At 38.7% G+C, this 211,398-nt stretch overlaps 12 protein-coding genes and 1 long non-coding RNA gene across 15 annotated transcripts; 6 read left to right on the top strand and 7 right to left on the bottom strand.

Moving 5' to 3' along the window:
* Window positions 1-6,576: 6,576 nt before the first annotated feature.
* LOC111237023 (disks large-associated protein 2-like) lies at window positions 6,577-99,698 on the bottom strand. The gene is made up of 12 exons (XM_022765969.1): window positions 99,428-99,698; window positions 47,634-48,790; window positions 39,057-39,274; window positions 36,624-36,780; window positions 34,912-35,131; window positions 13,815-14,173; window positions 12,162-12,247; window positions 11,679-12,085; window positions 11,261-11,352; window positions 9,449-9,601; window positions 9,306-9,308; window positions 6,577-6,792 (listed from the first exon to the last, which is right to left on the bottom strand). Exons 1-12 carry the CDS (start codon window positions 99,696-99,698, stop codon window positions 6,577-6,579), a joined length of 3,339 nt encoding a protein of 1,112 aa, XP_022621690.1.
* Window positions 99,699-102,956: 3,258 nt separating this feature from the next.
* Window positions 102,957-106,122, top strand: LOC111240344. Its single transcript, XR_002665935.1, has 3 exons — window positions 102,957-103,108; window positions 104,155-104,274; window positions 105,957-106,122. It is a non-coding gene; the product is annotated as an uncharacterized LOC111240344 (long non-coding RNA).
* A 1-nt stretch (window position 106,123) lies between these two features.
* Window positions 106,124-110,731, top strand: LOC111236992 (cytospin-B-like). The gene is made up of 10 exons (XM_022765925.1): window positions 106,124-106,430; window positions 107,134-107,207; window positions 107,632-108,251; window positions 108,327-108,414; window positions 108,506-108,581; window positions 108,672-108,708; window positions 109,020-109,116; window positions 109,223-109,339; window positions 109,582-109,641; window positions 109,826-110,731. The coding sequence occupies exons 1-10, from the start codon at window positions 106,367-106,369 to the stop codon at window positions 109,913-109,915; spliced, it is 1,323 nt and encodes a 440-aa protein (XP_022621646.1). The 5' UTR covers window positions 106,124-106,366; the 3' UTR covers window positions 109,916-110,731.
* A 25-nt stretch (window positions 110,732-110,756) lies between these two features.
* cunh12orf57 (chromosome unknown C12orf57 homolog) lies at window positions 110,757-113,250 on the bottom strand. The gene is made up of 4 exons (XM_022770320.1): window positions 113,192-113,250; window positions 112,225-112,278; window positions 111,623-111,799; window positions 110,757-111,256 (listed from the first exon to the last, which is right to left on the bottom strand). The coding sequence occupies exons 2-4, from the start codon at window positions 112,274-112,276 to the stop codon at window positions 111,117-111,119; spliced, it is 369 nt and encodes a 122-aa protein (XP_022626041.1). The 5' UTR covers window positions 112,277-112,278; window positions 113,192-113,250; the 3' UTR covers window positions 110,757-111,116.
* A 61-nt stretch (window positions 113,251-113,311) lies between these two features.
* On the top strand, window positions 113,312-115,371 carry saysd1 (SAYSVFN motif domain containing 1). Its single transcript, XM_022770451.1, has 2 exons — window positions 113,312-113,716; window positions 114,644-115,371. Exons 1-2 carry the CDS (start codon window positions 113,534-113,536, stop codon window positions 114,965-114,967), a joined length of 507 nt encoding a protein of 168 aa, XP_022626172.1. The 5' UTR covers window positions 113,312-113,533; the 3' UTR covers window positions 114,968-115,371.
* A 613-nt stretch (window positions 115,372-115,984) lies between these two features.
* bpnt1 (3'(2'), 5'-bisphosphate nucleotidase 1) lies at window positions 115,985-119,930 on the top strand. The gene is made up of 9 exons (XM_022764561.1): window positions 115,985-116,063; window positions 116,575-116,696; window positions 116,853-116,957; window positions 117,057-117,164; window positions 117,377-117,425; window positions 117,649-117,740; window positions 117,816-118,013; window positions 119,324-119,429; window positions 119,582-119,930. The coding sequence occupies exons 2-9, from the start codon at window positions 116,577-116,579 to the stop codon at window positions 119,731-119,733; spliced, it is 930 nt and encodes a 309-aa protein (XP_022620282.1). The 5' UTR covers window positions 115,985-116,063; window positions 116,575-116,576; the 3' UTR covers window positions 119,734-119,930.
* A 137-nt stretch (window positions 119,931-120,067) lies between these two features.
* Window positions 120,068-126,491, bottom strand: LOC111235970 (serine/threonine-protein phosphatase PP1-beta catalytic subunit-like). The gene is made up of 8 exons (XM_022764549.1): window positions 126,425-126,491; window positions 124,591-124,722; window positions 124,004-124,234; window positions 123,564-123,668; window positions 123,057-123,128; window positions 122,520-122,671; window positions 121,738-121,872; window positions 120,068-121,647 (listed from the first exon to the last, which is right to left on the bottom strand). Exons 1-8 carry the CDS (start codon window positions 126,483-126,485, stop codon window positions 121,543-121,545), a joined length of 993 nt encoding a protein of 330 aa, XP_022620270.1. The 5' UTR covers window positions 126,486-126,491; the 3' UTR covers window positions 120,068-121,542.
* Window positions 126,492-128,369: 1,878 nt separating this feature from the next.
* Window positions 128,370-142,669, bottom strand: LOC111216413 (phospholipase B1, membrane-associated-like). Its single transcript, XM_022737938.1, is given in 42 exon segments — window positions 128,370-128,636; window positions 129,070-129,144; window positions 129,230-129,325; window positions 129,414-129,518; window positions 129,606-129,687; window positions 130,287-130,381; window positions 130,502-130,567; window positions 130,665-130,745; window positions 130,839-130,890; window positions 130,991-131,090; window positions 131,756-131,799; window positions 131,887-131,954; window positions 132,288-132,346; window positions 132,731-132,791; window positions 133,106-133,183; window positions 133,392-133,463; window positions 133,734-133,829; window positions 134,445-134,549; window positions 134,642-134,723; window positions 134,858-134,958; window positions 135,064-135,129; window positions 135,237-135,317; window positions 135,553-135,604; window positions 135,918-136,026; window positions 136,179-136,252; window positions 136,296-136,435; window positions 136,828-136,886; window positions 137,439-137,499; window positions 137,598-137,672; window positions 137,851-137,922; window positions 138,038-138,112; window positions 138,918-139,025; window positions 139,188-139,263; window positions 139,840-139,901; window positions 140,004-140,069; window positions 140,362-140,442; window positions 140,865-140,916; window positions 141,022-141,106; window positions 141,969-142,003; window positions 142,098-142,158; window positions 142,292-142,345; window positions 142,618-142,669. Coding segments are annotated over 42 exon segments (3,381 nt in total).
* Window positions 142,670-147,870: 5,201 nt separating this feature from the next.
* LOC111240460 (protein yippee-like 5) lies at window positions 147,871-151,046 on the top strand. The gene is made up of 3 exons (XM_022770482.1): window positions 147,871-148,022; window positions 149,244-149,410; window positions 150,191-151,046. The coding sequence occupies exons 2-3, from the start codon at window positions 149,270-149,272 to the stop codon at window positions 150,410-150,412; spliced, it is 363 nt and encodes a 120-aa protein (XP_022626203.1). The 5' UTR covers window positions 147,871-148,022; window positions 149,244-149,269; the 3' UTR covers window positions 150,413-151,046.
* A 1,332-nt stretch (window positions 151,047-152,378) lies between these two features.
* Window positions 152,379-158,381, top strand: slc35a1 (solute carrier family 35 member A1). Of its 2 annotated transcripts, XM_022766992.1 has the most exons (9): window positions 152,379-152,548; window positions 152,819-152,999; window positions 153,895-154,054; window positions 154,629-154,781; window positions 154,933-154,999; window positions 155,310-155,486; window positions 155,585-155,719; window positions 156,212-156,380; window positions 158,137-158,381. In XM_022766992.1, exons 1-8 carry the CDS (start codon window positions 152,539-152,541, stop codon window positions 156,343-156,345), a joined length of 1,017 nt encoding a protein of 338 aa, XP_022622713.1. In that variant the 5' UTR covers window positions 152,379-152,538; the 3' UTR covers window positions 156,346-156,380; window positions 158,137-158,381. The 2 variants fall into 2 exon arrangements, with proteins under 2 accessions (XP_022622713.1, XP_022622704.1); XM_022766983.1 differs by having other exon boundaries at window positions 156,212-158,381.
* A 103-nt stretch (window positions 158,382-158,484) lies between these two features.
* On the bottom strand, window positions 158,485-167,088 carry rars2 (arginyl-tRNA synthetase 2, mitochondrial). The gene is made up of 20 exons (XM_022766971.1): window positions 166,954-167,088; window positions 166,740-166,813; window positions 166,528-166,630; window positions 165,696-165,779; window positions 165,508-165,608; window positions 165,361-165,416; window positions 164,838-164,921; window positions 164,675-164,751; window positions 164,349-164,507; window positions 164,109-164,215; window positions 163,780-163,875; window positions 163,579-163,639; window positions 162,660-162,736; window positions 162,163-162,287; window positions 161,106-161,173; window positions 160,847-160,956; window positions 159,480-159,575; window positions 159,255-159,329; window positions 159,080-159,143; window positions 158,485-158,780 (listed from the first exon to the last, which is right to left on the bottom strand). The coding sequence occupies exons 1-20, from the start codon at window positions 166,987-166,989 to the stop codon at window positions 158,694-158,696; spliced, it is 1,740 nt and encodes a 579-aa protein (XP_022622692.1). The 5' UTR covers window positions 166,990-167,088; the 3' UTR covers window positions 158,485-158,693.
* Window positions 167,089-168,442: 1,354 nt separating this feature from the next.
* On the bottom strand, window positions 168,443-172,667 carry LOC111240375 (akirin-2-like). The gene is made up of 5 exons (XM_022770370.1): window positions 172,148-172,667; window positions 171,414-171,548; window positions 170,329-170,478; window positions 170,169-170,240; window positions 168,443-169,093 (listed from the first exon to the last, which is right to left on the bottom strand). Exons 1-5 carry the CDS (start codon window positions 172,317-172,319, stop codon window positions 169,083-169,085), a joined length of 540 nt encoding a protein of 179 aa, XP_022626091.1. The 5' UTR covers window positions 172,320-172,667; the 3' UTR covers window positions 168,443-169,082.
* A 1,950-nt stretch (window positions 172,668-174,617) lies between these two features.
* Window positions 174,618-178,888, bottom strand: cnr1 (cannabinoid receptor 1). 2 transcript variants are annotated; one of them, XM_022769873.1, is made up of 2 exons: window positions 178,604-178,888; window positions 174,618-177,702 (listed from the first exon to the last, which is right to left on the bottom strand). In XM_022769873.1, the coding sequence occupies exon 2, from the start codon at window positions 177,655-177,657 to the stop codon at window positions 176,248-176,250; it is 1,410 nt and encodes a 469-aa protein (XP_022625594.1). In that variant the 5' UTR covers window positions 177,658-177,702; window positions 178,604-178,888; the 3' UTR covers window positions 174,618-176,247. The 2 variants fall into 2 exon arrangements, with proteins under 2 accessions (XP_022625594.1, XP_022625599.1); XM_022769878.1 differs by having other exon boundaries at window positions 178,609-178,888.
* Window positions 178,889-211,398: the final 32,510 nt, after the last annotated feature.

Here is a 211,398-nt window from a genome sequence, read left to right as displayed (position 1 = left end):
CAGTGCAACTGTATCAGAAACAAGGAGAAAAGCTTTCAATGAAATTTTAATGGAGTCTCACTTGAAAAGACCGTAAAGATACGTATAAGGGAAACTCAGGGCACTATCTTGAGGATATACCATGACAGTGCTGTTGTTGTTGTTGTTGTTGTTGTTGTTGTTGTTGTTGTGTGTGTGTGTGTGTGTGTGTGTGTGTGTGTGTGTGTGTGTGTGTGTGCATTCGATGTTTTTGGTGTGTGCTGATTGTCAGAATAAACCAATAAAAGAAGCAAATTTAGGAAAAGTACAAGGAGAGAAGTTGGTTGATTCAGCACCTATACAGACTTCTCTGAGGTTTTATCTTCAGGACAACTATTAAATGATGTTAGTCTAAAATATGGTGCTGCGACGTGTGTTGTACAAGGCATAAACCGATGTCTTGAGTAGTGACTAAACAGGGAAACGTGACAAAGGAACTCTATGTGGATCATTTTAGAGTATTACTGAAAGTTAGCTGACATTTTCTTTACACTATGTATTTTTTTAAATCAGCATAAAGCAAATTGTAAATAAGTGATCATATATGAACTGTATAGGATTGGATGACAATGACAGCACACGTTTTTTTTTTGCTCCTGCAGTGTAAAGCACGATGAACATGGTGCTTGCAGTGCTCTGTAAATGAATGGTGATCTGCACCAGGGCCTGCAGGCTCTGCAGCCCCACAGAAGTACTGCTGCATAGTACACAGGCATGACAAAAGTGTTCCTGTGGAGATTACAACTACTCCTAATATACCATGTTTGCTAAAACGCTTAACTGTGAGGTAAATAGCTGTAGGTGAGCCTGCCTGTCATTGTATGAAAACACTATTGCACTTTTTGGCTGGTCAAGTTTTGTCAGTCTCCAGATTCTGCAGATGTAGATGCCAAAAAAAGGCAAAAACATCACAAGATTACAATATCACAGCTAGGAGGATAGATAAAGACCTTTAAATAAATGATCTTTTATGCTTTGCTGAGATGGATGTGACATGTACTTTGAGATGTTGCGTTTACATTGTCATATTTACTGATTTTCTACAATTCTCTGTATTTCTGAATGGACCTTTATCCACTGCTGTGAGATAAGCAGTAGACGGATAAACTGAATTCGAAAAATGGAACTGCATCATGGTGGATCATAGCAGAACAATTATGTCATCTGAACCAAAAAAAAAAAGAAAAAAGACGAGGATAACAAATGTTACCAAATCCTCCTTTGATATCCTCTAGACGGTATTGTGCTGAAGTTTATTACAGTAAGACGTTTGAATTAGTCAAATATAAAGTAAATTAGTTTTAAATTCTGCAGTCCAACCCAGCCCAGTTTCCAGCCCTTTGTAATGGTATTACAGACAAACTTGCACTCTGAGAGGTGTTGCAGTCCTTTCACATATACCTCAACCCCAAACATTCACTCACGGAGTCCTATGAGAATCAAACTGTAAGGCACCTGAGGATTTGTCATGTACATAGTTGCCAAACTCCTAAGCCCCTTGTAGCATGGGTGGGATATAATGTGAGACACAGATGCAAAAGAAAAAACATGAAGCGTTTCATTGGAGATGGCGTGCTAATGACGAGTAATTGTAAAAGACACACTAACAAGAGAATCGTACCATGATCATAGACTATAGCCCCGCATGATAACACAATAACAGGGTTTCTAGAACTCTGATGTCAACGTGTGTGTGTGTGTGTGTGTGTGTGTGTGTGTGTGTGTGTGTGTGTGTGTGTGTGTATGTGCGCGAGTGCGCGCGTGTGTGTCATGTCACACAAACTGTAATATTGTACATCACTAACAGCAGCTGGTGTCCCTGTGACTTTTGAGGACATCTTTGTGTGTGAAATCAGCCTCACTGATGGGTGATTGGTGCAAAAACAGCCCAAGTGACATCATGTTTCATTCAAGCCAGTGACTGAGAGTTCCAGTCAATCCTCATCATTCCTCGTCCACTTGGTTTCAGTCAGGCTTTTAAGGTGGCACATGACAGGTTCACAAAAGGTAATCTATGTATTTTATGTGCTAAACCAACCTCATGACTTACTACCTCCCCTTTGACTTTGTAGATTTGCCTCGTGCCTACTGGTTGGAAAGTGAAGTCAATTCAAACAACCTGCAAGGAAATTCTTAGCAACACCTTGAAGCTACAAAATGTCAAAAGCCTCCAGTCTGAATAGGTAGTTCTTAAAGGAAAAGCCTGGATTGATGATAATGAGTATCAGATCATCAAGTACTACACATGATGGAATCACAGTATACAGTCTGCGGGAAGTAGACTTGATTTGCATGACTCTCAGTCAGGTGGAAGAGCAGTTGGATCGTTAAAGTAGCCCATCAGCTCTTGTCATAACCCCAAGAAGCTGTCGTTAGACCCTCTGAAGGCAAAACTTAATGAGGATCCAGGGAAATAAATGAAGATTTCAATATTTAAAAGCTGACAGTGTTCTCTCTCTCTCTGGCCAAAATATGAATGAAAATGCTGATATTAATAGACTTGGAAAAAAATGAAGATGGCACGACAAAGAAAGCCAACAAATCTCTGAAATATCTCTCATTAAATCTGACATAAAGACCACCGCAGCGCTTACATTTGGGGATAGAATAGGTGTTCAGTGAGTTATATATAAAAATCCATCAGTTTTTCATACTAATAAATGTAATGATAAATTATATAAACTTTTGAAACATATCAAAAAATATCTCTAAATAAAAGTCCTTCCTGTGAAAGAAGTGCTCTAGAATAGATCAAGAAAATACATTTGAGAGAGTGAAACTGTGACTGGAGGAACAACACAACAGGTCACACTATACCACCAATTCCACCTCTACACCAGATTGTAATGGGAAAGTGGCCGTCCTTGGTGCAAGAGGACAGAAATAGACAGTAATACTGAAACAGAAAATATTGCAGCACTGCAATTCATAGAAGAGGAATTCCCAACCTGTTCTTCGGAGTGACTTTGAAGAGGAATGGGCTTCATAAACTGAGATGACTTAAAATAATTTTGGTTCTTGTTTAAAGAGGGTAATTAAATGGAATCGGCTACAAACTGTCGGATCCTTTTCATTTGAAATATGATATGGTTGGAGTGGTAGTGTTGGAGTTAAAGCCCCTTAATGGATAGATTAAAATTAAAGAAATTATTCAACTTTAAATTAAGCCCTTGCCATCTTATCAGTGTCTGTAAGTATTTAATGCACTTGATTCTTCAAGAGAATACCTTCATACTGGGTTGCACTTTTAAACTGAATTACTAGACAAAGGTTCTCTTGGACATTTGTTTTTAATTGTGTTTATACTATAAATGTGAGCTGGTGTCTAGAATATGTTCATTCTATGACAATCTAACTACAGTATATAACAAATGTAAGCCTGACTGAAGCAGGAAATGTAGGTCATTGCCAATTTCTTCAGTATTTGAATTGTGGTCTTCAAGGACTTACAAGATAAATGGGCCAGCACTGCCCGTTTCTTTGTCCTGATCCATTTACAGTATTACTTCTTGGAACCTGTATGGATTGATCCTGGTACAAGTAGAGTACATGCACTCAAACAGGAAAACCTACTCTCAGAGAGACATTTCTGTACAGTGTGTGAAAGCTTTCGCTTCTGTAATAACACACACATTTGTACTTCCTCTCTGTGGAAGCTTGGGTAACAAGTAAACCTTAAAAATCTGTGTGAAATTATGATTGCCCTTGGCAACCTGGACTGTCGTCTACTAATGTTTTGGTGCCATTTCATATTTCACCTTAACACAAATCAAATAAAGAAAAAAAAAACGGAAATGAGATCAACAAAAATAAAATAAAAGTTTGGGTGCAACGTCTTTCCTGTTCAATTCAGTTGGATTATGGGCCGTCTGCTCATCTCCTGGTTTTTTTTATTTTTATTTTTTGCATTGGTAGGGCCTCTACATTCATGAGCATTTTGGTTAAGGCCGTGTGGTAAGGTAAGGGTTTTAGATTTAGCACTGATGTACGCACGTCACAAGGGAAAACACTCCATCATAATCCCTCCTGACAAGTCTCACTGCCTCTTCAAAGTATTTACAGTACACAGACTGCTCTCCCCTGCTGAGTGCCACACCCTAACAACAATAAAATGGGAAACATTAAACACTGTACTGCAGCATAATTCTAGCGGCCCTATATCAACATTAGTTTTTAATTAGCTGGGGTTAGATTGAAGAATGAGGATGGATGGGCATGTCTTGCAAATGTCACGGATTCTTTGTGGGTGAAGTATAAAATATGGACAGGTACAATGATGTACTTTCAGCTAGCTATAGCAGTATGCCCTTGGCTCAGGGTGGGCATATTAGATTTTACTTAAAGGTTGGTGGAATGTCAAAGCCTGTAATCTCTCCCATCTGATAAATAAATATCCCTGACCTCTTTTCATGCTAGAAAGGAAGTTAAACCACAAAACCGTCTCCTCATTTTCATCACTGAGGCCAAGAGCATTGCAAAGATGATCTTTTCTAAAGTCACAATCTACCACAGGTCATTGGAGAGACAACGGGCACCATATTAATAAATCTCTGTTTAAAAAGTCCTTGAGTGTGTGTGTGTGCGTGCACATAGGACTGGGTAAAGGACAACAGTTTTAGAGTAAAAAGCAGCACCATTTACTATAGTAACTGAATATTGTTAAAGTGTCATTTGCACCTGTCTTTCCTAGACTACATGAGCAGATCAAAGTAACAACAGAAGTGTTTTCATTATGCGCCACTTGGAACAAAAGGTTGGATGCAGTGTGTTATGAGAAATGGTTTCTGTTAGCTAAGAAACGCCCCTTAATCAGCAGGACAAATGCACTGTCAAATCAACCCACAACTGTTTTAACTATAAATACTAAATGTATACTGTAGATTGTGAAGTTGGTCATGGTATAGATACTGTAAGTATAATCAAAAGTGTTAGAATCACAATAGTGTAACTGTGAGAGGCCTGAACGCCACCAGAAAGAAATGAAAACAGAACAACACAAGGTGCAGGTTATATGACCTATAGAGTAACATGAAATTCTGTAGTAAATTTTCCATATCTGTCCTTGCAATTCAACTGCAACAATATCACATGAGCTTCATAAACTACATTTCCCTTGGAAATACAAACATGAATATTATAAGGTGCAAAATGCATTGTTTGATACAGTCACCTCTTCCAGGCTGCGCAAAACTGTCTTTTGTTAATAATTCATATTTGTTCTGCAATGGAAATGTATCCAGCAGCAAATAACATACATATCATAAAAAACAATGTTGAGTTCTAAGAGGAGATGGTTTCATATGAATGAAAATGAAGAAATGTGGAGATGATAGTCGAGGAGTTTTAGCCTTATTTTCAGATCTCATTCAGCAACACTGGTCAACAGCTGCAGCATGCCTGGTTAAAGATGGAGGGACGATAGAAACATAGCTAGATTGATAGATAGTATGGGTTACAGTTGTGCAGCACCTCAGTCAAACTCTTTTTTTTTTTTACTCCCCCACCCATTCTGATGTTATAACCACAAACTTGGCAGGAAATTTAGAAAAAAGAAAATCAACTGTTTTTAGCTTTTAACCACATCCATAAAAAAGACTGGGCAGCATTTTTCTATGTTTTTTAAAAAAATTTTAGAGGTTTTTCCATCTTGCTAAGATGCATCACCGTGGGAAGCATCAATCTCTGCTGCTGCTATAACTTTGCACAGGGTGCTTTAGCCCAAGACCATTGTTGCTGGTGAGAGAAAAGTTGCACTTTGTGTTTCCCTTTGAATGGGGCAAGTATAGCATTACCCATACTCACAATGGGGTGATGGCAATGACGGAGAAGACAGCAGTTTTACTATAATAATAATAATGGCTGTGACAAACAACACTAAATTCATTTGATGTAGTTAAAATTAATATCAAGTGAAATGTTTATTTGCCGTATAGCAGCTCATTCTCATGATGCAGAATCTGTGGCAAAAAAAGTCCCCTGTGGGCTTAAAGCTACACTAGGCAACTTCCTGTTAGCAGCTCCTGGTGACAGAGACATGTAAATGACAACTTTTTTTTTTGCCTTAAATACCCATAAATCACCTCAATAAACTGGATAAAAACACTCATGTTCACCAATCAGGCCAGCCTGGGATCACTTTTATCCAAACAATACCAGAGGGAGAAGAGGGAAAAGGTCTGATGCTGGTGTGTCCAGTTTTTACTGTTGTGAAGACAGCTTGGGTGTCAATCAAAATGTTTGATTTTTATCTTCCTGTGGGAAAAATATCACCTGACACCTGACTCTACTGGCTCACCTGACCTCTCACTCAGGAAAGATGTGGTATTCTTCCCTATGGCAGTGCCACATTGTCATTTAGGCTGAATAAGAAGGATGGACTTTCAGCTGAAATCTTTGCCTAGTGTAGCTTCAGTGGGGACAACCCAGAGAATGGCAATGGATGATGACAAAGTGGACGAGCAGTGACAGATGATGACGGCAGAGGGAGGCTGGATGTGACGCCACGAGCTGGTGTTGGGTGGAGGTGGACAAGAGGAGCCGAGGATGAATCCATGGACCTCAAAGCCGTGTCTGGGCTTCAGGGATGTAGATCTCAATGCTGTCTGCCCTCTCTGTGGCTGAGTTCTGTCTGAAAGAAGCTGCTCGTTTGGCCGCCATGAGGCGTCTGCGGGCTTCCTGTCGCTGGCGGTCCTGAAGGTCCAGAGAGCGCTCCCGCGTCACACCGCCACGCCCCTTGGCTGGCCGCTTTGGCAGAGGTGGTGGCCACTTCCGCTCCTTAGGAGACAAGATGACATGATTAAACAAATTATGTATTATTATAGCAACATACTTCAGAGCTAGTGGATTCACAGATTAACAGTGTATCTCAATCAGTGGTCTACAGCTCAAATATTGTTATGAGTGTCGCTGAGTGCCAGATAATATAAATTATAGACCAATTCTTTTAAAAGTCCTTAAACTTAATGGATTATGAATAGACCAATCAATCTAAATATAATTTGATAACTGCTCTGCTATGAAGTCAATGAAACCAGGATCAGACTCCCTTTATGGACACGCAGTAAAATTGACAACACCAATATTTTTTTATTCCAGTAATTATATATTGTTTTCTTTAGTTTAGTCAATGATTATCCCATTATGGAAAAACAAGGGATACCATTTATCCAGCTAAGTACAAGAACCAGCGAGAAGAGATATTATCCAGCAGATGAAAAACTACCTGAGTGGCTTCACGTCATAAGAAAATCAGGCAGAAAATGATGAATGTTGAATCAGTGCAGATGAATTTAATACTCAGAGGAGTTTCATTCATGAAATGGTGTGTAGCTTTAGCTAAATTTGACTACAAGCCTTTAATATATGGACTCTTGGTATCTTGGGTAATTGTGTGTATCACGGACAGACCCAGACCACTTTGCCTGAGCTCTGGTATCACAGCTTGTTGTGCCCCAGACCCCCTGAGGACAGAAAATTATATTCACCACCACAATATGAGAGTTCATTCTTGCTACTACTGAGACACTGTAGCAGAAAACAAAACACAAACAAAATCTGCCTCATCTGATCCAAGGGCAGTTTATGCTAAAACAAAAGACAATAAGAAACACTATATAAACAGTCCTTATTGATTATGTAGCCAGAACATTACCCATGCAAAGCTTGTTTGAAAATCACATTAACCTAAGACGGCACTAGAATTTCATCCTTTTGACCTACAAAGTTGAACAGACTGATAGTCAATAACTTTTGAATGCAAGGCAAGCTCTTCTGATTGCTTTGCAAGCTGGTGATAGAGTAAAATGGTGCCTGCCTTGAAGGAGATAAGCCCAATACAGAGCATCTGTGTCACTGTTAGGGCTCAGCTTCATGGAGCTTGCAATGTGTCCATTAACTGCTGGAGGTAAATAACTCCCTTACAACTACAACTGTAGCATGAAGATAATTATCCAAGTGCCCTGAAGGATCTCGTCTATCTCTAAAAACACATTACCATCTAAATGTGCTTTTTACAAATGCTCCTCCCTCATCTACAAGCACTACTCTGACCAATGTGCTTTCATTTCAGCTGTTGGGTACAAGCGATTTAACCAAATGGCTTTTCATCTTTAACAGTTTAATATCTTTTATTTTCATTGATATTTGTAAATCGCCATCTAGCAATAAGCTAACCATGTTTATGAATCCTGTCCAGTGTACTGTGACATACTCTTTCACATGCAGCTGCCAATTCCTTCGTTCAAACGCTATAAAAAACCATGTTTACAGCTTTAAAAGAAAGACATAGCCTACTCTTCAAAACATAGTCTCTATTTAAGAGGCTGTTTGTAAGTTTTCTCTGCTGCTGAACGTGGTTTCTTGCCGGGAGCAGGTAGTGGTGATTGTCGCTTGACAAGTGCTCCGGCAAAATGTTGCGTTTACTGCAATGAGTCGCAATCGGAAATGGACAAGACGATCCAGGGCTAGCTGCTTAGCATGCTAACATCAGTATGACAGAAGACATGAGTTAACATCGGGGTTGTGTTTAGACAGCTCTTGGCAAACAAAGGAATGAAGTTTGATGCTGAACTCACAACATTTCTTCTTGACTGGTAAGTAAACAGCTGTTATTGCTAACATTGGCTATGTAGCATTAGCAAAACTTACAAATAGCTCCTTTAAGTCTACTGACAATTCACTTACCTTGATATTTGTTGTCTTGTTATAACATTCAAAACACTTGCTTCAGGATACATATCACTACTACTGTACTGTTGTAAAAGCAGTGTTGCATACCCTACAAGTCACATATATTTTAAATATACACATATATTGGAGGAAAACTGTCAATAAGAAAAAAGTGCCTAAGCTATCCTGCTTTTATTAACGTGTATGTAGAGACCTAACAAGTTCTCTGCATGAAGCAAAGTCCATAAATTGCGACTGGAAATATCATGATAGTGGAAAAACTGAATGCAAAGTGTTGTATGCATTTAAATGCTGTACAAAAAATAATAGTCTTTCTTTTGTTCAACTGTTATTTGGTCTGACAATAGGGAATCTCAAAATCATACAGTTTGTATGAATTTTCATTAACATTCGAGGACAGCTGGATTGAATGCTGGTGAAAACGAGGTGAGCTACTATGCATGACAATATGAATCAGATGATGAGTGATGATAACATTATTCTGGAGAGACACCTGATGGTTTTAATGGGAAAATAAACTTTTTAGACGATGCCTTTAGATTTTTCTAAGCTAAACTGATGCTGCTTGTTCCTGCAGTGTTATGATAAGAATGATTAACCTCCTGCTGGGCACAAGCCTAAAACAGGAACACAAATGTTGCTGGTATAGTTTCCCCCCGAACCGAGCAAGTTCATCTAGAGTCCATTAAGACTAATTACTATGAGAGCGTGGATCCCTGGTGAAAACAGCTACCGGCTTTACCTTCTTCTCTGGGCTCTCCACCAGCTGCCACTGGTTGCTCTTGATCTGCTGCAGCTCATCAAACTTGGCAGTGACGTCATCGATGGAAAGCTGCAAGAGGTCCCAGAATCCAGCCAGGTCCTGAGATGTGGGTCTGGGCATGGCACTGGGGTCCTGAAGAGACGGTGGAGTACAACATGTAATGAGGTTTTCATTTTGCATTTTAAGTAAAATGATTTCTTGTCTTAGTTATGTGCAGGATAACTGAACACTGATTACAGATGTAAACAAACTTAAATAGCTTTAGACATATGCTACCTGTTCTGTAACTTATACCATCTGTATCATACTAAACTTAGATTAAAAAAACAAGCAAGATGTCAAAACTTTATGTAAATAACTCGGGGGGGGGGGGGGGACTATATCATAGACTCTGCGTGTGAACAACACCCTTCCCACCACAGTGTGGCAGTACAGCATCAACATTGGTTCATAACCTCAACTGACAGTTCCTGGGCACCTCCTTTAACTGCCTTTAGTGGCATCCTTTTTTAGCAGCCAGTGTGGTCCATTGTGTACTGTAGCAACAACAATGATTAATGATTATCAAAGGTCAGTTTATGGCCTCATGCAGTGGAGAATATTGTCAGAGAGGGAAAGAGACAAGCTATTCACCAGTGGTCATTACCTCAAATCAGGCATCATATATAGTGTGTGTGCACTCTTCAGATTTTTCTTTCTGGTCCAACGAGTGTGTACAGAATTTGAATTGTATTGTAATGTAAATTTGAAAAATGATAACTATTCTATGAAATTTAAATGACAAAAATCTAGTCCTCAGAGTTGCAGCATTTCTGTGGTGCAAATGACAACTCACAAAATCAGGCAGCTCCATACAGCCATGTGCTCATTATCTCTGACTGCAAACAAAGCATGAGTGTGAGTCCAAACCATGAAAAATTCTATCAAGTCAAACTTCAAAGCACATTCAGAGCATCATGCAGTTCCTCCTCCGTCCAGCAGGGAGACCGAGTCGTTCTCTCATTCAGACATGTCTGAGGGCTCAGGGCAATCTAAGGCTTGTCACTACCAATGTTAGACTTAATTCATCATCCCATTATCTACGGAGAGAGAAGGAGAGTGTGCAGCCCAAATCCATCCAAAAGAGAGCAACGCACCGAGTTAAGACACACACACATATACACACAAATATATATATATATATATATATATAACAACACAAGGCAGTGAGAGGGCAGGCAGATTTCAACCACCTCCACAAGGTTTTGCATTTCATTTAAAAAATTAGCTACGCTTTAGAGAGGTGTGATTAAGTGCCTGCCTGTCTCTGTCACCGTCTCTCTCTACTGTATCTGCAGAAACATTCCCACTTATGACACCACCATCTTCTAATATATGCTGACTCTGTGGATAGTTAGCATTAGAAAAGGTATGAGTTTCCAGTCGACGTGACATGAGGACTAAACAGTGAGACAGTGAGGCAGTCCATTATTCAAACTCTGAGATCCCATTCAAACCGCTGCCTCGGAGCATTAATGGATAGCCTCAACACAGGTGCTGTTTCCTATTGGAATTCCCCTTTCGTTTACTGCGGGGTCAATAGCAGCAGAGGGACTGCTTCACTATCGATCTCTGTGGTCTATTTCTGGAAAGTGCACAAGTGCAGCGTCAGGCCGAGCACCTACTCAGAGCTCACAGAAAGAGAAGACCATCAACAAGTTTATCCCCGATCTTTTGTGTTTGTATGTGTAACATAATAGCAGCATGTAGGTCGATACAGTGGTCTTGTTCACAAAAACATGCAGTACTCACCAGATTCTGCTGACATAGCCAGTAAAACTGCTGAAACTTTTGAGACATGAGTAGCTGAGCACTTCCCACTGCACTCCGGATTTTTCCTAGGACTGGTGGACACAAACACACATGCACAGAAAGAGAGAGAGGGACAGCGAAAAAGTGACAGAGAAAGAGAAAGATTCTGTTTTAACCACTGCCAGCTTGGCAAAGGTTGAACATGTTGAGCAAGGATCCAATCTGGTCACAAAATGCCCATCACGATTCAGTGTTTTCATACTCAACATGCTACAGCTAATACTGTGAATGTTCTTCGGCTATACTGTATAACTAATCTATACCTATATGATAGAGTACATATCATAAAAGCATTGACCTAATACAACAAATGCAGCCCTTGCTTTGACAAGAATGTAGTTTCCCTCAGGACACTCACTCTCCTCCGACAGGTCATGTTCCTCTGCCTCTCTCTCCATCTCTTTGCACCATCCCTCCAAACGCTTGGTTTCATTGTGAAGGAGCTGCATAAACCAGCTGCCATCCCTGCGAAGAGGGGACACGCGGCCTGTTTCAGTGCTCTCCAGGCTGGGCTCGACCAGCCAGGGTTCAGGCTGTGGGCTGGAAGGCCCACTGGAGGGCCGGTAGTCCTCCCTGTAACTGAACAGGCCCTGTGTGCGCACCGTACGGATGGCCCCATACTGCGTGGGCGTGCTGGGCTCAGAATGGCGACCAAAGGCGCCACCGAACTGCAGGCCCTTGTCCTCCATGGAGGGAAAGCCCTCCAGCTCCATGTCTGCTTGCACTGCAGTGGTCACACTGTTTGAGCGTTTGAACCGCCCATGCCTAATAAGGACAGTGATGAAATGTAAATATACTTACTTGAGAACAAAGAAGAACTTGCTGTGTCTGTGCGACATACCGCTTTTGATCCTCCACCTGGATCCCTATCGAATGGAACTGAGGAAGGCCTTTACTTTCAGTCTCAGAATCTGTCACAGTTTCCACCTAGTAAATACACATAACAGAACACTTTCAAATCATCATCATTCACAACAGAAATACAGACACACATAACTGACATTCAAAAGGGCAGCTTGACATTTAGAAGTGTGTTACATGTTGCTTAGTTTGAGTTTAATTTTTCACTTATCACACAGAATTCAAGCTTCTATTTTTGTCTTTCAGCCAGCAACGAGTTGGTAAGTGGGAGTGCTGGTTTTGAAAGGGGCTCTTAACATATCCAAAAATCTACTCTTTGCAAACCAACAACTGAAAATGTCTGTTCAAAAGTCACAAAATAGCTCATTTGAAAGATCGAGACCTGTTATAGTCTTGCTCATACCTACAACTGCTAAGGACCATAAGAGAGTCTGGCAGTCAGGAATGAATTGACACTCTCCACTCCTTCTCCCTGCTCTGCAGCAGGTGAAGGTGTTGGTAAACCAGTAGGTAAGAAACCAGCACTTACAGTATGCATGAATCAGAGACGAGACCAGTCTGTTATAACCATATAGCACAATACATGGGATAGAATTCGGTGTTTTTCAAGGTTTCGAACTGGAGACTCAAATGGACAGCTGCATTGTTTTCAGTTGGTTAGATGGCACTGAGGACCACAGTAAGATCGACTGTATCAAGGATTTTGGTACAAGTGAAACTGTTCATTTGAGGGGACGACAAAATTTGCAACAGAATTATCACCTAGGGTGGATTTCTGTTTCACTGCTGGCACAGTGTCATTTTCTTGGACACAATGCTCAGGATTGCCCGCAGGAACAACATGGTCCGCACAGGCAGCTATCTCCAAAGTTGGGGCTAACTACTGAGGACAGTTGGCTTCAGGAGAGGCTAGAAAAACCTAAGTTAGTCAGACAGTGAGCTCACAGAACAGACTGCTTCTTTATACTGTGGTGGAGCTCTTTGTTCAGGTATGGGTGGCAATGTGATGGGGGGTAGTATAAGCTGGCAGTGAGAAAGCACAAAAATCACCACCTGCATCAGAGAGAGGAAGAGAGATTGTTATATTACTCCTCACTGCTGGTGCCTCTGAATGAGTCCTCTCCAGGTGAATGTACGTCCTGACATGTGTAAAGGTCAACAAGACTCCGAAACCTTGTACTTCGACATAGTTTGGTGCATTTGGGAATTGGTAGCATTTTAAAAATGACAATATTAACTAATTTGCACACTTGTAGTTTTATTGCCTGTTCAACATTTTGAAGTCTGAAAGTTTTCCATAATAAAACCTAGTCCTCTTGTCATTTCATAATCCACTGGTTTTTGTTTTTTGTTTTTCATCCAGAGTGATCCATAGTGACATCTGCAATCCCATTGTATTTGGTTGATTAAAATGTATACGACTTGAGAGCCTGGGGAGCTTTTTACTCTGGATTCTACTGGACAGCTCTCTTACATATTAACAATGTGAATATCAAAATGAGAACAAGAGTATTATCCTTTCAGCTGCCAGCACCAGACAGAAGAAGACAGGAGGTTGGTGTAATTAGTATGAAGGCTGGGTGGTGAGTGGAAAGAGAGCAGCAGTGAGTAACACTCTCACTTATGTTGTTACCTGTATCCCAATAGAGGAACGTGGGGTTTTGAGGTACTCCTCTGCCTTGGACACCAGCACTGCTTTGTCGCATGTCTGGACAGAGGTGTGGCTGCCCAAAGATGCATGCCTCTTGCCTGCTGCTGACTCCATGGCCATGGTAACCGCCTTGGTGCTGTCCAGGCTGTCTGTGGAGCTGTAGATGGGACGGCCGAGGCTGTCCGTGGTCCACAGACCGCCCCGTGGATGCCTGCCCTCCTGGTAGGCATCTTGGGTGGACTCTGTACTGCTCTGGGCTGTCACAGAGATAAGAGGCTTGGTGGTGGTGCGCGGGGGCACAGGAGGTGGAGTCTTCTTGTAACTGGGAGGATATGATACCGCTGGATAGCACAAGCAGGATGAGAGGACGAGGACAAGGCAAGACAAGGGTAGAGGATAAAATAAAACATGAGAATGAAAAAAATGTGGCCAAAAGCTGACAAGGGCCAAGTGCTGCAGTAGCCCTGTATCACACAGTGTGTGATAGAAGAGTGTCGTAGCATGATGAGAGATTAGGCATAAGAGCACCTAAAGCGAGGGAAATGTCAGTATACGCTGAGAAGCAACAGCAGCTTTGTAACGTCTGTTTTTACTGCGGAAGTGCAATGAAGGATTATGGGAAAGATTTGCTCTTTCAAATGCAAATGAAAATTTGATGGTAATCCATCCAGATGGACCTCACAGCAGAATTGGACATGTACCAACTTTACTTGCTTTTTTTTTTTTTTTTTTTTTTTTTTTTTGCAAAGCTTTGATAAAAAACACTGATTACCATGTAGTTGTTCGTCATACAAATTTTCAAAATAGTTTAACATTGTTTAGATAATGGAAAATATTCTAGTAAATTCATAGGTGAATAACTCACCGAAAAATACACCTTAATGTCAGATTTTAAAGCCTATTAAATTATGAAAAGTTATCAAAGCTCCTAAATCATGGGAGGACTTGTGAGCAGAACCTGTACAAGAGATGATTTCAAAAAATCTTTATTATACGTATCATGCTACTTGTCAATTCAAACTAGTTAAGGGAATCAAGTCTGGTTGAATTTATGAGTAAATGGAAAGATATCGCAATAAAGAAAGTAAGTTTCCACCATCAGACATTTTTCCGAATAACCTTAGAAACAACTACAAAATTGTTTTTCTTGTTTGGATTTTTTTATGCTGAATACAAATTGAACTCTCTCCTTAAAGTAAAAAGAAACACAGCAGAATGAGACTATGAATCATGGCTCAAACTTTCCTCACAAGTATATAATGGCCCTTACGAGCATTCAGTCATTCATCCCTACAGTGCTTCTCGCCAAGTCATTTAGTCATCCATTTATGATGTCTCCTATTCATTTCCCATCCATGATTCATATATCAAATATTCAGCATACTGAATATATTACTTAATACAGCAATACTGTTGTGCTTTGTCTACCCAAACATATACTGTTTTACTAGTCAAACACACACACAAACACACACACACACACACACACACACACACACACACACACACACACACACACACACACACACACACACACAGTGAGAAACCACTTTGGATTACAGGTAATAAATGCAATAAGAAATAAGAAACCGCATGGAAGTCTGTTAAGCTAAATCCAGTCACAGACTTGACTTCCTTCCAACTTGAAGGGGCTGCAGTTCTGCAAGACACAGTGGGTGGATACCAGAATGAAAAGAGCACAGTGACTCAGGCAGTACACAACGTCACACATTCTATTTTTATACATTTCTACCCATTTGACTTAGTTTCTAAACTGAAAATGTTTCTAAACTGAGTGATAAGTGTCTGCATCTATGTACTCTGGTATGTGTGTGTCCTGCAGTTACCTTTACACATTAAAATTTTTTATTTTGTTAAGATGTTGAAATAAGACTCTAATTCCATGTCTGTCGCTTTTCTAAAACACGCTCGCAATAGTTTCAATAACAAATTAGCATTTTCTTTTTCTACTCAGAAAAAACTGATCATAAAACTTTAGCAATACTGTAGTAGTGACTAAAATAATATTAACATTTTATTATATTGCATTAACATCATAGCATTATATTAACAAAGTCAATTCCTCAAAATCTTTTTAAAGACCTGAAACATACCACAGTCACTTGTTTATGAGATACTCCTACACTGTTCACGAAGGTTATAATGTTCAGGTTTTGTAGAAACTGCTTCAGAGAGGTGTTGATTTAGCTGTGTGATCTTTCTGGAGGCTGCAGTTTGTGGTGCTGTTGAACTTGTTCACCCCATTTATATCAAAAATATCAAAAGCACCTCACTGCACAGTATACTGTGATGCAGTTCAACAGCACCACAAACTACATCCTCCAAAAATGATCAGAGTTGAATCAACATCTTAAAACAGTTCCAACAAAAAATTGAACATTACAACCTTCATGAAGGTAGGACTTACTGCAGGACCTGTATTAGTGTTATCTAGGGTTACCTAATAAACTGGCACCTGGGAGTAGAATACCTAACTTGTCTTTCTCCTCATCACTGACATTCTAACTAAAGACGTCCATCCTGGTCCTAAGTTAAAATCTATTGTATCAATTACTATATTTTCTATTAAGTATGGCTGAGTTGTTCCCCCTGGCAGTCCAAATCAAAGTGATGAATTCAGTTTCTTGTATACTTTGGAGAAATGAAACATTGTAGAAGTAGTGAAGAGCAGGTTTAGAGGAGGAGCTGCCTCAGGAGCAGCAGGAAGGAGGAGGGGCTGGATTAGAGGTTATAAGAAGGATTGACTTCAGGTGCAAGCCCCTTTGCCTACCTGCAGCAGAACCCTGGACTCTCCTGGTCACAGTTGATTGACTGAGTGTAATGTGAGTTCCTTTGTTGTTTAAACCTTGCAGTATAAGATTATTAGTTATGTTCAAGTTCCAAGTTTATATGTTTTTTTTTAATGGAATTAACTCATGACCAGCAACAATTGCCTGCCATCTCCCTGTCCCCTGTGCATATAACCTTGAAAGACTGCAATGAATCTGTAATGGATGAAATTGGACTTCTACTTCTCCTGCTGTCTGACTTTGCCTGACCGCACACCCCACATTGTTCACATTAACTGGAAACCAGCATTCCACCATACAATCAATATCAAGTAACAGTTACAGTAGATGTTACCTACTCAAACTGTTAAAGTATATTATCTTTTATTATCTGTCATGGTGGCATGTACAGACCACCTGAATGATGAGGAAATGCTAATGTGACCAATGGAAATGTCACAGTGAAGTTTGAATTTCTCTTGGTGCCATGTACTGTAGGGCTGCAAATAACAGGGTTTCTCCCCTTGACGACATGAATGTGCGCAGAAAATACTGTTTACAACCAATCAGTCAAGAGACGTATTGTTTCTGAACTGTAAATGTGGGCTGCCAGAGAAAATGTCATAGGGTTTTCATTCATTGTCTTCAGACTGTGAATGTGCACTAAGTTGGTAACAAACAATTGAGCAGTCACATACTTGCTTTGCAGAAGTAATGATTGTGACTGATGATAAATACTCTAAATTAGACTATCATCAGACTGTAAGGTGAGTCAGCACTACACAGTTCCTCTGCACTTCATTCATATACTTTATGCTTGCCTAAATGGATTGACATTTTGGGACACATTTGTTGCCTTATACGCATACAATTACGAGCTGGGCATAATCACACAATTACTTGCTTAACTTAATGTTGTGTAGTGAAGACATTTAACATGCTGACTCCTCCTGGGCTGTCCTATCACCACATAATAGGCTTCTGAGAGAAGTGCCCATCTCACTCTGGGGGAAAAAAAAAAAAAATCACAGTATACTGCAATAACATTGAGTGAACACCAGAGGTCCTCCTATAGACTATAGAGTCTATCTGGGCAATACTGGATTCACTGGTACTGTTATTTGACTCTACTTTTACATGCGTCAATGTCATTTGTATATCAACATCCTCACACAATTATCACTACTTTTTAAGAGCTTATAATAACTGGAGCTCAAACTGAAACTGCTAAAAGTGCTGGAAATAGTAATTGAGTAGGAATTGTATACCACAAAGTCTTAACGTTACTCGAGATGATTTGAGCAGTGGTTGAATGTCGCTAACTTCATTTACTCAAGTACCATACATTAGTGGACTTTTACAATACTGTTTGAGTGTTACCATTTTTATTTTATGCTTCTTTATATTTATATTTCTCTGCATTTCAGAAGGAAATGTTGCACAAATGTTGTACACCACTACATTTATTTAACGGCAGTAGTTACTAGTTACTTTGCAAATGAAGTTGTTATATACAAAATATAAGCTTCTAAATAGAATGCATTGCTATAGGTTAATCTACTACAATATATAAACTTAAAATCAGCTACTTATACCAGCTGCAACATAAAATGCTGCTTACACACTGATGCATAACTAAAACTAATCCAATAATACAAAGATAATGATATAATACTGGGAAAAGACATTTTCCTGCAGAACAAGTGCTTTTACTTTCCATACAAGAATTATATTTTACTGCTTATATTTAGTAAAGGGTCAGAATACTTTTTCCACCACAGAATTTGAGACCTTAAACAGAAAGTTGTGCAAACGGTCCCCACACAGTAGTGGTGTGATTTTTCTGCAGCAAATTTACTGGAACTAATCTCAGACTAAAGTGTACTCAGACCAGAGCACTATGTGACAAAAATTTGACTGAGTTGAAAAAGAAAACCTCTGCAGATGTCTTATCTTCTCCGACACAAGTGCCGGGCATGGACTAAGTGTCTCGAGCTTCCAATAAGAATCAAATTAAAATTCAATTAAATCAAAACTTCAATAACAGGTGAAGTAATAATTGATTCAGGTGCTGTTCAAGTGACAAATTTCGTGTTGTCTACATGTCTGATTCCAGGCAAGATATTGCCAGAATTATGTTGCCATATTTCCATAACAATTATTGCCGCTTAAGGTGGTATGACTCATTAAGAGCCATGAGGGAACAATCTGAAGCCTTAAAATGCTGTTGTAAACAGCATCAGTTCCTCATGCTCAAAGTTCAAGTTGTTCTGTCTAGACTTAAAATTTTGCACTGGCATTTAAAAATCATATGGGGAATTCAAATGTAAAAGAGGGAGGAAATCCAACTGACAGTATAGCCTGAATAACCTATATTGCCATGCAGACACAAGACCTGTTGCATTCTGTGTAAGAGGTCTGACTCTTGCTTTTTTCTAACTTGAAATGTTCCCACTCTCCCCACCTCCGTGTAAGACCTACAGTTTAACTAAATGCTAAATAATGTTCAACATACAAGAGGAGCCACTGAACACAATAAATCAATAACTAAGAGGATGTAGAAAAGGCAAGTTGAGGGAATGTTTTAAAGCGCTACAGGCTTTGTTTAAGGTTTGGCTATTTTAGTCCAGGGAAGTATCATGTCCTTTGTGTAGTCAGTTGTGCCTGGCTGTGTTTGAATATGATTGTTTGGCTTAGCACTGCTGCACTGTGCAGTTCAGTAAACAGACCCACACTCTCAGGGTGCAGCCAAAACTAAATGGACCTGAATGTCATACTATAAAATTGTGCTGCTGCTTTGCTTAAAAGTGCAGTATTTGTGGCCTATAGCTATGGACCCTGAGGCTCTGAAGCAGGGACATACGTCTTCATCAAAACAAAAATTAAGCAACCTTACACTTTGTCTTCATGTATTCCCCTCTCTCTTATCACCGACTATCCATCCTGAGTATTTTCTGTGGCCATTTCTAACTTGATTACAGCTCATGGTGAATCAACAGTGTGCTCCTCATGTCTCGTCAGAATGGTTTATAACGGCACTAGAAAAATAATTAGTCTAACTGACTAATCGATTGTCAGGAAATTAATTTATGACTAATAATAATCAATTAATTGTTAAAGTTATAATTAGGCTACACACTGTAGATCTGATTACTCTGATTTGGTCCCTTGCGCTGTTACGTAACGTGTTTACGTCTGGCGCTCCAGGCTAATGTCAAGCCAATCAACGTTCGCAGTCACCAAAACAACGCTAACAGGTGGTTCCAACCTGCTACCGATAAGCTACTGCCATCATTAGATAAAGTAAGTTGTTTGCTAACTAACTAGCTTAGAAGTGGACAGAGAAGTGCCTTTGGAGTTGTTTTACTAGTATGTATGGACGTTTTAATATGAGAACGTATTTTTCGCCATGAAACCGCTAGAAATCCGGAACGACCCAAAAATGTATCACACCGTTTACAGCGCTAACCGTCAGTTAGCTAACATCGTAACGTCAGCGACAGACAGAAACTGTGTATTTTAGTTGTTTTTTTATCTTATGAGTTTGATATGTACCGACCTTATTGGGGTGGACAGAGAAGTGTTGCTCTGGTGGTTTGAAAAGCTTTATGGACGTTTCAATATATTCGATACATCAAAGTAAAACTTGCTGTTACTATCCAACGTTAACAAAATACAACACCGTCCCATCGCAAACGACCCTTGTGCTAACTTTTCAAAGCCTACATTGGATGTGTTTGATTTTAAAGCAGCTCATTTTCAGCAATATGAAAAAGGTTAAATGTAAAAAAAAAAGAAAAGAGAGAACAAAACTCGAAACAAAAGTCACTGTGCTGATGTGTATCCCAGGCAGACATTTACTTTTAGTTACTGTTTTGTGTGCTTTTTTTTTTGTCAGCAAAACCAGCCGGACCCCCTTTGCAACCCATGGATGCATGACTGCAACTGAAATGTAGTTTGCAAAGATAAGAGCTAGTATGGAGGAAAGGAGAAGAGGTGCAGACGTTGGTACCTGGAGGTGGCTGAGCGCGGTCCACACTGCAGGAAGTAGGGAGACGAAACTGAATCCCTGCAAGGAGCAAGCATCACCAGTTAGAGGAGGAGAGATACAGGTATCACACACACTAATGCACATGAGGTCTAAAGCCCATTACAAGTATTCACGGGATGTTTTCTCTTTGCCTAACCTCTTGTTAGGTAAGTCAGTAACAGGCAGGGAGAGAGAGAAACACAGATATGCTCAATTTACAGTTAGAAATGGGTCATATCAATGATTTTTTTTTTTTTTTTTTGGTGAGTAGGCAAAGCTCAATTCACTTGGAGAAAGTACATTTGGCCTATAATGATTTCATACTGTGTGACATGTACAGTCTTCTGTAACTCAAACACTACTTCGCTGCTTTACCACACAAAGAAAAACAAGACTAGGTCAAAACTGAGTAGATGGCTGGACCACATATGGTGAATTTAACAACTGACATCAGTGCGTTGTATTTAAATTCTACCTAATGTCAGCTGGTTTTAACCCTTTATCTGTTTACAACTCTCCTTTTCTCTGTGTTTGCATATACACTATTAATAATATAATGCAGCCAAATTCCCAATAAAGCTGTTCTCATCAAATATTTTATATTTCTGTTGTCACACAATGGAACAAGTTTGAAATAGTGACTAAAACGCAGCCCATTAGTACATGCTAACTTCTAACCCATACAGTATCTAAGCTGCTGCTCAGCACTGCTAAAATCCTGATTTTGTATCCCTTATAGAAACTGTTTGCGTTCATTTTGAAAAAGCAAATGCCAATGGGGAAGCTCCAACTCAGTCAGGTGATATTCGGCTGACCAATGGTGGAACTATGATCACTCAACTCCATCAGTCAGTTAGTCAGACATTCACTATTATAGGGCTGGCCCCACTCTTGTGGTCAAGATAAAACAAAATCAAAGAATAACCTTAATTTCTAGGTATCACCCATTATCCAGCATTTGCTGTGTTTCTGTCTCAAAATGCAGACATTCTAATGGCACTGACACAACTTGCAACTTGATGGGCAATGTTCATAGACAACAATTTCTCCGGGAGGGCCTCAACCCTGTTTGTCTGATATCAAGGTTCTTATTGCCAGAGACATTTGAATATGTATTTGTCTAGACTTTGTACTTGTTCCGTTTTGCTTCTGTTGCAGCAGACAATATTGTACAAAATTGTATTGGCGCATTATAAAACCAGCAACAGAATGACAAAGCATTTGAAAAATCAATATTTGCCAAGGTTGTTAAGAATTTTGCCCATCTGCATTGCCCTAATTAAACATGTAACATGAGATAAAGATCCGTCCGTACTTATCAGGCTTGACTCAATCAGTTATAGTTCATGTTATACATACATATAAGACACAAAGCAGAAATTATTAAAACATAAATATGAAAATCAACTCATGATCAAATTTTTAAAATTCAGGATTTAATAAAACCAAATTAAATAATTCTATTTAACATTTTTGAATGGCAAGATGATATATTTTTCCAATCTATGGATATCATCTAAAGAAATAATATTGATATTAAATTTTTTTTTTTAGCAGTACAGTGTCTCTTGAAGGGTTACAGAGCATTGCAATTTTTGGAGAATAAGGGCAATAAAAAATGCTATGTACAGAATAGGTAAAAACTTCGAAGAAGAGACAAATACAAATCATTATTATCAACTACTGAATTAGCCACGCTACAACTGTGGGAAAATGCCACAAATATGACCTTGAATTAGAAAATGTAAGTCTCTGTCAAGTGTCATTTTTGTAGCGCAGAGGTGAGGTTTAGATAGTCGGGAAACAAAGAAATCAAATCAGACAAATCAGACAAAATGTGCTGAGATAGACAAAGAACATGTTTTTAAACTAGAAGCAACACAGGCTGTTTTTTTTCTGGACTGCCTTTGGTGATGCAACAATATAGTATATTGAAAAGCATTGCATGTTGTACTGCAGCATGTGGCGCTTTCACTTCAAATTTTATACTGAGTGGGGTATGACCACCCCCTTATTTCTATAACCACTTTACTGACTTTAAATCCCTTTGTATTTGGTCATACTTCACATGAAGTTCAAGTACATGGCTGTTCTTAATATATAATCATAATCATGGGTCATTTCTGAAATATTAACTTATCATCCCATGTTGTTTCACAATTTGCCATATTCAATTGAAATTCCCAATTGATTATGTAGGTACTATAAGAAGAAACTATGGCCCTTACATGGACTTCATGTAAAGTGTGACCTAACATCATTAGTTAATATTTTTGGTGCAGCGAAAAACAGACTTTCACACTTGTGCTTTTTCAACAAGGCCTCTCAAACCTTTTGCTCCTTTGTGGTCAAGACTTAAATTTCAGAAAAATCGTTGCAAAAGTTCTGACAGCGTCTCCTCTCCGTCCGTCTCCCTCCATTTGTGCCAGAGGCCGTTCTTGCCATAGTTGTGGACTCAGACTGGCAAAGAGGCTGGTGAGATGCTGTTCTTACTCAGATCAGGGTGGATTGTGGCTTAATGACGTGCAGTGACTGACAAGCTGCATACATGAGCATGGGGGCTGAAGATGTAACAAAGTGAATGTGTCTCAGGTCTTAATGCTACGCTGTTTGTTTGACTTCAGATTGCAGTAACAATGGAAACATTTAGTTAAAAAAAGTACATACTATATTTCTTTTACCTAAGTTAATGAATTGCAAAGTAATTGTAGTTTAAAGCCTAAAAATGTAGTAGAATTGTTACAGTGTGATCATTATTTCCCTCCTGTCAAAGCAGTGAGCAGGGAGTGCATACTGTATATGGACAAACAAGTTGAAAGCATTGTTTCTATTTTACATACATACTGCATACGTGTAGCATGTAGCCTACTCCAACTTTTTTTATGAAGCCAATGTAGATTATTTATTGCTAGGCACATCACGACATCCTTTATATAAAAATATTTGAGAAAAAAACTACTACTACTAATATACTACATGATTACTGTAGATCTTTAATTGCATCAGTAAAAATGTCTATTCAGCTCGTTAAGACTTCTGGATTAAGTGCAAAGTAAATCTTAATTCTATACTGTAATTGTTTAAAATGTTTTCTTTTCAACATTTTTTCATTCAAAGAAGTCCCTCTTCTAAATCTATATTTTCCTGAATAATGCATGTGCCCATCTAAAATACATCTCTTTAGTGTGTTCATTTTGCCACAGGCAAAATAAATTACTATGTTTAGTAAAATCATTACTGTACTTTTGCAAACAAAAAGAGTATTGACTAAAGAGAATTTATTATTTTCAGTGTTACTATACCTGACCCAACCCATTGTGGAGAGACTTCATCAGGTGTAGGATTGAGTTTGATTATGGCACTGGTGGTTTGCAAGGATTGGTGGATGGATAGATAAATGGATTAATGAATGGATGGATGATTTGACATAGGACAACTAGCAGGATTTAAGGGTGTGTATAGGTCAAGAATTCCAGCTGATTCTGCCAGATATACAAATTTTAGAAACTAGGTTTGTGTAGCCCTTTTTTTTCAAGAGCTGTACAATACAGAAGCATGTTGTTCATAGCCACATACATATATACATACAGTGGTGATGCCCCCATGGATGCAAGGTGGGTTAACCTTTTATGTATGATATATCACAACAAACCAATACAAATCAATGGCCTGAAAGTATAATTTCAACAAACCCTCTCTCTCTTCATTTCCTTTTTCCCAATGATGAGGTATTGGTTAGAGTCCCAAATAAATCCATAAAAAGTTCACTTTCTTAACTTTCACTTTTTTAACCCAGCCTTCGCAGATACATAGATAAAAGTTAAGGAAACTGAAAACGGAGCCCTGCTAGCAGCCCAAAGTTCATTGTACCCTATAATCACAAGTGCTGGATAAAACAAAAAAAAGAAATAAAGAACATATTGATCATTTTGCTGTTGTAGGGCCTTACTGATAGCCGGGTTCAAAAGATAAGTTTGTCATCAATGTGGTACTAGAAAAGCTTAAGTATTGTTACAATTAAACAAGGGTTTACCATCTTGAAGAACTGAAACTGCTGAGCAAATTTGATTTTAAACTGCCTGTTACATTAAAATATTTTGTGTGTAAATGATGACACTTTGGCCTGGGGGGGGAGGGGCCTAGAATAATGGTGGCATTACAGGAAAGATCATGGGTTCACCAGTAACTTAAGGGTTTATCCTTTGGTGATTTTAAATATCAACAAATCTTTAATATCTTTAATATGTTGCTTTGAACCAAAGTGACTGACAGGCCATGGGCTGTGCTACTAGTGGGGCCATTAAAGTAGGTTTCATACAGCTGAATATAAACATATAATTATGAAAGTTTTTAAATAGAATTTTAGCCCACACAGTGTACATAGTATGTGAGAGAATTAGATGTTCTAGACAAACAGTGTAAAGCCACTCATGGAACCAGTAATAATAATACATACCAAACATATCTGATTACAAGTAAAATATTGTGTGGAGGATTTTGTGACTGAAGAGATGAATAGTTCCACTTTAAAGTTAGAAGTTTAAACATAGAGATAACACTTTCCAGTATGATGAAATCTGCAACCATGTGATCATTTTGAATACAAAATCCATCACCCACCACCTTTTAAAATTAGCACTATTGGTTGTATCTGTCTTTCCCTTAAAGCTAATAGAAGATAACAAATACCAGCAGTGTCAAAATCATAACTACTTAAAGCAACTGACTTGACTACAGATCAGAAAGGTCTTTTTAAACATCAACAACTGTAGCTTGTCCTCAATTATAGCAATCATAATATCTCCTAAAATGCATTGATTTGTGGTGGTTTGAAGAACAAAGCTGTTATGTTGGTCATAACCTGCCTTGCTGCATGCCAAGGTATTTAAAATAAAGACACACTACTGTGTGCTGATTATATTCCCTTCTCTTCACTTAAAGAAAATGTATACAATGGTTAAAGCAAGAGGGTGAATCACTACTAATACCAATGAATTTGAACAGAACTGTAATATTAAAACAAATAAAAAACAAAACAAATAAATCATTTTATGAATTTTATAAAAGGCTTTATGAATGTCTCAATTAAGGTATGTTCCATTTGTGCAGAAGATATTTTAAATGGAAGAGTTACTCTTGTGTCTCACTCTGTTCAAATGCAGTAGATATTGTACAAAAATGCCAGTGTGCTAACACAGGGCCAACATGTGGGACAGTAGTCAACAGTTGTGTTAGTTTTGTTCTTTTGGTTAAGACTTAATTTTCACTAGACATAATCTTGAAAAATCCACTGGATTCAGTGTGGAAACAGATGAAAACATTTAAATGTATTAAACATACTGTGAGTATGACATCATCTTCAACTTATGATATTATATGATATATACTTATGATATCTTCTTTTTAACAAGTGAAAAATGTTAATGAGTCAGACAAAATGTATGAAAAACTGTATTAACAACACATAAAAAAATATATAATAAAGCGGTTCCCTACCAGACCTACCGTACTCTCTACGCCCCCCAGCTAAGCTACGGGCGCCTAAAATGGGGGGAAAAAAAGGAAAAGCAAAAGGAAAAAAAACAAAACAAAAAAACAACAACAAAAAAACAAAAATATGATAGCTTAGTAGAAAAACAAGGCATATTGAGAGGGTTAAAGTGAAAGACACTGTGCAAGACCCATGCTGTATATTTGCAGTGTGTTAAAGTGTGTAGAATATTTACTGCGGATGCAAAAAATACTATTTATGCTACAAGTCAGTTTCATCTTTGGATGCCATTGTAAAGCTATGACCCCCATTTTGCCATTTAAATTACCATAAACATAAACATCATAAACATTTTAATCCATTGTTTTATATCAATTTATGAAAAATACATAAGGCCAATAAAAGTTGTAAATGAAAATTTCACAAGAAACACCACAATAAGCCAAAAAAAAAGAAAAAAAAAGAAAAAAAAGTATCACATACTGGTTTCATTCATTTAACAAAATAAGCATAAACTAACAAATGCCAGCTAAACTATGGTTTTCAAAAGGATGCTTTATAACTTTGACAAAATCTGATTCACTAAACAATGCAGTCTGAGATCCCTGAAAATTGCAACATGATTGATGCAAAACAGAGTGGCATGTTTTCTCCAAGAAACCTTGACTCAATGCAGGAAAATAACACATGGGTAGAAAAGGTTTTATATTCAAGCAATGTTACAGGTTCAGGCAAGATCAGATTCCATCCAAAAACCTTTGTCCTCAACTGGACATCACAGAGTTGGCACAGTTGCATCAGATCTCTGGATGACAACAAAATGTAAACAAAAACTCATGGCATAATTGACTACATACTGTAACATATTAGATAAACAATTCGGAATTTCTTACAAATAATTATATATTTCATTACACAAAATATGGTTACATGGTTAAAAAATAATTGTTATTACCCTTTTGTCTGTTTCTTCTTAAGTGTTTTTTAAATGTATAGATTTTATGAATATATTTTAAAATAATATTTAGATCAATATCTGTATTTTTGCTACATTTCAACTTGTTTTAAGGGAAGGGTAATTTCTTTGGGCTAAATGATGAAATGATAGTGAAACACTGGATTAGACCTATTTATAGCATGGGTGAGTTCCCTGGCATCAATCAGTCACTAGTTTGCAGTTCAGTTGGATATAAATTTAGAAGAATGCCAAGCATTTGTACAGCATTTCCAATTATATTATCACTGGCTTTGTTTTCTAATTTTGCTGTAGTCAGTAAATTAATTCTCAATGTATGATGCACTTATGATTTCTTTTGTGTATGATGTCACACAGCACACAGATGCTACTACATAGCAAGAATCTCAGGAATCTCACCAACACACTCTTTGATTCTAGCATACTATAAGCTCAAATGAGAGAAATGTGAATGAAACAACAGTTTTGCAGGAAACACTAAAACAACCTTTTGTGTTGCCTGTGGCTCATGCAAAAATAACTAAATAAAAGTTTTAAAAAAAGAAAAAAGAGCCGCCAATATTTTCTCAAAACATCATTCCATTCCTCACATTGATGACTTGAGTGAAGGCTTAACATAAACACCTAATATCTATAACTGCAAATATTTAGATGACATAAAAATACAACAAAGAACAAAGGACTTGCATAGAATGAATGAATGTAGTTTGGAGACATCATGATTGGCCAGTCTTCAGCACCTTTAAATTACTTTGCATTCCCCAAACGATGGGAATAGATGTAAGGAATGCCATTGCAATCCCATCTTAATCATTCAAAAAGAAAAAATATGAATACAAGCCTTTCCAAAGTTTTTTTTTTTTCCATATATATGATATATATTTATTTATTAAAATGATTATAGGCTAAATGTTGTCACAGTCATATGCCTTTCACTGAAATCATTTATGATTTATGCTAACCTAGCCTTTGGCCGGTCTGTAATGAAAAACTCAAAATGCTTTTGATTGTGTTTATAACAATAATAAATAAATTAGAAGCTTTTTAATTGCAAGTAGTGGAGAATGGCAACAATACATTTGAGATTATTCGTTAACTTTTATTCTTTGTACCAAAACCTCAAGTTCAGAGTTGTGGAGTTGCTGTCAAAATTTACCAGCACAACATGCCTTAATATAGTGTTCTTCTGTAACACATATATTAGATTATCAAGGCAAGGAGCCAGGAATTTCAGCTCAGTTTTAATGAGTTACTGCAACAGGTGTGTGGGGTGGAGCTACTGCAATAACTGAAAAGGAAATGTTTGCCTTTTTTCTTTTGTGGCTTTAATTTTGATCTTACCTATAGTACAACCCTTTTATAAATATCATCTTTTCAAAATGACACTTTTTCTGCAAGTATTGTCTTTTGGTCGTGCAAAGGGGGAAGTAGATCCACTCTCTTTACAAAGTGAAAGATGTAGCCTCTCCTTTACTAAAAGTCCTTTTTCAAGGTTCACATTTCAGTCAGGCGTCTGATATATACAGGCTCCCATGGTCCTGTGCTGCAGTGATCATCCAGAGATAAGTGCTGTCAAACTTGGAGATGTTTGTTGTTGGCCTCAGTTCCATGGGCCTCATTATTAACTTTGGTACGCCATGTTGGTACAATGGGGAAAATGGAGTGGATGAGTGGTTTAGGGGAATGCAAGTGGCTAATGAGCAACTATTATTTTATGAGTAACAGACAAAATGAGCAATTGGCCAAATATAGCAGATGATTGAGGGCTCCCACCCATTTAGGTTTGACAGGAGCCCAGCTAAGCCATCACTAGTGAGGCGGTGTTAGTACATTCAGTGGTACTGTACTGCACCTCTGGGAACATGTCGGAGAGGTAGAGGCCCTCAGCGGCTCTGATTGTCTACTTATAGGGACCAATGTTTCTCTGTTATCTTTCAGCAGTGATGAACCACCCGAGCATGAAAAATTTCACCAATACCAGAAAAATGTGGCATTAAAAAAAAATTAATATGGTAGAATTTAGTTCAGATCACAAGATAATTTAACAAAAAAGTAATTCCAAATTAGTATTTGTCAGACCATTTCCTTATGCAATAAACATGAATGGCTAGGTAAGACGCTTTACCAAATAATTAAAAATTTCCAGTCACCACTGCCCAAAAAACAAGAGGCAAAACACCGGTATGAACTACCAACTTCCTTATGAGGTACACAAACAGCTGGATGATGAACATGATGAAATAAATGGAGGCAGACCTCAAAGACTGGAAAAAGTGCTGTGTTTGGTTTAGAACCACAACTACTACTTTAACCCCTCTCAGTGCTGTCAACACAGTATGTTTATAACTGCAAACAGTACAAGTATTGAATATAAGTTTCTCTATATACAAAATGGTACATTTATATACATATACAGAGTTTGAACATGAATGCAGTTTGTGCAGGAATGAATTTTAAGCCGATACATTCATACTTCATGATCTGTGTGAATCCCCCTAACTGTTTTCCTCTCCACGTGCTGTTAGACTTTGAATTCAGTCACAAATGATTAATCGTAAACAATTTTAGCCAGGGACTAAGTCCATAAAGCCTTGAGACAGTGTCATCCATACAATATTCCAGTAGATTAGGCTTTTACAAATTTCATAGGTGTTACTATAAGTTGTTCTCAGCACTATTGTTGTCTGTTGTTTATTAAATTATTAGTTACCTCTTTATGCTGTGTGGTTTACAAGTTCACCATTGAGAAAACATTTGTAAGTTGGAAATTTACAGAATGCCCATTTCAACTGGAACTGGCTACAAAATGGATGAAGGCCATGGCAGAGGAATGCTTTGATCAGAATAACTAAAAAGTAAATAATATATCAATATATTCATAAATAATGTATTCATCTGTAATGCATTCATTAAAAAACTAGGGTTATAAAGTTATTCACAGTATTTTTTCAGTATACTCAGGTGCTTAAGAGAATGTTTCTACATGAAGAGAAACTGGAATGAACATGAGCTTGAGCTATTCAAATTCATGTGCAGAAACAGACCAACTTACGCCTCACCTCGCAATGGCTGATCATTGAATTTTATCATTAAATCACCCTCAGATTTCCAATCATATTTGCTGTAATTGACTTTTCCTCTGAAAGGTTGGGTATTTAAGACAGTGGAGGGAACATAATGCTGCACTTGTTGGCACTTGAGGATCTGAACATCAGCCACATTCTCTCTCACATTCTTATGTCACCTCATTCTGATGTAAAACATAATCATTCTCATTTATTCCATGGCTAAGCAAGACACTTGTTAAAAGATTGCTTGAACAACACTGTAACCTGTTCAAGAGATGACAGACTCTGTGTCTGCATAGAGTAAAGGGACATCTAACAACAGCACTTCCCTGCCTTTCTTGGTAAATGTCAGGTTTTTACCCTGGCTTCCTCATCTCATTTTACAGTATGTGTAGAATGGGAATGATTAGAATGACATAGACAGATATGACATGGGCCCACTAGTGTACTTTCTGCTCCACAGTTCTAGACTGGCGCTTCTGTGACCACCTGTGTGACCACCTGAGTCTGGCTGCTTATGGACCTTTTGCTTTTTGATGATCTCCCATGGGAAGTCCTCTATTGGAAGTGGGCTGGCAGGGCTGCCTGATCCCTCTGGCGTACTTTCGGGAGTTCCCTCTATAATCTCAATTCGGGGTGGGTCCATCAAGTCCATTATGCTGAAGGGTGCTGGCTCTGGTTGGCACATCACTGACTTGTCCTGTGTATTCTGTCGAACAGACCAACTTGAGCCTGCTTGAATTCCTATGGACACTCTGTCATCTGTTTGTGTAGTGCTGTCACTGCAAGGCTCCCGGCACAAAGTCCACATATTGTAGCACTGAGTAAAGTTGAAGAAGTTGCTGTTGAAAGTCTTCAATTCTCCACAGACATCTCTACGCAGCTCTGCCAGCTCATAGCGCATTGCTGAGATTTCATCCTTCCACTGCATATTGAAGGCAGCAACCATGTTAGCAGACTCCTTAAAGGCCTGAATGGCCTGAGGGACTGGCGGCTCAGAGGTGGCTATGGGTGAGGCAGTAGGGACCCTGTATGAAGGTGGGGATGCCGGTGGGACAGAGATGGCTGTTACGGTGGAGCTAGTACTGTGCTGGCTGCGAGCAGCAGCAGTCTCTCTCTCCAGCCTTTCCAGCTCCGCATAGGCAGAGGAGCTAGCACCGTCATCATCCTCTATCATGTCGTCATTTAGTAAAGAGGTCCCATCCACAACATCATATCCCTCTGGAAGAAAAATTTGAATATGCAAACAGAAGGACATTCAAAGTGAAAGGAACAGCTGGAGTGTGATTTGATTTGGATTCTGAACTAAAAAATACACATATCTATGGAAAACATACAGTATGTGAGTGGTAAATAATTCTAAAAACATAGGAGATCAGATCCAATAATTTCCCATTTGGTTCTAATGATAGATCTTAATCGGGGGTGGGCACCCACCACATACTGTTGTGCTATTCAAATGCGAGTATGCCTGCACTAGAGTTGTATAAAACCAAGAGGTAACTGAGTAGTATTATAAAATCGTGAAATTACAAATGGAAGAACCATCCATTTATTTTTTATCAATATCTAAGTATAATGTTGGTGGAATTCACAAAATATTTTTGAAAGTTTCTTATCATCATTGAACTTTCTCTGATATTTAAGTATAACATTTTACAAAAAATCCAAAATGATGTAGAGGATCAGCTCTAAGTAATAGATACTACTGCCTGAGCTAGTACAGAATATACACCTTTTTTGAAATAGATTCTTGAGTTAGGCCTAACTTCATAATGATTTTCATTAAACTCACATACTGTAGGCTTTTCAAAATGTTTTTACACTGCCTTCTCAGTCATCTCAAGGCTTCTTTCCATCTTTTCACTGCACAGCACAGCAAAGAGTGGAATTAAACATGAAATACACCAGTTATACCATTATCAAATGATGAATCCATTTTCTGAGAGCCCTTTTCTCAAAACATATTAAAATGTTTTTCAGTGACTTGAAATTTGTGCCATTTTGTGCAAAAGAAAAGATGTAAAGGGAGTAGAGGAATCACAACCCACTGGGCCAAGAAGCAGATATGAACCCTATTGAACATATCAGGTCCAAGGTGGCTGATTAGACCATATGGAGTAAGTAACCCAATGAGGGGAGGGGTCACTCCCCCCTTCAGGGCTGCACCAGGGAGAGGCTGCAATCCCACAGTCAAAGACAGCTGACAGACTCAATGCCAAGGGTTAGACTTTGCCACATGTGGCCTTTTTAAAAGAAGTTAAATTTCCATGGAAAGAAAAAATAAACTTCACACATGTACAGCAGATAGATACTGCTCTTACAAATGATTGGAGACAGTGGCAATGCGATAACATTCATTGCTATTTTATGGTTGCGATATGAGAACATTCCGAAGAGTTTGGGAAGTACATCTCTTATACATTTACACTTACAATGTGGTCTAAGAACACTTAAAATAGAGACATGGTAAACAACTCACAAAAGCCAGCATCAGATTCATCATAATCAGTTTTAAGTTAGGTTTTAAGAAAAAATGAGGTCTGAAGTTTTGTGAGTTGTTTGGAACCGTGTTTGCTATTAGGATAACATAACGAGATATTTCTACCAGCTATATATATAAACTCTATGTATCTCTTATTTTTACTGAGAAGGCAGTGCAAAAACACACATATACATAGATATATGTATGCGTGTCAACATTAAAATACCTGCAACAATCATCATTGATGCCTCCAGTTGTTCTTTCCCCCTGGTTATCCTTCAAGAGATGGATGGTCAAATGGAGAGGGGTTTGCTGCTCGTCTGCCCTATGGAGCATCATGGGATCCCTTCCCCACTCAAGGGCCCACTAGCCTCACACGGGGTTTGGTTCATAAGCCGCTTACAATTAGATTATTAACTAGTATTGAATACTACCATAAAAACATGATTCCAGGAATCAATATTTTTCTTAGCCAGGATAGCCTGGAAAACTTATTTTATCTAATTTTAAGGCCACTATTCCCTCAGAACAGTGCAAAGAGTACACCAAAGGAGAAATATTATTTACAGTATGGCTTGACTGGGACTTGACAGTACTGTATATAACTAATCACCATCCAGGTAACCCTTCTTCTGGGTTGCTTTAACCTTATCTGACATATAGTAATTGAAGCACCATGCCAATCTTCAAAATACAACTTCACAACATTGTACAGTCAACTGCTTGTTTTAGCCCATACAGAGCTGACAGATTAGGAGCAGAGAGCTAAATGAATAGAGTTCAGCAAATAAGACGGTGGGATTGGAGAACACTCCTTTATCCTCAGTACTTCTGTCACATCGAAGAAATTGTAGATGGAAACCCAATTGAAGATGAGAGGATTCAAAAAACAAAATTCCAGATTGAACAAGAAAACAAAGCCCACAAACTGAGTAAAAGTGCAAATGTCTCCAATATTAAATTGACAGAAATATATACAAAAACAATAAAAATCCAGGTCATAATATTTAAAAATGCACGTAATCAAAGAAATGTTTCAATAGGGTTCATAGCTTTACTCTTGCAGGCAAACACCAAATGCACTTAGTGAGGGAGTTACTGCAAAGACTCTGCTTGCACAAAGAACCTGAAATGCTAATTTTAGGGATATATTGCTCGCACTGTGTCACACAAAACCTTTAAATCCTTGCATGTTGTATTAACAAAGTAGCACAGTACAGTAGTGCAAAAAAAAAAAAAATCGAATTTAGTCATAAACAAAATACACTGATTTCAGAAAATCAGTTTCAAAACATGGTGAGTTTGGATCCACTGTCATACACAATTGTAACTAACAGTGAAATATGACCAATAAAATTATGTTTGCTCAATTGGAAACTAGTTGTTGAAGAGGGAAATGATTGAAAAACTCCTGTAATAACATTTACATAACATTCAGTAGTTACTTTGACTCAAACCACTACTCAAAAGGTTGAGTTTCATGCAACACAATAGAACAATACTGCAAATAAGTGAAGGTTGTACTTCTCAAATTCTAGGAGTATACCCTCAGTGGATAGTTCCTTTGTGCAACCAGCATGTGTGTGTGCATGTGTTCTAGTCTCTAGAGCTTGTTGACTTACCTTAAATTGGTTACAAGATTGTTTTGTTTTTTTCTAATTTTATGAGGTCAATTACAAGGTCAGTTGCAAACCATAGGCTAATTTGGTGGTGCAACAGAGCAGGGGGAGGACAGGCGGCCCATTTTGGACTTCATCCCTTTCTAAGTAATTCACACGCTTCGCACAACACATATATAACACCACAGTTTAACATGCTTAGGGTAGGGCCTATTCCTCTTAGGCATGCCATGTGATGTGGCTGTGCTGTGTTGTGATATTGTGTGCTGTGAGCGTGTGTTGCCATCAGTGTTTAAAATGCAACCCTCCCACCCTTAACCTAATCTACAGCTTGGCAACACCACAAGTGACCAACCAGAAGCTTGACTAATGATGCATGAATCGTGCAAAGTAACACACAAGCAAATCCATCTAAACAATCGGGAGTATGCAGAGGCAAAAACAAACACACGCACACCATAGCTTCCAAAGAAAATAACTGGAATCATTCAGCCCGGCATCTCTGAAGCTCAAGGGTTTCCCACTGTACATATGTAGGTATGTCAAGTTTGTGCGCATGTATAGGATGTATGGGGATATGTTCTCTAAGCCCTCTCTCATTTAGGGGGGGGATTGTTTTACCTGTTGTGGATCTGAGAGTTGAAGTGACAGTGGAGGATGTCATTGAAGGCAAGCAGTCGTCATCTTGGGAATAACCAGCCTGAATTGCACGGAGGTAACTGTGGCTTCGAGTGCGGAACGAACCAGGCAGGTCCAAGGCCTCCATGGCCTGGGATTCTACTTCACTAAAAACGGACTCGCAAACTGACTCAAACTGGCCATTGATCTCAGTCTCACTCACCTGAGAGACAAAAACAGGAATAGCAGTCCTTAATTTTTCCTCTTCCTTTCTCTTTCTCACTTTGATTCTTCCCCTTTGCACAGCAAATATGAAGGAGTGTTAGCATAAGGAAATGCCACTGTCACTTCCGACCTTAAACTGAATAAATGTCAAGATCAAATGAGAAAAAGGGCAGATGACAACAAAAAACAATCAGAAAGATATTCAGTTTGTGTTATAAAGCATTCCATTTACCACAAACCCCAAAACAAAGATGTACTGTGCTGTATACTACTACATGGAAACTAGGAAAAACACACTGCAATTTCAGTTCTTTCAAGTGTCTAAGAAATATTCTAAGTTCTTCTAGCTGATATAAGATGAATTCATTTGTTGATGTCAAGATCATGCAACAAAGTCACGTAATTATAAAAAACCTATCTACCAAGTTCTATTCTGTTGTGTCCTGTCCTGTCCTCTTCACAGATCCTGTTCTCTGTAAGCTGTATTATTTTGGTAATATTTGAATTATATACACTCATGTATACTTAACAAAGTTAAAGAAATTAATATTGTCAATTGCCTTAAAAAGCATGTATGAATGCCTTTTTCGTATTACTTCAGTTTTAACATTCTAAATTATGTTACAGAAGACAGCTAAGTTTCACTGTTATTAAAGACCTTTTACTATTATTATCATTATTATTAAACTGGGTGTTAACACCCACAGGAGTAAGCTGATTGTACAACCCCTCTCTAGGGCCAAATTTCTTCTCCTGTTACTCCTTCTCCATATAGAGGCTCTGCAGCTGGTTTTGTCACAAATCTTCTTACTGTAGCAGTCACGTCTTGCCGCCATGGTCCAAAACACACTTGCACAATTGATCCAACTGTATAGTTTCGTAGCAGGATATGAAAAAGGAGATACCTGAAACGGTTGGTGTGTGATGTGAGGTTAGACATCAAGTTGTTGTAACTCTAGCCCTACTCTCTACTTCTCAACAGTAGTTGTTGTGTGAGAACAATTAGCTTAGTTAACCAAAACAAATGTTGTTAGATAGCTAACTATCTGGCATGGCACAACAACAGGAGAGTGATGAATCATGTATAAATGGCCTATTCCAGTCATCCTTGGGCCAAATCGGGATACAGGCTGTCTGATGTAAAACTGATATCTTAGTTTCTCAATTATTTACAATTTCACAAAACACAAAAACAGACTGTAAAAAACATTATACCATGCCTGGAGCTGATTCAGAGATAGGCTATTGGTTAAAGCAACAATTTCCAGTCCAAAACAGCACAAATTAATAATTTCTATTGACTTCAGTTGAGACAGCAAAGGCTATGTCTACTAAACAATCAACTGTGGACCTTTTAATATGGACAACTGTGAATGATTTATGTCTCTGTAATGCCCTCTTATACAAAAAACTACTACATACAAAACAATATGACATAAGCTGTCTTTCATTTCTCATGATTCTGTGCGATGCACGTGTTTGAGACTCACCTGGCTGACGCAGCTAGCCTGACTGAGGGTGCTGACGGCGCGCATGTAGCTCTGGTTGCGAGATCGGAAGGGCGGGGGATGAAAGGTGGTGGCAGGGTCCAATGTGACACTAGGGTGGGGCCGCATATCTCTTGTGGTTTGCAAGTGGTAGCCCTGGCTGAACAAGGACAGGGGGTAGGGATAGACATGATTGCACAATTCAAAAGCCACACAAATACTGTATATAATTGACTAGATAGCACCTATGAGCATAGTGTATCTTCTTTTTTGTACAATTCATGAGGGAATATTTCTGTCCAAAGTGAATATCTGCATGACTCATCTTCTTATGACACTGTCTGAACTATTGGGATCAACACTGCAATATTTTCAATGACTACACTTATTTGCTTCTAGTGTAGCTGTCCTATGAAAAAACAGTAACTCTCTCATTCCAAAACTAGAGAGAAAATGTGTACGGCTTGTCTCTGGTTCTTATTAGAGAAACAATGAGTGCTAGGAGCTGCAATAATAAGAGATTATTACATTCTTCACTAGAGGCTAAAAACAAGGGTGCTGATTTGTCTGTGTACAAAAGCAGAAGTGATCAGAACCCCACTGAGATGATGGTCATAAAAATAGCACTGAGCACTGAGTGGCAGTAGGGATGACGGATGCATGACGCCTCCCCTGGTTCACAGAACTTGGCTACATCTGAAAGCCACATGGCTCAAAAACAAACAGCCACTAGGGAACAGATACATGTCACCACAGATAGATGATTAGGAAATTAGTACATAAAGATGGAGCACTCCAAGAAGTCAGAGTTGTTTTTGAAAAACTGTTAAGGATCTATTGATCTACAAACTATATTGTGATACTGTATTTAAGGCTTCTGAATAATTAATCCCTCTTATTTCACAATCTACTTGACCACTGTAAAGAGTTTTGCAACACATCATTTGTGTATTTAAACTGATCATTATTATTGATAAATAACTTCTTACTATAAAGAAAAGTAGTTAACACCCAATAACTGTGGCACAAACTACAGCCTCTAAAATGACGATGAAGTTGAATCACTACCAGACAACAACAAAAGACAGTTTCAACAAAAACTGAACATTATAACCTTCACGGAAGTAGAATTTATTGTAACGTTGTTTTATTAAACTGCACTTATCTAGGTATACCTAATAAACTGGAAACTGGATGTATTTCAATGATTGTCTTTTTTAATCCAAAACAAAACAAAAAGCTAGGTGTAAGTAGTATAGTCAACACATTGTACCTTCCACCTGTCAATGTTTCCTCCATCCAGTAAGCCCATTTAAGCCTGCTCTCTTGAGTCTGACATTGTATAAATGTGACAGTTTTGCTACAGACTTGTCAACAACACTGTGATAAGATGAGGCCCATTGCCTGTGTAAGATGTTGGGCAAATATTGAACTAGCAGATGAAAAAGGTCACAAACACAAACCCCATTTGGTTCTGAAACGCTCAGCCGAGCACTACTTTAACTGCTCTCATGAAACAGTCATGGATTGAATACTTAGCCAACAGTGCTTAAGAGGATGTTAATAATGTCATAAAATAGGTACATCAAAGCTCTAAATAACAGCTTAATACACTTGTCCAGGCATGTGTAAAGTGATGTAAGACACAATAACAAAAATGAGTCCTCTCATTTTGTTGCCAAGTAACTTCTCTTGGAATCCCCAAAAAATCTTAAAGTTCTTCATATCTCTCTGGAATAGCAGCTGAGAAAAAATCACCAGAATTTGTTTACAGTAGCATGTAGTCAGCAGTGCAAGTCGTTTGTGCATGAAACTCTTCTTTATTTCTCTCAAATCTGCATTCTGGTCATTTCCCAAAGGTTAGTACTTGTTCCTTAAAATGCTACAGTGTGTGGAGTAGTTTTAATGCAGCAGTCTTACTGCAGTCCTGACATGCACTATCATAGCTCACTTAAATTAAGGGTGCTGATCAAAGGCTCGTAAAATATTGATGTAGCTTTGGAAATGTTACTCACAGGTTTCCAGCTGTATTGAAGCTTGAGAAAGTCAACACCTGAGCCAACCACCTACATGACAGCTCTGACACCATAATTGTATGAATGTGTGTTTGTGTGCATGGGTAAAGGTATATAGGCTCAATGTAGAATCTATGTACTATTTACCACTGCCTTTTTCAGTTACTGGAGCCAAAATGCAATTCCTGTCTTCAGAGTTGAGAGGATGCACACTGCAACAAAATCTTAGCATGTAATGATTAACAATTAGAGAAAAAAGCTGTTTTTCTTGTCCCTAACGCAGCCACCATTTTCTGAGCTATCCCTATGAATAATAATACATTTTAAAGAATGCCAGTTTCTCAAGGTAAATTTCTGAATTGAAATTGAAATCAACACACAGCTTTGGCATGGACATATTGAACTAGGCAGCCAGGCCTACCTTTGGGAGTCTAAATGGGATCTCTGCATGGCTGATTTGAGGACAAGAGCATCAGGCCGAATGGCCTTCTGTGGTGAGGTCTTAGGGCTGGTGTCAGAGTCACCACTTTCATCATCCACCTCTCCCATAGCTTTGACATAGCTACTGCTGCGCATCCGCCGACACGGGATCTCTTCATCCTTGTCGCCTGGGTAGCCACTCCATTCATCTTGGGGCACCTGTGGTAGATAACACACCTATATTAATCATTACATACTAGGGGTGTGATGATACTCTCAGCTCATGAGACAAGTGGATACACGATATTGGGTCCACGAGAATGAGATGAGATGATATTGATAACACTATTTTGAAGAAAACTTCAATGACAAAATATATGACTGGAAAAATAGTGTTTTATTTGACTGAATGTCACAAAATGCGAAACAATGCAGGTGCATTTGAAATGTTTTAACTATTCATCTTGTAATGAATATATCTTAAGTTCTACTTTTATATGAATAATCATATGTAGTAAAAGACAGAACAATATAAGCACTATAAAAGATTTTGCCACAAACTCAACTGACTGGCTTCTCTCCTGTATGATTACTCATGAGTCTTTTCAGACCTTATAACGGTGCATGAACTATGCATGAGCTTCTAGCTTCTAAAAATGCCAATGTCTCTAGTTATTGCAGTGGCTCTAGCACTTGAAAGTATAAGTTGAGATGCAAAGGCATTTTTCAGCGTTGTCTGGTCTTTTAGTGTTTTCTTCACAAGCACATTTGATTTTAGTAGAGAGCTGTGGTGGTTCTGTAGGTGTCTTTGCATTGTGCTCATGTTAGCTGTGGTCTACGGCACTATTTTCTTATAGTGCTTACATATTGTTCATGTTTTGTCTGTCGCCGTTTATTGTTTCCACCGGGTACCCAAAATGCTGCCACACAAAACATTTAAAAGTGGCGGGGCATTTTTTATGCTAATTTCACTGTCAGACTCTGTCATGTTGGCTGTTATGTACTGATATGGCAAGACAGCTTTTCACCTCAAGGAGAAATATCATCATGTTGTCATGATCTCATCACACCGATACTACATACACATTATAACCATAAGGTTATATTACTCTAAGGTATTACTTGTTTATTTCAGCTGGTATCTGTGGTGACTTGTTAAATGATGGAGTACAGATGTAGCAGTGGGTTATTCTGCTCAAAGAAAATATCAGGCTTGTACAGTGAGATTACACCAGAGATATTATTTGCAAGTAGAATGGGACCCTATTAGCCAAACGAGTGTGAGAACTGTATCAGACAAGTAGTTGGATAAGCTCTGGCTGGTTTTTCCCTAAACAGAAAATTAAGCTGATTCACATCCCTGGTTTCAAGCTCCACCTCTATTTTATTCATCTCTGAGCCTGGGCTCTCAAATTAAACAAGCTCAGTGCTTAACCTCAGTCCACCCATGAGAATCAGATGCAGTGTGTTTTTTTTTTAGCTAGGTTCCTGTCTGCAATCATGAACAGGCACTTTCTTTCATTCTGGAAATGAATAACATTAACTTTGTTAATGTAACTATGGAACTAAATGAGTTGCTGATCTGAAAGAGACACAACGCATGTATACCTCAAGTGTAGGAGATAAAGCAATACAAGGTAACATGTTACTGTATTCATATTATTTTAAATTTGATTTTGATATATTTTATACCTTTTTGAAAATGGTATTGGACCCCACTGTATATTTTAACAGACTAATATGCCTTGTATCGAGCAGGAATATTAAAACAGACAGACTTGGGAGAAATTCTCAATTTGTCTGTCTGTCATTATTCCTGTCATTGGTGCCCCCAAAGGAGCACGAGGAAACTGTTTCACTGTGGTTTGCCTATGGTTCTGAAAAACTTAAAAAACACTGTCTCTCTCCATGGTGCTGAAGCATTCAGATGCAGACTTTATGCCGTGTTTGAAATCATTGCTAATATTTGCTACCTAGTTGCAGTACATTTAGCATTTTATAGTCCAAATTGTGATTGTTCAGTGTGTAAAATGTATGCAATTTGAAATAACCTAAAAACCCCCACAATGAAAAATGTAGAGTCCAAAGCATACATATATTTTCTGCCTGTCGTAATGGCACATGTTAAGACCTGTCAGTGGCAGGACCTCAGTAGAATGTTTATCACTCTACCGAGGTCACTTGCTGTAAAGCTTGCACACCTATATTTTCTGAACAAATTTGAATCTTTTTATAGCTGACTGTTTGCCCAATATGTGGAAGTGTGGAAATTTGTATTTGATAAGCAGCTGGATAATCTCCTGCCTACTGGTTAAAGTGTAACGTAACTGAAGGGAAAATGTGTCTATAATGGAAAAATATTTTTTTACAGAGCAGGAGTCGAAACATATATTGTAGTTATTGACTGTATTTCACAGACTTTTATCGACAGCTACAATGTGCAATGAGGGTGGCAGATGAAGTGTAATGATGGTGCACAGAGTCTCAGCTTTTATAACACATATATAGTAACATTACAGTAATACCATACACCACCTTTTTAATACTAACTGTTATAAACTGACAAAAGGTTGCACTGCCCAGAAGGCAGACCAGTTAAGAGTTGTAATCTATGCAGCAAATTTAGGCCCATGTGATTTTAGACAAAACAACTTTTTTTCATGTTGATTGAATGAAAAAGTCATTTGTAGGGCACAACTGACTGTTAATGAGGTATAAAGTAGAACCAGAATTATCTATATTTGGCTTTTCTTTATATTAAGATCAGACTTTACGGTAATATGTACATCAAATGTCAACATGTCAAAAGCTAAGAATGATAAATTTCAGTGCAGGAAAAAAGAAGTATGTGATAAAGGTTTATACTGTATATGTCTAACATGCATGTCGTTCATGAAAGGGAAAAAAGGCATACCACATTCGAATTTGGGGTTAAAAGTATGTGTGTGCATATACATGTGTGGGTGTAGGTGGCTTATGGGAAATACAAAGGCAGTTGGACAGATCAAATAATAAAGACTATGGAGAATATTTCAAAGGGAAAAAGATTTTCTGGTAGACATGGAAGTTAAAGTGTACAATGTTTTCATGTGACAGACAGTGATTCAAGCTATCCCCCGTTCATTAAAGCTCCTCCATTTGCTGTCCTAAACACCTTTTGTCAATTAGGTCTTTCTTGTTAGAATCCTTTACTGCACTAAGAGCAGTGTGCATTATGGTTCCGACAGCAGCAACAGCATTTGTCTGGAATAAACACAAAAACTGGGTAACCGCTGTTTTTTAGCCTGACTCTGGCTGGAAGTGTGTGGGGGACTGTAAGTGAAAGCTCTTTCCCATTTCGACTAGTGGGTGGTAATAACAAGTTGCATCCTGTGAGGGAATTGGTCATGTACTGTGGGTTTAATATAAACAGAGAAATAAATTGATAGTGCTATGGGTTAAAAGCAGCACCTTATGTATATGTAGTGTAAATATGTTTTTGCAATGTTTGCATGAGTCTCTTCCAGATATTTGAGTCTCTTCGCACAGTCCACCTTGGTAATTATCAAAGCAGAGCGTTAAATCAAAGTTAACACCAATACTTTTACAGGTTCTTTTTAGAAAACTATGCATTCACCTTGGTGTTTTGAAAAAAAAATTGTTCTTTAAACCAAATATTGGTAGAAACTCTTTTCATATAAGTCGTATATCTTTTAATAAATTATAACCAATAACCAAAAGCGGCATGACAGTATGACAGCCAGATGACAATATTTCCAAAAACTGTAAAACTTTAAAAATCCACCCTTCCATTCATTAATGTTTAATAGACTCCATGTTAGTGGTTTGGGAGAAAATTCACTCAAAGGAGTGTGGGTGAGATTCATCAGCACATTTGTAGAAGGAACTCAAATGCTACTTTTTATAGGATCATCAAACCAGTTGAATGGGAAGAGTAAAACAACCTCTGAGAATAGCACTCATATTACAAATCAAAGCATGAGCATACTTAATTCAAGGATTTTATTCCATTAATAGAATTTCCCTCACCTTTGGCAGTGATTGTGTATTTTTATGCTTGCACAGCAAAAGTTGTCAATCATATCCCTAAGGCTAGAGCTGTAAGTTTTAAATCAGCACACTGTCATTAATGGCACAACGTCACTACTAATAAAACATACGAGTTCTTAAATTTGGCTGACAGCCAAAGGGGCACAACATGTGTTTCTGACATACTGTAACTTAAAATCAATTCTAAAGTGAATGTGATCAAAAACTAGAGAAATAATCAACAAGGTACATAATCACTGCCATAACATCATGTAGTATAAATAGCTTTGTTCATAGTGTTCATAGTCTAATAACTGTACACAGTGATTGTTCTTAATATAACAGCATCAAGATTAAATGATTATGAGCTAGTAATTATACACTGTGAGTGCAAATGTCTACACATAACCAACTGCTTATGTATTGACAATGAGTAGGTTTTAATTAAGATATTGATGTGATAGAAATCAAGATATCATACATCAAGTTTAACTCCTAGCGATTACCCTCAATATTTTTGATTGTCATTTTGACTACACAGTGTATGTTTAAGCTCACTTGTTTTTACTGAGATTGAACTGTGACTAATATTGACAAGTCCCGTAATTCATGGGATCAATGCCCCTCCCGAACACACTGTGGTTTCCCCCTCCTAATGATGGAGATTTACAATGGCAATGTGTCACACACTACATGGTCTGGCACCATATTGATCAGGCATGTAGTGAGTACAACACTGTATCAGTGTGTGGTTCAGCTGGAACAGCTGTCCCAGTGGAGAGGGTAGCCTTAGCTCTTGAAACAACAGCCTCAAGCACAGGGCTGTCCTTAATGCTCTGATACCCAATCATATAGCTTGGCTGTTTCTCTGTCACAGTCGCTGAACTGTTTTTACAGAAAGCAGAGTGGCTGATACTCCCTTTTTTTGCCTTGAGGTAGAATAAGGCTTTCCTTAACACTCCTGTTCTCACTTTTTGTTCTTGTCGGCCATCTCTCCCCCTCTCTCTTTTCTTTAACACCCACTGTCCTCTCCGACTTGACAGTCTGCTTCAGCAGGGCAGACAGGTGAAGGACGAGACAGCATTAGGCACTTACATGAAAACGATGGACATTTTTCTCCTCTATGGGAGATGGCAAATGGGGAAAAGCAGAAAGATTTAGAGATGCTAATAATAGCATCAATCCGATTGCTTTCCACCATCATTAATCTAGTGTATTTAACTTAGATGTTTTCTCCAAATGTTTTTATAGTCAAGATAAAAAGGCTTCTGAAGCATGTAGACCATATGCTACTAAAACTCTCCTTTGAATCCAAAACAAATGGACTTTTAGGCAGCATGCACATTTCAGCATGCAACAGCAGAGAGAGGAAAATTAATGATCATCATTCAGTTTGCTAAGGTTGTATATCAGGCTTCATCTTTGTGTCATCTGCTTAAAAGGGGAGGGAGGGAGTACTTTCCAACCCTGCCCTAGTGGGGAAGGTAACATGAGAATTAGCTGGCTTGTTTCCTTCAAAGACAGTAAAACTATCACACATGCTAATCTGCTATGCATACATTTATTCTCTCCCACGAGTGGAATAAAATGCAGAAATTGTCTGAAAACTAAATGAATCAGGCTTAAAGACGGCAATAAAGTAAAAGAATCATTTGCTACCTAATGCATGACCATTGATTGTCTGGGGCTGTGGTTAACAAGGCAGCCATCACTCATGGAAGCATTGCACTAGCTCATTAGCATTACCTTATTTCTGTGCTCATTTTGATGCTACACATGAAAGAACATGCTCAGCTGTGCCTATGAGGCAGCTAGACAGACAAGCAGCTTTACACCATCATTAGTTACAACTAAACACTGAGAATACTGTGTGCAAAAATAACCTTGTGTAGCAGGTGTCAACGTATGTCAAGCAAAAAAAAAAAACAAAAAAAACACTGACCTGTAAGAACTGGTAGAACAATTTGCAGTTCGTAAGTGAATGAGTCCCGAAATTTCCACAGGACAGTTCCACGCAGTTAGTTATTGGATGCTAAAGTAATAAAATATGGGATTTGTAACACTGATCACAGTCTACTGAATTCTGAAGGAGGTTTTGACAGTTTAGCTTCCTACTTATTACAGTAACTGGAATAAGCAGGTGCATGCAGGATGTTCAACCCGCTTTGACAGGAGTGTAGACTATTACCCAAACCTGTCTCCAAAATTGTATCTGTTGATTGATTTGGGCATACAGTACCACATTCTCTAAGTGCCCCAAAGAGACATAATTTGTTGTAATGGCCACTATGTATCATTGGGAGGACACTAGCTCATCTTTAGGGTTGTTACAGTTGATAATGTAATAGAGACACTAAGGAGAAACAAAGTTCCTCCCCAGATAATCTTTTCAAATTCCTTGCCATCGCCTGAGAGATTTCATTATTACACTAAAAGGAAAACACTGCACTGGCTACATGTCAAACAAGGAAAAGCAAGAACATGATTTATTGAAGCAATTTGATTTCTGGAATACTGTCTAAACCTTGTACAGTTTGCCCTTACGCCACACTCAGTACTGTTTCTCACCTTCAACACATGCTTCAAGATCTTGGGACCACGCCAAACCATTATTTGTTTACCCAGATTAATCCTATTATAATCAAGTATTTCTCTTAGACAGGATTCCTGGCCAAGTTAGCAAAAGAAGATATTATATAATAATTGAAATTCAATCTTCGAAACATTAAATCAAATTTAAAAAAAAAACACTATATAGATACAAAAAAAGAAGAAAGAAAAATGTTTTCACAAGTTTGTTTGTAAGACTCAGTGATTGATAGCAGAAATGCAAATAACATTCATTTATAAGTCTACATATAATGTAAATTGTCAGTTACCAGAAACAATAGTTCAAGTAGTAATTTGTAAAATCACCGTGAAACATTCTGACAATGCACAATATGTCTGAATTGATGCTCATTAGACTCATTTAGAGCTTATGAATTATGCTTTTCAGCTGAAAATGATTACAGCATTCTTTATGCTTCACTGAAAGCCTAATTTCAGGTCCTTTTCTGACTGTCTGATGTTTCATGATGGTTGTTAAGATTTATAATATCATATTTAGTTATTTTTTTCACAATGTGTAATAGTCATTGTGATTCACTTAAGCTTCAACATACAACAGGGTTAGGGGGCTAGCCAAAAGACTTGACAATTTTGTGTCAACAACTTGCCCAAGGCAGACCTGTCCTCCTCATCACAAATGAACACAGACCCGGACAGAAAGGACCCGGACACATCAAACAGATAAAATCCGATGAGCACACAGTGTTGACCACAAGGACCGTGTACAGATCTTCCCTCACTTATTCCACTGAATAAAGCTCTCAATGTGGACATACTGAATGTGTTCATGTGGCAGCTGCAGGGTCTCTGCCTGCTGACACACAAGCTTGTCAACTGCCAGTGAAAGAGCCTCTGTATTGACAGAGTCTGTCTGTCCCCATGGCACACAAACAACCGCAGTTTTTGTGCCTATGTAACTGTGCACTCCACATAGCATCAAAGTGCATGCACTGGGCAAAGATTCACCCTCTTCCCCCTCTCTAAGCATGGGCAGCATGGACGGAAATGCATCCAGAACCTAATGTATGGTAGTGCATGATTTCAACTCAGTTTTCAATTTTCCTGGAATTGGGTGCAAAAGCAAGTGTGGGCAACAAATGTCTGCATCTTTGGTGATTGTGTGAGGCACAAGCACAATACTTACAGGGCACAATGTGAAAAAAGAAATTGAATCAAAGATGGCCAAACCCCCGCACACTTCATTGTGTTATTGAAGCCAGCCCCTGTGGCCAAACTAGTTCAGTGTCATGTATCAGTTGTGTAGCAAAGACAGAGGCCTAAAAACTGTATATAACATAATTCATGTCAGTATTAGTGCACAACCTGCTAGAACAGCTCTGCTCTTTGGAACAGCTTGTACATTGCAATCTAACTCAGGTAACCCTTTATTCTCAGTGGTCTTCCACTATGACATCAATTCACTCAATTGATCTCTGTGTCTTAATAGACAATAGCTCCCTGAGGTGACTACACAAAAGGGAATCCTTGTTAAATATATTGGCTTCTCACACTCATGGTCACTGTAATTGTCCTCAAGAGAGTAACAGAACAGAATCCGAAAGGCTGTCCTGGCAGGATTTCTAATCAATATATCAATCACTGCATCTTATTCAGAAGGGCCTCTATAAGGATGAGTGGATATTGATCTCAGTTATTGTTTGTTATAGTTTCAGATAGGTGATGCTCAGGGTTTCTGTGCATTTTACTGCCCTTTCAATCTACCACTAAAGTTCAGCCTTGAAATACTGTCTTTTTTTAAGGGTGCATTATCGAGAGAGTAATGTGGGCCTACATAGGCAGGTGCAGAATGCATGTACACTCTGCCTGTTACACACAAGCAAAGTGTGTTGAAAATGCGCTTCATATGTTTGGATAAGTCAGGTGGAAAACATTAATGTTCTGGCCATTCAAAACATAAATAAAGTAAACTAACACCCACCTGCAGATAGTGACATGTCCGTGATGAAGGTTTGAGGTCCATGTGCATCATGGGTTTCTCTAGATTAAGCGATGACTTCCTATAGGCCTCCTTAGCCTGGCTGACTGTCAGTGTTGACCAGGAGCTCCTCTTCATGAATTTGCCCTCGGGTGCCATGGCCATGCTCTCACAGGCTGAACACTTGACATCATTGTTACTCTTAGAGGTCTTGAGAGACAGGTCTCCAAAGTGATGGCTGTGCATGGAATCTGGGTAACAGTGGCTAACATGTTCCCCGTGGTGCCGCGACATGACACTGGGCGTGCGGTACGTGCTGTCACTATCCAGATTGTCGTCAGAGCTCCACCAGCCACCAGAGCGGTGCTTACGTTCTTTGCTTTTGCTCCTCTTGCTACCATGTTTGGTGGAGTGGTGGCTATGATGGTGATAACCCCCTACTCCTCCACCTCCTACAATATCACCTTTTGTGCCATTCATCTTGGATGATCCTTCCAGGGAGTGAGACTTGGTGAAGAGCTTCTGGACAGAATGAACAAGGTGTCGGATGCGGCCAGGACTCTCGCTGCGTTGCTCAGTGGTGGTGGAGGTGCGCTGATACTGTAATGTGTGGAAGCCATCACGGTGTAGTGGCATTTGTTTCTCAAATTGGTCTAGTAGGTTAGCAGGAAGGCGGTTGCTTTTGGTGCCGGCGTGGTGGGAGGAGGCAGCCGCGGCGGCTGCAGCAGCAGCAACAGCTGGGGAGGTGGCAGAAGCTGTGATGGCAGCGCAGTCGTCCCGTGTGGCTGAGTCATAATACTGAGAGCTGTAGTGCATTCTGGGGAAGGTGCTGCTGGAGATGTGGTCAGATGCAGCTGCTGGGGGCATCATGATAGGGGACATCATCATGCAGTCAGAGTGGATGGAACTGCGAGGCGAGTAGCGGTGGTGGAAGTCCATGGGGCAGCTCTCTGTGGGGCTGAGCAGGTAGGACGAGTGGCGGGAGTCAGAACCATGGTGTGCATGGAGGTCATGGACGTGGGGGTCGTAGTCCAAGCCATGGGGTAAAGGGATCTGGTGCTGGGAACGGCTGCCCGATAAGCCCTTCATGTTCCTGGCCGGAGGGAGGCGTCTGCCTTCATTGAACTTTCGAGACGAGGACCAAGGTGAAAACTTCTGGTCTGTTACAGAGATAGGGAAAGAAAGAAGAAAATAAAAAAAGACTGAGTCAGAGAGAGAATAGCTCTGAACAAGCATGAAGAGTTATTCTGTTTATAGCCCAAAGCCCCATAATTTGAAATTGCTATTGTGGTTCTCCTTACAAGTAACATAATTACAGATAAAAACTCCCATGGGAATCTCAATGACAAGAAATCTCTTTATCTCAGAGACACTGAGAATTTTTGTGCATTTACATGAGTGTATGTAAATATTTAAGTTTTCAGCATAGTATATACCGAGGAACCTATAATGAGGTAAAAACTCTTGCAAAGAAGAGATCATGTCAAGAGAGAAGTTACTTGACTTTTACCGTACACATGGAAATATGATCATTTGTAAGAATGACAACTCTCTTAAACTCCTTAATGATGTCAGAAATGAGGGTTAACTTCCAGTATAAAAAAGACAAAGAAGACACCAATCCTTGTACTGGTTTTAATATAGTGTAGAGGCAAAGATATATTTCTCAAGAGATATATTTCTCTTTGACGTCAGGTAGAAATCCTTTCTCCTCTTCTACAGGCAAAAGGTTTGTACTTGGATTTAATGACACACTATCACATATCTCATCTCATCTGAAAGGAAGTTGTTCCTCTTCTGCCCCCAAAACAGCTTGGAGGGTTTAAAGCTCAATGACAGGGAATTTATTTCTAATGTATAATTTGTCAAACGTTACTGATTATCTACTTCAATTTACAATGACATGAATAATCTCCTGGAATATTTTTTGCGTACAACTGATTTTATTGTTTTCTGTAAAGGAAGAAGCGAGTTTTCATTTTTTAATAAAGATAATTCTATGTAGGAGAAAAATACAAAAAGACAAAATCCATATACCATAGATATTTATTGGTGAGACACTAAAAATCATGAATGACATTTGTATTAATATTAGCTTATTGATAAAATGCCATATTTTAGATACATTATTGATTTTAAAAAAAAAAAAAAAGAAAGAAAAAAAGAAAAGAGGACCAAGAATGAGGTGACAAAAAATGTTGTTAACAATGGCTGCAGCTCAATACAGTATGAATAAATGAAGTAATATCTGAAGGTAATGGTGGCTGTATGAAATTCACATAACATTCTGTTTCAACCGGATATTGCGTATGTCAGAGTACATAAGCGAGGCAGCATCAAAATCTCTTTACCCTGTGACTTCAATAATCAACTCAAGACATTTTGGCAGTATAAAACCAGGAAACATAGAACACAGACCATAGGAGTTTACCTGATCCCTTCTAACAGTGTGCTAACAAGCTATGCTAGACTAGGCACAATCATTAGGCTAACCCTTTAAAAGCAAAACTCCAAATTGCTTTAGTTCGTCCAGTATAGTCCTTCATTGGAAAACCAGATTCCACAACAATCCTGTGAGTAGAAGGAAGCTGATTCTCTCAACAAATTGAGCTAACTCCTCTGAAATCTGTGATAAAAGTATCCTTTCTCAATTCTCAATCTCTGCAGTGGTGCAGCAGTTGTTTGCTATATGCATGATTATTTTGAGAAGAGATGTGCACATCACTGGGCAATGATCACAAAAAACAAGGAATTTTGCTCAACTTCAAGGAGACTTTTAGATGAGAAATGTTTGTAGCTTCTGCATGAGGGGTTAAGAAGTTCAGCATAATCTTCTAAATTCTTTTGCTCTTCCAGTCTCTCGAAGGTACTCAATGGTGAATGCTGCTTAGGCTGCCATGATATTTTCTCTAATATGTTCATTCTGTACAATGCTGAAATAATATGCACGTGGGAAGCTCATAGTTTATTATACGCAACATTTATTATATTCAACATTTACCATTGAAAATGAAGATACATTAAAATATACTGAGCAAGTCAGTTCCATCCCGTTCATTCCTCATCATCATATTATGATAGCATCATTTCTTATTGTGTTGCCTGTAATTATGGAGACTTTAATGTTTTATAGAATGCTACAATTGTTTAATTTCTCAGATTAATACTGTAAGAACTTTAATGTGTGATAAATGAAAAACAGACCTACACTTCCTGTGACAAATCTTTGAAACACAAGAGTTTTATAATTAATATCTGAGACATACTGTAGGATAAGTTTAGTGTTTCTGCAGCTGGTAATATCCCAACGGTAATGTGCTAAAACTCAGAAGCCACAAATGAATGTTAACTCTTTGGAGTGTTTTGTTTGAATTCAGTTGTCCAATGTCTGTCTTCAATTTTCATTTCTAGATTCATTGAAGTTAGTATTTCAGATATTTGTGATATTAACCAGAGAAATCCAATCTCTTGACTTTATTAACATATTCTTTCAAACTGGGAGAAAAGGGGTTTCTAATTTGAAGAAAAAAAACATTCCAAAAACATACATACATATACAGACATATTTTTATAAGCAAATTTTTTCCTAAATTGGAGCCTATAGTAAAATTGTGTAATCATAGATTATGTTAGATTATGTTTGACTATACTGGTGATAAGCTACTTTAGATCCTAAGTTGATGCCACAGTGCCCAGTTTGTCCTGTAATCCCATTTAAGTTAATACATAATTTCCCAGTCCTGTTTATTATAATTCCATTAATATAAATATATATAGTAAAAATATATGAATAAATATTAATTCTCTGTTGTTAAAGGAACTACTTATATTATTTTCCATTTTCCTCTCTCTCACAGATACACACGCGTCTTTATTATTTAAACTCAAAAAATCATTGAAGCTCGCCCTTATTTACAATGATGTTGATTAACAGTTTAAAATTACTTATAAAAAACATACAAGGTAAATGAAAACAAGTATATAAATACAGTTGACTAAAGATGCTGGATTCAGAATTCATGAAAGACAAATCAGCTAAAATGGATACAAACAGTAGCTGTGTAATTTACGAGCATGGATTTAAATAAATTGTAAAGAGTTCTGGGACATAGGAGCATAGAATCTAAAAGCAGACTTTGCCAGCTCAGTACAGACTTGAGGGACTTTCAGTGAAAGCCAGTCATTAGAACGAGTTTGATATGGCCCAGAGCACCAGTCTAGCATAGAAGTGATATAAGATGGCAGCTTCAAAATGAAGGCCTTGTAGACAAACAAATACATGTGCCTATCATGTCTTTCAGACACAGAGGACCAACCAACTTTTTCTTACTTTTTCTACATAAGTAATGTTGGTATCAGTCCAACATTACTTATGTAGAAGCTGAGAATGATCAACTGTGTTAAATACCCTGGAGAGGTCTACAAAGATAGATTTTCTCATCCAAGACACTGACGATGTCATTCACAACTTAAGTGATGGCAGAAACAGTGGTGTGCATAGGCCTGAACTCAGATTGATTGGTGGTAAAAAAAAAAAAAAATACATACACTGTTGCTCATAAAGTTGGAATAAAATATTGATGTGATTTATTCTTGACAGATAAAGTGTATATCTTCTCAAAACTTTAGTAGTCAATCTCTTCCAAACATATCACAATGAAAATGAAACCACAATTAAACTGAAAACAAAATTATTCCAACTTTATGGGCAACAGTGTATTTGGATCACTCGTATCTTCTCCCCTATGTAAGGGGATGACATGAGCAGTTTTCTAAGCTCTGAGAACAACACCAGTAGAAATATTAAGATCAAAAATGTGAGTTATATGCTCAGGAATTCATAGAGCAGAAAGATGAAGGGGAAAAAAAAACATCCATATTGTCTTCACCAGTAGATTTCTTAAGATCAATGGCTTGGAGAGCCTTAATAACTATGCTGAGAGATGCAGTATCAAGAGTATATGAGGCATGATTTGAAGTAGATGCATAATAAAAAGATGGTCATTGTTAGAAAGTCTTGATCATGACTTCTGTTTTTCTGTGGGTCGAAATACAAGAAGACTTTTATAACAGGCAGCAGTGCTCAGCTTCGTGCATGACAATTACAGTGTATATCTTATCAGTATGTGATAAAAGCTGTAAGGTAAAGAGGGAAACAATGTTGGAGCACTTTGAGTGTCTTCCATTCCCCTGTAATTAATTGCTTTAAGTTCTTTTCAGCAGGAAACCCCAGTCTGGAACGATGCACATCGTCTTACATAACGTTTGGGATCTGTGATCTCACACACTATTTCAAAGGAGCCAGAAATAAAATGCACAGTTGTCATGGCAACCACTGCTGAAAACCTAGGAACTCTAATAGGATTTTCAAGGTTGTTTGGGGTGGATCCTAGTCTCAAAAACAGGGAAAAAAGAAACATACACTATGTAATATGTTAGAGACATTTGAGCTAGATTTGCCATATGAGCTATGGGTTGGTGCACCTTTAAAAATTGCACCACATTTGTACAGTTCGAATAAATAATGAATTTAAGTACCCGCTTGGAGACTCAAAACGGCTTTCTTAGAACATTGCTGAGGAGAATAGTAATTATTGTTTTCATTTGAGTAATGTCTTTCTTTAAAACCCACTATTATTCATTATAGGGTGTAATAAGCCGTATTACCTGATTCATTTTCACATTTCATATTTGTCTTTATTTTACCAGAATTTGTACATTGAAACATTGTGACAGAAATTGTGAACTGTAGATATAGTCTCATAGAGCTTGATTGTAATAATGACTGTGATAAAGCTTCTGTGTTCCTCTCTTTATCTCATTTCCACCATCATAGCTCTCTCTTGTCTCCCCAAGTCCCCTTTCACTATCTCTCCACTTTGAACCACATTGAAGTAGATGACATCGACCGGTTGCTGAGGCAACAAAATGTGTCAAATTAAAGCTTACAATAGTAATGAATGCACACAGAGATAGTGTGCACATACATACACACACCATGCTCTGTTATGTACAGTATAATGCAGTACAAACATGTACTTCCAGACATACAGCAATGCAGTTTTCAGACTCTGTCAGTATGCTTATGGAAACCCACAATATACACCAAGCAGTTTATTAGGAACACCATTCTAATGCTGGGTAATTCCTCCCTTTGCAGTCAAAACAGAGCTCAGTTCTTCATGGCCTGGATTCCACAAGATGTTAAACCATTCCTTTGAGCTTCTGGTCTATGTTGACATGATTACGTTACATAATTTCTGCAGATTTGTCAGCCTCACATTCAGGCTGTGACTCTCCCGTTCTACCACATCCCAAAGATGTTCTATTGTATTGAGTTCTGCTGTCTGGGGAGGCCACTGAAGTAAAGTGAACTCATTTTCATGTTCAAGAAAACAGTTGGAGAACACTTTTGTGTTGTGACCTGGTGCATTATCATGCTGGACATAGCCATTGGAAAATGGCTAAATTATGGCCATAAAGGGATGCACATCAGCAAGAATACTCAAATAGGCTTTGGCATTCAAACCATGATTGATCAGTATTAAAAGTGTGCCAAGATTCCCCCACACTGTTATACCACCACCACCAGACTGTTGGATTGTTGACTCAAGGCAGGTTGGGTCGATGAATTCATGCTGTTGACGCTAAATTCTGACCCTACCATCTGCGTGCCTCAGCAGAATTCAAGATTCTTCAGACCAGACTGCGTTTTTCAGCTCTTCAACTGTCAGATTTATTTCTTTGACTGGCAGGAGTGTAACCTGATGTGGTCTTCTGCTATTGTAGACCATCCACCTCAAGGTTTGACATGTGCATACAGAGATGCTGTTTTGCCTCATAGTTGTAAAGAGTGGTTATCTGAGTTAGTTGCCTTTCTGTCAGCTCCAACAAGTCTGACTATTCTCCTCTGACCTGCCTCATCAGACTGGAACATCCATGTGGTACTTTTTAAAGACCAAATATAACATTTTGTGCTTAGCCTTTTGCATTATCTGGTTGGCTTAAGTTGTGTAATTATGATATTTCACTGTACAGTTAGACATCAGCTTTAAACCTTGTTTTTTTTTTTATTTAGAGAATGGTCCTAATATGTCAGTGCCTGTCTGAGAGGCATTCTTTTTTTTGTCAAGACAATAATCTGTTTTTCCTTCCTCTAAATTTAATCATTTGAGTAGTACTAGATGTCTCAGTCACAAATAGCTTGAAATTGGTTGTTCAGGTATCTAAGTGACTCTATACACAGTCTTCTTCAGCAGTTTCACCTGAATGCCATGGCCCACTCAGTAGTCAATCCACCTTCCCTGCCATCTCTACTACCATCTCTGCTTATCTATTGTATCTCCACTAATCTTACAAATAGCCAATAGTTACAGCATATCAGAAACGTTTTCACATCATTGTCTGACCTAATGCACCTTTAAACTTTGATTTTATCCTTGCCCAAGCAAAGTGCAGATGCAATCAGGCTTTATATCTACATTGTATCTGCTTGGGCTAAACTACATTGGCTTGGCTCAGCTTGCACAATTGGCAATATCATTTAAAGAAAGAAGTAATTCAACACAGTAGCCCTGAAATAAATACATGACAGTCCTTTTGTGAAGCATGTTCTTATTTTATGTAATAAGTTCAGATGCATTTAGTTTGCACTATATTGTAAAGATCTTCACATTAGTGTCAATCCCCTGCTTATACCATTTAGATTCAGACAAATTTAGCATTAATGTATCACTCCATGGCAACATGAAGTACACATTCAGAAGACAAAAAACATATGTTTGCTCCCACAGAGTGCTGTCTGTATCATTGTCAGCCTGATCTGCATTTTCCCCCTACAATCACCCCAGGATTCTGATTATATAAACTCTCTTGAGGTGGTTTGATTACCCCATAATCAGCTGTTTAAAGGCTAATCTTTCAAGCCAGATTGGTATCTCCAGCTATCAACCAATTCATTTCAAATAGAGCCAATTTGACATAGTTTTCCAGAGAGAGACAGAAGGAAGAAAATAAAAAAACTACCAAGAAGGTGCTAAAATGATTTACTTCATCAGTTAATCATTAAGCAAAGGCAGATTACAGCTGCAATGTAATAATCTACAATTAAGTTACCATTGCCCCTCCATACTGTTGCTAATATGTAATGTTGTTACTTATCTTTAGTTTCACATTTTACCTCATGGCAACACTCTTGAAAATCAATACAATTTAGTAAACATCAAGGCTAACAAACAGCCAATTTTTTTTCACCAACAATCAAAAAAATCTGGGGTGGAGCTAATAGTACTTTTGCATGTGCAAACACATGCGAAGGATCCATATACTGTACTAATGGCTCCCTAAAAACTTAGAGCAATCTCTCAAGACATTCTTCATACTTTGTCAAGACTGCAAATTGATTGAATTGATTGATGCTTTTTGCCTGGGAACATTTGATTGGCAACATCCCCAATGTTTTTGGATAACTTTATCCCCTGGGAGCTTTTTTGTCCCCAAGGTGAATGTGAATGAGCCTGAGCTGAACTGACAACTCCTCTGTAGTGTTAAACCTCTACATTGTAGAACACCGATGCACACCATAAAACTCAAGACTCATGTAAAGCTACCCTTCATATTGAATGTTTGTGAACTGAAGTAGCCTGTAGGATATTTCCTGGCAGAGCAAAAGGCCGGTGACACATGCAACCAATCCACAGTGAGGATGGGAAGATGGTGCAGTCAAGTTATGGGAGTTCATATCATATAACAACTTGGTCTAGTCTGATAACATAAACAAACACTGACTGTTTGCCTGAATAGGATCGTGTCATCCAATATTTGCAACAGACTGCTCTGCAACTTCTACTAATACATAGTGGCCAGTGCACTGTTCTCCATGTGCGGGGGAGGTGACATGAAGGCAGGGGATGCCGGCAGGCTCAACAAACTGGTTTAAAAAAAAAAAAGAAGCTGGCTGTGTCATAGGGCTGAGTCTGGATAGCCTGCAGGAAGTAGCAGAGGGGAGGATGAATTCTCGGCTCTATCTTGGACAATACCACCCACTCCGTACGATGAGCTGATGCAGCTATGGTGCACCTTTAGCCTCCAGCTCATCCACCTGAGGAGAAGCATGGAGTGTTTCAAGTGCTTATTCAAACAGACTTCCGTGTTGCCACACAACTCCTCCCTCTCATTCTACAACAGTAGAAGTTGAAGTTCCTGTAGGAGAATGCTGTAGCCGGGTCACCAGAGAAACTCCATGAATTTATCTGGACTGAATTAATTTGCACATCTGCCCCGCTTTGCAGAATCTGTATTCTTCACACAACCAGCACATGTTTTTTTATTAGTAGTCTTCTCTTTGTCAGACAGTGGTTTTGAACACATTTCTGCACTGATTTTATCTGTAAATCTGTGGTAGGGCCAGCCTTCCAACCCTGGAAGAATAAGTCAGAGGTGAAAGAGCAGTACTTGCTGCAACATTATCACCACCATTGAGGTGCCTTTGAGCAACCACTTAACCCCAATTTCCCAATGGCCAACAGATTGTTGTACCTGGCAGTTTTCAAGTGCAGAGCAGGGTATTTGTGGAAAAGAGCAGTTGTGCTTGGTTAAATATGTAGTTTCAAAAAGCTTAGCATGCACATGTGCATATGTGCATCTACTGAAGATAAAATCAGATTCATTTTTGGTATGAGAGGAGAACTAGATGCCAACCAGATGCAAAGTAGCAAAAAAAGAACATGTGGAGAGAGGGAGATTGGTGGACTTCAGTGGGGGGAGAATTAGGCTCCTGAAAAGGCTTTTGAGAAAAGGAAGTCTCCATTTTAGGGTTAAAGGGAACACTTCAGAAGGTTACATTTACAGCTGAGAAGATTACATGCAACCATGGTGTGAATCTTAATCAAACTGTGCAAGTTGATATACTGTAGACAAAAATGAAATATTTTACAAAACATTTTTATTAAAGTGACAATCAAATCTGTGTCTGACATACTGAGTAAAAATTCTTTTGGTTGTCATGATTAATTGTGATTTTTGTTCAGTAGGACAATAGGTTCTAAAGATTCAAATCCTCCCCCTTGGTTCTTTAAGAGCTCACACTGCAAGTCCATGAAACATTGATGAGAGCTTTCCTGTATCACAGCTTATGCAACAGCTATTGTGCTGCATGGCGCTACCTTAAATGTGCTTCTGTCAGCACCTGATGCAGCCTGTAAAACATTTTTTTCCTGACAAAAATGCCACACTCTGAGGAGGGAGAGATTTGGGCCAGGAAGAGAATAAAGAGAGACAGGGGGAAGCCTTTCTGCTTGTTCTGCTCTCTGAGAAACCAGTGTGGTGCTAGCTGCTAAGTTAAAGCTCTGCTGCTATGCTACAGTCAGCGCCTGGCCAGCATTTCCCAAGATGGTTGCATAACTTGGAATAAATGAGGCCTTCCTCCTCCACACCAATGCATAGATAGCTAATGCCACAGGGGAGAACAGAGCAACAGGCAGCCAAACTGTAGAGCATGAATCACACTGTTGAAAAATAACATGCTTGAGATAATTTATCGATCAGCGTTGAGCAAAAACATCCGTTCTTAATCAAGTCATTGTTACTCGCCCAGATTGTTCCCTAGCCTTGACCTCTAAATCAAAGACTGACCACAGATGTTTGAAAAGAAAAACAAGCCACTATCCATATGGAGACAAACCAAACCAAATCAAATCAGGTCAAGTTGTCAGACATGGTCATGATTCACATTAAATCTATCTAAATGTTTACAATGATACTGGAGGGCCAGAACAAGCACGGAGTTGATATGAATATCTTTTGCTGGCACTGCCGGCCTTTATGAACCTCAATCTCTCAGTCTTGTGATTGTAACCAAGCAGAGTAATTTTGTTTGGAGTATGTATTATGGTTTTAATTGTAAAGAACCACAACTGTCCCAAATGGAGCACCGACCAAGATGTTCTAATCTATCTTAACTGCAACTTCTTTGCCCACTAATTGCAAGTCGGGGTTGCAGGAGTCTGGAGCCTATCCCAGCATGCACTGGGTGGGAGGCAGGCAGACAATTTTGGACAGGCTGCCTGTGTGAATTTCCCCTAGGGGATAAATAAAGTCTCTATCTATCTATCTGTGCGATGATACAATTACTCACTGACATTCAAACCTGTGGTGAGTTTTGAATCCATGGATAGGGAGAGGAAAATATCTTGAAGACTGAACTGATGAAGCTTCTTTGATGAGTGTCTAAACTGAAACAGAAAACCAAGTTCCCTTTGTAGAGTATACTAGCTCTGATCCTTCTTATTTTGTGAAGTATTGTGGTTATGCACTGCGCATGTCAGCACCACATCCTGCTTTTCAGAATCCTGGATATGCTAGCTGGAGTTTGCTACTTGAAACTTGCGGAGGTGAGAAACTAGCCACACTTCTCTCTCAAGCTATTTTTATTCCTCACACAACTACTTTGGTCACTTTTTGTAAAACACTATAAATGCCTTTGGACAGAAAAGTCTTAAAGTGTGTGCCATTATCTGTATTTGAGTGATTATTATGTTTGCCCAGTTTTTCTGTTTACTCCAAACAAACAAGAAAACAAAGCCAGTTTCCATTGAAAGGGTGTAAGGGTCTTTTTCAAGGGAAGACAAGTACAGTACTAGACCCAGCTGTTATGATGTAAATGTTGACATGACCTTGCAACAATTAAATTCTTATTGTGATATAGCAAACGGTAAATGGTGACAGTGAGTAGCCAAATTAATATTTAATGGCATGACATAGCCAAAGTATCTTACTGTTAATAAAGGTGTTATCACTCTAGCAGCACTGCAGAGACAGCAGGAAGGAGATTTCTTTAATGGTAACATGTTTTTGCTACTAGACATAGGGACAACAGTGAACATTATATAAGTGGAAAGAGTGTTAGACCTTGCAACTGAGACAAAATCATATTCAATTGAATGTAGCTTTGCAGCAGAGGCTGCATTTCACCTTTTGATATCCACCCACTCCCACCCACTGCTGCTGCTCTCTCCTCAGTAGGCAGACACTGGCTGATGTTGTAGTGATGCCACACACCCTGGACACGGGCTCAGTCTCTTCTCTACGCCCTTCCACGGAAGAAAATGCCAAATAGGGAGCTTCGAGTCCATCACTGCTCATTGTGCAGCAGCTTGTAAAGCCTCCCACACTACTCTGTTTTAACGCAAAGAATGAGGTCCTATATAGAGCTGAAACATAGCCTTCCCTCAGGGTTTATGTGTAATGGATACATGTACGTATTGTACACATAACGTGTAAGTTGTATTGCAGAGCGTTCAAAAGGAGAGCAAAATTATTAACTTGTTTCTGAAATAACTAATGAGGACCCAATGATTTTTGGTCAGATGCACTGACAATTATCCTGTATGAGTACCACTTTAAGTCTTAAGTATAGCACACGAAGGCAGCTATGTGAGATTACCAGAAATTGTGTCACTTACACAATAAGCCCTCCATTTTCATCAAGTACTTTCCCTCATTTCAGGCAACGTACCAAATATTTCACTACTGATGATACATTATGGGAAAAGTTTGGCATCTTGCCCTTTCCTCATTCAGGTCTTACAGCAAATGTTGACACATCTCCATGGAAACTGCCCGTACGTACGGTATTTAGCCTTTGCTGAAGTCTCACATTGTACAGCTTGTGTGAGTTTGAATATTGAGACATCTGGTACACTTTAGCAATCTTGCTTGCATAGGATGTTTAAGTCTCTGCCAACAAAGCATTTACCTTAACATATTGTTCTGAAATGTATGACCACACGGAGAGTGCGGCTTTATTCTACTCTATCTGTCTAATTGTATGTTTATACCATGGCTTCCACAAAAGGTAACAAACTGAATAGTTACTGACCCAGGTGTTTGTTTGGCAGTCAGAATTAATACACAAATATTTAAAAGTTTGTGTTAAACAAATGGCAATTATCTTAATAAGAAATACACTGATTTAATTTCAAACCGGAAGGAAAGGAACCACAGTCCAAATTGCTGCAGGTGGTTTTCTGCCTCAGTGTCATGCTTGACAGTCACTGAATATACACCCAACCATACACACACACACACGCACACACATAGTCCACAGGGACTTTTTGTTAGTGTTATATAGCTATCACCATCTTTAGAAAGTGTCATAAAACCTGTAATTAATATTATTGACCAGTAATTTTTTCCTGATGCAATATATTATGCCATTGATCTCCTATTATTACATTGAAGGAGATGTAACATCCTTCCTGCACAGAAAGAGAAAAATACAAAAAGAAAAAAGAAATCACATTAAAGGAAACCTCATCCCAAATGTATCGTGCCATTTGATCTTTTCAGAGCAGAATGAAAAATAAGCTTCTTCTCAAAAAATGTCCTTATAACCGCACCTCATATCTGCAACAAATGCAATATTAAAGCACAAGCCAGCCCCTCATCCTCACTGTATTTTAACGGATGTTTAATTCAGAATTCCTGCTCTGACCAGATACTTTGTTGGGCTTCACTGCAGCGACAGACCGGTAATACTTTTACAATAAATCTCACACATACACATTGAATTAGAAGCATCTGTTTAAGTGGTACACAGTATGTTGAAAGGCGTCCGCATGGTGCAGCTCGTCCTAGCCTGCAGCAAGTACATCTGCACAAAAACTCACTCCCCCCTTGTGCATCATACATTGGCTTTTATATAGCTACATGCAAAGACAAAAGTGAAACAATCCCTGTAACTCTCTATAACCCTTTCCCTTCCCACATCCGTTCATACACTTAATGCACAGTGAGACAAGGTGACAATATATTAACAATAAATATTATTAACAATAAATCAATATTATCATAATTATATTTGAACACTTAATACTGTAATAAATATCGCACCGTGGTAATCTGTATTCTGTTTTGTTTTATGTTTTTCAAATCAGCAGATATTATTACAGTATTTAAACACTTATATTATTAGATCCCTACAACATGAAATTTCATTACTTTGTGAGACATCATTTTCCCACAATTATTACATTATCACTTGATAGTCTTTGGAATAATCTTGCCTTTAGTAGCACATTTTATTATAAACCATAAAAATAATCATATCAGACAGCTTTTCTCACTAAACACGTGCTTAAGTGGCTAATGCATACAGGGCACAAACACACACTGGAGGGCGTTTAAATGTAAGTTACATGCAGTATTGCATATGCTTTCTTGCAACATCTTAGTTATTAGTGCTGCGAGAGTCTGAGAGCACTTTCCCATTCTGAATCAGACTTTTGGACTCAAATTCGTTTTTTTTCCTTCTAACTGGTGACAGCCAGCCCTTAAACACCACTGAAGATACTTTGGTTTATTGTCCTCCAGGTTTAGTATTTGCCTGCATGAAGGAAGCCTTAAGGAAAACAGATCCATTTACAGCTTTTGTGCTGCTGACTTTTGGCATCAACATTAAAATTAAACAAAGTGCTTAATGGATGATACAAAATGGCCACAGCTGAATGGCTCGAGATGGGATGTGTTGCATCAAGCAAAGGAAAGAAGTAGCTATACATAATGAAACTTGTCCAGTCTACATTTTTTTTTGATTGCAAGCTCATGTAGGGCTATTATTATTTTCATTAATGATTACTCTGACAAATTATATTGATTAATTGGTTAGTCATTTGGGCACATTCAGGGAAGCTGGGCAGTCTAATGTTTGGCATTTTTTGAGGAAGAATTGCTGTAATGATTAATTTAATTTTAAGATAGTTGCAAATTAAATCAACTAATCAAATCCTTTATTTAAACAGGTAGTCTCATTGAGATTGAGAACTCCTTTTCAAGAGATAACTTTGAACAAAAATAAACATATACAGTTTATACATAGATGGACACACAGATACATTTCACAGACATTAAAAATAGACAGACAGATAATTCAGACACATTTTTTGTAGCTCATTCCTTGTTGGGGATTGTAGCTGTTTAATGCCATAATTAAAGTTTTAGGAGCCTCATATCAAGTAAAGACTGAAACCTCTCTCTGTATGCAGGTCTAACAGTTAGCCATTTTTTGATGTCTAAATCATCTTCAACCTGTTAATGTATTCAGTCATGTAGCTCATAAGAATTTTCATGTTATCGTCCTGTGTTGACTGCAGGTGATGTGCAATAGAAAGCGCATATTTTAATGGCCTATTTGTTACACAGTCTTTTGCGAGGCTTCCAGCTTGTAGTAAAAGCATAGCACTTTGAGGACAAAGATGGATGATGCAAATTGAAAAATGTTTTCCTTCTTTCCTCGCTGCCAACATGTTCTGTCACGGTTCTGGAGAGGGTTTCCACGTGTGGGAATTCAGAGGTGCACCACTCTCTTAATTAGGCTGTTTTGTCATGTACCGCTCCATCTGTCTTGAGCTTACTGCAGCAGAGAGCGAGAGAAAGGAAGAGAGAGAGAAGGGACGAAGGGCGGGGTGGGGTTGGTTGGGGGACGTCTCCTCCCTCAATACCTGTACAGCCTGCACCAGATTGTCAAGCAGCCAGCGTGAAAAGTTGGGCTTTAATGATGGCTATAACCAAATGCGATGCACATGAAATATGGAGGACGGGCCCTCCTCCTGATGGCTGTGCAGAGGACAGATTAAAAGATCCTGCACGTTGCTCAAGCAGACGCAGAGAGAAACTATGAGAGGTGTCTTACAATAAGCTGTGTAAAGACGGTAATACTTGGAACCTAAACAGCAGGATTGCCCCACGTAGCAATGCCAGGAAGTACATTAGAGTAAGATTAGCATCTACAGTAACTGCATTAAAATAACTTCCAGTGTTTAAACTAGCACATACAGTACAGAGGAGATGGATTGTTGGGAGAAATATACTCCGTTATGGTGGTGTATACGTGTGAAGCTCAATGGACTTTACAGGTATCATAAATAAAAAACAGTGTATAATGTTTGCATTTACACTAATCAGGCTTAATTTAGTTTCAGATTTCATTTGTTGTCATTAGTGTAAATTATTCAGAATAAAGATTTACACTCAGGTCATTGAGGTCACAGAAGGGTGTTGTTTGGATGTCCAGGTCACAACACTCAAGAGATTGTAGGATAAAGGCTTGTTGCTGTGGCAACCACTTATCTATCGGCACAGGGATGGCAGGCTGCTTTATGAAGCCAAACAGAATGACAAAAAAAAAGGAACTGTTTTGATTAACTTAAAAGAACGAAAGGGTTATGTCAAATTAAGTTTAAAGCTACAGTGTGAGCACACTCTTTATTTAGTCTTTACTTTATTTCCATTTCATTTTATTTAATTAACAGAAAAACTGTCACAAACTCAGGCTAGTTTTCATCCACTGACTAAATAAATCTGTTACCACTTTTCTGAGAAAAAAAAACTATCAATCAGTCTCAAACTACATTTGCTTTTTGTTGTGCATCTCACTTGGCAACAGTGTTTTGTCATTGTACGAATAACTCAACAGTTGTGTCATGACAGTTGTCTCATTTTCAAATCCTTAAATGCATTGTTGGGTTAAGTTCTTTATTTCTGTTGATTTATTTCACTAAGCTTGCAAAAGAAAAGGAATAAACTTGAATTAAAATTGTGACATTTTTTTTAAATAGAAGACAGATTTGTTCCTTGGTTCTGGTTGCTGTACATGGGAGTCGATGCTTGTGTATAGGGCAGTGCAATATTGTGCAATATAGCGGACTGGCTTGCAACATAAGAATGATAAGAATTCAGATTTTTTATTATTGTCATAGTGCTGCAAAATCTGCTAATGGTAGTTTTTCCAAATTAAATGGTGTAAAACTGTGAACATTCAACATATGCATGGCAAGACAGAAACTATTTCTGTTTCTTTTCATTTTAATATTTTACCAACACACTCATTTATCATTAATTTATCATTTTCTACCTTAATATATTTGTTTGTGTTTGTTTTCTTGTTCAAATAATATTGTAGCCATCAGGATAAGGATTTCTAAAGAACAACAATTGATAAGCAGAATCTGAATCTGATATCTGAAAAATCTAAATGATTTCCAAACCCTAATGAAACCTCAGCTCTCTATTTCTTTTGATGCTCGAACAACCTGACATGCTCATCTTGCAATATCTCAGCACTCTGTTGCTCTGTGAGACAAAGCAGTGCTGTGCTGCGGCGCCACGTCGCTCCATCTGTCACTCTGTTGATAGTTCAGACTGTCAGAGAGCCGACCGAGGGAAACCTGCAACCACCAGGTCCCAGGATTCATTACTGATGCTGTGCTGTGACCTTAAAGTGGACGTACTGTACCTTGATTTACATGAAGTCAAAGATACACATACGCAGGGACATAAACACAGACTTCAACAGACATGACACATTTGTGTTGCCCTGACAGATGAGGTGAGGAAGTCAAGACCTGGACAACTATATAGGCTAAAGCTCACCTGGATTACAGACCATAGAACAGCACCTAGAGGGGGGCTCCGTCTGCTCCTAATAACACATATTCAGCTTCAGCCTTTACACGCAGGCCTTAAAACCAGTGCAAAATCCAAACTGTATAGAAGTCACTTAGAAATACTCCTAACTTATCTCTACAAATACTAACAACATTTATTATAAACCAAACATTGTCCTTAGTATCTATTTTTTTCCGTTTTTAATGTGCCTCTTGAAGGGTAATGTGTAGGGTTTAGGGTCGGGGGTTAATGTCATTTCAAAAATATATTACATTTTATATTACCTGTATTATAAGGTACATCTTTAGGCTTAACAGTCATGTTTTTGGGCTTGGTTTGTTGTTTGACATCTGTGTGAGGGTCCAACAGGGTTTGATTGTTCCACCTCAGCTCCCCCTTGCTGCCCAAATTACCTAACTCCCAACACAATGTGGCAAATTCTTCAGACAGCTGAAGGCCCCTTCAAAAACCCACTGTAACCATATTTTTCTTCAGTAATGGTTCCTCACAACCAAAATCTCAGGCAATAAAACAACCACCAGGATCACAGATGTTACACTTCAGTCTCTCAGTATCAAGTCGACAATAACAGCTCCAGGACTTTTGATGCAAACTGCTAATCTGTTGTTGTTGTCTGTTAATTTATTTAGTCTTTTAAATTATTCAAATATCCATTCATTGATTTGTTAATTCATTGTTCAACATTTACTGTGGGGCTGAAACATGAGCTCAATTGGTGTACTTCTTCTCTTCTATGGGTATTTATTGTACAGTAAACTCTCTCATCAACCTAAAGGCAACATCACATTATACTTAATGCCTTCAGAAAGTAAGATGTGTCTGCTTCTATTTTATAACTAAATTAGCATGTCAGCTTCTGCAGTCCTTAGCATCATAGTGCACAGCCTGCCAGTAGAGAATCACATTTATTGATTGACATTGTTATCTTAAGACAGCCTTGAGGATAAATATGCATTCTCTGTATGAGGCTGAGCTCATGTATTGATTGAATTTACCTGTGATCTATATAAAAATACAGGCTACAGCTCTAACAGGTTACTAAGTTCATGTCCATCAACAATATGATGCCTAAGTTTCATTTTGTTTTCTTTGTCTGTTCAACCACAGCCACTGTCATTGCTCATACTGATGTTCCTTTTCTGCTCATATTTAAATCATTCAAGCAGGATCTTTGAATCACTGCTCTGTTATTAGAAAGCAATTAACAGTTGGGTAACATAAACTTAACTGACAAATGAGTTTATTCTCTGTTTAAGAACAATTCTCATTAAAGTCCTAATTTAAAAAAGCAAGTAAAGAAAGTCTCCAACCTACAATCCAGACAAATGCAAGTGCAAGTCACGTCTCAAGTTTTTAGATTTAGCCTCAAAATCTCCTTAAATGTGACAATTTCTGTACAAATTTCACTGCAGATTAATTACATCCTACTTAGTCATTCATGAGGGTTAATGAGGGTGTAGAAGAACTTCAGTTATAATGGCAAGCTGCAAACCTCAGTGCCCATCTCTTCTATTATGTAAGTGATAATGTTTTTTTATAGCTGGAGTCTCAACCTGCCAGTAGCAGGAGATAAATACTGATATACTGTAAATCCCCTCTGGACTTTCTTCCTTTAAATACAGCAACACCTGCATGACTGTCAGCATGGTGCCTTTAAATCTTCAGCTCTGTCCATTCCACTTGAAGGAGCAGACAGCTGTTAACAACTCTCAGAGGTCTCTTGTGAGGTTTACTGCATTAGACAATTACACAGTACATGTTAACATCTAACACCCTGATGTAAAACACTGTGGTAAATGAGTCACACTGTAACCACAGAGTAATTTATCATATAGCTTTTAAAAAAAAAATGTCTTTCTCATGTCAGACACATCAGTAACTCTCCTAAATGGCTGTCTAAAGTCCTATTTTTTGGAAATGGTATCCATGTAACTGATGAAATATCCCTCAACCGTATTTAGACAAGCAAAAACATTAACATTCTCTGGGCCCATTTTCTCACATGTGGATTTGCTCATTTTCTTTGTGTTATAAAATAGTAAATTGAATTTCTTTGGGTTTTGGACTGTTGGTCAAATGAAACAAATCATTTCAATATACCAGCCTTATTCCATGGGAAACTAACATTTTATACACAAAAAAAGTAATTGATGAATTACAAAAATAATCAGCAGATGAATCAATAATAAAATTAATAATTGCAGCCCTAAAGGCATTTATAACAGCAGATTAGCAAAACCCACAGATGCCCTCAAGAGGTCAAAATACACAATCTGTCACTTTATCGTTAATCAAACCACAAACTGAAACTTTTCTTAAAAATGCCGTCAAAAATAGAATACACTTCTGCCTCCATTTTGTATAACATGCATAAAAATGAAGGGGAGAAAGAAATTGCATGTTTAATACAAATCATCACTGCTATTTCTAAGAATATGATTTATGAGTGACTTTAAAAATTAGATTTACAAGGGATTTAAATGGTCAGTAATTTATATATGCTCATAAATCCCTTAATGTCCCAGGGTTGTATTCATCCTATGATGGATTCATCATAAAGGACATTAGACAGAGTAACGTTAGACTTATTTCAAGAACATTACCCTGCATCAGGCTACTTATGTACTGCAGGACTCCAGAGTGCTGGTAGCTGCCAGAATGTGAATTGCCTTCCCTTTGCAATGCTAGTTTTTACTCAATTTCCCAGGGACTCTATAACCAGGAAGGAAGCCTTGAACTCCCCCACTGATAGTGTTCCGTTACCTCTAATTAATCTAGAGGGTATATTGTCTTTCCGCTCAACTATGTCACGTATTCTTATGAAAGCCTTAGAGTGGACTGAAATGTGAATTCATTTTCTTTCTTTCTTTTTTCTTTCATTTACAGATTCAACTTGTGTGTGCATGTTTTTCCCATAACCGTTTGGTGTGAGATGCGTCCAAAATTGTGCAGTGCAAAAGGAAAAGAAAAATACTCTGGATGCAGCACAGCATCCATTATTGATTTTTTTTCATTGCAATCTCTTTCCAGTAAGCTCACAAAGGAAGCCTGTAGATTATTTATTAGCATTGTCTATTTGTCATGACACTATTCCCAGTTGTGTCTGAAATAAAAGAGACAGGAATACCGCAGATGTGACAAATGCAAAGAAAAGCTTTAAGAGGGTTTTTCGCTCTCAGTTCGTTTGATCACAGTTTTCCTTTTTCACCTGTGTTGACTTTTCAATGCTGTGATGCAACAGACTGGGAAAAAAAATCAGATCCTTTTTTTTAGTGAGTGGGTGGCAGTGTGGTGAGTTTTGAGGAGGGGGGGGGGGGTGAAAACATCTCTCCAGTTGCATTATAGGTGATGACATTGTGATGCTGCAGCTTAACTCCCATAGTGTAATGCTGAGATGTTGGGTGATTCCCTGAATAACAGCTTCACCGCTGTGGAACAGAGGAGTCAACAAGAGCAGATCCTTGAGGAGAGAGTCTTGGAGACAATGTTTTATTGTGGCATGTGCTTCCACATTTACTGCACTGTACAATCCAATAACAGAAGGCACATGATCACTGTGATAATTTAAATGAAAATACTTAAAATATAAATCTATGCACGAATTAGGAAGTATTTCTGCCAACGTGCTCATTGTCACATTACACATAGGCAGTAATAATATGAACTCCTTTTCTATTCTATATTATGAAGATTTATGCAAAAATGTGCATCATGGAGAAAAGCACACAAATCTCAGCACACACAAGCCGTGGCAGCTGACATTCTGCAGTGCAAATAAGCACCCTGACTATAAATTTATCAATTCTGATTTTGATTTTCGTCCTCTTTTACAAGTGATTTCCTTTCCACCGCACTGTCCTGACAGTTTTGTAATGGATGAGAGAGAGAAGATTGGCCTCTGCTAAAGGCGTCTTTTTAAAGTGGGATTTGGGGCAAATAAAAGATGACACTCATGAGAGAACCATGGTGAAAATGGTGGTCCTAGATCACACAGTGAGACAAGTCCACTGATGGCCAATTCAGAGTTTCAACAACCAAAGACAGCTTGCATCAAAATTTACAGTGTCAGAAATTTAGGACCAAGATACCACGAAAATATCACACACGTACCAAGCTACTGTAATGCCCCTACTAAAAAAAATGTTAACCTCAAACTAACATTGTGTCCACACAAGAAGCGTTGCAGTCATGCTTTTCAGTCATCCATCTCACACACGTTTAACAGAACAGATATGCTCCAGAATTGGTGTTCAATATAGCTCTTTGGCAAAAACTTATTTGTTTTGCTACATTTTCAAACCATGAGAGCTTGCAACAAGTTCAAATTTCATTTCATTTCATCTAATGCACTCAACATAGAGTGCAATCAAGTTTTCCTAAACATATCTCACACAGGGCAACGTTCAGTGAACTTGAAGGATTGTTGTTAGTGTATAGGTAACATAAAGGCACCATAAAGAATTGTGGTCTTTCAGTTTGATTCATGTTCTAGAGATGCAACTATCTTTCCATTGATTTCTGGTGCTTAATTATTGTGCACTGTCTCTGTAAAATACAAAAGAAACAATTCCCAGGTTATTAAGGATGATTTCCAGTTTCCACTGGAACTATATTCTACTGATAAGGTAGATAACAAGCATGTATTTGAAGCAGAATGTAGCCTGTCCACATAAAGGTCAGCTGCGCTGTGTAATTATATGTTTTAACAAAAGAAAACCAAACCCTGTCACAGGCATAATAGAGTAGCAATAGATATAACGCTGGCAAGTCTCACTGCTTATTCTTCATCTGTTCTGTTACTGTTGTTTTACTTATAAGATGTCTTTTAGCATAAAAATCTTTCCAGGTGCAGCTTTAAACTCTTTCTCAGGTGTCATCGCATTTTCTTGTTCAATTATTACTGAAAATTGTTTTAAATCCCTTGATGTTACCACGTCCCCCACAGTCTCACATGCTGACCTAAGTCAGCTAGAATCTCATGTTCTGTTTAATGATTAATTGACGCCATTGTGTGAGGTGAGAAGTAACTTAATTACCAAAATAAACAACCTGTAAACTCCTGCGTATCAATGATACTGTGCGTATCAGACTTAGAGAGAAAACACAGCTTGCATATGTGAGGCATTATCTAGGTTTGTTTTGGGCAGAAGTGTTGTGTGTGCTACACTTATTGATTTTACCACAGGGAAAGTGATTTGTCAGAATCACTCAAGGATGCTGGACACAGTGTGCATAAATAATGAGGCAGTGCAGCTGCTATTTAATTGGGTAAATCTCCTCTCTCTGACTTTAAGACTGCATACACTCACTTATTCACAGACAAGTATCACTAAGTGATTTTTCTCTGATGTCCTCCCCACTTGTCACCTTACTCTTTATTTCATACACACACAGACACACACACACACACACACACAAGAACACACTTCTACTCTAGGGATGACTGGATTTGCCACAACCCATTTATGATAAAGAACTCTGGAAATAAGGCAGAGAGGAACAATATGGTCGATAAATAACAGGCGGATACCATACCTGCATTGTGGAAGGAACCTAAATGTAGTAAGATGCAGCAGCAAAGCATAAGAGACAGCCAAAAAAGTCTAGACAATGACAAACTAAAGCGTTCAGTTTCTTCATTTTCTTAGATGAAGAACCACTAATGGTTTCATAATTGAGACAAATTAGTTCTCTCCAGTGGCAAAGCCAGGTCTCTTGGTTCAAGTCTGGACCAACCTCAACTGTTCCTCCATAATTACGCCATTAGATAAACAATGTCCTTGCAAATGGTGAGTTTTACAGGTTATGACATGTAACGAGCTGTTAGAAAAATGAAGAAACTCTTTCACTCGTTGCAAAAATAGCGCCACCTTGTATTAAGTCCAAGTTTGTTTTCTTTCATGATTTTTAATTAGGCTGCTATCTGAGAGGGATGTTGCATACATGTTTCAGTGGTATTCACTTTGTTTCAAGACCATGATAACAATTAACAATAATGTCTTTATATTCCTAAGCCTACGTAAAATTCAATTAACGGAGCAACATTAGCTGACATTATATATTTTCTCTTGTCTGTCAATAGTAACACGCAGCATGAAATTCTACCAAAAACCGCGGATTAAAGGATTCCCATATCTTATCTTTCTCCTCCAGAGAAAAGCCACACAACACATTTGCACTATTTTTTTTCACTATTTCAGTTGTTATCATGCTTTTTCCACAATAAGCCGGACATTTTCCTCCAAGAGAGTTGGGACAGTTCCAGAGTCTTATTAATTTGTTCTCATTTGGCTGTCTCACAGTTAGCACACTATGGAGACAGGCTGCTAATGAAAGTAAAGGCAGGATGTGGAGATAATTACAGTTACAGGCAGATCAGCTGCTGTTCTGAATCCATTACCATGTCATTTGGCTGTGATGGTGACTTCTTGCAAATTCTCCTCATGACAAATAATGAAGTTATCAATATGGCGGCCATATGTTGCCCACCGTGAGGATACTGTAGGTGCTCTCACTTTGATTACATAAAATAGTATTTGAGTATTTGACCAACTGATATAATACAGGGGAGTCTATTTTAAGGTGATGAATTCAGGCTGAATTACATGTTACTTTCATAAAATAAAAAAAATAAAAAAAGGATTTATTATGCTACTGATTAAAAAATATATATTAATTTGTGAATTATTAATTCTACTTCATCGAAGACAAAATTATTGTTTGTTACTTCTACTGTACTTTATGTTTTATCTTCTCTTTATTGAGATTGATGTGAGCTTTGTCTTGAGCTTCAACCCTAAAGAAGAACCCATTGATTTATAGTATCAGCAGTTATTTGCTTATCGCAGATATATATATACCGGTGTACGTTTCTATGCAAATGCTTTTAAAAAACAATGCCATGAATAGTTTTTATTTAACAATTAACTTCACACAAAGTGCATAAAACAAAAATCTAAATTAAATCAATAGTTGGTGTGATCACCCTTTGCCTTTAAAACAGCACCAACTCCCCTCAGTGCACAGTTTGTCACAGTACTTGGTAGGTACTTTGTTCCAAACATCTTGTACAACCACAGTTTCGTCTCAGTGTCTTCTCTCTCTTCATGTGATCCCAAACTGACGTTGAGATCAGGGCTCTGTGGGTTTCAGACCATCAGCTGCACGACTCTTTGCTCTGCTTGTCTCTGAAGACAGTGTTTTATGACCCTGGCTGTTTGTTTTGAGTCATTGTCCTGCTGCAGAATGAATTTGGGACCGCTCAGACGCCTCCATGATGGTACTGCATGATGGATAAGAGTCTAAACAATCTAAAGTGCCTAAAACCTTTGCACAGTATTGAAAAACATGAATCCTGTATTTTAACCTGCAGCGATTCCAACAGGCTAGCAAGCAAAGAAAACAAATGACCTTGCAGTTACACGGCATCTATTTGATTTCATTGAAGTATACGCTCTATTCTCAAACCACCCTCAAGACATTATAGCCTATTGATCTTGTAACAAAAAGTTTATCTATAATTGTAACTGTGTGTAATCTTCTTCTGTGCTTTCTATTCTCTCTCTCTGCAGCCGCTGAGAAAACGTTTGCAGCCTTCTTGGAAACACCTGGGCAGGGATGTCGGCGGAAGAATAGGATTGTGATGCTCCCCCTGTTGTTTGGTGAGAAACACAATGTATTCAGTCTTCAAACACCCACAGCAGGAATTCAAGGAACTTAGCCTTCACCGTGCCTTTTTTTGAAAATAGGTATAAGGGTATCCTTAACAAAAATGCTAAGTGGTTGCCAGGCAACACCAGCTATGTCGGTGGGGGGCGGTTTGCCAGGTAGGGTTCACTAGAGTTCACAACTTTGCACTTTTGCACTAAGAAGAGAATGAAGTACCCGTAAACTGAGAGGAGAGTGAAAGAGATAAAGTTATAAATCCATCTCAAAGCATTTTAGACCAAATGATAACTGTAAATTCTACAGTTTGCTAATACCAAATGTATACAGCAAAAGGAGCACATGTCCAAATCAGTCATCTTGATTGATTATGCTGTTCCTCCTGATAATTAAACCACATGCTGCTGCTGCGGTGTTCACTGAGTCGTCTGGCACATTAATGAACCATAAGAAAATGCTAAATGCACCATAAAGGGTGACACAGACATTTATGATCAAACACACCTCGCTGTACATCATACCTTTATTTATTCTTTTCTGCCTTTAACTTTGACCAGTCACTTTTCATGCATGCTCTCCGCCCTGGTGTTAGGATTTGTCAGAAGAACAAAGCGTTACATCTTTTTCTCCAGCATCAAACAGCATCTTCTTTGGATTTAAAGTTTCAGATATGATTGCCTCTACCTCAAAGGACACAGGCAGTGGTGTGTGTGTGTGTGTGTGTGTGTGTGTGTGTGTGTGTGTGTGTGTGTGTGTGTGTGTGTGTGTGTGTGTGTGTGTGTGTTTGTGTGTGTTTGTGTGTGTCTGTGTGTCTTAGCTTTCACTCTTCTACAGGCCTCATCCTCAGGATTTTTGAAAGTACAAGGCTGTCACAGCACCAGCCCAGATAAAAACAAGTGTGATGACCTCGGCTGTCAGCTGAGCAGTCCTCCTCTCCCCCTTGAGAAGGGAAAAATAGACACTGTGCAAGCTCTGAGACGGCAGCGATGGACACTGGGATTACACACAGCATGATCAAAAGACCATAGATGTAACGCAGCTGTTTGCGAAGGTGACGTCTATTGTTTTTAAGGTGTTTCTGCTTGATTGGACAGTGCAGTGAGGAGAAGAAAGAGAGGGGAGAAGTGCAAAGGGATGGCATGTAACTGCTTGTGTGGGCTTGGAGTATCAGTGCAGCCATGTGTGTGACTCTGTTCATGGCAGTGCCAAAAAAAAAAAAAAAAACCCAGAACTGTCCCTGCTTCTACAGTGTAAAATGTGCCTTCAGCCACTGTGTAATGTGAGACTTTTACCCCAGGCAGTAAATACATCAAAACACACACACTGCCACACACAAGTCACACACATGTATACGGACTGTAGATACAACCGGAGGCCTGTACACTCACTCCTGAATGCAGGAATACACTACCACACACATACAGTGGTTTGCTCAAAAACAAATCTAATCGCGATCAGAGGCAAATGTCATCTTTCGAGGTGACATTCAGCCGTCTCATGACATCATTTCTACCATTTGAGGAACCTAAAAAAGAATTAGCGCCCTTTACCACTAATTCCCCCGTCTACACTGGCTTTTTAACCACTCAACCAAGATTTAGTGATCACCATCGCAACACAGCTACAGTGGCTAATAATTCTAGGAAAAACGACTGTCAAAGCAATTTTATTATTCCTGTATTTAGGACCGTGACATATCAACCATTAAGTGGTTGATTCTGTTGAATCTCTGCTGTAATTAGCTTCCTTATTCACCTCTGTGGTGCAAATGTGATTGACTTTGTTGTTTGTGTCAAGCACAGGACAGTGTAGCTGAAGAGAATAGAAGTGGGGATGGAGACTAGTCCGAGGAGTGATGTTCTGCCTGTGGTGTTGCAATTCCCAGTGGTCTAATGGAGGTAGCTAGATTAGTTAATATCTCTCTAAAAGTGTCCACCTTTGAAAAACAATCAAGACTTATTCGCACCTCTAGTGTGTCAAGGCAGAATGCAAGCTTTGTGTGATCGCAGTGTGATGAAAATCAATCAATCAGAGCAATGTTATGTGGCATTTTAAGAGCCCCACAAGCAGTAGAAGGGTAGCTTCCCGATTTGAAAGTGTAGCAATGAAACGCGGAGCTCCTCACACTACCCATCTGCTGTGTAACTTGTTTAACTATGGTGGCAGTTTGCAATGAAGGGTTTGGGGTTTGTGTGTGAAGGAAATGAAAAATGGAAGTGTGACAGGTTCCACTTTTAGTTTCAAAAGCAGCGCTGCTCCTCCTTACATGACAGTGTCACAAATGTCAGACTTTCCTACTGTCACCTTGAAAATGGCTAAATTTTAAGTCTAGAGACTAGAAACTAGAGACTCAGAGGACTGAGCCATCAACCATCCCTTTTCAACATCATAGCTAATCTCCTCCATCTCCTGTTCACTGTGCCGCACTCAGCCTAATACATACAAAAATGCATGATGATAGTCAATCTAGCAGCCAAATCTAGATGCAGCATGGGCGAGGCGTCACTGACTCATCACACAGTGTTTCTCCAGATCTAATGGACAGCTGGCAGCAAGAGTCTATGTCATGCAGACTGGCCCAGCCAGGCCGGCCTCTCCCCAAGGTCACAGCCAGTCTCTCAGAGAGCACTGGCAGCAGATGGTGGTGAAATGATGGCCCATCATTTCTCATCCAGGAGAGAAGATGGCTGTTTTTTTGTCACAAAAAGCTTGTGGGGATTCTGCTGTTTGTGGTTTAAGCTTTTTTTATAGAAATGTTTCCATTTCCCTTCTGGTGAAAGGATCCATACGTCCAGGCCTTTCACAATACAGATTACACGACATTCAAACTTGCATCATTAGTTTTCAGTTAATTGCGATGTTTTCAAATGTGTTGTTTTGTCATAGATATATTCCATTTTTAGTGATATAAATTTAAAAAGAAAACAATAGCAAATCCTCTTATTTGAGAAGCTGGAACAAGGGAGTGTTTATAGTTGTGTGCTTAAAAAAGGACTGAAACAATAAATCAACTACCAAAATTGTTGCTAATAAATTTCCACTTAATCTATTAGTGGAATAGCTGACTCATCCCTTCAGGTGTTGTGTAACAAAATTCTGAAAGGATGAAATAATAATAATGAACTCAAAGGTCCACTTTTGACTGTCCGGTGTGGTTAACAGATACATTTTTATACATTTATTCTGTGCTACTGTACCACTATCCAATAAAAAACATGAACTTTAACTTTACCTTCAGCGAAAAGAATTTGGCAGGGACAAATATTAGATTTAAATCCTCAGACCAGTTTATCAACCAAAAGGAATAAAATGTTATGCCATATCAATGCCACCGGGACATTTACAGAGGATCCCCAGAACCTGGATTTGTGACGATGACGATTTATAAAAACACAAGTACAGACAATAATGCAGATTAGACTCCATCTTCTTGCTAATCAACAAGGCTATCAGATCATCTTCATGCATCTTAAAGGCACAAAAAGTTTCAGTGTTGAAGTCTTTATTGCTATAGCAACCAGCAGATTGAATTTAGCTCTGTTGAGCTAAAAACAGAATGGAGATGCACTTAATGCAACACTGTTACAGAAACAGAGGCTTAGTCACCACCTCCCTCCCTGGTGGACACATACATGTACATGCACATTCACACACATGCACATTCACACACACACACACACACACACACACACACACACACACACACACACACACACACACACACACCGATTCATACATAGTGACCTGCATTGGAGTTCCCTGTGAGTTTTCCTTTAGCCCTTCACTGGGGAACTGGAGGAAGTAGAAGAATACAGATGAGGAGGTGTGTGTCTGAAGGTTTGAGTCTGTTGCTAGTGGAGATTTTGTTTCCTCAAAGCACTAATGTTATGTACAAAGATGAGGCATAACAAGTTTAGGCAGCAACACCCTGGGGTGCGTTCAAGAAAATGATATATAATGAGAAAATCACATTTTTGAACACAGTAGACAATGAATTAGTCCGCACTCATTCATCTCACACAACTCACACACAGTTGTAATCTGTTTTAAGACCGATAGTTGCGTAGATTGAATTTTCAAATTAAAAAAAAAAAAAAAAATTTGTGATATCCAGATGCAAAAGTGAACAGCAGCTATTCCGAAACACTTTTGTTCTGATTGACGCATACGGTCTTGAGGGTCTTAGTGACAGAGACAGCAAGACCTGACTGAGTGTTTTCTCCTCAGTCTCCCTGTATCTAGGCAACAGCAAACCACCACGATTATTACATCATCTGGCAGAGCGGGCCTCACATGTATTAATCTCAAAGCAACACTTAGCTGAGCTTAGTGAGCGGTGAGCGAGAGCAAAGAGTGCTTTACATGTAGAGAGGGGAGGATGGAAAACAGGGCAGAGGGTTGTGGCATGACGAAGGTTTGTGCGTGTGTGCACGTGTGTATGTGTGTGAGAGAGGGAGAGAGAGAGAGGGTATATGTGTGTGTGTATGTGTTGGGGGCCATCCACATTTTTATCGGAGCCATTTCACACAGTATTACACAGAATATTACTTCACATGCTTTTGTAGAGTAGTGATGGACACACTGCTGCTTCAATGGTTTATGACCTCTATTGGGGACCAGTAGTAACTGCAACATCATTGGCCAAACACTGAGTTATTGTTCCAAAACCCAGTGACTGTGTTTTGAAGGCCAGAGATCTCAGAACTGAGTATGTAATCATTGAGTCAGTGGTGCTGATCAACATCGCATCAAGTTATTTTTGTGCTATGTGGCAATTAACTCTTTACTAACTGCTTTTTTGAAAATGAAACTACTGGTACTGGTAGGTTCAGTAGGAACCGAAGAGCTTTTGGGCCACAGAGAAATTAGGGTTTAGCTGACAGTTAAGAAAAATCTAGAATAACACCATCCTTATCCTTTAAATCTACCTTTTCAAATCAAATCAAAATGCGCATGATTTTATTTTGGTGTTAGATGCCTTGACTAGTATCAATAACACAGAGAATTGTAGAGGATGTTTGTTATTGTTTCTTTCTATATGGTTTTAAGGGCCCGATCCATTATTAAGCTAAATGATGTTGGGCACATTCACATTTGAGTGTGACATGGAAATTAGGTTATGCAAAACACTCTCCTGTTTTACTCAAAGATTCATAAACAGTATTAATGTAAAAGAAAAAGATTGAACAGCATCAAATTATGTGGAAAAACATCTTCAAAAAAAAAAAAGCAACATAAAGTGTTCAGGAGACTGTGGTAAAACAGGATGCCAGACTCTCTCTTCCTACTTGCTTGCACCCAGCAGCCACACTGTATGAATAATACATTTAATGCATCGAACAAGCTAATCGCTAACACAGTTTGTCACGCCAACAAGTGACTATTAGTTTTATTTACTCACTTCTTAATCAGTGTCCAGAAACGAGTGTCTTATCATGTATGTCTTCTTCAGCCACCTTTGATGTAACCCGATGTCTGCACCCATGTGTTTTGTGCACATACACATGCGGCTGTTGTTAAAGCCCACGCTGTGCTCTGACCATGCAGTTTTATTCATGCACTTCTGAAACCAATAATGATTATCATTGACTGCCGTATTTGTGGGAAAATGAAAAAAAACTCCTATATCCTGATATACATGTAGTCGCATATTTATAGGTCATGTGATGTTTCTTTACCCTATACAGAATCTACTTTTGCATTTTGCTGAACTCTGTGAACCTCAAAAAGGCAATGAGGAAGATTTGTGCTCCTATATTGAAGAAAATTACTGCAATTAGGGTCAATAGGATTATTGATAAATACCACTGACTCAGTGATTACTTGTCCAGGTGCTGAGATTTGTAGCTTTCAAAACTTGATTTCTGACTCATACTCTATATTCCTTAATTGACTAATATATTTTCACATTTCTTTACCAAAATACCACATTAAGGCCTTAGCACAATGTCATTTTGTTCTGTACATTGTGTTATTCATCTTAGAATTTCCCTAACCCTTGGAAAGCACTCACAGAAATTCACTGACTGCATTTCATCACGTACAGGAAGTGCTATGTTTATATACTACTGTACAGAAGTATAAGCAAGCCAAGAGATGTGCTTCAAAATATGCCGTGCAAATCCCAATCTTGTGGATAAAAGCAGCGTCTTTCATATGGGGACAAAAACTTTCAGTCGTCCAGCTTTTGAAAGGCACAAAAACAGTAATGAGCACATGAACGTAGTGCAGCTGTTGACAACAGGCGCAGCCAGTTTCAGAAATCCAATCCCATATTTGCCATTAAAATTCAAGTGGCTTCAAGTGATGACAGTGACCTAAAACGTATCTGCACAGAGTGTTTTTGGTGCTTCCTTAGCCAACATGCTTGACAGTGAAAACATTATATGGTTCACCTCTCTCAGGCTCCAGCAAAAGAATTTCACTCTTGGTTAACGCAGAGATGAGCTCATGGTAGTTATTGTACACCTGACACTTCTGCTTGACAGAGAAGGCAGGTACTGGAGAGTGTTTCAACTGCTGATACTGACGGGAACCAAGTTGAGACGTCTAATTCATGAGTTTGAAAGCAGATATGGATCACTGAAGTTATGATCAATTTTTAATTTCTAATCCTTCAACTTGGTCTCAATAAATGCAAGCAACACTAGTAAGATCCCTCAGAAATATGAAGCCAGCTTGTCTGGTGACAGACTCCACTGTAAGAGAATGGATGCATTTAAAGCAAGCAGGAAAACGTTTGGCAGCCTCCTCTGTGTATGGCACGGTAAACACAGTGAAGATAAGCAATCCAGATAGTTACTCCAACATTCAGAAAGTCCTTCTGTCGTCCCTCACACTGTCCTTGAGCAGTAATCAAAAGCTCTCTCACCTCTCATCCCTGATGCACATCCACTTGTCTAAGATGATAACAGAGCCAGCTGTTGACGTGGATGCAAACAGCTGATCGCAGGCTCAACCAGGGAGAAAGAAGTAGGCCTATATCATCATCTACCATGTTTGGAAGAGAGGGAGATAGTGAGGAGAGCAGTCAGGGGGGTAGTAACAATGCTGTGTACAGGCTATGTAAAGCAACATCTCCAGGTGCTCCCTTGAGAACCAGACCAAAAATGTTATGTGCACCCCAGGTTACAGAAATTCAGCAAAGAAAAACTACCTTAGCTTTGCCTTCACAACTAAAATTCTTTCTTTTTTTTTGTCAAAGTGGAGAGTTTTCTTACAGTACATGGCTCCAGACTGCAGCCAGGTGACTGACAGAGTGTTACCTATTTCATTTTCAGCTAGGTAGGGCCGCTGGCTACATCTCAATACCCGTAACTGAATGAAACGGTGCTTTGTCACTCAGGTTATTTAAATTCCCTGGTTGACTTTTAACTGGCAAAATTGACCGTTTAAATTCACCTTAATTGCTCTAATTTTCTCTTTTTTCTCTTTTTCTAATTTCTGTCTGTCTGCAAAGTATTATTGTCATATTATTCATCTGATGACTTGAGTTTAAAAGTCATTAGATCATCATATTTTTACAGGCCACAGTTCTACCAGATGCAAACAATGAGATTTTGGACATCATTTTTTAAGGCCCTATTTACGTTTAGTGTAAAGTTTACAGTGGCTTGACCTCTTTTATTTTCTTTCACTTTGTAGTCTGATTGCAACCATTTTGATGTCCTGCTTTGGTGTTTCCATCAGCTGTGTTTTGCTGCACATAAGCAGTGTGGCTCTCGGTCTGTAGTGTGATTTGTCAAAGCAGTCTGACATTCAACAGAAGCTGTCTCTACTTAAGACACCAAGAGCACACTGCAGTGACAGAATATTTTAATAAAGATGCTGCTGAGGGAGATTACACAAGCACAAACTGGGTATTTCACACAGCAATATTTCTTATTATGCCCATCTGCAGGCACAATAGCAAGCTTTTGTCCTGGTTTCAGAGTGCCTTGGGTGGTAGCACTGCTGTTGTGGAGGGTTTTGTGCAGGGATAACGGCCTGAATGGATAACGGGTACAGAGGCAAATCAGTATCCTACGGGGCATTAAGACATTCATCCAAATGATTTTAGCAAGTACAAGACACAAACTATTTGGTTAATGTGATTTTCAGTAAAAGCATGCAGTGTAATTCCACAGGGCTGTTTGCTTTTTTTTATCATGGCAACAGAATTCAACAGCAGCTCATATGACAGATCCAGATAAGATTTTATTAGGAATCACCTGCTCTTGCATTTTCATTTCCCCTTTACAAATAAATGCTACCATAGAAACTGAGTCTGTAATGTCGAACACAAAAAACCAGTAGACAGTCAGAGTGTGTATCCACCTGACATACTGTACAATCTTTGTGTTTCTAGGGGGGGATTATCAAAAGTACTCAGAGAGAAACCAACATCCTCTAAGGCTGAAAAAAAACCTCCAGATGTCATGTTGACTGGCTGATGGTGGCTATGATCTTTTAATACCACCTTAATACTGTTAAACTCGTCGTGTTAGTAAAGCGCGTCTATACATGCATGTTTCAATTTAGATGCCGTTGGACGCTACATTAAAAAGAGTTATGGAACTGTATCTCAAACTGCCACATTTTGGCAACCACTTCAAAAATTCAAAACAGATTTTGTGCCAAATTTTGTGAAGATTGGGTGAATTTTATAGGAAAGATTGTTAAAACCTTTAGTTCAAAACACAAAAAAACCTACTTTTCCACACCTTATACCAATTCCTATAAATCAACTGAGGTACCAATCTGATACCAGTGCTCTCTTTTTCCAAAGTTAAAACTCTCTATACCTATTGAAATATTTGTGAATGTACTGTAAGGTAACACGAGGCCAGTGGCTCTAAAAACAGCCAACTTTAACAGGCAGTTTATGTGTATCAGTCAGTTCATGGCTGAGATACCAGATATCAGATCAGTGTATCCCAGTGTATAATCTCCTCTAGTCCATGGCTTAACTTTCAGTCAAAGTGAGTCGTTTTAGAGATTTCCTTCTAACCAACAGACAGAAGAAAGGGACAGAAAATGCTTTCAAACTGACTGGCTGTGTGCGACACTTCCCGACTCGACATGTTACACCTGACAATCCTGAATGGGATCATGGGATATTGGTATTCTGCACCAAAACACCTATAGTGTCTTCATCCAGAGAACAGGGAGCTTTGATTTTTGGTTTTAATGGGTTGAAAGAATAATGGCTTAGAGAGGAGGTGCGTGCTTTTACCTGTCTCTCCTTCTTCTCAACACACAGCATGACACACAGCGCACACATGCCCAGTCTCTTAAGTGGTCAATCTAAAAGCATTGTAGACAGACAAACACTCTCTATGACTAAATCTATACCTTTCCGCAGGATTATGTGAGAATCTTTGTAAGATTTGATAAGAAAAGTGAGAGAGTTGCCCTCTGGTGGTAGCATTCCTAGCTTAGAGGGAGAGGATTCAAGTGTCTGTTTTATTTTACAAAAGTTGCTTAACTTTTTACAGTGACTCTTGTTGTGGTGAAGGTTAAAGATCACAGATCTTGCTGATGATCTCTACCGCCGCTGTATTTAGTATTTTAAAATCCAGTCAGTGATAAAGATTATTCTGCAGCATGATCCTAAGCGCTGAAAGGCACATGTCAACACTTTTCACCTCATGCAGACTCTTCTGAAGACACCGAGACAAGCTTCAGAGTTTCCCATAATTAGTTTTGAATTAAACTGTCACTGCAGCGGGGTGCCAGACTGTGTTGTCAGTGCCCTCACCTCTGTGTGCCATGACACATCAGAGCCTCTCGTGTTTCTGTGGTGACAAACAGATCTAACTAATCCCACGCAATTAAAACGATTACTGAATGCTGAGGCTGCTAAAAGGCCTCAAACTAAATGGTTAGATTTCAGTCATCTGCCAGCACACATTTGGAAAGGCTCTGTTTGTGACTTTGATGTTCAGAAAATGTAGAGAAATATAGCATTAATATCACCAAGTTGCTGAAAAGTCCAAGCAGCAGGGAAAACAAGTCAAACATATATAATCAAATAGTTTTCCCTTAAAATTATTCATCTGTTTATAACCAAGAGCTGAAAATTAATCAATGGACTCAATACTGAACTCCAGACAATCCTTGAGGGGCTTGATGGATCCCTATTAAGTGGACTGTCCAACATTGTTAATATTCCACATCCATGCTCAAGTTGTGCTGATGAGCCAAGGGTTTGCTGTTCGGGCCAGGCAGTGGGTGCTGCATGCCAGCAGCCTGTGAGAGTCAAGTTAAAACCTCTTACGTTGGCTGTTTCCAAGTGGGCAGAGCCTTCTGATTAGAGGCTAGTTAGGGATTTGCCAAAGTGAATTGAAAGTTGAAAGAGCGGTTGAAGCGTGGAAAGTCAGTTGTTGTTTGAAATCGAATATAAAAGAAGTTGGACACAGTGTTTATGCAAGGTTTAAAGCTCCTCTTTATCACTGAAGTGGTAAAGTTTGGACAAGAAAATACAGTTATTCAGATGAAAGAGAGTGTCAAACAAGTTGATGTGTCTTCTTTACAAAGACCTGTATTTCACAGGTGTTTCAATTTAACACCCGCAGAATGCTTTACTGAAGACAAGTCTCTGTAGGAGTGCATGTGTGCTCACATGTTTATATACATGATACAGAAACAGCATGACAGAGAGCGTGTGAGCTTTCAGCTGAGGAAACCGGCTAAGCATTGCACCCTGCCATGCCCTGTCGGTGTTATATCCTGTCCGTAGCGCTCAGGCTAACCCCCACTTGCCTGACTGGACGCTGGTTTAGCACATTAGTATTAGCACTCTGAATTCCCCATGTGGACATGTACCACCTGGCAGGCATCGCCGCCCTGTGTGAGTCAGAACACTCTGGCCATTAACACACGGCAGGTACCATGGCATTGGCGAAGGATCAAGCCCATGTGGTACTGTTAACCTTAGTGTCCATACACACACACACACACACACACACACACACACACACACCCACAGAGTTTCTCTCCTGCCTTGACAAGCGCTGATCCTATAAGCGCTCCCCAGAGTGCGATAGACTGAGATGACTGCTACCACCCTGCTTCTCTGCAGGCCAACCCTGCACACAGCATATCCTATTATCAGCTATGGAGATGTTCACTATAGATGCTGTTAGGGAGAACACACACAGTCAAATCAATTTCACGCATGATGGCATACCGATTAAAACTACATAGGTCGATAAAGCTGATTCTGATCTCTGTTTTTTCCCTGTGGGATGTATTTCAAATGTAAAATAAGAGAGCCCAAATTAAGGACATATTTGTTTTATGTATCCATTCCATATTTCATCTAGTATCTGCTTTTTTATTTAGGGATGTTTGTGTAGCCAGGATTTTAGAAACATTGAGGTCTAAGTCTAAATTCATCCAGCAGATGACCACCCAAAAAACATGATATTTAATTTATTCATTTAAAGATACTATAATGTATATTCTTATAATAACAATGTATTGAATGACAATGTGAAAACAGTGTGACACATTGTGCTCATGTTGATGGACCTCCAGATAATTACCACCTGAATCTGCAGCCCCGGCTTTAAGGAGCTTTTTAGCAAGTTTCAGGCCATTGTTTAGCTGTACAGCTCCAAACATTACTGTTTTTTTTCACTCTGGTTTTCAGCTGCAGCAGGGAATACACAACTAACCCTAACCTTAACAAATGAATACTAATGTCACACCATGTCTACAGGATTTGTAATTAAGCAGCTGTTTGCAAACATGTAGACCTGTAATGATTAGTCACTTAGTTGATTGACAGAAAATTAATCAGGATTTGATTCAAAAATGAACTGGCTCCAGCTTCCACTATATGAATATTTGAGGTTTTCAGATGGGAATAATTCACTATTTTTGAGAAAAAAAAGTGCACTTAATCGGTAATTGAAATAATCTTTAGTTGCAGCCTTACTAATATGTTTTCCTAAGAGCTTAATAAGGTGCTAAAATATCAGATGGACTGTTTCTTCTTTTGGTTGAACCGCAACAGTGGGGCAAGCCCTATAAACAAGAATGTCGCTGGCTGACTGACTGAGTGATGAGGTCACACCATTGGTCAGCTGGCCGAGTGTTTGAGATTCCCCACCGGTCGATGCTCTTTCAAAATGATTTCATGCAAACAAGCATTGTTGCCAATTTAGCATCTGTGTTGCTAGATCAGTCGACTTTTCAGACAAAGCACATAGCAACAAATCTAGCGACGTTTGGACAAACCTTTGCTGGTGTCAGTAGAAGACAGTCAGTTTTGCCCTGTGAGCACAAGGTCAGTCTTACCCTCTGCAGGCGCACCTCTATGCTGAAGGCACAGCAGCTGACATGAATGAACTTCTCATTTTGTCTCTGAGTGATCATTTACAAATAAATTTAGCCGAAATCACTGTGCAGCCATTGTTTTAATGTGTGTTGCGGTTATAAAACCAGGATTTCAGCAGTGCAGAGCAGGAGCTTGAAAATAGCTTGGTAGTGACTGCTGGTTCATGTAGTCTTAATGGGCTGTGTTTCAGTCACTATTTCAAACTTGTTCTGTTGTCTGACAACAGAAACAGGTAAACATGTAAATGATAACAGCTTTATTGGAAATTCAGCTATATTAAAAAACTGTGCATGTGAGCACAGAGAGAAGCAGAGCAGCAAACAGATAAAGGGCTGAAACCGGCTGACACTAGGCAGAATGCAAATAGCCTACGATGCAGTCCAGCCATATACAAGGTTCTGACCTAGGTTTTGCCATGTCTTGCTTGCATTTGTTCTGCTGACCACAAGTGATGAAACAAATTGATAAGTGTAGTTTTAAAAAGGTTGCCAAAAAGGAAAAAGGTTCATCTGAAAGGTTGACACAGTGCTTAGCTTAATTACCATGCTCCTTTGACAAAACCAAGCAGTAACACCCAAAAAGTACCAGATCTGGTTGATGAATCAAAGGGTGGATCTACTCTTCAAACAGAGGCAGGCTGCATATTGACAGGGCAGAGCTTCAGGATTAGATATCCTGTTGCAACAGGGATTGCCCTGGCCTCCATACAGCAGGGACTCTCTGTTCAGGTCTGCACTGCATCATTCTGCCAAGACAGAAAGATCCTTTTCGCAGCTATTTTCGACACACTCCGTCCCCGTGGTGGACTCTTTGTCTGGCCAGGAATCACTTGTCACCTTTGTCACCTTGTAAGCAAGAACTACAGGGAACCATTTCTGGCTTTACAGCCCTAGGGGGATACATGCAACTACACACATAAAACAGCGCACATGTAGCTCGCAGAATGCAGTAGGATTTTTTTTTTTTTTTCAATGAGATTATATTGTTCACAGCTTACAATTAACAATTGTTTCCTGCATTCATTAGATCATCATGTCTTTTCACTTGCTGTTTCTGTCTCTTTCTAACCTCTTCTGCCCCTCACTCGCCTCACCTCTCTCCTCTCTGCACTCTCTCTGTCACTCTGACTCACTATCTCACATACACTGCATGAGCACACACACACACTCTGTCAATGACCACTCAGAGTATCACGCACAGCTGATAATTCAGCCTTCACAGCACTCTGAGACATACACGAACACGTACACACTTGCACATTCGCTATAGCAGAGCTTCAAGATTAGCAGCTACTTCTAGCATGACACACGGGGGGGGTGAGAGAGTACAACACACACACTAACACACTGTACAATCACATTACTGGGCATACTGAGCTGCAGACACACACACACACTTGCACATTCACTGCCGTAGAGCTTAAAACTACCACAATAGCATATGCGTATCTGTCAATGGCACCATACATGCTTGTGTGCCTGCTAACACACCGTTATATCCCGCACACACACTTGCACACCCTGGCCCAGATCCCTCTTATGAAGCAGCACTGTTTGGAGGAATGTACAGCAGAAGTGTGTGTGTGTGTGTGTGTGTGTGTGTGTGTGTGTGTGTGTGTGTGTGTGTGTGTGTATTGTGTGGGGGGGGCGGGGGCGTGGGTGAACGCTACAGCTCCTGAGTATCTCCATGGAAACAGGCTGGAGAGCAGCATATCCTGCTCAGCGCACTGTCAGACACTGAGGATGAATCCAGTCCTCATTAGGGAAGCCAAACCACACCACACACCAGGCGGTTGATTCCATTATTAATTGCAATAGATGTTTTACAGAGAAAAAAACACACACACACATACACACACCTGGATGAGGGGTTTCCTCATGCTCAAAGTAGTCAATACACTCCAACTAGCTTATTGGACTTGGGTTAGGGATAGAGATTCTCTCCCCAGGCTGATCAATGTAGATTGTATGATTTTCATGCACGCTGATGCAGTCTCATCGTAGCGCATCATTGATTTTCCTGCAGGCACCTCACATTTACCATTTTACCTTCTGTATTTTTTACAGTGACTGACAGTTCACATAGAAAGTGGACATCATTATTGAGTCAGATCTAACGTGCTGATGATGCACTGATAAAAATAAATAAATACAAATTCTCCAAGGCATGGGATTCAATTCAAATAAACTTGCTGCAAGAGATTCCGGTTGATGCTGCTTCAAAATCCCACAGAACTAAAAGCTCAAGAGTGGGTCAAAGTGGCTCTCACTGTGGGTCATGTGCTACAAGATGTGGTGTAGTGCAGAGAAGCCTTTAACTCAGAGTGTTTTTCAGCTGATATTTAATGACAAAGAGAGAGCTTGCATTAGCCATGAAATTAACAGTGCAGAGAGAAATTCAAGGTTGAGCCGCAGATCTGCTGACGACACTCAACAGCACTCCCTTACATACATTATGTGGGACCAAGCATTAATCCTATCACTGCTTTCTTTTATATCGACATCATGCCACATCATACGGTAAATATATATCTTTAGGAAAAGGAGAAGCACACTGAAACTTCCAATATCCCCAGTTTTTATTAATGCAATGTTTTGAGGTGCAAGGTCTTCAAATAGGTCAAATATCCATGCAAACAAAAAACAGGTTGTCTGTATTAACAAAAACTTACAGCTCCACCTACAATTAGGGGATCACACGATGCAACTGATTCTTGTCCTGCACCTATACCATATTGATTTTGATGTGCGTGCTACCATTTCTGACTCGAATATCCTCCAATACATTCAACGACTCCTGAGATGTGTCTCATTCATAGTTATCTACTTGGGTAAAAAGAGGCCAAGGGAGTACATGTTTCCAGTTCTCAGTGCAAAACAATAAACTGCATCAGTCGTGCTCTCTGTTGCCAATATCCAGCTCACTCCTCTCAATGCTCTCTATATTCAAACTCATATTCACTCTTCTACTCACTCATACACCCACACAGCTTCTCTCACTACCTAACATGGTATTGTACTCAGCACCACTCGGAGGGGATTAGAACTGGGAACTAGGATTCTGGTTATTTCCATACAGGACTGAATATCAGGTGCCCAGGAAACATTAAGATAACAGAGCCAAAATGAAACTTTAATGATCCCTGTGGGGGTTTCTACGGTCACTGCAGCGATAGAAGAATGATGATATACAGTGGATAAGATGAAACATAATGCTGAGTAAAGATAAGACATCTGATTGAGTCACTTTTGAGGCAAAAATGCCAAATATCCTGTGGTTCCAGCTCCTCAGATGTGAGGATTTGTTTTATGTCATTGTAAGTAAAGTTTTTTTTTTTTTTAACCATTTCAATATGATATCTTGGGATCTTTTAAATTTTTACCAATATACTTACATTTTATCGACCAAATGATTAGTCATGAATTGAGGAAGTGATCTGGTAATTAACTGAAAAGTGAAAATGAGTGAAAATAATCATCAGCTCTAACACTTAAGTACAAAGAGTAGTTTCCAAATTTGCAACTTTACCGTGAGGGAAAGAAAATCTGTGTGGGATGTGCCAACTGTGAGCTCTGCAGAGGAGATATGCAGGTGTGCACTGTAAACTGTTAATATGATATGTCATGTGTCTTCTACATTGATGCAGTTCCTGTTGGGAGACGAGTGAAAGTGAAAATCATACTTCACTGGTTTTAAACACAGTTTATTAGGAACACCCAGCTAAAACTACGGCAGTCTAATACAACAGTTCGGCAATGAATCCTACATGAAGGTTTTTGTTGAAAACTGTTTTAGAGAGGTGTTGATTCAACTGTATGATTTTGGAGAATGTAATCTGTGGTGTCTGTGTTCACAACTTCATTTGTGTTCCTATTATTTTGTCCACCCCATTCAAATCAAGAATGATCACACAAATCAGCACCTCTTTAACAGGGTTTCAACAAAAAGTAAACATTATAACCTTCATGAAGGAGGGTTTACTGTATTGCAGGACTGTTGGATTACACCGCATCAGTTTTAGCTAGGTGTTCCTAATAAACTGACAAGTGAGGGTGTATATCAGCTGCTAGGACAGTTAAGAAATATTTTATCTTAAAATACAACTACCACAGGCCACGGTGTTTATTTTTGATTCGATCTGCAAGTCAAAAGCAAAGATCCAGCATTGTATTCAACAAAAGTGCTGAATAAAATATCTGTCAGTTTTTACCTTCTGTATTGTAGAAAACAACATGAAGTGGGAGAAAATACCATGGTGTCACTAGCAAGAAGCACAACGGTGACAAGAAAGAGAAAAGATGTGAAGTTGTGACAGTTTCAGATCTCAGTAGACAAGGTACAAAGAAAGGAAAACCCCAATCCTCATTAAAACTTAAGTTAATTGCTGGATCCCGGAAACGTGACATTCCCTGTGGTGGTGGTTGTCATCAACACCCCAACTTCTCACTGTTATAGAAAAAAACTGATTCATTTACAGTGTTGAAATCATTTAGCCAAGGAGGGAAGTGCAGGTTTGTGCAGCTCAGGAGTCGGAATATAGTAATAAATTGCCAATTTTATTTGCAGTGCTTTGGGGACTAACACAAAACCAGATTCTGTGGTTACCCTGTGCAGATGAAGAAAAGAGATCCACGATCAGAAATTCAAGCCTGATGGGTGAGAAACACCACAGCTATGACAGTCAACCTTCATGAATAAAACAAGGTAGAAGATAAATTAAAATGATTGTGTGTTATCACTTTAAATGTAACAGAATTCACTGGTATTTCTATTGTTGTCCTGTGCTGCACCCGGCAATGAATCAGCTCATCAGTTAATGGCTGATTAATCATTCCGTCCTGACCTCTAAACCCCACAGCAAAACAAAGAGAAAAGATGCCATCAACAGCCAGATGTACCGCTGCTCTAATCCCAAAACCAAACACACACTCTGTGAGTAAAACTAAGAGGGTAGATAAACAAATTAGTCATTTTATACACTGTGTCAAATGACTGATTCGCCCATTCCGTAATAGCACACAGAACATGCAGAAAATGTTTCACCAGTATCGACCCACTGGGAGCACGACCTGACCATCAGCTTGTATGTTGGTCGAACCATCCGTCTGCCGGTCTAACTATTCAGGCCAGAACTCAACAACTACTGGCTGGATTTCCACATTGGGTTTGGATATCAATCTCAAAATTTCATTGTTAAATTTCCTTGAAATTTCCTGTAGATATTGATGCCCTCCAGAGGAGGAATCTTAACGTTTTTTGCTCATTTTACCTTTCTTCTTCTGCTGTCCTCCGCATACAGGATATCTTATACTGCAACAGGCAGAGTTCGATGAAATTTGATTACCACATTTATCAACTTTAAAAGGGTTTAAAAGGGTTTATCCCTTTTAAATTTGGTGACCCAATTGTCATTTCCTCAAGTGTCCCCTTCATTTTTTAAAGGAATAGTTCACAATTTTGGGAAGCTTACGCACTTTATTGTGAAGATTTTGATGAGAAGATTGATCTCTTGTCTCACCTCTAATCATCAGGACTGGGAACAGGAGAAACAGCTACCTTTTTGTAACAAAATCCATTTATCAGCACATCTGAAGCTCACTATTTAACACATTATATCTTGTTTGTTTAATCTGTACAAAAACAGAGGTGTTGCCAGGCAACCAGCAGAGACTCCAGGATGTAACTAGTCATGGCCAAGAAATAGTCTAGCGCATAACCCCCCAGTAAAATGGCAACATTTTTACAATTGTTTCCAGTCTGTAAGCTAAGCTAACTTGCTGCTGGCTCCACCTGCAGTCGTATCCATCTAACTCTCAGCAAGAAAGTGAATAAGAGCATTTCTCATAATGTCAAACTATTCCGTTAACCACCGTAACAGTAAAGAGGCCAGTCTACTCCATCAGAGCTGGTCAAACTCCTGGTACTCTGTATGATGATTTTCTGTCTGAAAATGACGATCCACCATTCAGCACCCACTTCACGCTGTGATTGGTGTGGAGGTGAGAAAGGAGTCTGGATTTGAACTTTTCTCTCTGACTTTCTTTATTCATTCTTGACACAGTTATTTCTGTCTCTTTTCGTGGGTGTAGCCGAGTGTAGCAGTATGAATTTCTTCAAGGAGAGACCATCTGAAAATGTGCACCGTTATCGCCACATTCAAACTATCGCTTCTCCAGGTTTTCACCCTGTCTTCAAGTGTTGCCGTTTTGAGCAGCTATAACTTGATTGGTCGAACAGCATGTCCTAAGAACTAGTTCTGAATGAGAATACCCAGGCCCTTAGTCTGTATCTTTATTGTGTCGTCCATCCCGTACAACATTTCCATACTGTTTTGTGTAATAAACACTGCGGCCTCTAGGGGCTGCTGGTGGGGCTTTCCGCTCTTATTCTTGCTGGGAGCTTTGAGCTTTTTACAGGGAACCAGACAAATGAGGCGTTTCAGGATGCTAGTGTATCTGCTTGAGAATCAGAGCAGTGAAAATACAACTGGGAGCTGTGAGGAGACTCAGCTCCTCTTGAGATTCCTCTCTGCATCCCAATGCCACACATGACAAATGATCACCTCATCCAGACACCTTGCTACACATGAAAGCAGCCTGATTCAGTCCACACAGCCATGTGAATGTGTGTGTGTGTGTGTGTGTGTGTATGTATGCATATAGGCGTGCCTTTAGCTCACTCTGTACACTGTGTTAGGAGATGGAGCTTGTTGCAAGGGCAAATGCTGTATGTACAGTTTGTGAGTGTGTGCCTGCGTGTGTCAAGACACGAGGATTAATGCTGCCAGTTATAAAGACTACCTGTCAGTCCCCTGCTGCATATCACAGTGTAAAAAACAAACAAAAAAAGTTATTTTTTTAATACAATAACCTACAATGCTATGTGCTATGTGATCTCTATGCAAACATGAATGAGTGCAGATGCACACAGATTTTGAGCTAAATGGTGGTTGGTTCTTTTTTTTTCATAATCGGTTATAAATACAGAGGCTAAACGTGTGTGTGTCTGTGTGTGTGTGTGTTTCAATACACACACATAGAGAAGCCCTGAAGCCCTGTCAAACGGCAGAATGCAGGATTTGGATATTGCTGCAGCACTAGCTAGACTCCATCTCTTATTATGGCATTGGGAAGGGTGTGTGTGTGTGTGTGTGTGTGTGTGTGTGTGTGTGTGTGCGTGCGTGCGTGCATGTGCGTGCGTGTAGAAGGTGAAAGTGATGAACCCTCATTAGGTCACTTACAGGTTCAGGCTTTACAGTGTCAGAGCTAACATGTGACTGAAAGATTGAATGATTTGAGAGGGATCGCACTGTTCAGCTGTTGGCCAGCAGGTTTCCCAAACCAGAGAGTGATGGAGTAAGTTCTCCTACACCCCCCCCCACCACCACCACCACCACCACCACCACCACCAGTCCCCCAATCCACATCTATTTGCTGTTGTTATCCTTATCTCTCCCTTTCTTTACACTCTTCATCTTGAATTCCTTCTGTCTATGACAAATAAGGCATGAAGACACATATAGCAATTGTCAGGAAAAGGTTTTTCTTTTCTCTAACAGTCAAGCTGACTCGATAGAAATGATTACATAATGATTAACTATTGGTACCATTAAAGAAGACTGTCAGTTATTTAAAGCCTGAAATTTTGCCGACATTTCTGTCCATAAGAAGATCGATGGAGAGCTGTTTGGCCACACTGTCAAGATGAAAATCCCCTTGTTACCCATCAAGAAGCCTGGCTGAGGAGCAATCCCTCCCACCCTGCCGGATTCTGTTACACACACATACATATGAACACACACACACACACACACACACACACACACACACACACACACACACACACACACACACATACACACACACACACACCTGCACGGATCTCTGTGATTGAAGGGGAGAAGAGGTGCTTTTCCTCCAAAACTGAAGACAGATGTATTTGGCATATCCTACAAAGATCTGTCGCTGAGAGCTTTTGATTTTGAACCATTGCAAGGAATACCAATTACCTAATCTGCTGTGGTAACTTCTCATCTACCTGTTAAATCCACACACATCCACACACATCCACACACACAAGCCTGTAACAGTTCTACTGAATAGCTCTTGAGAAAAAACAGAAAAACTGCCAAGATTAGAAACGATGTTCTGGGTGAGTCTTCTTACCTTGCAGCGAGTCTATGTTCCGGAGACATTGGAGCACATATGCGGCGCGTCTTCACACGATGACAGGGAAGCAGTGGACAGTCATGCAGAGGTGTTTCACATCTGAGAATGGAGGGGGAAAGCAGGATTTCTCCTCTCTTTTTCTGTTCCTTTCTTGTTATTTTTTTCAAAGCCCTCAGAGGAATGGAGCACTGACAGAGGAGGAGGAGGAGGAAGAGGAGGTGGAGGTGGAGGTGGAGGAGGAAGAGGAGGTGGAGGAGGAGAAGGAGGAGGAGGAGGAGGAGAGGGAAGGCTGAGGAGGGAGCAGTCTGCCGGGCTGGGCTGCTGTGGATCACCTGGAGCAGTGTTGAGCTCCGCATTTACTCCTCCACTGCAGCAGTGCGAGGCAGCAGCGCGAGCTGCATGTTGCTCCCACAGATCACCGCAAAACAAGGACACGGAGTCTCCATCTGCTGGATTCAGGATTCTGCAGCTCTGTGGCTCCACGCGCTCCTATCCCCATCAGCATGCACACTCATGCTGTCCCTCTTCCCCTCTGGGTTTCAAAATGCATTTCTCTGTCTTTATGCCTTTGCCTCACACTCCTTTTCCCTCTCAAGGGGTTTATAACGAGTCACAAACGTGTTGCCATGTTCTTTGGCACTCAGTTTTCCTTCTCTGTGTCCTCACATTGACTGGTGCATGTAGTCATATGTCTGGTGGTCTTGGTAATAAAACGTCAAGCTCAATAAAGCCTCAGCCAACCTCACGCTCTCCTTGCGATGACATCACTCCTCCGACCGAAAGGGAGGGAGTTGCTTCCTGGTCTTGTCAGGACCCTGTTGACGTCACCGAGATCAGACACGTTCCTCAAACCATGTGCAGGCGTTTAAATGGCATACAACCCTTAGAGAAAGTTAAACAAAGCTGGACAACTGAAGCATGCCAAGGAGTTCCACTTCAGGTAAATCCACTGCAGCGGATCCAAGCAAATTACAGCATGAGATTTGATCAGATTCTCTACCTTTCGAAGTCCCGAGACAATCTCCCGTCCAAACTAGAACCACAAATTCCACCAACTAGCAGAACACTTGATCTCCTAGCCTGACCGCCCTCACATTCTCCTCACGTCCTCCCTCCTTCATCAGCCTCCTCTCTGTCCTACAGCACCGCAGAGCTTCTAAGTCTGAAAGACAATCTGAGAGTGGTATATGTACAGATTTGGAAAGGATCATATTGATTTGAGGCCTAACGTGAGACTTATTGGTATTCTGAAGGAGTAGAGGTGCCACTCAAGAGACATATGAGTGTTCCTTCTCTTGATGAAAAAGACATATCAGCAATAGCTGATGCAAATAGAAAAGAAAGGCAGCTTAAATAAGGGCATGGGAACAAAAAGCCAAAAGACAAAGATGTAAAACTTTGTGTATCCTAAGAGCTGAAACCTAGAGGCTTTGAGAAGTGGAAAAAGTAATATTGTATGATGAGTCATTTATTTGTCCTGGTGTCTATACTTCATCTGTGCAGGTGAATGTTCAGAGAGAGACAAATGTTTTCAACCCACAGTCCTCCAACAGTTAAACAGTCATGATGGCTCTGTGATGCTTTGAATTCTTGACTTGTGGGAGTCATTAAGTGTGATGATAATGCTGCAGGACCTGGACTGTGAAGACCAGGCGTTCCCCGAGGCACAAATATCGTTTTCTTGAAACTCTGTACTTAAAGCTAATGTCTCAAATGTTCTCCATAGTCTCTCAAACCAGCAAACAACACCTTAAAGAACTGCTGCTTTTCTATCATTGCACTACTACTTGCTGAATAGAGTTTATATTGTTTGGTGTTCCAGTAGGGTTCAGTCCCAGGTACATTTTAATGTTTTGAAATAAGGTGCCATCTTTGAATCTGTTACAAGACCTGTGCTTCCATTCGCTAGACTGCGCATCTCAAATAAAAAAGGGTCTCACTTTGCTAGCGCATTGTGAACACTAAGATCTAGATTAGTTAAACTTAGGGAAGATGTACAGAACAAAGCTCTCCAGAGTTATCCTACACTGTGAGCTTTTCCCCTTAGGGAGCCATTAGAGACGAGTAGGAGCCATCACAAATGTGTACAGCAAGTCATTATTGCCAAATGCAATTAAAATACTGAATGCAGCCTTCTTATGGTTTGACAAACAGTTTCATTTAGCAAAATGGCCCCCACAGCATAACAGAGCCACTGGATCACCTCACTGTAGGGGTCAAGCATTCAGGTCTATACCTGTTCTCTTGGTGTATGCCACACATGACCTCGCCCACTTGCTGAAAATATGGTGAAGAGTGATTCATCTGACCATATCATTTGTTGCCACTTCTCTGTAGAGCAGTGCCTATGTTTTTTGCACCAGTGAACTCATGCATTTATAAATGTGCGATCACAGTCATCAAATGTGCGCTGTCCACCACTGGTCCTATTGAAACACTGGCCAGTTGAGCAGCCTTTGTGACTGAGGCTCCTGCCATTCGTGCCCCAACTCAAAGGTCACTTCGATCTTTTCCTCTTGCCATCTTGACAAAAACTCAGAATCAACTGGGCCTTCTCAGCATTTTACACCTGCCACAGAGCATGATTAGATGTTCATGAAGCGCTGTGTGCCTGTGTGAGAGCATCTGCATTCATTATGTTGCTCCACTCATTTATTCAGGTTTTTCCTTTAATTTGTCACCCATCTGTATGTGATAGCAGCAGCTGGGAATGTTATCAAAGTAAACAGTCCCACCTAGTGGTGTAAGACTGAGCTAGAAATATCAAAGAGTTTAAAAACCATATGAACACATTTGAAAAGCTCATTGTGCTCATTCTTAAAGCTTAAGCTCATACACAAAAAAAAAAAATAATAATAATAATAATAATAATAATGGTAAACAGCATCACTGCTTCTGCTACTTGTCCTGCTTGCTTTCTATTCCTTAAAATGATGCGGTCTGCACAGTCATTAACATTGTACCTCAACCTTGAGAAAATGATGAGTAAGGTATGATCAACAGCAAGTTTTGCGGATGGCTGATAAAGAAAAAAAACTTGTAACAGTTCTTTAGGTTATGCACATCAAACAAGTAAAGATGTTCCCGTACCCACATTCATTTCATCAGGAACCTTCGTGCTGACAAAGCCTGTAAAATCACAGTAGGACCCTACACATGATTAACTCACAGATAATCTCTGATACGTGGTGGGGCTGGAACTCCACTGTCAGCTCATTTGTAATGCTTAAAAAGACATTTTCAGGATGTGATGAACACATATGATCACTGATGTCAAACTTGACATCCAACAGTCTTTATCTCAAGATGGTGTTAAGATTTAGAGCGACACTGCAACTACCAGCTAACAATTAGTGCTGGCGGGCTAAAAGTGCAAAATCGACCTGAGGTATTAATGAGTAGAACAAAAAGGTAAAGAGTCAGTGTAAAATAATCAAACCTGACCTCAAAATGTTCATTGGTGAATTATAAACCAACAAAATATATTCTCCAAACTCCATTCACATGTCATTGAAATCATTAGAAGGCTTTCGTTTCACTCTGTGGTATTTATAAACTTTAACATTAAAATTCACAAAATTAAAACTTAAGATTACACTGTCATGATTTCATCTTGGACCTTGGCTTCAAAAGCATCACAGAGATAGTGATAGTATTTGAGGTTTTTGCTGATGCGAGCCAGTATTTGATCAACTGCGATGCCCAAAAAATGCCAAGAGAAAGGCAGCAGACCCCTGCAGTGCTTTTTCCTTGGATGGTTCTCTGTGCTCTGACCTCTGCTGAGCGGAGGAGTCCTGCAGAGTTTAACTAATTAATGACTATCTCCTTTATGCTCTGTGCTCAAATTCTCCACACATTACAACAGCCAACACCTCCACCAGACTATCTGAGGTTGATTCACTGTCTTTACCTGCCTATGCACTTGGCAGATAGTAGGGAACTTTCTGAAGAGGTCATCTGTCAGTCATATCATATGTACCATATAAATATGATCAGCAAAAATAACAGGAAGCAGAAATCGATCTATGTTGCTATAAGGGGACAGTGCTAACAACGGAACTTATCCAAAGGCCAGTTGAACTGCATTGTGGTTTAAAGCTCCACTTATCAATATTTTTAAATGAACAGTGGATCAAATCGATACATGTAATGCGAAAGGTGTCGCTCATAGAGAACTCACAGAAAATTATCACTCGACTCTGCACTTCTCCTCAAATCTACGGAGAGTTTTTCTGTCTTTCAGCGAATTGTTTTGGTTTTCTTGCCTGCAACTTTACTGTTTTGGTTCAGTCTTACCACTTTCATCAGCGTCGTTGAGCCTTAGTACCCGCAGCGTCGTACCCTCAACCAGCAGTGGTTTACATTGAAAATGCTCTGATAGACCCACTGTGCACTTTCTGCACAGCACCAAATGACGCCGCCGGTGAATGTAGTATAATATAGTATAACTGAACGGAGCTGCAGGAGTTGGAGCAAAGCAAAACTAAAAGGAGCCAAAAGGAGGAGATACTGGACTTAATCCATTAGGTGGCCAGAGACACCGCTCCAAATTAATTCTAATGTAGCTCTGTGTCTGATGATTGTGTAAATAAGCAAATTTCAGCTAACACATTTGCCTTATCATCTTTATAAGGTAACAATATATCAACATTGCGTTTACAGCTTGCTGCGCTGCCACCAAGTGGCTAAAAATAACAAAAATTTATGAATGTAGGGTTAAGCTACAGTTTGAAACACATTAAAGCATTATTTCATATATTTCTTATTGTCAACAAATCCAACGAAAAGACTAAAACAAACAATATATTAGTCCGTCTCACAATACATTATTACCATGTCAGTGGCTCTCCGTCACAAACGTATCTATTTCTATGAAAGACGCAAATTTTAAAATGGGTCATACCTATATAGATTAATCTTAATGCTCAGTGACTTCCTAAAACATTTGCCCTAAAACAACAGTGTGAGCCAATTAAGTACGGATTGGTATTTGATTTATTGCTCATATTTTCAATGTTTTGTTTTGTATCTTTAAAAATCATAGTATAGTTTTATGTGTATTCTGAACAGTGAATTATTGGTGGAAGATGCAAAGATTATGTTTATATTTAGTATTACTATTATATAACATTTTGCTAATATGTAGAGAAGTGTGCAAATTGGATCATATTAGTTTGATAGCTCTTAATACAGAATATAACATCAAGGACTAGTGTAAGATGTAACTTCTTGATGTGCCGTTTTCTTACAACATAGGAATATGATATAGCAGACTTTGGCTTCACAGGCAAAACTTAGTACGATAAATGTTGTCTTCTTATGGGATTTTTTGATGATACAAAAAAATATTGAACATCCCCATACTTCATGGTCCTCAGGCCAACATGGTCCGAGCCTACTTGTTATAAAAACTCCACGCTGCCACAATGTCATTCCTTAAGATCCCTGCTACTATAAAGCCATTATGCAGCATGTAATGACATCCCCTCATTATGTTTGACACAGCCACCCCTACCACCTCTTACCTGAGTCCTTCTCAAAGAAAAGACAGCAGTGAGTCTGTAGTAGCCATGGTAACACCTGTGACAGATGAAAAGATGGATGACAGATAAAGTACAATACAGCTGAGTCACTCCAGGCACAAACACACACACACATTGACTGAATAGAGGGGAGCAGCACAATGGAAACGTGGGCATTTACAGACAGAAGAAACTTGAGGGAAGAAGCTGTGGGTCACCTCCATTCACAATGACACCCCACCACCCCCATTCCCACCCTCACCCCCACCCCACCCCCATCCACACACACACAAAATTTCACCCTCCCTCCATATCCAAACACATGTACTCACTACAGTCACTCAACACCTCACCCACACACACACCATGCATCACTCAGTGCTGTTGATTGATAGTTGCAAGAAAGACAACGACAAGTGAATAATCAGTCAGCGAGTGACTCATTCATGCTGGGCACAACTTCTGGCGGCTTCTGAAATTTACACTTTGCGTCTGCACGGCCAGGTGCGATGCACTGGCTTCAGCTGGTTCAAATGCAAGCCTCCATCAAAAACCTCATGTAGGTGCGTTTGAGATTATATCCATTAACAACAATAACAGCAGCTGCAGGCTCGGTTCATGCACAAACACGACACTGCGCGTCTTCCTTCCTACCTTTTTCAGCGCTGACATCTTCTGCCTCAGAGAAGGTCACTTCTTCTTCGATAGTATACGGGCGATAAACAAGTGAAAGGCGATCATGTCCCCTTGCATCCGTGAACATGTTCATTGCCTTGCTCGCTGGAAACATCTGCAGCAGAGCGGCCGTAGTTTCCCATGATGAAGGCGGCTTGTATGTGTTTTCTTGTCCAACGCAAGTCCTGGTGCAGCTGTAGACTTCATTCTTTGGAGACGGCTTATAATGCACTGATGTTGTTGTGGTCATTGATAGCACAGCTCCGCTTATAAAGGCAGCCTATATCAGACGCCATTTTTACAAAGTCTGCACCTACAGGAGCATACTTGTATTGATATCATCAAACAGAAATAACATAACACGCAACTTGTAAATACAAACTTTAACAGAAAAAAAAGTGTTGTAAAGTTAAAGCACTCTTTTTTGTCGATGCTTTGAAAGCTCTTCGAAATTTGAATAATAAATGACACTATAATGATGATATAATTTACATTTGCTATGTACACATGGTGCAGTTATGTGTGGTTGGATGGACGTGGCTTTCGATGAAAAAGGAAACAGAAAAAGTAGAAATGAAAAAGTTCTTTATCTAGTTTGTAAAAGTGATTATATATATTGCTGTACCAAAGTTGGTTCACTTCAGAGCTGCATGTATGGGCTTAACTGAAAAACACACAGAGAAAAAAACTTTTTATATCCTTTACCCTGTCAGTTTGTTTCATTTCCCTAATAATTCAAAAACAAGGGCTTTGTAGTAAACAAGGAATGAAAAAGTTAAAGAATAAAATACAATTAGGATTTAAACAATTACAACAATTTAGTATCAGTTAAGAGAAAACATTTAAATAAAAAAACATTCTTAGAAATTGACTTTATCTGTGCAGCCAGATTATTAAAACAATTGCAAATGCACTTGTGAAAATTTACTGGAATAACTTTCTGTTTAGGGGATGTGGATGATAAACACTGTTCTGTTCAGTCCTTCAGGGGCTGCTGTTTGAAGTGCTCCTGGGAAAGGCACTTTACTTCATCAGAGCTTCATGACAGGCTGGTGGAGGTAGACTGCTGTGTCACTGGACAGCTCCTGGGGGGGGGGTTACAGCAGAGTACTGGCAAAGTACAAGCTCAGCACATATTTCCTTAAAAAGTGTTAACAGATTCAAAGGAGAGTCACACCTGAACTGTACCTTCAGGGTCAATCCTCACCTATATTCTCTACTGTAGCCTACCTCTCTGCTTGTCTTTTACTTGCCCCCCCCCCCAGTCTTAACAAACGATAATAAAACTAAGTTATTATTAAGTGTAGTGTCAGTTTATTTTTTTAAATGGAGAAAATGACTGTAGAAGTGCCTCAGGCTTTAGGTATAAAGTGAGTGGGAAGAAACATGGTGAGATTGATTGCTAAGAAACTGATTTTGCAGTGAGGTGTAAGGTCACTGAGAAATCATGTGGGTACATTGCATAAAACAGCCAGAAGCTGAAAAGTGCCTGTATCTCTAAACCTTTGCTCACACTGCAGAGACAAATAGATTATACACTGTGCAAATCAATCCGCACTAACTTACAAAACACTGATAATATAACCTTGTCAACAATAAAACGCACACACACTGTCACAGATCTGTGCATTTTAGTTAAATTGAGGTGTTCTGGATTGGGTTGATCTGTCTGGGAGGTAAAATAAACATTTAAAAAATATGAGACAGTGCAGTATGCACTGAAAAACTGCAAAATCCATGTTGTGCATTAAAGCTTACAACACTCACATGAACTTGTGATCTTTGAAGTCATCCTTTTCCAAAATTTTTAATTGGTTTCTTCAGGTGTCCTGTATTATCTACTTTATGTAAGGCAATATAATAAAACCCAGTGACACAACTCCCCGTAGAGAATAGTGTCAGAGTTTGGAAGAATGCTCAAACGTGCTCCATTTTGAATTCCAACAAGCACAGACCAAGCACAGGACATGAAGTCAGGATGTTTGTTACAAAATCCACTTCATTTATCAACAACATGGAATTTTGACCATTTTATGAATAAATCTAAATATTGTTTTTTATTATTATAATTCCTGGCAGTATCGGATTTGGACAGCAGAGGGCGCCAGATCTCTTTTTCACTGTGCCCTGTCCATGGTCCTGGAACATTTAACTCTACAGCAATCTACATTCAAATTACAAACTACATAAGAATAATGCATAGCAATCTGATCTCACTCTGCCGCTCTCCGTGGTGCTGAAATACTTAACCACAGATTAACCGGTTCTATCGGTGGTCCTGAAACAATTAATTCCAGTTTCTTCCCACTCTCTCTTCTGTTTCTGTCATTTTGAATTCAACTGAACACACACACCAACACACATATCAACTGATGCAATGCACTGCATATGAAATGCTTCATTTTCAGTCTTTTTCACTGCAGCATTTTTCATTTGTTTGTAGTCATGTTTCATTTGTCAGACTATAACATGGCCATGGAGAGTAACGCGAGTGCATTTACCCAGGTACTATACTGTAGTACAACCATAAGGTACTTATACTTAACTTGAGTATTTACATTTTATGCTACTTCATACTTCTACACTACATTTCAGAGGCAAACATACTTTTTACTCCACCACGTTTATCTCTCAGGTATAGTTAGTAGTAACTTTTCAGATTAAGATTTTAAATACTAACAATATTATCAGTTTATAAAATATGATGCCTTAAAGATTTAAGCATCAAACTATGAAATAGTCAACATTACTACCACTTTGGCCAAATACACCATGTAATTGAGTATGTTTACAGTGTGGTATTGCTAGTTTTACTTAAATAAATTAACATTTTTCCACCACTTCTGACTTCTGTCTTGTGGATAATTTCAATTAATTGTGTTTAATAGTACTCAACTGTAAGAGCCAAGCTCTCATGATTTTCATGTGTGATTTTATTGGTTTGGAGTTTGATTACACTGAAACCTGTTCAAGCGAATAACACAAATGCATTCATTATTAATCAGAAGCCTTCCTTCTTGCCTGGGGCTGTTTTCGTACCTTTTGTTGTAGCTGAAATATGCTATGTGTCAGAATGGTACTGGTACACTAATTCATAACATACCTTCAGACCGTGTGAAGCTATGACAAGTAAGCTGCCAAGCACACCTGCATTTAACTAAAGTTAATTATCCTCCACCTGGTTGAACTGCTTTCCTCGCGCTCCTTTTCCACCGCTCGCTCTCTCGGCTTTTTTTCTTCAACAGACTACACAGTATTTGAGCATTTAAATGGTGACTTTGTGTAAACATTTTCAGACACTGCTCTCAATAACGCCATTAATGAGTCATGTCGTTGATACAACGTGCAGCTGCTGCGCAACCGGTTTGTTTCTGTCTCGTTCTTCGCTTTTTGTCGCATTGGATTTAAAGGAGAAGCAGAGTTGGGTATTATCGGGAATTGGACTCAAGTTATAGCTGGTGGCTGCCTCTCTGTAGCTGTGTGGTGAATATGGGATATCGGAGAAAAATGATTGTCAGTAATTCGAACCGTGTCCTCCGGTGAATTTGGGAGACTGGACGCAGAAACCCCCCCGGCGAGGAAGTCTAGAGACGCGGAGAAGAAACCCCCTGGACAAGCTTGCAACCAAACTGGAAGGCATCCAGCTGGCAAACTGAGCAGGTAGGTTGAATGAAACTGGAGGGTAACGATGTGCGCAGTGTGTGTGCAATTAGATGCAATGTATGCCTTAGCCAAAACAGTTTTTCATTTCACAAAATAACATCACTTGCCTCCCATAGGGATAGTTCTTTTTGTAAAATAAATAAATAAATAAATAACGTGATTCCAAACTTCATTCACTAAACGGGCAGTTTAAAGTTGCCTGGCTCGTTGAAAACAGTAATATTTAGCATGTCAAATTTCGAAACATTTTACATATTAATTGGAGGTCTTCTTTGATACGGCTTGCAAGTCACCAAGCTACACATTGATTTAATAACAGTTTAGATTGTATAGTTAGTTCTCCTGTTGGCCCACTCCTTGATACTCCCCTGCGGTGGCTGCAGTCAGGTGTATGACTCAGTGGTAAAAATTTAATTATTGTGAAATTTCAATGCATCATGAGAAATCATCGGCATGCCAAATTTGTGTGGACATACTACCAATATCTTACTAAGCTTATTTATGGCTTTTAATGTACGGGTCTAATTTATAACCATGGCAACCTTAAATCACTACATTATTTAATGGAGTTTGGATGATTATTCACAGTCGAGAGTCGGCCATGTGTTACAAATGATATAACCCCACAGCACTGCGGGGGAAGGTGTCTGCACCTTTTTAGAAAGGATGTTATGATTGTAACATGTCTGTGGCTCTTTTTTAAGACACCATACATTTATGTTACTTCATGCCAGGTGTATGTTACATCTGTATAACATTCAGCTCTTCATTTTTGAGGAGGACTTATAGAAATCAGGCAGCTGTTGTAAGCTACCCAGTGAAAACTTAAGGCCGGGAAACAACTGACTTAGTGATTTTTGTGCTGCAGTTTGTTTTTAATTTAAAGATATAAATAACTGGCCCATTGTGGTATCCAGGAACTCACTAAAGATTCCCTGTGAGGATCTTTTCTTGACATGTTGCACTCCTTTTGTTCTGCTGAGCAAAAGTTCAGCAGTGGGTCATACTTATGAAAGATTTATATGTATCCCCCCCCTGTCCAGACAGCAGTGGGCTTCACAAATCAGAGGAGACAGTGAAGGACACTGGGATAGCCTGTCAAGACACCCACCCCTGCTGGACCATGGGTAACCATGCTGGCAAAGACAGCCATGGCCCTACAGGTATCACAGCAACACAAACACACAAACAAGTGTTTTGAATTGCAATGATTGAATTATTTTTTCTTTATAGCTTTTTAAAAACACTCTTTTCAAAGTACAGGTGATTGAAAATACTGTTCTTAGGTTGCTGCGCGGTACATGCCCAGTTTTCTCTTCTCTCAATCTTGAACTGATCTTTTTTTTTTTTTTTCCTGGGGGGGAGGTTGGTGTGTCTCATTATGTGTAATTCCAAGTGACAATGAACTGGCTCTTGCAGTCAGATCAAAAGATAAGTCCTCTGAAGTTTTTATTCTTTTGTGATGAGGAAGAGTAACAGGAACCTTTAGGGTGAGGAGGCATCAACTGAAACTTTTGAACAGCAGTGGTGAATGCAGTGATTTTCTTTTTCATTACATCCCACTAATTCCACCAAAATGCAAAGACAAATACAATTCATCACATCATTTTGTTTATCCAAAGCGCACTGAGGCAGCAGAAAGCATGTTATGAAATTAATACTGCACCTTTTATTATTTTAAGGAAATACTGCTATTTATATATGAGGAAGGCAAAATGCTTCATTGAGTGATTCTCTGTAGATTTACCCAGTTTTTCTAAATGAAATTCTGGTGTGAGGTACTGTATGAAGCATTTCTTGGCATATGGGAAGTGATGAATCAGAACTGTATTTCATTGAAGTGGGTTTCAGCAACGTCAGATCTTTTAGCCTCTCTCTTGTGCCGTCAGTGTCATTCAGTTCAAAGCATCACAGCCCAGCTGTCATTTGGCTAATGTGTGAGTTTGCCCTGTGCAGCATTACATGTCTTGTTTTTTTTCAAACTCAAGACATTCAGTCGGCCGCTTGCTCTGGTTAATTCTCACTTACAGCTGTTTGAAATGCTGCTCCTGGCTTTCATCTCTCAGCTGTCAGTATGCAGGAGGTGGGCTCAAACTGGAGGATGAGAATAGCTCCTCTGCCGTAGCTGAACAGACTACATAATGCTGCTGCCGGGGAAATGATGAGGCTGCAGAATCCTGCAGTACAACACAAGGACGAGGAGAGGAAGTATGAAAAGATCTGAGTCAAAGCAGGTTTAGATCCCTGTAGCCTGCCGAAGTCTGCATGAGTTAATCAGTGCACACCATGAAGAGGATACTATCAGCATCATACAGAAACCACATAGCTCGAACATTAGTTGTCAATGACAGGTGAAGCTTTAGAGGATGTATCGCTATCTAGAAACCAAGTCAAACTTGATAATAATGCAGCAACATTACTCTAAATTTCTGAAAATGTATGTGGAAAACTGATGATGGATGTAATCTCTTGGTGGTAGCAGTGAGAGCAGCTGTTAGATAGTAGATCAGGGTAAAATTGCCTCTCTTCCTGGATTGCCACATGGGGTGTGTGTGCGTGTGTGTGCGTGTGCCCGTGCGTGTGTGTGTGTGTGCGCGCGCCAGCCAAGACATTGGCAGGAGAGGCTTTTTGCTGCATCAGTCAGCCCAGGACAGTAAATAAGGGAGTGGACACTGAGTGCTTGCATCTGCATCGAGGGAAGGAAGAGGGGGGCTTTGCATTCAGCACATTTTTCAACTTATATTAGATTATTTTAAAGCTCAGAACTGTGGTAATTTTCTCTTTCACCTCTATGCCTTTCTCTTTCTTTTGCTCCTCTTCTGTTTTACATTTTTCCCCCTCTCAGGTTCTCCTTTAGATTTCTTCCACACGCCTCCTACCACGCCCTCAGAGGCAGAGCTGACTGCCATGGCCTTATCCTCCGCAGCTTCCACTAATAAGGCACAGACGCCATCACCGACTGACAGCACCACCCCCTCCACCGCCACTCCAGTCGGAGACTGGACACAGAAACCGTCTGCTCCCACAGAATGGGCCGTGATTAGTGTAGACAGCATCAGCCCCTCAGAGACAAATGTGAGCAATGCAGCTGGGAGACACAGGAAAGCAGTGGTCAGCCCGGTCAGCCCAGCGTCTCTGCCTCCATCCAGAGGATCACCTTCAGAGCAGAGCTGGCAGGAGAGAGATAGCGGGCTGGAGCCGCAGGCTGCAGCAGACAGAGTTGGAGAGGAGATAACCCTGGTTTTACTCAGTCTGATGGAGCACTACAGGGCCTCAGTACGCCTGACGCCCAGCACTGATGTTACAACAGGAGCTGTAGGTAGGCCCTCATCTTCATTGTTTTCTTTTGCTTCTTGAAAGGCACTTTTATGGAAAGTTAAATTGCAAAAGCAGCACTGTTTGTCTCCTGCTCCTACTTAAAGTAAATGTAAGTGAGTGAAATGTAAGTTACCAGTAACTTGGTTACTGGTACCATGCTTAAAATTGTGACTTTGAATTCTTTGGATTTACTTAAAGTCTCTCTGCACTCCATAATGTGTTTTTGCTTATTGTTACTACACTTTGGTGTTTGAGCTTCACTTGACAGTAAAAGGCTGTTTTCTCACTCATCTGCTGAAGGAGGAAATCTTCTCCATGTTTTAAAGCGGCGATCTTGAATATTTTCATTTAAATAAATGTCTTTTAAGTCAGAATGGGGTAACACAATGGTGATTGACACACTGATGAAATTATATACAAGTCCTTGCATTTTACAGTTTTATGGGTGTCTGGTAGGACTCACCCGCAAAATCAGAAGCAACCATAATCACTAACACAAAATCAGTGGTTCAAAAACAAACCTGCTAAGCCTGTCCCTGCCCACGCCTCCTTTGCTAATGTGAGCTTTCTGTTACATTGTTAAACCTGTTATGAAATGGTGCTGTATGTTGCTCTTCTGTAAGTAGCAATTGATATACTGATTAAAGCTGTCAGCCTTTACTTTCTCTCATACTTGTGCTGTTTTTGTATGTCTTGTTTGTCAGAGCTGCTCAGGCGGTTGATAACAGAGAGAGATGAGCTGGTTGGGGAGGTGGACACACTGAAGGAGACACTGAGGGTGAGTTGTTGCTTCACGTCACATGGCAGTTTCACCTTAGGCCCTAGAAATTTCTTGAACCTCACATTTCTTTCCTGTGCAATATAAACTTGATTTTGACAACGTTGAAGACAAAGGACACTTGCAAATAGTTTTTGTGTCTGAAAATTAACGAAATTGTGAAAATCTAAGTCTAGTTCAATTCAGTTTACTTTGCATTTTTGGTCTGATTATAATGTCATGTGACATCACTGCAGCATACTTATTAAAATAACCCAGGTTGTGCTGAGAAAATATTGATTACTTGGTTGTGCCTTAAGTAAGACATCAGAGGCATCAGTATTATCCATGACTCCAAACGACACCTTTGAGGAATATGATCTTTTAAATTCATATAGCGGTCTTTCTCCTTTCCATTTGGTGCTCTTTCTTTTCTCCTCCACAGACGGAGAGGTTGGAGTGGCATCAGTTCCAAAGTGACCTGCAGGTCGCGGTGTCTGTGGCCGACCGGCTGCGGGTCGAGGCGGAGCAGGCTCTGGGTTTACTCCAGGAGAGCCACAGGGCCGTGGAGGAGCAGCTTGCCCAGGCCCTCAGCAGACAGCGGGAGAGCGACAGAGAGCTGGAGAGTCTGAGAGCTGAGCACACAGACGTCTGCAGCAAGCTAACTGAACTCGCGCTGCAGCAGCAGCAGCAGGAGCGAGCCGAGCTGGATGCTCTGAGAAACGCATGCAGGGTGAAAGACGTAACAGATGGTGATAAACAGACAGAGAGACAAGACTCTGGGGAGGGGCAGGGGAGGGAAATGTGCAAAGTTATGGAGGAAGCTGAAGCAGAGACTGAAGCTAAAAATGTGGAAAAGCAGGAGAATGAAGCAAATCAAGATGTGGAAACTGAAGGTGCAGGTCACGATCCTGAGGAGGCAAATGGAGCAGGGAGCATGCAGCTGACAGGGAAGGGGGTAGCGGAGGGATACCTTCGTAGTTTAGCTGCACTGGAGAAAAGGAAAGAAGAGGGACGTGGGCAGAGAGATCCAAGGAGGATTGTGATGCTCTCTGAAAGATCTTGGTGAGCCTTTGTTTAAGTTCAGCCTCATTACATTACAACAACATCTTATCAAACATGCACATTTTTGTCTTTTAGGAGTTTATCTCGTCTCCCCCTCCCAACTGACTCCTTCAGTCAAAATGGCACCTTAAAAAACACAAGCACAACATTGCCGCTATGCAAGGTATAATTTTTATTACATTATCAGGATTATATGTCATATTTACATGTATTTATAGTACGTTATGTGTAAATTATAAATGACTTTCTTCCAGAAAGAGGCGCCAACAAAAGGGAGGAGGATGGACCGCATTTTACAGCGGCAGGACAGTTGGTCCAGCTTTTATACAGGTGAGTTTACATCTTGCAGTGCACCAAAACATTTTTTTGGCAGCTGAATAAGTTCACATTTGTGACTGTGGCTGCATCTGTGTCTTGCAGGTAAACAGGATGAGGACCAAAGCTCAGATTCCTTCAAGTAAGTTACTACTAGCTCCTTTTTATTTGTTGAAGCATCAACAATCAAATCACATTCAAACCTAGCCACAATCTTAGCACACTTGAACCTACAGAAAAAGTTTTTACTTGCAGTTCCTAAGTCTAGATTTGCTTTAAACTAATTTACATGACTCTTCATCTCGTGGACTATAGTATATTATTGTTTTAAATCTCATTATACATGGTTTTACTATTCACTGTGTGATTTTATTACTGTTTCTTCTTAAGTTATTTTTTCTGCAGTTGAAAGTGAACTGATTCATGGTTGAAAATGTTGTCTTGTCCTCCCAGACCTCAGGATGGTTTCAGTGCTCTGCTGCGGCGTCATGGTGGCTCCAGAAGAAACTCCCTGCTGCGCTGGTGCCAAAGTCAGACACAAGGTTATAAGGTTAGAAAAGGGGCATTTCAACATCATTGAGATGTTATTGAGATGGATAACAAAAGTACATTTTACAGATCAAACTTTCTCATCATCAAATGTATTTTTACAACAGAATATTGAGATCACCAACTTCAGTAGCAGCTGGGAAGATGGTTTGGCATTCTGTGCTGTTTATCACACATATTTACCAAGTCACATTCCCTATGACAGCCTCAACCCAAAAGACAAGGTAAAACTGATTCTCAAAACAAAAACATGTCGTTGGAAGATTTATGGAGGTTCAGTTATTTACAAAGAGCATTACCACAGCTTTAATGTCTTAAAGAACTTTTACCGAGACAGAGAGGGAGAAAACGATATCAGATACCCAGGCACAAATATTGATAGTCATGAAGCTAGGCGCAGAGGTTAACCATCAAGCATGTCGAGTTGATACCAAAGCTGCTTCTGACATGAATGCCGTTTTTACAGAAGGAAAATTTGGACCTTGCTTTTAAGACAGGAGAGAGTGTGGGAATCACAGCCATACTGGTGAGAGACTTTTTGCACAGTACACGTCTAATTTTTTCTAAAATATATTTGGAAAATTACAAATTATGCAACTTGAGATTTAAGATTAGTGTACAGTTTTTATTGACTTACAGATCTCACAGCTCACTGTATCATGTCTATCTGTTCTTATAACCTTCATCTTTCCATGTTCACTGTGGGACAGACGGCGGAGGAGATGCTGAAGGCAGACGGACCGGACTGGCAGAGGGTACTGGGTTATGTCGAAAGCATTTTCCGTCACTTTGAGATGTGAAGTCATCTCCTCTCGTCTTGCTCTTGGTTCCTTTTTTATCATTGTCACTGGAGTGGAAGGACTGAACCACTGTTCACCACAAGAGGGAGCTCTGTTAATAATGAGCTCGCCAGCCATGATTTAAAATGTATCAGCAATATTAGACTTTATGATGTGATTTTATGTATCGATACAGTCTCCCTCACACAGAAATGGCTCTTGGCTGACACCGAGATGAAGGAAACTGTGTTTTGCCCTTGGAATACTTTTATTTTTCTACAAACTGTACATTACAGTCACACTGGATTCAAAAGCTGCTGGGTGAATATGCACAGGAAACAAACATATTTAAGGTATAGCAGACTAATGACCTGCTCAACAATTACTTTCACAATTGTTACTGGGTGCTGGGTACGCTGGTTTTTGCACTGTTTGCCTTTTTTTTTTGCAAAAAAAGAGCACTTTATGATGTTGTATTTTAAGTGGATGATTTCAAAGTCTGGGGCACATAAGTTGTATTTATCTTGATGAATAAAAAACTTAGTTAAACCTCTCCTGCCATGATACACTCCTGTCATATCTGCATGCACCCAAAAGTAAAACCCAAAAAACAAGGAGGGGGTGGACATGAATCCAGATTTTATATGCTGTAATAGTGATGTTTTAACCTTAAAAACTACAGAGACTGTGTAAGGAAAGTTGCCTTTGAGGAAATGTATATATGTAAATGTGTGTAATCGCTTCAGTATTTTTAAAAACATCAAGATGTTGCTGCCAAAGTCTTATTGCAATAATAAAGTTGTGTATAATATAAGTTATTGTTTTTTTCCTCATTAATGCCACACAGAGATTCACAGAAAACCTTTGAATTTTAATATATAACAAAAATGACAATGATACATTTGACAGAATATAAAAATGGTATAAAAGAATGATATAAAATATGGCATTAAAGGAAATGTTTAATGTTAAATGACAAATGGTAATCATGTAACATCAATAAATACTGAAACATTTCAAAAGCAATAATTTAACAAGTTTTGCAAGGATGCTTTAAATGAAACCATAATTTAGATAAGGTATGTGTTTAATCCTTGCTGGAACGCATTAGTGTTGAGTTTGATACTAATTTTTCCAAAATCTCTAGACACAAGATGGTCACACAGATCCAAAGCAGTAAATGAAAGTAACCTTGCAGTTGACCAATGCACGTAAATAGTCCCTATGAAGCTGGAATGGCGCCTCCTATAGGTGGTGTTGACAGAGGTGGCAGGAGGAGAGATTTCAGTTTAGCTGACATAGCTGCAATTTCAGGGTCCTGGGTTTCATACATCTTCACCAGTCTGGCAAATTTTAGGACACCTGAAAGTAAAGCAGCCAAGATGATAAATCGTGTCATCTATCTATGGCAGTTTTGAGGAAATGCAGTCCCTTTATTAATATCATATTAATTTCACTGTGCTTAAATGGCTCAGAATTTGACTGCAGAATTTAAGACTAGAAAACAACATATTTAACATATATTGTTATCACCAATGTTATGTTATCACAGTGTTATATAAATATATTGCGCAGCTCTAATAAATACCATGATGAATTCTGGTCTGAAAAGTTCCAGTTACAGAGTGGTATTTATACTAAAAAGGTCCTTTCTGCATAACACACAGGCACACAGTCAAGGAATGAGTGCCTAAATCAACATGTAAGGGCTAGAAAATGCTGCTTTACCCTCTCCTTCATTGTTGAATCCGTAGGCTTTGATAACCTCTTGCTGAATCTGGGTGGCAACAGGAAGCACAAGCTGCAGCATCTTGCCCATGTCATTGCAGGCGCTCTCTCGAGCCTCCTCCATCCGAGCAGCGTTTTCTGGTACTGAGAAAGCCTGGATCACCTCACTCAATACCACTGTGAAACAAGAAAAACATTAGTTGTTCTGCGTCTACATCATGCATATACAGTATAAGTGGAAGGCTATTTAATATTTAGCACATTTCATTATAATAAATGCATGTGCAAACACCCACCTACACAAATACAGTCATAAACCCACATCACTACACAAAGTCACGGACACACACACATACAACCAATCATAAGCTTTAGAAAACTGGAAAGTTTCTAGATTGCTTTTGTGAACACAGTTGAGACAATACCCTAAATAGATGTGGATCTTATTCTAAGTAAAAAAAAAACTCCAAAAAAGGTGATGGAACAAACGGAAACTTAAAAATGAAGTGTTTGTCCAACATTTATCCAGAAACCTCAAGAACAACCTCAGAAAGAGCAAAAGAGCTAGAAAAAGTAACTTGTATATCTCCAGTTCGTCTCACCTCTGGTCTGCTCAACAGTCAGGGTGGGCTGCTGTGCTGGAGCTGAGGCCATGTCTGGAGAGGAAAGAGAATGAGCAAGGAGATATTTACAGTGAACAAAATAAACAAAAGAAAATAAAGTAACCTTAGTCATAGGGCTGAAACTATCAATTGACTTAGACCATTTCAATAATGTTCTACAAAAAATCAATTCGCAACTATGTTGATAATCAATCAATCACTTTTCAAGAACATTTTCCAAACATTCACCAGTTCCTGCTCTTCCACCTATTATTTGCTGCTCAATTTAAACATAAAATAAAATATATATATATATTTGGGTTTTTGTCAGACAACACAAGCTATTTGAGGACATTATGTTACAAACTGTAACTGACATTATTTGGTTGACTGTTGAACGATTAATTTATCAGACAAGAATATCACCGGCAGGTTAATCGATAATAAAAAATGCCTGTTAGCAGCTGTACTTTCGTTACTTTATTCAGATATTTAGACTTATAAACAATGCAGAAAGGCAGTATGGTATTGGCAACATGGTCCTAAACTTGAATGCTAGAGGTGAACCTGCATCCAGCTGCTGTAAAATGATGCCCCTACTATTGTTTAAATCAGTGTGGAAAGTAAGTAAAGTAACTACTCAGGTAGTTCTCATGTAAGTAGAGGTACTTCTACTTTACTTAAGTATATTCATCTTATCTGACTTCATACTTCTACTTCACTTAACCAAACGTTAACTAGTCTTCCACAATAAAAAGGCAGCATAAAGCAGACTTGGTGTTGTAGGTGTTCGACATCGTTAATATTCGTCCATCGTTTAGTTTCTCTATTGATAGATTAGAAACTAATGCTGTCTAACGTTCGCTTAGAGAGAGCTACCGACAGCAACAAGAACCACAACTACATATATTCATAAAATGATCGATTAACCACTGAAAAATCACACCGTAGAGGTTTAGAAACTCACCAGTGATTGAAAACAACCTAGCTTGTAGCAGAGCGGTGAAATTGTTAGAAAACGACGCCTTTTACGACAGTTGAAAGCGTTTTACGACAGATGAAACATCTTTACGACATGACGTTTTTCTTCTGATACATAGACGCTGACGTAGAAGGTAAACAAGCTAATAGCATGGTGAAATATCTCCAAAATGTGGTTTAAGTGTAAGCTAAAGTGAAAGACAGTCAATGTAAACGTATTGGATAATTTTTTAAAGCTTTGCCGAAACTAAGCTGATATCAAGGAGTTTTGAATGAGTTGTCGTACCGGCTCTTTTGAACTGACAACGACAGTGAATATTTAGTGTCGATGGAGCAGAAGCTTGCAGAATTCAGGGCTCGACGACAGGCTGAAAATGCTACTAAAAAGGACCAGGAAGCTGATCCACAGCACAGAGAACCGACAATAGCGGCTGAGCCTGAAACAACACCAACAGCTGAGAGAGAACAGACAGAAAACAACCGAGCTTCAGCTCACAGCTCTCAAATCAAGGTAAGATCACTAACAACTAAACTGTGAAACAAGTTGGAAGTTGATATTTGTTCAGTAGGCCTATTTTATTTGCACCAGTGGATCTGTGTATTGAGATTTTAAACTTAGCAATGATGTAGCATTTCCACAATGTTAAAGCAAAAAAACTCCACACAAGGTTTTTAAAAATATAAGCAACAAACTTTACAAAAGTAAAATTAAACACTTGGCAGAAGATATCATTGGTTTGTATACACTGATGCATTATTGTATTATTGTTTTATTGTTGTTGCTTGTTAATGTGGGGCTAATTTAAAATACTTAATATACTCTAGAATATAATATACCCTATTTAAATGTTTTGGATTTTGATCTTCAAAGTAACTATTAACTACAGATGTGAGGTTAATGTAGTGAAGCAAAAAGCACAATGTTTCCCTTTTAAGTGTAAAAGAAGTAAAAGAATAAGCTGCATAAAATGTAAATAACCAATTAAAGTATAAGCTCAACAAAACTGTGGTTAGTTATAGTACAGTAAAACATGCTGGGGTTAAAGTAAATTTACTGATTCAAAAAATTAATTCAATCATAATAACAAGTGACAACTTCACTCTTTATTGAAAGACACAAACTCTCATATGATGTGAGAATCAAGCAGAAAGAGGTCATAGATTATATATGAGCTTTGAGCAGTTCAAGATTGTTCAGTTTTATCAGATTTAGAGTCCTGAAGAGGTAAAAGTTTTTATTTCACCATGAATTTTTAGCACCACTACTACTTTAGGGTTCTACTACTTTCTAGCAGAACTGTGTTTTTTATTCTCTTTCCTATTTTCTGAATCATTTTGTGACCCCTCAGATTTATCTTGCAACCCTTCAGGGGGGTCCTCACCCCCAGCTGGGGAACCACTGAACCAGATCATGAACTTTACATTATCTTCCCTGCAGGACCATACTGACTGGCTGCTGGACAGTGCTCTGGGAAGATGGCTGGCATCGAAACAATTTGTCATCTCAAACCTTACTTTGCTCAAATTGCTGCTGTGGCTGGTGCTGCTTGGGCTGTTTGTTGAACTGGAGTTCGGCCTGCCCTTCTTCGTCATCTCTCTCTTCTACTGGCTCTATGAAGGACTCCGTAGCCCAGCGGCCCGTGAGCCTGGAGAGCTGAGTGCTTATTCTGTCTTCAACCCAGACTGTCAGCCTCTGCTGGGCTCTCTCACTGCAGAGCAGCTGGAGGGAGAGATGGGTTATAGACCTCTGGCTAACAGATGAAGAACTTGTGATATGCACATTTATATAAGATAATCAGGGTTTTTTTTTTTCAGAAATGTTTATTTTTAAAAGAATTTAGATTGACTTAAATTGATCAGTTTATTACTGTATGTCTGTATAACTCATAAAATTTAATTAAGAGTTGTCTACTTACCACTTCACCATTGTTTCTATTTCTCTTTTAAATGAGTTTAATAATGTCACAGAAAGTTGGAGACATAATGCATCATTACCCTGTCATTTAAGGTGAAAATGTGAGGAAGGTGTTTAGGAATGTGAACGAGAAGAAAACAGTTTGTCACGACTCACATACAGATGAAACATAAAGGGCAAGCTGCTGTTAATTTATGCTGTTTACTTGACATTTCAGGCTTTCAAAATTTAATAAAACATTTTGAAGTGTCCAGCGTCTCTTCTCTAGAGAGTAATACATTTTTACATATTATTAGGCAGTGGTATTTTCAAAGAAATCTGCCAAGAAAATAAATTATGTCCAATTGAAGTAAGAGTTAAAGTTGAAAATGTTAATGTAAAACTCCAAACGGAAGTTTCTTAATTATAAAAATAACAAGAGCTGAGTTTAAGAAGAAAGCTTATTAGACAAAACGTCCAGCAAGTATATCATCAGTCCTTCTTCCCTTAAATCAAACCTGACGGACACTTGGACCCATTGTATGACTTTTTTCACAGAGAGTAAATATTTTACTGACTTAGTGGGATGGTTCCCTCCGTCTAATTGCGTATTTGCTTAAAAGCTGTCTGACCTACTCATGTACAGTCAAAGGTTGGACCAGGGAAATGCTCATTTGATAGTTTCTGTGTTAGGCTAGGACCTGAAATAATGGCACACCCTCGGTTTAAGATCTTTATCCGTTTTGTTGTTTATTCGTTATGTTGCTGAATGTCAGAACAAGCAATCTTACCAGCTGACAATTTAGCTTCGGTTGGGTAGGTAACTATCTTGACAATGCATTTCCGATCTTTGGGGGGTCATAGTTTTTTGTATTTCCGACATCTCCCAATTTCAAGTTATCAGAAACCGGTGTCTGTTTGTCCGTCCGTCCGTCTGTCTGTCTGTCCGCCCGCGTTTGATTCAGTGAGTATTCGTCCTAGTTCACAACTTTCTAGGACTTTGTAGTTGATATTTCAACATTCATGGAGTAACATTACTGCTTCAGCTAGCTATCACCAGTAGCATGTTAGCTAATTAGCCGGAATTGCAGAGGTTTATGCTCATTGTGACTGTTTACAAGCTGTTTTTTATTTACATCGCTAACCACGTTGCTGATAAACACAGTCCCCCGCTCTACTCTTTTAATGCTTCATCAATTAAAGTGAAATATTAGATAATAAGACTAACTTTTCAAATGAGATAATGATGTGAATCCAATGAATGCCATTAGCTACAAATTTTGATTTAAGTTATTAAGTTGTTTTTTTTTTTGTTTTTTTAATTAGAGAAGCAAATTTCTTTTCTCACACTATTTGCAATAAGGAAGACAACATTTTTTATTTTTAGTGCATGATCATCATGTCAACTTCATTATCAGCTGCTGTGGCTGTAGACCTAAAGGTATTAGTAATGGTGAACTGTCTCTGTCTGTCAGCAATGTCTGGAAGTCCTGCGGTGGTTATGCGGCTGGTGGCCTCTGCCTACTCTGTGGCTGAAAAGGCTGGGTCCATTGTGAGGAAGGTTCTTCACAGTGGAGACCTTGGCATTGTGGAAAAGGTAGAGCCCTTTTGTTTTTAGCACTTAAATCCCAGAGGAGGTTAAATGTGCACATAGCCTACAAGCTATTACGCTCCTAGCCTTGCATGTTCAGTGTAGACTGAGATTACTGTAATTGTTGTAACCTTTCTGATTCCACCTTGTACCCCTGCACAGACAGGAGCTAATGATCTGCAGACGCTGGCCGACAGACTAGCTCAGCAGAGCATTTGTGCTTCATTGTCCAGACGCTTCCCAAAAATCACCATCATTGGAGAGGAGGTGAGTGAAAGAACTCGTTGAAGATTATTCTGGTTTTTGCCTTTTAGATGAACAGCGAGGACAAGGACAGATGATCACATGTATCTCTTGTTCATGCAGGAGCTTCCATTTGAGGAGGCAAAGGAGGACCTCATTGAGAATGGCCAGGCAGAGGAAATCCTCCAGAAGAGCTGTCCAGCAGAATACAGTGGACTGAAAGAGGAGGAGGTAACATTTGGAAGTGCAATATATATCCTCAGGAACAGTAATTAGGTATAGCTGAATAACTGAACTGAATAAACACATTACAAAATACACATTTTCACGTATCAGAATTATTACAAATTTGTGCAGCACAGTTGTATTAATACATAGACATATTGTGGTGTTCACTTTCACTTTGTGCACATATTTTCTCTGTTTGTGTCTCTGAATCTCAGCTTGTGGTGTGGGTTGATCCTCTTGATGGCACAAAGGAATATACAGAAGGTAGGCTGTTGTGCTTCTTAAAATCTGCCTCCACATACTGTGTGTGTGTGTGTGCGTGCGTGTCTGTAAGTATTCAAGACCACGTTCTCTTCATGAAATTGCCATATTGTCTCTTGACTGGCCTGAGCAGTTTTTCATGTTTGCTTAGTGATTGAATAAACACTAAAAGATGAGGCTTTGGTAAGTGGCCTCCAGCTAACATCCTGCTGTTTTCTGACTTCAGGGCTCCTGGATAATGTGACAGTGCTTATTGGTATTGCATATGGAGGCAGAGCTATAGCAGGTGTCATCAACCAGCCTTTCTACAACTACCAGGTACAGACCAAAGTAAATGATGTCCTGCAGCAGTGTCCTAAAAGCCAACACTCTGGTTAATTCAGTCTTTGTCAGCTTGGAGCAGGAGCGGGTTTAGGAAGAACCATGTGGGGAATGCTGGGACTGGGCGCCTTTGGATTTCAGCTGAAGGAAGTTCCAGGTGACAGACGAATCGTCACCACCACCCGTTCCCATAGTAACAAGGTGGTAACGGACTGCGTAGATGCCATGGAGCCGCATGAAGTTATAAGAGTGGGTGGTGCTGGAAATAAGGTGAGATGGATTTAGAGTTTTAACACTGAGCTTGTGAAAATGTCACGTGGGTTTTAGTCCTCCTGTTCAGCCAAACGCTGTGTCATGTTGTCATGTGTATGGATGACTTGTGCATGAATTATCAAATGCAGTCATGGTTTCTGACTGAATCTCACAGCACGATCAGAACTACCACCAACTCATCTTTTGTGCCCTTAAGCAATTTCCCTCTGTGTCAGTAAAGAGTGCAGCAAAATTGCTGCCAAACTGGAGCCATATACACAGTAAAATGCAGCACAGAGGCTGGTAGATACTGCCGATCTTCTTTTTGTGTTTATAGCAATCAACCACCATCACCAACCATCTTGATGCCTCAAAATCAGCTTGGTGATGGTGTAAAATGTCACCTGCAATTTTAAATTAATAAAAGACTCTACAATCCATGTGTAATCAGGATTTCTGTGGTTTTTGACATGTTAAATTTAAGACCTTTTAATGCCACATAGAATGCAATTTGATACCTGACTGATAATCATACTGTCCAAAGTATGAATGTATGATGCAAAACCAGTGGGGACAAAATGACCTAGAATTATTTATTATTATACCATATTTTTTTCAGTTCCTCCCAGCAGTTTATAACAATAAATCCTGATGATATAGATAATTAAATTAAAGCAACCTGCATCTAGATAAGCAGCAGAAAAAAAGAGAAATAGAAATATGAATAATTAATTCAAGTCCCCTTCAGTTTTGCCAAAATGGACATTTCTTCATTATGAGACAATGAGCTTCCCTGCTACTGTAGCAGCAGTAGTGACGGTGCCACAGGTCGGATGGTGCTGACTGAAACACCGCAAAAAACACATGAACTTTCTGCTATCACAACAATTCCACTTTTAGTTTAACATCTACTGATGGGCAACGATTTGATACAAAAACATTTTAAAACTAAAATTACTGCCCACAACAGACAACCAATTTCAATGCTTTTAATGATTTTCCAAGACCTGCAGATTCCCTGGAAATCAAATCCCAGGGTATCAAATGTTTGGTACTTTTGCTAAATTAAATAATTATAAAAATGTTTCTCTGTTAATGGACTAATCAGTTGACTGAGATTTTATTGCTGCAAAGCCTGAGCAGAAAGCTGTGTCCTACTGATATTGAAGTTTGTTTCAGTTTTATACACACATATTTATATACAAGTAAAAGTAAAGTATTAGTTAAGGAAACTGAGCAGCCATTTTAGCAATAACACAAACAAAACACCAAGCAAAGAGCTTGTTGGTGTGTGAAGAACAGCTGTTTATTCAATCATCTCTTTGCAGATAATCCAGCTTGTTGAGGGAAAGGCGTCTGCTTATGTCTTTGCTAGTCCGGGATGCAAGAAGTGGGACACCTGTGCTCCTGAAGCCATCCTCCATGCAGTGGGAGGTAAAAACCGTTATGTAGGCCTCCGATACCAACTTCCACTTTTTAAAACAAACTAGCCCTATATTTTTATTGGCGTGCATATGTAGGTTAAGCTTGAGACTTTGAATCAATTTGCTGAACATCTCATCTCATCTCCTTCTTTTCTTGTGCAGGTAAACTGACTGACATGCATGGTAATGCATACTGCTACGACGCTAACGTAAGGCACATGAATTCTGCTGGCGTTCTCGCTACACTACGCAACCACGAGTACTACGTCAGCAGAGTACCACAGTCAGTGCTGCAAGCCCTCAAGACAGATTGAGGTCTGTCTAAATCAGGAAACACATTAATGCTCCACTGTGGGGCAGAAAAATTAGCATGTAAAAACAGGTTAAGATCCATCCATAGACAGGGTTGTGTGTCTGAAAATGTTATCAAATCTATTTTTTACATAAAGTCGACATTTTTTTTATTCCTCCAAATCAACTTTGTTTGACCTCTGTCTTATATATGATTTCAACCACAGGTAACTGTTATGTAGTAACACGTTTGTTCTCCTGTCGAAGATTGAACATGGCGATTTCAGACTTACCTTAGTCCATGTAATTCAACAACACACAACACTTGATTTACCAGAAACCAGTCAGGAACCAGGCTCAACAGCACTTCCATTTATTTCACTCGTTTGAAACAAACTCATACAAATCTCAGAAAGTCTTTACATACTGTTTCCAACTTGAAGACCAATAGATGTACAAGGCAAAAGGCAAGATTGAAATAAAAAAAATACATAGGTTAAATGTTAATTAGTGGAAATGATTTACTGTACTGCGTTCAAAAACCACTGAGTGGGAACAATGTAATATAACTAGCATAATGCCAACAACAAACAATATTGTATTGACTTGATGATTTTGACCTCTTTACAATGTCATGCGATGACTGGAAGTGCAACATGTGAGAGAGGTCGACATCCACTGATGTGGAGAACTAACAGCTTTTCAAGTCGTAAAAATTAATATACTGAGAACTGGTTTTTAGTCTTCATCAGTCTCCACTTGGCCTAGTTTTTTACTCCTGTACTGTTTGTGACATTTCTTTTATATACCGTCATCTTGCATTGGCATATCCATCTCTACGTTTCTACACACTTACTTTACTCACCAGACTAAAGGACACAAACTCAAAGTGCTCACTGATGTTTGGTTCCCACATTTCCACAGACACTGAATTTACATCAGAACAAAAAAAAGGAACCTGTTACACTACTGCATTGCTTTTTTTTCCCTACTTCATACCAATAATGGAAACTCTGCTCTTCAACAATCACAAATGCTTGTTCAGAGATGTGAGGGGTAAAAAATGTTGAGAGCTGGAAACACTTATTTAATGCAGATAATCTATTATCTATGAATGCCCTAGTGAAGATAAAGCAAGAGTCGGCTGTGACAGGTTTTCAAAGTTCAAATAGGCTTTAATGGCCTTTACAAATGTTTTTTCTTGCATTTGGCAAGATTTCTATTGATATTTATTGCACTTTTATCATCAAAATCTCAGGATTTTAGTGATATCTCCATGTGGAGGAATAACATTCTTAAGTCGAAGAGAAAGCAAATAAGCTTATTTCCCAAAATGTCTAATGTCTAACTATTCCTTTTCTACTTTTGGCCAATATAGAAGGGAACAATGGCAGTAATTAGGTAAATTACATGGACATTACCTTCTCTGTGTCTTTCTGGGAGGATTTTACATTGGCGACAGCAAAGAACCCATCTCAGTCTCATAAGTGTGCATGCATTCACAAAATCACAATGGAAGTTGTTAATCTAAAAGGCAGAGAAGCATCTTTTCTGAACATCATGTCCATTCCACAAAGGGTTGGTTTTAATATTGTTGAATGGACTGAGTAGTAGAAATGAGAGCTGAGTTAATACATACAATGGATTCAAAAAAATGGAAAAAATACCACTCGTGTTCATAAAAATACCCACAGAACAAGCAAAATACACTCCTGGAGTATCTGTTTACATGAACAAGCTTACTGAGAAAAGGCTGGAGTGTTTGAGGCAGGCTGCAGAGACATGGGCCAGAGACCAGCTGGGGGAGGAGCAGGAGAGTCAGGGCCAGCCACTCACCTCTTTTTAGGTGCCTGAGTGGTGCGAGGCGGGGTGATTGGGCGTCCTGAATTCACCCCGCCGTACTGGTACTTTGCTTTTTTTTCTGACGGCTTCAGAATCTGGAAAACAGGATGATGGTAGCGATAAATACGTTGACACCACATAAATCAGGATTAATGTGCCGCTACAACAAATACTGAGCTGTGTACCTGAAAGGAGCACATAAGGGACTCATCCACACTCATCATGCCGCCTGCGTTGTCAAACTCCCCGCAATAGTTGGGGGCAGAAAACAGCGTCACCAGCTGTCTCTTGGCAAAGAACTCGTATCCGTCTTCTACAACCTGTAGGTAGAAGGATTAGAGCTGAAATTATTGGTGGATATGGAGAGAATTCTTTGGCAACAACCTTTATAACCAATTAATCATATTTTTAAGTAATTTCTAAGCAAAAACAAAAAAAATTGTACTGATATGTGAAAAAGAAGCAACAGGAGAATAGAGCTGCAGTATTATGGCTAAAATGATTTTACAGCATACTGTACTGTGAGGCTTTTGAGATATGACAGCTGGGAGTTTTTGTTATACTATTTCTACACAGGTACTATTTCTACACTGCCTCCTGGTAACATTACTGATAAAGTATTTAATTTACTGGATCTGGTTGTTTTTTCACAATTATTCATCCATCTTAGGGAAACATGCTGTGTTTCCCTGCCTGAACTGCCTTCACTTTTATGCTTTCATTGATGTACGTGTTAAAAACTTGCATTAATTTGTACAAGTCTGGAAACTGAGTCTTTTATCACATTATTAAATACATCAAACTGGAAAAAAAAATATTTATTTATTGATGTTCCTGTATGTGCTGCTAATGTATCTTTTAAAGTTCAAGGAATTTGTAAATTTATTTGCCTTTAAAAAATAAAGTTAAATTTTCCACAGTATCCTTTTGAATACAGTCGTAAATCACAAGGCAGCAGGAGTGTTACCTGATGTGCTCGGCAGATGAGATCCAGGTCGTGGCGGTTGAGGAACTTGCTGACAACGTCGGCCCCGAAGGTGAAGGAAACTCCCCGATCGTTCTCCCCCCATCCCTGGACGTCTTTGTCTGGGTCCGACCACAGGAGGTCACACAGCAAGCCTAGAACAGATCAGAGGCACTGGTAAGCCACAAACACACAGTGGTCAGAAATCAGTGCCTGATATAAACCAGTGTTTTCTGTTGGCACTCGATGACCAACTCCAGGTATCCCAATAACGCTGAAGCATCCAAACCAAAGGCTTCTTCAAACACAGTTTTTCTTGAATTTAAAAGTGTCATTTTCATATGGTGGGAAGACTACAAATTATAAATAACACCTTAAGATAGTGATATTTTGATTTTACTCATCTCTTACAATCAAGCAAGGCAGATGTATTACTATACTGCCTTTAACCATCTCATGCTTTTTTTGGAGACAGTATGTAAAGGATGGAATCAGCTGATCAAGACTATTCCGTTAGCAGAAACACAGAGAACAGCAGACCTGTATCTGGAACGTCAGTGGGTCTCATAATGCGTCGAATTTGTTCCATGGACTGTAGATCAGGTGAGAGCCCTGAGGAGAACAGGTGATCGTATTATAAGTGACACGAGCTACAGCAAATCTCCCATGCATCACAATGTACATAAAGAAAAAACATAAAATTTTCTTTTATTCATCCTAAAGCAAAATGACAATCTAGTTACCTCTAGATAATATGATGTGATGATAACATAACATTACAGTAAACATCTGTAGTACTTTTACAGACAATGTTATAGCAATATAGAAAAATTATAAAAAAATATTTTCTAATTATTCTCTTAAATGTTAAACCATTCAACATTGTTATTCCATAAAACATTACACCAATGCTGATAAATGTATAAAAGTAATGTCACATTTTAAACATTAGCTTTTTTTAAACCTATCCAGCAGCACACTGCTATAACATAGATAATACATCATATTATCTAGTAGTACATTGCTTAACAGAGATACTTCACAAACCTCCATGGCAGCAGAAGATCTTCTCATCAATAATCGCAGCAATGGGCAGGCAATTAAAACAGTCTGTGAACGTCTTCCAGAGCTTTATGTTGAACCTGCGCTTGCCTGAGGAAAAAATAAAGAAATGTGTCACAAAAAGAACAAATAAGACAAAGCTATTTTAAATGGGGAACTAAATAATCCTGGATTTCTATATTCAAAGTTGTGTTTTTTGTCATTTGTGAAAAATGACTTGGATGTGAAAGTAAGATTTGCCAAAAAGAAACTAAAGGCTATTAAAATATATCATGAGCTTCTCAGTTTTATAACTTAAGAAGAATTTTTAATATTTGCAGATGCTGACGGGGATCTCCTTCACCAAATGGAAAATTTAGGACTTCAAGGTGAATTATATGCACATGTTGCCAGTTCCCAACAAACAGGTGTGTTTTCCAATTTACACTCATCGTAGAAGCCGTAGATGCGATTGATGGAGGCACACTCGTGGTTCCCCCTGAGCAAGAAGAAGTTTTCTGGGTATTTGATCTTGTAGGCGAGCAGCAGGCAGATTGTCTCCAGAGACTGTTTCCCTCTGTCCACGTAATCCCCCAGGAACAGATAGTTGGCCTCTGGAGGGAAACCTCCATACTCGAATAGCCTCAGCAAGTCTGTGTACTGTCCATGGATATCACCTGGAATTGTATGTTCAGGTATTATGTTATACTGCATGTTTAATTGACATCAGAATTTCTATAATTAATGTAACACTTTGAAAAAACAGATGCCATGTTAATTGCTTTTAAACATATTTCATGATAGAAGTTTTATTTTTTAAGCTCCAGTGTATAAACTGTGTCCCTTTTGGATCAAAGTAGTGTAATAATATACCATAATCTATTTGGTGGAAACCTGCAAGCCAAGAACCTTAATACAGTAATTGTGTGTATTTGTACACTTGAAAAGACAAGTAAGCATTTTGCCCACAGTCAGTCAGTAAGTGGTAAGTACGTCATAAAGGAAAAAATATCTAAACTTTTAAAATTCTTACCACAGATTTTGAGTGGAGCCTCCAGTTCTAGCAGGATTGGCTGACTGAGGAAAATCTCTCTGGACTTGATGCAGAGCCCCCGCACCTCAGCCTCCGTCATCTGTACGATCTTCCCTGGACGACATCCTCTCACTGCAAGGCAAAAGTACAAAGAGGTCAGTACTCAGCATGTAATGACAGGTAAATTTTCTAACTGCAGGCTAAATCAGCACTATTCAGACCATACAAACAGTATAAAAAAATATATTCAAACATATAGCTAAGGTCTGTGTTCCAGCCAAAAATCAGCATTTTGAGCATTGCTCAACTGATCATAAAAGCAAGACCTGTTTCATACTGATGTTTGCAAACACCACTTCTGTTTTTAAGTTTTTGTCTACTCGACTCTACTTGTATTAAAATGCCTAGCAATTATTATGAGAGTGATAGCACGTTCCAATCGTGTTTTGTCTTTCAGCATTGGGGTTAGCTACCCTTTTGTTTACATTTGCATCACAGTGTGCCATTAAAGAGAGCTGACTCTTGCATTTGCTTTGCTACTGGCCAGACATGCCATTTACTCCAGTCAACACAGGTTGTTATGAACTGGCAAGTACAGAAATGAACAGCTTGTTGGCTCAGCTGGAAGTGTGTGAACGAGGAGGGTGGGGTCCAGGAAGGACACAGTCTAGAGGACAGCTTTATGTATAAAAAAAAAACAAAAAACAACAAGCTTGTTGAGTAATGTGTTAGCTCTGGCCATAAAGGCATGCTGCTTTTCTTTTAGATACTTCATTGAACAATTCATTTTCAAACTGTAAGAAGTTATAAAATAGATACATATTGTACTAGCAATAATAATAAATACAGATAAAAATACCAAAAAAAAAAGAATTACCTCTGCCAAAGAGGTTATGTTTTCACCCGTTTTCACCATTCTTCAATTTGCTTCTAACATGCTTGAAAGTGATGCCATAAAATATGTTTTGTTTAAAGGAACAAACTTTAGTGTCAACACTGAAAAAAAAATGGCTGGACATCAAGACATTAAAATAAAACTATCGAAAAGAAAAAAATTTATTAGAGTATGTAAATAAATAACACAAAAGAAACAAAAGAATAATTAAATAAATGAAGTTAATAAAAAAATAAAGCAATAAATTGTTAAATTAAAGGTAATTACATTTAAGCGCGATTCATTTGTAGAGTTGTACCTGTACAGATTCAGGTTTTAAATTCATACATTTCAGGGTTTTAAATGTCAATAGTTATGGAGGTTTCAATGATCTCCCACGTAAGGGGGTGTGTCCGGCCGAATTGCTAGCAACCTGCCACGCCAACGAGAACAGTAAATGTTACTTAGCAACCACAGCATTCCGCGATTCTTTCTCGTTTCATTGCATTCCGTCTTTAACAGAAGAGAAAACACTAACCTGTCCCTACTACTCGGATAGTTCAATTGTCATACCGTTACGTTACATCACTACTTAACGTAGTTAGCCCTCTTTCTCAGACACCAGATAGGGGATTTTTTTTTCACTCATCTCCCATTTTACGTGCGGTGACGAGACCATAGGTCGAGACTAACGTTAGCTAGCATTCCAACACAAACTGTGCTAGCTCCTACATAGTGTGACATCACAATAACGTTTACATTACTCCCGGAGCAGAGAGCTTTTAACGCGACGGTTAGCTTTACGGGTCGCTGGTGATCAACACAGATAGCTATGGATGCAAGATGGCAAAATTATTTTTAACATGTCGTAAAGTTACTGGTTACAAATAAGAACGTATAAGCCACTCATTCCATTGATAAAGCAACACAAGAAGACAAAATATCACAAAGCTCCTCTACCTTCCAGTAATCGAGAGATGAGGCTGTCAACGTTCAACTCGCTTTCCGCCATGTTTCTCATACTCGCGCAGGCAGGGCTGTGGGCAAAATTGGCCCTGATAGTTGACTTGTAGGCTCAAAGGATGCCAGCCTTCCCATGTACGCACACGGATGTTGATATTATGGACTATCCAGGTAAACAAGGGTGATGGAAAGTAGGCTTACATTTACAATTTTATAATTTTGTGGAAACTTGTTTCTTTTTTGTAATGATTCCATTTTCCTTACCCCCTACATTTAATTGTAAAAATTGTACTTTTTACTCATCTAGACTATTCGACACCTATAGTAAATTGTTACTTTTTTACTTTTAGATTTTAAATAGAAAACATAGGGTTAGGGTTAGGCAGCAGGAAACATTTGCATACTAGCACAGCCATGACCTGCTGTGAAAGGGGCCAGTTGAAAAAACTTGTTTTAGACACTTTTACGCCCACCAAAACCATCAAATATCCATTTAAATGTATGCTTCATGTAGAATATTTTTCAACAGTTCATCTAACATCATCAAAACAGCACTTTGCTTTGGTACCACATTTTTTGAACCAGCCTCCCCCCGTCTCTGATAGCTTCTGGGACTGACCTCCAAATATGATGATTAGGGTACTGTTTGAATGGGGCTTTTATTTAACATTAACTGTAACCCAAGAAACTAGTAGTTAGTAGTTAGTTTATGATATGCTTCTCGGCCTTGTAAATTGGGTTACCACTTTAGATTCTAAGCTAGTTAGTTAAACTTTTGCTCTTTTGATTTTGAGTTTCATGGCAGTACATCCAATAGTTGTTGAGAGATTAAGTTTAAAACCACAAATGTCAACCTCTTTATGGCACTGTTGGAAAAGTCAGGGAATCACCAAAATCCTTAGGATATATTATATGGAAACCTTTAATGTCTGTACAACTTTTTTGTCCAATCGTTCAAGTAGATGTTGAGATATTTCACTTGATAAGTGAAGACTGGTGGTGCCACTAAATGATATATCAGGGGATCAAGTCAGTGTATCAATTTTAAAGGCAATCAATCCAACACCTGTTGAGATATTTTAGTCTGAACCAGAATAGTAGACCAACCAACACTGCCACCACCACAGCAAAAGAAAAGAGAGGAAAAAGAAAAGGTTGCATAGATACTGTACAGTTTATGTAGATGGGAGCTTATCAGACAAGAGATAGAGCAGGACTCCCCTTTCGTTCAATGGATACACTATTGTTTCAAAAGTACATCAATGACTATGAAACTATGACTTGAATATTGTAGCAATTTTATTTTATCAATAAATAACAATGACTAAAGAGAAATGTACAAAATTTTTGGATTCACAGAGGTCAACCAATTACACATGGAATACTTCACAATTTCCGTGCAAAACAAAAAAGTACCATTTAGTAATATTTTTCAAACTAGCATTTAATCATTTGAGTGCCTGTTGTGCGAAAAGGTTACTTGTACTGCCAGTCCAACCAAGAATCTACATCCCAGTCTGCAGCTCTATGCAGGTTTTATTGTTCTGCTTTATTGGTCCTTGACCTGGATAATTTATTGCTGAGTTCAAATAAAATTGTGAACAGCTGCTCCCATCACACAGACAAGCTGACTGTTCACTGCTTGTCTAGCTTGAAACAACAGACAGTAAACAAGCAGCTGGTGAAGAAAGTCGAACATCTGGCAAAACAAACAGACCCTCTTACTTTTGTCAAGAACTGGTGGACCAAACCATGGCTACAGTGCTACTGAATACTGGACTTGCATCAACAGGTGGCAAGAAAAGGAAGACCCTAATGGCCTATCAATGTTGTTGTTTCTGCTGGGTGTTACTTCTGTAGGGCTTTCTGCCCTCTAGTGTTCAAAAATTGCCAGATGCAGCTTTAAGGCTTAAACATACTGTTGACAATAAGAATAACTGCATTAAAAATTAGTTCCCCTCATATTTTCTCCTCTATCTGTTTCTTCTCCACTTTTTTTCCAACATTTACTGCAGGAGAGAAGTAGCCAGGCGACAGTAATGCCAGCCAGTAAACTGACAATTCCCACAACCACTGGCACCCATATAGGTATGGAGGAGGGACACTTGGGCACAGGGATGGTTGTTGTAGGACTGGAGCTTGTGGTGGGGGTGGTGGTTCCTGGTGGAGTTTGGAGGCTGTTTATCTTAGTGAAGATGAAGGGACTGGCCTACGGGAAAGATAAAATAGTTAGAAATTTGAAAAATGTTTAACTTTATGAAAGAAAACATATGAAAGAATATAAATGATGAGTCAAATATTATATAGGCCCAAGGTGTTCAATATTAAATAAATATTATGAAATAAATAATCATATGGATAAAAATATACAAAATATATAACCAATAAATTTTTTTAAATCAAGCAGGGATTTATTAAATGTTATATCATCTTGCCTCTTTCATAATAATAGTTTATTTCAAATTATTCATTTAATTTATTAATTGAATTCAGCACATTGGGTCTCCATTAAAAGTAAGACAAATCTATTTTTAAAATTCAACATTGAACAACAAATGAATAGGTCTAGTTGAGTAATACTAGTTGTGAGAAGTTGTGAGCAGTGGAGTTTCACTCCTGACTACAGAAATCTCCACACATACCTCAGAGGGACAGTGAATCTTGGAGCGATCATATGTGAAGTTGTTGTAGGCCTGTTTCTTGCCTACAGGCTCCAACTGTTTAGACAGACAGATAAATTCTGTAAAACCAAAAACACTGGTCACTCTGCTTCAGTTTGGTCCACTATTGACTATTGCTCACCATGTTATTCCAGAGGGCAATGGCCATCTCAGCGTGTGATCGCTCACTGATGTGGAGACAGTCGAGAGAGAAGAAACTCGTGTCAGCCTCGCCCTTCTGTTGAAAAGATCAGATTTTCAGCTTGGTTACCTTTCATTATTTCTATGTGGATGCTTGTTTTGATACATTTGTGTCTATAACTTACTCCAATATTAGGGATAAAGGAATTGTGTAGAAATGGTTGAAGGACAACAGCAAAATCTCCTTTTCCGTCATAACGATCTCCAGAAATAAGATGCTGGAGCTCAGCCTAAGAAAAAATAGAAGAATGAAGAAATGAGAGGAATGACAAAAAGATCCCCATCTTTAAAATTTGGATATTTAGAAAAGCTTTTACCTGGTACTCGAGATTGACCCGTTTTATTTCTTCAAGTTCTGGGGAGTTTTCAGATGGGTTGATCACACAGGGGCAGCTGGTCCTGCAAAAAACAGATTCCCATTAATTCCCCATAAAGATGAGAACAGTAGTGAGGAGGTAAAGAGTAGTTACAACTGAACTGGCTGTAGGCCTTTCAATTAAGGTGAAAAATTGCAACTCCAAGGGTTTGGTTTAGTGCTTTGCCAGAGATGATTATCTGTCCCATCGACGACTGAAGCTTCTTATAAAGTTTTGTAAGTTGGAAATGAAAAAATTAAGGCTACGATATTTGCATTTTAAGTATAAAAACATCAAGACAAACTACAAACATCAAATCTATAAAATTTTATTTTATTTTATCACTTTACCAACCTATTTTTCCCGTGATCATAGCATCCCTCTATTAATCCAGGTAAAATTTCGTGAAAATTAATGCAGTGCAAAAGTCCCCTCTCTTCCTTCAAGATCCCTTTAAAATCATTTAAACACATTATAACTATAACTAAGGAAATGTACCGACATGTCACCAATGATGATCACGATCATGAGGATCATGCAGACTTTGTATATACTGCTATTGTACATGACGTAATAAAATAACGGAACAGAAAAACTATAGATTAATACTATAGATTAACTTTAGATTAATACAAAACAAACCTCTGCAGTAGAGTACAGCCCAGTGTGTTCTTCTTAACTGTTTTCAATGGGTAGATCTGCATGATCTCCACAACATTGACCAACAGCCTCGGTACCTAGAGATACAAAGAGATAAAAGACGAGGAACAGGCAGAAAAATATGATCCACATCTCTTCACAAAAACAGATTGGATTAGATTAGATTAATTTTTAATATTTTTTAAAATATAGCTCACCTCTTTGTAAAGCATGTCCAAGCTGAGCATAAGATTGTGACTGTAATTCTTGGGTGACAGATTATTCTGCGGAGATATGTATGGCATGTTTTTTATTGCAGTTCCATCACATAAAGAAATGTATGTATTTGTGAACAGTTCATGAATTTTAAGGGGCACTTACTTGGTCTATGCAATAATGGCAAAGATCATTTCCCCCTACAAATATTGTCACAAGTTTCCAGTCCTTTTCAAAATTCACCCCCTGTGTAACATTTATACAGAACATCAGCATTAAGATAGAAATGCTAATTGAGTCAGACATGGAGGGAATTACATAAATCACATAGAGTCTCACCTTATTTTCTCTCATGGCCTTGATGAGAGCTTGCACTTGTCCTGGGATCGCTCTGTAACAGAACAAATCCAAGCAGGAGGTGTTAGAGAAATAACAACAGGAGGTTCAAAAGTTTTACTCAGGTGGAGGAACTAAAAGAAACATGCACTCACGAGGTCTTAGCTCCAGGTGCAGCCATGTTGAAGCCCTTATATCTTGACCCCTGACCTTTAGAGAAGCCCTTTAGAGAGGGGTTGAACTTCTTCAAGATGTCTGAGGAGATAAAAAGGAGAAAGAGCCAACTTAGAAAGATTGCACTGCAGGTTTTTGCCACTCTAGGCTTCATCTGATCCAGTGACTACTAAGTGAAAGCCTGTGGCTCTAGTAGCTCCCAAATATGAATGTCAGATGTCTAAGAAACAGGCGCTGGGCCTTATGCAATAACAGTTTCATATTCTTATCTTAAACTCCTGCTCATACATGTTCCAAGTTATCAAACCCATCTTAACTGCTTTCTTAACTGTTTTCATTACCTGATCATTTGCAAAATGCAAAATGCATTGCTGATGGTTCATTTTAAGCCATAAACCCATATGGAGAGAGGCAGACTATCTGTACATTACACATACGACATACGACAGGTCTGGACACTTGTGAATTATATGAGGAATTATAAGAATAGTGGTGACTGCGACAATTATTGTTTAATCAATTCAAGATGATTCTGTTCTTATGAATGGTTCTTGCATGAGGCCAAATGTTTAGAAAAAACATTTTCAGGTTTAATATACCTCACAGATTTCCTGCATACTAAAATGAATGCTCTTCTGCAAACTACAGATGCACATTCCCAGCACTAGGTTGGAGAAATTGTTATTTCTGTCAGATATTATGTGTCAGACAGATTACTTTTTGGCAAACAAGCAGCAGAAACTCACTTGGTAGTGTTGTGACAGTGTCAAGAGTCTTATCCCCTCCGATGCTGCAAGAAAACCCCAGAAAACATTGGTGTGGTTTGTAAAATCCAACAGTTAATGTAACCTTTATTCACTGTACAGGCGTGTTTTACCTCCACGACACTCCTTTATATTCTTTATTGAGGTCAAACACATTCTTTGCTTTGGCACCAGTTCCTGCCTGTAAGCAGAGAGCGAACAAGCCACAGTGCAGTATGAAGACACAGAAAAATACTTAGTGCAGACAGTGAGACACAGACGAAGATAATTGGTACATCAAAGACCAAACAGCAGAACATAAAAGAGGTGACCATCTTTGGTGCGACCTATCTGGCTGATAACAAACTGATATGAGAGTTCATAGTTCAATGACATCAAATAACCGATATTAACAGGTTCACAGTTGGGGTTAAATGAAAATACATAATGATTACATGTCAAGCATGTATTGTGAATATAGAATATTTGTTTATTTACTCATTTAAAGTTGTGTGATTTCTAGTATGATCCTTACCGTTGAAGAGTCTCCCAGTGCTGCCACAACCATGATGTCTGCTGGTCTCAGCTTGTGAACTACAGATAAAAGAGATTCAACTCACTGACATTAGGACAAACCACCAACATCATCCCCGCACTATGTACTATTTAACACTTAACCAGCTCCTTTTCTTAGTATTTGGGGTGGAAAGAGCTGAAAGCAATTTGTGTGTGATTACAGCATCTCTTAAATCGTCTTGATGGCATACGTTTTTGTTTGTAGGAAATTGAGACAATGCAGGTGACAAATGGTGCACTTCATTTCAGCCCTTTTCACAGTGTCACTGGTGGTGTGCATTGTTGTATGCCACAGAGTCTTTATTTGTGTATTTCAGCTTGTTGTTTTTAGATAAAAGAGGATATCAAATCTCATCTCATATCGACTGTCTGCTGATAATGAAATGATGACTGTCGTCTCACCTGACATTGGCACAGTGTCAGATGGAACAAGGTCCACACAGGAGAAGTCACTTCCCCAGTTCTGGAGAAAAGGGAAATGAAGATAGAAATTGGCAATGAATAAATGAATCAATATTGCAAAGTTTCTTAAAATATGAGTTGGATTGAAAAATTAGTTTTGGGCTTATTTCTATCAGTTTGACAAAAACAGTGACAGTGAAACAGTGATGCTTGTCTGTTGTATGTTTTAGCCATGTGATAGAAAATGGATGAATAGATTAACTAAAGTGGCAATCCACAATATTCTATTTTCATTTTTCCTCTTGTCGTTATACATTATACATTTATTTTTACTAGATCACTTCCCAGCTGCTCAGATAGACATTATATGCTTACTGTAATAGGTCCAGGTGCTGGGGAGGGATCAGTATATATGTAGTTGCTGTTGTTATAGGTGCGAATATATGGCGAAGTCTGTGGAAAAAGAGAAGAACCTCCATTATATCACAGCAGTCAGCAACTATACAGCTTCAAAATATAGAAAGATGATGTAAATTCAAGTAAAAACAGTCCATTGACGGTATTTTGTTTCTTCAAAGTCACAGCATTAGGGAAACTAAGAGACATTATACCATTTAAAACCACATTCAATATTCATAGCAGTGATTCTCCATATAGTTACCTTGGTAGGACATTTCAGGTCAATGTCTGCAGTAAAATTCTGTTGTGACGTCTTCTTGCCCAGAGGTTCCAGCTGGGAAAACACGAGTCAGAGTGCTAGCTGAGTATAATTCAGCAATTTAACTGTAATTGTCACATACGCCATTTTGTCAGATCTTTGACTAAGTTAATTTAGTTTTCCTGTGCTCGGTTTACTGCTAACCAAGCAAGCCATTATACTAACTGTCTGAAGCTAATGTGATTCTAACACAACATTCTAGCTAAGTGTCAATTTACTACTTATCTAGCTGTTCTGGATTTTACTCTTAGTCTTTTACTTTTTTTCATACTGTCAGATGCTCACCATGTTGTTCCAGAGGGAGCGAGCCATCAGCGTCTGGGCCTTCTGGCTGAGATGGAAGCAGTCAGCACTGAAGAAGGAGCGATCAGGGCGGCCATCCTGTGGAACAGGTAAAATAAATATATGAACCTTGAGGACTAGGGTAACTATTTCTTATCAGTCAGAACAGTAAAATATATCTCTTGCAATAAAAAGTCAGAACTCGGGATTTCAAATATCACGTGTTAAATGAATAAGTCAACATGATGGGATAAATGCTTATTTGCTTTCTTGTGGACAGTTAGATGAGAAGATCAAAACCACTTTCATGTCTAAATATTAAGCTGTGCAGCCGGCTTCTGGTTAGTTTAACTCCAAGTCTAGAAACACTGCTGCCACATCACTTCCCGTATTTGCTGTTGGTCTTGACAGTGCCTAAATTTTCTAGCACTGTTTAAGAATTGCTAGAACAATAGGCACAATGTATCCTCATTGATTTTAGATGCATTGACGCAACACCAAATATTTTTGTGCTGTTAATTCAGTGAATTTAAATTCTGAAAACTATTAAATGCCTAAAATAGTTTTACGTGCTGTATGCGTACATGCTGTACCCTGTGATGATTCTGGTGATAATCCTCCGGTTATGGGATAAGGTGGCTGATGGCACAGGTTGCCATAGAGCCAGTGTAGTGCACAAGTAAAAGACTGTGTAGAGTTCTCACTGTTACTGACCGGCAGTGTGGGGACAACGACTTCTCTGAAGAAAGGCTGTATGACCACGGTGAAGTCTGAGCGTTTGTCATACTGGCCTGACTCCACAAGCTCATGCAGTAAACGCTTAAAGAAAGGAAAGAGAAAGTGTCAGTGCCTGATGGTGAACTGGACTGTTACCTTACCAATCAAAGCACAGTTTCTTCTGTCTGTCCTACCTGATAACCTCTGTTGATGTCCTCCACCATTTGAAGAGCTTTAGAGTTGGCCTTTGGCAAGATAACGCAAGGACACAGAATACTAAAAACGGAGAGATAACGTGGTATTAAATCACTGTTTATGATTATTTATCAGATGATAACTGGGGTAACTTGGAGTTATGACGGGAGCACATTAGCTGGATTCAATGGCCCAGAGAGAACAGTGATACTCACTTCACCAGCCAGGTTGGGCATTTCAATGAAGCATCTATGTGCATTTGTCTCAGGGGAGTAATATGGAGAGGCTCTATTAAGTTTACCAGAGCTCGAGGCACCTGACAGGGACAAGCTCAGTTAATGCTTACAAATAATCAACCAGACCAACATATATCTGTTGTAGCAGCGTGTCCACAGCATGAAGTCTGTGTCATTCATTTTACCTCTTTGTGTAGATAATCCAGGCTTTCACGAACATTACGAATATAATTCTCTACAGAATAGAAGAGCTGTAACGAAAATGAAATGTTTTCATGTTTTGTTTTCTTTCAAGTGTTTCTGAATACTCTAAAAATAACGTGTGAATTATTACTCAGTATTAGTATAGGCTACTCACAGAGTTGTAGCAGTGGTCACAGATGTCATTCCCTCCAATGAAAAGAGTGATCACCTTCCAGTCTGATTCAAAATTGATTCTCTGCACAAGAAAGACAAATGTCAGGGAGTGTTAGAAGTGTTTAGTTATTTTACAAGGCAGATTTTAGACATATAGTATATGTGTGTCTCTTAGATTTCCTAAATTTTGAAGAAGCAGGAATTGTAAGGCCATTTTCACCGTCAAAATCAGATGTAACATATGCAAGTACAAAAGGATTTTATAGTGGAGTAGGCGATTTAAAAAATAAGTAAAGAATAAACGTCTATAAACTTACAGAGTCGCTCTTCATCCTTTCCACCAGGGCTCGCACCTGTGATGGTAAGTCCCTAAAACACAGACAAAATGGAACATAATGAAATGGCAGAGATTTTACTCAGGCAATTAAAAGCACATTTATTTCAAGAATCTACTGTCCTTTCAGATATATACAGTATATATATATACTAATATATTTAGGTATGTATTTATTTAGTTTTCTTTTCCTTTTAAAAATCAAAAAATATACACTTTATAAAGATTTTAAGATTCCTAATAACTCTGATGTGTGTCGCTAAGTTCTGAGCATAAGTTTGCTTAACTCTTACAACATGAAGCAGGAATTTTGTGGTTAAAAACTAGAAAGAAGCTACTGAAACTCACTTGCTTTTGGCTCCTGCTACAGCCTGGTTGAGGAAAGCCTCAGGAGTGTGTTGTTTGCCCGTACCAACAGAGTAGCCCGTCAGGTTGTGATTAAAATGCTTCAAGATGTCTGTTAAAACAAAAACGGGTACAGTTAGATAATGATGACAATGAAGTGTTTTGTGTTCAAGTGTCAACATTTACCTCACAGCAACAAAAGCAGAATCTAACAAGCTGTTTTCATTTGATTATATACAGTAAGTTATGATGAATGAGACTCACTGGGCAGAGTGGTGACAGTGGTGAGGTTTTCATCTCCACCAATACTGGGGAAAATAACATGTTTAAATTACTTTCTAACGAAGTTTGATGGCTGCAGTGCCACATTAATGCCAACACTGCAAGAGGTTCAATATCAGCAGTATTCAGCAATGTTTTGTGATGGTTGTGTTGTATTGAACTCACCTCCAGGATAAACCTCTGTACTGACGCAGGACGTCCAGGATGTTGTTTTGGCTGGATGCAATACCGTTCCCTGCCTGACAGATAGAAAAGGACAGTGTTGTAGTAACATGATGATACAGTGCCCTAGAAGTATCAGACTATTTATAAATATTAAAAATATGATTGTCATTGCTCATTGTCTAATTGTCCACTGAGATCTTCAGATCTTTGGACTGTTCACAGCAGAGGCAAAGTCTCAAGTTTTGCAATTAATGCTGACAATTTTTGTTATTGATTAATGCACTCATTATTCTTGCCAGTCAATCAAATAAAGTTCTGGTTTAATAGATGAATAGTTGAATAAATGTATCCAACATTATCCACTTCAATTTACTCATTTTAGATTATATGGCGTGTTCTAACCTTTATTTAATTCTTGATATCTATTCATCTAAAAAAAAAAAAAAAGAAAGACAAAGTGACTCACTGTTAGAGAGTCTCCCACAGCAGCCACGACTTTGATATCTGCAGGTCTGAGTTCATGGACTGGGAAAATAAAAAGGACATCTCAGATAATAATAATAATAATAATAATAATAATATCAGCTCCAGACTTAATTTATTAAGTAACACATCACAGTCAGAGCAACTATACAACAATATTACACTTAGATTACATGTAAATTGCCTATAATGATATAGTTAGACATATAGAAATACTGTATAGTAGGTTTAAAGTATCGTAAAGTAGTGTCTTTTATCATAAAATGTGACAGTTAATGTAACTTTTAAACAGAGGTAGGTACAGGAGATTGGGCAGATCAATACTGAACATTAAGGAGATAAATGTAAAGACAGGTGACAAAATCAAAGGAAAACCATTATAAAGTGTCATTGATTATGAATTGGATTTGGTACAGTATCAAATCAATTGTTGATGGGGGAGACCTTAGTTTTGTATTTTCATGTGCTCATGTTTGATAATGTGTCTTGTATACTGATATTTGAAGGAAATTCAACATGCAGGTGTTGTAACATAAAGCCTGTAAAACTATAGAGCCTGATAAATGGCTGGTAAATTAGTGTAAACCACATTACCTGAGGTGGGTACGGAGTCTGAGGGGCTGAAGTCCTCACAGGGCATCTCTGTTCCTGTAAACTGAGCGGACACACAGAGCACATCCACAGTCAGGACTAAACAGGAGGCAAACAAAGCTGCTACAGCCTCCATTTGGCTCGACACCAGACAATACTCACTGGGTGAAGGAGAGGAGAAACATCACTGTGGTGATATGATGGCGAGTTTCCCTCTGTCCTCAAGAAGGGTCGGCCCTTGGGGAGGGACAGAGATAAGCGGGGAGAGAGGGAGGAGAAAGAGAAAGTGGTGTTATTTTTCAACTAGTATGTTTAATACACGCACACTGACAAGCTGACTTATCTGCATGTGTGTGTGTGTGTGTGTGTTTGTATGTTGGGGGGGGGGGGGGGGGGGGTTAGCACAGTTTCTCACCTCTGTTGGACACGGCAATGCAATGATCTTTCCATTGTCCTCTGTGTTTTCTTGGCCAACTGTGGGCTGTAGCTGAAAGACAGAAAAACTCATTGTCACAGAGAGAACAATGACTCATGTATGTGCGTGTCTGTATATACAATATGTCCGTATAACAGAGAGAGAAGGAGATTGCCTTGGGCCTCACCAGGTTTTTCCACATCTGCACAATTATTTCATCAGTTTGCTGCGTGGCTTCTGACTCAGAGAGAGGCTTCCCATTCTGTTAAGAAGGAAAACATTAACAACATTGTGCTGTATACAAAAAAGAACATCTTCAGTTCCTGCAGTGAGATAACCAGGAATCTGTTTTCTGCTCACAGGAGGTTCATACTGTGTAAGTCCGATAAAGGTCCCACATCTTCCAGCCTGGCTTTTAATTTACTGTGCATGACCCCAAAGTGCTGTTTGTTCTAGTTTACCCAGTCTTTTAAAAATGGACCTTTAGCTTTCCTGTTGGCCTTTTTCACAGAAGACATTTTGACATGTCACAGGAGGAAAGGCTCTGGTTTAAATGATAAGCTGCTTCATTTTCAGGTCTTGTTCATGCTGGTTCACTGTAGAATCTTTTCCTACTACGCAACCCTTTCTCCTTCAAGTTACGTTTCTATATAACTAAGCTGCAACAGCAAGTATGTTTTGTAGGAAACATAATTGGGACCGGATCACCATGACAACTCGTGCTATGAAAAAAATATTCTGGAAGCTGTCATCATTCTCACCATGGCGATCTCTCCTTTAATGGACATAGATCAGGAGCCAAGGGTATTACAGAAACAAACCATCTACGCAGGACCTTCAAAACCTTGACTCAGGCATATTCACATTTACAATGTGGCAACACTTATTTTCCATAAGTTTCCACCATAGCATTGATGGAAAATCACTGACTTCTGAGTCCACTGCAAAAAATGGCCCAGATTGCTCCTTGCTTCAGTACCACTGAGGATTTAGGGATGCAAAATGGTGCAGATGAGAGGAAGGAAAGACTGAGGGTGAAGTGATGGTATCAGCTGAATGTAACTCACAGCGACAGATGACAGGTCTGTGATGAAAGGTTCGTCCTGCAGAGTGACAGTGAAGTCGTCCCTGTCACCGTACCAGTGTTTCTTTACCATGAGCTCATCCAAGGACTCCTGGTCAGTGAAAAGGAGTTTGAGAAGAAAAGAGGTCAGGGATAGACTAGTTTGTACTCCACCACCACTGGTCATAAAGTTCACAGCAGCAAAAGTATTCAAAGGGCTGAATGTACCCAACTACATTCTGTACATGTATTTGAGGATGGATAATGGACAAACCTGCAGAGACTGAGTCAGCGTGGCCCTCAAAAGTCTGACTTCTCCGTCCCTGTTTGTTTCCATGCATGGGCACGTCCTGTCAGGAAAAACAGATTTGCTATCTTTACTTTACAGTGAGAGATTTGAATGACGAGTAATGTGAAAGAGGTCAACAACAGAACACTACAGCTGCGGCCTCATAATGCACGTCAAATCTCTGTTAAAATGTCATTTGTTAAGTGTAACATTATCTCCCATAAAAGATGGAATAAACATAAGAATGTGCAAATCAAAACTAAAGATAACAGGAAAAAAAAATGCGTTGCTCTTGGTACAGAATCATGATGAATTGTTGTGTCTGTTGATATAGAAATATAATAATATATATAAGTGTCACATTTGCATATGTTTATGTGTAAAAGTTAATAATGTACATTGATACATTATATTAGATAGATCTCATTTTAGTCAGATGTTATGCTACTTTTAGACATCTAAATCCAAACATGTTTTACATGTGATGAGGCTGTGAAATGACATTTCAAATCTTATTTTGAGTTTAATCTCCCTTCTCTCTTATTATTTACTGTCAAAGGACAAATTACAGTAGCTGGACCAGTTTGCCCCTGAAGTGTTTGTATAAAACAGCAATTATTTTGAAATATGAACTTACTTGTGCTGGAAAGCATCGTGCTCTCCGTCCCACAATGCAACACTGACAATGGCCCGCTTTAGCTGCAGCACAGAGATGTGAAACAAACATGTAGAATGTGTTAGTATACTGCAAAAACAGTGATAGTGAAAGACTGAAAATACTGTGTATGATGTGAAATATACCTGAGAGTGCAGCAACTGCAGAGCATCATCCACCTCTTCAACCACTGCCTGGATAACAGAATGAACCTGCACACAAACACATAGGACTGAGGCTGAAATAACCTTTTTGTTAATCTCCCAAATAGCAGTGTTTCAGGACACGCTTGTTTTTCTTACTCCTGGCACAAATAACCAAACGTCTCCACAGGCAGACGCTAAAAAAAACTTGAGCTCTGTAAGTTCAGAGTTTAAAGAAACAGAAACACAAGTGATTTTGGCTCTTGGCTTTGAGACTAAGGATTTTGTGTATCTTTTTTACTATGTAATATCTGTATCTATTGACAGTAATTTTGTAGCATCATAATAATATTTATTTTACCTGCTGCTCCTTGCATCCACAGAGCCGATCCACCTGAACAAAGAGAAGCACCAGCTTCCAGTCTCTATCCACATCAGTGACCTGGAGGGGGAAAAATAACATCAACCACTTCAGAGCTGTTTATTTTCCAGGTCTGTAATATCTGATTTATTTTCTCTTCATTTTCTGTTTGTTTCCTTGGTAGACCTCTGTAATTTGGCACTAATTATTAGGAGGTTAAAGAGTGTTCTTTTAGTAGTTCACTGGGAAATTATTTAGAAGTTACAGAGCTGTAAAATTAAGTTATCAAGCTGTTTAAAACAAAAAAGTGAATTAAGAGAATAATTGATGGTTCTTTTGCATCACTCTCAAACATAATACTGCATATGCTATTTATTTTTGCAATTAATAAGCTATTTGAGATAAGTTCAAACACAGAGGTATATATAAAAGTGTCAGATGAAACGAAAGAGGCAGCCCTAAAATTATAAATATCCCTTAAGATGAAACACTAACGCGCCTACCTGATTGTTCTGAAGATAGCGGGAGACTTCCTTTGCCTGCTCCACCAGTGTGCTAAGAATAGAAAGCAACATGGAGGGGAAAAAAAATAAAATCAATGGAAGCAGTCAGAGTCTATGGGCAGCAGAGTGTGTTCATGTCAGAAAGTTCTGTCTGTACCTTTGTTGAACAAAGTGAGGGGCGTACAAGTTTGATTCATCTGACTGAGGACTGACGAGTGCAGGGTTGAACAGGGTCATCAGCTCTGACAGACGGAGTAAAAGACAAGTTAAACTCAGACCTTATTTTCCCACGTGGTTTTGGTGTAAACATCTTTGCCTTTGTACTGTTGGTTCCATAAGACAGTTAGAATTTACTAACTTGGGCTACAGGAAATGTGACAGATATTTTTCACTATTTCATTACATTTCATAGACCTAGGAATTAATTAAATAATCCATAAAATAAGCAGCAGATTAATCAACAATGGTAATAACTGTTAGTTGCAGCCCTAACAAGTTGGATTAGACCATGAAAATAGTGTCTTTGTGAGCTTCATAACAATTTGCTGGTCATCAAAGCTTGCAAATAATAGCAAAATCCAGATGCTTTTCAAAAGCATTAGATATATATTAATTCACTTTAAGCCACCACATAGTTGGTCGATAAACGAAACCACGATTTGACAATGGAATCCAGTAAATATCGAGATTCCGAATTCCTTTGAAAAGACAGCACACCACAGGCCTGGTGTGTGAGGAAAGTGTATTGGGGTTCATTGTTTCATATTATCACAGTCAGTTGAGATATCAGTGTAGTAAAGATAGCGCACAGTAGTGTAATAGAAGCTCATATCAACCTCTTTAGATGAATTACTCTGTTTATTGAGACTCTAGGCCAATTCTAGTCAAAGTTAACTTTTTATACCAACGAAGACACTGGAGTTTTTCCTTCAAGCCTGTTGGAACGCAGCGGGAAAAAAATAAGAGGACACGCGAGGAATGTGTGGACATCCCAAGAGTGCAGTAACGAACTTTTAGAAAGAAGTTAAGCAAGTGAATAAAGAAACGTTTGTCTTAAAGCCTTGTGAACCCTACAAAGAACAAAATAAAAGTTTGAAATTTTACCTCTGAGTCTTGATACCACTTTGGACAGCTCAGTGCTGCAGGACAAGATAAAAAAAAAACACACAGTGTGATTGTGTTTCTGCACTGTGAAGCAGCATGGTTGAAGCTGACTGCTGATGATGTGCTTACCTGTGCATGTGAAGTCCAATAGAGGATAGCACAGCCACATCTGAGGGCCTCACACTGTGAACTGGAGAGAGAGAGAGAAAAAAAGGCTTTTGTCAAAAATGTAGTCATTTTTATCCATAGTCGTGTTTCCTTTACTGTGAGCGTCTCTGTGAGCTCGTAGCCATTAACGTAAATCGGGTCTCTATCTGACTCACCAGTTGAAGGAGGTGGCTGAGAAGGAAACATCTCAGTGCAGGGCAGTCCAGTTACTGAGACCATGAGGAGACACAAACAAACAGTGAACTAATAAATTAGTAAGAGTGGATCGCATGTAAAGCTCAATGTAGACAAACTAATGGTATCTCAAAACATATTTTTCCTCATGTGTTTTAGCGTATTGTGCTTCTTCATCCTCAAAAACCACCGTTAGTTACAAGTTCACAGCACAATTTTTGACCCTTTGAACAGTTCCAGAGGTGACAGTCAAATGTAAAATCAAAAAAACTGCAGCACTGACAAACGAGAATTAAATTAAAGAGACCTGTTGTCCATGTGAGCCCCAGCAGTGTGACGAGAACCAGCTGTGGAAGCATCTTTTCTCTGATTTTGTCCGATTTTGTCATCAAGGTTCGTTTCTGCAGCCGCTCTTCCTTCCTCTCTGCCCTCTCTGTTCGACAGTCAATCGTCTTTCCTCGTCATTATCAGTTATACCTGGCCAGTAAACTATACACATCATAAATATGCACAGAGGGGAGGGACTGGTCTATTTGTCCAAAGGACACAGCAGCAAGGTTTTATAATGAAACAATGACACTGATAAGATCATAATGAAGGGTACCTGTAATAATAAGTGAGAGTGAACTCCAGGCATTTCTGTGCTTCTGTTTATAGACTGTCAGAAGGTTTTTGCAAAAATTTTTTCACTTACAATTAATTTGGTTAAAATGAATTTGAACAACTATAAATATCATAAACTGTTCCTTCTCTTTTTTAATATTCACATTTTGAAATAAGAGGCTGCTTCTGTTTTAGCTCCATGGATGCGTAAAAACTTGAGACTCATTATCTCAGAGCCATTCTGAAGTAGGACGAATCAAATGCAGATTGAAAGTGATTGAAGATTGTAAGTTTCATATTTTTCATATTCAGAAAGAATTCATTAACAAACAAAAAGGCAGCAATTACAAGTTTCAGTTGCTTTCATCTGTAACTTTGAAATGTTAGCAGCATTAATTAATCGAGTAAACTATCACTGTTGGCTGAATAAATAGTTTGACAGACGATTTCTAAAACAATATTAAAGCTTCTTATGTTTTGATTCTCTTTTCTGACAATTTCTCCCTGTATCAGTTACTCAGTTGGAGAGTGACAGCAGGTTCTAATCCTTTCTTGTATGCTTGGATTGTGCCTCAAAGTTTATGATTATATTAAGCAACAGACTGGTGTAACATTATATAAACTTGTAATTCACCTCAATTCTTCAATTCCAGTGACGTCTTATTCAGTATACTGTATTATGAAATGCAGTAATCTTTACTCAGTGTAGGGCGAGAGTAAGATGATTAGCTTAGTTTAGCACAAATACTGGAAACAGAGGGAAGCAGAACCTCTAATGCTCATTGTAACACATTATACCTACAGTGTTCAATCTGATGAAAAACTAAAGTGTAAAAACAGAAACTTCTTAAATTTTCTGCTGGTCGCCTGTCAACCTCACGGTGACGAGGAGGCTCCAGGAAGTCTCTTTAGAGCTGCTGCTGTCTCGTAGGTTGATTTTGTTGCCTTTGGACAGAACCAGAATATGTTTCCCCTGTTTCCTGCATTACTCAAAATTGTCAAACTATTCCTTTACTACCTTATACATGAGTCCTTGACATGTTGAGTTGACCTCTCACAATATAAAGCCAGGAATCACGCCACTTTGTCAACTGAATGCATGGTTATCTGTGTGACAGGGCAAAGCACCGCAGGTGCAAGGGAGAAAAGATTATCTTGGTTATTAGCACAATAAGTTAACGCTATCTTTATCTTTACAATTTATGGGTAAGGCGAAGAAAAATATCAGTTTTCCCTCAAACCATGCTCCTGGTTGGCTTCCCATTAAATCTATGATCAGTCTGTGTTGCATAAATGTGGAATAAATTGACTGAATTTTGTTAACTTAACTAAACTTACATTTGACTTGTTGTCTGAACAAGAGCAGTGGCAAGATTAAAAAGTTTTAGGGTGTAATGTAACGTTGAGAACAGTGTGCATATATGTGTATTAATGTCCATTTAATATTTGGAAAAAAGATGGAAACTTGTATATACTTTTTTGTCTTTTAAATCTTGCTGCTCATGAAGAATTATTAAAAATCCATATTATGTCATCACTACGACACAGCTAAAGAAATGAGATGCTTCAGTGTTATAAACCTTATCACTTATCTCTCCGCTGATAAGAGCGGTGAGGGTCTTTCTTAACAGAGACGTTAAGAAAACAACTAACCAGATGTTTACTACTGTCCTTATTCTCATGGACGACATTAATGCTAGTTCTCATCCTGTCAGCAGTGCTGTGTTCTAACACTTGGACCCAAAGACACACAAACTGAAAACTGAAAACATTTAAAGGATTCATTCAGCTGGGATTCAGTCGGCACTGAGAAGAATATAAAGTCATGATCTCTCCTGAATGCTGCGGAACTATGAACACTCTCTCTAACCACAGAGTCAACTCTAATCGAGATTACTGTAACCCTGATATGAGGTCGAGCTGTCTTTATAGTCTGTTATCTTCCCTCAAGGACATTAACTCTGCACGTACCCCCTGCTGAAGCATGGCTTTTATCTCCCTGATCTATACTAATCTTTGAACAGGCTTAGATGGGCTGAACAGTTTGTTCTGCAGTTACACTTCTGGATGTGTAACAACGGCAGGACATTCATTCTCATGATCCGTACAATTAAAAATTGACTGACCTAGTTTGACCTGGGATTAAAGCACCATCTTCCTCCTTTGTCACAAAAAAAAAAAAATGCAACAGACAGGATTTCATTAACCGATTTTCATTAACATCTTCCAACATAAAAGTAAAAATCCCTCCTCTTTTATTCCTTCTCCCAAACTAAAGAGTCAAAATTTAAAATGGTCTGGAGAGCTGAGAGGTCTCTCAGGTTTGTTAGGAGCAGACAGAGGTGAGTATACAGCTTCTGAAACATGTTTTGTACAATATATCATTGATTATAATGTATAATAGGTTACTAGTTATATGTTCTGCTCACTTTTTGCATTTGATTGGATGCTACATCATTTTTATTTTTTATTTTTTTTATCTGCACTTGTGAATGTGGTACTAAAAACAGTTTAGTTTACTTCTTGTTTAAATTTCAGTGAGGTTCACTTTTACTTCAACCCTTTTTTCTTATATTTTGGATATATTAGAACATATATATATATATAATGAAATATATTACAGTGACAAATATGGCAGATGAGGGTGTCTGATTTGGCTATCAACAAACATGTTATCAATCATACGATCAAGCTTAATATTACACTTCACTTAGAGTTAAGTCACTTGATAAATCTGATTTCAGACTCAGTGAAAACTTTTTGTCTCTTGGCACTTTCAAGCATTCTGAAGTAAAATGATTAGAGGTTTAGTAACTCTGGGCCTTGGAATAAAATGGCTACAGAGAGGAGTGAGTGAGATGCTTTAGACATAAATATTACTCAGAAACTGCAGGAAAGAAGGTAGTAAACATTTTGAAAGGGGCTTTAGTATCATGTATTGAAATGTGAAGAATGAATTGGCAGCTTTGAGAAGAGCAGGAACTCTTCTGAAGAAAACAAGAATTCAAGGAGTTGGAGAAGTTTCTACAGAAAGCCAACAAAAATCCCTGTTTAGTTTAGTGAAGAAACAAAGGAGGGGCTGGAGGAGATAACAAGAAAAAGTGCCTCCACATATCCCACCAACTGGAGCGACAGAACACCAGATGGATGTCACTGATCGCTGCTTTTCTGGCTCCTCAGAGCACACAAACATGATTTGGCACCAGATGCAGTCAGTCACCCGGGGGTAGGCAGATCTCTGTGTGGTATTTTGGGAATCTGCTAATGCATTTGGCCCACTGTCACATAACTTAAGATGGGAAGCTTTGGGGTTTTTGAAAAATCCTTTGAAGACATATCAAATGTCATGGGAGGGTTAGGTGCATGACGCATATGAAAGAAAGAATCTCACTGAACTGGTTTAGGTGGTGAGGAGTGTATGAAGTTGTATTGATAAGGGCCCAATGACTTTACTGTTACACCCGTCTCTCTTTTTATTTTGGATGTTATCTGTATATTTTCAGGTAAATCCCATTATCTTGATTTTGCTGATTGTGGCTTCAGTTTAATCTGTTACTTGATTGCAGAATTTTTATAATACATGATGATAAGCAGCTAAGCACGACTTAACTGTAATATTGAGGGCTGGGTATAACACACCGGGAAGTTAGGCCAGCTGTGGCCTTGATCAATTCCAAATTGGTCTGTTATAATTGATAACTACGTGTACTTTCTCCTGTTTTCTTCTGCCCATATTCACCTTTCTGTACCTGAACTAAACACAAATGAAAAACCTACAGCAGCAGGGACTGATCTTAATGTATGTGTGTATTTTTATATTTTAAAAAAATCCTCAAGATTTAGTGCGTGAATGTAACAAGCTACATTTTCATTTCATTTTTGTACCACTTTATACTTCTACTCCACTGTATTTGGCAGGGAAATATTGGAAACTAGTAATAAGTAAGTATTAAAAGTATACTGGTACTTTTACGTACTTTAGAATGCATTTTACACTGTGGCATTGGTACTTTTACATAAGTAAAGTATTTGAATAATCTTCCCAAAAAATGTCAACATCCCAAACTCTCTCTTGTCTGTAGGAAGGCTCCTAGCTAAAGCTCTATTACAGGATGTCTTGTCTCTAGCCGACCATTTGCACATCATTGGTTTTCATCATTTAAAAAAAAAAAAAAAAAAATTTTAAGCAGCACAAAGGACTATCTGGGTTATCTGAGTCCACTATATGTGTATCATACTTCATGGGTCCACTTCTAGTATGCTCTGCTGCCCCCCTGTGGTCATTACTCAGAGCTGCATCAAGCTGCCAGAGCTATGTGGGCAACACTGGGAAGACTTAGCATTCAAAATAAAAGCATAGACTTTGTAGGGCTGGATATTCCACCAAAGAGCTTTATTGGCAAGACAATATTCATATACATTACCAAAGCACAGTATCAATACTGACAGAATTTAACATGACACTCAGAACGTTGTTACAGTAAGGAAAAGTCTACTTAATTTGATAAATCACAAATTTGTCAGAAGTTGTCTAAAGTAGTCCACAGCATCAGTTGTGACAGATCCTCCATCCACCATCTTGTGACATTGGTCTTGTAAAGGTACATTGTATCTGATCAAATTGCTTTTTCTATGTGTCAAGCAATTAAACCACAGAAAACTTGTGGAAGATTATTACACCATCATGGGAGTACTGTAAGGCTGCAAGTATTACTTTAATTTATTACTATTATTATTGATTGATTGATTGATTGATTGATTGATTGATTGATTGATTGATTGATTGATTGATTGATTGAAACATATCAGGGAGTAGTGAAAACCAACATATTAACTTTTCTACTATCATAGAAAACAGGGGAAACTGCCAAATTGTCTCCTTTTTTAATTTTTTGTTCTGTGGGAATTTATTTTGAAAGTCCTGAGCGGAAGACGTCGTTCTCATCTCTTCGTACTGCATCAACTGCTCTGCCCTGAGTTTGACAACAACAATAACAGAGGAAAGGCGACTTTGTTTTATTAAACGATAATAAAGAAAAAACGGCGAATAAAGACACGCCGGCGGGATATATCTGCGTTTCTTTTAAAGCCCTTCAACTTCAGCCAACGGTAAGTAAGAAAAATAGACTCGGTTTAACCGTTATTTGGCCCATGAACGTTAGCTGTTATCCGCTCAGTGTTTCTGACAAGCGGTCGAGTGAGATTGTAGGCATTATTTTGATTTTATGTTTTTTATAAAAAAAACCTACAGCTGTGCTCGTTTATAACAGGAAGCTAAAGCAGTGATTTTGTCGTGTATTTTTCTAACGTTGTTTACATACCAGGCCTAATGATGCCTTCAGGTGAATCCTACAGATTCCAAAATCAGAGTGTGGCAGTCGTAAATATTTCATTTGCAGCGAGTAAGTACAAAACGAACCTTTCAGTTTATAAATCAAACTGTAATTGTGGTTATTAGGACTGCAACTAACGATTATTTCACTATCGATTAATTTGGTGACAGTCCAAAACACAAGATACTCAATTTACACTCATATAAAACAGAAGAAAAGCAGCAAATCCTGACATTGGAGAAGCTAGAGCCAGGAAATATAATTTTTGATAAATAACATAAACATTTAATCAGTTATCAACAGAGCTGATGATTCATTTTCTGTTGACTGTATGATCTATTAATTGACTAGCCTGATTGATTCAACCCTAATGTTAAATTCTGATGCAGAGTCACGAATAATGCAGAGTCATCCAACATAACACCTAGCCTTAGTTAGGTGTTAATAGTGTGCCAAAACACAAAAGACAGTACATCACAGACAGACATTGTCTCTCACATTTTTTCCATCATGACTCAACCCTAAAATGTCAAACCTGAATAACATCCTCTATCATGGAATACAGTTTTATATCATGATGTCCAATGTGATACTATAAACCTTATGGGAAACTGATTTGAGATTTTGTTAGTGAATAAAATGACCAGCCTGCTATGTCTTTGGCAAATCCAGCGAATTGAATAACTTACAAGTCACATTATAAACATGATTTTTTTTTTTTTTTTTATTCAATACTGCCATAAATCAGACCTGCTTATTGATTTGCAACCTTACCCAGAATGGTCGAATACAACCAGAGATATTAAAGTGATTTCTGCAACATTGTAAACAGGACAGCAAAATCTTATAGTATATTGCATATAGTATATGGGCACATCAGTAATAGAAAACTCTTTCATTTCATTCACTTTTATTTTCCTTGTTGCCTTTACTTGGTTGGGCCTTGAATTGTATGTGTAAGTTGCATCATCTAACAGGGCTGCTTCCTTCACTGTAGGTTGTTCTTACCTGCTGGGCAGCGAAATGGGGCGCATCTTCTTGGATCACATTGGTGGGACTCGCCTCTTCTCCTGCGCCAACTGTGACACCATCCTGACCAACCGAGCTGAGCTCATCTCCACGCGCTTCACTGGAGCCACCGGCCGAGCTTTCCTATTCAACAAGGTTACTAAACATCACTTCTTTCACATGATGGAAACTTGTCGTCATGGATAACAGCTGTGTTGCACTTGTTAGTTTTATTGATTGGACCTCACAATGAACACATGGACAATAACCAATCACCCAGAATCAGGGAGTTATTTACATTATAGTCCTTGTTGTATTAAAACTGTGACATATAGAAATTTAGCTCATGTGATATAACGAAGGAGGTTATTCTACATAATGATCAATTCCTCATTATCAGATTATAAGATATTTTTAATTTGATGTTCTATGCCATCAGATATTTAATAGACAGCTAATTTCCAGGAGTAATACAAACACAAACAAGTACAAAATACTCCTTATTAACAATTGATTTTATCATTACAATTGTCCAAATTTTTTTGAACTAATACAAGAAATATGAACCAATCCCAATTTTATAAAACAATGCAACAAACTTTTAATAGTGATGTGGTTTTAAATTTTAAATTTGTTTTTTTTTTTCTGTTTTATATTATTGTATTATCTTTGGATTATGAGACAAAAAATGTTTCACAATTATATTGTAATTTCTGAACTATTTTTCAATTAATTTTGAAAAGTAATTGTTAGTTACAGCCCTAAACGTCACTTAAATTCATTAACTTTGCAACTACATCTGGTCCACACATATCAGACTGTGAAATGTTTTTCATATTTTGACTTTATTTGCTTGAAATTGTTTGAAAAACGTAAAGCTTCCACATAGAAAGATTGAAACGTTAAAGTGAGAGTTGTCCGATTGCTGCCCTCCAGGTTGTGAATCTGCAACACAGTGAGGTCCAAGACAGAGTCATGCTGACAGGAAGACACATGGTGCGGGATGTCAGCTGCAAGAACTGCAACAGCAAGCTGGGCTGGATGTATGAGTTCGCCACCGAGGAAAGCCAGCGCTACAAGGAGGGCCGTGTCATCCTGGAGAGGGCGCTGGTGAGGGAGAGTGAGGGCTTTGAGCATGTTCCCTCTGAGAACTCCTGAGTTCACTTCTGTTGCAGTTGCGATGCTCATCCCATGCATACTACAGCTTTTCCTCCAGCAGCAGTGCATGGACATGCATAGACAGTGTGCCATTTGTGAATAGAGTTACACCAAAATAATATCACAGGCTGGCTGTTTGTGGGAAATTTAAACAAGAAGTGACACATTTTATCCTAGGAAGGGAAATATCATCGCTTCTCTACCCATTTAAAACCACCTGCATTTTCCATATCTGCCCAATAGGCTGTGATGTTCGTAAAATGTGTTGGTGGGGTGGAATTTTGGCCGCTGTCAGAGGGAGAGGATTCGCTCCTGTGGCCCTACAAGAAGCTCAGACAGATAGATTATTATGCACGGTTTGAATAGCCAATGACAGCATTGATGAATGCTGACGCCGAAGAGAAGATTGTTGGGTGTGATTTAATGAAATGAGATCTGTTTGGTCAAAGAGTTAGTCACCAAGCAGTATGCTGGAATACATTCCTTTTCTGGCAAGTGTTCAGTGTAATATGCAGGAAATGTTTTATTTCAAATATGTATTAAGTTACTTTATTTAAACATCAGCTGTACCAGAATAAAAGAATGGACACTTGGAGAACCTGTTTATTGGTTTTTTTGTCAAAAATAAACAAACTCAAACGATATTAATTTAGTGAATCAGTGTTTTGTCATATGACTGTCCATATTTAGATTTTCATATTGTATCTTTGAACACTCACAAAACATTATTTTTTATCAACTATTTTTATTCATTTATTGTCGTATTTTTTAGTGATGGCAATGTGATGTGATACATTTCAAAATGATCTTACTTACATAAAATTCAGACTTAGAATTAGTGATTAGATGTAATCAATACCTCTGTGACAAACAATTATCTAACAACAACAAAAAAAAAGGTTGAAAGCCCCTCATCCCCTAAAAAACTAGTAAGTACCTTGAGTAAAGATTTTTTGTTAAACTTATCATTTCAAAGGTTACAAATTAACTTTTTAACAAGGACACTTTTACTTATTATAAGACACAGTACTTATTATAAGACTGTTCCTATGGATTTCATCATAGCTTCAAGATATTTGTTTCTGATCACTGACAGCCACTCTGACAAGCTGGAGAAATCATTGCCCCATTTGAGCTAAGTGATTCAGTCAAACAGGGTTCCTGTCAAAAGCTTTGGGGGAAAATTTAAAAATAGTATTTTTACCTATGATTAAATAGCAGGTTTCGTGACAGATGTGTGGTGGCCCTAGGGATCAAAACACAACAACATTTCACAAAACACAACAATATTTCAGAAAACACAATATTTCAGAGGGTGGGACCTTTTTATATACATTATATGGGTGAGGCAACACTCCTTTTTTGTGCCTACTGCTGCTATACATATGCTTTGTGCCTTTAGGTTTCTAAAGTTGTATTATGCTACTTCTATGTTGCAACAGAACTTAATTCTGCAAATAAATGTGATAAAAGTGAAGTTTTTTTTCTTGTATTATCAAATACAATAACATAGCAATTCTTTCTCAGTGTATAGTAAGCAGAGTATAAAATAAAGACCTGAAAACTGTGATGGAAAAATAATGTAAAACATTGTAAAAACTCACAGTGAAAGCTTCATGCACTAAAAGTATGTATAGAAAAACAGAGGTGAAATAAAAACAATACAAATATGATGAAATTTCAGATTGCACAGACTTTCTTAAATGTGTTATAAATTCTTTAATACTTATTACCCTAATAAACACTACAGATGCACATTGATTGAATTCGTTGTACAGGTGTGACTATGGATGTATTAGAAGTGGATGTGGGGCCATGGATGCTGCACCTGTACGGGGCCCAGATTTTTGTGCTAAGACACTGAACTGACTAGTGGCGATGTCACAATAGCAAATCGACGGCATTTGGGGGTACTAAAAGCAAACCTACTCTTCGATCTCGTCGACTCCTGCTGCATTGTGGGAAATGGAGGCTGTATAATGCCAGGCAGGAAGCTCCAATTCAGACTCATTTGTTGATGTGTTTCAGGTCCGACAACATTTCTCAGTCATCACTGTTTATGGCATATAGCGTGAGCAGGATAACATACTTTCTTGTCACTCGGACGGACACAAACCGGAGCAACAATGGCCGGCGGTGAGTATTACCAGTAGCCACAAGCTAGTATGATAGGCTAACGTTAGCTGCCGGTTAGATAGCTAATGTTAGCTAACTGGCAGAAAACAAACCTGGGCTAAATTAAACAACTAGTCACGTGTCAGTTAAATGCTTTGAATTAACGTAGATATAACACTTGTTGTGACAGTTAAATATCTAATAATGTCACCTATTGCCGATGTAGCCTTATGCGTGTAAGGTAATGGCCGTTTATCTGACAATTTCAAGTTACTGTTGTGTCTTCCGCAGAAAACGTGAGTGTGATCTTCAAGTTGTACTGCCTGACAGTGATGACTCTGGTGGCAGCTACATACACAGTGGCGCTGCGGTACACAAGGACTATCTCATCTGGAGACCTGTACTTCTCCACAACTGCAGTGTGCATCACCGAGGTCATTAAATTAATACTGAGCCTGGGGATGCTGACAAAGTAAGTGTTCATCAGTAACCGTTACTCTGAATTTGGTGAAAAGGTTTTTGTAATCCCCTGTAAGTGAGAAACTGACCAAGTTTGTTGACACAGAATGTATTATTAGAGGAAGCCACAGAGAGGGACGGTGTGGGAGGCAACTACTGTATTTATTATCTTCATTATTAATTAACCTGCCAGTTATTGTCTTGGTTTATCTATTAATCATTTGGTGTATGAAATGTCAGAAACCAATGCCTACTACAAATTACTTGTTTTGTTTAACTAACAGACCAGACTCTTAGTTAATTATGCCCTAAAACAAAGACAATTAGCAAATCCTCAGGATTATGAAATTTAATCTCTAGAAGGACAAGGTTTGCTTATACTTAAACCTTTTAACCAATCAAACTTTATGAAAATACACATTCGTTCATTCATTCATATTTTTATAGCTCAGTGCACTCCAAAGGGCCTGACAGTGACTGATAAGCCAACAGTAAAACAATACAATTATAAAAAGTATAAAAGTTGTAGCCTAATGCACATTAATAAAACAAAAAATGGGTGTAGTTATGTGAGATTATGTAAGATTTAAAATCAAGTAATGGCTTTAAAACATGCATCATTATTCAGGTTCTAAGTTACATATTTGCAGACATCGATAGTTTCAGCTACTCTCAGATATTTGGGAATGCTGCCCCAGCATAAGAACTAAGAGCAGCCTCAGATGTTTTTGTTATGCACTTTGGAACAGTTAAAAAATTGGGTCATACGTGCTTTAAACATGTCGATTTTAGATGGAAATTCAAGTGATTCACCAATTTCCATAAGCAGAATTAATATTAATATTTAAGTCATTCATCTTATGTATCAACACTTCTTCATCAGTTTGTTTTTATCTCTTCTCCCCCAGAGAAACGGGAAGCCTCAACAGACTGAAGAACGCCATCGTGGAACATGTGTTCCTCAGCCCAAAAGAGCTGCTGAAGCTGAGCGTTCCCTCTGTAGTGTATGCAGTTCAGAATAACATGGCCTTTCTTGCCTTGAGTAACCTTGATGCAGCTGTTTATCAGGTATGGACTTGTTGTATCTGTGCTGCACCCACAGACTGTAATAATGGAGACTGTAAATAGCTACAATGAGACAAATAAATACTAGCTCTAACACTGATTAATATTTTCATTATCAGATAAACTGCTGATTGTTTTCTCAATTGTTTAGTCTTTAGAATTTAAGAAAATAGTGAAAATTGTCCATCATAGTTTCCCTATGTGACATCTTCAGATGACTTGTTTTGACAGACAGACAGACAGACAGACAGACAGACAGACACTTTATTTATACCCTTGGGTAAATTCATTCAAACAGTCCAAAAACCAAAGAGATTCCATTTACAATTAAAGAAAGCTGCAAATCCTTACATTGGAGAAGCTGAAACCAGAGAGTATTTGAAGTTTTTACTTAAAAAACTAGAGTGCTTTCAGTAGAGTACATACTTGCACCAAGGTTAAACAGTCCTCCACACGTCTGTCAGATCCAGTTTATTATCTGTGTTATCTGGAGCTGTAACGTTGTGAAGCAGGAATGCTCAGCCCACCTTCTTTAAGCATCAATAGCTGTTGGATTTGACTTGTTTTTCCTGTTTAGGTCACCTACCAACTGAAGATCCCATGCACAGCTTTGTGTACTGTCCTCATGCTGAGCCGCTCTCTCAGCCGCCTGCAGTGGTTCTCTGTCTTCATGCTCTGCGGAGGCGTTACACTTGTACAATGGAAGCCTGCAGAGGTCACTAAAGTCCAGGTAGGCATGAGACAAGTTACAATTTAAACGTTAGAACAATCCTGGTGACTACCAATATCATGGATTTGGCTTTTTATTACCTGTATCTCCTCAAGCTACAGATGGAATTTACCATATGTCTGGTGGCTAATGTCATTTCTTTTTTCCCCAGATTGAGCAAAATCCTGCTCTTGGCTTCATCGCCGTTGCTATTGCTGTTCTTTGCTCTGGATTTGCAGGTAAAATTGACCCTGGATTCTGTTTAAACAATTGGTAGTGACATTACCTCTTTGTCTTATGTTGATTTAGCTACCACAGGTACTTTCAGTAATGAATACACACTGTGGCAAAGGTTTCACCAACCATTTAAACACATGATGATATGAAACTAATACCAACTGATTTCACTTCTTATCACAAGCTGCTACAAGTAAACAAGGATTTTATTAGCTTTGCTGTTCTTGTGGAGGCGTTTTTTAACATACGCATCAAAATATATTTGTAAATATTTATTTGCACCTAACATTTTGTGTCTACATTGTGATTAAGGTGTGTACTTTGAAAAGGTACTGAAGAGCTCAGATACATCTCTGTGGGTGAGGAATATACAGATGTACCTGTCGGGCATTGTGGTCACACTGATCGGTGTTTGCGTGACCGATGGTGAAAAAATCCTGGAAAAAGGCTTCTTTTTTGGTTATACACCCTGGGTGTGCTTTGTAGTATGTAAGTACTACAAAACCTAAGGTTTTGTTTGTTTTGTTTTCTATTTGATGTCATTTTTTTCACAATATTTCAGCTGACATTGTTCTTTGTGCTGCCAGTCCTGGCCAGTGTGGGAGGTCTGTACACATCGGTGGTGGTGAAGTACACAGACAACATCATGAAGGGTTTCTCTGCTGCAGCTGCCATTGTTCTCTCAACTGTGGCGTCTGTCATTTTGTTCGGACTACAGATAAGTAAGTTTTTCATAACCACATTGGTGGTGTACGGATGACAGAGAAATATGTATTTCTTTATTGTTTTTGCATTCCAGCTCACTCATGAGGGGGAGGGTGTGTTTTGTGTATGTGGTGTTGTGGCTCATGACTTGTCTGTTTGCATATTTTGAATATAAGAACCACTTTTTTGATAAAAAGTTTATTTAAACAATCAGAAACACACAAGGTTTTGGAAAATAGCATTATCATTGCTTTTTGTGCTTCACTATAATATTAACATTTACTCTATTTTTTGAAGAGCTAACCATTATACTCTTTTATTGATACTCATGTTCAGAAGCATAGGACAATAGATTATTTTATAAAAAAATAACATCTTTTTTTGTGTCAAAAAGTTAAAAGAAATTGTTAATTTACTTTTTTTTTTTTCAAAACTGATTCCACAACTGTTCATATACACATATATAAGAATGTAAATGTCTCATTTTGCTTTTTCCCCCTTTTGTGCAGCAATCACATTTGCCTCTGGTGCCATCCTAGTGTGTATCTCCATCTATCTATATGGACTTCCAAAGCAAGACACATCCAAGCTGAGCCGGCAAGACACAGACAAGGAACTCAAACAGAAACTGATCACTGTGTGAGTCGCTGCCTGCAACAGAGAAACGTCTTGAACCAGGTGTGTCTTTAGGGTTTACTGGGGATGTAAAAGAGCTCCCGCCCTGGGGGGATTAGGGAGCCAATCTGGTTATATTTCAAATGAACACTCAGTTGGGCTGGTTCTGTGTCCAGTTTATCACATAGACGACAGCTTTTGTTACATCTCAGTGTAGGTCTAATCTGTCAATCCAGCCCACATCCAACCACATGGGACTGGTGAGAGTACTATGAATTTTTTAAATGATTGAATGAAAGTTTTTTATTTTTGTTCAATCAGTAATTACTGATTGACTGTGCAATGTGAGTGTCTTATGTCCATATCACATAGTGCTGAATGTGCCCAAATCACAGAACATATTATAAAGAAGGCTGACGACCGATAGCACATGTGAATATATTTAAAATATTTCTTGAGTGTCTTTTATTTGTATCACATCTGTGTCGGATTCTGCTTTAAAAGTCAATTTAAAGCTTTTATTAAAACTGAATGGAGATGTACTACCAAGCGACAGTCAGTATTTCTGAATTTTCAGAATACACACAATCCTAACGATGGTTTTGAACAGTCGTTCATTAAACCTTTCCCTAAAATAGCGACTGTCGAATCATAGTTCAGCAAGTGTAAATAGGTACAGGAGGTCTGTCAAGTTTCAGATTTTTCCACATGCTAAAGCGATGTTTATGGGGCGGTAGTGTTAGTGATACTTGTTATTCAAAGTCTGTTTTTTAGCTTTTCCAAAACAAAATCATTAGAATGACAATGGATTAAATGTAAATTAATAGGGTTTGTTTGCTCTTATGCAGTGGTGGAAAGTAACTAAGTACAGTTACTTAAGTGCTGTACATTAGTACAGTTTTGAGGTGCTTGTACTTAACTCACTTCCATCTGCAGCCACTTAACACGTCTACTCCACTACAATTCCATGGCACTTCATTCATTTGATAATTTTATTAATTACCCTGAAGATTGAGAATAGAAGAATAATTCAAAATATAATCAACAAATTACAATGTTTACAAGTTACCCCACAGTATATAGATATTTAAAACAATGCCCACTTTTACCAGCTGCAACATTTACCTAATGTACACATTAACAATTATAATCCATTATTGTGATAGATCAACTGTTAATTTTTAGGACATGCAGCTTTAACCTCAGTCTTTGAGTGTCATCATTTTAAAAATAGTCAGAAAGAAACATTAAAGATTTAATCTGATAAGTGCTTTCAATTTACTCGTGGGGCTAACGTTAGTTTAATTAGCTGGCTACCAACAGTAAATATAGTAAGTGGCAGTTTTCATTTAAGCCAGCAAAATTCACGGTCACCAGCAAGTAATGAGAAGCCAACTTTTGTCTATCTCAGTCTGAAATCAAGGTCCCATTGAGTCGAAAGTTAAGAGGTTCGAGTGCTAAAAAAGCTTGACAGCCATAGCAACAGTAACCATGGGGGCAAGGCTTATTGAACGTTCGGTCATCATAGTCTAGGCTCCTCTCTGTAACTAAGTATGTCAGACTGTAGCAACAAAAGGTCCATCTCACAGCTGTTCTTAAACTTAACATCTTCTCACACGATCTTCCTCAGCAGAAGGTTGTTTGCTCAGTTGTGTGGTAATTAAAAGGTACAGATTATTTATTTTTTCTGAGCATTTTAAGGGACTACTTGTCTACTGTTGACTATAAAGAAATAAACGTTCTGTCTCCACTTTTAAGTCGTTTATTTGGGAGGCATGGATTTCCAGTTTCTGATGACATACCTTTTGTTCTTTTGTAGGTTCAGCACACTGTCATTGAGCTACTTTGGGCAAATAAATGTTTTACACTGAGAACATACAGGGAGTTTTGAGCATTGTATCGTTTAGTGGTTGTTCTCCATACTCTTTTTGCACAGCATTGTGGACATTCCACCTATTTAAAATCCGCATATTACTGACATAACCTTTATCTGTGATCTTGAATACATTGACATTTCATTTTGTTCCCATTGTTTATAGTAAACTGGTCCTGTTAAAAAAAAAAAAGCTTTCAGTACATTTTCGGAAACTTATCTGTACCAGTCTGACCATGGCAACACGCGAGGCATTGTTATCAAATTACCCACTGGCATTCAAGTGAACCGTTAATCAAACATGAGGATAGAGTTGAGTTACATCACTCAGGTCTGTTGTTTTCAGATGTCTAAAACAATAGTAGGACGTTCAATTAAGGAAGATTATTTTTTATTTTTTTTTTTTAAATGTAAGGCTCCTTATTTACAATTATTAAAAAAAAAAAAAAAAAATTATTAACAATAACTATATTGGTATCTGCAGCAGTGAAATAACACTAAGATCACATTTTATCAACCGGTGTGATGCCGAGGATCCTCATCCCGTTGGCCAGGACTGAGCAGGCTCTACTGAACAGTCGTAACCTTGCCTGTTGACATTTAGCAAATGAGATAATTCATTATTTTGAAAAAAAAAAAAAAAACACACATTTTCAAATTGAAAACTAACAATTTTACTAACCTTATTAACAATGTCTTAAACTGTAAAAACGTAGTGAAATTGTAACCTGTGACCATCTGTAAACACAAATGTCGCCAGCAAATTCCATGAGCTGACCTCAACTACAAAATTAAAATCTTGGCTATTCTCATGTTAGTGTGTTCTCTGCATGCCGGTGTGTGTACTATGTATGCTTGGCCAAACATGGGGGTGTTTTTTTCTTTCTACCTGTGCCACATCCCGAGGGCTTCCTTTCACCGGCAGCTGTCTGTGTGCCGAGGCAATCAGGTGGCTGAAGAGAGTGAGTACAGAGTTAAATTACCACCTCTATAAACACTTTCTGTAATGTACCAGGTGAACACTGTGCAATACATTCCCTCCGAACAAACATCCTGTTCCTTACCACAACTTCAATAAAAAGTTGACCAGGTGTTTGGGTTGCAGATCCTGGGCTGACTGGTACAACACTTCATCATAGCTGCAAACAAATTAAGTGGAGACCATGTTTTTTGTTGGATGAGAAGCAAATATTGATACAACACTGACAAATTGGAACAGATTTTGTCTCATATTTGTCAACATGTAGAGGAATTGGAGAATGACAGGTTTTGAAAAGGAGTTTGCTTACCGAAGGAGGTGCTGCAGGATGGTGATAGTTGTCTGCTCAAGTAGAAGGGATGGATCGAATGCAGCTGCCTCTATGCCCTCATTCCTCCTTATTAAACTGCAGTAACAGTGATACAATTAAGATGCGCATTAACTATCTTTTTTGTTCTTTTAAGGTACAACACATCTGGTTATGTTATCTGGTTTTAGTACTTCATCTATAACACATGAAATTCCTGCAAGAGCAATGCAAATGATCGATGGATTAACCACTATGTCATTTTCTTATTGCAAACAAACATTTAACCAACACTGACAGAGACCTAGCAACTGAAATCAATCAGCGTAGTGTTTAAAATTAAAATATGCATAGTCTGATGTTGATGATACAAGATTGAGCAATAGTTGATAGTTACTAAGTACTGGACTGAAGTACAAACTTTACTTGATTATTTCTATTTTATACCACTTAATACATTCATCTGACAGCTATTGCTCATAATTACTTTACATATTCAAATGTTACAACCCAGCAGCTATTATATAAGTATCACATACAATATTATATATACATTCACAATTTTTCAAGTCTTAAAATAATAGTCGGGTGCCCACATGAACACTGAAGCAGGTTCTGCTTGCTGTAATCATTCCTGCTCATGAAAAGATCCCAATCTCTCAAAGTTTTAGTCTTGGTTCAAAATTGCCCCTCAATGGTACTATCCCACACACTGGGGTAACACAAAGAGGGAGTTTCATTCTAAAAGACAGTAACTTTGGATGATGTCCATTTGATTTGTCAAACTCTTCAGATAAACTTTGGAATATATTTTTGCGCTGAATCAGATTTCAGTGTGCATACGGGCACCTTGTTCTCTTACAGATATGAAAACTGTAAACCTGACAAGTACTTACTTTTAGCCCTTGACCAGTGCTATACATGTATATATAGCTATAAGATTCTAAAAGGAGTTAGTAGGACTTTTACTTTTGATACATCAGTACATTTAGCTGATAATACTAAAGTAAATTTTGAATGCAGGACCTTTACATGAAAAGAGTATTTTTATCTTGTGGTATTTCTGCTTTTAAACTAGGTAAAGAATCTTAGTACTTCTTCCATCATAGAGATTGAGGGCGGCTTACGACATCAAACTGAATTTGACAAGGAAATTAGAGCTGGTACCTTGGTCCCTAAAATAAATATGCTGAAAATATTCCTTTATGAATAGATAATGAAAATAATAATTTGCTGCTGCCCTGCTTCAGTGGCATTACAGTAAAAACAGTCACACAATCAAATCACCAAAATGGCCAATTTACAACAGAACAACAAGAATTCCTGTCATCATCATGTTTGATTATTTTCAGCAGTTAATGGACACAGACCTGCAGAGTCGAGCGTGTGTGTACTGGAGGAAGACGCCGGTGTCTCCCTGAGCCTGCAGCATCCTGTCCCAGTCAAATTTATAGTCTGAAAGCAGGGGACCTTTGAAGTCCTGAAACAAAGTCAGAGGAAAACAGCAATGATAAATAGACAAGTTTCTGTTTGTTATCACATTCTACAGACTAACATTCAACCACCTGTTTCATTTTTCAGTGAGACCGAGGTAAAGTTTAAAACCGTTACTTAGTTGTGGTCATTTACCTGAACTATTAGTGCACTGATTCCCACTTTCTCTGCTGTGTCCTCTGGGTTTTCCATTTCCTTTGTTGCTGTGGAAAGAGTGAACACTAGTGTAACTTTTATCCACAAATACAGGTCCATTATTCCCACAGTGGGTCCCTACCATCATTCATATTTTCCATTTTAAAGAGATTGGAATGGGTAAAGGTTGGGGACAACAGTCAAGCACACTCAAACATCAAGGGTTGTTTTTCACATAATTACTGTATTTTCAACTTAGTACTTCATACATACTCAGACACCAGCACAGTATGGATTTGGGCTGCAACTCACATCTCTCACTATTATAAGAAATGCTTCAGTGGAAGAAGAGCGCCATCTTCCTGTTATGAGATGCAATCAGACAATCCCACTTTGCTCTACAGCAGCAGAATTACACAGTACAATGTGACACACAGTAACTGAGTGACACTTAGTAAATTGGGTAACACTTTTTTTGTCACATACTCATTTTGTATTTCTAAGCAATATAAATAATTATATATAGACATTAAAAAAATGGTTTATAACATCCTTCAATAATTGTAAATTAATATAAGTGTTTAACGATGTATTTGTAAACAACAATAACTTCTCCTGCGGTTGGGGGTTAGGAGGCTGCTGTTTAAACAGATAATGAATGACAACATAGTAAAAAAAAAAACTGTTGTAATGATACAAAATATGTCTTCAAGGGAGATGTCGTATTTGTTGATTAATTAACACTTAAAAATAAATAAAACCATTTGTTAAATGTTTACATACCGCTTATTAAAGCTTGTAAAGGCTAAAGAGGGTGACTTAAAGAAAGTGTTCCAGAGAAAAGTCTGCCAGATGTTATCATTCCTTTAACATACTTATAAAATATCAATGTGTAAAAGTTACTACGATTACGATTTAGTGATGTTAAAATGCTTCATGTAGCCTCTTTAAATCATACAGTCATACAAATGGATTTTTGGCCCTGCCTCATGTGTGCCTTGTTGCTAAATTGCTAAATAACTGTGTGTTTGTGTATAATGTGTGTGACAGACTGTACTTTTTGATTGGCTCATGTTGTCTAACATCCTGGTCCGGGCTTCGTTCAGCACGTCCTCCAGAAACACCACCTCACCGGTCCGGGTCTTCATGCCCTGCACCAGGCCGAAGGGCACATGCTGACACCTGCAACCAGTAATTATATCCCTTACTCAAGTAAAACTAACAATACAAAAATAAAATAATACTCCATTATAAGTAAAAGTATTCAAAAGTTTACTTAAAGCAGCAAAATGTGCATAAAATATTGAAAGTAAAAGTACATATTATGCAGATACATATTTGACTTAAAGTTTCTCAAGTTAATGTGCATCTCCATTAGAGGGTGTTAAGTAAATGATATAAGACATTTTACAAAACAATATTTTTACAGCAACAAGTCATTAGTTGGTTACTATTTGGTCTCTATCAGCTTTTTAAACAACAGTTTCTATTAAATCTGTCTATGTCTATGTGTGAGTGAGTGTGTGTGTGTGTGTGTGGTATTTTTCCTGCTACCTTTCAGCCCAAGAATGACCCATACTGAGCAAGATCTGGAACAACTGGTGGAAGTGGTTCGCTTGACTTTTATCTGTCTTAAAAAGAAACAAATACAGAAACATTCAACTGATAAAGAATGTAACGATAAAGGGAGAGAGTGTGAAAGGAAACAACCTGGAAACGAGTAGTACTAGTAGTAGTTCAAGAGGAAAATCTGAATCAAGAGATGAACATATGCCACAATGTGATCTTAACTTGACAATATAACCTTTTGTGACATTAAATGCTTGTCATGAAAAACATTGCAGATTTAGCGTGCACTGCACAAACACGGAAGGCTCTTGAGTTTACAGAGGGAACATGTATTGATCTTCTGTCCTGATTTTTCATGTGGGTGCACACACAATGTTTGTCAAAACATACTCAGGAAAAAAGGGGCAATCTAGTGGTAGTAAAAAAGGTGAAGGAGTCACCTCATGTTTCGATCATTCAGCTAATGGACTGAACAACGTGCTTATACATTTGACAACTGATAGCCCATTTAAACCACCATAAAACACCAAACACCATTTAAATACATGCAATTATACTGCAATTAACAGTTGCTTTCATTATCTATTAATCTGCCAGTTTTTTTGTCATCATTGTGTCCATAAAATAAAAAATAAAAAATAAAAAAACTATCACATAAGACAAATCACCAAATCCTCATAAAACAGAGCCTGGAACTTTTGATGTAATGTTTGTGATTTTTGCTTGAAAAATTACTTCAATAATTAATAAATTATGAAAATAATTGCAGATTGACTTTCTTCTTTTTCGTTGTTGTTGAATTTGTTTTGTGCTTCATATGAAGTTCAACCAAATGTTTGTCTTTAAAGCACAGTGACAACTGAAAAGGTAAATGCAGAGGGCTCGAGTGCATCTGTGTCCTTACCACATAAATCATCTCATCAAAGTGGTACTTTTGTTTTCGGTCAATGGCTGCAGCAACATCTCTGGAATGGAGAAAATGAAGAATAGACTAATATTGCCAGGGGCCACTTCCAAAAGTGCAGTTGCGCTTGCCTGGACAACACAGTTGTGAGATTCGACATTTTGTTCCAAATTTTAATGTACTGTTCCAACTAGTACTGACCTGGTGATGTAGAGAGTTGTGCCGTCACTGCGTAGCACTGTACAGACGCTGCTCATGTCTCCATCAGGACAAAGATCCACGACACCGGTTCCTTTCCTGTCAATACAACAACTTCCATGAAATTTCCACACCTTGTTGGCTCAGGTTTGGGTGTTGGGTGCATTTAAGTTTCATCTATTACACGTCAACCTCATCTACAAAGACAGAGCTATAGTTAATCTCTTTCTGTCAACTACTGTATGAAGGTTTTTTACTGAGACATTAGGTTCACATTAGGTTCTATTCTAAAATCTACACTTTGTCTACACTCATCACATCCTGTCACATACTCAGAAGTTTTCAACAGGCCTTGGCTCTGCAGCTGCTGCACCACTTCCTGGGCTTGATCTTGGTGATCGGACTCCCCGGAGTAAACATCAAAGTGGATCCCTAACCGCTGGAAAGATCATATTTCAGTCAATGAAGTGATAATATTCTGATGATATTTTCATTTCTCTATCAAGTTTGAATTTTAGAGATTTAACTTTTGAGCATGATGCCCAGTTATCGCGCTGTGTGGCTGGTTGTACCTTGTAAACATGTTGATACTCGTGTACTGTGATCTCTCTGAACTGTTGCCATAACGACATGGCCTGGCTGTCACGCTGCTCCAGCTGTCTAAAGAAGTCTCTGGCAGCCTGCTTCATGTCCTCACTGCGCTCTGCTTCCTTGTTCACTTGAACATACACCTGCAAGACACAAACGTATGAATTGTACACAAAACACAGCCTGGTTGGAAGGCCTGTTTACAGCACTTAGACCATGTAACACTACATCAACCCAAACATTACTGAAACTGATGACAGTGGGATAGCACTTCACCTGTTATGTCATATCTGTCTTTATGCAAACTCACCTCAAACAAATGCTGTAAGGGATTCTGTTTTAATTTCTCCTGACATCCAAACTGGCCAAACCCTGCTCCAAGCAAACCTGAAATCCAAGAGGAAAAACTAGAATATCGGGGCTTTATGAGACTGGAAGACACCTGTTGAACATTTAGCACATTATTTACTCACCAAACTGCATACCCCAGTCGCCAAGGTAGTTCATTCGAATAACGTTGTTTCCGAGGGACCGCTTTAGGTTAGCAATGAAGTTACCTGGAGATGGAGTTTTTGTTTTGTTTTTTAAGTCGAGCTGACTTTACTATCAACTCAAAAACAAAACAAGTTTGCAGTATAGCCTGAGTGACCCAGGAATTTTTATATCAATTTTCTTCACACAACCCATAACATAAATAAATGTTTTTGATAAGACTTCCTTAAATTTGACAGACATTTTACAGTTGAAAAGCAAACTTGTCACTGCTCTCTGTGGTACAACTATAGAATGGCGACACTGTTTCAAAACATATCTTTGGCATTTAAGTACTTCAGTTTCTTGTCGTTTATCTGCTGACATATTCACCAATACTGATGTATGTGCAACAAGCTAACATCAGCTGATTTGTTGGCCAAGCTGATTTATAAATCAGGCTCTATTTCACAGTGCAACTTACATGCAGTTACTGAATAAATTAACTTTTCAAGCAAAACTCACCAATAAATGTAGACCGCAAGTGTCCAGCGTGGAATTTTTTGGCAATATTTGGAGAGCTGTAAGATACAGACACATCAAGTCTGTCTGTTAAAATATCTATGAGGTGAAGATGTATGGAGTGTCAAAGAAAAAAAGACACAAACACACCTGTATTCTACTAATGTTGTTCCTCTCTTGAGGGTATTAAAAAGTTCACTATTTAACCCAAATCTCTCATCCTCCTGCCCTCCAAATGGCTCCAACATTTTCTACAACAATCAAAGCAGACATATTATAATAACAGCAGAAGCAGTAAAGACTTTTTTCTACCACTGTGGGAGTGTTCACTCACAAACCTGAACAAGAAGCTTGCGATTAACTGTAAAGTAGATCACTCCACGATCAGCAGATATGTCTTCCAACACACTGTCCTGATTCAACTGAAAAATACAACATGAATTACAAATTAAGAACAATGCTTTACCTTTTTAAATTGTTTAATCAACATCAGCTTAATCTACAATAATTTACTAACCCTCAAAATAATTTATGAAGTAAAAAAATCAAACATTCTCTGGTTCCAGCTTCTCCAGTTTAAAAATTTGACACTTTTTCCAGGTTGTATCATTTGTAACTGTTGGACTTGTTGGTCAAAAAAATGTTGGACAAAACAAGACATTTGGTGATGTCACCTCAACCTCTTGGAAAACACCAAAACACTCATATGCGACTTCTGTCCAAAAAGCATGGGCATTAATTTGCTGCTGCACCAGCTTATGATGCAGGGCCATTCATCTAAAGATGTCATGTTAGATGTCATTGAGCTTTAGCTTAAGCTTCAGTCCAAACTAGGAAACACATTTATTTTTGGCCCTTGCTATGTGCATGAATGCACTGTCATGTTGAAATAAGAAAGAGTTTTACTTGGGAGCACAGTATAGTCTAAAATATTGTATACTGTAGCACTTAAATTTCCTGGAATTGGAGCTAAGGAGCGTAGTCTAATCAGGAAAAACTGTCCTAGACCAAAAGTGCACATATCAAATAATTTAAGAAAAGAAGATGAAATATTAGATGAAGTATGTGATTTTCCTGGTTAAATGCAGTTTGTGTTTAAATACATGACACAAAAAATGCATACTTTTACATACAAAATCTGTTGTTGCCTTCCTATGTGATCTATCTTACCTGAGAGGCCAAGTTCTCTGTCTGCAACTGAATGTCTCCACTGGATGGTAAAATCCCATTGGTTCGTAAAGTGCTGATGGGCAGTTTGAAGTCAGCTGTCTTCCTGAGGAGAACAAAATCAGGGAGTTTTATCTAACTGGTGTGAAGACAAACACCAGTGGAGCATCTGACTCAAAACAGAGTTTACTGTGAGCAACATAAACACACTTAACTGTTTCTTAAAAACAGAGACTGCTGACAGAGCTGGTATGAAGGCATCCTCAGACTGCTGCAGCGTCCTACCCAGCTAGACATTAAAAACACACATAAAAGTTAAAACAATAAGGACAGGTTAAAGACTGTCTTGTTTTGACTTACTCCAGGGTCAAGGCATGTTAGCATTAGCACCAGGTCTCATTTCATTTTCAAGACTTTCAGCAACATTACCTTCGCCGCAATTCTTCTTCTAAAGAAACAAGCCATGTTTCCTAAAATTGCAAACACGATATAATGATAAACTTTTTGCAAAACTATACATATCTATCCATGATCCGTTCACATTGATTTGGCTAACGTGCTTTCATATTAGCCACACCGCCTACACCGCTTCCTTTCAGCTCGTCCAATCACAAGATTTGTCTCCGGATGACGTCAACTACTAGACGAGGTTTGTTTGATTATATTCTCCGGTGCTCCCGACAGTGAGTATTCTCTGTTCGGACACTAAATTTCCTGAAACCATTACAGTCGTAACCATTTTTCCCATAATAATAAATATGCATGAATAAATAGCTGACCATTGGAGTTAATGTTGGAAAAAACATCCTCAGTTGTTGTTTATTAGGCGTTTAACAACTCAGAAACTCCGCCAAGCCGCTTCATCAGGACTATGACGTTCGGTCTGACTTAATTGACAGTTGCGTTTCCGTGGTGACAAAAGCGAAGCAAAGAAACCCTGACAACCGTCTTTACGTTTTAAAACTTACGTTGCCAAATTCTGATTGGTGCAAAGAAATTCGTGATCATACTAGTCGAACACTTCTGACGACGTTTTCAAATGTGAGCTACAAAGTGTTAAAGTAATTCCTTTTGGAGTGTGTGACAACATATATGACAAGTTAAGGATATAGGAAATAAGACAAATACTTTCACCCTGACGAGGTTTAAGGCCCTGAAAAAGCAAATGGGAAGTATATATATATATAGAAAGCCGTTCATTGAAAAAGAAAAGAAACGCAAGCCCCTGAAAGTCATGAGACACTATCTAAAAGATTTCCCTACAGCTTCAATTCAATAGTTCATTAATGTCCTCGGTATATTATCACTAGAAGAAAAAGGACCAACAATTCATATTCAATTTTCTATTTTAAATTTAAATTTTAAGTTAAATTCTGTTTACCATTTTTACAATTTTGAGCCGAGTGTTTTTTATGCTTGTCTGGGAAACTTGCTCCTGTAAAATCTAGTTGACTCTGTCCTTTTTTGTTTCACATCAAAGCCCACCTGTTGTTGGTGTCAGACTATTTCTAGTTTAGTTATAGTTTCCAAAATATTAAGTTGGTTAATTTTCTCAACATTTACACTGTTTGGGCTATTTCAAGGTCACTTGCCTGCTCTGTGGTTAAGTCAATAAAATAAAAGAGACAGCGCCAAAGGTTAACACAAAGGTCTGGGATTCATGCCAAGCAACGGAACCCCATTTCTGGTATGAGACTTTGATGTTAGTTCATTTAAGATGTGACTTCATGTATTGAGCACCACGAATTCAATTGAAATTCCACCCACCTTCATAGCACTGGACTGGCAGCATGTCTCATTAACAGATATGTTCAGCACTGTAAATAAAATGTTTACAATTTGTGTGATCCCTTCAAAAGATGGCAACTGCAGTGACTGAAATGGTAGTCTCAAATTGAAAAACCATAGCAAACAAACATTTGCTTAAACACTTTATTCGTTCACTTTTCTTGAATCAAAGCCCCTTTATACCTACAGCAAATAAAAATCAAGAAATCTTGGTACAATAAACAAAAGTCAAGCAAAAAATAAAAAAGTACAGTGTATACAAATGTAATAGCAGTAATCACCAGTACAATTTAAAACAATGTTAAAAAAACAAGACATCTGTTTCTGCAGTCCAGTCTAGAGGTGGTCTTGGTTTGCCCACTCCTCAATGTCCGATCCCTTTTTCAAAATGTACATAAGAGAAGCTGCACAACTAACAACCCCTCTGTGAAATAACTAAATCTGACTGGAAAATAAAAATAAAATAAGAAGGCCAAGTGTGTGATGGCAGTCAGCCTTTTATGAAGGCATCAGAACAAAGCCAAATAAATATTGACACGGCAGTTAAGAGGCCACTGGTAGAGTCACAGAAAGTCCTCGGACACGTTGGCAGCAGGAAGCTCTCCTAACTCTGGTAGACACAGCAAACGTGGATGCCACTAACTGATGCCTGAGGCAGTAAGTCCACATAGAGGCGATATGGCACAGCTAGGAGAAAAGTTCAACTAGATCCAATCAGTCCCTGGAGTAGCTTGTAGCTAATAGTATTCCCTCATATCCAACGCCAACACTCAGGAAACATCTGTGAAGGACAACAAAGAACATATTATCAATATCATCATTATCAACACATTTCATATCAGGAGACGGCTTTAGAACTTGTTGCTGTGACTTGTGCAGGAGTGTAGGCTGGCTGAATGTTGGTCAAGAGAGATCTCCAGTCTTTAGTATACAACGCTATTTGAGAAAAACATTCTATTTATCTTTCATCTCTTCTATAGTAAAGGAAAAACTCACTGTTTAACTAGATCTCAGGAGTGTCTGGAGGATCCCAATTTTAAAACAGAGCTTGGTAAAAAGGCCTGTGAAAGTTTTGCTCAACTTAGATGGATTAAACTGCAGCATTCATTTAAGTTGGATCACCTGATTTCTTACGCAGATGTCAAAATTTTGAGTCAACCACTGACTGCCTCACAAAAAGAAGGTTCTGAGGTTTTTCTATGTGGAATTTGCACAGTCTCACCAAGCCAACATGGGTTTTTCTCCCACAGTCCAGACACATGTAGGGTAGGTTTTTTTTGGCAACTTCTTTGTCTCCATCCTATCTATGTCAGCTCTGTCATAGACTAGCGACCTGTTGACATTGTACCCCACCTCTTGCCCAATGTCACCTAGTATTGACAGTGACAGAGGGAAAAATACTGGTTTCCTAAAGGACAAAACACTAAGTGAGATTCTGACTCTATAATGAGGTTTTCATTAAAACTGACCATAGAGCGGATAAGCTAGCATAAGCTTATTGTGGGGCATCATGACAATGACTAGGAACACTGCATTCTTACAGCATACTAAAGAAATGTAGTGACATGTTAGACAGTCAAGTCTCCTTCCATCTTTGACAGCCAGCTACAGTTCTGCTGTGCAAAATGTCAACACTAAACACATGCACTGGCCTATGTGTAACTGCTGATATAGACAAACGAAAAGCAGGACCAAACTTTGCAAATGTTGTCTTTGGCACAGGATCTGCACAATTTAGAACTCATTAATAACAATGTGTTACAAACTCTGATGACTAAATAGACAAACTGGCAGAGACTACATTTATAGAAACCATTAATGGGCATCAAGTGTTTGACAATAATAAATATACTCACAGCTGGCAGGCTGTTCTCCAAACCTTCGCATCAGTTGGTCATGTGTGAACTTGACGAAAGCATCATATTGCTCTGTTGGAAGAAAAAGCATTTATTGGCACTCAGTGTGGATAACTCATTTCAAATTGTTTTTATATACTATGTTTTACATAAAACCTACCTGCAAGCTTCGTCGTCAGTATCTCGTCGTACTCCTCACGGATTTTGTCCTCGCGCTCCTTCAGTAGTCTTTCACAGATCATTCCAACCTGTTTGAGGGAAAATAAAGGCTGCTCTTTCCTGGTGGGGGATGAGGCACCTGAGGACGTACCTGTTAGGAGAGTCAATATCCCACAGTCAATGATTTAAAACACAGAAAAAGCACAGCAACTTAGTCCATCACAAATATAACAACAAATACTATATTTAATATATCCCTCTACTGCCAAACATGTACAAGAAATGTGTATTGTACAATTATGTGCCAACATTTTCTTCATGCCTCGCAAATGGCTTTTGTGTGCTGGCAAATTTCAGTCAAATACTGGAAAAGCAGATATTGTTCTCCTAGCAGATATCCCCTCTTAACTCTGCATAGTGTTAAGTCAAATCTGTTTTATTTGCATAACCCAATACCACAAATCTCCCTTGACAGGTTTTACAATAAGCACAGCATACAACAACCACTGTGGAGAATTCCCTGCAATACCTGGATATATTAACACTTATAAAAATACCATGATATAAGAAATTGAAAAGATACATGGGTTTTTCCATGTCTGCTTTTCTTCCTCTGTGAAGGCTATGTAAATTCCTATGGTGTGTAATTCAAAAGGTAGAAACAATAAAAAAAAATTTAAAAAACTTGTAAAAGTGGATGGACAAGATGCTAGTAATTGGGTGTACAAAATCAAACCATTCTGCAATAGAAAATGGCTAAGAAGGCAATGTCAGACAGAATAATAAAGTGTTTAAAAAATGGCCAGTCTGAATCAGTCTGAATAAACATGGTTGACTTATAGTAGCTATGTTGTCATTGCAACCCATAACTGAACCATTCAGTCACAATATTCTTGTGATTGGGTGAGCTGATCTGTGAAATGATTGGTAAATAACCTACATTCTTTAGCTTCAGGTTTGTAAGCTACTGTTCAACATAATGGTGAATAGCAGTTTACATTACCCTTTAAACTATGAACTCAAATAGAAGGTTGAAAAACTAGAAACTAGCCAATATCTTCATTAAGATTGGACATTTGCAGCTACCTGGTAGGGCAGATCCACTGTGAATGTTCTGCAGATCCAGAGGACAGCAGCCGTCTACCTGCTGGAAAGCACTGTCCAGGTGTCGTCGTTTCTGCAGCCGCTTGTACTCTTGTTTAATGTTGTGTAGAATTTGCTCTGAAACAAAGAAAAACATTAGTTCCATTATACATCTGACATGGTCACTTAAAACAAAGCCACTCCACAATTCACAAATTTGGTCATTTATACGGCCTTGCTGATGTCATGTACATTAAGACTTATGGCATGTAACAGGATGTTATAAGTCATTGGCCAATATTGTGAGCATCGAATTCTGTAAGTAGCAAAACACCCACCCATTAATTACACAACTGTAACACAAACCATGGAGAAATGGTTCCTATTATTACAACACTTTACTTCCCCAAATCACCAATAATAAGAGTAAAAAATGAATCAATGAAAACTGCTACAGTGAATGCCCAATTAACAACTGGTCAATAAAGATTCACATCACATCATCTACAAGATGTGTATAAAGTAAAACAGCATCAACAATAACAGAAGTCATATAAATTGACAAATTACGTATGGTGTTTTATTTAATCCACACATGCCGAAACATACCGGTACACACTAGAGAGATGCTAAGGCTACGTCGCAGATAAAAGCGGAGTATACCGTTAGGCAGGATTTAAACACGCCTGACCAGATTTTAAACATATATTAATTTAAAAGTGACTTTAAATTCCTACCTGTAGTGAGTCTGGACGACACTTCCCCGAACGGCGAGGGCTCCATACGTAGATACTTCTGTGGTGAAGAGACCGGAGACATGATCGCGGCGCACCTCCTCCTTTTCGGGGAAGCCGGGCTCATTAGCGGATCAAAGTCCAGGGTCCTTTTCAGAGTAGCCCCGCAAGCCATTACGCTTGAATACGTCTAAAAAAATCTACAACAGAACACCTTAAATTCCCTGTTATCTAGGAAAGTCACTGACTTGGGCCCCGGTCTGCGCTGCTAATGCTAGCTAACGTTAGCTAGTTCGAACCACAGCAGCGATTCCGGGGTGTTGGCAGATACGAACTTTTTCCGTCTCTCGTTGTGTTGTGCTGAGAAATCTCGCCGGGATTACGTTAGCGAATATATCTTGAATTTAACTGGATAAAATTTTTTAAGTTAAATCTTGTATAAAATCAGATGATTGTAGATTTCCCAGAAGTGCTCCTGCTTACAAACCGCAACGGCTGAAAGTACCTTTAATTCCGTACTAGTTTGTCGGTTACGGGCATGCGCATGAAAATGATCTCATGCTGGTACTTGTAGTTTGTACTGCCTATCGCGTCCGTTATTTTACAAACTCGAAGACTACATTTCCCTAAAACCCAGAAAAAGGTCTTCTTTTCAAATATGTTTTGTTTAGTACTAAAACCCCACAAACCACGGCGAAGTTTCAGTTTCACTTAAAACTTGAATATACAGACAATAAGAAGGCTTTTGTTATTTATATCTGAAAAAAGACTCAACATTATATTAACAGTTTGTATTTTAGACTAAAAGCTATTACACTTTATACAAGCATTATCACATTTCAAGAGGATTTGTATATCAGGAAATGTTGTATTACTCTCTAATTTGATGAATATCGATTTGCATTAATCCTTGGCTAAAATGCCAAGTAAGGGGTAAGTAATTCAGTGTTTGGGTAATTAATATTATGTCTCACTTGTAATATTAGGTTATGAGCAGGCTACAGGATCAATACTCACGTTAAACTCATATTCTTGAATTAAGACACAGTTTTGGTTCAGAAAAGATAATGATGCCTGAGAATGAAATTGTGTATATCTGTAAAATAACAACACAACTAATTGTCTGTGGATCATGTACAAATTTTAAGGATGAAATTAATTAAGTTGGACAAAAGATACATAGGTATGTGGTCAAGGTATGATCGAGTACAAGCTATGGTGATACTGATCAAAACAAATGACTTAAAGACATGTACAAAGACTTTCAGAAGCTTACTAGCTGTAAAGCTCTCTCTCTGGCTTGTAGTTTCTGATTTGAAACAACACTCCACCCCTAGGCACACACACCCAAAGGTCTGACGCATTTCCCTTAAATCAGCACCACGCCCTCAACCAACCCCCAATTATTTTAAATTGTACAAAACTGGAGGGGGATTGGTAACATTACTCGTGAACACTTGTTCTCAAGCCAGAAAAGCAAAACATTTTATATCCACGATAATATAGTGCTTCACTAAACTGTATTTTTTTAATGCTGTTATCCTCCAGTGTCAAGCTAAACCTAATTGAGAACATGAATAATATGAATTCTTACGTAATGGTGTCAGTGCATATGATTATTGTCATTCTTGATTAATCTGCTGACTATTTTCCCGGTTAATCGTTTTGGTCAAGTTGTTGTCTTCAAATTGCTTGTTTAGTTTGACCAGCAGTCCTGAACCCGAAGATTTTAAGTTTACCATCACATAAAACAAAGATCAGCAGCAAATAATTGTTATGACCAATAACCTGAACTTAGTTATGCTTGCTCTTCCTTGCATAAGAAATTAAATTTGATTAATTAATTAATTAAAAACTACAAAAAATAGTTGCTGATTAATTTTCTGTCAACTGACTAATCGATTAATTGAGTAATTGTACCCACTCAAGTCTCAACCCTATTTATTTATTTTGGTGTTGTTTTCAACACTATTGCAGCCTTTCACACATGATAGAGTAAACCTGCCTCATGGCTCTCCATACACTGGGGTATTTGGTAGATAAATTAATAAAATCCTGTTGACATATGTTTGAACAGATGTTACAATTTTCCCAATCTCTCCTAGCCAAGGGATAAAAAGAACAGAGCAGATGTTGCTATCAGAGGAGGCTGTGGCACCTGTTTACTCTCACTTTGTCACTCTCTGGGGTTACAACAAGTAACCACCATAATACTAACAAAACTGTCTGAGTGTAGAAATGCCTTGCCTCCTAAGAATGCCTGGCACTATTGCTATATCTTCCACAAGGGGGCACTAAAACATCACTCATGGCCTTTGGATCTCCATCAGCTCAGGACTTGACTCAGTATCTGTTCCTTTTGAATCGGTGATTGCTGGATGAAGTAAGCGAAAATGTGCTGTGCCCTCCTGTTTCCCCCATCATCAAATAATCAATCAAATAACTGCAGGCGAAATGACAACCAGCTGCGACTTTATTCAAAAGTTTGATAACAGCAATACTAAAAACACTTGACTGTGATTTTTAAGTCATAGATTCCTCATTGTGCCACCACTGTGCAGAAGCCACTTGACAGTTGACATTTTGATCTTCAATACTCAATAATACAAGAGGCAGCAAAGCATACTGATAAACAGCTGTCTGGATAACTTTACACCAAGATAAATGATTACAGAACAATTGTGCTGTGAGATTTCTAGATTAAAAGTACTACATCACTTATTAGAAAAATCATATCTTCTCAGATTCTTTTGTGAGGTCCTCCACACAATGCATACACACGAACTTCCATTCAGGTTACCAGCCACTGACAAGACCCTTGTGTCTTTGTTTTAGATAAGTAAAATTAACAGCAGACATATTTTTATTTAGAGTTACGCCAAAAGTACTTCACTAGGCCTGTGCATGGGTTGCTTTTGTTTTCTGAAATGATGCCCCGCTGCAACAGTAGCACTAAAACAACTCACTGCAAAGATCAAAAGGCGTGGGGTTTGGAAATATATCACCAAGTCACAAGGTATCACACACATACAAGGCTGAATCCAGTAAAATCATACATTTGATAAAAGCAGCTATAGTCAGAGACCACTTCAGTTTGTTACAGTAGTGACCAGCACACTGTGTCCAAATTCAGTTTTAATGAACGTTGGCCAAAAGCTTTTTGTTGTTTTGTTGGCCGTGTGGCTGAATGAGTCGATTTCAACATTTTATTTTGCAAGAAAACACTGTACATTTGTTAGGTATACATTTGAACAAAGACACATTACTCTAAGGTCTAACAGCTAGCAAGTAAAGAAATGGACAACAGGGACGATCGTCATTCTGCCACAGAAAATGCCATTTCAGATCTCACATATTCATAAGCTGTGAAAGCTGTGCTTTACCTCCATCTCATGAGAGTTTATTTTGTGATGCTGATAAATAATTATTTTTTCTTTCTTTCTTTTAATCTTCAGCATGAATCACCTCTCGTTTCTCAAAATCTCTTCACACATTTGCCACTCACTGAGTGTTGTCAGAAGTACAAAAGTGACATGTTGAATGACGATTTTGGAAATAAACAATCAGAGTCATTTCAGCTTTTTTTTCCCATTGTTTGCATATAGAAATGTCTATACGCAACATGTACATTAAGCCTGTAGAAAGTCAAGGCGCGAGGATTTATTATATTTATGGTGCAAGACACATGTTAAAGTCTAAATGACACAGTAAAACATCTCTAATTAAAAATGTCAGTAGCCCCTTATCCCATAAATGAAGATATATTGTTTTCAAAACCTGAATTCACAGTACAAAAATATAATATGCCTCCACTAATTGGATATCATGAAGTCTATGGTAAACAGCAGACTTGGGATAGTCTTTGATAATCCTTTCAAATCATGAGTCCTTTCTATGACCTTGCAATACCATTTGGCACTTTGGCACACTATGTACTTACACACAAACCTAAATTAATGCAACCACTAAAGCGTCTATGTGAGGATGTAAGTCAATACTTTCAGGAGAGGATTTTTTTTTTCTCTAACTTCTGCTTCATTGTGTTGAATGGCATTGTCTGGGGGGGGGGGGGACATTTACACAGTTTCCTCTGTGATGGCCAATTAGACAGCTTCTGCAGAAGTTTCAGTTGACACAGACATTGTTACTTTGGCTATTTTCACAGTGGTCTTCACGCAGCTCTCTGCAGCCCTGTTGGCAGAAATGTTGGCATTTCTGTTCTGGCAGTCTGACTCTAGGCTATTGTCCAACTGCTGGGCACTGCCCCTGCAGGCATGGCAGGAGCTGAGGAAGGCGTGCCGCAGGTCCTTGCTCCTCAAGGCATAAATGATTGGGTTGACGGTGGAGTTGAGCAGGCAGAGCATGCAGCAGAATGCAAATATTGTCTTGATGTCATCGTCCATCTTCCAGAAGAGGTCATAGACCATGATGGCGAGCACTGGGCCCCAGCAGATCACCAGCACCACCAGGATAAGCACCAGGGTCTTGGCCAGACGGATGTCCATGCGTGCCTGCTCGGGGCGGGTGGTCAGCACTTTAGTACCATCTGCTGAGTAAACAACAAGGCTCTTCTGGGAGGCCCGGCTCAGCATGCGCACTGCATGGTGGTGTGCTTTCCACAGGATGTATATGTAGGCGTAGATGATGAAAAGAACCAGCACACTGGTTACACCGATCCAGAACATCAGGTAGTTCTCATCAATTAGAGGGAATATGTCTGAGCAAACAGAATTGAGACGTTTACAGTTCCAGCCCAGCAGAGGTAGCACTGCGATGACGATGGAGATGGTCCACATCATGCAAAAGGCTATGACAGCCTTCGTCCGTGTCACAATGCGCCTGTATGCGAGAGGCCGGTGAATGGAGATGTACCGGTCTATAGCTGTGAGGAAAAGGCTCCCCACAGACGCTGTGAACGATGCTGTGACTCCACCCAACTTGAAGAGAAAAACATTGGGACTGTCCTTCCTGTGGAAAACATGGAAGTCCAGAAAGCTGTAGACAAAGATGACACTGCCCAGCAGGTCAGCTACAGCCAGACTGCCAATGAAGTGGTAGGACGGCCGGCAGCGGAGGGTGCGGGACTGCAGGATGACGCAGAGCACCACCAGGTTCTCCAGCACCGTGAAGGTGCCCAGAGTCAGAGACATCACAGCCACAGCCAGCTGCTGGCTGGGAGTCAGAATCATGAAACACTCCATGTCCATAAAGTTCTCCCCACATTGTATATTATCAGTCTCATCTCTGAATGTGCTCCTGTTGCCAAACAAGTCGGTGGCATTGGTGGGGAAGAAGGGGATGCCCTTGAGGATGAGCTCCTCCTCTGCAGGTACTTTGTTTGCGAAGGAGTTGCTGCGGAATGCAGACAGGGGCTTCTGCAGAGAGAAGGTGCCCTTGAAGTCTACATCATTGAGGGGGTCATCATAGTTAGCATCGTTGGAGCCCAGATACTGTAAACCAGATGTAATAGTCCGGAAGGTGGTGTCCGCCACAGCATCCAGCACAGATTTCATGGCTGTGTCTGAGGGTAATACTGCAGTGTAAGACGCCTGGACAACCTACAAATTGATAAAAAAAACATTTCAGACATTTCTTTAAATCCGATAAACCTAAAAATAGAATCCCATGCATATTATCACTAGATATGTTGTAGTATATTTGCAGAAGTGCAATATTTGAGTTTATACCTCTGATATAAAAATGCCTTTAACAGGTGACACAAATTTTTCATTGCGAATATTTAAAAATGCACAGTTCTGTGATAGTTTGCACAATTTCAGGTTTTTTTTTTGTTTTGTTTTTTTTACACATTTTACAGATTTTTACTGATTGATTGGGGATAAACCACATCTTTCATCATACTTATAAATACTGTATCAGGCACCCTCTAGTTATCAACACACATGAAATTATTCATCACTGAGCTTCTGCTTTTCAAAAACATGAATCCTCCACATAAAAACAAGAAACATGAGGCTGAAAATAAAAACACCTCTATTTCTCTGTGAGATGTAGAAACAAAAGAGAAAGGGCAAGCAGACAACACAATGCAGTTCATCTACACCTGTACAGACTGGAAAACGTGGTGCAAAACAAACCCACAAGATTTCTATGTAAAATAACATGCATGCTCAGATTTGGATAATCACATAGTCTAATTTACTGTAACGGTTAATGTCTACATATATAACTGTGGGTAAACTGCGATTGCATGGGCTAATTTAGATGCAGAATTTGCAAAGTTATTTTAGTATTAGTCGTTTAAGGAAGTCTGATCAGCACGAGTTTAGATATTTTTTTCACATGAAATTCGTCCAATCCGCACATTAAAAAAGGAGAAAACAATGAGACTTTCATGCTGGGACCAGCAACACAAAGCATTTAAAGAACTGATATAGGCGGGAAAACAATATTAAAAGCCTCAATGAAATATCTGAAAGAGAAAAAGTGCCTTTTTACCTTACATAATTTTCCCAAGTGCGCAGAATCGCCCTTTATCACCGCGCGTTAATCCAAGTCAGAAGCGCATCATCCAACCAACACAGATCTTACATAAAAGGAGAGACAACCAGCGTGCATGTGTTAGAATGAAACCACCACTACTCTCGTAATTATTAGTTTGTCAAACTGTATTCGTAACATAAGTTTTTCAAATTGTCTGCAGAAGTGTCTTGTCGCTCTTGCAGTGCGCTCCTGCTCTGTGGATACAGACTGTTGCTGCTGCTGCTGCTGCTGCTGCTGGCTCCAGCGTCTCTCCAGCTTTTTTCTCTGAGTCTTCACACTTATGAAGCGTCGCTCCTACAAGCCCTGTCACGTGTTTCCATATAGCTTTATCTGCCCAACCCATGAAGCCGTCAAGTGCGGTGCATAGGAACAAGGCAGACGACAGTGGTGGCGGAGGCTTATAAAAAAGGATCTGATTTGAATTCCCAAAGCTCCTCTTAGCAGATGATGTGCTCGGACAAAGACGCGGATTGAACACAGCACAAAGCACAAAAAACTACATTAACAACATCTTAGAATAACCATGTTATCTTCCTAATACATAAGGTATTTGTGAACAAGATTTCTACATTATGCAGGAACAAAAAGGTGCGTTTTTCCTATGAAGTCTCCAAATGAAGGTAACTTTTTAATGGCACTGAATTGGCTTTCCTTTCATTTCCACTCATTCTGTTTTGAATGTCTGCAGCAATGCCAAAAGGCAGATAGAGGTTGCACACTTAATTGATAGTCAACACATGTCTGTTTATTGTGTGAATAATTAACCAAAATTGAAAACCTCAAACCACAGAAAGCAGACTACTTCATTTTGATGCTAGTGGAGCTGCAAATGTAGAAGCCATCAACCTTATCATGTATTTTTACCCCCTTAATAACTGTTTTTACTTTGCACATATCCAACTGTTCACTTTCCTGATATTTTCCGATCCAAACCAACAATTTCGATATGTAAATGTGAGTCAGTATTTATATTTGAAAGAAGAAAAAAATCAGAGGCCAAATATTTCATCTGCACACTTAAAAATAAAACTCAGACAAGATTGACTGGTGATGCGACAACACAAGATGATTCATACACATTTTATCAAGTTTTTTGTTTTTTTTTGCACACTTCACTCTGACCTCAAGATAAAGCAGCTAGTTATCAACACATTCAATCAGATTACACACCACCAAATTAACAAGTCTGTTATGAATCACAGTAACAAAGATATGGCCTTTGCTTGGCTGTAATAAAAACAGATTCAATTCGCTGATTATGAATGATCTAATTTCCATTTATTCATTTGGCCATTTCCATGCAAACATTTGAGTTGATGTTTTTTCCTTCTTCACACTGTCTTACACAATGGCAGAATCAGTGGTGCAGGCCAAGGAGGCAGGAGCTGAGTGGCTGCGATGTCAGATAAAATCAGAATAGATGCATTAATGTGACATTTTGTGGCCACGGATTGCCTCGGCAGACAAACCTTGCCCCGACGCCGGGACTGAACAGAGGCTATGGCTCCATAATCAACACAGGTGTAATTATTAATATCACTCAGCCATGGCTGCCGTCTATGTCTGAAATTAACAAAATGTTCTACTTCACAAAATGAGGGGACATTTATGGTCAGAAAACAACAGGAAGGTCTTGAAAAAAAAAAAAAAATGCACAGATCTCAAGGAGTTTCAGGCTCATTTTTCTGTGCATTTATTTCTCTTTTTTGGCAAAACGGACCGCTGGCAGGTTGTCAGTGTAAGCAGCTGACTTGTTTGTAAATCTTCTCCAGGCTGATTCTCATTCATCTTTAGGCAAACAGAGAAAGAACACATTATTTACAATCATGATCTGCTGCACTAGATACAAACAAAAGCTGAGCTCCGCACACTGATTCAGACCTGAGAGCGTCCCAAAATAAAAGCTCTCCTCCTCAACTGTTGATAACTGATTAGCTCTAGCACACAGTATAACTGGAAGATAAATGGATTGTTCAAGGAAACATCAAAGGAGTGAGAGGAGAAAAAACAGAGGTTCTCTTCTTCTACTCAGGGTTTCTTGGATTGCACAGAAAGCTGGCAGTAATGATCTTCCAGTCTCCAGGTTGCCTCTTAAAACCCTGGGAGGAAAACGTAACCCTCAGGTGCACTTTTACTGTCATATCAGTGTGTGATGTTGCAATGCATTCTGGGAGTTATGTTTTGATCATGTGGTTTAGTTCATTTCTGCATTGCTGGTACCTTCAGCGCCCCGTGTCGACTTCTGGGTTTTGTTTCCTACATTCCTGGGAATATCTGCCGACAGCTCATGAGGTTGTATCAGGCAATTAACTGTAAAGGCATGTACCTTATGGTCTAGCAAGTAAGCCAGATAACTGAGTATCTATGATTGCTGCGACATTTATTAAAGGTTTTTTTTTTTAAAGAAGAAATCCAGATATCTGCCACCTGTGTGATGGATTTCTCCTGTGTATTACGTGTTAGCACCCTGGTACTACAGGAAAATGTATATTTAAAAAATCTATAGAGGGACTGACACCAAAATTAGTTGTTTATCAATTACGTTTTAGATCACTGAAAAATAAACAATGTAGTAATTACTCAATATGATGTTTGGCTAGTCATTGGTGGTGAATACCAATAGAAAACTGAGCGCTACAGCTATGCTAGCAGCTCTGTGAGCCTAGCAGGTCAACAAGCTGCAAGGGACAATACTAACATGTTGATGTTGGGTATGCGGGTTATCATGTTCAACTTAAGAGTTTAGCATATTAGCATGCTAACATTTGCCAATTAGCAGATGGGGATGTAATTAGTGTTGCAGGTATTTGGTCATAAATTATAGCATTGGACAAAATGACGTATTGATCTGATGATGGTACCAGATTAAAGGTCAGGTGATCGTCCTGCGGGAGACATGACTGTCTGTATATTGGCTGGAAAAGTGATTATTTTGTTTTTTACCTGAATTCTCTTAAGCTTGATTTATATACTTTGACAGCATGCTGAAATGTGCAGGGTTTTCTTACATGTAGCCTTCATGTAATTTCTGCAGAATGCACGATTAAGTATTCACATCCATTTGATTGACAACCAGCAGCAGTTAAATATGTGATAAATATGATGTCTATGCAGCCTGGATAGCTATAATCCTCTGTCACCAGAGCACAAAATAATTGATTGTCTTTTATGTCTTCAACATGCAGCACCTCTAAATATAACATACATCTGCCATAAAACAGTTGGCAGCATGGTGTAGGAAGCATCAGTCTTACTCTTAACATAAAAACACCTGATATAGCATATACCAAATGTTCCAGCAAAAAATGTCTCACATAATTTGAATTTAATTTGCTTATTATTCTGATTCCAGTAACTTTGTAATATCCACCACATGGAGCATTTAGACTTTGGGCAGCAGGGTGGTTTGCCAAAGTGACTGGTGTACAGTGACAGTTTTCTCTGTCTTGGTTGGCATGCTAACCTGTGAGTGAGCAATGAGTGATGGCTCAAGCAAAGCTCACGGCCATCTGCGTTTCAGTTGTGGCACATAACATTTTGTCCTCCAGTGACTCACTTTGAGTCCATGGATCAGAGAAAAGAGCCCAGGGGAACAGAGAGTCTTATGTGATCTCGGTGCCAGTTCTAATTTGGCGGACTGTTTGTACACTTTATTGCCATTTGAGCATATTAGAAATAGAAAATTAGCCTCATAATCAAATAAAATTAATTTCTAATCACATTGCCAACATCATTGTGTAAGATGTCAACATTAAGGTACCGTTGCATGAGTTGTTTGTTGGCTCAAACATACCTGTATACTAAATGAAGACGTACATATCATTAAATTAATACTTAAATTAATTAAATGCTTCAATAAATTCATGTTTACAATGCTTTTAGTAATTACTCGTCTTTGCATGCCTACAAACTTGTAGAGAGGGATGTATGAATAGCCAGTGGACTCCAGTCCAGCAGTGCAGGTTAAACCCATGAGGCGGTAAGTGCTCCTTTGCCTCACATGGTTCACATTACAGAGGTGCTGGATGAGAAGCAGATAGCAGTTCACTCAGGACTCATAATGCATTTTGCACCAGTCTACCGGTAATATCCTGTCTCCCACAGGTTGTTCCACATTTCAAGGCTTTTTCAGGAAGGAGCTCTGGTCGACAGAATCCAAGCCAGAATTTCCCAGATAGCTCACTAATGCATCAGGAACAACCTCATCAATATGAGAGGCCAACTAAGGTTGAATAAACAATATCTGTCTAGGATTCCTGCTTTCATCGAAGCTTTGTTTCCCACTGGTATTCCCCTGATCTGAATCTTGACACCTCTCCTCTCCTTGAGAAACGTGAGAGTTCAGTTGCTCATACTTTTAATAAATAGGCTAAACCAGTGATTAAGGTTATCACATGGCTAATGCATGAGTCAACTCCATCTGAAAATAGGCCACATGTACTGTAAGCAGATACTTTTGCCTTTTTGCCAGTAAGCAGTTCAACTAACTTTGAGCTCATTTATCAAATGCAGCACTTCCTCATAATTCTGTGAAACGCTGAGAAAACTATCAAGACAAATGAGCCTTTGTACGATGCCTCTGCAGCTGCAGTCGCTTCATATGAAATTACAGTTTACTCCAGTTCTAAAATGAACCATGCTGAACTTTTGCTCAATTATATCAAACAATGCATAATCATCCACAATTATGATGCATGGATTTGATTAGTTTCAAAACAGTAGTTAGGGGTTATCTGTCGATAACCTGTCGATCTGATCTCACCTGTGTCTATAGTGGCATTACCACGTTCTGCATCAAGTTGTTGGTAGATAATGATGTTTCCTATTGTTGACCCTTCCCCCTTGAAAGCCTCTATAAGTTCAGAAGGACACTCCGTATTGAAATGCTGTCAGGAATACTGGGTTTGTTTGTGCTTTTATAAATTTGATTTTTTTTTTTCTTTTTCATGTACAAATCAAATGACCTCGCACCAGAGGCAAAAACAGATGAAACATATTTGAAAGGTTGGCAGGGGAGATATAAGAAAAGTATTTAAGGATTCAAATAAATACTTTAAATGTTTCCTATGGGGACAGATTGATCAGAAGGAACTACTGGCACTGTTACCATCCTGTGTTTGCAGTATACACTTAAATTATCCTACCTCATGAAACATTATTATATGCTTTTTGTTATTGCAACTGAATTATTTTTCACATGGTTGCAGCATGGCTTGAACAATGTGTTGTATGCAAGCGTTATAACAATAAAGCTAACTTAAATTGTATATAGATAGATAGAGTCAGTCAAATCCATCACCAAACAACATATAGTACAAGAAATATACTTTTATTACTTATTTTTGTTCATAAAACGAAAAGCATTGAATTTGAACATGAAATATCAAATATGATATATCTTCAAAAACAAAACAACACACCCAACATTTTGGGTGATGGCATTTCAGTGTCAGTAGACAATATGTTTGTGAATATGCAGTATACTGTATGTTGTTTCATCTGTCATAAAATAATAACTCAAAGTGGAAGACATGATGGTGGTGAAATAAGAAATAGTTTGCACTCCAAGCAGGAAAAAAGGCAAATCAGCATTTGTTTATCTCCCTGTTCCTGCTAAATTTATACAAAATGCAATAAAGTCAGGACGTCTCAGCTGAGTGAACACTGCAGCTCTCTGATGATACTGCCTTTGCAAGCGTCCTCATACACATTTTATGAATCATAAGTCAGGACCACTAATGTGAGTGAACACGCTGCACGTTAAGCTGAAAATCAGAAATCACAAAAAAAGATTAACACCTACTTTACTATATCTAAGGCAAGCTTCCATCAACTGTACGTACATCCTATAATCCTAATGAAAGAAGCTTGTGTGCAACTTATGAACTGGACTGTAAAGGCACAGAAAGACAACTGCATGTCACAGGACTGCTCTTAATGTATCTGAGCTTGCAGCTTTAAGAATAACTTTTTATCTCCTAAGCTGTTTTTTTAAAGAACTACATCAATTCTCAGCAGCCAGTTTTCCCAGTCGTAAGGGAATTGTTCAACTAGGCTTAGCTTAGAGTGGAAACAGGGAAATCTGCTGACCACCACACCCACAGTTATTAACACATTATATATAATTTGTTTGATAAGTACAACAGCCAAAGTGTAAAAATAACATGATGTTCAACATGAAGCCTAGCTAAGCTAAGCTAAGCTAAACTAAGCTAAGCTAAGCTAACTGTCTCCTCAAGGTCTGGATGGATTTGAACGTCTACCTTTTTGTGACAACTTGGCAAACTCCATCTGGTGATTAAAATCGTTTAACATGATCAAAAGCACATCTTGTTTTATTAGAACGTTGGAGTCTGCATAATGAATAATGCTCCCACTGTGAAAACTGTCTTACCACAAATAACTGTAATTATAGACATTGTTTTGCATTTGGAGATTGAATTGTGCAGCTCTTACTGTTCGGGTTTTTGCACCCCTTCTGTTCAACATCTGATTCATTATTTTTTGTGTGAGTGCTTTCTTTTGCTTTTTTTCATTTATTTGTTATAGGAGACATTCCTGATATCCCATAAATAAAAGGTAATTAAGTGCGGATGTGAAGGTTTTAATGACATGTAGGTGGCCACTCTGCTGTTCATGGCTTCATTAGACCATGATCCTCAAAGTGCATTGGACCACTTTGTATTTCAGCTTGTCACAGCTCAGGTGAGGATCAGATCCCCCATCTCTTGAGTCTGAGTTCACGATCCTCCCAGGACAAGGAGGCTTGTCCCATCCAGGTGAGAAACACAGTGAGACTGGCTGCCTGTCATGCAGGCTTTGTGTCAGACTCGGCTGGTGAACAGGGCTGAGCAGGGCAGCTGGTGAGGATGCCTGCTGGGTGCCTCCTGTCTGGAAGTGCTCTGGGTAAGACTGACTGAGAGGAGACCTCGGGGCAGACCCAGGACACACTGGAGGACTACATATCCCATCTGGACTGGGGATGCCTGAGGCTCCAACTCATTAAATCTTACTACTCACAACAATAGCTGCGAATGTGAATCAGAATTTTTTTTTAAGTATTAGATTTAATTGTTTAGTCTATGGCTATAGCACTAAATTAATTAGTAATCAGTGATACAGAAGTTTAACACCAGAAGGCTTTGATTATGAATTCATCCCCCAAACACACACACACACACACACAAACACAGCGAGGCATATTGGGATCTTCTCTGTATTATAACAATATTATTCATGATATTTGGGGGAAACAGACAGCACTTACTCTCGCAGGCTTACTCAGTGTATATCTCTGAGTTGTGCATTTGCAGGTGATGATAAATTAAACTGGAGACTTATCTTGGGTCACGACGAACTCTTAATGGCAAACAAAAAAAACAAAAAGTCATTTGGATGAAATAACGAGTGAATATCTTCAGCTCGTCCTCCCGAGGTAACAGACAGTGATAATAATTCTAAGCAGTAATATTACACCCAGTGACTGTCATTGATATGGAATAATATCACCACGGTGAGACTTTTTGTGGCAAGACTATTTCAGAATAAAGCAGGCATAAAATAATATAATAAAAAAATCTAATTTAATTAAGTTTAATTTCACCAAACAGAGGCAAACGAAACATACCCAAATGAAATAACTGCACTAAAATGCATCAGTAACTCAAAACACTTTTTGGCTTGTGTCACCAAGGAGTGTCACACTCCTTAAATATGAGTTGTGGACAGTTCAACCAAAGAGTCAGACCGGTTGTAAGTTTAACTTCTTATATTTATATTTATTTGAATGTAATTTTAACTTCTAGTGGAGCTACCAAAGTTTCTGAAGATAGCAAGTATGTTGGGCTGAATTTTGCAGAAATGTATATAAATTGATACACAGGACAAAACAACAACAACAACAACAACAAAAACAACAACAACAACAACAAAAACATGTCATCGTTTCAGACATCATACAGTTTCAATGAAAAGCTGGTACAAGCTCATAGTGCACAGTCCTGATGAAGCAGATAAGCTGAGTGTAAACGTTTAATAGAAAATGACTAAATTTATTATTTTGTGAACTTTAGGGAAATGTGTTTAAGATTTAAAACCAAGCTTTCAGGGGCTTTAAAGGAGGAAGGGAGGAAACTGGATGTTAAGGACTTTTCAGGCCCTGAAGAACGAAAACTCAAAGCAAAGATTTAATGCAATGTCAGCCAAAATAAACATTTTTTTACGTAGTAAATGCTTCCTAACCTGTTAATCATCTCTTAACCCCTTAGACTGCATATGAATAATGGCAAAAAGTGCAATATCAACATTAACTTGCCAACTTCTTACACAAGCTAACATGACACAAGGAACTGTTCAAAAAAAAGTAGAACTACGAGGTGAATTACAAATGACCTACTGTGTGCACTTACCTGCCTGTCTGTGAAGTGCAAACATCCCAGCCCTGTCACTGAACTGGCATGACTGCCTTAGATATACTGTTGGCATGACAACCAGTGAGGATTGAAATGACTAGTCACATGACACTGCCAAGGTTGAGCACAGACAAAGCAAGAGAACATAATCATTTTTTTCCACAGGGAGAGACTTCACAACAGACAGCACCAAAAAAAAAGGGGGGGGGTGGGGGTGGCAATAACATGATGTTCTGCGCCAATTATCCCAAGGACATCCAGTGGGTGCGAGGATGCCTCCTCTGCTGCACAACACAGCTGAAGTGGGTGTATATTCCAGCCCAGCACATCGTGATCTGACAAGTGTTCCTGCGCTGCTCACAATTGGTGCATCACAGCTCCTTGAGGAAAGGTGAGGAGACAAGGAACAAAAGAAAAATGAGTAGAAGACGGTAAACATCTGCTGTGTGAACACAAGGCTAAGCTTGGGCGTCATGGCAACTGAGTCCCTTTGAATCTGATAACCGGTGCTGCTGCATCATGTGGCTCAATAGCAGGCCCCTGGACAGATGTGGTCATGTAAAGCTGATACCAGCTAGAGTGCGAACACTGACAGGCTGCAGTCGCTCACAGTTCTGTCCACCACCCGTCCACGGAGAGTTCAACACCGGTGGAAAAATCAATGCTGTAAGACACACAACCTTTACTAAGACAGGCCTACGTCTTCCGTCAATAACAGGTGCAACTTTATGCATGGCTTTGTATAAACATGAATACACCTACACTAGTCTATGCCCCTCAAGTCATAGCCCTGATTCTTTAGGATTTTCTTCTATTTATAATTAATGACCGAAAAACAAAAATCAAATGCATTTTGTTTTAGGCTGTCTGTTGTGTCATGATCTATGAAAGATGCTGCTGATGTCAGCATAACTAAAGATGATTTGTTTTTGTTTTGTTTCTGCAAAAAAACATGAATGGCAAGTGCAGGTCTCTACTCACGGTAAATCTGGTATTATCAAATATTCATTCAATTATTTATTCGTATAATTAATTCCATGTTGTTCAGTCATTAAAATTATGTATTTTTTTGTCAAGGAACATCACAACAATCTTAACTAAAGATTTATTTTTGTTTTCAAACACACAAAGTAAAAAAGCCACTGGAAATCTGCTTTAGGAATTCTATAAGAACCCATCAGTGCATCAGGGCCTTAGACAGGATTATGAGAATATGAAGTTCAGAAATTCAAATTCCCCAAACAGAACCCCAGCTGCCTAAAAAATGTTTCACTAGCCATCAATCAGCTGCAACAAACAATGGTTATAATTTAATATTATACATATTTTCTCAAATACAAGTAATCATGTGGTCCATAAAATGTTAAAGTAAAACAAAGGCAGACACATTAAAATTTCAGGTTTTGTCTGACCAAGAGTCCAAAACCCAAAGATATTTATGTAAGACTAAGAAAACCAGCAAATATTCACATTTGAGAAGCTGGAAATACTGAAACAATTAATTGCTTTTCAGAATAGTAGCAGACGAATTTGACAGACTAATCAATTAATCAGAAAATCATTTCAGCTCAATTCTAAAGATATTTTGTCTAAAAATAATTAGTCATATGTTAGAAATTGCATAAACACATAAATTCTTCTTAATTTCATTAAACCTGGCTCAGGTCCAGAGGACATGCTCTCAGAGTCAATGGCAGCCACAAGCCTGAGCACTGCTTTACATTTGGATTTGTATCTTTTTTTCCTGCTTATTGTGCTTTCATTTTGAAGGTCTCACTGTCATTTTGAGCTGGTGATTTACATATTAATTTGATTTTTAAATTCAACGCAGCTTTCTCAACATTCCTCTCAATGTACTTGACATTCAGCACTATCACGCCTCAGTATGCTAAAGTCAGTTGTCCCCCCCCAAGGTAAAGACGAGGACACATGACTATAATGTGGAAATGGTGGGTTATAACACACATGCAGGAGCTGCAGTATTTACTGCTTTCTAAACTCTTGTGTCTTAATATTTAATGAGCAAAATCAGGCATGTGTGTCTCCTTTGCTCATTTTCTTGCCAATGTTATTTAGCAAACTGACTCTCCCCCTCCCTCGGCCTCACTGGCACATACGCAAGCTTTCAGGTTTAACACACATATGGACACAGTGATTATCAAACCTCTGACTCTAAACTTTGCCAAACACACACACACACACACACACACACACACACACACACACACACACACACACACACACACACACACACACACACACACACACACAGAACCACCTGACATTTTTGCTTCAGATCTGACAAGGTAATTTTTTGCACTTTGGTAGCTCCATAATGGTATGAGAGGGTAATTTTACAGAGTTCAGTCCCCACAAATGCACACACCTGCCGATGTTTACAGGTTTCTGTGGACAGAGCTCTCAGTCACTGGGGGACAGTTTGTGTTAGGTTTCTGTTTTCTGTGGTCCACATGCACGTTTGAGCAAACAGAGTGAATATTTAACATGGAAGATATTTGGGATGAGACGCTTGTCTCTGATGCAGCCTCACTTTGTAGTTAAGGCTGAGCAATCTTCGATCAGCACCACCCTCATGTCTGTGTGCTCAGTGTGCAGCTACCGCCTGAAGCTTATCTGAACAGAAGACAAGACAGGGGAACCGGCTGAACCTGGCTCTGTTCTACAGGTCCTCCAAAATAAAAGTCCATGCCCTCCAGAGCCACACAAGCGTTTTCTGATCTGTCGCCGCTATCACCACAAAAAAAAAGTTAAAAATACACTTTAAGTTGAAGGAAACATTGTGGTTGATGTTTACAGTTATAGGGAACCCATTCATCCACGCGTGACGCGTGACGCATGACGCGTGAACCAACATGACCTGACATCACCTTCCTTTGCTCCTGTCATAATTATAAAGGTCCCTAGAGGACTTTGTGACTACAATGTAAACATATGTGGTTTTGCATCACTTGTTGAAATGACTAATGCAGTCTCCTGTGTTCAGAGGTAACCATATCCACCCTCCAGCAATAATAAAGCTCACTAATTTATACATTATTCAGCTTATTGTTTAATTTTTAAGTGTAAACCAGCTGCTGGCTTCAGCCTAATATTTACATTTTATATTTTACAAAGAGTGGCATCAGTCTGCTCATCTAACTCCCAGAAAGACAAGAAAGCCAATAAATATATTTCCCAAAATGTCAAATTGCTTTAAATTCATAATTTTAGAGCAACTGCACGAAAACTCTAAACACATCTCTGTGATGGAGCTGATGAAAACATTTAGCTTTAAGGTGAAAGTCTGAACTTCAGCGCCACAAAGGCTCATTCTCACAAATTCCATTAGTATTCACTTTGCATTCTCACAGATTGCAGATGGCAGATTGCATTCACCGTCCACATTCACATTAAAATCAGATTTTTCACTGCTGAAATACAGCTGAAGATAAGGCAGAAATAAATTTCTGTTTTTGTAGGGTCTGGGGGAGAGGGAAGCAAATATCACAATAAGAAGACACAATAAAGAAGAATCTACATAAGAATAGAGCAAACGGCTTTTTGAATTTAGACCAACTTTGGAAAACTTCAGCTCTGGAACACTAAGTAGAAAAATTTGATTCATGGAGGAACAAATATGCGCAGGGGCATTTTAAGTAGCAGCCACAGAAGCTATTAATAATGAAAAATAATGAAAAACTTAGAAGAAGATATAAGAAAATACTGTTGCAGTGATGAAACACTGGTCAGACATGAACATGAGTTTCCATTTAAACCTGCCTCTTTCGTTAATGGTGATGTACCTGAATGTAACTGTGCACTGAATGTAAATTCTGCTTCACATAAGGCCCAACACTATTTTCTTTTTGTGAATGTTTGTAACTTTGGGTTGTGCCAAACATTGCACAGCACAATTTAAAATAGATATGTAACAAATGACAGGGATATGGAGAAAATATATGATGGGAAATAGCCTATATACAGGATATGAAAAAATAGGCATCATGCTGAGATTAAACCGGCCATATATAATCATAGGTGTAAGTGTTCTACATTAGCAGACACCTGCGCATGTATATTTACATCAGACATTCAGATTGTACAAAATGTACAGATCCGTGTCTGTCCATCATTTTAACACCACAGCGGGAAATACTGCACAGTGCGTACAGAGAGGAATGACATTTTGCAAGGCTCATGTGCATGATTCTGTTAATAATCATGATATTAATATAGTACTTTTTAAACATTAGTCACACAGCGGTTTGAAAAAGACATAAAACCAGAAAAAGTATAGATCAGAATGAAATAAAGTATGAATAAAGATTTAACAAATTAAATCTACAAATCATCTATGTCCTGTGTAAGTAAGTCCACTCACTCAATAAAATAACTGTGAAACACTACAAAATAAAAAATTACCATCACCACAATTTGAGGTTTGCAGTTTGTGGAGCTGGCGCAGGTGGTGCAGCAGGAAACACTACACTCGGAGGGTGGGAGGTGTTTTCTGAGATGGAATTTAGGTTGAGTGATGCAGGCTGCTGGTGGAGGCTGGTGTGGGAAGAAGGCTGAGGATGTGACTGACGGACAAGCTGGAGGAGGGGAGAAAGGTCTGTCATCTCCCCCTTGTGCTATTTACATCTTTTACAGAATCTGTGCGCACACACCATGTTGTCATGGCATAGTCACTTTTTTTTTCTTCTTCTTACTTTTCAAAACAGAAGAGGAGGAGGTTTGACACAATTTGCAGAGCTGTGGCTGAGCTGACAGGGAGTGAAAAAGTTGAAGGGTGCTCATTTGTCAGGAAGAAAGAAACTCAAGAAGAAGGAAACACTGGGGCTATTATTGTGGCATATATTCTAAATTAAAAGTTTTCAAGCACCACGTTTTCTCCCTCTTAGTTTTGTCTACAAAAGAAACCAGCTGTGTTATCTGAGGATGTAGTGGTGAAGGGAATAGTGGAAAGGGACCAAGCATGAGGAGGGCCCTCAAAAACCCTGGAAATAAAGTTTGTTTTAACTTATCTATTTTGAAATGTCACGTTAGGAGTATGTTATTAAGTCAACTATTACTGTTGGCTGCAGTTTGACGGATTAATTCTTCTTCTAAAACAATATCAGAGCCTCAGAGAAGTGTACATGGTTTACTCCACTCCTGCAATAAGGTGGACACAAATATTTCATCTTTTTTGTTCTGATGCCAGAGACTTCAGGTGAACTTTAAAACAATTATGTAACTTCAACAAAGCAAAATCAGGCTAACAAAAGAGAAAAGAAAGACAGGAGCGAGAAGGAAAACAATCACGGGCAAAACAGCTGTTGACAAAAAGAAACATTTTTTGTGAACATAGCTTGCTGTTTCAGAGTGGTTTAATATTGGAGTGTAACAGGGCAAGCTGATTAATACCATAAGACCTTGCTGATGAATGAAGCAGCACTGCCTTCAGTTTGTACCGTCCTTTTGTCTGTACCTATGAATTGTGCGTTCAGGTTTCTATAGTTGTATTATGCTACTTTTATGTTGCAGACAGACCTTTATTCTGCAAATAAACGTGATTCAAGTGAAGTGGTGAATTTGTTTTTTCTTGTATTATAAAACACATTAATACAGTAATCTTTGTTCAGTGTACAGCATGGATTTCCACTGTTATCTTAATCTCAGGGTAAAATAAAGACAGAAATAATGTTGTATAACACTGTAAAATCTGATAGTGACAGTAGTAACACTTTGTAACACAACCCATGATTTACACACTATTTTTTTTTTTGTATGAATCACGTACCAATAAAATAATAAATAATGGTTCCTAGTGGCACATGAATGTAGGTACAGTGGTGGAAAATGAGACTCTGAGGGGTGACAACTGGACAATATAGAGGAAATGAGAAATAAATTACAGTATTTAAGTAATTTTGTTTGGATTATACTACTAAAGTAATTATCTTGTAATATATTTAACAGTTACAAAAGCCAACTGTATGGTGATTTAAGCTTATGTTCTTAGACTTTCTACAGCATAGGTGCTGTCCCTTACAGTATCAAGTAAAAACTTCTGCCCTTTTGCTCACAGCAGCTATTAGGTAAAATTGCCCCAACAGAATATCGGATGTCCCTATGATAAAAGCTGCTATAGAGAAATAGTGCTCATTATAGAAGAAATATATCACCAGCTTTTACAAAAATAAATGTACCTTGTGGTAAAACTGATTTCTCCGATCCTCTAAAATGCCCAATTGTTACTCCTTTGTTCTCTATAGTGTTACTATAAGTCCCAGTGTTAAACAGTAAGCATTTTATCAGTGCAAGATTCATACAGTGAAATTATACAGTAAATAGCCAACCCTGTCTCCAGGAAATTCAGTTTATATACGACTATAAACTGCAACAGCAAAAAACATTTTGTAGGAAATGTAATCGTTGGACTATGTTCATAATCGTCTTTTGCTTGAATGAAGTGTTGCATTTTTTAATGACTGCGATGGAGGCTGCAGACACTTCAAGCGGAAACTGTACTGCAAGATCAGATACTGTGAAAACAAATACTTTGTCCGTTTTACTGATAACTTCAGTATCAACATATTAGTGACTTGCCAAATATCTAAATTAACAACATATCCTCATTACAATAATAGAAAACATAATGTAGTTACAATTGAATAAAAATGTATTTGCTGTTGCAGTTTGTATTCAAACATAATATGATGAGATTAAAGATTGTTCAAATTTTCTTAAATGTGTTATAAACGCTTACTAACACTTCCTTACTGGTTATCACAATAAACAGTGTAGATGAATACATCTGTGCCCAGATTTTGTGCTACATTAAAGATGAGGACAACAAAGTTTTATGCAGTTATTGCACCAGTAATCAATTTTAGCTTTAGAAAGTTTAGTCAGATAAGCTTAAACTCAAACAAAGGCAGGAGTGAGGAGACTGTCTCCTAACAGGTGGTACCATACTTCAAATAGAGATTTTCAGCTTTAACTACTAAACAGTAGCTCTGAGGTGTTTGTTATCTAAAGCAGTGTCTGACTGAGGAGGTAAAGTATGCTACTGTCAATAACTTTATATTGTTAGAGACTGGATTCTGTGTTTTGTTCAAAGTCTTAGCTGTTAAAACCACTTAAAGTTCTATATAAACATCTAGGCACCCTTGGGCAATTTGATTTTTGAGGTGAAAACAAGTGAATACAACCTCTGCAGTAAAGACAATAAAAAAGTTATTGCAAAAAAAAATGTTAGGCCATAATTGTCATTAGGATTTGTCGGCGTTTCATAAAATAAAAAGTAACAGTGCATTTACTTTTGAAGAAAGGTTCATTTTTTAATGTCTATTTGTTGTATTTACTTCTTTTCACGTCAAATATCAATGAAGTATGGAATTTATTGAGGAGTGCCAAAACCTTTGTACACACCTGAACATTTAAACCTGGAAAATACAAAAAAAAATTCTCAGGAACAAAAACCACACCTCATGTTTAATTTCCTGTCACAACTTCCAGTGTTTGGACGTAACCTTGTGTTTTTTTTCCTCACATCCTTCCCTCTAACTATTTTCCCTTTCCTTTCACTCTCTTCTTCTCTCTCTTCCTCTCTGTACAGAACCTCAGGGGGGGAAGATGCTGCCATGACATACCTAATCAACAAAATGTTGCACCCATCCTGAGCCTCAACTCCCCGGGTTCCTCAACTTGACTTTCATCTCCTCTGGATCCCAAATTGATTCATTCCCTCATGTGTGACCCTTTTTTCATCTCTGTCCAGTACTCCTTTGATCCCTCCATCCCTCCACTCAATTTCAATAGACTAATCAATACCATAATAAGTCCATTTAAGATAATTATGTTAGTCGGTTTCTCCCTTGGTCAGACATCCATCATATCCTTAAAGGATAGGTCTGGTGATAATTTATATTTTTCTCAATAAATCCCATGAAAAGACAACAAAGAGCTGATCTTATTGGAAACCAAAGCCTGATATATCTCATTCCTTGGTGCCAAAGAGCTTCATTGTTTTTCAAAAAACTATTAAAAGCACATCACTGAGCCATACACTTGCAGTGTTTGACATGTTCCTTCAATATGACCATGGACATTGTAGTTTCTTCTGAGTCAGTCCCACATATGTTGTCCTCCTGCTGTAAATACTCACTAGTGCATCAAAATGTCACCAGTCACCAGATCTCCACCCAATTGAAAACGTTTGGGAGGTTTTAGACGAATGTGTTAGACAGCGCCCTCTCATCATTAAAACACCAAAATGTTTTGAAGAATGGTGTCCATCCTTTCAGTAGAGTCCAGTGACTTAAATCGGGGCCAAGGAGCAATGAAGGTGTTCTGGTGGCACATGGTGGCCCAACACCTCACTAAGACACTTTATGTAGGTTTTTAATTTCATCTGTCACCCATCTATATCACCACCCTTAACCTTTAACTTCACTTAACCTTAGTGCAGTGGTTTCCAACCTCTTTAAAATGAAACCATGTGTACTTAAGCCCCCTTATCACAGGCCATGACTTTAGTGTGGGTTGTTCAGTTCAACCACAGAGTGATTTTTCCCTCCCAGATTATTTCATTTGAAGGATTTGAAGGAGTCATCGAGACGTAAAAGTATCTATGTCCGTATTGGTACTGTGAATGCCCAAATATAACCGTGAACAGCTTGATAATGCTGGAGTCACTACAAGTGGATATTGTACTGCAAGATGGCAGAAAGTTAATAGAAAACATGATCCAATCACATTACATTTCCTTCAGAAATATGTGTTGTTGCAAATGTGTTGTTTATAAAGGTCATTTCTAAGAGACAGAGTTGTAATGGAGGATTATGTATGTCATTATTTGTGTCCAACACCACTGCAGGGAAGAAAGTACCACCAGGCAGAAAGTATACCATATGGAGAATATAATTAAAGCTTGATACCCTGATGATCATATTCAATACACCTATCTTGTGCTGCAATGCTGCTGCTACCAAAGGGAGGAATCTGACACTGAACTATAGCAGTGGGGGGTGGATGTGGAGCACATCTGACTTTCATGCATTAGCTGTAGCTACAGTCTTTCCTTAAACTCCATTATGTTGCTTTGCATCTTTTGGTTAAGCAGGAATGCCTCCTTTTCGCATATTTGCGACCAACTCAGGTCAGACGGGTGATAATTGTGAGGACTACTAACACTCACTAACTTAATTAAGCATTGTGTTTCCATTAAATATTAAGTTGGAGAGGTCATCAGGTTGTAAAATTTCTACAGAACACCAACAGACTACAGACTACAGTAATCAATCAATCAGTTCCTTATTAAAAACTTGGATCTAAGAATGCAGGGTGTTGTATGTTGTATGGATTTTAAAGCCCTTTGAGCCAAATTTGTCATTTGTGATTTTGGGCTATGCAAATACTGGGTGGTCCTTCATTGTCATGGCAAGGACAAATGTCCTTATGCCATCTCCTCCTCACAGGAGAGCCCCAAGGATTGGTACTGGGACCCCTTCTCTTAGCAATATACATCACCTCCTTAGATCCAATTATCTGCTCACATGGCTTCTTATATCACTGCTATGCAGATGACACTCAACCATACTTGTCATTCCCACCAGATGACAGAGCAACCTCATACCTCTCTATCTTCAAGAATCTCTTCAGGACTCATGACTTCCAAGAACACCTCCTATGTCATCAAACAGTATGCAGCCGTACTATCTCTAAGTGTGACAGAGCTTTGCCAGATCTGAGAGCATCACTCAGCTGGAAAAATCAAGCAGACTGAGAGTATATGCACTTTTTCATCTGAAGGATTTAGTTGTTGTTTTAAGAAGGTGGTAATCCCAAGATGTTCAGATACACAGAGACATTCATTAATGCTGCCCACTATTAAATGGATGCTGTACAACACAGAGCCTGTTATTCTGAGGTAGAGGGGACTCTTACATGTAGCAGGGGCTAATATTTTCAGGGAATCTAGCCTCTTAAATCCTTACAAAATAATGCCGTAACTCAGATCGGCAGCACTTTGTGTTGCGTCTGCTCACAAAGACAAAGAGCCTGAGAAGCAATTGCACAAAAAAACTTTTCTCTACTCTTCTGACTGACATTCTCATTTCAAAGCTTTTCCCCTAGCTCCATTATATCAATTACAAACACCCCCTCATACTAAAATCCTGACTTGATTTTCTGCTCATGGATTTCAAAAATGCATAATTACATTAGCAGCATACAATAGCAGATGGGGTGCAATTTCCAACATCTATTTTCTTTTCTGCCTCATGGCCAAATAGGCTGATTTAAGGCAGTGACTTCTCTTTTTGATGCATACAATTTTAAAAAGTAATATATTGCCACTATAGTGTGGTTTTGTTTGTTTCTTATGAATGAATCATAATTTATGATATTTAACAGCATGAAAAGGGACTTATTATTTGCGTTTTCTCTGTCTGAAGAAATTACAAAATAATGCACTGTTGTATATTTTCATTCACATGTCAATCACTCTGTTTCAGGCCTTTTGAAAGTGTCAGAGTCAATAAGCAGGGTGTTGAAAACCATAAAAGCTACTGTAGTGAAAACTGTTGGCTAAATGAAGCTTGCAGTTTGCCCACTCTAATATTTTGCCAATGACACCAAGTCATGTCATTAGTGTAGCTGGAAGCCGAGGGGAGGAGGAGCTCACAGAAATCAAATGGATCCCTGTGGTGACAGCTGCAGAGGCTGAGCAGAGCGGCACCAACCTGCAGCACTTCTGCCGCTACATTAAGAGGGTTTTCTATTTAAACAGCTGGGAGGAAATGCGACAGGCTTAGGCCAAATTCTGTCTCACTTTGAGTTATATGGGCCAGTAATTGACATCAGAAATAAAGTCATATTTTCAAATTAGAGGCCAACAAGTTAACAGAGAAGAGTAGAGGTTGAGCAGAACTGAAGAAAAACTACATCACCAGGCAAAGTCTGTCAGCTTTGTTTGTGGATTTCTTGATTTAAAGGATAAGACTGATCATATTTCAATTATTTTTTTATTTTATTTTTATTATTTCTAGTTACTATTTTATTATTGTCCCATGTCATTTAACATTTATGTTTTTAATGTTTTAATTTTACATCAATGTTTTTAACATGTTTTTATGTTAATTTTATGTCTTTCCTTGTGATGCACTAAGTGCATTTCATTTGTTTGTTGTAAAGCACTTTATGCTACATTTCTTGTATGAAAGGTGCTATACAAATAAAGTTTATTATTATTATAATGATATTCTCTAGTTTGCATATACATGTAGACAACAAAACTGACAATATCTTATTCCTCTGTGCTATAGAGCTTAATTTTTGTTCAAAAACTATTGAAAACACATCAAATAGCCATACTGTTGCACTGGGTGGCATGTTCCTTCATCACCATGAACATGGGGACTAAAAGAGTCATTATACACTCCAGACAGACATATAGTAAGAAGGGGCAGGGGAACTGTTCAGAGCTAAGGCTTACTGGTGGAGAGGTGGGCTAAGACGTGAAGAGAGGTATCCTAGAGAGGAGTCACCATGAATTCCATGTGCACACAAATCCAAGATCAGGGCTGCCCAGTTGCACACAGTGCACAGGAAACGAGATTCCACCACTTGAAGACACCAGCCCCACCACTTTAGGCTCTCAGCTTCTGGACAGAAAAGGAGGAATAAATACAGTTAGTGGGGCTATGATTCACACTAACTAAACACTGTAACTGCAAATTAACCTAAACTTAACTTAAACCTGCAGCATGGAACTTTTGTTTGCACCCTTTGGTAGTCAGAGTAATTACACAAGGTTTGTAGAGTAAATGTAACAATTACATTGCCTACAGACGGCCGTCATGTCTGCCCTCAGTCCCCTCTCTTCTTTCAGCGCTCTCCAACAAGGAAAAGCCACACCAATGCTGATCCGTGTTTTTCTTTGCCATCGACCGCTTTCTTCTTCAGACTGTAATCTTTCCTTTTCCTTGTTTTTAATCAGGCACATCAGAAACTTTTCTTGGGCTTAAACTTAAAGTTTAGTATTGGCCGAGAGACACTGGATATTTCATTCTTACACTAACTTTGTATGACATTAAATTGAACAATCACAAGCAGTGATGGACTAATCAGAGCAACTCTTCATGTTGAAATGGAATAATCAATCCATTTAATCTAGCCACAATTGGCAGTTTTATTGAATTATTGACTTTGTTTATAATTTGGAGTTGTGACTCATATAAACTGTGCCTGCTGTCTTTCTCAGCTAAAGCGCTGATCCAGAAGCGCCAGAGGAATTGACTCATATTACAATTTGTCCCAGAGAACTAAACAAATAATACAATTTATTATGTATTCTGCTTTTTTGATGTGTATCAGTGTAATGAATCTGACAGATCTGTATCAGCCACTTGGTGAATGGAACATGGTTTCAGAAGGGGCTGATTTCAGCATTGTTTGTTCATAAAAGGAAACATAAAAGGAGCTTCAGAGACAGAGATTGAAAGGGTGAAATAAGTCTTGAGAGCATAAGAGACATATCAATAATGTAAAGACATTTTATCAGGATTTTGTCTTAGGTTGGCAGTGAGAGCTACTTTATAGGCGGCACTGCAGCCCAGAGGGATTCTCTGAAAACAACAAAGTCTTTCTCCTGTGTCAGCTTTGTCATTATGACTGCAGTCCTGTTCGAAGAGACTCTGTCGGGTCTATTTCCTTTACAGCTCCTCATAGGACACACACCAACGTTCCCCACACCGCTGTTGCTGCTTCCCTGAACATAATGAGGCATGGCAAGATGAGACTGTACCTTCTGCCATTTTTACAATGAAACTTCGTCAGGGAAAAAGTAAAGTATATGGACATGCCCATTGAGTAAGGACTCCATCATTTTCATATAGCAGCAGCATATGGTCCTGGAGCTATACCACATGAGAAATTACTTTCACTGTGACAAAAGCTGCCCCCTCCTTTTCCCGCTTCCACCAAATCCAATTTACTTGTCACAAAAAAAACACTCTTTGGGTAATCTGTAGATCTGCAAGACCCGGTCGAGGAGAGATTGTGGAGATCAAATTTTATTCTGATATCAATTGGGATGATTACATCTAGACATTGTACCAAAAGCTCAGTGGATGACAAACATACAAATATATTCTGGCAACAGGAAACCTGCAGGGAAAAGTAGTTTTATCCAGAGGTAAAAAGAAGCACATCGTTTACAAAAGAAGACAACACACTCTTTATATTCATGTGATGAATTACAGTATCTGTCTAATAATGAGCTGGTCAACATGGAGCCTCCTAACCCCATTAACTTGATATTAAAGCTGCCACTGGTAACTTCATATGTCAGTGACCCAAAATGGCAGCAGGTGGTGACTGTATGGCTGAATCCAAAAGTGCAGACGTCTCCACGCTCGCAAAATTAATGGCCACATTCCCAGTGAATCAGAGGTCTGTCCAAATCTACAATTCATGTAAATCCACAAGGGGCCTCAGGCAGACTTTCTGTGGACTTCCAGAGAGTCTGCTTGGGGTGAGGACTTTACAAAATTACCCATGATTAACTGCGACTTGGATGTGAAGATACAAAAAAAGCAACATAAATAATCGTATTCATAAAGCAGCAGAGCAACTAATCTGTAGGCTGTAGTCTATTTCTACTGTCCATGCAGAATTTCCTAGAGCATTTTATACTGGAGATGCCCAAGACTGGATTAACAACCAGGCAGAGTGTTGCCAGGGGCCCCGTGTTGATCCATCTCCACCGATTTTTGGTAATTTCATTAGTCACAAACGTGTGGAGTTATTTGCACCACTAAAGTACATTAACAACTAATGAGGGTTCAACATTATTAGCTAATTATTTGCCCCAGTCTAGTGAAGGTGATTTGTGTCAAAATCCTGTTTTAAAACATTTATTATTTCAGTTTATATTTTCCCCATTAAGTATTGTTTCAACACAGAAGGTCTGGCTAAGGTGGATTTAATGGGAACTCTGAGGTGGAAATGGCAGTAAGTGGGGGATCAGTGGGGATCCAGAGCAAATCATTGCCCAGGGGCCCTTAACAGGTTTAGTGTAGTGAGGTTTTAAAATTGCATATATATATTGAATGTACTTACGACTAATAATGTCAATGTATAATAATTTTAATAATTCCAATAAAATTGTACCGTGTATTGTTATGAAGGTGCTCACCTTGAGGACTGACATCAATATAATATCAGCAATGTTACTGCTTCTGTAAATGGAAAGCTGAAGGTTTTTCTCTGTATATAAACTACAGTATATTACCTATCTCTGTTATACTATGTAAAGCGGGAGACCCTGTACATACAGTGGTGCTGCAAAGTTTGTGAGCCTTTTAGAATTTTCTATGTATATGCATAAATATGACCCAAAACATTGTCAGACTTTCACACTATATACTGTATATATAATTCTAAAGGATTCACAAACTCTCAAGCACCACTGTATCTAACATGGCCCATGTAAATACTGTTTCAGAAAAATAGTCTACGTTGAGATAGGTCAAGACCTCACTTCATATTCATGGCAACAAGCAAAGTGTGAAGTGCTGTCTCATTGTGCACTTTTATCCCCTCATGGCAAAGTGCCTTTGCAGATTTAATGTAATTAGAGTGAACTCTTCAGATTCATTATGACACACATAACTAAAGATGGCTGTGAGTGCTCGGTGCACATGTCTAAAGGATGAACACTTGGATTCAGCCTTTGAAATTAAAGAATTTCAATACTTAGACATTACCTAAAATGTTGCCAGTTGACTGCACATAGAAAGCATTTAACAACACAAGTGGTTGATGATACTTTACAGACAAGTACTGAAGATTTTATATTGAGCTTAAGGATTTCTCCCCCCGCCAATGAGAATTTCTTGTGGGCAACAAACACTATCTCAATTAGTGGAAAACTGCTGCTTTTCTCTGTCCCAGACCAACTTTGTGAGTTCTGCTGATAAGACGGGTGTAAAAGGAAAATCCTGCCAAATGCAGCTTCAGACTTTAAAGAGCAAATCAACTGCATTGCAGCCTTGTTTTCCTACGTTTTGCTCTGTTTCCTCATCTCATGCAGCAGACCAGTTTGAAGTCGATTAAAAAAAATCCTGTCAAAAGGATTTGAAGAATAGGTGGAGAAGAAAAGATGGAGAAGATGACAACATCATGAAAGATTTTCTGAATATGTGAGAATATTTTTTTCTCTGAACTGATTTTTCTAATCAGAAACTACAAAACAGGTTTACCCTGGATGGAAATGTTCAGGGCTTTTCAAACACATGCTTCAAATTAAGTTTGTGAAAACTGTCAATGAAAATGCAAAAAAGGTAAATAAAACACTGTTTAGAGAAAAAAAATGACAGCAGACACTTCAGTCAGAGCTGTGAAGGGAGAGGAACAACAAATGATTAGATACTGAAAACAGACTTAAACAAACACTCAGGAGAAATGTTTGCTGCAGGGCATCAACGCCTACCTGATTGCCATTGTTGTCTGCAACATCAAGGTCACCATGGCAATGACACCAGGTGCAGCCATATTGGGTTATCACAAACAGAAAGAAGAAAAAGTCACGGGCTACTCAAACCTCAAATCTCCTATAGATCATAAATGAAGAGCTCTGGGCTTCACATCAGCACAGCATCACCAGCCGGAGATGCTGTTCTCTGGAGGGGTCTGAATTATTTATCCGAAGTGTTCCCCTTTGAACTATTGAGCTTATAGGGAGAATGTGAGAGAATGATGGTAGATTTTTGGTGCCTGCATTGCAAATGGAACAGGTTCTTAATGCACCAAGTTAAAGTATGTCCAACTTGCTGCTGTTAAGTACTCTCACAACAGAGACTGATTGATCTCTTGTCCCTGGAACAAAGTTAATGCGTTCTGAAGTGTCTGCCAAAGCAGGAAAGTCACCTTTTTTTCTTTCTCTGGTAAAATGACAAATTGTGAAGTGAAAAGGCCACTCCAGAAATTTAATACTGCATGTCCATGAAGTTCACTGACTAATAATGAAAGATAAAAACTGGCTAGAAGCAGAGATTAAGTCCTCAATGTCGGCGAAATTTCAAAGAAGCTGGATCCCACACTTACTATAAAAAGTTTAGTAATGGCAGAAACAAACGAGTCTCAAGGCATAAAATTTTATACTACCTGTCCCCAAACTGAATCCTTCTGGCTGCATCACACTGCCCTTCCTGATCTCTCTCTAAGTACTCTGTGGCTTTTGCGAGTCTTTGTTGTCTTGATGTAATGAATCATTCAAATGGGGATAATAACACACATTTCTGAACAGTCTCTCTTTGAAGGCACTGAATAATTGTTTAAAAAAAACAAATCCAGCGAGAAGTTTTACACCCGGCACACTTTAACACCTCTCTGCACACCTGTCAAACCGTGTTATAAAAAGTTGTCTGATCAAAATTGTCCCCTTAGAAAGAAAGTTTGAAATGTGGTTTGGCAATCTGAGAAGTATTTTGTTTCAGAAGACTCAGGCCTCAATTCAACTTGATAGCATCTTTCATTAGATGTCTTTCAAACTTCATGCCCTTTATAGTCTCTGAACTGAAGTCGAGATAAGCTTGATGACACACTAGAGCAAGCGTGGGATTAATGGATTAAAATTTTCAGTCATGTAAACATGTCATTTTATATTGATATATTGAAAATCAGTTGAGAAACTTTTATGGATTAAATAATCAGCTGTCTATTTTTGGCTAACCAAGTGAAATTAATATCTAAGAAATTGAGGTGAATCATCACATTGACGTAAAATTCATAAAACCATCTAGTAAACCCAATTCTGATACTTCAACTTAAGGCTGCCGATACCTTGAGCAGAGACACCTTTGATCCTCCGTTTTCTAACAGCAATTTCAGTCGCTTTTGATGTGAACAACCGAATGCAACATTATGAGACTGTCTAAAAATGTGTAGTGTTATCCCTATACTTAAATGATATCACGTCTCCCCTTTCTCTATCATGGCTGACTATTCACTCCACCTTCGAGTGTGGCCTTTCAGAACAAGGCAGACCAGAAATCAAACAGCAGCATTATCGGACAGTTCAGAGACATTATGTAATCAGGAAAGGTATCATCAAGTGCTGTTAAAATACAGCCCACTTTGTGTTTTAAGCGCCAACCTGAAAGCTTTTAGGCCAAGGTGCAGGTGCTGTTAATGACTCCAAAAGATTTAGAAAATGTCAGTCGCAAAACAAAAAGAAAATTACACCCACTGGCTGAACGTACCCTTCCACCTCTTGTTCTCCAGTGCTGATATTCTAACATGTGCCAAAGTTAATGGTGTAAAGAAAAAGCATGAATCACATCTCATTCTTTAATTTTCTGGGTTTTTACTCTCTACTAGCTAGCGGGCAGAAAAAATCATTGACTTTATACAAACTTGGTGGAACTGCAGAAAACTTATTGGTAAAGTGATTTGATGTTGATTATAGCAGTTGGTGTGCTGAAGGAGCAGCGCTGTGTGTTACAGTCACCGGAGACATTGTTGAGGAAAAAAAAAGGGTAAATTCAATAAAAACTGGCCTGACCTTTTCAGTGTAAATGCAGGCAATCGTTGCCGCTTATTTCCCTGCCGTTCTGCATCCAGTCACTGAGGCTTTAATAGAGCAGGCACTGAGTAAATTATGTGAACAGGGAAAAGCAGCAATGAATAGCCTTTCAAAATAAATGTGTAGAGGAGAACTCCACAGATTTTACTTCTCAAAGTCAATTTACTAGTCATAGCTCACACTTTTTGTTGACTTATTGTTTTCACCTTGTGAGTCTCTGTGTCTTCGTGTGTGTGTGTCTGTGTGTGTGTGTGTGTGTGTGTATGTGTGTGTGCGTGTGTGTGTGTGTGTGTGTGTGTGTGTGTGTGTTATCATGGCAAAAGGTGGTTCTGGAGACACCAACTGTAGCGGGAACTACGTTTGATGGTTTTGACAACTTTGGCAGGTGTTTCTATGGGTGTCTGTCTGTGGACAGATTTCTTTCACTGTGATAGCATCACAACCGTGTAAGATACGGTCACAAAGCTTCACAAAGCTTGAAGATGTGTGATCAAACCCAATGACTACTAAGTACTCATGGGACAGAACGTCAACATGTCGACGGGCGCCGCAGCTGATGTGATCCAATCGCAAGAGCCATTATGGGAAACAAATCTGAGCAGGACTGAGTTTTGTCTGGAGAAAAAAAAAAATCAACTTCTGAACAATATTTCGGTGGTGAATGATACTGTTTTACTGATGAGGAGCTACAGCTCTTTAGTTTTCATTTTCAAAAGTTACTTTTTATTTAGTTTTGTCATGAAAAGCAGAGCATGAACAAATATTTTTCATCTTAGTTTTTGTCGATGAAACTGAAATTGATTATCAGCGACATTACAGGTGCTCTCACTTCGATTAAAGTATAACCGAAAACGCCTCTTTTACAACTCAAAGTCAGTTTGCTAGTTATAGACAGTAAAAACACTTCTGTGGCTGTGGTTTTTTTTTTCTCGAGTCTAACCTAAAAATAAATGGCGGCAAAACTTACAAAAATAAAACCCAATTTGGAATAACCTTTAGTTTTCCTATAAAGGTATTTTTAAGTCTCATGTTCTTCTCTGACTCACCTTTGTGTCATGTTCACTGAAAAACGGATCGGAGTGTGCAGCCTCGTGTGCTGCTGTTATAAATGGTGCCAGCAGAATGGCTGTCTGCCGTCACAAACAACCACCTCCTGATTACTACTTCTGATGGAGACAGAGGACCAGCGCTGCAGCTTCATCAGCATTCATCCCAAATGGGAGTCATTTGTTGCCACATGGCATCACGCCTGAAAGGAGCTTATGAGAAGGAGAATCTGCGATAATAGATTTGTGGCGCCATGCCTCCTTGACTCCAGCAGCTGAAAAATTTATGCAATTAAATTTCTAATTTCAGTGGGATAATCAGGTCAGAACTGTCTGACTTCATTATGAAGAGCAAAGCTTGTTATTAAAACCGGGCTGTGTGAATGATTAAGTCAGTTGCTGATGTTTGTACTTGTGCATTTTAATGGTGATGCGAGAGTCTGTGACTTCGAATCTTTGAACTGATCTGAACAGAGTGATTTAAATCAGTCAAGTGATTATTTCCATGATCACGAATGTAGTTGGATATCAATAAATGACCGGTACCCACTTATTAAATATCTACGGAAAAATTTCTTACTACTATGGCGTCAGAAAATATTCATACCCCTTCACTTTTTCATTTGTCGATATTTTAGTTTTCAATTTTTAAAGAAGCTATTTGTAACTTCCACAACTCCCCCGACCTCAACAACTATATAGGTGGTTTTTTTCAACCCTCTGATATGACCCATAGGAATGTCCCCTGAAACAACACCCCTACAGGTGGCATGTGAGTCGGACCTTGGTTGTCATGGTTACCATAATGAACAGCAACTGTACTGAGAGCCAATACTGATCATCGCTGTGGTTACTATAATAAATGGTGGTGGCTTGGTAAGGTTTAGGAAAAGATCGTGATATGGGGGGGGTTCAAATAAGTACTTCCTCAACATTAGCCAATCTTTGTTGTCATGGTTACAATAATAACAACGTGATAAACTTTGTTGAAAGCTCATGGATAAAAGACACAACATAAACTGCTGGTTTTGCATGTGAATCAAACTCCATTTTCCTGTGTCATAGTAATGTGTGTTATTGACTCATCCATCCACCCACCGAAACCTCTTCCCAACGCAGAGTTTAATCTTTTATATTACAACACCGCACTTTTCCCTTTGCTCCTGTCATAATTACTAGATGTAGCCTAACAACAAAATTTAACATTGGGTCACAATGACCTGCTGCACAAACGACCTTAGGGCTGTTTTTTTGTTGTTTTTTTTTACAGGAGGAGAGTCTCATAAGTTTTGCTATTGCTACACACCGTTAGCATTAACAGTTGTATAACCGTATCGTCTACTCACTGAACATCTGCAGCACTGGACACAGTGTTTTACATCACATCAGAGTCTAATTTTTATGCTAAGCCGCTTCTATTTTTACAATGCATGTACATGGTTTAAACAAACTCACCTATTACAGGAATTCGTCTATTGCTGATAGATCCATAAGTTACAGCGGCAGCCCGAACTTCATGGCAAGAGCAGTCTGTTTCCGGTCAGGGAAACTGGAGGTTGGAGGAGCGTCCGAGTCTAAGTCCGAGATTTCCCTCTATGCCTCTTTTCTTACTCCCGTTTTTTTTGCTCCTCTTTCTAGATGCGTGGCCGCTTAAAAAACTTGCACAGACGGATTTGTTTTGTCATTTTTGTATTTTAAATAAAATCTCAAGGGCTGACGCTAGCTAGCTAGCTAGTCTCTTCCTTGCTACCTGCGGCAACCCTGCCCCGCGCTCATTTGAACTTTGAACTTTCAGTACAAGTGACGTGGGTCTTTCTGTCCATCAGTCTGTTTTTGCCAGTTGATTTCAGTGGCGTATGAAATAAAAAGAAATGATAGGAAGTTTTTTGTTTTAATTTGCAGCTTTTTTTTTATGCAGGGTGTACCAGGCTGACAGGCTAAGATTGTCTGACAACGTTATGGAAAGGATCCCCAAAGAAATAGTTAAAAAAGTAAGACCCTTTTTTAAAACCAAAAACAGCTGTCATATTTCTCTGTTGAAAGTCACCACACACTTTCACAAAAATAGTAATTTAACCTGTCTATGTTGTCCTATAGATTTTAAGCTGCTTGGACTCATAATTGTCTTCACTTGCCACACTGCCTTGTCTCTCTCCATCTAATTTGTTACTTCAATTGATTAGAAATCCATCATTTTTTGTTTGTTTGTGCAATATATGTTAATTAACATGCAACCCTGGAATAGATGAACTAATACTGGTACTACAGTGTGAGCAGTGTTGCCAGATTGGTGAGTTTCCTCCCCTTTAATTTAGTAGCAATATTTAGGAATTTGTAATAGCCCAAATGTACAGGACAAATGTTGCATATCATTAGTACCTTGTGTAATTGTTTTGTATATCACCTCAAATGTTTCTACAGCCGCCCACTATTTACTTACCTGTCCAACAGCACTTTTGCCATAGAGGTGCTCCAGAGCGCCGCCAAAACTGGCAACACATAACTGGTGAGTTATAGGGTAGGTCTAATGTTTGTAGCCCATACTGAATATCTTGGCTGAATAGTGTGGCTGTTTTGCCTTTTTTTTTTTGGATTTATGTGTATTACCAGCCAATCTTGGAAAGGTTTAATAAAGTGGTCGATGAGTGTATTTTTGGTTTTAACCAATGTTAAAAACATTCTATGAAAAAATTATTAAAATACATGAAATAAGATGGAAGAAATGGTTTCACCATAAAAAATAAGCATACAGTATGTGTCTAGTATTATCATGTCTAAAGAAATGACTGTGTGTGTAGTGGACATTTGGCATTGTTGTTTTTTCAAGACAATAGAAAAATGTCACATATATTGTTTAAGTAGGCACAAACAAACAATAGTCAGTACACAGGCTGGTTTGAGCTCCACAGAAAGCCCATCCTTGCACCTCTGATCACAGAGACACAGAGAGCCACATAAATGCATTATTCAAAATGCAGATAATATTGAGATGATAATGGCCTTCAAGTCGTCTCTGCTGATTTAATATCCTCGTGGAGCACGCCGTCTTCCAGCCTCCAACACCTGAACCGAGAAAGAGTGAGCCTCATAATCTTCGCTGAACCACCTGTGCTCATGCAAAGACACAGTGTGTTTACACATCCAGATCCATACAATTGCAATGGGCCCCTTTCTACCTCCTGCACTCGGGGGCACAAACACACCCAGAGAAAACACATTATTGATGTTCCTGGATCTGCCTTTTCATTGTGTTTGTGTGTGTTTTCTCGAGCTTCCATCCTAGCAGTGTTTTCACGAGGAGTATGATGCTGAAACCACTGTAAAGAGAGGGCGTTTTGCCAAAGGGGGTTTGAAATAAAACAGATTTCAGTTAATATTAGATCCGGCAGCCAGTAGCTCAGTTTGAGAGGATGGAGGATAAATTTAAGTGAATGGAATTTAAGAAGGGAAAAATAGATCTAAATGTGTCTGCTGCTGTGGATCCTGCACCTGCAGCATGAGTCTCAGTGGCAGCAACCTTCATGACAAAAAGGTGAGCGGGGCTTTGATGAGAATCAGCCAGCTTTCATGTGCAGCCAGAGGGGAAGAGAGCCCGGGGAGTACAGCTCATCTATCTCCGCTATAAGAACAGTCGCCTCAGGCACCAACAGATAGGAACTTAAAACACACGCACACACACACACTTGATTGTTATACTCCACTGACTTACATTCATTTCCCAGCTCCTGATCTAATTTCTCCACGCTGTATGAAGAGCCACTGCCGTCATCCTAACCTGAAAATAAGCACGAATTCTGACTCTCAGGCCTAAAAATAAACCTTGGTGCTGCAGGGGAGCGCAGAAACACAGATTTCAAACAAACTTCCACAACACAATTGTTCTGAAATGCACACTTTTAGTCGAGACAGAAAAAGAAATATTCACTGATGTTGAATCATTTCAGTAGCATCATCCTCTCTTGGTTTAGAGAGAGACTGTCCCTCATAAAAAACAATAAATAGAACTGATGGAGACGTTATTTCACTCTGATTACACAGTCTAAAGCAAACCCAGAATTTCAATGCACCGGACAACTCCCGTTACAAGTCTGCTGCATGTGAAAGCTGCCGAGTAAATAATTTCTACAAACACTACAGTGGGTGATAAAACCGTGCAGATGGGCAACACGCCTAGCAACAGGCAACAACGTGGGCAACAGGATAAGAAAAAAATAATAATCAAATGTTTTCCCAATGGGATTAAAATAGAGGAACGATGATGAGAGCATTTAAAAATCTGATGAGAAATTATCTTGATTTTCCTGCCTTTCACAGGGAGGTCAGTGGTTAACAATAGCGTGTTTAAGAGGTGGTGGAAATTGTTGAAGAGAGGATCCTTCAACAGAGCATATGCTCATTGTGACGCCGGTTCATGTGTTATTCCTGTGTGAGACAGACCTCGGCAAGTGACACATTCTCTCATATTTTAAGATGATGGACTGAGTGTTTCTCCTGCACATTTCTGTCAGGAGCTGCAGATAAATATTTGTTTGTGTGGAGACTGAGAGATATTCAATGGTGAAATTCAATACGTTACAGATAAAACATTTTGTGAGATATAAGCAGTGGGATGGTTTGGTATCCAAAAATGACTGACTGATTTTGACTTTATCCTATAACATGTATCCTAATGAGAAGGTCACAAGGGGTCACTGACTGGTTTGATGAGTTTGAAATTGATGAGAATTATTTACTGTTACCATGACAATGACCAGATCTCAACCACTGACTGTAAATAAATACGGACGCAGCCTCCGTGACGTCACTCATAGGTTTCTGAAGAGTGGTTTGGAAGCTCAGAGTGAGCTGCACCGCTACCGCCATCTTGCCAGTGCCCGACTCCGCCTGACCTCTGGCTATCCTAAAAAATGGGCAAAGAGGTGGGGCGCATGTAGAGCCGAGAGTTCGGTGCATGCTGGTTTGCGGCAAGCGTATGCTCACCCACCCAAAGCAGCACGCCCTTAATTATGCAGAATTTTAAGACTTAATAAAACTTAAACGGGTGAGTTATATAAAGATTCACCCCCATACACTTGTCATGAAGGAGGAAAATATAGAGCTATAGAGACCAAAATCGTTTTTTGTACCAGGCTGTAAATATGTTTCTGCTGTAAAATCGGACATTTTAACATGGTTGTCTATGGCGATTCGCTCGCTTTTGGAGCCAGACTCAAGTGGCCATTCGAAGAAATGCAGGTTTTAGCACTTATGTGTTGGCTTCATTTTTCAGCCCCAGAGGTTTGCCGCTCGATCTCAATCCAATTTAACACTTATGAGTGATTTTGTGATATGTTGGATATCGCTCGCCACCAACATCATCAAACCACCAAATGCAAATCTTCTGAAAGAATGGTGCGGACTCTAGGAGATACTAAGTCAAGGAGCAATGAAGCCGTTTTAAGATACTTTGTTTTTTTAATTTGTCACCCATCTGTAGCTTCACTTCACTGTTTTTATTCCTTTGTAGTAAGTTTGTTGAGTCTGTGTAATCATGTTGTCATCTCTCCGCCCCCCCCCCCCCCCCCAAGTGGCCTTTAAAACACAAGTCCACACAGATGGGCTTCCTTTGGACAAAATCTTATGTTATAAGAAGAGAAATCCAGACTTAATGTGTTCGATATTCTTGATATGAAAACATATGGTAGCCTCTGACTGAGTATTAGAAAGCAACATTAA

Source organism: Seriola dumerili, unplaced genomic scaffold, assembly GCF_002260705.1.
Source record: "Seriola dumerili isolate Sdu_G_001 unplaced genomic scaffold, Sdu_1.0 BDQW01000025.1, whole genome shotgun sequence".
NCBI lineage: Eukaryota > Metazoa > Chordata > Actinopteri > Carangiformes > Carangidae > Seriola > Seriola dumerili.
Note: the sequence above shows the minus strand (reverse complement) of the source record. Positions and strands in the feature narration are given on the sequence as shown.

Excerpts from the sequence above, each read along its gene's own strand:
- LOC111237023 (XM_022765969.1), bottom strand. The coding sequence starts at position 99,698 with ATGACCACAACAACATCAGTGCATTATAAGCCGTCTCCAAAGAATGAA. Across the intron at positions 39,275-47,633 it reads GGACATGTCACTATCTGCAG|GTGCCCCAAGATGAATGGAG; the intron begins GTGGGTGTTAGT and ends TATCTACCACAG. Across the intron at positions 12,248-13,814 it reads GTTCCTCTATTGGGATACAG|GTGGAAACTGTGACAGATTC; the intron begins GTAACAACATAA and ends TGTATTTACTAG.
- LOC111236992 (XM_022765925.1), top strand. The coding sequence starts at position 106,367 with ATGGAGCACTACAGGGCCTCAGTACGCCTGACGCCCAGCACTGATGTT. Across the intron at positions 107,208-107,631 it reads CACTGAAGGAGACACTGAGG|ACGGAGAGGTTGGAGTGGCA; the intron begins GTGAGTTGTTGC and ends TCTCCTCCACAG. Across the intron at positions 108,582-108,671 it reads TTGGTCCAGCTTTTATACAG|GTAAACAGGATGAGGACCAA; the intron begins GTGAGTTTACAT and ends TGTGTCTTGCAG.
- cunh12orf57 (XM_022770320.1), bottom strand. The coding sequence starts at position 112,276 with ATGGCCTCAGCTCCAGCACAGCAGCCCACCCTGACTGTTGAGCAGACC. Across the intron at positions 111,800-112,224 it reads GACTGTTGAGCAGACCAGAG|TGGTATTGAGTGAGGTGATC; the intron begins GTGAGACGAACT and ends CTTGTTTCACAG. Across the intron at positions 111,257-111,622 it reads ATTCAACAATGAAGGAGAGG|GTGTCCTAAAATTTGCCAGA; the intron begins GTAAAGCAGCAT and ends CTTTACTTTCAG.
- saysd1 (XM_022770451.1), top strand. The coding sequence starts at position 113,534 with ATGGAGCAGAAGCTTGCAGAATTCAGGGCTCGACGACAGGCTGAAAAT. Across the intron at positions 113,717-114,643 it reads CTCACAGCTCTCAAATCAAG|GACCATACTGACTGGCTGCT; the intron begins GTAAGATCACTA and ends TCTTCCCTGCAG.
- bpnt1 (XM_022764561.1), top strand. The coding sequence starts at position 116,577 with ATGTCTGGAAGTCCTGCGGTGGTTATGCGGCTGGTGGCCTCTGCCTAC. Across the intron at positions 117,741-117,815 it reads AGCCTTTCTACAACTACCAG|CTTGGAGCAGGAGCGGGTTT; the intron begins GTACAGACCAAA and ends AGTCTTTGTCAG. Across the intron at positions 119,430-119,581 it reads CATCCTCCATGCAGTGGGAG|GTAAACTGACTGACATGCAT; the intron begins GTAAAAACCGTT and ends TTTCTTGTGCAG.
- LOC111235970 (XM_022764549.1), bottom strand. The coding sequence starts at position 126,485 with ATGAGAAACATGGCGGAAAGCGAGTTGAACGTTGACAGCCTCATCTCT. Across the intron at positions 123,669-124,003 it reads CTACGGCTTCTACGATGAGT|GCAAGCGCAGGTTCAACATA; the intron begins GTAAATTGGAAA and ends TTTTTTCCTCAG. Across the intron at positions 121,648-121,737 it reads CCCTTATGTGCTCCTTTCAG|ATTCTGAAGCCGTCAGAAAA; the intron begins GTACACAGCTCA and ends CCTGTTTTCCAG.
- LOC111240460 (XM_022770482.1), top strand. The coding sequence starts at position 149,270 with ATGGGGCGCATCTTCTTGGATCACATTGGTGGGACTCGCCTCTTCTCC. Across the intron at positions 149,411-150,190 it reads GAGCTTTCCTATTCAACAAG|GTTGTGAATCTGCAACACAG; the intron begins GTTACTAAACAT and ends GCTGCCCTCCAG.
- slc35a1 (XM_022766992.1), top strand. Across the intron at positions 153,000-153,894 it reads AGCCTGGGGATGCTGACAAA|AGAAACGGGAAGCCTCAACA; the intron begins GTAAGTGTTCAT and ends CTTCTCCCCCAG. Across the intron at positions 155,487-155,584 it reads CTGGGTGTGCTTTGTAGTAT|TCCTGGCCAGTGTGGGAGGT; the intron begins GTAAGTACTACA and ends TTGTGCTGCCAG.
- rars2 (XM_022766971.1), bottom strand. The coding sequence starts at position 166,989 with ATGGCTTGTTTCTTTAGAAGAAGAATTGCGGCGAAG. Across the intron at positions 165,780-166,527 it reads CAGAGAACTTGGCCTCTCAG|TTGAATCAGGACAGTGTGTT; the intron begins GTAAGATAGATC and ends TGTATTTTTCAG. Across the intron at positions 159,576-160,846 it reads ACACACGCTCGACTCTGCAG|TTTAATAAGGAGGAATGAGG; the intron begins GTCTGTGTCCAT and ends CTGTTACTGCAG.
- LOC111240375 (XM_022770370.1), bottom strand. The coding sequence starts at position 172,319 with ATGGCTTGCGGGGCTACTCTGAAAAGGACCCTGGACTTTGATCCGCTA. Across the intron at positions 171,549-172,147 it reads GTCGTCCAGACTCACTACAG|AGCAAATTCTACACAACATT; the intron begins GTAGGAATTTAA and ends TCTTTGTTTCAG. Across the intron at positions 170,241-170,328 it reads ACTGACGACGAAGCTTGCAG|AGCAATATGATGCTTTCGTC; the intron begins GTAGGTTTTATG and ends TTCTTCCAACAG.
- cnr1 (XM_022769873.1), bottom strand. The coding sequence starts at position 177,657 with ATGAAATCTGTGCTGGATGCTGTGGCGGACACCACCTTCCGGACTATT.